The sequence below is a fragment of the Anopheles coluzzii genome, chromosome 3 (assembly GCF_943734685.1).
Source record: "Anopheles coluzzii chromosome 3, AcolN3, whole genome shotgun sequence".
NCBI classification, from domain to species: Eukaryota; Metazoa; Arthropoda; class Insecta; order Diptera; family Culicidae; genus Anopheles; species Anopheles coluzzii.
Window position 1 is genome coordinate 38,782,341 of NC_064671.1, and position 255,896 is coordinate 39,038,236.

General features: G+C 40.5%; 1 protein-coding gene across 1 annotated transcript; it reads right to left on the reverse strand.

Annotated features, from left to right (window-relative positions):
* Window positions 1-49,261: 49,261 nt before the first annotated feature.
* LOC120954860 (neural-cadherin-like) lies at window positions 49,262-184,201 on the reverse strand (the record flags this gene model as incomplete). The annotated part of the gene is given in 11 exon segments (XM_049608277.1): window positions 49,262-49,531; window positions 49,783-49,992; window positions 50,091-50,332; window positions 50,425-50,595; window positions 50,677-52,986; window positions 53,163-53,515; window positions 54,632-54,769; window positions 70,366-70,530; window positions 70,683-70,798; window positions 116,420-116,563; window positions 184,123-184,201. Coding segments are annotated over 11 exon segments (4,179 nt in total), but the record flags the coding sequence as incomplete, so codon positions are not given.
* Between the last annotated feature and the right edge of the window lie 71,695 nt (window positions 184,202-255,896).

Below are 255,896 nucleotides of genomic sequence, written 5' to 3' on the forward strand. Positions count from 1 at the left end.
ACCATTAGAATTTGGTCGCAAAATTCTACAGCTATATTAGGGAGCTTCTGTTGGCCAATGAACGTTAATAAAGTGCAGTTTGCTGCATTTTCCTAATGCTCTGCAATCCTATGCGTCCGGAAGGCAGAAATGCATCTTGATTGTACTGAGGAGATTTGCTTAACAAATAGCATACTGATGGTTGATAATGTACGATTAAAAGTACTTCATTTCGATATATATTTCCTGCATCTATATTCTATCGGAGCATGCATTTACACATTTTATAAGATTATTTAACAGTTGAGGTTGGGTAGAAGGTTGGGATTTTGAGTAGAAGAAGTCATAGATTTATACAGCTTCTATTGTTGTGCTCTTCAGTTCGGGTATTTTTGACTATCGAAAGATGAACGAATTGTTGACTTTCAAGTTGCTGTGATTCATTCTTCCAGCAATGGTATCTAATTTATTGTTGCGGTTATTTATACTGTCGCCTCAATCCGATCGTACTTCATGATTAATCATCTGCAGTGATTGCTAAGTGCTAGCAAAAGAAAGAAAAATCGTTCACGGTTTCTAGTTAGATACTGCCACCCGAGATGTGAAAGGATTGTTATTCAGCTAGCTGAATCAAGTTCAAACCCATATTTGATACTTATCTGTCTGCTAGATCGGCCATCGAGGTTGTAATAAAGAAAAATGAAACGCTCGTAGTGTTGGTAAAAAAGGGGAACTTTTTCGATAGTATTAACGATAGAATCCGATTTACGTAGCAAATACAGTTAATTCATCTAATTGTGTATGTGTGTGTAAACGAGATGGGGAGAAATGTAACATACAATACCAGAAATAAACGATAAATATATTTTGTCCCCAAAAAACGAAAGCAAAAATAAATCAAAACTACACAAATATGTCCAAATGGTAATCGAAAAACAGAAATAGGTAAATTTTTTCATCGATCATTTCCATGCCACCTTTACGCTGAAATAAAAGTTAGACGAATAAAAAAGTGAGTACGTTCAAAATCATGGTAGTACATACGAACGAATTGGTGACGTGTGGAAGGAAAAGGAAAGCAAAAGAACAAAAACACAAGAAGTTCAAATGAAAAAAAACACAAAAATCAAATGAAAAAGTCGTACGTGCATATGTGAGGAACGTAAGTTGTAAAGATAAGAGTTTAATAAAAAATTAAATAAATACAAACAATTAAAGCCACAATTGTGTTGCCTTTATAATGTTTCTAAGAGTGAAAGAAAAAATGTTACGACAAACAGCAGATAACAGGTAATAAAATGAAAGAAGGAAATTTAAAAATTATTTCAATGTTATGACATATATGACAAACATTTGAAATAAAAATGAAACGATCTCCATGGATGAGTATGTAACAAAAGATGTTAGAAAATTTCAGATGAATATATTACTTCATCTAACTATGCTTATAGTTTTTTTTCAATCCTTGAGCTTTTGATGCAGCTATTTACGGCAGCTTTATTTTATTTGTCCGTGTATTTATGTTGTAGTTTTATCAATGCTGAATTTAAATTGAACTCATGTGGTTAAACGCAACATTGAGGAACGTAGGAACAATTCATTTTGTGGTGTTTGTTTTTTGTTCTGAACAAATTTAATTATGGAAAGTGTTAAGCCGGAAACTTCTTGGCTCAAGCAATTGCGCATAATGCTTTCACTGTGCCTGCAATCATCTGCGGTTCATCATTGTATACTTTTGCTTTTAGGGCGCTATAGGAGAACCAGCCAACAATTTATTATTAATTTTACTACCAAATATACTACTCTCGGATGAAGCGCGGCAGACAAGTCACCGCCAACCAATGTCTACAACGGGAATGAAAAGTTTTAGTCCGTGCCCGAGACAAGTGTTGTGGGGCATCTGATTTTGAAAATTTTGAAAGAACCCGAAAAAACTCAAAGGTTTCCAGAATTGGGACGCTGGTATGGTACCGTTTTGTCCGTCAGTTCACCAGGTTCAACTTTTCCAACGAAGTCCGCTTGGATGGTCATGCTATGCGAAGCTTGGATGGTCATGCTATGTAAATAGCAAGTATTTGTGTTGCGAACGCGACTATTTTAATTTTATAAATTTCATTTAACTCAACTTCTCTTACGAGCGATCGCTTCGATGATCTCGATTGAAAACTTAACGGTCAGTTACGATTGTAAGGTAGAAAGAAACGTTAAAAAAGACAAGACTATATTTCGTAAAATCAACATACATCGTAACGCCTACCGCCAACGATGAAAATAAAAGTGAAATAAAATAAACAATTGCAGGCTGTGGCGTGTGGTTCCCCATTTGCTCAACACATCATTACACCGGGTCTAGAGAGGGCCATCGCCATGACAGCGCAGCCTAGACATTTTTCCGCGATCCAAACCGTGAAACGTGCACGGAATACTAATCTCCCGACAGTGTACCATTTTCACCGGGCCTTCAACAAAAGAGCAGCTTCAATACAGCCATCTTACCGCCACTTCATCAGCCTGTTTGGCGAGGTTTGGCCACTGTACTGCCACTGTACTGCCGGTGGAAGCATCTACCGACGATAGGCGCAGTACCATTTTCTCGCACTCTTACATTATACATGCGTATAGGGCGATACGGTAAATGCTTCGTCCAACACTGACCGGGCCGAGTACTCCCGAAGCTACATGATTGGAGCTACGGAAGAGAAGAAAGTTCACTCTTTCGCCTTACCCCGAGACAAGTGACGGATTTTTTAGCGTCTCTAAATAAAACTCAAATCACGAAGACAGCTTAAAAAAACACTTCTTTTTATTAATAATAATTTACTGCGGCCGAAAGAAATAGTGTTGTTGAAAACGTCTCTACAAGGGTAATGAAGCTCTAAATGCTATTGTTCAGAGCTAGCTCAGTACAGTGTATGAACTCAATGTCTGATTTTGTCACGTGTCTCATTTGCAGCCTAGACAGAATTAGCGCAATTTTTCACTGAATCCTGCTGCTTTCGGCTGAGAGGCATGGGAAGGAGATGCACTTTACAATTTTTACTTCGGAGTGTTTGCACCGCCAGATAATATTCACCTTAGCTGAAATGCGTCAACATTTTAAGAAGCAAGCGATTCGAAAACATTGGTATAACAAAGAGGTCCTTTGGCGTTGCTGTTTAGTATGGTTACCATCTTTAGGTGGAATCGCTTTTAGCTCATTACGCACGCTTTCCAAGTTGTGCAGTAACAATAATGCATCCTAACGTGGTAATGGTGTGGTATGGTTTTTACGAGGTATCCTCACGTGGTACCGGGAAATTATACCAACAAAACGTATTTAGTGACAAAATCGTTCGATTTCAATCTGCAATATGAAAAATTTCTAAATTAATATGCAATGTTCAACACAAATATACAAATATACAAATAACTCATTGTAATACTTACATGGTATTTGGGTAGTTTCATGTAAATTTAACGACACATTTTCACATAGGCTTAAAACATTACACACTTTTTAGTCAACCCTTTCAATTTATTGCACGGGTACGTGCGGCTGCTCAGCATGTGTGTAGAAGCGGTGTAATAGTTTATGCTGTACACCAATGCATTTAATTTCTCTTACCGAAAACGTGAACAGCGTATGACGCACTGTAAGCTGTAAGCTCTGTCACGGCTGCAAATGATAATAGTCCTTGCGCAGTGCAGCACAATCGTAGGCAAGGTGTATTTCGAGCAAGTGTGTTTGTATGTAGGTCTGTATGAAGCTGTGCAGAAACTGCAATCTTCAAGAAAATGTGTCCCCACTACAAAAAAACTTAAGTCAGCGCCTATGTTTTCCCATTCGTACAAAATGAATCTGTGCTACGGTGGTGTCTGTGCCTCTACGGGCTTACTACCGGTATGCACCACACGGTAAAATAAGTTTACCACTGTACGACGGCCAAGCCACCGTCGCAAACTACAATTAACAAAACAATCTGAAACCGTGTCTACTGAATTATGAGCTAATTTAGGTTTTTAGAAGACGTACGCTAATTTCTTTCCCATCCTGCTGATTGTTGGTTTTAACAGTTGGTTCCAAACATTCTACCTATGGAGGCTAAGCTGCTGGTCGTATTGCCGGGTTGCCACTGTAAACATTTGCACGTTTGTTATTTTTTACCTTTTTGCATCCCTCAACATTGGTGCAAATAAGAAACGAACAAAACGATCGCGAATAATTGCTCACTTTCTCGCTTTCTCTCTAGCGGCGCCGGCTAACTTTGCACGTGAATAGCAAAAGTTTTGGTTGCATCTTTTACACTCCTGATTTTCAATCCTCTTCACTACTAAGCTTCCCTTCTTCTTTTCCCGGGAAGAATGGTTTTCGTGGCAGATCTTGCAACCATCGTGCATACAAAACGATGGCACAAAATACTTTCCCGTTCGATTGGTAACGGCAACAAAGAACGAACGGAAAAAAGGACACACATCAATCTCTCCATTGCACTCGATTGGCTCCTAACGGGCGCTTCTGCTTTTGGCCACTTTTGAGATTGCGATGCTTTTAAGGTAGAGGTTTATTTTTCCATTTTTTTGAGGAAGTTTTTTTTTCAATTTTATATTATTCACCTAAAACTAGTTCTTTTTGGTTCATTGTCGTAGCGAGAGAGTGTGTTTTCATGCCAGCGACCATGACTTTGGACAAGGGTTGCACGAAGGCGGTGAATAAAAGAAGACCAACGGTACCGGTTGATTGCGTTTGGGTAAAAGTTGGTCTGCTGGATCGGATGTCAGCAAGAACCGAAACCGCGCTTCTCACCTTATTTGTTCATTTGCTGTAGCAATTTAGCTTATTATTGCATTTGCTTATGCTCCTTCTATGTTGAATGTTTGCGTATATAGTGGCGTATTTCGTTAAGTTTTATAACTGTGCGCCAAAGTTTCTGGTTTGGTTTGAATTCGTTAGTCCTTCCCGCTCCCGATGAATGTCATAATGTTTGCACAATGGTATTTGTCATGTCGCCATCGTAGTTGCGTTACAAACCGAAGTTCAGCTCACCATAGTTAGGAGAGGAAAAAAACATTCTGATTCAATCAGTTGAAGAACAACTATGTGAGAAAAAATGGATGAAAAATTTCCCTGGTGTTGAATGGCTTGGTCTGAAACATAACCTGTAAGTGGTAATTTTTCTTCTGCCATTTGACATAGAACCCACAAAGTCAATTTGATAGAAACAAATTCTTCTTTTTATCTTATTTTAAGAAAGTTTTGTGCAAAATTAAAACGAATCACAAACAGTGGTAAAGCGATCATCTACTCTTTGTGTTATGTTCCGTTGAAAAGTGCTGGAATAGCCTGAATCCCATTGCGCAACTGTTCGGCAACTTGAATTCGCTTTGAAAAGCAAATGCGATCATACGATACGCTATTACAAATCAAACGTTAAGCTAGCTACAAATTTCAATTCATATTTCTTTCCAATTAAAAAGGGTAATATGGAAAGTGCTATTTGTGCATTGAAGTGCTTGTTTTTGTTGACTATTAGCAAATAAGTGACCATATATATCGAATAAAATAAAATCAATTAAGTAAAATGTTTTCAACTACCTTTAAATTCTAAATTTATATCTTGTTCCGATAGAATTAAACAGAAAGTGCTCAAACAACACTATTGTTTTTTAAACCCCGAGCATACGATTAGATGTTATTTCGAAAAAACACCTTTACTTTAATTACTTATTCTAAGCAGTTTAAACAATCCCAATGAAGCATTAATATACAAATATAGCCAGTGATGTACAATTGACTCCTTACCCTCTTTAGCCCCGCATACTATTCATTTAGGGGATCAACTTGACCGACCACAGTCGGTTGTGGAGCCATTTTGTCACACTTCGTTCGTCAGCGAACGAACATCATAAAACCATTCTCGATGCTGTGCACCATCGTTATAAGAATGATCATTTTTGTCTCTGGAACTTTTAAGGGACACCTTACTGTTGTGCAATAAACCGTCATGACCACCGTGGTTTGTAGACGAATATCGCTTTCCCTGCCTGCAGTATACAATGTAACAAAATAGTAAGTTTTCTAGTTTTTAAAAAAGGTATTTTTTGTTCTACATTCTGGTGTGATTAAAGTTTGTTAGTTGTCCATTGCAAGCTCAGAAAATCAAGACGCCGATTTTATGCCCAAGTTTTCTGCACATAAAAGCGGTTCAAGTACAGCAAGTGTGATTTTGCCAACACTCAAAGTTGTTACAATATCGAAGTTGTCAGCATAGCTGTACCTTTTGGCGGATCTCATTCATATTTGTGAAGTGCAGGATCGACTTGAGAGCACTCAACAGTAAGTATGCTTGTAAAAGGGGGAATACCTCTTCGTCTTAGGTGTACTCTGCGGCGCAAAGTAATAGCTGTGATTTAAGTATTGTAAAGGCTAAAATGCTGCCTTGGGACGAAGGGTGTACGCTTGGGTGTGGAGAGTAGCTCCCTACAATGAAATGCAAGTTGAATATCGTGATGAGAGTCAGGGAGGTATAGAAAATGCAAAATGAAAGTCCTTTCTCAAGAGCACCAAAGAAGACAGCATCTTATCGCGAGTTGGTACTTTATCACACGCACACACCTTACGGCGAAGTTATTATATGTTTTTCCACGACTGTATTACCACGTCGGAGACGAATTGAATCAAACCCGTCAGCCAATAGTAGTTAATGCTTACCAGGGCAGGCGGCTGCAAAAGCTCTGGAAAGCTCTGTGTCCCTGACGATGCAGCTGATAAGCCACGTGCATGACAACGAATTTTACACTCCATCGCGTCACACGATCTATCACGACGATCGGCACGGTGGAAGGTAACCATATTTATACCACCCGGTACACTGTAGCGCTAAATTTATGCGTACGCTGGTATTTACCATCAAAAATCCAGCCATCATTGGTGCTCACAAATAAAACCATACATACACATACATAACATTGCATACAGCGTATGCTACTGAATTACGATTCTAAAGAACGCACCATGATTTGTGATTGCGGTCCGTTGCGGTACAAGGTACAAGGTATGTTTGATGTGTAACGCTTTGTGCTTTGATCAAATGGGAATGTTATGCATTGATAAAGCGTGTTGTTTGTAAGTGTTCCCAAACAAGAAATGGTTATCGTTTCATGCAAGTGCGACACTTTCGTAAATATTGGTTTCCATAATTATTTCGCTATATTTACGCAACAGTGAGCCACCATTGCAACCTAAACATTTGGCTATCCATTTAACACCACAAAATGGCGGGAATGGTTCTGTGATTTTCTCCATCCAGCCAAAATTACACGCAAATTACATAAAGTGTGCGAATGACGTGTATCGTGCTGAATGAAACCAGGGAGAGATAAACAAGACAGCCCTTTTTGATGCTGATGCACAGCGGATGAAAAAAGGATACAGTGGCGACGGCCTTAATCGCCGTGGTATCGTTGCAAGTTAACGCAACTTGGAATCTTTGCAAGCAAAATTATCATAGTAAGTAGAGATTAAACTTTACACAAACAATCATTTGTGATGTATTTGTTTGCTTATAACAAGATAAATTTTAAATGCAGCTTGCGATTTATTCTTGAGGGGTGCAATGTTTTATTTTGATTTTTTAGATAATTTATGTTACATTGAGTAACACCATGAAGCATTGCGAGAATAGATGATAATCTTGTAAAACAACTTAAGCATAATACAATAATTTAATATATGAAAAGAATCTAAACATTTTTCAAATCAAACATCAATTTTTTATAATTAAAATCAACCAGCTGAATCTGTTCAAGAATATATTGAAAGGTTATTAATGATTAGTTTTCGCCATCTCGACTCAGAGTAATTTAAAGGTCAAATGTTAGAGGATTATTTCTTAAAATTTTAAATTATTATGTATTATTTCCTGATTTTCAGTATATTATAGCTCGTCATGTTGCATATCGTTTGGTCAATCTGCCCGATTTTGTTTTTACCCTATCTCTTAGGAATCGTTTCATGCCGTATATTTTCTTCGTTGAAGCTACGTAACGATCTTTAACCGTACATTATTCTCAAAATTATCCTTTCAGTTTGGTTGTAATGCAGAAAACAGTTGATTAAAGATCGCTCAGTCGCCATATTATTTTTGCTCTTAATCTGTCTTTCACTGTCTCTCTAGAAATTGCTCAATGTAGATGAGCAGTTACTGTGCGCTGCACAAAATATGACCAGAGCGAAAATCATTCATTTTTTATTCTTACCTGTGAACAAAATTAATTCCACAAATTACATTAATTCCATTGATTTAAAATATCCCGTCAGTGAATATAAATTTTAAAGAAACACAGCACACATATCAAACATATTGCTCAACCCTAAAACCAACCCCCATCTTATGGAAATTAGTGCTCTTTTCAGCATCGTTCCAAAATAGTAACAACTAAAACTTGTAACAATTGATCTATAACAGCTGTGTCAAACTCATTTAGAGGGCCGCAAGTACAAATTTTCAGTGATTCGCGGGCCGCAAAGTTGAGAATGGAAAATATACCCCAATATTTATGTAAAATACTTTTTTACATTTTTATTGTTAAACAAATTGACTTTTTGTACTGCTTGCATCTTATCTGGAATCGTTTGTTATGTACAAATTCGCGATGTTATTTTTATATGTGCTCTTTTTTATATGAGAAAAACTTTTTAATGTACTTTCAATGTTATTATTAAAATAAGACTTTTTTCATTACTCGCGTTCTCTTACGGCAGTTCTGCTAGAAAATATCTGTCAAACACACTTTTTCACTGAAGTAGGAGAAGTCTAGCAGCCTGTAGTGAATCTTTGTCAAGCAATCCGAGCTATCCATCAATGGATGAATAACAAACATATTTGCTTGCAATTTTTTGGCAGATCAAGAGAAAAATTGTAATAACACGTGTTTAAACATTATTTTTCGCTAATTTCCAAGTTCCAAGTGTTCTGGATATATATTTATTTCTTAAAACAAGAACCCGTATTTTACGAATAACTTTTTTTTTAAATTACGATAATTTTATCTGACGAAGAGTCGTGGTGTGTGATCCCATACAGATTGGCAAATCTGTTTTTGACACTTGAAGGGTGTGTGAGCTAATCCATTAATAAGCTTTGTATTGCAAGGCTTCGGCATTTCGATTATTTTTATCCTTAATCTAAATCCTTTAGGCTTAAGCGGTGGTGTTTATGGTGGCATGTTTATGACAAAAAACAGAAGTGGCTCCAATCGAATATCAATGATGTTACATTCTAAGGTCGGAAAAAATCAGAGCCGAATGAATCCTTTACTCGGCAGTCGGGGGCATGGAGATTGTAAAATTCGGTGGGACAACCGATTACTCCAACGGTTCCGAATGGCTCTAAACGGCTCTATAGGCTTCCGACGGCACCGAACGGCACTGTTGGTTTGATTTGGCCGGATTCGAAGTCGGAAAAGCTATGATCAGAAATGGTTTTGAGCCGTGGATGCGATTCCGGCAATCAATCACTAGTTGTTGCAAAGTTTTCTAGTGTATGTATCAAATTATTTTCATTCCTTTTTCGTTTGTAGCCAGTTGACGCAGATCTATTTTTCCATACAGAATGTGCAATCGAGTGTGCACAAAATTATGCTAATATTCTTCTTTGGAAAACTTAATACACTTTGACAAATAGTAATAACAGATTTATGGTTTGCAGTGCTTTTAGCAATTCTCAAAATACTCTCGCGGGCCGCATTCAGAATCGACGCGGGCCGCCAGTTTGACATACCTGATCTATAAACTTGAATTCAATTTCATTCTCCTACCGAAAAGCTTACAGTTTTCTTCTACCTTAAACAGTGTTTCATCAATAAAAGATAATGTTTTATGTCCTCTTAAACTCAAACGAACAGACGTGGAAAACTTAAACGAATAGACGGGGGGGGGGGGGGGGGGGAACAGAAACAGGAAAAGAAAAGCGCTATTAGAATGGTCTAATTGAAGGCGTTGAAATGAATTGTTTCTTTTACTTGAAGCATACAATTTATATCCCACGAGGATGAAATACAGTGTACTCCAGAAGAGACCGCCACGTTGCTTTGCTAATCGGTGCTCAACTTAGCTTGGAGTTCTCTGAAGGAGTATCGTTCATGGGACACTCATTTGACGAAATTTTTCCATCCTTGTTAGAGGGTACATTCTCGGGTGAAAGCATTGTGGGGGGAAACATTGGTAAGATGTTCTCCTTTATGCACAAACGAAAAAAATGAATGAACGTAAATATACGAAAATGGAAAATAATTCAATTTCACCTACTCCATCTATTCTATCTACTTTCACTGTAGCGAGTCGAAAACGGAAGTGGCTTCAAATCTGGTTAAAGCTTAGGATCTCGAAATCTTGGTCAAAGTCCCCCCGTGAAATTGTATGAGTACATAGTTCGGTGGATCGTGAAGGAAAGGTAACAGCTCTCGTCCCGGCGACTATCTGCCAACGTTGCTGCTGTCTCAGTAAGAAATTGTGCGATAAAGAAACAGTGCAGCAAAGGCGGAGACAGAAAAGTTCACATACAAAGTGAGCATCCTGTTAGAAGGGATGAACGACCCGTTCCCAGATTCTACTTTCCGTGGGAGACTTATTCAGTGAAGCTTATGAATAAATTAAGAATTGCTAAAGTCTCCTATGACTACCAAGGGCGTTCGTAATTTGGCAAGCATTGGCAGGACTCTTTACAAGCGGAGCGGAGTATAAATGTTTGTGCTTTAAGGATACCTATGCCTTTACCCCGCTTCATGCCTTCTAGCCAATGACGTCTTTAAGCTCAGGCAGATTCTTCTATTCATGGTGATAGTGATTCATGGTGATAGTGCGAGGGAAAAAATAAAAAATTATTCATAAAGTAGAGCAATTACGGCAAGAATATCAATTACACCTCGTTTCCCGGCGGTTTTTTGGATGAATTCTATGGGGTGTTAGTTTTTATTTTCTTGGATGCATTCTTTTTCGCTTTTGCCACGTGCTAAAGATACTCTACTGTTGCGATTCACGTAGTAGCTACTAAAGCGGACAGTGCAAATGATAGCCCAACAACAAACAGACGGAAAATTAACTTTAAACTCCTTCAAGGCGCTGGCAGTACTGGCCACCATTTCGTGCATACTCAGCAGTCTTTTATTAATGTCATCTTGTTTCACCCTTCTTCGCCCACGGGAAAATGTACTTTTTGGTGGGTAAAGGGAGTGAGAACTGTTTCTCTTCGCATTCACAACACAGCTAAGCCAACGAGCAGTAATGAAAACTGAGTAACAAATTGGACGCCAAAACCATTTCGCGGTTCCTGTCCGGATGTACTCGCTTTTGTTGGAGAAAATTTGACATACCGCACCATCACATGATCACATTGGAAAATATCACACTACTCACCGTTCTCGGAAATTACAGACCTTTTCGGTAACCGATTTTAGGCTACATCCGGTTACCGAAAAGGTCTGTAATTCATCAGAGCAATTACAACTGCTTGTTTGAAATGAATTATTGCACCATGCTCGGCACCAAGAATCGCTAAATTATGCACGTGTGGTTAATCCAGGTTGTCTAGTTCTGCTTGTCGTGGAAAGCTGACCGCAACTGCAACTCATTACATGATGATAAGGCTTGAAAAAACAGCAACCAAAAGAGACGAGTAGTTTGTTTAAACTAAGAACTGTTCATTAAGGGACAATTAACTTAATCTCAGCGTTCAAGGTTTATTCATCAACTTAAAAGGACATTTGTAAGGACTCAAGGCTATTTCACATTTTGAACATTGGTTCTGAAAAGAAATCTGAGCAAAACAAATCACTGGATCAAAAAGCTTTCAGATAAGATTATTCAGCAAAATATATCACCTGTGGTAGATTCGGCCCGCACTTTGCTTACCGGAACCGGTGTGGTAAGTCGATGCGCGGAATGCGGAGGAAGTGTGCAGAACGAGGCAGGGTATCGAGGCGAGAACGTACCGTAGTTGGTTTAATTGCGAATGAATCGTATCATTCGTTCACTTCGTCAGGAAGAGATGGTCAAGTTACACTTATGCAACGGACGGGTGGAACTACGGAACTTTACTTGCGCGATGGATCGGATTCCAGGCGACGTTAAAACGCTGCGGGAGTATTAAACGATTAAGGTGCAAACTTGCACTTCTTCCGTAGACGTCGGTTACCACGACTGAACAGCTGATAACCAAACGCGGTTACCAATTGGGCAGAGCCTTCGGTGGCATCTGCTAATGGGGAGAAACACTAAACACGAGTGATCTACGTGTATGAAACTAGTGAACTATATCACTGTTTCGAATAAGCTTTATTTATAACGAATTCTTAAACAGTGATGACACAATGTCTTTTTACACTTATTTTATGTTTACGACTAATATTGACCTATTTTCATTATGTGGTTGCTAACCTTCCTGCTTTGAGGTTCGTTCATCAAAATATAAAGTCAATGTCCGGTTGTTTGTTTGTCACTTGGCGTTATTGTTGCGCAATCGTTTTACAGCCGTTCTGAGTTGCGAGGCGCGTTTCATATTACCGTTGCGTTATGTTTTTATAAGCGGTCGGTTCGCGCTTCCTGTCCTACGGTTTGTGTGTGCTAAGCATTTATTGCATGGTAGGTTTTCTGTCTCACCTGATTCGATTGCTGGTTAATTTGGATGTGTTTTTTAGTTGGATGGTTTTGGTTAGCAACGATTATGTTGAGGTGGCTTTTTGAGTTGGTTCAACTCTTTTTGTTATGTCGTCCGGTTTTTGGTTAGAAACGATTGTATAACTGCTAAGGTGGCTCTATAGGTTAGTTGAACTGTTAGCAGTAAATCTGCTACAATTTTGTAGACTTAGTTCAACTTGTTTTGATCAAATATATGATGTTATCTTATTCTAGACATGCCTGTTTAATACTTTATCTTTATTGTGGGAAGAAATTGCACGATATGTATAGAATTTAGTTTCACCACGGACAACAAGTGTTCCGCGGACCACAAGTTGGAGACCACTGATCTAATGCATGGCAGAGCATATTATGTATAAATTCGCTATGACTATTATGTATTGCTCGAACGAGTGCAAATGACTTTAGTGCAAGTGACATGTGCTTGTTGGTATGTATTCGCCTAAAAGTCCCAACTTTCAGCTCGTTTTAATCACTAAGTGAAAAGTTTGAGTAATTTCTGTTGATAGTTTTATTTTGTGTGTCGGTCATCCGTACGCCTTGATTGACGATTTGAATTTTTTCATTTTCTTTCAAGCGTGCGCCTTGCCAACAGTAAACCTTTTCCATATCGTTCCCATTGTTCAATGCGGGATTCATCGAAGGGTAACACTGGAATCATTCATTTGCGCTCATCAGCAGGGCGTTAAAGTTGTTCACCGGACACGTTCCACAGGTGGTACTTTCTAGTTGTTCACTTTGAAAAATGTATACCGTGAATCTTTCCTGCTTTGGTCTGGCCTGCAGATTGACGTCCTGTCCTGTTGGTTACCTAAGAATGCAACAAAAAGGGCGTGAGAAAATCACCGTGGGTTAGTACATACGCGCTTGAGCTCAAAGTAAATTTATGTTTGCAATAATTGTTGCACGAACATTTTGATTCGTTTTGGTGTAAGGAAAGGAGTCAAGTCTACATCTTTAATTTTCCGTGTGTCTTTTGCTGTGCAGGCTTTAAACACAAATCTAATTATCGTCCTAGTTTGGGGTTGTGGTTGATCACGACTTGAATGAGTATTTTACTAGTAGTATGATTCATGAGATTTGCAACTTTAACTCTCATATTTCGTTTCACGTTTTCAGCACCAAGGCGGAATTAATTGAGTTGACATGTTTGTTTGAAATTAATCTTGAGCTTTCCAAAAGAAGAGCAAAATTGAAAATTTATGTTATTCAGGTAGGTGAAGAATATTAAATATTAAATATTTATTTTACAGCTTGTTGAGCACTAATTGAACAACTGTTGATGAAATAATAAAATTTTGTCAACACAGTTTGATTAAATATTCAAAGAGTGCTGAAATTTAAATTCGCTTTGCGCTGTGATGACGCTAAACCAGTTTCAAGAAGTTGCCATACTGTGATGATCCTTTGCTGTAGGATGATGCAAATGCAGCAAATTTTACAGCAAACTCAGATTGCATAAATCAAATATACCACTAATGGTTTTGCAAAGCGTATTTAAACCAAGACAACTCTGTTTCCTAATAGACCGTCATAGAGTGGGTGTCTAGTGCCAACACTTGATGAATACAGTTGCAGTTAAAGCGACGAATAGACCGGCTCCGAGCTTTCCCTTACACAAATCGACGGTCACAAGATTAGGAAACCTGGTCAGACCAAAACCATCTTTACAGCCGCACTGCATATAGCCTCTGGTAGTGTTTGGGTGTCCGGGTTTTTGGGAAAATATTGAAGCAAAACGATAGTGTCGGTTAGATAAACGTCGGAACAAAGGGCTTTTTTTGCCGCCTCCTCCCGTTGCCGCCGTCACAGCTTAACGACTCTCTGGTGCTGTTGTTACTAGGGGAACGGCTCCAGTGAAAGGAAGAATTGTGTCGCCAATGCCATTTTACTGCCATTCTGTTAGACCCATTCTTCCTTAAGCAATACTCTCAGGCCTGTGGGAGGCCGAAACATAGCGGAGATGTGAATGATGGAAAGGGTAGAATGTTCAACCCACCGAGTCCCGCGGTGTTTCTAGGTTTCTAGGCGTCATGCAGGGCAAAAAGAATAACAATTGTGATAACCTATTTTGCTAGGGTTGAATTTTATCGCGGTGAAGGAGGGGATTGTACGGTGACGTATTTGTTCGGTTTTAGCTTGTGTATAGAAGTTGCATTAAGTGAAAGTTCAGTGCAAACATCCTACTAGTTATGTTGGTTATGGCAGTTTGTTAAAGCAATAGTGCGAATGAGTGTGAAGGAGATGCACAACGAATGCGTATTTAGGGTAAACTGCAAAACACAGTGATTGGTGTATTTTAACGAACAGCCAGAAAGTCAATTCCTCTCATAAACAGCAAAAATTATGTGTGGGAATCGAAAATCTCATATCAATAACAAAAACATGACGAAAACTGAATCCTTCTTCAAACGCCCAAACGACATGTTGCACAGCGCACACTAGCGCATTTGGGAGTTGATCATGGCACTACGCTGTGCAATAGCATAAGAGAGTATGGATTTTGAAATACGCTCGGTACGGTAGATGAGCGGTCCCGTTGCCGAAAAAGTTCTAAATAACTTTCTCAAATTCATTAGAAAATTTATTTACCTGCACTGTAAATTGATGTATACAATGTTGAGGATTAATTGAAACAAGTTTCGGGCTGTGTTTTCGTAGTTGCTTTTAGATTGTGTGGTTCTGCAAATCTGCATTCCTGCAACAATGTGGATGTTAAAACGCGTGGACGCTGCCGCGAGCATTAGTACGGGAATAAAAAGTTAGCATTAGAGCAGTGATTGATTACGCAACATTACACGTCGTCGGAACGTGTGTGTTTCAACGCTTCCGGAAGGATGTTATGTTAGCATTCCAGGATCAGTTATTATACCAGTGTATACGTGTCAAGTTCGCACGCGTTTGTTAAGCGCAATTCGTTAAAAAAGTGTTCAAATGCAGCATTTACGCAGGAGTCAACATTGTCAGAGCAGTGATCGTCAGATCCGTGTTCCACGTTGACGCGGTGAATGACATCCCAACGAGTGGTCGACGATGGAAGATGATCGTTCTCGTTATCACCAAAGTTAATGATTCTGTGTGAAGCGCAGAAGAAAAGCGTGCGCTCGGTGCGGTGGGCAGCAGCTGAGATTAAGAAGGGAGGGCACGAAAACAAGCCAACAATCTGCCGTGCTTATTGACGTACGCAGCCAAAGTTCAAGTTTACGTTGTTGTCGACTGATAATCGCCTCAAGTGATTCAACTGCTGCTGCACACACACATTGGCTTTCGCGACGGATTTGATCTGGATTGGGATGAATTATCAGGAGGGGCCAGTGTGAGTGGGGAAGGGCACGTCCTGCCAGCAGACGGCACAAATTCCAAATTTGGGCCGTGATCGTGATGTGTTCGTTTGGAGTGATAAGAGTAATGACAACCGAACACTTCCTAGTTACTCGTGTTTTGAATTTATATTTATACATTTCGGTGCTGTATCTGTGTCAATAGTGTATTGGAGAGGAGTTTTAGGAAGTGATTAACAAATGCCGGTTGGCGATTGTGACAGAATAGAGAGCATATATGCGCGGAACGTGTGACTAGGAAATTATGCATCGTGCAGTTTGATCGTCAATTTGTTTTTGTTGTGCTATCTTTTCAGAATTCAGCATCAAGTGTAAAGCTTGTGAAAAATGATAGATTAGTGTAGTGGTGCCTATTTAGTTGTACATCGAAGACTGAAGCGCAAGCAAACATGGAGAGGCGAAAAGGTGTAGTTCATGGATTGATAGTCTTTCTCGTCGGCTTTATAATATTTTACTCCTGTGATTTCTTTACAATCGGCTTTCATGTAGGTTTCCTCATTCATCCAAATGCAACCATGTGGTTTGGTCAGTACCTGACAATACAGCTTCCGAGCCCGGTGTTTTCTGTTGTCAACAAAATGCTGTCAAAAGAATCAATTTTTTTTTTGCATAAAGGGGCATCACATGAGCCGGTCTCGTAGTACAGTCGTCAACTCGTACGACTTAACAACATGCCCGTCATGGGTTCAATCCCCAAATAGACCGCGCCGCCATACGTAGGACTGACTATCCTGCTATGGGGGGGAATCAATTAGTCACTCAAAGCCAAGCCCACAAGTGGGTACAGAGGCAGGCCTTGACCGACATCGGCTGTTGAGCCAAAGAAGAAGAAAGGGGCATCACTATAATTGAAATAAAGTGACCCATTTCTAATGAACCAGGCTTTATCTTATATAATATCTAATGAACCAGCTTATATAATGCCGGTACTCACATACGCCTCTGAGACATGGACACCATCCAAATCTGACGACACCTTCTTGGCCGAGTTCGAGAGGAAGATGCTCAGAAGGATACATGGCCCCGTATGTATGGAAGGACAATGTATGGTATGTAGGAGCCATGATAACGACGAGCTAAACGAGATGTAAGGCTACCTTTTTTTTTTTTTTTTTTTTTAATGTATCCGCAGTTTATTTGTCAAAAATTTTTTTTATAATTTACATACAACTGCGCGCACCTTCCGATGGGGGTTACCCGTTAGGGATTTACCCACCGGATAAGACCGTCCGATTGGACCTTCCTTTTTATTATTATTATTATAATTATTACGCATTTATACACTATTGTGCCTTCATCCTTTATGAGAAAAAAAAAAAAAAACCTTGTGACCTAGCTTAAGCCCTTCCGTTACTCGCGTGGGAGTCATCCTCTGTGCCTTGAGCAGCTCTCTTAGCGCCCTGATGTTACTTGAGCGGTAACGGCTGCTTCTTCTTCTGGTGTTAGGCCAGTACGCCTCTCCTGTCTCTCGCCCGATGGTGGCGGTGACAATGGTGTCACCGTAGCTTGGCGCTGGTCCATTTCCACAGTAAGTTGCGCTGTGTGACCCTGCAGCCGACTGTCGGATAGTTGTTGTTGTCCGACCCGTCTCTGCGTTCGCCTCCGGTTGCGTTGTGGTGTCGGAGGTGCTACTGCTGCTGTTACTGGTGCTGGTGTGGCTTCGGCTGGTGTTGCATCACTGGCTGCTGGCATGTACAAAAGTCGTAACGCAGACGCCAGTTCCATGTCGCCAAGCTGCTCCGCGCGTAGCCGAGCTCTACGGGCCCTTGTTTGGCGGTTTCGGGCCGCTCGTCGTACTGCAGCCTCGTCCTGCGCCTGCTCTGCGTTGACTGTCGCCTCTTCGGAGGCGGAACTGATAAGCGCGTTCATCGCTGCCTCATCCTCTCTCCAGCGCAGTTGCAGAACTGTGGTTATGCGTTGTGCCGCTTCCTTGATTCGGGTCCAAGAATCTGAACTTTGCAGCAACCTCCGCCCGATGTTCTCCTCGGTAATGGGACCGTCCGTTCCCAGATCCAGTAGGTCGCGCCGGACTTCTACAAATCTCGGACAGTGGAACAGCACGTGAGCCACTGACTCGACCGAGCCTGTGCATTCCGGGCATTCTGGAGATGGAGCGAAGCCGCAGACGTGCAGAAACTCTCGGAAAAATCCATGTCCCGAGAGTATCTGGGCAAGATGAAAATCCACCTCACCCCGCTTCTGCACCATCCATGAATGCACATCGGGAATCAGGCGGTGTGCCCAACGTGCATAGCGGCTGGCTCCTGGATTTGCAGCGTTCGCGTCCCACTCCCGTTGCCATGCCGCAAGTGTCACAGCACGTTCCTCGCGTCGGATGACCACTCGACTCGCCTCTGTGTCGGCGAGGTATCGCTGGTGGCATCGAGCATCCTCCCTTATCAGATGGTGATGTGGAATGAGCCCGGCCATGAGTACAGCAACGCTGTAGCTCATGGAGCGAAATCCGCTCACCACTCGCTGCGCCAGGTGTCGTTGGGCACTTGCTAACATCCGCAAGCACCACTGGCGTTCCGTGGCCTCAGCCCAGATGGGTGCACCGTAGCGGATGATTGACTCCGACACCCCGGCGAGCAATCTCCGCTTGGCTACCTGGGGCCCGCTGTGATTTCTCATGACGTTGGTCACTACCCTCACCACGCGACTGGCCTTGTCCACGACCATTTTCACGTGCGGTCGCCACAAAAGGTGGTCATGAATCATCACCCCCAGGTAGCGAATCGCCTGCTTGGAGCGAATCTCAACTCCACCCACTCGCATTGGTATCTCAGGATGCCCTCGGCGGAGGCTGGATATCATAACGCATTCCGTCTTTTCTGGAGCCAGCTGCAGATGGTGTTGCCTCATCCACGCGTGCACTAATTCCACTGCTTCCTCTGCTATTCTCGCCGCGTGTTCTGGCGTTGTTCCTGCCGCTAGAATCGCCAAGTCATCGGCGAACCCAACTATCTGAGCCCCTTCAGGGAAGTCCAACCGCAGCACGCCGTCGTATCCGACGTTCCATAGTGTGGGACCCAGAATAGATCCTTGCGGACAGCCGGCCGAGACTCGACGCGTCACGGGACCTTCTGCAGTGTCGTAAGTCAATTCCCTGTTGGTGAAATAGTCCTGCAGAATGCTGCGCAGCTGCAGAGGAACTCCTCTCTCTCTCAGCGCCTCCGCGATGCATTGCCAATTGGCGGTGTTGAACGCGTTGCGTACGTCGAGTGCAACAACCATGAGACATCGCCTGTCGCGGTTGTTTGTGCGCCCAAACGACATGGCTCGTCGACCCGCGTTCACCACCTGTTGGATAGCCAGCAATGTTGATCGTCCGCGCCGAAATCCGTACTGATGCTCAGACAGTTTTGGGTTCTCCGGATTCTCCAGGTGCTCGTTCAAGCGGTTCAGCAGCAACCTCTCGAACGCCTTGCCCGCGTTGTCCAGAAGGCAAAGCGGACGGAAGGATGATGGGTCGCCCGGTGGTTTGCCCGGCTTAGGCAGGAGTACCAATCGCTGCTTTTTCCACTGTTGTGGGAAGCAGGACGTGTTCAGGCACTCCTGGTACACCTGTCGGAATGGGCCAGGGTATTTCGTTATGGCCACTGCAAGTGCGGCATTTGGCACCCCATCAAGACCCGGGGCCTTCTTAGGATGCATGCTACTAGCGATGGTTTGCAACTCCGGATCGGTGATCTCACGAAGCGGCACCATGTTGCCAGCTTCGTTTCCGTCTATAGTGGGCCACTCTGCTGGGGGATGCTCCGGGAACAACGTGGAGACCACTCTCTCCAACACCGCTGGATCGCGCTCCTGTGCCGTACGTGTGGGTTTCATACGATAAAGGACCTTACGGAAAAGTTGCCCCGTCTCATCGTTGTGCATCGCTAGCACCATACATTCGAAGAATTGCTTTTTGCTAGCTTTAATTGCAGTCTTTAATGCATTTCTCGTCTGCTGGACCTCGGCTGCCACTCCCAGATGGTTGGGTGGTACGTTGCGCAGCTGATCTGCCTCGCGGCAAGCCTCTACCAGGTTCGCGATTTCCGGGGTCCACCAGTATGCTGGCCGGCCTGTATATTCCTGCGAAGGAAACACGCGTGACATAGTCTCGTCACAGGCCCGTGTTAATGCCTCCACCAAGCTTTCTGCACTCGTGCCTCGCTCCTCAAACTGGGAAGCCCGCAGCGATGACTCGAATAACTGGGAGTTGAACTGTCGCGTGTTCCATCGTGTCCCAGCCAAACGCGCTGATGCTGAGCGTTGTCCCCGTGGTATCCCTCGTCGATCCGTCGTTGGAAGCTCGCCGATTGTGTAGCGGATGTACACATGGTCGGAGTAAGAGTAGCTCCGCAAGATTCGCCAGCAAGTGGCCGGGTTTGTCGCCAGGTCCGGACGGCAGATAGACGGGCTAGCAAACGCCACGTCAATTCTACTGGGCCGCGCTACTCCACAGCCCCGGAAAGTGGGTTCGGTTCCGACGTTAAGGACTTCGAGCTGGAGACTGTTGGCCAGCTGGAGAAGCGCCTCACCTTTCTGGTTGGTACGCTCGCTCCCCCAAGCGTTATGCCAGGCGTTGAAATCGCCTGCCAGTAGCACCCGTGGATGGCCTTGGGCCAATACGAAGATCCGGTCTAAGATCCCCTCAAACTCCGCCACTCCGATGTGAGGTTGAACGTAGCAGTTCACAATCGTTACCCCATTGACGTCTGCTACCACGACGCCCGGAACTCGGACACTTCGGATGCGCTGGATAGGGTATCGCACTCCGCTGGTTACTATGGCCACCTTTTTGTCGCAGTCAACCACCCAGTTGCCGTTATTTTGGGGAACTCCGTAGATTTCCGACAACAGCATAACGTCCACTTTTTCTACCCGCATCGTATTGAGCGCAAGATCTTGCGCAGTCCTGCTCTTGTTGAGATTTATTTGTAAAATATCCATCAACAAGTCCGTGTTGTTATCGCACAGGAGGCGGCGGCGATACGATGCGGGCCGCCGCAGATCATGCATTTTAGGTCGTTATTGCAGTTGGCTGCCTTGTGGTCAATCGCTCCACAGCGCAGGCACATGCCGGATCTGTCGATCCCCTGGCAGTCCCTGGACATGTGGCCGCGTTCCAGGCACCGGAAACAACGGCGCGAATTTGGCAACGGTTTCGGTGCTTCTCGTACCATGCAGCAAGAGTAGCCAATTAGGAGCCGCTTATCTATGAGATGGTTGGCGTCGCTGCGTGGCAATCGCACTCGGGCACGCTGTGAACCATCGCGCCGCTCCCAGATGTTGATAGTAGCCAGCGTCGCCTCCTTCTCTAACACTGTCTGGAATGTCTTGCGGATGTCCTCCTCCGTGGCCAACATGTCAATATTGGTGATAATTATCTCCGCAGATGTAAGGCTACCTCACTGTCGTGCAGCGTATCAAGCTCGCCAGGCTCCGGTGGGCTGGCCATGTTGTACGCATGGAAACGGACGACCCAGCCCGTAAAGTCTGTCCAGGCCGTCCACAAGGACAGAGGAGGCATGGTAGGCCCAAACTGAGGTGGCAAGATGGCGTGGAGGCATCTGCCATTAAAGCCAGGATAATTAACTGGCAGACGGCGAAAGACCGTGAGCGGTTTCGTAAACTCCTGAGGCAGGCCAAGACCACAAAGCGCTTGTAGCGCCGGATAAGTAAGAAAATTATCAAATAAATGTCGAAAACCTATTTGGGAAGATATGACCAGGCAGGTCGTTACGCAAAATAGAAAGATGCCATATGTAAAGTAGCTTAACCACAATGTTTGAAAGCTCCCATTCACTGGCTGGCACTTATCGCCTTACCGAAGGTTAATTTTTGGAGAAGCGAAAATGATTCGAGAGATTTTGCAGGCAATTTGAGTTTATTTATTTATTTATTTATTTCGTATATATAACCGACGGACCATCGTGTCTCATCGGCAACCTTATAATTAAATTAAGGAGCATATAAATAAACCTCTAGTTATAAGCAAGAGTTTGGTTGAAGTATTTCCAAATGTAATCAATTTTACTACTTAAAGCACATCTTTCTATGTGAAGTTCCAGATTTGGTTAAAAAGCTCGTAGTTGTGAATTGTACATCCTTATGATCCTTGCTCATGTTTGGAAATGTTAGAATGTATCTCTTATGTCTCAAACAGGCCACAAGAAATAGAGCTTCTATTCCCGTATTGTAAATCAATTTTTGGCTTAGCATTTTGTTCCGCTTTACTTTTTTGAAGTCAGCAATATGAAAATATTGCCAAAAATCCTGTAATAACGTAAACCATCATACTTCTTACTTGTATCATACAGTTATATCCAATAAATCTCGACTTACTGTTTTTTTTCTGATATTCTTCCAAATAATTCAATGTAAATAATGAATTATGTCCTTTATTACGAAAGAGCCTTTAAATTTAAATAATTATTGTTCGAGCGCTGGAATCAAGCATCTTATCCCTTACTGAACAGTTCTCAGTTTAAACAGACTACTTGTCTTTTTTAGTTGATGTTTTTTTTTACCAGCCCTATCATCATGTAATCAGTTGCAGTTGTGGTCATCTCTCCGCGGCAAGCTAAACACGACGACCCAAATAATCCACACTTGCATAATTTAGCAGCTGATGGCGAGCTTTGTGCCATAATTCATTTCAAACAAGCAGCTGTAATTGCTTTGGGCACGGTACTCAAGACAAAATGCACAAAACCGTTGCAATAGGACACGTGAGACACAAGCATCAAGCAGGGGAAGCATCAAATTAAAACGCGGATGCAAAACTTTTATGTAAAAAACTTTTCATCCACGAAAAAAGCTATCATGTTTCGCTGGATCCAAGCACAACACACCACCCGCCAATCAGCCAGTGATGTATCATTTAGTTCAGGATGTACCCTAAAATCAGCCACCAAAATTATCTGTAATTTCCAGGCGTGGTGTGAAGAGCGAACTTTTGCACTGTTTTTGTTTGGAGGTGTTGCATCTGAAAAAAAAATTCCTCATACCCCAACCCACCAAATATTTTCCTGTGGAAGGAAGAGCATGATGACCGTTACTAAAAGACTGCTGAGCCTGCTTGAAATGGTGGCCGGTACTGCCAACGCTTTGAAGGAGTTAAAAGTTTATTTTCTGTCTGTTTGTCTTGGCCTATCATTTGCACGAGCTGCGTTTGCAGATATAACGTTAATCACAACACTAAACTATCGCTGGCTGGTGGGAAAAGCCAAGAAGAAAGCATCCAACACATAAAAAAGAAAAGAAAAACGCACACCCACTAGAATTCCATCCACAAAACTGCCAGGCAACGAGGTGTAATTGGTATTCCTACTGTAATTGCTCTACTTTATGAATGCTTTTTTACGTCACACTATGAACCATGAAAAGGTCCCTCGCAAAAGGACGTCATTAGCTAGAAGGCAAGAAGTAACATAGGGTAGAAGCATAGGTATCCTTGAAGCACCAACATTTCTACTCCGCTCCGTGTGTAAAGAGTCTTCCAATGCGTGCTAAACGACGTACGCTCTTGGCAGTCATAGCAGACTTGAACAGTTCATAATTTATTCATAAGCTTCACTAAATTAGTCTCCCACGGATTCTGGCAACGCCACGCCCGTTTGTAATATGTTCGATGGCTGTTACGGTCGCCATGTGGTATGTTTTGAGATAGTCACAGTACGTTGGATTTTGGGTCGATCGCAATGTAGTAACTTTGAACTCGCGTTGGTCAGGGTGGCCTTCGTCATCGTTTGCCGAATTTAGTAGAACTGAGGTGGATACTGTTCCGAAGCGGACTTTCGACACTTGATCGTCCAGGCGATCATAGAAACCTTTAGGAGGTTTCCCTTACTGGAAACGTTGGAGTTTAGAGGCCTTACCTTGGGTAGGGGGACATAACTAAACTCTTTAAATGAGAACTCGATAGATGTAGGATGGGCATAGTCCTATCCTGACAGTCCGAACGAATCTGACTTGCCATGATCGGAGTTGGTTTTATTTATACTCAAATGAAGTTAAGGGTTTCTCACATTTGGTTCCGGGTTGTTTGTTGGAAAGTTATTGTTTTCACTAAGCTAGTTACGTTTGTCTTTTGTTGACAAGAACGGTGGTTCTTGTCACTAAGTTCCTGTTTTGGGTTTAATGCATATACCGTTCCTGCTTTGGGTTATAAAGCATAAACTGTTCCTGCTTATGTTGTACGTTTCGGTTGGTTCTGTTAAGTGTGTCACAATTGTTTTTATATGAACGGTGTGGCCTGAGCTCTTCCGGGTGTGTATGGTATGATCTGATTTACTGAATGTGTTATAATGAATGTGTTACAATGGTGTGACTTGGCTTTCCAAAGTGTGTTACTATGTGTCTATGGCTGATAGTGTGTATTACAATATGTTCTGTATAGCAGATATGCTACACCTCCCCCCTTTAATAGAATAACGTAAATAATGAAATTGTTTGAAGTTATTCTTTTCATTTAATTAAACTTATTTTTTTTTTGCTATGCTTTTTTTTGGTTTAGTAATAAAATCATTTCTTATCCCTTAAGGTGGGTAATATTTTAAGTAAATAGATCTATTATCTAGAGATAAAGAATTGGGAATATTTAATTTTCCTATAAAATATTTAGATTTTCCTATAATTTGTTTGTTAGGTTCACATATAGAGTTTTCTACTTTTATAGATATTATGACTTTTAGCATGGAGATAACATTATGAAATTTTACTAGGAGCTCTTTTAGATACTTTTCGTAAGCAATAGTTCTTCTTGGTTCTTTTACGTTTACATCACATAATGTGGAATAATTCATTTTTCTAGCCTTTTTATCCTGGCAACATAATTCATTGTTTGATTCATTTATATAATTCTTCTTTGATTTGATGCTACGTTTTCTTCTCTTTAGATGTTTTAGCTCGGTTGTATGATTTTTGTTGCAAGAAATCTCATCATTTATTTCTATTTTGTCTAGCAGTAATAAACTATCTGTCACTTGTTCTTCAACAATATTTTTCTCATTGTCATTACTTGTTGTAATCATTTGTATATGTTGTTTGTTTTCATGTTTATAATCATGTTTAGTATCATTTTCATATTCTCTTGTTAAGTTATTATTTTCTTTAATTATTCTTTCAGAGTCGTCTCTTGACTTATTCATATCATTAATTGTTTCATCATTCAATGCATTTCTTCTTGTTGATCTATCTTCAAGTTTTCTGTTTAAATAGTTCGTTTTGCTTTTAATATTTTTATAATCTTTTTGAGTTCGATCGTTCATTTGAATAGTATCTGTATAGTCTTCGTAATTTTGATTATTGAATTGTGTATGATTGTTTTGTTCTGTTCTTACATAACAGCATTGGATTTTATTGGAATTGTTCTGACTACTGTTGTTATAGTTGTGTTCGCGATTATTATATCCTTGGTTAATTTGACTCATACTACTACAATCGCTTAACTGATGGTGGCCTTTATAGAAACTGAAATTGTTATTATTTCTATAACTGAATTTGTTGGATGGTGTTTTAGTTGTTATTGATTGATTAAAATTTGGGTAAATTTGATAATTAACTTGGGTATCTTTGTATTGAAAATCCCTATTGTTGTTTCTGTTGTTGTTCTGTGCATATCTTACGGGTGGGAACCTGGGTAGGTTTTGTGCCTGAAATCTATTATTATTTTGGAATTTGTTGAAATTATTCCTTCCTTGGTAGTTGTTTCCATACTCTCTATTGTTCCTGTTAGCGTTTGCATAAAGGATCTTTATACGATCATTATTTCCCTTTTTCATTCTGTCTTCTAGCTCCAACTCTACTGCTCGCTCTATTGCTTCATGCAAGGTTTCGAATTTACTCGATCTCATTATAATTTTGGTCTCGAAATTTTTGAGTCCATAACTCAATGCACTGATTCCTGATTTAGTTGCCTTTTTTCTTGCTACTTCTGGCGCTATCTCTTCAGCAATGTATGCTTCTTCTAGTTGTTGCGTTAATTTTTCAATAACGCTTCCAAAATCTTCTATCCTTCCAATCTGTTTAGTATTGTCCATTTTCAATACTAAGATCTCTGGTGTTACCTTTATGCTGCACCTGTCTTGTAATTTGCTAATTATATCTTCGATTGAGGTTGGGTTTTCCCCTACGACAATTCGCGCTTTTCCTGTAAGACGTCCTAATACCAGTTCTATTATTGTTTCTTTATTTTCCGGATTTACTATTTTCTTTAGTACGTTTAAATTTGACACCATACTTTTCAAGTCCTTCTCATTACCATCATACTTTGATATGAGAGAAGTGGTGATTTTAATTAATTCCATAATGTCAGCCATTTTGTCTGGTTTAGTTTCTATTGTTAGTCAAATTGCCTAAAGAGGCAGAGCCTACATTTGTTCAGCTGTTTCACCTGATCATAATTTATGTCTGATTCTTCTATTTTCTCTAACAATTTTTTGCATCGTTCAATTTGTTATTGTTGGTATTGTCACAGTCTATAGACAATTTAAGTAAATTCCTAGCCTATTTTTGCTACTTTATGCAGCCTGATCAGTAAAATTTCGTATTTACGGTACCTTTTTTTAAATACATAGCATGTATCTTTGTTGTTGCTGCTCATGATGATGCCTCGTTACCGGTGCTTGGTGTTTAATCGATGCTTGGTGTTTACTCGATGTCTGATAAGAATTTCTACGATGTCATCAGTCGTCACTCGACGTCTTGTCGAGGTTGGGACCCTATGTCCATTCGCGCATGCCAATCCATATTGGGCAGTGAACTCGCCTTGTCTTTTCGTCTTCCACGTTGGGAACGGTTGTTCCATTCAATCACACTGGTTACATCTCGTGGACTGTATTCTCGTCATTCATTCTATCACCTTTCCGATGAACATCACTTCTACATAGGTATTGCTTATGGTTTCACTGCACTGCTTCTCATTACTCATGACATCATTATTTCCGTTTACTTTAGTTTTGGGGTCGATGCGATGTTCCTCACTTCAAGGTAACTCTAGTTTGCAAACTGATCGCTTAAGGGTTTATTTATAATGTTGTTGCATTTTTGCACGTTGAGGAAGGTTGTCACAACACTTTATTTTTTTGTATTGCTGTACATCACTTTTTTTTCGCCCTTCAAACGGTTCATCACTTATATTTTCGATGAGTTGTCATTTTGTACACCACACTGTATTTGCTTTTGGTCGCTCATTCATAGCGATTGTTTTTTTTTTATATATGGGTCACTTGTGCCAGCTGCGTTGTTCAATACAAATTTGCACATTTGACACTTTTTTCCGTCGTATACCGGTTATGGTCAAAAACGCACGTTTTTTTTTTACACTATTTGATGCGTTAGCACGACACTGCTGTACGTTACCGTTGTACGTATCACAAATAATTTGTTTAAACTTCTGCCCGTCGATTGCAGATTAAGGTCACGGTCGCCATGTAATATGTTCGATGGCTGTTACGGTCGCCATGTGGTATGTTTTGAGATAGTCACAGTACGTTGGATTTTGGGTCGATCGCAATGTAGTAACTTTGAACTCGCGTTGGTCAGGGTGGCCTTCGTCATCGTTTGCCGAATTTAGTAGAACTGAGGTGGATACTGTTCCGAAGCGGACTTTCGACACTTGATCGTCCAGGCGATCATAGAAACCTTTAGGAGGTTTCCCTTACTGGAAACGTTGGAGTTTAGAGGCCTTACCTTGGGTAGGGGGACATAACTAAACTCTTTAAATGAGAACTCGATAGATGTAGGATGGGCATAGTTGGGTTAAGGGTTTCTCATATTTGGTTCCGGGTTGTTTGTTGGAAAGTTATTGTTTTCACTAAGCTAGTTACGTTTGTCTTTTGTTGACAAGAACGGTGGTTCTTGTCACTAAGTTCCTGTTTTGGGTTTAATGCATATACCGTTCCTGCTTTGGGTTATAAAGCATAAACTGTTCCTGCTTATGTTGTACGTTTCGGTTGGTTCTGTTAAGTGTGTCACAATTGTTTTTATATGAACGGTGTGGCCTGAGCTCTTCCGGGTGTGTATGGTATGATCTGATTTACTGAATGTGTTATAATGAATGTGTTACAATGGTGTGACTTGGCTTTCCAAAGTGTGTTACTATGTGTCTATGGCTGATAGTGTGTATTACAATATGTTCTGTATAGCAGATATGCTACACGTTCCTTCCAACCGGATGCTCACCTTGTGTGTGCACTTTTCTGTCTCCGTCTTTGCTGCACTGTTTATTTTTCTCACTATCCCTCGCCAAGGCAAAAGTGAGATGCAATAGTGGACGCGAACTGTTACCTTTTGTTCACGAGTCACCAAACTATGCATCTACACAATTTAGCGAAGGAACTTGGGCCAAGACTTCAAGATCCAAAGAATTTAAACAGATCGCTTGAAAAAAATCGTTCTTGTTGTCGACTCTTTACTCTAGGCTGGAACACAGTCAAGTAGATGAAATTAAATTATTTTTTATTTTGGTTTATTGACGTTTATTTATTCATCTTTTTTTATTTGTGCATAAATGAGAATATCTCAACAGCCTTTCGCCCATCAATGCCTTCATCCATGGTCGTACACTCTCACAAGGATTGATTTACTTCATCAAGAGCGTGCCCTACGATCGATGTTCCAACAGGGAGCTCAGACCCTAGTATGAAACCAACGTAGCGGTCTTTTCTGGAAAACACTGTATTCCATCCTCGTGGGATGTAAATTGTACGCTTCAAGTACATGAAACAAAAAATTTCAACGCCTTCAAATACCCCCACTCTGACCAATTTACTGGCGCATTTCTTTTGCTATGTCTGCTTTTACCCAGCATTACCCAGCGACTCTCTGTTTAAGTCATGGAGTGAACAGATAAAAACACTTTCTTTCGCAGATTAAACAATGTATAAGGTAGTGAAAACTATAGCCATTTAGGTTGGGAAATGAAATCGAAATCAACATTTCAGATCAATTGTAACATGAACGTCCAGCTCCACAATGAATGAATGCTTTCATTCAGTTCCACAAAATAAGGGTTAGTTTGAGGGTTCATCGAGGGTACATGTATACGTGCGTTGGGTTTCCAATCGAGACTCATAAATTACATTCACTGACGAAATAAGAATCAATGGAGTGTAAATAATTTGAATCACAGCTGAGAACAAAAAAATAATGGTCTACGCTCTGTTTACGCCTAGAGCAAAAATAAATTTTAAATTTGACTTGAACTTGAACTCGGCATATTTTGTGCAACGCAAGGCAACTGCTCATCTACATTGAACAATTTCTAAAATATAGTGAAAGACAGAATAAGCGCTAAAATACTAAGGCAACTAATCAATCTTCAACCAACTGTCAACTGTTTTATTTTTTAGTTGTATTTTCGATTGTTTTTTTTCTAAAGTACTTCTTCTTCTTTGGCTCAACAACCGTTGTCGGTCAAGGCCTGCCTGTACCACTTATGGGCTTGGCTTTTTAGTGACTAATTGATTTCCCCCCATAGCAGGATAGTCAGTCCTACGTATGGCGGCACGGTCTATTTGGGGATTGAACCCATGGCGGGCATGTTGTTAAGTCGTACGAGTTGACGACTGTACTACGAGACCGGCTTTCTAAAGTACAACCTGACATAAAAAGAGGTTGTAATTGACATGATTAAATGTACGGGCAAATATTGTAACATAGCTTCAACGAAGAAGATATGTGATATACTATGCGATTTTTAGATAACAGTTTAAAATCAAAAATCGGCAGAATTATGCATTTATTGACCTAGCTTCTGAATATTTTGAATGTTAAATGTTCTGAAAATCAGAACAGAGAAAAAACAGCAATTTAAAAAAATAATCCTTCTACACATACCCTTGATATTGCTCTGAGTCGAGAAGGCAAACAATTATCATTTGTAATCTTTTAATATTTTCTATAATATTTTCTCTTGGTGGAACACGGAAATAAAACCCTCACTGTACATAAAATACGATCAGTAAATCTATTCATTGTTTAACTTTCAAAATACAAGAGTATTCAGACAGGAAACATGATCAGCAGTATTAAGTTATAAATTGAACGAGAAAATAACAACTGTAGCATATCTCTTTTACAGAGCTTCTTGTAATACACAATCAGCTATAGACAAATTGTAGCCATGGCAGGTCTGATTTGTTCGGACTGTCAGTATAAGACGTTACACTTCCTATAAACCTCGTCTCAGATTTTTCTTTTCATGAGCATGAAAATGCTCTCCTATCTAAGGTAAGACCTCTAAGCTCCAACGTTTCTAGTAAGGGAAACCTGTTTCGGGTTTCTATGATCGCCTGAACGATCAACAGCCGGGTTCAATCAGTCCGCTTCGAACAGATCGTTCCACCTCGGCTCATAACAGTACAAACTGCAATGGAGTCTTGAAATCCTTGCAAATATTTCAAGTTGTGTCAGTTTACAACGATATCACGGTGATTAAGGCTGTCGCTACTGTACTCTACGTCCAGGCGGTCGCATTTGGGAGCATACCAGTGTACGCATAAATTTAGCGCTACAGTGTACCGGATGTCATAAATATGGTTATCTTTCCCGGTACCGATCGTCATGATAGATCGTGTGACGCGATGGAGTGTAAAATTCGTCGTCATACAGGTGGTCTACCAGCTGCATCGTCAGGGACGCAGAGCTTTCCGCTGCCTTTGCAGCCGCCGGCTTTGGTAAGCATTAACTATCATCGTCTGATGGATGATCCCACTCACTTTATGGCCATAATCCCTTTCACCGGTAGGTGTGTGCGTGCGATGAAGTACCAACTCGCAATAAGATGTTGTTTTCTTTGGTGTCCTTGAGTAAGACATTTCATTTTGCATTTTCTACTCCTTCCTGACTCTCATCGTGATTGTCAACAAGTATTTCATTGTAGGGGGTGTTTCTTTACATCCAAACGTACACCCTTTCGCACCAAGGCTGAAAGCAAAGTTTTGCCTCAACGATTCTTAAATCCCAGCTATTACTTTGCGCTGCAGAGTACACCGAAGACGAAGAGGTACTTCCCCTTTGCGAGCAAACTTATTTTTGAGAGCTTTACAAAAACGACCCTCATGTCGATCTTGCACTTCACAAATATGACTACAATGCGCATAAAGGTACAACTGTGACGTTAACTTTGATATTGCAACAACTTTGAGTGTTGGCAAGAGCACACTTCCTGCTCTTGAACCGCATCTGTGCGCAGGAGAACTTGTGCATAAAATCAACGTCTTGAATTTCGGAGTTTCCTATGAACAAGTAAAAAACATTTGCCAAATCAGACTGGGAGAGAGTATATCTTATAGTTGGGTTGTTTTTAGAACGAAAACATACTTTAGAAAACTTACTATTTTGTTACATTTTAAGCTGTTAGTAGGAGATTTAATTTTCGTGTCTAAACACCGGTAGTCATGCAGGTTTATTGAACAACTGTAAAGTGTCTCTAACTGGTATCAATTCAATGTAAAGTGTTCCTAGCTGGTAAGCGAATTCAACTCAAGTGGGCCACTCGCGGTCCGTTGAATTTTAATTTATAAATAAAAAAATTAACAAAAAACGGCGAAAGCAAGACGTCCAGAGACAAAATAAGCGTCGATGGAATGATGGATGTAACAAAGCTCTTTCTTTCACGAAGTAAAAGTTGAAACTTCAGTTTTCTTAATTCACTTCAACTGTATTAAAAAATTCACTGAACTTGCTTCTCTTGGCGCGATGGTAGAAAGAGGTCGATTTCCGTCTTCGTGCCCGTTTTGAAAATTCGCGCAAACCCGATTGCGGTCATTCCACTTAACTTGCGCAGGTTCATCCGTTGCACGCGAAGCTCCTCCGGATGAACCATTCCTACTCTCTCTATTTCGCCCGTGTTTGCTTCGCCTGTGCTACCTGTCCCTCTCTCTCACTTCACCACAACGCAGCTTTCAAACTAGAACCGCTGTTGATAAACAACATTGGGCATAAGCATTCAATGAATTTATTTTTAAAAGATATAAACAAATAACACTTGCAGATTATTATTTAGACCAAATTGCTCAACGCCCTATCGTTAATATTATCTGTTTTCTTTCTATTTTTCGTACATTCATGTTCTTCGACTAATTAAATCTGTTCCGTTGATAACGGAAGATGAAGAGGAGAGAGAGAGAGGGAGGCATCGTTCCACACGGAACGACATTTGTAGTTGACGGTAGGCACGTACGTATGTATCGATATAATAAGTCGAGCGAAACGCCATTCGGTGTATTGGTGTACGTGTAGCCTTGTTTGGCAAGTAAGTGTGGGAGCAAGAGCACGAAGCTAGAAACAGGCGAGCAGGTAGAAACGCGTATGCGATGAATTTATACTGGTAGTGGTAAGAGCGAGCGGTGAATTTCGAATTGAAACGGCATTCTGTTTGTAGCAATCGGCTTAGCCAGACGCAAACGCAGCGGTGTTAAGTTAATCAATAAAGCGACACAAAAACCCAAACTTTTCTTTCGTATCCTTTGCTTCCCAGAGCAAATTATCCAAAATCAAAATGATTTTTCCTGACCCAACTCTGGTCAACTGGCGTTGCACTTTGATATGTAATGAAACTTCGATGGCGTCATGCCAGCTGCCATTATGCAAATATTATGGAAATCATCGGGATCGAGAATGACAATCACAATCAAACCAAAAGAAACTTGAGCGGGCAGTTATAAAACCATCCGAAATGCGCCAATATTTGCACCAACGTACAACATGGAACATCAGCAAAAACGAAAATGAACTAAATGTGCAAATTATTTGAGAAACGCGGTTTCGACTCTTGGTGAAATCCGGCCCGGCGAATAAACTTTACCCCAGCGATGTCAAACTCATTTGACCCTTTTGGCCAAATGTCATAGAAAATAGTAGCACGTGTAGCAGCCTAGTTTTAACATGATATTATATGATACAAAAATCATATCGTAAGCAGATCTTTCATATCATTTTGGGGTGATAGTAACATTACAAAAGTTAAATCTTTGACATTTAAGAAGAATATAAAAAAAGCTATAGTAAACTATTCTCAATTTATTTATTTATTTATTTATTTATTTTTATTTTATTAATTGCTCGGCCACGTTGGGTTACAGCAATAGTACTTACTGACTATAGTATACAATTATTCACGAAGGAGTAGGAAGGAGTTTATGGTACGGAAAAGGAGCGAAGACGGGATCGGTAGACAGGATAGGAGAGGACAGCAGGAAGGGAAGGCGGAAGTGATTACATTAGTAAACGCTGCTACAGCTTGATTTATGTCACAGTCAGCATCAATAAAGGACCAATCGGTATCGGCTAATATACGATGAAGCTTTTGGTAGTCCAATTTCCTAAAATTGAACATACGAGCCGTAGGTATTCGCTGAGAGGATGCAGGTCGAGAGTGCGTAAGGAGCACACTTGTCTCATGAGCAGGATGATGATTGTCTAGCGCGACGAGTGGAACAGGGTAAGCTATGACGGGGGAGCAGCGCTCCAAGAAGGCATAGCATTGGCAGCATTGGCAAATAGAAGGTCCAATTGACTTCCGCGTATATTTTTTATGCCAGATAAATGCGGCAAACCGTTTACCGACATTCCATCAAGCAGAGAAACATTTTCACGAGATACACCAGTAGGAATGAAGTGATTAACGCACGATGCAAACACATCCATATCAAGCTCAGATAGACAGAGAGGCGTAACTCGTCTAGTTTTGTGCGCAATCTTCATACTTTTTGATAGTAGATGTTGAGTTGATCGATCGAAGGGATGAGAGAGCGAGATGCGCCGGGAGTGCTCTCGCTGCAAGTTATTAACGGCGAAAGAGAGTCGGACGGATTATGTGTATTAGATGCAGGGTTAGCTTCCATCAATTCGGGTAAAGTCGGTAGTTCATGAGAATCTTCAGCCGGATCAGCCGGTTTACGCTTGCTGAAAGTACTGCGTATAAGGCAAGCTCATAGGGCCATGATCTGGTGAAATAGTGAAATCAGCGTTTCGCAGTTGTGTCGTGTGGTTGATAGAAGGTGGCGAGGAAGGATGATCCGATTCACGATTAATAGGCGCAGAAGGTGCAAGGGATGCTGCAGTAGTGGGTCGCCAAACATTGACGGAGCGGGGATTTAGGTCGATGAACTCCTTAAAAGAGATCCCGCCAGGTTGAAGCAGCCAAAGCAATAGCCCGGTGAGAATCCGGTACACCAATTTTAAAAGATACGTAGGAGAGCGTAGAAAGATCCCGGTCGCGTCGTACAAGGCTATATACCAAGATGTCGTCTGTCCCTATGTTAGAACAGGCCATTTCGCGGATCGCTTCAATCGGAGTATCAGGAGCAATACGGGAGATAAAGACCCAAGTACGGGGTGGGCGTTCAGGAACGGTCGTAATATTATTGCAGAACAACCCTGTGCCCGATGAAAGCATAGCGCGTGTAACGGTATTGGTAGGCGATGGGTCGGGAGAGCGATCCAACAATCGACGTTTACAAGGATTCTCACCAACAGCTTGATGGGTGAGCTTAGAGGCCGCAACTGGAATCGTGGTCGTTGAGTGCGTTGCAGGAATCGCAGAATGGTGAGCACTCGATGTAGTGGTATGCGTGGCAAGATGAGAGTTGAGCTTGTTCATTAGTGAGTTGAAGGAAGTGAGAAGCTCACGGTGCATGAGATCAAACTCCTTGATGCCATGCTTAACTTCATCAAGCGTTGTGAGTAGTGGAGCCTGTGAGTAGTTGCGTTCCATTGAGTGAGAAGCAGTAAGTGAGTCGATGAAATCTTTCACGGAACGAATTGACGATGCTGATTCCTGTTTCATCAAAGCTATCTCGTTTCTAAAACAATCCAGTGAAGAGGAAAGTTCAAGTCGCAAGCCAGCTGATGCCGCCTGCACAGAACGTGAGGTATCGCGGAAATCGGACTGCAACGATTCCAACAGGTAGGCAGCGTCACGAGAAAGGCCGTGCGAGAAGCGTAAAGTGTCAACGGCCCGCAAACGCTGAGCACAATCCGCGCAAGCCCAGAATAAATTTTGTGACTTCTTAAAATCACGCAAGAGCGGGGTTGAAAGTCCAATGCACTTATCGTGGTAATAGTGTTCACAAAGACCGAAGCACGGAATTGGATCGTTGCTAATAGCACCTTCACATTTCTTACAGATCACGGACGCCATCGCAAAATAGACCAAAGTTCGACTGAACAGTGAGTGATCACAACAACCGCAGGCAGATTGCAATGTTTATATGTTGAACCGTACAATTCACAGGTGCCGCACAAATTTGTGATACGTGAACGCGCGAGTGTAAATTAACCGAACTAAAACAATTCAAGCCTTAATCAACAAGAAAATCGCGGTAAAAAATCAACTTGGAAATAGGAGAGTGAGAGAGCACAACCAGCCGCTTTGAGTGACAAGTGACAAGTGGTCACAGGCCACTCGTATTTCCAACATTTGCATAGTTCTATTGCAACTAACAAGATTCATTACGCAAAAATAATGTGCAAAACCTGACCATGGCTAAAACGTTAAATCCAATACATAGCGGAAAATTTTGTAAAGTAAAGTTGATATTGGTGTCATTTTGATTTTCAATATTTTTGACCTGTAATGAAAGTAGCAAATTCTTACTTTTAATGCTGTCTAAAGTCTATAAATTACAACAAGTCGTTCAGTCCAATTCAGATCTTCATTTTTTACATTTTCAAAACAGTGTTAGAGCTTGCGTTTTTAATTCCTGTTGGCTGAGTGATTTTGTTACTTTTTACAAGTCTTTTTCTTACAGAAATTGCTTAATTGGTCGCCAAGTGCCTTGATTGATGGCTTAAAAAAAGTAATGTTCCCAACGTACAAACGAGCAAGATATTTATGATTTTGAATGAGCTTAAAGCTTAAACATGAGTTGTTTCAAATTTTTTTCATGAAAAATTTGTTGCCAACGAATTTATTCATCGGAATGGATATAACATGATTTTGATTGGTTTTTACCATCCTATAACAAATTTTACAAAAAGGTTCTCATTTTCAATCTCTCACTATAGAGCGTTACTTTTTCACTCTATAGTGAGACGATGTTGGTTAGTGAGTTGATGTTAGGTGCAGATAGCTTGGATGATTTTTATACCGTATTGGTTTTCTTGCACACTTTGTACCAACATATCGATTCATCGATGTAGGCGTTGGACGAAAAACAACAAACCATAAACAAACATAGGTATATGAAGTTGTGTAAGGCCGCAAATACACGACGCGAAAAAAAATTGTCGAAGGGAATGTCCCAGAATCCTTGGTTATTGTAGGACGTGGACGTGAACCACTTTGGTCACCGACAAATCAGGATCAGTACACCGCCGAAGACTCCAAATAGAATTGACTGCAGCAAGCTGTCGAGAACCTCAAAGCGCTACGATTTATTAATCAGTACCTGTGCGAAAAGACGCCGCGGAAGGCGCTGACGATGTTTCCGAGTATGCCGCATTTAGCCAACTTTGAGCAGATACAACCAGACCTGCTACAATGCGCCATATCCGCTGCAGAAATATTTTCCCTGGTGAACGTGAAGCACTCTTATGCTTTCGATGTGCTGGACAACATATTATTGTAGTAAACGTGAACCGATTGATCAACGAACTACAAACGGTGTAAGATGTAATTACCGCAGCAGTGGACAGCTACGGGTTGACAAAACAATCAATCCGAGAGGAGACACATACTGGACAAATATTTTTCCTTGATGGTCCTGGTGGCACTGTGAACCCGTTTCTGCTCGAAACTATTTTTGCGTACATGCGAACTTGCTGGACGCTGGAACAGTTCCTATGACATCCGTGTACAGTTAGCGCAGGCTGAATTAATGAAACAGGCATCACGGATCGTATGGAACGAGACATCCATGAACAGCCGCTATGCTCTAGAAGCTCGCGCCTTGGATCGCGTCCTGCAGGATGTTATGGGTAATCGCCAAACGTTTGGTAATAAGGTGCTTCTACTATTTGGTGATTTCCGAAGGATACTGCCAATCATCCCGCGTGATAATAATGACCAGGTCCTGCAGCAGTGCATCCGACTCAACATGCTGTTGGGAAAATTTAGGGTATTGCGTGTGCGGGAAAACATGCGTATGCAGACAGCCCAGACTGTTCAAGATGCTGAAGAGCCGAAAGAGTTCGCAAAATTTCTGCTCCGTATTTCCGTACGGCATATGATATTCCCGGGTTTCAATAAGGCGTATGCCAAGATACCACGGGACTTGATATTACCTGGAACATATGATCCAAAAGGTAAAGCAAATTTATCGCAAACAGTGTGAATTTGGATTAAAAAAAATTTATTCCAACAGGTACACCACCCATAATTTAATTTGTAGTATATTAAATAGAAGAAAATAATATAAGCAAAGAACAAAATTTGTTTACAAAGGATCCAAAAACGAAATGATTGAATGATGTAAAGTTCTTATATACCGCCCAATAAACGTTGCGTAGCCCTGTAACCGGGCCATTTTAACTAGTTTAGCTAAAATTGTGCCGAATTGGAAGTTCAGTTTCAATAAAATAACTATGTTTGATTTTCCTTCTATGACTACGAAAGTTTTGGCCTTCTTCTATGCGCCAACATCCTGCAACCCTTGTGATGGTCGCAGGTATGGGAACATACTCTCTTGCTTAGACAATGAAACATGAAGGACAAATTTAAGGTAAATAAAATAGAATTGAAAAAAATGAAACCACTACAAGAAATGGAAAACATACCTCTATTTTAAAAGCTATTACTTAAAAATTTCTAACAATAATAGGGCGCTAGGGGGGAGCCAATCGAGTGCAATGGAGAGTTGGGTTTGTATGTGTGTGTGTGTGTATGTTTTTTGCCGTCTACTTCTTGCTGCCGTTACCTATTGAATGGGAAGGGATTTTGGAGCATCGTTCTGTATGCACTATCGTTGCAAGATCTTCCACAGAGACCATTCCGGTTTGGAAAGGGCGAGGGGAGCTTGGTGTAGAGGATTGAAAATTTAGGGCGTTCATGTTGTAGCCAGAATGTTTGCTATTCACGCACAAAGTTAGCCGGCGCCGCTAAAGAGAAAACGAGAAAGTGAGCAATTCTTCGTGGTCGTTTTGTTCGTTGCTCATTTGCACTATTCTTGAGGGACAGGAAACGGCAAAAACTAACAAATGGCCAAACGTGCACAGTTGGCAAACATAGATCACGACCAGCAGTCCTGTCTCCATCGGTCGAAAGTTTGGGGACAAATGTTGTCAAATAAAACCAACAATCATCCGTAGCGAAAGAAATTAGCGTTCGATTAAAAAAAAGTTAAATAAGCTAACAATACATTAAACATGATTGCGGTTTGTTTTGATAATTGTGGTTTGCGACGATGGTTTGGCCGCCATACGGTAGAAAACCTATTTTACCGTGTGGTGTATACCAGTAGCAAGCACGTAGAGAGACAGACGCCACCGTAGCACAAACTCATATTATACGAAAAGGAGAACACAGTCACTGACATAAATTTCTTTGTAGCAGGGACACATTTTCTTGAAGATTGCAGTTTTAGTACACATTCTTACCTACCTACATACAAACGCACATACACAAACAACACCTGGCTTGCGATGTGCTGCACTGTGCAAGGACTAATATCATTTGTAGCCGGGACACAGCTTACAGCTTTGCAGTCCTCCTTATGCTGTTCACGTTTTCGGTAAAATAAATTGAATGCATGGGTGTACGAACAGCATAAGTTATTACACCACTTCTTCACACATGCTGAGCAGCCGTACGTACCCGTGCGATAGCTTGCTAGGGTTGACTAAAAGAGCGAGATGCATTCAAATTATATGAAAAGTCCTTTAATTCATACGAAATTTCAAAATCTATAAAAAGAGAGGGTTGTAATGAGTTAAATGATTTTTGTTAAATTGTTTCTTGAAAAAATGATAATTTATTTCAAAACGAATGATTGTGGTATTGTGGTTAAATAGGTACTTAGAAAAAAAATATTAAAACAGATTACTTTAAACATTTTGTTCTTCCTATTGTTAAATTTTCTGACTCTTCCAAATATCAAAAGTGATTGTAAGAAAATTAAATGTTAAGAAAAAACATATACAAATTCAATACGGCCGAAGCCGTTCCTACTGAATAAAAACAATGTGTATAAAGCAAGAGTGCTTGGAAAGCGTGTGTAATTATCTGGAAGCTGAACACAATTCCACCTTAAGATGGTAAGCGTATTAAACAGTAACGCTATAGAACCTCTCTGTTATACCAACGTTTGCGTTGCGTTTAACTCTGTTAAAAAATTGTTTGCGCATTAACGCTACGGTGAATATTATCTGCTGGCGCAAACACTCGGAAGAAAAATCTGTTATGCCCGCTGAGTTTGCTGAGTTGCAGTTGCAGACATTGAGTTCATACACTGTACTGAGCTAGCTCTGAGCAATAGCATTTTGATCGTTGGAGGATTTTAAAAAGTCAATTCATAGTAATCTATCTGATGAGTCGGGCACGATGCAAAAAACACAGCTTCTTTTATTACTCATCTGCTAGGTTACCGGGTTACTGGTGCATGATAATGCTTGATATTTGAAAGCGCAAAACATGAAATCAGAATAATTTAAAAATATAGATAAAAGCACTTCAAGAGAGATTTTCATCGTTTCCAACTAAACTCACATCGATTTAAGTGAGTGTGTAAGTGTAAGTGTAAGTAAACAATGGTACTCCACTAATCGTCGGTACATGGTTCCTGTGGCTGTACAGGAGGTACCTTGCCAAACTGATGATGGGGCTGTAAGATGGCTGTTTTGGAGCTACTCTTTTGTTGGAGACCCGGTGGTATACTGTCGGGAGATTAGTATTCCGTGCACGGTTCGGATAGCGGAAACATGTCTAAGCTGGGATGGAATGACGATGGCCTTCTATAGACCCGGTGTAATGATGTGTTGAGCAAATGGGGAACCACGCGCCTTCGCCGGCAATTGTTTATTTTATTTCACTTTTATTTCAATAATTGGTGGTATGGGCAAGATGTGTAAATTTGAGCTAAGATAATCGTTTACTTTTGTGAAAATACAGGTGTGAACAATACAACTGCTTGTCTAGAACGAGAAAAATAAAATGTTATGACTACGTGATACAACAAAGAATGGTCCGGTTTAATATTATGGCTCGAATAGTTCTGCATTATTTCTAATGTGGATCGCATCAGATAACTTGTGTGGAAAAGGTATTTTGATAATTAAACTAATTATTAGAAGAACTAACGCTTCTGTTTTGATTTGTTGGAGATAAGCTTTTTATCTTTTTATCGAATCTTGGAATCCCAATCCCAATGTGGTATAGCGTTTTATTCTAGTTTGCAGCGAAGGGGGGGGGGGGGGGGGAGTTTTTTTTAGTAATCTGTATTGCCGAGATACGTGGACCTTTATTCAATATCAAATCAATTAATTTATTTAGTGTCCATAATTTCTCATTAAATGCTACATTTGCTATATTTTGACAGAAAACTGGACGATTCGACTTCCGGAACCAGAGATACGTGGTTTCTCTCTACCATCATCAATAGCGTATCTCGGGGACAGCCTCTAATTTTAATCGTAATCCCAATCGTAATCCCAATCCCATTCATCCCACTCGAATCCCAAACGAATCCCAATCCCAAACGAATCGCAATTTTCATCCCACTCAGAATCCCAATCGAATCCCAAACAAATACCAATCCCAATCGAATCGCAAACGAATCCCAATGGCATGGCAAACGAATCAAAATTACAATCAGAATCACAATCCTAATCGCAATCAAAATCTCAATCGGAATCCCAAACGAATCCCAATCGAATCGCAATCCCAATCGCAATCAGAATCCTTTAAGAATCCCAAACCAATCTAATGTCAATCCCAATCCTAATCTGAATCCCAATCGAATCGCAAACAAATCACAATCTAAATCGAATCGTATAAGAATCCCTATGGAATTGCAATCAAATCCCAATCGAAAAGGAATCTTTTAGGGATTCAAATCCTACAAACGGGATAAGATCCGATCGAATCGAATCTTTCTAGGGATTGAATCTTCGAATTTTCCGAATCCTGAAGCTCCCAACACTAGTCAACAGGCGAATTCTTGCATGCGTTTCTCCCACATGCGTCTCCCATATGCGTTCTCCTACGCACGAGCTCGAGCAAACACGGGTCGACACGTTATCGTTCGGCATGTGGCAACGAGAGAGTGCGCTATCCTGCTTCCGTCGAGAAGCATCTATAAAGCGATCGATCTGCGGATCGACCCCTCTGATATCATATTGATCTCCACGCGAACGGAGATCAGCTCAAGTATACTTTAATTGCGGAATAAACGTGTTAATCTTTATCCGTAAGTAAGTGATTCGTGTACAGGTTCTTTCATCGAAAGAAATACGGCTTCGTGCAACAACACCCACAGTGGGTTCAAGTCCCGTAACTATGCACTTAATACGTAAGAACTAAGAACTAAGCACTTAATACGTAGGATTGCACACAATTTCTACAATTTATAGTACGTAATCATATAAATTACTGATAGTCACGTCCAATACCTGCCAACATGGCTGACCAATATTGTTAAGTCCACCGGTTTTATGGCGCCTGGGCCGGTGATATAGTCGTCAACTTGTACTATTTAACAACATGCCCTTCATGGGTTCAAGTCCCAAAAGGACCATGCCTTTATACCTAGGACTGACTATCATGCTATGCGTTATCAATAAGTCACTGAAAACCCAGCCAAAAACTGGGTGGGCACAGGGGGACTTTGTTGTTGTTGTGCAACAAAAAAATATGTTGATGATTGTTGCATGAAATATAAAGAATCGGGAATGTTATAAGTTTTCCGCGAACTTTAACGGCATTAGTTTTATTCAGAGATGATCACAATGGAACTGTACTGAAACTGTAAAAAGTAATTGAAGCTTACTCACAACTCCACACACTTGAAAAATAAATCAACCAATTAGTTTCCAAATTGTAAACTTAATGAATTTGCAATTTTCCTCTACTAGATGAAAACATTTTAAAAAAAATGAAAGCCTTACTAGAAAAAAAGCATTTGAGGTAAAATCAACTAACAAACATATAACACATGGATGTCCATGTCAAGTCAATGGAAGAAACTGTTTTGAATGCTCACTGTGTGCGTACACACGGCGTCCAAGGGCCTGTACACGCCCAAATGCAGAGCCGATTGCATATGATTCTGTCTTCACCATTCACATAAGAGGAACAGGGCGTATACCACGAACGTACCCGAAAGGTGCATGCATGCTTTACCCTTCAGGATCTAAAGGCAAGGACAAGGCAAAAGAGACACAGAAAAGTTTCCTCACGGTTACACATGTCCTTTTGATGCGTTTTCTATGCGTCTCGCTCAGTATCACAGCGGCATACGGCAGGTAAGCAGTACAAATGCTGTTACGTGATACGCACACATGTGTATTTGTATGACTTCGGCTGTTTTGGACCGTACGTGTAGGCGCTGGCAATGTCTTTTAGATATAATTTTTACTTAAAAAAGACCCTATGGCTCCCTTGCCCTTATGGAAAACGTGCAATTGCCTCATATTCTGCTATCCATTTTTACATCTTACATGCGCTGGTGAAACATATACAGCAGAGTAACAAATAATAGTGACAACTATCACATAGTCCAGTCAACTATTACAAATTATGTTCTGAATTAAGAATGATTAATGGGGTAATAATTTTTCGTGACTTTGGTGTTTTTCTAGATTATGCTCTAACCTTTCATTTGTACGATGAGGATACTATCGATCGCACAATTATAATTTTAGGAGTTATGTTTTGGATAACATGGGATTTTAATGATCTTACTGCTTGAAGTGCAATTTATTTATTAATTTATTTATTTATTTACATAACTGCTGTCTGAATTGAATTCTCAACAACATACCTATTAACTAAACTTATGAAATATTTGCTCGGAGGATGGATCTGAAGGATGGTAAGGAGAGGTGATGGTCAAACAGGTGTGCGCAGGAATTAAACAATCTCACAGCACGTAATAAAGGGTCATTTAAACCAACTGAAGTGCGTTGATTTGGAACAAATAAAGGAGCACGAGGGCGTAAAGAACGAATTGGAACAGAGAAATGCAGGGATGAAAGAATGATTTGTGAATCCATAGCATTAAACATGAGCGAAGCCACACACATTATTTGAGAAATATGACGTCGTTTCTCCAATGAGTCCAGACCCAACAGCTGGCATCTTTGCCCATAGTCCGGTAGGATATCTGACGTGTAGCCGGGCATTTTGCTGACAATATACCGAGTAAATGATCTCTGCACTCTTTCTATGCGGTCAATCGATGTAAATGAGGTGGGACACAAAACAACAACACATTATTCCAAAATCGGTCTTACTAACGAACAATATAACGCTTTTAAACACAGAGGGTCAGTTATGCGAATTGAAAAACGTTTTATCATACCGATTGTTTTACGAGCCTTATTAACGGTAACGTCAATGTGTTCGAGGAATAATAACCTGCTATCCAAAGTTACACCAAGATCTTTTACCGAGAGTACACGATTTATTGCTATACCCTCGAAGTTATAAGCAGTCGTAACGGGACAACGTGAACGACTGAAGGACATGACATGACATTTTTCGGGGCATAGAACTAGCTGGTTCGATGAGCACCATGATGCAAATCGGTTGAGGATGTTTTGGAGCGATACGCAGTCACCAACAGACGAAATAGATTTAAAAATCTTTAGGTCATCTCCATAACAAAGAAAACAATCGTGTGCAATGACTGAGTTAACATCATTAATAAATAAAACGAACAATAAAGGACTCAACACGCTACCTTGATGCACTCCCGATTTGGATGAAAAGGATTTGGAAAAACAGGAGTTTAGTTTAACACGAAAAGAGCGATTGCTGAGAAACGAATCAAGCCAGCGAATGTGTGAGTCAATAAATCCCATTTTGGATAGCTTCGCAAGAAGGATAGGGTGAGGAATACGGTCAAAGGCTGCTTTAAAGTCAGTATAAATGATATCAACCTGAGAACCGATGTCTAAACTAGAGGTGATAACGGAAGTCAAGGAAATAAGGTTTGTCAAGGTAGAACGTTTAGGAAAGAAACCGTGTTGCTGAGGTAAAATGCAGTTTCTTGCAATAAAGAGGATGTGTGAGTGAACTATAGATTCAAATATTTTGGAGCTTGCACAGAGGATGCTGATTCCACGATAATTGGTAGCGTTTGCACGATTACCTTTCTTAGGGATGGGAGTAATATGAGCTGATGTCCATGAACATGAATTAATGGATATACGGTTAATTAATGGATAATTAATGGAACAGTTTTAATAGGAGAGAACCAAGGACAGTATTGCATTTCTTGTATACTGCTGCTGGAATGCCATGTGGACCGGGTTTATATGACTCTTTAAGATTTTTTATTGCTTGTAAAACTGTGCTAAGGTGTAAGTTTAGATTACTGTCGTTGATTACATCGGTGGGCGTGTAATGAGTGCTATTAGAGATTGATGCTTTGGTTTTGATGGATTCAGCATACACACTTGAAAAATGTTCAGCTAGAAGGTTGCAGCAGCCGTCAGTACCGGATGCAGAGAGATTGCCAAGAGTCAGATGAGAAGGGATATCATTAGATTTACGACGTTTATCAGCATATCCCCAAAAGGCTTTAGGGTGAATTTTGAACTGTGCTTGCACTCGGTGGACGTAAGATCTAAAGCAAGCCCTGTTATATATGCGATATGCATTAGAGGCGTATTTGAATATGCGCTTATGATGAGGATCTCGCATGTCTTGATAATTACGTAGTGTGCGAATCAAAATTTATATTAGTGTAGCTTGATGTTTTTTTTAAATGCGTTTATTTTGTGGTGTCCTAACGAGAACTATTTAGTAGGTAGAATAGAATCTTTACAACGGAAGTGCTCTCGTTACGCGTTTCTGGTGTTTCTCTGAACGGCCGTTCTCCGCTGCCGCCCATTTCATTGCGTGGTTTGCTATTATGTGTCAAGACATTGAACAACCACAGAAAAATCCTCAGGCTTTGTTTGCAGCAGGAGTTCTCAATAGAACGATAAAAGCACCGCGTACTCTTAAGCAAATTGATACTGACGTACCAGAGCAGCAGTTCGGCACGGTGTATTTGTCCTGCTCGATCGAGGTAACACGCGTTACGGAGAAAATAGCTCTAAATAGTCCATGTTTGAGAATATTCAACTTTACCGCTGATTTGCAAGACTTTGACATAGCTCAGGCCGTCTATTTCATGTATGAGCCACGTAAAGCAAGTCAATCATATTTTATAAATATACATGCACGCGTAAAATTAAACTGTTGCACCCTTTTAAGCCGGTTAGTTTCGATCGCGAAAACAAATCTGAAAATCCTCAGTAACCAACGAAGAAGAAACACTTTCCGTTAAAGTTTAGCCGGTTGAGGATTTACGACTAACGAAGGATGATTGGTTGAATGGGAATACGGTTGCATGACCGTCCAAGCGGTCATGGTTGGGAAAGTTGAATCTGCCGAACTGACAAACAAAACGGTACCATGCTAGCGACTCCCGCTTCTTGCAATCCATTTTCTTTGGAGTTTTGAAGATTGTTTGAAAATTCTCTTAACCAATTGTCCGGCAATGTCCGGCTTCGGGAACGAACAAAAACTTGTCGTTCCCGTTGTAGATACTGGTAGGTGGTGAGCTGTCTGCAGTGCTTCACCGGATTGCAGTATTTTTGGTAGTAAAATTGGTGTTAAACTGTTGTTTACCGGTTTCTTGGCTGGTTCTGCTATAGCTGCTTGAAGGCAAAGGATTACAATCATGAACCACACAATATTGTAGACAGGGCAATACGAATGATGCACAATTTCTTGTGACGCATCGTTCTTTGTCGCTTACGGGCTAAAATTTACCTCGTTCAGGACAAAATCAAACACCACAAAATGAATGCTTCTTGTTTATTGAGTGAATTGTAAAGTTAAAATAGTTGCAAGGTAGAGCTTTTTTGTGAGGCATTTTTAATCCATTGGTATTTGATAAATGTTGCGTCAAACCTTATAAGGTCAAATTTAAATTTAATAAAATTACAAAGAAAAACATGGAAAAATAAATGAAGCAGCATCAAAAGACAAAGATTTGGAAAAGTACTGTAAGAATCGTTTGGTGAATTGAAATATCCATGTGGAATTTGACTATCTGTTTTACGTACTCAATCATTGCACTTGTTAATTTTTGTTCATGTATCCAGGTAAAATTTTAATCATTTTTAAATTTCACATTCATACCATTTTACCTGCTACCTGTCATTGGTAGTAATAATTTTTCTTTCATATTTATAAGTATTAAAAACCGCACCTGTGGGCAGATTTGTTTGTATTTATTGTTTTTTTTTATTAAAATTTTATTTTTACAACTTACGTTCTTCTCAAATATTTTTGTTTTTTATTCCTTTTGTCTGTCCCTTTTTGTACCACAATATATAAAAACCTTTAATCAAAACATGGCTCACAAACCAATTCTTAGTTGAGAGTGCGTCTTTTTCCTTCCAATAAAAAATCTCGCAGTCTTTTAAAGCATTTAAAGTTGGTAAGGTAAGGTTTAGTTGGTAAGGTATGGTTGTTTTCTGTAACTTTTATTTTCTCTGTGTTTTATTGGAATTTTATGTTAGAATTCTCTTCATCTCCTCTACATACAATGATACATAAACATACACAATTAGATGAATTAACTGTATTTGCGCTTCGATCAAGTATTGTACACATTATTTGAAACGGTTCCCCTTTTTTATGAACGCTACATAACAACTTGAAAATCAATAATTCGTTCATCTTTCGATAGTCAAAGTTGCCACACCCTAAAAGCACTATGCAAGAAGCTGTATAAATCTACTACTCCTTCTAACCAACATACCACCTCAAATGTTTTGCAAATCAATAAAGTAAACATGACTGATCCTTGATGAATTAATTCTCGAAAGCCTGTATAGGCCGGCATGTCCACGTAGGACATTACGCCAAATAGAAGAAGAAGAAGACTGAGCCTTGAAGCGTACTGCGCCGGTTGCTTGTTTGTCCAATGATAAAATGTGTAAATGCATGCTCAAACAGATCATAGATGAAAGAAAACGATATCGAAAGGAAGTTCTTTTATTGCCGTACCAAACATTATCAACCATCTTTTCAGTGTATTTTTTATTCAACGAAACTTCACTGCAAAATCTGGATACATTTTCGCCTTCTAGGCTCTTAGGATTGCTGAGCGAAAGGAAAATGCTACAAACTGCACTTTACTAACGTTCATTCATTGCAGAGATTGAAGTTGTGTCGATGTTCGAACAATTCTCAAATTTTCTTTTGATTAACTTTTTATATGCCCTGCTCCTCCTCCCGCCCCTTTTTCATCATTATCATCCTTATCGTGCATTTGATTTACTGCATCATCGTTTAAAGTGATAGAAATATTCATATTTCTATTATATTTACAGTAAAATGGAGCTATTTCCATTGATCCTTCCGAATAAAATATGGATGTAATAAAGCTGTTGTGCAAAACACAGTGGATTACATAATTGTAAGGTTTCTCTACAAACAGAGAAGGATGTTTTAAGAGACCTAAAACAAGCTCTAAAAATATAAAGAACCAAATTCGACCCGTCTCCTATCGAACTTTGAACGAGCTACGCTTTCTTCTTATAAGGTTGTGCGGTTGGTTTAGTAGATGTCTTTGCTTTCATTCGTGCATTCACAAAAGTTTTCATTCCGGTCAAACAAGTAGGTTGTCTGGGAGTTTGGGAGACTGGTGAGCACGTGTTTGCTTTATAACCTTTACCGGTCTCCGGCTTTTGTTTCTTTCGCTTTTTTCGAGTTTTTGATTGAGTTTCGAGGTTTGTTCGTAAATTTTGTTCACTTGCAGTCCATTTGCAGGTGAGGTTGTTGTGCACTTGCTGTTTCGTTTGATTATTTGTTGCTGCTTTGATTTTCTTGGGATTTTGTTTTGTGATTTAGGAAAATTTGGTGTTTTCCTATTAGCGACAAGTTCATCATACGGATGAAAAATAATGGAGAGTACGGAATTTTACCTTGTCAAGGTTTTTTGAGACTTTCTTCTATTGAGTAGAGTTTTCGTCTCTCATTATCTCACCGGAAACAACGTTAACGATTTGATGCGTGGGCTACATCCAACAGTTACTGCGTGGGTTTCCTTTCACAGGATCATCGTCCATCTATAACGTTGGCGATGCTTTTACCAACATAGCAATATCGCTTCACTCGCTCCGTGAACCTTTCGAAGGAACACGTGTACATTATTAGTGTACTCGTAAACATTATTTATTTTCATAAAAATGAAAATTCGTTTAATATTTTGACCATATTAGCTAAAAACCCCGTTCTTGTGTCATTTTCTAACCTGGGACATCGGTTTTTTTTGCTCGTTTTTCCTTTCCTAAAGAACTGTCCAGTGTTTTTACAGTGTCTCCCATCGCACTAAACTATTACATGTCTGTACGCGACGTGTAGGTTGTAGATTTGATTTTTATATTCATTATTTACCGCATACCGGCCTATCATAACCGGAATAGTTACAGTGATGCGCTTTTCCTTACGCAATCATAGTGAGCATATGATCCTCTCGTTTTCTGAGCAATCCAACTCTGCGTGTTGCACCGTTTGGCTGTTTGTAGCTTCAAGGTACCATCTATTGGTAGTTAATAACATCGATTTAAATTGCATCTGCCCCAACACACTTCCATTTTCGCAACATCTTCGCTTCTTGCAAACTGATGCACTACTGAAAAACAGTGTTAAAGTCCCGCTTCGGCTCGAACGACTGTGTCCACATCGTAAACGGGGATTTCTATGAGGTTATGGATTTTAGTGACTATTTTACAAAGAATATCTTCCGGTTAGCTCATACACCGGCGAGAAAACCCCTAAATCGTATGTCTTATACGACGAATTTGTTCTTTTATCTCCTTGGGGGGTTGAAGGTTTTGAACGCAATAATTTATCTACAAGTCCGTGCGCATCATTCAGCCGCGTCTGACGGTATGCCATGCTAGACTTTGCGCGCACAAACTTTGATCTCAGGAACAAAAGACCTACAGCCCCTGCGGCAGATACAGCTACTCTTAACTAACATCGTCATCTTCGATCTGCGCTTTGCTTTGTCCGTAAATATTGATAAACTTATCGAAACGGGGACCCCATGTGGTTGAAAAGCTAAACTCATGGGGTTTATCGTACGTACCTGCGGTGGAACAGTAAAAACAGGGAGGACAGTTTAGGTGTTTATCGTCGTGTGCTGTTCGTGGTAGGTTTGGAAGATTATTATGGGTTTGGGCGATTTTTTTGATTTACCTGACTTTAAGGAACTTAGCGAACCCGAGGTACTCCCACAACCTTCGCAGGCGTAGTCACGCAGATCGTCGAATGGCCCGGAAGCTGAGTTGATGTCGACGTGTCGCTTCCGGTCGTCCAGGAACACGTCCACCTTGTTGACGACCTGGTCGGACACGACGGCAATATCTGGACCTTTTGGTGTGGAATGGACAGAAAATAATAAAACATTTTTAGGAAAGCGTTGGAGGCCCACGGATTTAAATGAGCTTCCCATTAGATTACAAACAAAGAACTGATGCACACAAACAACACGTAACGCTGATTCAGCAAATAATAGCAATTAATAGCAAATAAATAGCAGGTGATGCTGGAGAGGGCAATACGTGCAGGTGCTTGGCGCATAATTACCAAAATGGCACATGCAAACGAAACACGCTACTTACGTACTGGCGGTGCCTTTTGTTGAACGAGCTCTGGCAGCGGACCAATCGGGATCTTGAGTGTCTTCATGTCAAACGCGGTCATGTCGTCCTCGCCACCACCTTCGTCGCAGTAGTTGATGATGTTCTCGCGGATGTCGTCCTTGGTGACTGGCTTCTTTTTGAAGTTAGCCGAACGACGCCGGGAGCAGGAAAAATAAACAAACAGGAAAACTGTTGCGTGTGGAAAGGAAGAAACAAAAACAAAACTTGTCTTTAGAAAATATCTACAAAATAATGTTTAAAGTACATCGAGACACGATTCCACTTACTAATGATCAGTAATAGGCAGGCTATAACGGCGGCCAAGGCACTGGTGCTGAATTTAAGCGCTTGTCGTTCTTTCAGAAACTCACAACTCTCGCCCCAGTACGAGTCCGGACAGATGCACTTGTACTTTAGGCGCGGCTCCTGGTTGATGCAAGTGCCCCCATTAAGACACGGATAGTCCAGACACTCGTTCCGGTCGATACAGGTCTTGCCTTCCGGTGAGATAATCATACCATCGCCACAGCTGTACCGAATAAGATTCAATTCAAACACTAGCTGTTAGCTGTGTGACCAAAAAGACACACGATCTCTCACAGTGAATATCGAGGTACTAACGCGCACTCGTACTTGTTCCACAGGTCGACACACTCGAACGGATCCGGACAGTACGCGTTCTGGCAAGGATTGTTGGAGGAACAGTAGCGGTCGATGTTCTTCGCTATCGTGGCTTGACCCCACTGTGTACCGTTGGTGACTGGCGGAAGTGGCAAGCTTTTACCGTCCAATCTATAGACAGGGCAGAAACAGGAGGAGAACATTATAAAACAACATCCAGAAACGCTTTGCCGCCATACCCGCTAGACTTACCTTATATCGTCGATGCAACTCTTCTGATAGTCCGATTTGACATCGTACGTCTTCACGTCGGTAAACTCCGGCTTGCCGCCCGCATACACACCCTCTTGCTTGTCCACTGACAGCCACTGATGTCCGTCGAACGAGAAGCTCTGGTTGAAGTTGGCACCCTCACCCCCGTCCAGCTCCAGGATGGCCGCTGAGCCATACCTTTGCACCTTCACCACGTGCCAATGTCCGTCGTCCACCTCGACCGCCGTCAACGCTACCTCCTGCTCCTCCACCTGGCCCGTGTTTAAGCTGTACCGGAAGTACACCTTGGCGCCCTTTAGCTCAATGATGCCGTACTCGCCCATATGCTGATCGCTGATGCGAAACAGCTCGCCGTACGTTTCACGCGTGCGGAACCGCAGCTGAATCTGCGTCGTGAACTTATCCGGCTCGAAGCTGAGCGCGTACTTCACGTAACTGTGCGTCTTGAACGTAGTTGGCGTGGTCGGCAAGCTGCAGTACGTGCCCGTCCAACCAGAATTGCATTCACACTTGGCCTCGACATAGCTACCGACACACTTGCCATGCTCGAGACACCGGGCGACCTGCGGATTCAGATCACACACCTCCTGCGTGTACAAACAACCGAGCGCACTATCCTTAGACAGTCCCGGGTGGGACAGGTCGTACAGAATTCCGTTGTGCTTAAAATCGCGAATGCACCCCTCGAAACCGACCCCGACTGTGTACTGCCAGTGGCTGTAAGTGTAGTCGAACTTGTCCCTTAACACACCGCCAATCTGGAGCGGCGTGTTGAGATTCAGATATTCGTTGAACTGCGGCACCTTGCCCAGCGCCTGGCAGGTGTGGTCGATAAACTCGACCAGGTTGCCGTCGTCGGTTTCGGTGATTTCTGCCGTCTTGCAGAAATCGACCACCATCTTCACCTGATCAGTGTCCCAGAACAGATCGATCCGGTGCCATTCGCCATCGTTGAGCGGATGTTTGGTAGCGATGCGCAGCTCAAGAGTACACGAGCCGTAGTCGATGAGAAGCCGGGGATAGCCCTGCTCCAGCTCGAGTGCAATAAAGTCGGACAGCTGCTTGGACGTGTCGTCCTCCTTCGGTGGTGTGATAGGTCCGTTGTAGAAAATTAAACCATCCGGCTTCGTTGTGATGATCTCGACGCTAATATGCGACTTGTCGCACATGTCGAGCGGTGGGTACCAGGCCCAGCCACTGCCGCGGAAGCTACGTACGACCTGCTGACAGCGGGGTCCCGTGTAGCCTGGTGGACACGAGCACTTGATACCCGACTTGGAATCGGTGCAGCGACCGCCGTTCAGACAGGGATGGGATTTGCAGGTCTGTTGCTGCTTGTACTCTCGCGAGCTGCACACACACTCCGCCGTGGAGTTGATTTGAACCCCAACCAGGGCGGTTTTGTTCGCATTCACTAGGTAGGGGTTCGATTGGACCTCGATAATGCTGGTGCACGACCCGGCACAGTCTGCATTCTCCAGCAGACACTCATCCACGTTTACCATCGTGATGTTGATGCCCACCTCCTGCTCGATGTCCTCCTTGTGCAGCAGTATCACGCCGTTCAGCTGCACCGCCTTGTAGAAGTACGCGCCATGCACGGCGAACCGCACATCGGTCAGCGGCACCGACCGGTCCTTCATCTGCACACTGAAAACGTCCACATTCTTTACGTCCACGTTCAGCAGCTCCGCCAGCTTGTCCCGGAACCGCTCCAGCTTGCTGCGGAAGATGTTCTGGGTGCGATAGTTCCAGATGCGTATAAAGTCCTCATCCGTAATGCCGATCAGCCGGATCGAACCGGAGTTGACGATTGTCTCGTAGGAGATGTGCTTTACCACCACCGACATGTTCGCATACGATTCCTGCGCGTGCTTGCGGTCGTAGATCTTAAAACGCAGCTTGTAGCGTCCCTCGTGAGCACCGCGCCGCATCGTCACCATACCGGATGTGTCGTCTAGCTTGAAGCGTGGATTCTCGGCTTCATCCCAATAGAACAGCTTGTCCGAGGTGTCCCAATCGTCGAGATCGTTAACGAACACACGCCCGATCGGTGTGTCCGGCGCCTGGCCTTGATAGTTGTACACGATCACCTCCTTGGAGCCGGGCTGCATGATGTTATCGTTCAGATCACCGATCGTGATCGTCAGCGTGCTGGTGCCGGTTTGCGGTGGAGTGCCCGAGTCCTTGATAACGATTGGAACGGTGTACTGCTTGCGGTATTCGCGATCGAACGAGCCGAGCGATGAAATGATCGCCATACCGTCACCCTTGCTACTCTGCTCCAACCTTGAAGGACGTGTGAATCACATCGTCTGCGTCCGGGTCCATGAGGAACTAGAACGGTGCCCCATTGCCCTTCAGTCGATCATCCCTGTCAACGGCGGAGATTTCGATAATCTTCGACGACGGTGAGTTTTCGAGCAGAATGGGCCGATAATCTTCCGCGAATACCGGCGCATTATCGTTGATGTCCTTCACCAACACGGTCCGTGTCCGAGTTGATGTCAAAGATCGGCAAACCAGTATCCTCCTCGATCGCATTCTTCTCGATCGAGTAAATGATCTTCGCGTTGGTGCCTTCGTTGATATCGTCATAGTCTTCGGCCTTCATTGTGATCACGTACATGCCGATGGTGCCATTTTCGGTCACGTTTCCATACGCAATCCCGTTCGGGAACTGAGGCGGATTGTCGTTGATGTCTTTCAGGTTGATCTGCACCTCCGTAAAGCCCACCAAACTCTCGGCTCATTCGTCCTGCGCAAAGACGGTAAACTTCCAAGACGCTCGTCCGTGTGGTGGATCTCGGTTCAGAGGCTGAACATTTGTAGGAAATGGTGTGGAAGGCGTACAATAAGCAAAAGAGGAAAAAAAAGTTATTAGTTGTCACCAGCATAATTCTTAACGCTTGGGATGCATTTTTCAATTAAATAATTTCGAAATGAAATTTTGTTTGACTTAATGAAGCCTAACAAGACTCGAGACATTGCTAGTCCATTGCGTCGGTTTTGTTCGTTGCCGGCCAGAGAAAGTTTACAAAATTGCTTGATTTAATTAAAATACTGTATTTACTTGAGGTTAAACTAGTGTCCGGGAAACCGAGCTCGAAATAATGTACTTTTAGTCCCACACGAATCATTTCGAGACCCGGCACATGGAACAAGCGGGAAGTTATTCAAAACTGTAGAGCAGACCAGAATCCAGTTTCGCCATCGAAAAGTTTCTCCATCGGGCCAAGGCTTCATCGAACAGCAGAGGCACATTAAGTCTTGCAGACGTGTAAGTTTTTAAACCGGAAACTTATACTGCTTTTAAAATGGCTTCATAGAGTTCCAACACTCAAACAATTCTGAAACAAAATGGTCATCACACCCCTTCGGCTTCCGATGGTAAATGGGTTTTGCAATGCACCGCTCTGGTCGAATCTTATCAACCATACGAACATAAAAGGTATTCTCCATTTCATTTTCATGTTGTCTGCAGTGTTATGTTGCAGATTTTTTTTAATTCCTTTACATTTCATACCGCCACGGTTAACTGCAGTGCTTTCGTTTTGTGTGTTGTTACGAATAGAGTTGAGCGGCACTGACAGTGTAGGATGGCTAGAGCTATGCCATAGGATTGAGAGATCGGAAGCGTGAAATATTAGCGAAGGATAATCGGCAAAAACGATAGAAAAAGGTTTGATGGAAACGGAATGGCGGTAAACGGAAAGATTATAAATAGGAGCGAATGCTATACGAACGTTCTTTTCGGATCGAATCCTTTGGTAAATAGATTTTAATTTTGGCGCTCGCCTCAAGCTGCCTAAAATAAGTCTACGGCTTGCAGAAGTTTGAACAACATCCGAAAGCAGTTATAACATGTGTCATAACTGGCGGACAACGGTGGTTAAATCTTGCGTATGCTTCCAAGCGGATAATGTTGACCTACCTTAAGCACAAATATTTCCCCAGTGGCCTTGTTGATGTCAAAGTAGCTATCGGAGGGATTTTCGATGTCAATACCAGCCCCAGTCAGAAAGTAGATGATGTTGTTGGGACGCTCCACGTCGGCATCGGAGGCGGTAACCTATTCAGGAGGAGGGGAAAGACATGAGAGGCAATAAGTGGCAAGTGGATGTAAAAATACCGTATAAAGGCAAAACACGAAAATTCAGAAAAGTAAACAAAAGGGAACGATTGTTTCTACGAACTACCGAAATCGCCCAACAAAGGAAAATTGACTCAATGAAATTCAGAAATTGCAAAGCAGCAAGGGGTACGATAGCCTTTCTCAGGTTTGCTCTGCGCCCTGTCAAGCTCAGTCAGCATCGTAGCAATCGTGAACAGGAAATATGAATTCTTTGTAACCGGATGATTGGCATGACCATTTGGTCGTTCGGATCTATTAGATCACACAGAAATATCGACGCTCAACTGGCGTGTTTTGGTAGGTCGGTTGCGCTTGGCACAGCTAATTCAATTCCATTGTCTGTCAGTTGGAAAATTAGTTTTTCATTTATTACTGCAAATTGCACTGCTCGATGATATTGTGTACTAAGCAGTAATTCGTTTAGTTGGAGATGAAATCGTTCCATATATTTGCCATTTACACACCAGTCCAACGTGACGTTCAAGTCTAGCTCAAAGCTGGAAGGTGTATAGCAGGTCGAAACAGTTATGCCTTCATTAGCTCAATAATGTTGCTTCGGCCAGTCTGATTAAGTAGTTGTGATTGCAACTTAGCTTACTTGGTCACTGGAGCTTGTGATTGATTGCTGTTTGTTTTATTGCCTTTAATATAAACAAGAGGAAGAGAAACATTGAAAAAGGAAGATAATGCCATGTTGATTGATGATTTCCGAACGGCATGTACAATTGCTTGGGCCTCATATGAGCTAGGTGTGTGTAACTGTTAACGGAATAGACTTGAAGCGGTAATGTTTTCATGTGCTTTCCCATAGGTTAGTCTCTTCCGTAAATCCCTCATACGTATTACATTTTATTCTAAGCATTAATTCCTCTTCCGTAAGAAAACAAAGAGTCAAACGTGATTGGAGTGCATTTGCACTGCACATTTCTTTCCAATGGAGCAATCGTACAACAGTTTCCCGATTTGCATACAACACCGCTGCTTTAGGACACCGTAGGCACCACTCTGCTTCTATACAAGTGGTTCAATAGAAAAGAAAGCAGACAAAATTCCTCTCCTTTGAACACGGCAGAAAGCGATCTTATCGTTCTGTTTTATGTTCCATATTTATCTCTCCATTCTCACAAGACAGGAAAAGTTCGATGTTGAGCTGCGCATTTAAAAAGTTCAGCTTTTGCTGCATGTGAGTCTTGCAATACACCTCGTTCTAAACAAAAGATCAGAGCATTAAGGGGGAAAATGGCATCGAGCAAATAAAACAGAGAATTTGTCTTCATCGGTAAGGAGCTGTTTGTTTATGTCCTAACCACAAGCGTATAGGATAGAAGAATGAGGAATAGAAAATAAACCAGCACGACTCAACCAGTTTGCCGGTGGTTATGTAAATTTTAATGAAATTTTATTCCAATTGAAAGCTGCACAGATTTTTATCCTCTATCTCTATGCAGCGACATTTTCCTTCTTCAATCTATTTGTATTTTTCTTGACCTCCACGCCGGATATTCCTTTCCTAAAGTTTGTACGGATCTTTGCGCTTTGTTTGTGTTGTCGCCGTCGGTACAGCTTTGGGTGAATTAGCTGAAGTGGCCAAATTTATGTTAACAGCTAGAGCATGTTCATGTTTATTCGATCCTATTTCTAGTGAAAACTTTGTGTATGTTTGTGTGTATCACTCCGAGTCGAATCGTCGAAAGGGTGGTTCTGGGAACGCATCTGTGTCAAGGATACAAATGTGGAGGTCACTTTAAATGAGCTTTCGGGAAGGGTGAGTGCAAAATACCGACGCCAACCGGAAAGAATGTGTTACGGTTGTGTATTTATATTCATTAAAAAGTTTCCTTCTCAGATTTCACGCTCATTCTACTCAAAGTTAGTAACGTACACAAGCTTAGCGACATACCGAGTGACGTATCCCCTACGCGAAGGCAAATGGGGAAAACTTGCAATCAGAACCCAGTTGGCGATGCGTTAATTTTCAGTGATAGCTCATAATTAAGCGGAAAGCATTTCACCCGACGAGCAGGCCTAATGTTGCTGAGCTACCGGATGTGCACAGCGCCTGTGGCATTAAATAGCGGTCTGGTTTTGCGAAATCGGTTCGCCAACAACTCGCTTTGCTGCTTGTCTGGAGGGAGGTTTTTATTGAAGCAAACTTCGTGCGAGCAGTTGGGGCGCTTTAAATGTGTGTCTGCTGTGAACCATCAATCATCACCAGCCACGCGAGAATGTGTGAAGGATTTGGCTAACAGTGTAGTAGCATTAGCCTGCCCCCCCTCCCAAATCACCCACACATACACAACACACACACAAAAGCAAATAGGGTGCAGGAAGTTAGTTAAACAACATACAGTCACAATCTCAGCACAGAAACACAGATGACGCCAGTGGCAGTCGATGTGCCTGGGAACATGACAAAGTGTAACACAAGGCTAGAGCATGCTATAGGAAAAGGCACTCGACGACGTACTCAGAACAGGACGCTCGGAGCAGGATGCGTCTTGCATGCGTAGGAACGTCAGGCCAAGGTGTCTAGCGACAGTGGCATGGTATTGGTATGAAAATATCAACGGACCTCTACCCACAAAAAACGATCGTTTGTGCCGTACGATAGCGAAATTAGAAAGATAGAGAGCAAACAGGAGGAATAAAGAGGATAGAGCAAAAAGATAGAGAGCTAACACAGCAAAGCATTTTTCAGTATAGAATTTTCGTAATAACATCTGTACCACGTCATAAGCTTGTTAAGATTTATCTTTCACCTCGTTAGTATGTGCTCCAGAGCGAAGGGGTCGCGTTGATGTGTAGTGAAGCAACTGATGGCATTACGTGCCTTTCGATGACTGACTTTTACCGTCATCAACTAGTCCCCGTTGCAATGGGGACGAAGTTACGGACAACAGGACAAACCAGATATTGGATTGGGGGAATCGATCCCATTGTGGCTTTGGTTGAGCGCTCGTTGACGTTGTTATGGTCGTTATCGTTTTCCCGTCACATTGCAAATGCTTCCAGAAAATATTGTCCAGCGTGCGATAAGAGAGGCACGGCACGGTGCTCGGTAACTAAGATTATTTAAGACAAGATTTTGCCTCACTGAAAGTTCTTTTACTTACGTGTACGGAAGCGAAACAGACTGGAGACGGCTCAGTTCTTATGCAAAAGGGGGAAAGTTGCTTGATTGTTTGACATTTATCGGTACGGGTGGAAACATTGTTTTTATTGTTTCCGTTATATTGATTCTATACGATGTAATTCGTAATAATTCTTTGTAGCGCAAAGAGAGGCGACTTCTTCTTTGGCACAACAACCGCTGTCGGTCAAGGCCTGGCCTGTACCCACTAGTGAAGTGAGCTTGGCTTTCAGTGACTTATTGTTACCATAGCAGGAAAGTCAGTCCTACGTATGGGGGCACGGTCTATTCGGGGCTTGAACCCATGACGGGCATGTTGTTAGGTCGTACGAGTTGACGACTGTACCTCCAGAGCGGCCCAAGAGAGGCGACATAATTGAAAATAATATTAAAAACATTGATTTCCAAATGGATTTTGTGATTAAAATAATGTTCCTTATGTTTGGAAAATCTAACACTAAGAAAAACGCTCATAACAGCATTAACTCTGTACCAAGTAAACGAGGCGAGGCTAGCTGGAATACACGAAAGTACCGATTTATTTGTGAATGATTCGAAGCACAAACAAATGCTTTAAGGTTTGTTTGTGTTTAAGCGTGTTTAAGCTTGTGCTTTAAGCAGAAAAGCTAGCGTCATAGGCTTGACCGATGCAAACTATTAAAAGTATGGTTTTCCATCAGCCTCCTCATCAGCATCACCATTTCCTTCACCATCTTCTCACTAACTGACCAACAATTTTGTGATCGTTCAGTAAACTATCTCATAAATTAAATACATGATTTTCAAAGACATGCTCTTCGAACAAGTGTGTGCGTCTCCGCTCTGAGCTTGTGCAATGGCATACAGCTTCATACGAGTCCAGATAAGCTGGCATATCCCTGTGCCCATCGGAAGCGTTTGCGATTTGGCCCAGTGGATGTGTGAGACTGGTGTCATAAAGCATGGCTTGTTTTACGACCAAGTACCACCGACCAAGAGAAGCAATGTAACGGTCAGACCCATAATTGAAAGTTCGAAAGAGATAAAATTGACAAGTGTCTTCCATCGTTCCATCGGACTTTTATTTTACTTCGTCAGAGGAAAGTGCTGCCAAAAGGCTGCTACCATCACATATGCACTTCCTTGCTTTCGGGAGTGTCTTTTCAAAACCTTTACGAAGCTAATGAAAAATACAAATTATCTTCCCAGAGTCTGCTGGTCTTTGGGCGGATGGGGATAGTTGAAATTACCTACCGATGATCACCGGGCTTTATCCTCAGAGGGACAGTGTGCCACGTACGCACCGTCGTTGTGCTTTTGGGGAAGACAAGTGCCGTGTTTCTCTTAAGAGGATACCTTTTCCTTTGATCACAGCGCAAGAGTAAAGATGCTTACAAGCGGGCTAGAGATCTATCGGTATCTAGAGAAGAAATTTTAAATTTTGTTTCGAGCACTCGTGAGGTCACCGTTAGAGTAATGGTTACCAACGATGTATAAATGGTTTGGTAACGAATTTTCACTATTTCTGTAAGCGCTAGCCATCCTCGTTGCACAATTTCCTTAATGTGAAAGTGAAAGTTACAGTATTAGGCAGCATGTAACATTGGTACGTATATGCAACCAAAGAAAGTCTCCAGCATCGTGCCAAAAAAATTCAATAGAATAATTCCCCCGATTTTGTGGTAATCTAACCTTGTACCTTGGGAACAATCATTGCTTGAAAAAGTCCTTCATTCATTCTTCTTCCAGCTAACTGCAGTCAAATGTCAACCGAGGTAAGATGAAGCTGCCTTTCGCTGCTGGTACCGAGACATCAGCAGAGTAGTCGCGTTACGCCTTTCTCTAGTTTTGTAACACCCTTTTCTAAGTCGTTTCTTGTTAGTATGGGTCAATCAAACCAAATGGAGAACCACTGGAAATTGACCGTATTCGGGCTAATAAAATTAAATAAGCTAATAAAAGCTAATAAACGCTTTTATAGTTTAGCTGCTTCCCCGGTTCTTCAGCACCTTTGTATGCTTCCTCTACTTCAATGCTGCCCGCTTTACGATCGATTCGACATGTTCGCAGTTCATGTGTTGCGATCCGAAAATGAGGGTGCCAAATGGAGATGACATGTGTGGCATAGGAGGCCCGCGTAGATACAGTTTTTAGCTTTGGTGTAACATTTTACGGCCACGTAACTGTACGGACGTGATTCCCCCAGCAATGTTGTCAGCTCTGACCGTGTTCTTTCCTATTTTATAAACAATTTGTTTTCTTAGAATCGTTTTGTTCACTGCTTTCTTATCGTATTATGTTTTATGTTTCAAAGACTATTATTGCCACCGTTCCATAGGCGAGTTGATAAGTGAACTTGGGCTCGTTCGCGGGCCGTGTCTTCGGTCCATAAGAGGACACGTTTGTGAAGTCTACAATTCCGTCGAAGGTGAAACCGAATGCTCCTTTGATGGATCGAGCCAGGATGAAAGTGTGTGAGTTTGTGGGACGGGAGTAAATTTGTCGTAAAAGAGTAGAGATGTTTTGACATTTTTACAGCGGTCTTATGTCTTACCCTGCCCTAAGCAGAGTGGTATGACTGAAACACTTCGCCTTTGGCTCAAACGCAAGAAAAACGATTTTTGGGTGAAATAATAGAACCGCCTCTACATGACCTAGGGCAAAGTGAACCAGGTGACACATGCTGGATGATAGAACCGAACCGGAGCACTGGCAAAAAATTGTACGAGAAAGTTTGAAATCTTACTTTAACGACACAAAAGTCGTGTAAGGGAGTGCATGTATGTTTTACGGAATGTACAGTCACCCACCGTCGGTTGCATGCTACGTTTCGTAAGATAGAGTACGACCAACTTTACGACACCATTTGGTGCTTCAGCACGATCTAGACTTTCTAGTTGGGATGGGCTACAGTGAGTTAATATTAGTGAAGCTAAACAGTCTTCGTCATTTACCTTTTGCAAACATTTTCCATTACGTGTTTGTGTGCAGTAGGTGAAGGAAATGATATGAAAGGAGTTGTGGAGGTGAGACGGTAGAGAACTGTTGGCATTGTTTCGAGTGTTTGATTGCATGGAGAGGATGTTCCATTCCGTTGATTAATGATCGGTAGAATCGAAAAGCTCGTGCGAAGCGCAGATAGCAAGAGAGCAAGTTGGATGAAAGTGAAATTAGTAACTACGACAAGCTTTTGTGAGCAGGAAAATGGAGTGTGTTCGAATCGGGTTGATAGGAAAATGGTATTTGAGTTGGAAAATGATATTTGTATTTGAGAGAAGGAGGAGTTTTCAGTTTAAGAGCCATAATTCGATAACTTTAAAAACTAATGGAAGTCGAGTATTAATTACGATTACAAACAATAAATCCAAAAAGCTCTAATGAGTCATAATTGCATAATTTTATTAATATTACTTTAAGAACAGCTGAACTTCTTTTTAAGGTATTTAAAATCTTTAAAGGTCATATTTGGTACAGCAAATTTGATAATTTCGATAGAATAATAGCTACTCGAAAATTACGATCCGCATATTAAAAATTTTACGAAACAACATAGCATCATCACGAATTCTAAGCTTATATAAACCTAGCTCTCATGTTGGTATTTATTGATTTGATTTATTGATCATTTATTAATTGATATTGATTTTGTATTATTGTCTTCAAATCAACAACTTAGTCAGGCTATCTATTTGTTAAACAGTAATTTTGATTGCACTTGTGTGATCCGCATTGAAGTGTGATATTTACTTTAATATCGCTAGTGTTGATGTTATTAGACAAGTTAGTTAGACAAGACACTAGAATGAAATGTCCTCAACCATAATTTTCAGCCTTTAAAAGGTTATACTTGACAATATTACTGTTAAATATTAAAATAAATATTAACGGTCAATTCGATGGTACAGTGGTGTTTCCGTCAATCTCGATAGAGGACACTATCGAAGTGGAGTCGTGCTGATAACGATCGGGCCGAGCAGTCCCGATAGCACGAAAATTCCCGAACGTGGCAAAGGTTACGATCTTTAGCCATTCTTTCACCGATCCCCGAACCAAGCGACTGATTTTTTGCTACAATAAACTAACTACGAGGTGCACGACTAGCAAACGAGAACTCCCGTATACAAGAAGGGAGACAGGTTGGACTGCAACAACTACAGGGGTATTACGGTGTTGAATACCGCCTATAAAATATTCTCCCTGATCCTCCCGGATCGGCTTGTCCCGCACGTCGAAGAGATAGTAGGAAACTATCAAAGAGGATTCCGAAACGGAAAATCAACCACTGATCAGATCTTCACCATGCGGCAGATCTTGGAGAAGATGGCTGAATACAGAAACGACACATACCATCTCTTCATAGACTTCAAAGCCGCATACGATAGCATAGCCAGGGTAAAACTGTACGACGCTATGAGCTCATTTGGAATCCCGGCCAAACTGATAAGGCTAGTTACAATGACTATGACCAACGTCACATGCCAGGTGAGGGTGGATGGAAAACACTCAGGACCTTTTGCTACCACCAAGGGTCTGCGCCAGGGGGACGGGCTTGCCTGTCTCCTATTCAACTTGGCGCTAGAGAGGGCCATCCGCGTCTCGAGGGTGGAGACTACGGGAACCATCTTCTATAAGTCAACCCAGATCCTGGCATACGCTGATGATGTAGACATCATTGGTCTGCGGCTCTCCTATGTAGCAGAAGCCTACCAAGGGATCGAGCAGGCGGCAGAGAACCTCGGATTGCAGATAAACGAGGCAAAGACCAAACTGATGGTGGCAACATAAGCGGACCTACCAATAAATAATCCGAATCTACGTAGGCGTGATGTACAGATAGGTGAATGCACTTTTGAAGTCGTCCCAGAATTCACCTATCTTGGGTCAAAGGTCAGCAACGACAACAGTATGGAAGTTGAGTTGCGCGCAAGGATGCTGGCTGCCAACCGGTCATTCTACAGCCTGAAAAATCAGTTCACCTCAAAGAACCTGTCGCGACGGACGAAGCTGGGACTATATAGTACCTATATAGTACCAGTACTCACATACGCCTCTGAGACATGGACACTGTTCAAATCTGACGAAGCCCTCTTAGCCGCGTTCGAGAGGAAGATGCTCAGAAGGATACTTGGCCCCGTATGTGTGGAAGGACAATGGAGGAGCCGATATGATGACGAGCTATACGAGATGTACGGCGACCTCACTGTCGTACAGCGTATTAAGCTCGCCAGGCTCCGGTGGGCTGGCCATGTTGTACGCATGGAAACGGACGACCCAGCCCGTAAAGACATTTTAGGCCGTCCACAAGGACAGAGGAGGCGTGGTAGGCCCAAATTGAGGTGGCAAGATGGCGTGGAGGCGTCCGCCATTAATGCCGGGATAACGGACTGGCAGACGAAGGCGCGAGACCGTGAGTGGTTTCGGACACTCCTGAGGCAGGCCAAGACCGCAAAGCGGTTGTAGCGCCGGATAAGTAAGTAAGTAAGTAAACTAACTACGTTGCTTAAAAAACGCTTGTGTATTTCATATTTATTGTACATTCGGGAGAACGAAAGAATTCTGTTGATAACGTTTCAACAATTACGGTAAAAGCAACATGACTACAGTTGTATACACTTTTTTCTACACAAACAACGCGCGGGAGTGCGGCAGTTTGCTGCCTAGTAAATAAACAAGCAAACAAAAACAGCAAAAGCACAATAAGTCGAAACGATGGGCCAAACAGAAAAATGCAACGCACCACTAACAAAGAGATGCTGCCTGCTCAAGAAAATACAAACAAATGATGAATCCTGTTGTGTTGCACTACATGCCGGATCAGGCGTACTGTCCGCCCGTGGCAGTCTTCCTTTTTGCGTTTGCAGTGCAACTGCACTGGGCAAGATATGTTACTGTGTTACCAGAATGTGTGCAATTTTTGTACATGTTGGTAGATGGAAACATTGTAAAATTTTCGTACAGCATTACATTTCATTGCGACAAAAAATGTTTTTTGTTTAGCGTCTGCCGTATTTTCTCTATTGAAACATTCCCTAACCGAATGCATTGCTGCTTGATTTCTTTTAGCTGCCGCCTCACTGGCTAGCCTTATATGGAATTCTGTACACTCGGAAGCGTTGGAACTTAGTATTCTGTACTTCCTACGGATGCGTAGTTTTCTGAAACATCTGCCCTACCAAACCAGCAAAATATAGGGACGGTTGTGCTGTTTGTTTTACTGTGTCACTTGCAGACGATAAGCACGGTCAAACAAGATGGTATAATTCAGAGCCGGTTAACATTTTTCATTGGTGGAGAAGTGACGTTACTCGTGGTGAGGTAAGTGCAGTACGCCAAGTGCAGTTGCGAGATGTAAATTGCACATGTAGTTGGGATGGCAGCAAAATAAAAAAAAAAACATATATAACTGGATAAACACCACTGCCTTTCCCGAGCTAGCTTCAAGCATGTAAGATGATGGAGGAATGTTTATAAAAAGAACAATATTTAAATGGTTCACCGGTGTGCAGGGAAACTTTGAGGACAATGGCAGTGAGCATGCAAGCGGTGATTTTGTATGTTTTTCTTCAGATGATTTAGCATGTTTTTCAGTGCAGTTGGTTGCATGATCAGACGACAGCAGAAAGAGTGCCCCACAACGAAACATAATTGAATGTACAAATGTCATTCCTGTGTAGGTATGTCCAAGCTAAACGAAGCGTGAAATGCTGCGGAAGTGTAGCTCAATGGAAAGCAGCACCTTTGAGCAGCATGACACACATTAAAAAATTATGGAGCACGATGGTCTATGGAACTAGCAATGGATCAATGTTATTGATATCAATAAAATTACATTTTTGTTGTGCAACAGTACCAGATTCCAGCGGAGCAAAAATACTTTTGTAGACGAGTTTCGGTTTTGATTGATTTTGTACCCTTGCTAATAATCTAATCTCTAATCTCTCTCTAGCTAATCTCAATACTTTCGTTTATCACCTTGCCATCGAAGCGTGATAATTGCTTACGATCAATCATTATAATAATATCGTTAACAGCTCTTTCTGACACGATTCAATGACTTCGTATTTATTGTCCTAATGGTAACTTTACTTTCGGTGTCCCATTAGCAAACCATCCGAAGCGCCTCGAGAACAGTCGTTGAAGCTGGTCATTTTCCATTAAAAGCCAATAGCGTCCGCGTGGTTCACCTTCACTGGAGTGACAATAACCATTAGCGCCATCGGACAGGTAGGAGTTATCTTAACTATCAGCTCACATTGCACTTAAGATGTGATAGCAGGATAGTACGATATTCCCGTTTTCCGGAATGTTTCTCCCTGCTCATGGGTCTCATGGGACATTCAGCGGTCGTAGAGGATGGTTCATCCCCAGACAAACCCCCAGGAAGAGACAAAATAAAAACGTAACGAATCTTATCAAATTGCACTTTTGCTTCGACCAAAACCACAGGCAGACGAAATAGGTTTCGGGCCCGGTTTGTGATGGTGGTTGGTGGTTCCAATTTTACTGAAATGGTCAGTAAAACCTCGTTCCCCTGACCAAGGGACATGGGGTTCGGTTTCGTTTCGAACTTTCGTCCCTGGTTTGTTGGGCAAATGAAACGAATCAAAAGAGGTTTCGGCTACTACGTCTTTCTGTGATGTTGCTTTCATTAGCCATATCGGTAAATGAAAGAGCCGGAAATTGTTTCGAACCCAGTTAGCGTCACCTCACAAATATGCGACAAAGGCAAGGCGCGCAGGAAACGTAGATGAAACTGGTTGGACATTGATTCGAAAGGGTATTTTTCCGGATGTTTCCTTTTGGTAGGCGACGGCGTACTACAGCGAAGTTGAGTCTGTCCCAGGGGAGTGTGGACACATGGAACGGGGGATGCTGGTTTAGTTGTCGTCCGTTTTTCATCGCATTTTCAAAGATCGGAAAACGATGCTAAAATTTTCAGTCGACGTCTTTCGATCGACGTTACAGATTAATATCAACCCCTCGATGGCGTGCAAAAGCGAACGTGACGGCGTCTGTCGCTTTGTGATAAAAGATAAAACATCAACCGAACAGGCCGTAGTTTTGTGACCATTGTCCACAGCGCGCTGGATGGAAGATGTGTTTCTCGGGTGACACAAACGGACCGTATCGGTTTGGGGAGAGACATACTGTCTAGCTAACTGGACATTCTAGCTAGGCCCAAACGTCTAGTGTAAGTAAAACTTTCTTTACCAAAGTATTACGCTGTGGTCTTAAGGAGATGAACTTTTCGCAGAATACTGTCCCTGTCCCAATAGCCGGCCAACAGTAGTTGAACGGAAAGTTTTAGAGCTGATGCAGCACGAATTCTGAGCGAACGGAGCATTATTTTGGTGGCGCTTATTTGTGTTTTTCCACCTCGGTATTCATGATGGATTTAAACCATTTCTTCCGTGCGGTTAGAATCATTGATAAACCATGTTCTCAAGGCTGGTGATAAGGGGCCTGAGAAGAAGCGTGTAGTTGAAATAAGTAATTCATTGTTTGCCAAAGAGCGATCCGAGAGGGAACCAGTGTACGCGAATAGTTGTGATGACACAGAAGGCAAAGCTTATGTGAAAACAAAATTTTATACTAGTTAGGCAGTTCATTCGACTAGACACAATATGTATAATTGGTATGCATTCAGCAATATTTTGTTTAACTACTACACTGAGGTTTTTGTTGGACCGTTTTAACCGATATGAATGGTTTATGTTGATTTAAAAAAAAAATAATGCTCCGACTACTGACATCAGGTACCAAGAATAAAACAAAGAGCCCAACCTACTGTTCAAATTTTATTGCTAATCAAGCCACCGATTCAGCTATACACATCTTTCTATAATTGCTGTGTTTTAGTTACTAGTCGACCCTCCTGGCTCTACTCTGGGCGTAGGCTACCGAAATTGTGGAACGAGCATTATTTATGACGTATACTTTGAACAAAATGGCTACATAAAATTACTTCAAACACATTCATCCCAGTGCAGCAATCCCCTTTAGAACAAAAACTGAGCCCAACGAGATGAGCGGAACGAGGGCCAATTTCAATTGCCAAAGGTTTTACTGGCACCGGCAAAACGAAAATCTCTTGCGTGCTGGATTCGCGATATAGAAGGGTTGACAGGATTTCTCCACACACACTCTCTCTCCATAGTGATCCTGACCTCGACTTAGATAGGGAGATTTATACCATCCTATGAATTATCGTCTTCTGCTGCCCGGAACGAAGAATGTGTACCCCGAATTTTTCACACTATCCTGATCAATCGATGAACAGCCCTGTCACCGAAATTGCACGTAGAATGGAAAACGTGTGCTCAGCTTTCAGGGAGTGAAATCAGTGAAAACTATGAACAATATTTTAAAAAAATTAACCATCAACCTTACGGCAACTTCTGAAACGAGTTGGGGATTGGGGTGCTTGGTGCCTTGCATCTAACTTCCACCAAAACAAGCTTTATGGGGATATCGTTTTTAAACATTTATTGCTTCAAACCGTTCGGATATAGCTATTCGCAAGTACTTTATCCAGGCACTATGTAGAAAGTCACAGATGACAACAAGTTAATTAAAGCTACTAATTAATGGAATTGTTTTTTTTCACCACGGCAGCAATTGTGAACCAACCAACAACAATGGTTAGATGAAGCGCAATTGGATATCGACCTTACAATCCAGGAAAAGAGTACCGGAAATAGTATTAGATTAGGTTCAACTGATTAATTATCGCAAACACTCTCTCCTTTGCGACGACCCGTTGGCAAACGTAAAGAGTGGAACGCCAATCATGATGATAATTACTATTGCACAAATATTGATGAGGAGGAATAAATTGACTCGGTGTTTGGTTCGGGCATTACCCAGATACCCACAAATCATACGAGGTTACAACCCGGCTGATGTGCAAATTGCATTTGATTGTAATGGGAAATTAACGTCATTTGCAATGAAAGCTAAGCGCATTACTGGCAATTCTGTTCTCGATTCCGTGCCCAAATCGATTCGCGTGTTGAATGGGTTTTGCAATCGTGTAGAATGGCGCTAATGTGCAAAATGATGTGTCTGTAAACGCACTCATTGCGACAGTTGCTGGGTGGTTTTAATTACACCGAATTGGCTATTGAAGGTTTTGGCGGATTGTTTGCTAACGGACTCATCAATAATAGCGACTTCAACTCGACTGATGAATAAGTTCAATCTGTTCAACTTTTTTTTTACGTTCGTGCTATACTTGGATTGTAAAGTAATTATCTCACACGGAAATCAGAAGCTTCAAAACATGATGATTATTCATTGTATTAGCTATGCCTGCGGGGATTTCTTTTCTATTTCATTTATTAAAATATAAAGGTGACACTTAGCGCGGCTGATAGCGCTTTTTGTCACTTCAAAAAGGTAAATCTTGTTCTTCGAGGCGGCGGACTTGATTAAAATCTTCAGCAACTCATTTGCCACATCCATTTTTTATAGGCGGACGACCGCAAAGTAACCGCCGGTGACAATTATTAATTATCACAATGCTTTTAACCAGCATTGCATGATATGTTCTGGACCTCACTATCCTTCCTAACACATTGCACTCGGCGCTGCGCATACCATGCGTGTGCCGTCGTCCGAATTCCATATGCGACCGCCACAGAATCTCTCTAACGGCTCATCATTGGGCTTGAGCCATTATTTTGAAAGTTTTTTGTTCTTATACATATTTTACATATATTATTATTATTCAGCATTTCTCTGCTTTCGTTTAGACTGATCCAAACGTATGCTTTTACGTGCGCTGGCCGTGGTATTCCTTTGTACAGATTTCTTCAGCATCCGCTATTGGTTGCAAATTGCTGCTAGCGGTAGCCCATCCTGACCACCACAACATACATAAATGAGGATCTGAGGGTGTGCGTCAAAGTTTATGGTGCCTCAAAGCTGCTCGTTTGCAGCTTATCTCTCGTTCTCTCTGTTCGCACTGCTATACGCGAAACTGCCCGATATCCTCCAACGGGTGGCTAATGGGTGGTCGCTTTCAGCTAAATTATTAATTGGCCGAGCAGAGAGGCAGAGAAGGAGAGAGAGAAGTGAGGGTACAGGTAAAGTGGCGCACTGTGTTGGGCGTGGGTGGCTGTCGATTGGAATGTCAAAATTATTGATAACGGGTTGAAAAATCGTACTGAATTCATAATTAGTACCGTTCTCCCTTGAACTTCATAGTCAACACAGTCAACGGTAGGGAAATATCCGGGTGTTTCGGGTTAGCCCTTTTGATAAAAGTTTTTTTTCGAACTGACTATATTATAGGCTGTTCGATTTGTTACACCGATATGCTCTCCGGAGGGTACAATAGGCTGTCCCGGAGTGGGTAAGTTATTGCAAATCGACCACACCACTATCTAATTCTCACGACTTTCCAAAATAACAGCCCGCAGGCATAGCTCACAAACACACACAAAAAACACTTTGTTTGATTTGGTCAGATTTTGGTTGGTTTTTCCCTCTTCATCATCTCCGGTTCACACGACCCAGGCAAAATTGAACTCATTTCGTTAAACTCTTCAGAGCAAACTCTCCAAAGCATAGCAACATCCAGGGCGGTCTGTACACAGGATGGTGCTGTGTGGTGAAATGAAGAAATAGGTATCATGTTTGATTCGCTTCCCATTCGTATGAGCGTATCTCATGAAGTTGTAATTTGCTAACTCGTTTTATCTGATCGCAATTTAGAAGGCGGACCTTTGGGGCTGTCCCTTGGCATACGTAAAAAGTGTGCGTGTACCTATTAGCCAAACAATTTGGCATCAGCATCAGCATTGGATTTATTCGACATGGATGGCAAAATCTGGAGATACGTACGGTTTCACGTAATAATATTTTGCAGATTCGGCTTAATCAGATCGTGTGACCATCGTTAAAATTTTCTAAGAAGGACAAGCAAATGTTTCGATGGAATCGTATGGGCGTCAAACACGCATACTTTCTCTAAGCAAGCCGGATGTGTGAAGGGAAATGACTGCAAAAAAGTCTAGGTGAAAAGTGAACTCAATTCTATCTACCCGATGAAGGGTAGTTTAAAATTTGTTCATAAGAACGACGCACACTTGTATTGTCCACATTTGAGCAAAGGTGCTGGACCATTTTGAACGCCTTGGTAAACTGGTGAAAAGGCAGGAACAGCCCATATTTACCATCAAATCAAGAGTTTGTATTGGGCATCCTTGTTACCAGATACGGGATGATATTGAGAAAGATAAGCACGAAACAAAATCCTACATTCGGTACGAATGGATCAACAATTCCGGTCCCTGGATATCCCGGACTTATCGTTGCAAGAATGCTAGTTCGTTAATCTAATCCCTCAAACATAAGTTGCCTCCAGCCGAACTGTCTCGAACGCAAGGATCAGATGGTCCCATCACTAGCATACACTTACCCGCAGCACACGCTTTGGCAAGCCTCGGTCGTCTTCCTCGGTGATTTGTGTGCGATAGGACGATTTCTCAAATACCGGCGGATTGTCGTTTACATCGCGTACGTTGATCAGAACGGTCGTGTAGTTCTCCTGAAAATTATCCGATGCCGTCAACCGTAGCTCATACTGATTGGAGAAACACGGCCAAAGAGAAAGATAACATGGAGACACATTATTGACCATGTACCGGAGGATGGCGAAGAAGTTGTGAGTGGGAACACGCATAATCCGAAGCATTAGCATCTAATGTGGTAAAGTAGGTACCTCTGTGGACTTACCTTTTTGATCTTCTCATAATCCAACGCCTTGGCTAGGTACAGGGCGCCAGTTGCGTTGCGTATCGCGAACACATTGTCTATGTTACCGCTCGAGATCTTGTATCGTACACAGGACGCTGTAATGAAAAGAGCAAGATAAGGAAAGGGATGATTATTGGTCCGAGTGTATCGTGTTAAATAAGCTTTAATGTTTCCCACAACCATGTGCGCTGAATTTGAGCGTTGAGGTGTTTCAAATCGTGCATGATAATTAGCTCTGCCCATCCCAATCACATGGTAAGTGCCCACATTCTTCAACCGATCCACCGATGCTGCGGTTGATTTGTGCACTCCCGAGGCATGGTTATAGAGCGTTACAAATGAGCGCAGTACGTGTTGAAATGCTTCATCGATGTGCAAATTAAACCACTTCACTTTCGTGAACGTGTAGGCTGTTTAATTGCGCTGGAGAGGCTGAAGCCTCTCCTCTAGTGTCCATCTTCTCGTTGGATTAGTTAGAAGGTTAATTTTAAAGTTGGTTTACGGACATCGCAGCAAACGGTACACAATTTCATTTTAGATTCCGAATTTATACGGGCCAGCTTGCTGGGAAGAAGCACATAATTATGCTAATTTCCAAAAACCACATCACGTTCCAATTGCTTCCATCCGGGAGTAAATCATTCAGTGAAGCTGCGTTATAACGTATTTATAAGTATGCGCTTTATTCCGATCATCACGCTAGGGAATGGATTGGGTGTGTGTGCTGGTGCGTGTGGTGTGCGTTGTCGAACGGATACAACACGTACACTTCCGCACTTCGAATCATGAACATATTATTAGTTTCATCTTTTTCTATTTGAAATAAGTTTAGCTTCATACTTGTATTATTTAAAATATGCATTGTTCTTGCCTTGAGTAAAATGTATGTTCGCAGATAAGCTTGTGTGCGTGTAAACGTTCTTTGTAGTGTTTTCATCGTCTGTCTTGCTGCAAACATTTTTGATTCGAACTTGTGAGGGGACCCAACACAGAAGTGAGTTGGGTCACAAATAAGTGAGTCGTTGGGAAACATTTCACACGCTGTTTATTTAACAGTATTAAGTTCACGTAGCGTATTATAATGAATAAGAGAAAGATGAAATTGGTATTAATCCATTAATTTGTTAATCTGCTCGATAATCTGGTTATTAATCTGCTAGTCAAAATTCAAAATTTGTTCTGATCGAAGGCTACTCGAAGTGATGGTGAATAAAACCTCGTTCGCTGCGGAAGGCAGCCCTCTTCGCTTTCCCACAGTGGTCCGTCGATTCCGGCCCGTGATTTCGCCTTACTGTTCTCGCCGCTCAGTGGTGCTAAACCTTTCGTCCCAACAAGACTTAAGGAATTGAGGCGTTTATTCACTAAAATTGCAGTTTCCGTGTTAAAAGTATTGATTTATAAACACTATTGTTTTGTTCTGTGTCAAAAAGTGAAGTTTTATTTTCCACTATAAAGTATAAAATGTCACCAAAACTAGTATGGTCAGCGGGGGTAAAATCGACACCACACTTGACAGTAGTTTGATGCCTATTAGTAGTGTGAAAACATCATATTTATTGGGTAGTTTGAAAAAGCCCATATTTTAACACTTTCCTCCCAGCTATTTTTGAATAACATCACGTTAACGCTGGACAAATACTCAATTAAATAATGCCTCACAAGCTAATATTCGGGATGTCAACACAAAACAGCTTATACGTCAGCAAAACTTGGACACAAACCATGTATTAAGTATCAGGTTTAGGCTGAACAGAAGAAAAATAGTCCAACGTCTACACGACCTAGAGCACCGCTTGTATGGGATCACAATGACCGATGTTCGACTTTTGGTATTCGAGTTAGCAGAAAAAAATATAATTGAACACATATCCACTTTAATGAGAAAAAGACGATTGTTGAAAGAGACAGGTTGCACTGTAAAATAACCCTTCACAGCTTCAACAATGCGGAACCTGATCCAATGCTATCTGTAATGGGGAATACTTGGTATTTTAGTATCTTGCTGTAACAGAAAACACCCTTTTCATTTTTTATCAAAATGTTATCTAAGATAAGATAGTACATACATAGTACGATGGTACATAATGAGTCAATGTTTATTAGTAAGTTTACTATGGCAACAATATTGCAATCAGGAGAAAATGTTAAGGTGTCTGAACTACCCCCATTTCCCCTACATATCGCGGTACGTGGTACAACTCACGCAAGTTGGCAATGCAATGTTTCGTACTCCCGTTTTATGGAGGTTCGGTTTTCGTGGTAGCCAAAGGGAAGGGGAAGGGGATAAAAAATGACAGCGTCGGGCAGTTGGAGACGTCTTCGATGTTCAGAGTTAGCATCGTTGAAGCCATGAGAGAAGGTTTTTGGGATTCATAGTTCATGAAGTGATTATAACAATTGCCGCCAAATATTCCCCCGTCTGTACAACACTTTGCTTTGGGTGCTCAATTACCTCCTCTGATTGCCTTTTTCTGCTTCACACTTAGCCATAAAATGTAACAATAGTTTAGTTTGACGGTAGAGCGTACTAGTTTTACATAGTGAGTGCTTTACGTTGATTAGAACCGCTCGTGTATTACTAGATAACCCCCTGGAGGGAACCATGTAGTGGGGACTGGCGAGGCGCCCACTGAAAGCACTGTGGTGTACCCTGTGGTGACACATTTTCCTTCCAAACTTTACAAATTCGATGGTAAGCTCGCCTGGGGCGCTGATTGCCATCACCTTCGTTGAGTTGTCGAATTAGACTACATTTATATTCCAGCTAGCGCCATGCTGGTGCGTGAAAACGTCACTTTGATTGAATCAACATCGTTCTGTAACAGCTTCTTTGCACTGCACAATAACTGCCTTTTGGAGATGGCTGATGTTGCGAGGTCCATGTCGCACACAATGAACGTAATTTTCGATGCTATGGGATTCGAAAGTTGTTGAGGCAGTGATGGTAGAGGAATGTCATAGCCCCCGCATGATGTTCATAAACATATATTTGTTTCGTCAGTTTCCAAGGGAGACTCATAGGAAAATTCAATGTTTCAGTCAATAAGTGTTAATTATTTAATAATAACAATAATTTTGTTCGGACTAGACCACTGATAGACGAGGCATTTTATGGACACCATGTTCAGTCAAGAATTTGGTTTAAGGTTGAAGTGTGAAAAAACAAGATGGAATGTAATGCACAGTAATGCATTTCTTTTGAAATGTTTGAAATATTTCTTTTATTGTGTGAAGTTACAAGCGATTAATACATCTGACAGTCATGTAATAACACAGTGCATTTGCCCCAAAAAATTCAAATCATACATATGAGGCACAAAACCACATCCCATAAACGTTTCCATTTCTCTTTAAAAAGATAAATTTTTTATCTTCTTGGGGGAAGTAAATATCTGTTCATTTCTAGGATTTGTGTTGTATGTTTCACTCCTCTTTCCTTGATATTCTAATGATTTGGTTCGAATTGTTTGGTAATTAGTAATTATGAATCTCTTGAAGAAAAAGTTTTGGTAATTGTTATATTTATTTTGTCTGCCACTTTTACTTATTCCCTGGAGACATTTTGAGGGATGGTAATAGTGTTTTTCGGCTGTAAAGAAATTCTTAAGCCACAGGTAGCAAGCATCCTTAACTAAAAAATGGGGTCACCATTTACTCAACTAGACGTTCTGTTCCCGGCCTTGGTCGACACATGGGTCGAAGAAGTTTTTACAACACAATTGAACCGTAACAGTTTATATACTTGGCCGTTCTTCATTCGGGCTTTACTTCACGCAACTGGTAAGTGATGCCGGAATTCGTTATGGAATCTTATTGTCATTATTCCCCTCACCCCGTCCAATACGTTTCTCTTCAAGCGAAGCCTCTTTTCTTCAGTATGCTGTACCGTCCGAGCGAATTAATAACAATGTGACCGTCATAAGCTGATTCTCGCTGTTTCTGTGGTTCATTGTTGTCCTTCCGGTACCTTACGTGTTTAGAGCTTATCGATAAAATAAGCCTTCACAAAACAGAATCAAATTGTACAGCTACTAGTGATGTGTTGGTCTTTAGCGTGAAATCAATAAAATTCCGCAAAGGATCAATTTTGTTCTAGCCAACCTGCCACATGCCAGCGAAATGAATTTGTGGTTGGCGTCCACAGCTTGATGATTTAATCCCACTCCAAAGATAGTGCTTCACCGCTCGAACACAATGTCGGGTGAACCTTTGAGGCTTGAACTATGATTTTATCCGAGCAGAGCGGTTCAGGGCAATAACTGGCATCATTGTAACTGTCACCTCCTGATCATGCGGTGATAGAACTTTTCAGTGACACAAAAATCTATTTCACCAATTCGGGGTCATGTTGTACCAAAGAACGTGAACACGGTTGAGTAGCGAGGAGAAGAGAAACATTAATGTGTTTGCATAAAATTCTTTTGAAGTATTTTAAAACCAATACATTTAGTTGAGTTTTGTTAACATCGTAATCGTGAAAAATATAATTGTCTTTAAAAATTTATAAAAAGTAGAAAAAAATCAAACAAGTGACACGTTTCACAAAAAAGCCATATCTCGGACACTTTGTTGTTGTGGAAAATAAAGCACAAAATTACATGCTCATTGTCACGTCGAGCGTCCTTTTGCTGGGTGTGTTGGTACGATGGACTCCTTTTTGTTCGCAACGTTATTAAGTGCTCCCTTTAACTTCGGTGAAGTCGGTTTTGATGAAAGACCTGTCCCGCGGCGAAGTGAAAACTTGTATCACCAATTCGATCGGATAAAGTTATGGCCTTTTTAAGCACCACGTGCGTTGTTTGTGCATGTTTTGCTCGTAGGGCTGTGTTATTTGTAATTTATAAATAAGTTCATGTACACATTCTTCTAAGAATGTTTACAAGCTGTAGTTTTCCCGTTATATGAAAATCAACATACACAAAAGACTGGTTTCAGGCATAATTAAAACATGTTTATCTACTGATAAGCATGCCACCACTTTCGATTATCTGAATTATTTATAAACAATTTACAGGTAAATTCTAATGATTTGTTCAGAAATGTTTTTTGATGGTATAGTCAGTACTTTATACACCAAAAACTCCAGAAATAAACACACTAAAAAATATAGCTAATATTAAACAATATTATATACTTTTCTGTATATTACTACAACTGCAAACGCATGTTTGGTATCTCATGCAACTTATTAGGGATTTTCAAGTGCTGGGTGTAAGTTTTGACTTCAAGAAAGGATGTTCGGTTTCCCTGACTGGGAAGAGATGGTTTGATGCCCAAGTGTGTATATTTACGTATAAAACGTTCAGCATCTTCTCTGGTTTCAACAATGTCGATGTGATTTTTCTATGTTCAAATATTGGGTCTCTCCAGCTGCCGCTGCGCGGTATGTCTTGCAAAGCATGAAGAAATCACAAAAGCTCTTACTCTCTAGACGATTGTAAAAGATTGTGCGGTTTGTAACTGGCGATGATCCACCGTTCGCAACAGTGCATCAGAGTAACGCTTCTCCTAAAGCCCTTGGCGTTGGTCTGCTCTTGGCAGCAGCATCGTGTTGTGAGCTTTTCCATCCAGGTTCGATGCGGTATAAAAATACGCCATCTACTTGATGCATGGAAATTGGTTCCAATCACACTGGCTCTAGCTCACGCAAAATACACATACACACAACACATACATAATCGCGCAGTTTGGATCTGGTACCCCTTTCCTGCCATTTTCTTTCGATGCACTCGCAGCGAGGACAACGATTTGGCCATCTCTTGATGCTTGAGCAAGTACAATCCTATCTGGCACACGGATTTCCAATCGGGCGAATGGTTTTGGACAGAAAATGTCCCTTTCCCTCATTTTTCTGCAGGTAACGTTAGACGGTTTGCGATTGACAATGCAGCTATGAGCAGAATGCACATGAAATCTGGTAAATCACTAACTGAAATCACTTGATCGTGGAATGTTCTCTCTCCTTCTGTGTGTGCATATGAGACTTATATTATTATTTTTTGTTCTATAAAGTTATCAAGTCTTCTTAGGCTTATATAACAATATCAGTTGATTACAATTCAACTTTATATATCTAGACTGCTTGCAAAGGAACAGTATATGACTGAAAAAGACGATATTGAAAAAAATAATGAAAATATCATTGCATGTGCTACCATCAAACAAGACTGCGTATTTTTCATTTATTGAAACTTAAACTGAAATTGACATCACTTTTGAGTGTGCAATAAATATTGACCATTTCAATCAAAGGATCATTAGTTAAAAAGTTGTTGTTCTGAAGTCCGAAGACTGAAGGGCTCAAAAGAGCCCTGGGTCTCAGTGCGTTGGAACATACAACGTCACGAACAATTTTTTTTGTGGCTCTTCAAAATGCAAACCGTTCGTTCAAGAAGTAAGTGTTTTGGTGGAAAACGAGAGGTTTTATTACCAACATAACAATCCACTGTTATTGTAGTAGTTGGCTTCATTTGAAAAAGACGGGTAGCAGCAACCATTTCATCCTCTTGAGCACAGTGAAACATGTCCCTTGGATTATGGGATGAAAACTTGGCAAAAATCTATGCAAAAGAATATGTAAAATTTGCAAACAAGGAAAGCAATGGTATAGCAAGGTTGCAAATAAAAAAACTTTTCATCAACTAGTTGTAGGGAGTTTTTCTTTTTTAATATGTTACCGTATCCTTTTGATTGCGAACATTTTTTCTGTTTTTTTTGTTATATATCGTGGTCTATTGTGCTGGACTAAAAATACTTGCGATATTGTTGGCACTTTATCTCACTATAATGCAAGCGAAGAAAAGGAATGATCGTGCTTCTTTTACATGTCGTAAGTGGTATCCTAAATGAATCGTTGTAAGTATATCAAGCAAAGTAAATGAATAAAAATCTCAATTATCCTGCTCAATCGATTCATATTAAGTAATATTCATAGGAAGTAATAAAATTGAGTGTAAGTTCGCGTTCAACCCGAATAGCAAGTAAGTTATTATGTTTATAAGCAAATAAAAATAAAATTGAAACAATGTGAAGCCCTTTGTTTTACTAATTTACGATTGAATTTTGTTTTGCGATTTTTAAAACATAAAATCGGATTTCAGCACTTATTTCTCTATACATTGTTTTTAATTTTCAATAAAATTTAAATCAATACATCCTACTAGAACGGATGCTATGGAAATATTCGATTCAGCCGGGAGGCGCCATTTTATCGAGCACACCGGAAACATCAGACAGAATTTATGACTTTATTTTGAATGATCTGTACATGGTGTCCAATCCATGCCGTTACATCGCTTCCACAAGCACAACAACAGACGGTACACAAGCAGCACGACAAATAGAGCAAGATGTTGCAGCCAGTGTCTCGGGAGCCGATAGATGCTTTGGTACAACAGCTTCAGCATCAATGCATTCGAAATCATTGCCAAAACTCGCACGGTACCACACCATGGGACAACGAAAACAGGCATAAAGCAACTGTTGTCATTAACAGTTGCTTTGCTCTTTCCCATTGTTCCATCGATTGTCAGGCTTAAAAAGAAGATGTTAGGAATGTAGAACTACATGGCACGGAAATTGGCAAATGGTAGTGAAGTGATGATTTTTTATTGTTGAAAAGTTTTACAGATTTTTTTCATTGCGTTTACATTGGCGAAACATTCCACTTCTGCCTTCTGCGTTATGGTAGCAACCAGTGTGTGTGATTGTTCATGCAATTAAAGTGTTTTTTCTGTAAAATTTTCATGTTGGTTTTGTGTAGGGCCAAACAAATTATTGCGAACTGAACTTTGGGTTATTTGGCAGTTTACTCTCCCCTGGTTAGAAGTTGTCCATGTGCATCTTGGTAGCCGTTGCGCTGATCTTGATATTGCTCACAACATTTGTGTGCCAACAGTACAATGGCTGCAATCGGAAATGTGAAAGAAAAAAATGCTATCTAGAGGATTTTTGCAACAAGTCCAGGTTTGTGTTAGCAAATCTTGTTGTCAAAATTTGTAAAAGAAAAAGTTTTACATGAAAAGATGGTCGAAGAAGAAGATAAAGGTTTCTAAAAGCAGGCTTGAATCTGAATTTTAAAATAATGGTATGAATTGAATTGTTTTTATGTTTTGTTTCAAAACTTCTCAATATGCTTAAACAGCTTTTTTCTATTATGTGTCAAATTAAAACTTAAAAATCAGTATTGCGTGTCAGAATAACCTTTACATATGAATAACCTTAAAGGAATAACCTGAATAACCTTCCTGTGGATATTTTCAAGCCTTTCCCTTGCGCTAGTCACATTTTGCTCGTTGCGAACGTGTTATCATTAGTGTGAAGCGTGACAATGATGATGTCATTTAATTTAATTGTGGTTCCTCACGACTGGATTCAAATCTACATTCGTTGCGCAAAGACGAAACCATCCTAACTGCCAGTGTGAAAAGTTTCCTGGGGGATAGGATCAACGTTAAACGAGACCACAATTAAGCTCATTGTTGGGGTAACCGAAGCAATGAAACGTAACGAAAGCAACATCATCCTGTGCGGGTCACATTTCCGTGCCAATGGTGGTTAAATGGCAGGAAGTTTATGTAGTGCCATTCTTACGGGGCGACTATGGGCTTCGAACGACGAGATCCGTTCGCCGCGGCTGTCAGAAGGCGCTCACTTGGCGCTCAGTTTTAAAATAACGTACCATTGAGAGACCGTAAGAAGCGCGCGAAAGAATGAGTTCTACCTGCCGGGGTCGAACGTTCCCGTTTGTATGGGGAGAAATCCGCGAGGTTTTGCGCTGCGGATTTGGAACGAATGTTGTTTTCAATGTAACGTTTTGCTTCAAATTTTGCTTTAAATGATTGAAGTGAATTGAACTATGTTATGTAACAGGTAAGGTATGTAACATTTTGAAAATGTTTTGTGATCTATTTCCAATAAAAAAAGTTTGGAATCATAAATCAGTTTTGAAAATGTATATAAAAAACATAAAATATATCGGAATATAAATATACATACAAATATCTATAATAAAAAAGTTATATAAATATATATATATATATATATATATATATATATATATATATATATATATATATATATATATATATATATATATATATATATATATATATATATATATATATATATATATATATATATATATATATATATATATATATATATATATATATATATATATATATATATATATATATATATATATAGATATTTCAATTTGCATTTAAAGGTCAAATTTCATGTTTTTCATTTAAATTTGTTACACTGCTGAAAACTTTATAGAAAAATATCGAAAAACATTTGCACCATGTAAATAACGTTTATAACTCTTTAAAATAAAATCAATAGGTATTTTTATACTTTTTCATAAAGTAAATTCAATCCTGTCGTCCCTCCTAACTATGAAATAACTTAAATTCAAATCAAAAAAAAGTGAGTAAAGCTACCTTATAATTCATAACAAATCATCCAATAATGATGTAACGAATGAAATCCAATACCAACGGCCAAAAAAAATCAAAATTCAAAACTTAACCATCCTTGAATCGTAGATATAAACGTCTTTAAATGCTTGACAGTTGTATCTCATGATTCTCATTCTCTCATGAGCGTCGAACGGATTTCGTCGTTCGAAGCCGGTACTCGCCCCGAGAATCTTCCACAGTGTTGGTATCGTTCGCAGTTTGGATATCAGCAGTGAGCTCCGTTGAGTTAGTAAATGTACGGCGAGCGGAAGCTGTTTTAGTCGTTCTGGATGTATTTGTGGCATTGAGCGACGATACATTAGTGGATGTGTGCGTTCGCGATGCGTTGCTAACAGACGGCTTAGCTAATATGGGTGCTAGCGCTCGCTTATCAACGAGAGCGAGGATCTCAGGAAGCAAATCGCTCTTGATAGCCGATCTAAGAGAAGAGAGAGATGAGTCAATCGTGGTGAGAATATCTGCTTTCACCAACTCGAGTAGGGCTGCTATCTCACTTGTGAGAAGTGAATTTGTGCCATTGCGAAACTCGTGACATGTTTTGCACAACCACAATAACTGATTATTACGCCCAAGCTCACGAGTAGAATCACAGGACAACCCCGTGCAATGGGTGTGATGCTTGGAACCACAAACACCGGCACAGGACACCGAATTAGCACTATCGGTGGGTGCATTGCAGGTTGAGCACTGCATAACGATGACAAACTGATGAGTGACAGGAGCAGAAACGAAGCCAAACACTTTCTCGGCAAAAATGTTGAATTAACAGAAGAACTCCAGTGCAACTTTATAGTAATCGAAGGCACGCACTAGCCAGTAAGAACAACTCAGCAGCACCACTGTTGCAAATGTTGAGTAATCACAGCACAACACTGCTAAGCCGAGCAGGAAAAAACAGCAGGAAACCACAGTTGCAACCACGGTGCAACTAAACCATTCGCCAAGACGCAACGATGATGTGAAGCAGTTTAGTAGTCCGTAGAATAGGCAACAATGCGATGCGACGCAAAAAACACAAGAAAATTACTAAAAAATCACGGAGCGCGACGAAAGTGCCGTCGAACAGTTAAACGTCAAACGTCAACTTTACTTCATGTTGCGGTTATTACTGGGAGGTTTACTTAAACCGTAAACGGTTCAATTTCTTATGGTGTTGCTTTTCATAATTGCTCAATTAGGCTGTACATTTTACTGTACTCCATGAATGTTTGTGGTTAGGTAAAGTTGGGAAGTAGTTAGGTCCATTTAGACAGGCAGTTGCATCCTTCCCAGGAAGTAACAGCCAACATAATAAACGAATTAGTTAAACTGTACCAAATAGCCACAGTAGAAGCAAGATGAGGCAAGCACGGAAAATGAAATGAGTACTGTACTTCTCAAGAAACACGTCATTTGAGTGGAATTCAAATGCACAGACACTCACTTAATTATAATGAAAGGATTTTAGAGCTTTTACCTGATAAAAGTTTACAAGGAGGATAATATTGTTTCATCAAATATTTTGTTGTGATCAATCTTCTTCACCTCATTTTTCAGTTCCCTTTTTAAACTTATGTTTCCATTAAAAAAATATGTATCCATTATATTGCGGGAATTATATTTTTTAGTGAATGCTGTTCAATGTCTGAATAAAATGGCATTTCTTTTTGATATTCAGCTAATATCGTTTGAATAAAAACACGACGTGTTTTAGAAGGTTCTTAAAGCTCCAAATTAGTTCCGGATTAACACGGAGTGGAGGCCGTATCATATTTCGATTGGTATATTATAATTCGATCACTTGCTCAACACATGAAAACTGATTGCCTCTTCAGCTTCCAGGCTCGATGTTTACTATTCAGTATGTCCAGTTGCACAGCTCGTGCATATGCCTCAAAGTCTCATGGAATAGTCGTCTCAAAACATGTAACAAATGAGCAATTTGAACCTTTTTGAACAAAAAATATACAGATAATTGGAAACAAAGATAGAGGTCTTTGTTGAGATTGCCTTGTTTTTTGGTTTGTGTTATTTTAATGTCTGTTTGTCTGTGCCGAGCTAAAATCTACAAGAAGTATTTCAATAGAAACATAACATTAGAAAATTATTTTTTAAACTGCCGGTGAAAAGTGTATGCCTATTAATATGTGTGTATTTTGTTGTACGTATGTATATCATCCAGGAATAATTTTAGTTCTTGTGGTTGTGAAACACCGTACTACAACCATACACACACGCACTCTGAAGCAGTTTTGATTGGGCTTTGAGAATAAAAATTACTTTGGGAACATTTTTCAAAATGAATCAGAAACCGAAAAGTCCCAGTAAAATTCCGGTAAATGTGCTTTATGTCCTGGTGAGTTATCTGCAACAGAAAAATGCATAACACCCGCTTGTCTAGATTGTGGTTTCCGCGCTCAAAATAGCTTATCACTGTTTCCTGCCCCGCGTAAGAAAGCCAATTTTTCACCACTCATGCACCGCAGCATTCCATCTCATGTGATCTATATTTTCTGCAAAATGTGCCGCTGCTCGAGAGTCTTCCGGCCAAAGGAATTCTTTCCCAATTGTGCATTATATTTTATCCATTCGCGTATTTTCCAAACAAGCTTTTCCCTCACATGTCCCCGACACCAAGTTATTTCCCCCCAAGCGGGAAACTATTAGCTGTAAGTGCATTCCAGTCGCCTCTCTCCTTTTTTCCCATTATCTCGCTCTCTTGCTGTATCGGTAGGCACTGCTGCTAATAAAACTTTATCAACAGATGTAATAAAAAATCCAATGCTGTTTCATCGAGCGCTAAACGAACATGTTCTGGAACAGCTGTCTTCCCTACGATGCTCGCTTAAAGCTGGAAAGTCTTCCCTTTAGAGAGTGTTTTTTCCGTTTCTTTTACGTCTTGTTTCTGTACGAGTTTACGCTTCTCGTAGCCATTGCCGGGTATGTCTGTTGCTTAGTCTGGTGAAAATAGCGCCACAAATATATTTCCTGAGAGTGCGAATGCATCGTTTCTGTTTTCATTTTTTGCTATCCTTGTTTATTTGTCTCCAAAACCGAAACGCTTCCACAATGCAGGGTAATATTTTTTGTCCCCAGTTTAAGATTATATCACCTCCAAAAGTCTTATCGAACTGGTTGGTTCAATGTGGAATACGCGAGGCGACTGAGGCGTCATCCCCAAAAACAGCCTCCAATCCCTAGCCGGGAGCGCACCAAAAATGCTTGCAAGCGTACATCCTGTGTCGGTTTATGGTGTGGGTTGATGTAAAAGTTTGACGGGAAACATATTTCATCGCATACAGCTGGCGTATTAAGGCAAGCTTTAAATGTATGTGTGCGTCTGTACCGAGCGTAAACCCATTTGCAAAATTATTTATCCTTTTTCACATCCTTCGCACTATCATTCTTTTGACCGTTGGAGAACAAATTTACTTTCTAGCAAATTTTGGTTTCGCATTGTGGTTCGAACGTGGTGCAATGACACAGAACGCATGTCGCTACAGCCAAACGCCGAAAGCTCATTGCCTTCCCATGATCGGTCCTGCGAGGCCACTTGGGCGTCGAGCTAATGCCTGATGATGTTTGCGATAATTTAGCTTTTATCGGTCGTTCAGGGACGAAGTATATCAACCGAGATCCGCCTTCCCATCGCTCTTTGCAATGCAAAGAGTACCGGGGACGGTGGCAATGTGCAAACTTCTGAACAAGATTAACTGCCCACGGAATAGGAGATCGTTTGTGTGAAAGATTTAGCGCTTAGTTGAAGCTCAATTTTCAGCTCACTACAATCCACAATACAGGAAGGATACTAAAACTTGTTCAACGCTGTTAATTATTAATAGACCATTAGCGACCAAAGCGAAAGAATTTCCCCATCCCAAGGCGCAATGGGTAACACATTTATGAGCACTACAGTTTACCAATCGTGCATTGAAATGTTTCTCACGCAAGTGCATGAAGGGATGTTTCCGTAAATTAGAAAAGCTCGTGAAAAAGATAAAATTTTAAATCGCCCATTTTTACGTAATTCTCGTTAGTTTTTCTTTACATACTAAAGTTTGCATTGTTCAACTTTCGTCATACCTGTGCCTTTTTTCTGGTTCCAATTTGTTTTCACTGGAGCTTCCATTTTCAAGGGAAAAAATTTCAAATGCTAACTACTTCATGGAAACAGTTTCAGACAGTCAGTTTTGGCGAAAAACAAACAAAACGTCGCTCATCTGCTGCTACGGAAACAAATCGCGCACAATTCTTCTAGGAAGCGTTCCGGGAATTCTATTTCGTTATTGTTTTTGTCTGGAAAGCTATCTTTCGTTTAAATTCGCATAAACATGAAAAAAAAGGAACACGCAAAAAATGCTCAAATTCTATCCAAGTACCCTTACAAAGAGCATGTGTTTCAATTGAAGTTTAATTTTCCAGACTCAGCGGTGATCCCAAAGACACAAAAAAAACGAGCACAATCTTCCTAAGGCCAACGCAAAGCTTATGACAGCCGTTTTGTAGCAAATATTGTATCGCACCACTCAATACGACCATTCCCGTACGGCTTCAGGGACCGTGGGCGTGACAAGAACGGTTTTTGTTTTGGTGCTATGACTTATCAGGGCGATTCCTTCGCCTTTTAGGCCTTTTGAACAGGACCCTCCCAAGTGCGACAAAATTTTGAATGAACAAAAATGTGCACACAAAACAGGAGGCCAAAACGACTCAAAAAATCATCATCGAACGACCAGAAAAGATTACTTCATTTGATTTTGTCTTTTACCGTGTGCACTCACCCAGATCCAGTCTCGCCAATAGCCGGATTCAAATGTATATCTTTTGTCTGGGTTTTCGATTTTCAGTTAATTAAAACGAATGAATCAGAATGTCTGAGTATGAACCATGAGCTAATTAGCTCATTCATATTTTTCATGATTTATACTAAGCATGCAACTCCCCTGCTTTTCTAAAAGTGCAGAATATCCATATGCTTTAACCAATCAAACATAACCATTTCTGTGAAAGGCTTATCCAGTATCATCTTTACGCGTGAAAGACAATGTGTCAAGAATTCGAACAACTTCTAGGGGGGTGTGTAACGAGATCCCCTAAAATATCTGCACTGGATTTACCAGTCAGTGCTATGTGGAAAACTGTTCCAATGATAAACTAGCGTTATATTGAGATTTAATACCACGGTTTTCGGGCAGGATATCTATCACTCCCTAAAAGCTCGCTGTTGCACCGAACCAATTTGTTTTTCTTCATTAAGCAGTTTTGGAACCAGTTTTGGTCCGCACAGAAAGCCAACGATTGGGTCGGACAACTTCCTGATTGAAAGGCAGAGCGAGCGTGTTACCGCTCCGGACGCACCGCAGCTATAACGGCACAGAATATGGACGGTTCATTCTGCTGGACGACTGCACAGGCCAACGCCCAGAACGTTACCAGCACCGGTAGTAGATGTAGCACACAGGTGGTTCGTGGAACGCGGCTTCCCCTTATGGAAAAATTAGCAACCCGCGCTGCTAATCCTTCCTGATGACGACGTAATCAATTAACGGAGCAATCTCTCGGCTGTGCTTCTGCGGGAAATGATAGCTGAAGCGCAAACACGAGCCTGTATGTGTGATTTTTACTTTTTCGTTAGCAGTTTTCACGGTACCAGCATAGATTCGTTACATGGTAAAAGAGTCCAGGGTGTTTTTTTTTTCGATCCTACTAGCAGCGATTTTCATTCGTACAAGCTCTACGTATTCCACGAAACGGTCGCTATCCTGGTCAGAATTTTAAGAACGAAAGTGCCACAACGGAATTGGATCGTTCCTTGAGTTGTGATACGAAGCAAACGGACGGCCTATTCATACGCGCGCAATGTCGTTATCACACCACAATGGACGACCACGAAAACGTCCATTTCAGGTGGATATCGGTTATTTCAGGTTGTTGTTTGCAAAATTAGTTTTCGATGATTGTTGGGGTTGTAACTGGAAATATGCTATGTTTATATATACTATAAATATATCTGTAACTGGAAATATAACTGACGCGTGTAAATACAATCAAGTAAAATACGCAAATTTCAAATAGGGTTTAATTTTCGGTATAAACTTTTACACGCTTCAATGTATCAAAAGCGAAAAACATCGAACTATATTGTATTGCACCATACCAAATGCAGTTTCTTCATTCTAAACATAATATCGCACGATTGTAAATTTCTTGTTCAATGTCTTTACCTACATCCTTTTACTTCCTGCCGTTTATCAATATTTTTGAGTTGGTACAGAAAGGGATTTTGATCTCCTTATGCCTTTGTGAAACACTGACAATGAGAAACAAAAATTGATATGACACCAAACGCTCTATCGCTGCTTTGACTATCGTTTCTGACAACGCGCAAGACTAATGGTAACCATGTCACTTGTAAACGTAACCCAAAACTTACTTCCAATATGTACCAACATCGTGTTCATTGTCTCAAAACATGACAAAGAAAAAAAAACTGGGCAGGGGCCTTATGAGACGATGTTTCGAGATCGCGTGACACTGAGGCAAGTCACCGAGCAATGTATTTAATCTTTTCCGCTCGTTCCCCAAAACAGACAACAATCATTTATTATTGATCTCAGCACGTTTAATACTGGTGTTTATTGTCAACGACTGCTAACGAGACCGTTTGGGCTGGGGTAGCAAACCGAACGCACCTACCACTTGTCCCAACGCATGATTGCAGCGGGTGTAGAGGGAAAAGAAAAATGAATTTATCAGATGGATGGCTGAAAATATCCAGTATGATGAAGGAGGCTTATCGCTTTCCGGCTTGTGCTCTCCGGGTTCCGGTATCCAATTTTGTTGTCACATCGAAACCAAGATAAAAGACGATGAAGTATGAGGAAATATTACTCAGCGAAGATTTGATGTCTAAAGACAGATATACTAAAGCAGGGCATTAAATACAAATACACATTGAAGAAAAAGATAAAAAAGTAAAGAGGGAAAGTGAAAACAAAAAATTGAAGCCACAACAACACTTTTGCGGTTATGGTTTCCATTTACTGTTATGCCTACAGTCTTCAGAGAGTGAAAAAAAGGAATTTTGCTGTGATTTACTACCACACGTATTGTACGTACGCCGAAAATAATCAACTGGATGAAAACGAATGGACTAAATGTGTATGGTGAGCATGAAACTGACAATTTTATTCAAAACCAAATGTATACCATAAATATAGACATTGTTGATGCAAAATCAAATCAAACGAGGAAATAACGTTACTTTTTTGTCTGTTTTGGACATTTTATGCTGTATTCTTTATCCCTTACTCGTTTTAATAACTCTTCCTATGATGACTATTCCTATAATGGATCCAATTGCGTTTTTCCACGCCTGGAATGATTGAAACATACTCAGGAAACTCTAGAACTCAGGAAATTATGAAGTGAAATCTTTCAAATGCAAATATAAATCCAGGCAAACAAAAATCGCTGAAAGTATTTAACTGTATTCAACAACAAAAAAATGCTTGTCCTTGAATTTCAGACTTCAGTAAACAACAATATGGGGGCACGAAGAAATTACCTTAGCTACCTCATATTATGCATCCCATTGTTCAAGCCATATCCATTGGCCGAAGGTTCAACTTTAACACTTCAATTGAGTTTGTGCCTCTTTTGCGATATCAAAACAGCTTCCTGGCGCACAGACATCATCCAATCAATCTCAAGTCAACGTGTCCTTTTTTCCTTCTTCAACAACGATATTCCGTTTACAGCTTCAGGGGAGTGATAAGTTTAGCTAGAATTTTATTTATTATATATATGTAAAAGAGATGGGGCGAAGTAGAGAGATGGATGGACAACAACAGGCAAACGGCGGACAATACTGGACGACACAACCGTATAACGACGATCGAAACCGACTGAGGGGGTAATGGAGGTGGACCAAGTGAGAAAGACCGTTGACACCAGATTTCTTTTATTCCGACAAGATGTTCCTTTATTGCGATCTGATCAACGACTGACAAATTTCTCCCCTTGATGATAGTTTACTTCGTGCATCAGACAATACTATCCTGCCACAATCATTACATCTGTGCTCGAAAATTGATTCACCAATTGCTAGAGCAATGATGCTCTCAAGATTTCAACTCATTCAAACAATTATTGTGAATTTTTCATTTGACTTTTCGTGAATTCTAAAATCCGTCGTTTGCTGGCAAAGGATGATGAGTAAACAAATAAAAACGATAGAAAATTAAGCAAATCAATATAAATCTTTTGTATCTGGTGGGTGTTAAAAAAAACCCATTCCTTTTATAAACTCTCAATTCCTGCAATGAATTTGATCGAAACGACTGCGATTCAAGCCAAAATAAAAGGTGAAGATATTTGTTTGGTATCGATTTACATAAAACCATTAACCAAAGCAATTGAAAACAATTATATTAGAAATGAATTAGAACATCTTGCTACAATTTTACCAGCACCTTTTGCAATTTTGGGTGTCTTTAACGCACACGGTCTAGAGTGGGGCGGATTGCGCAACGACGCCCGTGGTGAAATAATCCGTAACTTCTGTGATGATTTTCAACTATCTATTTTGAATACTGGTGAAGCAACTCGAATCCCCAAACCCCCGGCAAGGCCAAGCGGCTTAGATCTTTCCATAGTTTCCGCAACACTCGCTTTAGATTGCACCTGGGAGGTCATTCAAGACCCTCAAGGCTCCGATCACCTACCAACTTTGACAAAAATGTTTAGAGGTAATAGTACGGAAAATAATTTAGATTTGAAACACGACCTTACACGCAACATAGACTGGCACAAATATGGGGAGCTTATTAAAAAATCATTTGCCTCACACGATACAAATAACCCAATGGAAAAATATAAAAAAATTGCAGCTTCCATCCTCTAGTGCGCTTTAGAATCCCAAGCAAAACCTAACACTAGCAAACATAAAAAAAGCAAACCTCCTACGATATGGTGGGATACCGAGTGCAGCGAGATGCACAAGAAAAAATCCTTAGCTTTTAAAGGTAGGTTCCACGTCACTGTACGAAAGATACCAAACTTTAGAAAAAGCTTGCAAAAACCTACTGAAAGCTAAGAAAAGAGGGTATTGGAGGAGATTTATTAACAGTCTCACCTCATCGACATCCATGCGTGAATTATGGACCACAGCCAAACGAATGAGAAACAGCACAATAACCAACGAGAGTGAAAAGTTTGACGGGTCTTGGCTAGGCCCATTTGCCCAAAAAATTTGTCCAGATTTTGCTCCACCCTCAGAGTTTTCTCAAACCTCTCCTGGCTCACATCCTGAACTTGATACTTTATTCACAATGAATGAATTTAAATTAGCATTGAACAAAATACACAACACCTCACCTGGGTTGGATCACATAAAGGGAAAACTGCTTAAACATTTACCTGACTTTGCCAAAGAACAGTTACTCGAACTATTTAACAAATTTTTAGAAAATAATATTGTTCCCCCTTGTTGGCGAGAAATAAAAGTAATAGCCATTCCAAAACAAAACAGTACGTCAACAGACTCACAAACTTACCGGCCCATCGCTATGTTATCTTGCTTAAGGAAAATGTTCGAAAGAATGATATTGCCTAGGTTAGACAACTTTGACTTTGGGCATAAAACCGCTGCTAACTAACACCCCACCTCCGATCAGTCATCAGACAAATTTGCCAGACGAATTCCTATCAATTGACATCTCAATGACATATTCAAAGAATATATTCACCAAGGACACTCTACCGGAAATAGCTCCAAAACTATTCGGAGAGCGTTTTGGGAATGTAAACATGAATAATGCATACTTCACGGATGGCTCCAAGATAAATGGCAAAACAGGCTGTGGAGTATTTTCGCGTCATCGAAATATCTCCTTACAGCTAGAAGCACCATGCACTGTATTTGTTGCGGAACTTGCTGCTATCTCCTGTGCGCTAGAAGACATCGCTTCTAGACAAACAGATAGATACGCAATTTTCACAGATAGCCTCAGTGCCATCGAAACCACTAGGTCTCAATCAATTGAGGACTCAAACTATTTTCATCGGAAGATAAAAATAGGTTTGCGTTCTCTCTCTGATAGAGGCTTCAAGATACACATAGCCTGGATTCCTGCTCACAGTGCAATAGCTGGCAACGAACAAGCTGACAGACTGGCGAAAGCGGGAACGAACTCGATCGAAATACTCAGTCGGCCTATATATCCGCAAGAAGTGCTTATGGTACCAAGGCATTACTGTATAGAAAAGTGGCAACAATACTGGAGTGAAGATGATCTTGGTCGCCATTGTCATTCCATATTGCCGAATGTTAGTATACACCCATGGTTTAGAGGCTTGAAGGTTGGACGTTCTTTTATCAGGGCTATGTCAAGACTGATTTCAAATCACTATGGGTTAAACGCTCATCTCCAGCGCATAGGCTTGTCAAAGACAAAAGAGTGTCCGTGTGGTATAGGACACCATGACATTGACCACTTACTGTGGTCGTGTCAAACGTACGAAAGCTGTAGGTATCAACTCCTTGCATCAGTGAAAACTATAAAAAAGACACCACTCATCCCAGTTCGAGACCTATTGGCTATGTTTGATATAGATTATCTTAAAATTATCCACAGGTTTATGCAAAATTATAATATTTCCATATAATCACACATTTCACACACTTCCACACAATCAATACAGCTTACAATAGACAGGTTTTTTTCAAGTTTAACAACATACACTTCCTCGAAAGGGGTTAATACGGCCAGGCCGTAATAAAAAAAACAAACAAACAAACAAATAAATCTTTTGTAGAATTTTGTGTAGAATCACTCACGGCTATAAGTAATTACATTAATATTTACTTCGGATGCTTTCATTTTAAACAAACTAAGCGAAGAAAAGTAAAACGAAAACCAATTTAAACAAAACAAACAATTTTAAGAATCTATCTACAAATCTAAGCATAGAATTTTGTGTTTAAATTTTAAGGAAATCCTACAATTTATCTGGGGGTTTTATGCTAGCTGTTTTTGCCTGAAGCATTTGCTGAATGAAGGGAAAAATCTCTTTTCTTCTTATCAACAAAAACTCATTGAAACTGTAAAACTTTGAGGCATTCACAAGACCTTTTTGGCTCTTGTCATCAGAGTTCAGACGACTGAACAAGACTGTTGTCAAGTCGCTGGCATGTGTCGTAGAACAATTTTAAGCTCGTCTAATCATTCTCTATCCGATTCTTGATAGTCTTTTTTTGACCACTTTTTGACATTTTGTGTAACCCCTTACCTAGGGACAGCTTCCTAGCTAAGGTACCAAAAAGTGCACCGAACGGGCAGACGAGCTCGAGTTGGCCAAAAAAAAATTATCACATTTTTAAAGTTGAATTATCGACACACGTGATCTGTACGTTTTGAGATCTAAATAGTAAGTGTTTATTATAATTCTAAACTGTTCTTATATTCTATGTTATTTTCTGTGCGAACGGGATTTTCTGGGATAGTTATTCCTCATCTTTCCTACAATCCCCTTTTTGTACGCGAGGACCAATATGCTTGGCATGTTCTTTACTTCGCAGGTGACCTTTTTCACAACACTTTTTTTTTCTTTGACTCAACAACCGTTGTCGGTCAAGGCTTTCCTGTACTACTTGTGGGCTTGGCTTTCAGTGACTTATTGATTTACCTTCTTAGCAGGGCAGTGTAATGACTAACATATGTTTTATGTGTTATTCCGAGAAATGCTGGTTCTAGAATATGGTTAAAACCCTCACTAGTAGGCCAAACTGCAGCCAGTGTCAGCATTATCAGTAATTTATTGTGAACTTTATATAGCTTCTTTATTTTTTATTACTCGACATCATCGCACGCCAATCGTTAAAGCATGCAGGTGCAAATCAATTATGACACTGCCGGCTCTCCGTGGTTCCAGCCGCTGTTTTAGAAAACCTCAGCATTTCCAACGCTGCAACATTGCAGAAAAACGTTAATTTTTCATCGCCTCATTTTGTTTCACTACTAGTGATGGGCAAAACGGCTCCGAAGCCGGAGCCGGCTCCGACCGGCTCCAGGCAATTTCGGAGCCGGCTCCGGAGCCGACTCCGCACCAACGGCTCCGGAGCCGGCTCCGCACCGACGGCTCCGGAGCCGGCTCCGCTCCGACGGCTCCGGAGTCGGCTCCGCACCAACGGCTCCGAAGCCGGCTCCGGTCATGTTTAAAAGAATTTATCAAAAAAATATCGATTAGTTTTGAATATTGTTAAGAAAGACGAGACTAACGAATGCTACACAACGTCATGCATGTCAATACTGCAATCGTATCGTGTGTTAGCTTCCACACGTGCGAGAATATATATTCATTTTTCAGTACGCTATCATACAATGATGTCTCTATTGAACCGTTAGTGCGGAGCCGTTGGTCCGGAGCCGTTGTTTCGTCGGCTACGGAGCCGTTGGTGCGGAGCCGTGGGTGCGGAGTCGGCTCCGGAGTCGTCGGAGCAGAGCCGGCTCCGGAGCCGTTGGTGTGGAGCCGGCTCTGGAGCCGTTGGTAAGGAGCCGTCGGAGCGGAGCCGGCTCCAGGAAAAAGTCGGAGCCGGCTCCGGAGCCGTTAGTGCGCTCCGAAACGCCCATCACTATTCACTACAAACAGTGAGCAACGTGTAACGGATCCTTATTTTACGATTATGTCCGTTTTAAATGGTACTTTTATAAGCACTCTGTAGCGTTCGGATTGTGTTGTGATTCTTTTTTAGGTCGTGTGTGAAAAGTGTTAATATTATAAGTGGTGCTTTGCGTTTTATTAACCCACGCCAAAATATTACTCACTTCTAGTGGTTGTTCACGCTACAGAAATTTTCCGTCGAAAAAGGCCCTACGGCGCCAGCCCAGCCTTTTTTATAGCGAATTGCGCCGCCTACGCTTTTCAACTTTCCGACTCGCGCGTGTAACCACTACTTGTTATGATGAGTCGTCCCGTCACCTCAATGTTTACGTTCTGTAATGTTTACGTTCTCCAACACACACACACAGATCAGCTGGTCCCTGGACGATGCTCCAGTAGGCTTTTTATCAAACGGAAGTTTCAAGTGGTTCCTCTAAAGCTACTCTTATTAAAAGTCAGTAAAAGTTAAATTTTTACGATACCACACCAACCATTGCGGTGACCACCTGTCTCTTAGGAATCGAAACGCTGTCCCCGCTGCTGCTGCTGATAATGATTAAATTGAATTTTATATTTTCGAATCAATTCCCTTTTGCTCTCCTATCGCAACGGTAGGAAGGGATTATTGTGTATCGTTTGCTCTCTGGGATGGCTCCTATCCTCTCCGTCAATTGTTCCCTTTTTTAGACCTGTCATTTGGATTGCAGCGGTATTGGAAACTGTACGAGAAAGGTATTTGTGTACTTTTTTGAGGAGTACCTACTGTTGAAAGAGAGGGTGATGGGATCACTTGTCCATCCTGCGGAAGCCTATGTTCGCTCATTAATCATTCAATTTATCCAACGTAACATTCGTTTGGTTGGGTGTTGGGTAGTAGTTGGACGCTTCATCGATAACTCACCTTTATCATCTGTCTACAAATGGGTGTTTTTCTCCCCTCTATACCACAATGGTCGGGTGCAAAATGGCCATGGCTAAGGATTCTGGTGACCAAAGAGAGGCAAAAATGGAAAACCAACCAACCGAGCCCACTGCTGAAAAGATCGAAAAGTTGTGTGGCGACCTTTCCACTTATTCGGCTCTACCTTCCCAAGAAAGGTAATGCTATTTTGACATGTTTTCACCTCAGGCCAAAACATCATTGCCACCGAAGCGATTACGAAAATGTTCGCAAATGTTTTCCTATCCATAATAACGAGCAATGAAAAAAGAAAACTATTTATCCCTTTTTCATTTGCATACCTCCAACCTCAGGCGGAATGGCACCGAATGGGTAAACTTTAAAGCTTCTGCCCACTAGGCCCAGGCCGTGGGATCAAAGCATTTCTTACGTTGTATCGTTCACGTTTTATGGGCGGATGGGTCCGGGTTTTATATATTTCAAATCCACGCTCGATTTCGGGGCTTTCACGATTTTCCCTTGAGAGTGATGGAGGATTCATGCTTCCGTTGGATGCACTGAACGGTTGCAGAGATGCAGGGAGGGTAAAATCAATTGCAAATCAACCTTTGTCAGAGGAAAAATTATTGGTCTAATGCACAGGAAAATCTACCTTTGTGTGCTTTCGGGCATGCATATATCAATGTTTCCAATTCGGTGCTGCTACATTCTGGTATTAGATTAAATTGATATCCTTCCATGTATTGCTCGAATGCATACTGCTTCTAAAGAACCACAATCCTGTTTTCCGGTACACCGATCCATTCCTGTGTCCGACCCCCAACCGGGATGATGATCAATGACAGCTTACAACTGGTCAGAAAGATGGACAAAGCCTAAAAACTTTCTAGGCTAGGGCTTGCTAGCTTTTCTTTGTCCACTTCCGGGGTCCAGTCCAGCTGTAGGATAATTGATTTACACCGAAGTATGTCGCAAACCTATCAATTTTGCAGAATCCATCTGGTACACACATACTACGGCTGTAGCTTATTGTTTTGCTTATTTTTTAAGTCACACTACATACATTTTCTACGCAAACCGATGACGAAGGTGATAAATGAAGCGTATTTTATTATCATGATGAGTCGAAGGGGATTTGCTATCTCTTCTGGTCGGTCAATAAGTCCTTGTTGTCAGCTCATCAAACAGTTTCCTTGGCATCATTGCACTCATTCCCAAAGCCTCAGAACAGGCAGAGCTAGGTAATACAGATCTCTTCACTTAATCAATTTGCGACCTAAAAGCAATTTTCAGAAGTATAGAAAGCATATGTCATTTGAATCTATTCAATTGAGCAGAAGAAACACATCGAGTGTTGCCAACGGTGGTACAAATAGCCTTTTTTTGTATTCGTTTGAATTGCAAAAAGTTGATTTAAAAAAAAAACCACACCCAATAATGGAAAAATGCACAAGACACACAATGATCATTGAAATTAGTAGCAGTCCTATCGTAGTGTAATCTATTTTTACGTTAACAGCTTACAAGTTACGATTGGTCAACCTTCTTGGGGAGTTTTCTTAAACAATTTTAAAACTACAAACCACGGCAAATGCTCCCAAACAACAACCCTCATTTCATGCCACGGGCCTCTGGATAACCATCCTAGCCTATCAATCCATGACATCGTTTTTTTTAAATAGCACATGCCGTCCATTAAACACGCTAAAGTTATGCAACTGAAAGAGTTTAACGGGGCGAGTACCGGCTTCGAACGACGAAATCCGTTCGACGCTCATGAGAGAATGAGAATCATGAGATACAACTGTCAAGCATTTAAAGACGTTTATATCTACGATTCAAGGATGGTTAAGTTTTGAATTTTGATTTTTTTGGCCGTTGGTATTGGATTTCATTCGTTACATCATTATTGGATGATTTGTTATGAATTATAAGGTAGCTTTACTCACTTTTTTTTGATTTGAATTTAAGTTATTTCATAGTTAGGAGGGACGACAGGATTGAATTTACTTTATGAAAAAGTATAAAAATACCTATTGATTTTATTTTAAAGAGTTATAAACGTTATTTACATGGTGCAAATGTTTTTCGATATTTTTCTATAAAGTTTTCAGCAGTGTAACAAATTTAAATGAAAAACATGAAATTTGACCTTTAAATGCAAATTGAAATATCTATATATATATATATATATATATATATATATATATATATATATATATATATATATATATATATATATATATATATATAAATATATATATATATATATATATATATATATATATATATATATATATATATATATATATTTATATAACTTTTTTATTATAGATATTTGTATGTATATTTATATTCCGATATATTTTATGTTTTTTATATACATTTTCAAAACTGATTTATGATTCCAAACTTTTTTTATTGGAAATAGATCACAAAACATTTTCAAAATGTTACATACCTCTAAGTTCAATTCACTTCAATCATTTAAAGCAAAATTTGAAGCAAAACGTTACATTGAAAACAACATTCGTTCCAAATCCGCAGCGCAAAACCTCGCGGATTTCTCCCCATACAAACGGGAACGTTCGACCCCGGCAGGTAGAACTCATTCTTTCGCGCGCTTCTTACGGTCTCTCAATGGTACGTTATTTTAAAACTGAGCGCCAAGTGAGCGCCTTCTGACAGCCGCGGCGAACGGATCTCGTCGTTCGAAGCAAGGTGTATGGATATTAGGAGGTGAAGTGCTTCAGAGCAAATTGACATTTCACGACTTGACATAACAATACTGGGGGCTACGGTATTAAAATCAGGGAGGGCTGGAGGGGGGTATAGAAAATTGTATGCGATTTGACATAACAATACTCAATGATGGCGCCCGAAAAACGCGCTAATAATTCACCTTCTTAATAAACACACCTTGGTTCGAAGCCCATAGTCGCCCCGTCTGACAACTGTAACCACTACAATCATCGTACTAAGCCGACTAGTGATGTTAGTGCTGGAAACTATCGAACAAATACACAAGCATCTTCTGATCCTGTTTTGAACCAAAACACCACCAACACGGGCATAGCCGAGAAAGTATGGTTATACTTCACGAACATCAAATCGCATGTCTCCGCTGATGATATGCGTGTGTGGCTTAAAGCTGTGCTACCAACGGACGATATTAATGTTTACCGTCTCACGAAAAAGGGTGTGAACCTGGACTCGATGTCCTTCATATCGTTCAAAGTGAGTGTTCCTAAATCTCTTAAGGAGCTTGCGCTGCAGTCTACTATTTGGCCAGTTTCACTTACTGTTCGGGAGTTTGTTGCTCGTGGCCTACCGAAGCAACGAGTACATGAAAGGGCTCGATTTGACCCTTCTGAGCTTATTTCGCATCGTACAAATAGTGAAAATTGCTCTTCAGCTGTGCCATAAACTACCGCCCATCCGGATCATTTTTTGGAACATCGATCGTTACCCCCACAGCGCGGGATTCTATCACCATCCCAGATGACCGAGATCCTAGAGGTTATTCAACTGGAGTTTCCTCCCACACCGCCTCAGTTATCACCGGGGGTGAGGCTTCAATCACAATCCAATCTCAGCAACAAGAACCGCTCACCACAGATCAGCCCGTTTGCCAAACGGATAGCTCACAATTAATAGACCCATTCGTGATATATTACCAAAATGTTCGAGGCCTTCGCACCTAATACAATGAATTGCGCCTTTCTGCAAATGAACCAGGGTTTGAAATGCTTGCCTTTACTGAAACCTGGTTAAATGAATCGATTCCTTCCAACATGGTCCTTGATAGTGATGCCTACAACATATACCGCTGCGATCGAAGCAGGTTAAACAATGAACGTTCGCGTGGGGGTGGTGTGCTACTTGCATGTTCCGTTCGATATCCTTCTGTGGCACTTAACATTAATCAACCCACGCTTGAAGCTTTATGTATACGTGTTTCTTTTTCTAAGTTTCGTCTTTATGTGGGGATTGTTTATGTGCCACCGTATTTGAGCAGCGACCGCAACTATTTGGAATCCCTTTCTGCTTTCATCAGTGATGCATACATGCAAATGAAACCGAATGATCATCTTATCCTTCTGGGTGACTTCAATCAACCTGCGTTAGAGTGGTCGCTTTCTACCGCAGTAAGGCCAGATTCATCTTCAGCTATAAGACATTATGTGCCACATATTTCTTCGAATACATCTAGTTCCTACTTTTTGTATATGTTAAACTTGCATGAACTCTATCAGCTGAACGTGGTGCATAACCATTTAAATCATTATTTGGACCTGGTGCTCTCCAACTCTGCTGCAGCTGCTTGTTGTTCTGTGTATCCTGCTTCGTCACTGCTCCTGCCCCAGGATGCTCATCATCCTGCTCTAGAAATTGCGTTACCGTCTTCTTTATTTAGGGCTAGTAGGGTTATGAATGTATTACCTTCTGCTCCTAATTCATTGAGTGTTATAATTTTCGGCTCAAAGACTATCGTAAACTTAATTCAATTCTATCTCGTTCCGACTGGTCTTTTTTTATCAATGTACATCGGTCGACGAGGCTGTCCAATCGTTTAATGCTTTGTTAACCTCTGCACTCCTTTCATGTACACCTATTTTTCGATCCCCTCCTAATCCTCCCTGGTCCAATCGTAGTCTTCGCAACCTGAAAAAGGATAGAATGAAATATCTTAGCAGGTATCGTCTGAACCGATCTGCTTTCAACCTTCGTTTATTTAAGTACGCTGCCTCTGCGCATCGACTATACAACAGGGCTCGTTTTGATGCCTATTCGAGTAGACTGCAATCGCGTTTCCGTTCTGATCCAGCATCCTTCTGGCAATTTGTTAGGATTCGAAGAGGGTGCAATACGTTACCTAATGAAATGGTACTTGATTCTCGAACTGCCTCTACGCCTGTTGAGATCTGTGAGCTATTCACTGCACATTTTTCCCAAATGTTTGAGCCACCGGTTAGTGACCCTAACCTTATTGAGGGTGGGCTACTCTACACGCCAGAGAACTTAATTAATCTCTCCGATATTTCGGTTAGCTCTGAAACAGTTGTACAGGTGTTATTTGGGTTGAAACGTTCTTTTACTCCTGGTCCAGATGGCATTCCTGCCTCAGTTTTAATAAACTGTAAGGACGTGCTTGCTCCACACCTTGCTAAAAATTTTCAACCTTTCACTTTCTCTTGGGGTTTTTCCTGCTCTTTGGAAATCCTGTTGGCTTTTTCCGGTACACAAAAAGGGATGCCGTAGCATTGTTTCTAATTATCGTGGGATAACCCAAACATGCGCCACAGCCAAAACTTTTGAGCTATGTATCCTTCCAACCATACTTCATAGTTGTAGTTCCGCTATTAGCCCTAAACAGCATGGGTTTATGCCTGGTAGATCTACTTCAACTAATCTCATGTCTTTTGTTTCCAATATTTTTAGATCTTTTGAGGCCGGTACCCAACTTGATGTAATATACACTGACTTTCATGCTGCATTTGATAGTTTGCCCCACTCTTTACTATTAGCTAAACTATCTAAACTTGGTTTTGGTGATGGCATTATTAGCTGGCTGTCCTCATACTTAAGTAATCGATCTTGCAGGGTTAAAACCGGGTCGTACTTATCTGAGGAGTTTTTTTGTACGTCAGGTGTCCCTCAGGGTTGTGTGCTAAGTCCACTTCTGTTTTCTTTGTTCATCAATGATGTTTGTAATGTTTTACCTCCTGATGGTCATCTCCTTTATGCGGATGATATCAAAATCTTTTTACCTGTGTCTTCTTCTTCTGATTGTCTGAGACTTCAGCATTACCTCAATCCATTTGTTCATTGGTGTTCATCCAATTTACTTCGCCTGTGTCCCGAAAAATGTTCTGTTATTTCTTTCTCTCACTCTCTTTCTCCTATTTTATTTTACTATACTCTCTCTAGCGCTTCCCTCTCTCGTGTTATGTCCATCCGTGACCTTGGTATTATACTCGACAGTCGTCTTAACTTTAAACTGCAGCTTGATGAGGTGCTACTAAAAGCAAATCGAACCCTTGGGTTTATCTTACGTTTTACCTCTAGTTTTAGAGATCAAAGCATCCTAAGAATCCTTTATTGTGCTTTGGTAAGGCCTATTCTTGAATATGCTAGTATCATCTGGAATCCTCCCACTATTGATGGCTGTTCGAGAATTGAAAGCATTCAGCGCCTCTTTACCAGGATTGCTTTTCGTCGTTTGTTCGGTGCTGCCTCACAACCTCCCTATGAAACGCGATTGCAGTTATTCAATCTTCACTCTTTAAGCTTTCGCCGCCAAGTGTTTCAGGCTTGTTTTATTGGTGGCTTATTACTTTCTGCTACTGATGCTCCTGATTTACTCTCGTCCATCTCGCTGTATGTTGACTCTCGTTCTCTTCGTCCACGTGATCCTCTGTCAATTGAAACACGTCATACTCTTTATACTTTCAATGACCCTTTTCTGTCCTGTTTCAGGTTGTTTAACCACTTTTACTATCTCTTTGATTTCGACTCCTCTCTTAACTCTTTCCGTAACCGTATTTTTTCTTCTAATTCCCTTTAATTATTCTCCTTAGTTTTCTATTACTCTCTTTTTTTTGTTTTTGTTATGTTTATGATAGTCTCTACGCTCTACCCTTGTTTTTTTCTTTTCTTTCTTGCTCGGTCAAGACTAGGTTAGTTAGGCATAGTCTTTCATGAATTATTTTGTTTATTTGTTAGTATTTAATTAGTTTTAAGTCTATTATATTTAGCCTTGATGGCGGATATTGTATGAAATAAATGAAATGAAATGAAATGAAATGAAATTACGCCTGATTTCGCGATGGCGGCTATTTGCTTCTCGTGTGCTGAACCGCTAGAGGCCACCGGCTGCATCATCAGTTGTGCATATTGTGACGCTGCGTTCCACCGCGGCTGTTGCAAATTGCCCCCCAAGCTGATTGACGCAGTATTGTGCAATGTCGACCAGCACTGGAGCTGCATTGGCTGCACTAACATTCTTAAAAATCCGCGCTGCCGTTCGGTAAAAGAAATAGGCGCCCAAGTCGGTTTCCAAGCTGCCCTCACCTCAGCTGTAGCAGCTATCGGCAAGCTCGTTGAGCCTATTGTCGCCGAAGTTCGCAGTGGTTTTACCCTCCTTCAAACTGCTTCCACGCCTCACATTCGGAATTCTGATCCTCGACCGGCTACTGGTAGAAAGCGGAGTCGCTTAATCGAGGATTCGGCATCTCCTGGTGTAAACAGAATTGTAAACAGTCGCGGTAACATCCTTTGTGCCGCGTCATCGCCAAACGCATACACCAATACCACGATCGCCGTCCAGCCGGCACCTACACAACCGCATGAACTGGTGGGAACCGATCCGTTATCATCACCGCTTCAAGCTGCACCTCGTGAGCCATTCACAGATAGGATCTGGATCCGCCTATCGCGCTTATCAACGGCCGTCACTGTGGAACAAGTGGTCGCTTCTGTAAAGCTTCGCTTAGCCACCCTTGACATTATAGCGTATTGCCTGCTGAGAAGAGGGGTTAGTGTGGACAGCATGAATTGGCTTTCATTCAAAGTGAGAGTCCCGGCTATCCTTCGAGATGCGGCACTCACACCATCCACCTGGCCCGTCGGTATTGGTGTACGTGAGTTTTTTTCCATCCCGTCAACACAACCACCAAACCTCATCTCCTATAGCCACCCGAAACTGCTTTACAACACGCACACCAGCTACTAGTACTGATCACCGCTACACCGCACGCACACCAACAACGACTCACAGTTTAGCCGCACGCACGTCTACTCCACCTGGTCCTGAAACAACATCATCAAAACAGTGTCACCCTCCGGTGAATGATACCTTGGAAGCACCCAACTCAACACTTGTTTCTGGACCGCCCCAAAACCACCGCGCTTCATCTCCGCACCTGCACCAGTCTACAATCGATCGCTTTTTTCTCAACTAGACGAAGTTCCGCTCATTGCACGCAACAAACACGCCAAGCCTCATGTTCTGACAACGCAGCTCAATTGACTTACCGTATACCCGCTTTATCCAACCGCCACAATGACAACGCTACCGCTGAGTATTTAAGCTGCTATTATCAAAACGTTAGAGGTTTGCGTACTAAAACAAAAGAATTTCATCTAGCTGTATCGGAGGCTGACTTCGATCTCATCGCCCTCACGGAAACTTGACTTGTTGACAACATTCCATCTGCTCTTCTCTTCAACAACAACTTCTCTGTTTACCGCTGTGATCGCTCTCTCAGCGGCTCTAGCTCTCGCGGTGGTGGTGTTTTGATAGCCGTTTCTAACGCATACGAGTCGATAGAATTACCTTCCCGTGATCGTTCTCTCGAGTATATTTGTGTGCGCGTCACCTGCAATAACGCATATCTGTACGTCATGGTAGTATACATTCCACAGCAGCTTAGCTCCGAGATATCGACTCTTCGCTCTCTACATGATTGTATCAGCGGCTTCACTCTCACACTGAATCCTTCGGATCTGCTGTTTGTTATTGACGATTTCAATCAGCCTAGCATAAGCTGGTCCACAGCTGATCCTTCGTCCTCGCTAGCATACTCATCAATCACGCACTATGAACCAACTGCGCGCTCACTGGCCAACAACACCTTTGTGGATGGATTTAAATTTAACAGATTAGTGCAACTTAATCACATCAATAACTCGCACGGATGCATGCTTGACCTGCTCTACGCTAACAATGCTGCAGCCAAATTGTGTTCGCCTGTCTTTCCAAGTGTTGTTCCGCTTGTACCTCTTGACTCCTACCATCCGGCGTTTGACTTCAATTTACGTATTAACTAGTCGACCCGACGCAATTCGACGACTCGACAAAACTCGACGACAACCGCATTTTATCGTTATAACTTTGCTAAAGCTGACTATGTGAAACTGAACGACATGATATCAATGTTTAACAATAGCTTTCATTGTTCCAGTTTTGTTTCACTTGACGAAGCAGTATGTTCATTCTCGTCCTTCATGCTGCAAGCCTTTGTTGTATGCGTCCCAGTTCAGCGTCCTAAACCTAACCCCCCCTGGGCGGACCGCACACTCAAACGACTCAAACGTGTAAAAAGAGCTGCTTATCGTCACTACCAAACGCGCCGCTGCCAAAGATCTCGCTCGATCTACTTTGACACGCACTCTTTATACTGCAGCTATAACAGGTTTCGATATGGCAGATATTTGAGTAAAATTCAACGTAACCACTGCAGGTGGCCTGATTCGTTTTGGCGCTTCTACAACAGCAAAACAAAATCCACGCATACACCGAAATCCATTACGTACAAAGGAGCAACAAGTGCCAACACTAATGAAATGTGCAATCTCTTCGCGGATCGCTTCGCAGATTGCTTTTCACCGGCCATGAATGATACCGATACCATTGATGCTGCTCTCGTCAACACTCCGGCTGGCGCAATTAACATGAGCACTCCTTTCATCGACAGTGAGATCGTTTTATCAGCCCTAATGCAACTAAAGCCTTCCTTCGCTCCTGGACCCGACGGAATTCCTTCTACCGTACTGAAACGCTGCCAAACGACAGTAGCACCTTGCAAAATTGTTCAATGCATCGCTAGCCAATGGCTACTTTCCCAAAACATGGAGGAAATCTTGTATGGTTCCTATTTACAAAAAGGGCGACAGGACAGATGCCATCAACTACCGGGGTATTACATCTTTGTGTGCCATTGCCAAGGTGTTCGAACTGGTGATATACAAAAATCTGCTACATGCATGCCGCAGCTACCTAAGCCCGTATCAACATGGATTCGTGCCAAAAAAGTCGACTACCACGAACCTGGTTGAATTTGTAACCTATTGCACTAGTCAAATTGATGCCGGAGCTCAAGTCGATGCAATTTATACAGATCTGAAAGCAGCATTCGACTCTCTTCCGCACGCAATTCTTCTCGCTAAACTCGATAAGCTAGGACTTCCCAGCTCGCTCGTACAGTGGCTTAAGTCTTACCTAATTAATCGCACATACATCGTGAAAATTGATAAGCACATGCCCAAAGAAATATTCAGTAGCTCGGGTGTGCCACAAGGAAGCAATATTGGCCCGCTTCTCTTCATATTGTTCATCAACGATGTTACCCTCGCTTTACCTCCCGACAGTATCAGTCTGTTTGCCGATGACGCAAAAATTTTTGCGCCTATTCACAACACAGGTGATTGTACATTCCTGCAAGACTGCATCGAAATTTTCTGTTCGTGGTGCAAGCGTAACGGACTGACTATCTGCATCGAGAAATGCTACAGTGTGTCTTTGAGTCGATGCAGGAGCCCAGTCACTGCAGTTAATCGACAAAATCATGCCAAAGACCTGGGCGTTCTGCTTGACTCTAGTTTGAACTTTAAACAGCATATCGATGACGTTGTAGCCAGAGGAAACCAACTACTTGGCGTGGTTATCTGGACAACTAATGAATTCTGCAACCCCATGTGCATCAAAGCTGTCTACAACTGTATCGTTCGTTCGGTTCTGGAATATTCGTGCGTAGTCTGGAGCCCAACTACCGCTTCTTAAATTGCTCGACTTCAGGCGATTCAACGTAAGCTCACGCGATATGCCCTACGCCTACTTCTGGATCGCTACTTCTACTGGCAGGATCGCAATAATCTTCCTCCGTATGCTGCGCGGTGCCGTCTTCTAGGCCTTGAACCTCTTTCGGTTAGAAGACGCAATGCACAGTGTTCTTTCATCGCTGGTTTGCTAAATGGCTCTATCGACTCATCGCCTTTGTTGCATCGAGTCGATATCTATGCACCATCCCGAACACTTAGGTCTAGAGAAACTCTACGGCTCGCTCAGCCCCGTTCCAGTGCTGGTCTAATTGACCCTATGTTCCGCATGTCGGCTGTCTTCAACACTGTCTCGGATTGCTTCGACTTCGACATCTCAATTCAGTGCTTCAAGGAACATCTCCGGCTTTTGCCGTGGCCGCAGTGAATTGCGATGCAAATCTTGTTTTTGCTATGTTTTTGTTTTTATTGAACTGTTACATCTTAATTAGGCCATACGGCCCGTTGAGGATTAAATAAATAATAATAATAATAATAAAGGTGGCAAATGTCGGCTGCTTTGTGTCTACTGTTCCCACCGAACGTCTTTGGTCTACTGTCGCCACCCTGGCTGACGCAAGGAGGTACTAAAAGATTCACACTTGATTGCTTGTGTTACTCTGCAATTTTCTGCTGCCACTTTTTAGCACGGAGAGCTCATTAGCGTGAGGCGTGAGCTTAAGCTTGGCTGGAGAAAGAACCCTGGGGTGGATAGACGCTTAGTGCTGAAAGATTTGTTTCTGCAAAAATCACGACACCACCAGGCACTTGTCGCAGCAGTTGAAGCAGCAATGGCGGATAGAAGCGTTATTAATGCGCATCGCCTTCGTCTTAGTGTGGCTGTCTTCTGTTTTAGTGTCGCAGCAGGACGTACCATTGCTTTGCACGCCCGTGCTCCGTTGCATTTTCTGCCCTATGTTGGTGATGGGCAAAAATGCAAATGTAAATAAAATAAATTATCCCATTTTAATCAGAATTAATCGACGAACAATTTGTGATGCTCGTTCTCTTCCACACCCGAAACATGATGAAGCATGGTTGAGGGTCATCGCTGCCAAGTCGGTTCTGCTTCTCTTGAAATGGTTGCGGATCATTTTTCCTATCTACTCGCCTCTGGATTCGGTGCGCGGTTACATTGCCAGGTGGGGATATTTAATTAAATGATTATAATACACCGTCATTATTACTTAATTAATGGCAGCCGATTTTGAAACGGTTTGCAATACGGCACTGTCCTCTGCCAGCAGTCGCCCAAAAGCGCCTGATGGATGATGATGGCAAGAATTGAGGTTAAATACAAAGCTGCCTGAGGTTAAAACCTGTGCTGAAACGTTAAAAGAACGCCTCGCAGGGTCGATATGACGTAAGCAACAGCAGCATAAAGCGTAAGCGTAAGAAGCGTTGAAAGTGGTTATAACGAATCACTTTAATTTATTTTTGTGTACAGACCGCTGCCTCATCCTGTGAGCTCACCGTATGACAGCGGGGCTGTCAGTGGGTGACATCGGCAGTGGGGATCGCGACCCGAGGGAGATTAGACGTCCTTTCCCCGCTTTGCTTGTATTGTGTGTTTTTTCCGTTGCATCCGCGAATCAATGTAAACATACCAAAGGGCAGTAAAGTATAAGTATTCTGTTTATGGCGTATACGCTTGTACATTCCATTTGTGAGGATACAACATTTATAATACGTGTATATCAATTAATCATGCTTATTATTACGTCAAATACTTAGGACTGACTATCCTGCTATGGTAACAATAAGTCGCTGAAAGCCAAGCTCACTTCACTAGTGGGTACTGGCAGGCCTTGACCGACAGCGGTTGTTGTGCCAAAGAAGAAGAAAAAGAAGATTCTTACGTCAACATTTTTCGTATTTTTTGAAACTGTTGATTTTGTTAGACAGTGTTTGTTAGAGATTGAATTGATTTATTTTGAACTATTTCAAAGTTTATTGTGAATTGTTTCTTATTATGTAACTGATAGAGCATTCTCGCTATTTACCTAAATAATTAAATTTGGTACTTGTTCGTTGTTCATTAATTTAAAACTATAAAAAAAATATTTGCCTTCACTCCTAATTGGATCTTTCAGAATGTAGTTGTATTAAAACTATAATCTTTTGTTTTTCTTTTTATCCACTGTAATTGCTTTTAAATCAACCAACAAATTAATATTGAAAGGTAAATATATGATAACATTAGGCTATGTATTAAATTGCTTAGGTGTATACATTTTCCTTGTGATTGAATTGCTACGCTCAACCAATTTCAGCTCGAATATTTCGTGCCTGAAGCAAAGGGACGTCAATCTTGACCATAAAGAAACGATCACGCCATGCATATCAAACGACAGCTTCGATATCGAGAGTCACTCGAAAGTATACCCCCAATTCCTGGTGTCCATTCGGCCCCTTCGGGTCCATTCCCCGTTTTATTTTTGTCACTCCTCCCATTTCTGTTTTTGGAAGGAAATTCGAATCGGAAAATCGTTATCAAAATAATTAAATTAAAACATCGTTCCCGTCATCGTCACCGAACGGGCTGAGAGATTTTTGGCGACGGCTGTTGATTTACAATTTCAATTTAGCCATTCTTGTCACATTCGGTGGAGTAAGCCGGTTGTGAAAAAGGAAGGCAGAAGGATGGAAACCCATCGAGCGTCTACGACATGGAAACAGATACTTTCAGTTCAAGCCAGTTTGAAGCTAAAGCGGTTGATGAAACGGATTCGTTCACCGTGGGATGGGTTGAGCCGATTATTGAAAGATTCGATTTCCAACGGCCAACGGCAGTTCATCTGCTGTTGCGTTTCAGTTGGGTTCGTTGTTGTGTTTAGTTGTTGTTTTAAAGTATATACTTTGAATACTATAATTTGATATTTTGAACATCGACAACAGTTGAATGATTTATGTAGCAGCTGGTCAATACTGTTTCCTTTCGCAGAAGCTGAATAGCAACCAATTAGCATTCCTTTTAGAAGTACTGACAACGAACCATGCTGAATCAACCGGTACTACTTAAATACGAGACAGTTTGACATACCTAATCTCGTAAAATTTCCAACATATGCCAACCGCAATCACTTAATCTAAAAGGCACATAAATACTCGTTTGAAAGTAGCAGCACCTTTGCTAAATGAGTTGTAAGCTCAACCATGAATAGATGTGCTTGTGGGAGAGTGTTTTTCAAAATTCATTTTTCACGTTCTCCTTGCATAAGATTTTAATTAATTTTACGTACAAAGTAATAGTTAATGTAGTAATTAACATTTTAAATCAGTTTTCTAATTACCATTGGGTGAACGGAACTTTTCATCCCTCGATCTTTCAAACTTCTCTCACATGTGTAATAGAATCTGGAACGAACTATGCCAACGAAGAAAAATGGAAGCATTCATAAAGAATCGGTGGAGTGATCGGGACCAAACGAGCGATGGTGGAAATGCTCCAATGGTGTGTCACTGCCGTTTTAATTACTTGCTAAGTTTGTGTAAAGGTATGCTTGTCTTATTTGTGTATTATAGGCTTTCTGTTGAGAGAAAACTATGTTAACGAGGAAGAGTATGTGTTTGCGCTAGCTTTAGTTTTCCTGATTAGCATATCAACGAACCATTCGTTGACAAAGCAACAGCAAATTCTCAGGTAAGTAGAAAAGCGGAAAAAGCACGTAAAAGCTGATGAATAAGGAAACCGTGTCACTGAGAATTTTGTTTTCCGTGATATGATGAGAATAGGAAGGAGAGTCAAATTGTGCTTGTGTGTGAAAGTGTTATCGTTAGCACTTTACCTTTACGGGTGTCGTTTACATTGTGTGTAATTAAATTTCGTAAGATAAATACATACTGCTCAGATGGCATTTCGGCCACGATAGAAGGACAATTATGAGACCTTCTGGTAAATATTGTGATAAAAAGTCTCCTATTAATACTTGATACATTGTCCCTTGCTATTGGTTAGAAGGTAAGACTTACATTTTTGTAGATGAAAACGATCGTTTTGTGTTATTCTTGAAGGTATACAATTCACCAGCATGCATTATGTGATATGTGTTTTCCTTAAAAACAACTAACTGAATAGCCCATTTAAAGCAAAGAAAGATGTGCGATGACATGCCGATAAACATTTGCTCGTTATTTCGAATCACGTGTTCATCGACAAGCTTTCCATTCCAAGAATTTATTTGTGTGAATTTTTGTAAGGGGTATGTATATGTTTTTTACTCCTGCACATGTTATCCGCCATTTGCTTTTAATTAATACGATAAATACATCTGCCATCAGGTTCCTCTTCTACCCGTGCCCAGTTTAAACTGGTTTGTACAAACGTGGTAGTTTTCAGAACCCGACTTAATTCCATCGTCACATCGTTTGTTTCGTTTCGAGTGGAAGGTGAAGCCTTGTCGATTCCAGGGGCCATCATCCTTTTGCCTCCTTTCGGAAATGGATTCGCATGGCTCTGAGGGAGTTCATACAGCTTTCGTAATTATAAACATTACGTAGTTCGAAAATGGTCTCGCTCAGAAATATGACACATAGATGCTTACCGAAGTGCCGGGTAAAGTCATCCAACGTCTGCTTCCGATGATGGTTGTAATGTCTTTGTACGTTTCGTTTTCTTCACCGAAAGACGAGCAGACCCGAATGAACGCCGCAACTTACCACTTGTGACTATAATGTTTAATCTACTAAACCGAGCTGAGATTTTGCCAAGGACAAGAAAGTTATTTCCTTCGATTCTTTCATGTCATTATCTAATACGGTACCAGTTGGCATAAGGGCGCGTGTTTGGTGCTTGGCAAATTTGAATCCCCGAATCAAGCGGAGGCCATGCTTGACCATGAAAACCATAAGCTTGTTCGTGTGCTCGAAGCGGAAGTTGTGGCAAGGCAACCGGTTTCTTGCTTCGGGAACGAGTTACGGTTTGCTACATGGACAATTCTTGCGCAACCGGCACTGGTATCCTACTTCCTATCAACTAACAAACTTCCAAAGATTACAAGTGGTACAAGAACTGATACGACTACTCTAATGACATCACAAATGCACAACTTTTGATGGCAAGATGTTATAGCGTAAGTGGATGTGACGATTGTACTAGGGGAAGTATATGGGAATGGTTACTGCTAGGGTAGGTACGATGCTGAGCAGCCTGATCCATTTTGAATATGACTCACGGTTTCTAGAACACCAAACCGAAACACTGGTTTGGTAATGTTCCGATGTGTAATGAAGATCGAAATGAAATTTCAGGTATCTAATCTGGGACGGGCAAGAAGCAACGTAAGAGTTAGGGTAGAGTCGAAATACCTGGTATACATCTACCCAAATGCCTTTTAGTTTTGCTTTGAACCTTTGCCCCAACCATTTCAAAAATATCAAGACTCGACATTACTCTCGGCAATGATTTGTTTGATTTCTTCACGGTGGATGGGTTTGCAGCTAACGAGCAGAACACGATCGAGGATATTTGCCGTAGCACTCGAAGTGTGTATGCCTGTACACACACAAACACGCTCTGAGGTGGTGTACATGCAGATTCTTTAAATCAGCTGAAAATACAATTCAAAGTACACCGTTGCAGACGGGTTCACTGATCAAATGAAATATGACGGTGGCAGTAAAGATGAGGGAATGTAGCAAACTAATTATGTTGTAAGGTTGAAGGAAAACTTTCACCAGCGCAGGAAAACGACGCTGACAAGGAAAGTTATTACATTCAGTTTAATTACAATATGCGTCCATCTTCCGCATGAGCGGAGATGTTTGTATACGTACCGTGAGCCTCATTCCATCGGAAGGAAGCACCAACGCATTCAGTTTCCAGCAATCTAAGGCCGGTGACTCTACCCCTTGAATTAAGCGGCTTAATATGCACAAAACTAAAATTAGAGTCAAGAGTACCATCATCGGACTTTAGTGTTGTTTCGATGTAATCCTTTTTATTTAAGCTGATGTTTAATTCTTTAGTTGCCATTTTTCCCAAGCTTAAATTCCTGGCGTGAGCATATTCTCAGAATTGAAGTGAGCAAATAATAGAACAGGATATTTACAGAGGGGAGCTTAAGAAAATGCTCGGCAGCTGTACTACAGCAACTTTTCGAGCTTCTTTCGCTCTGAGATGTTGCTACAGCTAATTTGGGTCAGGTTGTGAGAGTGTTTACTTTACTTCCAACTCGAATGCTTGGAACAATCTGAAACATACCACTACAACACTGGTACATAATTAATACACCCAGTGTATTAATGTACTGTGTTCTGAGTGTGCGCTTCCTTGCGAACTGAACATGCTTTGTACGTCCTTTTCCTTCTGCTCAAGATTGTTTACATTAACTCCCTTTGCTTTGCAAAGCGCGACAGAACGGACAGTGCATTAATGACCGCGTGTATACGCGCGTAGCATCTTCGAGTCTGTCTGTTGCGTTCGGCAATGAAAATTTCTTGCATCTAGGAAGCTTGTGGTGTGTTAAAATTATTCACATGTCAGGTTTGCCATCCCTGGTGCTTTGCACATACATATGTCCGCTTCTTCAGGTACTGACTTGCCTTGTTGGAAGTTGACTGGATGGGTTTAGCGTGAGCACTCCGGTTTCTGTACTGGGTGTTTTGAGCAAAACTGATCGTACAGTGCTAGAGCGTGTGTGTGGATGTAGGTATTTGTGTATGTGTTGGTATGGAAAACTAAATTTGCCGGAGTAATTTTATTCCGCTCCACTCCGAACAAACGCGCTTGAAGAATAGCGCACTTGGTTTGTGAGGATGTGTAGCTGACTACCACTCGAGATGGGAGTAGAGATGATATTAATTTGCAGTCACGCGAAAACGAAAGAAGCCTTGTTGTTTACCTTTGTGCTGATAAATTAAGTTATAACTGCGCGTCAAAATGTGACGAATAATTTACGTACATTTTGGGAATGCGAACGAAGGTAAAGTGATCATAAATTTTTCCCTCAGGATAATATGTGCTAAGGACAGGTGAAAAGGCATTTAATTTTTTTGTTTTTTTAGTTGTTTTCGTGTTGTTTTAACTCGGATTTCATAAATGCATGTTTAGATCCACTGTTTTGTTTTATATCTAGCATTTATTCATCTTTTTTAGTATTAAATGCAACACTTACAAAATACTACTTAAAATTACGTTATTTTTACTGCCATATTTAAAATCAAGTGTTTAATCTGCATTCTTTAGGTCGAATATTATTTATCCTTAGTTTTATAAATTTGCTGAAGACACAAACAATATAATTATTTTGTTAATATATCCCCTCTTATAATTTCTTTGAAAACTGTTTAAAAAACTAAGTAATTCAAACAAAAAACTGTAATTTGGTTTGCGCTACCTGAGTTTGTGAGTGAAAATAAATTTAGTTCGTATTTTCGAAGAATACAAAGCTTATAATTTTGATTTGCCTTGTAACTACTGTAAAACGATAGTCAGAGTAGATTCATGTCCTATTTGTGTGGTACTAAATTTTAAAAATGCATTGCGTGGTATGGGAAATTATTAAATTAAAAAAAAATATTCAAAATCAATCAAAAGCATTGTTAACTTCACCAATCAGAGGATAGTTTCATCAACTAGAGCAACCTTTCCACCCCATGAACCTTTTCATTGCAACCTTTCCACCCCATGAAGTAAAATGATTCCACACTTCCTAAAAGCTGTTACATCGCAAACAAATCAGCTAAGTGTGTTTGATGGTTGAAAAGATAAGTAGGTTTAACAGGTTGTAAAGCTAAGCTAAGACCTGGTTAATGATACGGTCTTTAATTTGCGTCGTTCTATGCACGCACGCGAGCTCAAACACAAAGAAAATGGTTGTAGGTCAAAACGCTTCACAAATTAAGATATTCACCCGTCACAAAGCATACAGATCAAATCGGAAACTTACTTGTCTTGGTGCGAATAGACAACTTGTTTGGGTGGCCTATACAGGCCGGAATTCTCACGGGTTCCACCCATTTCACGCTGCCGTGGTATGAGAACTGGCACAAGATTTTGTTTATTACCAGTGCTACGTTATTTCATTTGAACCCATCCCTTTTCCCAATTTACGCACGAGTGCCAATGCTCTGTACAACCACCACCGAAGAAACGAAGCGATGCTTGGCATCCATTTTCGTTATTTCCTTTGGATTTATTCGAATCACCAGCAAATTGGTTAAATCAGCCAAGCTTAACCGAAAGCCGGCGGCACATTAAACCGCTGGCTCTGGAATGGCGGCGAAGTGGATTGAAAAGCTACACTGATTGAAAAATCAGCTTGTTTGCTCCTGCGCACACATCATGGTCATGGCCTTGAGCGACTTTCGTAAAGGGATTAATTTATTGAATTGATACTAATCTTAACGAGCATCCCACCCCTGCTGGTGAAAATGGTAGCATTTCTTTAATATCGTGTCAACAGCTTGATTCCATTTATCGATTTGCGCTTGTTTCTTGTTTGCGAGAGGAAGGCAGGCAGCAACTCCACGGTTATTGCCAGAAGGTATTGGAAGAACCTTTATTGCTGGCTGGGTGGCACTTTGCGTTCGAGTTTTGTGTGGTTCCACTTGCTTGCGATAGAGCTGTTGCCCGTTGTATTGCTTAACAGGGATAAAGTACAAAACTAAAAAAGTCGGTTGAAATATATTTCCCATCATACCTGCGGGCGTGAGGTAGTTGTTAGCGCAGCATAGGAAAGTTGCTCCAAAATTCAAATGATATCGAAATAAATTGATTCAAGCGCAAACGAAGAAGAGCGTTTTTTCGTGTAGCAGTTGTGCCATTATCTCACAAACAGCATTGATTGACGATTAGATTTCGCTAAATTTCTTTTCTAGTCTGCTTTATGTTTATAAGTTTTTATATTTATCAGAACTGAAAAAAAAACCTTCTAGTTCGTTTGCATTTGTGGTCGGTGGATAGTATTCACTGTGTAAGCATGTGGCCTACTTTTGAAATCGATTCGCTTGTTCAAAACTAGTTCATGCGTAGCAAAAAAGAAACGTTAAATCTGAAGTTACCAGCTTTTACGCTAGCAGAAACTGTTTTTTAAAATAGCAAAAAAAAAAATCCTCAGCTATTTTTGCCGGATGTTTCCGTGTGAGATGTTTCAGCGTATGCCGTACCTCGTGGGAGGAGTAGAAAGTGCTTTTTTTTTTTCTTCTAAGATAGGGTAAGTGTACCAATAGTGGTGCAATTTGTAGTGACACAGATGTGTTTGAATGGATTTACATTGTCAGGAAGGTCAATTTGTGAATATTTTAACACATAGCAATTAGAATATGTTTTATCTTCGCAATCACAACCATTTTTACCATGAAACACATCAAATTTACGAAAAACTACATATTTTTGTTACTGCTTCGTTGTACCTATAATGGTGGTATGGTTCTTATAGTCGTCGTATTGTGTTCCTATAGTGGTGGTAAACGAAGATGCATCAAAAACAATGTAAAATATCAATAAAACTTAGTTTCGAAGTTGTTTTTATATGAATAGCAAGGATAGCTGCCATAATAATGATTTCTTTCGTAATTTGATCGTACAAAAATGTATAAATTTGATCGATGAACGATCGATATTGACGAAAGTACTCCATCACACCTGTCGTCAACCTACACCCGGAAGAGTGTGCTTGATTTGAAGTCAATTTATCATTCAGCCATATAAGCGAATTTTGGCCTGTTTTTGGTAAATTACCTACATAAAACTAATTTCTGTTGCTTATTTTAGTGAAAACAGTACGACTTGTCAAAAATATCCTCGAATAAACAGAAAACGACCTGTTTTTATTAATTTTATAACTATAACCACTATAGGAGCATGCCTGTTTTGTGTACCTATAATGGCACTATGGTAAAAAACACTTAAAAATGCATAAATATGGTCAAAAGACCAATAATTTTAGTAAAACAATAACATTTCATAACAGTCATGTTGAAAAACTGGTAATTGCGTGGGTTAGTGATCATTTAGAACCTTAACAGAAATATGAGTTTCGTTATGAAATCCTAAGGATTTTGGAAAAATGTTGACATATTTCACAAAATAATGGATTTTTCGGTCACGAAGAAACGGAATGGTCCCATTTATCTTTTAAATTCTTTGTAAAAGGCTAAAGAACATTTCACACTGACGAAAATAACTTAATAACTTTTAATTTACCGTATGGACCGCATTTTAGTGCAATACCACCACTATTGGTACTACCACCACTATAGGTACATTTACCCTACATATTTGCCTTTTTTGTTCTGCGGTAATGTAAGGAAGAACATTTTCTGTCTTGTGGCATTTTTATTTCAGAAGTCAACGGATAACCTTTGCTCTTGAAGCATAAACACTGGATGTATATTTCACTTTAAAATCTTCAAATGTCAACGCAACGTCTGGCATTACGTAGAGAGTATATGATCTTCAGCTATTGCGTATCGTACTTGCGGATGATGTTCGATGCTGAAAGGAAAATGTGAACCACACAAGGGATGTTTGTTGTTCAAGGCTCATCAAGAAACTTCAAGTGGCCAAGTGGTGACGGTTTAAGTTAGTGAGATAGAAAATGTTTTATTCGACATAGCTTTCAAAGAGATAGTTTGTATGGTAAGAAGCGAGAGTGTAATGATACACTTTGAGGGGTGATAACGGGTGTCGTTATGGTTGGTCCAATGCATTTTTCCTAAATTTTTTAACAGAAAAATTACCATCTAATTGTGCTTTTACAAACAGTTGGATTGATGTCAATAACATTCAAATGATAAACTGTGTTTCAGATGAAATCGAAGGGTTTTTCTATAGTTTATCTTCGTTATAAAGTTCACAACTAGACACAACACAAAAACAAATACGATGTACAAACACTTCCTTCTCCAAATTGCTTTGTTTTCCCGTTCAAGTTCGTTTTTATCTGCAAAGAAACAACACCCACCCAAAAGGTTTTAAGCTTCGACCATTTAAAATGCGCCCAGACTCCGAAAAGTGAGAATCATTTTGGGGGGGGAAAAAAGTAAATATACGAAAAGTTGTGTTTTCTCACTACAAAGTAGCAAGTACAGAAAACAGTATGGTACCTTCGCACACACATTAATAAACAAACCTTCCTGCAAACCTACACATACATCCCCACAATCTCAGGAAAGTGACATCCGTCATGTTAAAACGGACGTACACGAATGCACTTATCCTAGAGGCTAATCAGGAAAACGGTTTCAAGAGGAGAAAGGTACATACAAAGTGTATAAACATGAGTTCTTGCTCAGGCCGGTCTTGTGTGGGTACGGGAAAACCAACGGCATTTGAGATACAGGGTTTTCGAGGATTATATAGACATGTTCAGCAAGTTGTAGATTCGTTCAGGCATATAATAGACTCTTTCAGCGAGATATAAAATTGTTCGGAAGTAGGCGTTGACATGTTCAGCGATTCTGTAGAGCTGTCATTTGTTATGTTTACACCCTGTGCCGCAACGTTTAATTTTTCATGCTTAAATGTCCTAAAAGTAGCAAATAATCATTCCTCAAGCTGTTTAATACATAAATAAGTAGAAAAAGCATATTTTTTAGCAAACCGTTTGATTACCTTCTAATGAGAATGATACAAGCTGCAGTCCAAAGGGTACGAAAGTGACAGCTCTACAGAATAACCGAACATGTCAACGCCTACTTCCGAACAATTCTATATATCGCTGAAAGAGTCTATTATATGCCTGAACGAATCTACAACACGCTGAACATGTCTATATAATCCTCGAAAACCCTGTAAAGTGAGGTATGCATTTTACTGAGACAGAGGACTGAGGTATTTGTTCAAGGTTTCTTGTTTACATGCGCTTATCAGAGTCAATATAAAATGATCTACATTAATTGGCAAATATTTAGTAAAACATTGCTATGTGATTTTTCCCATATCTTTTTAAGATCGTGCCTGTATCTTAAAAAGATATAGAATAAAACACAACTGTTTTGAAAATGAGTCTAATAGTTTAAAGAGCCTAGGTCTGGATTAAGGAAAAATCTAGATATTTTTATTTTATTTTATCATAACTATTAACTCTTTTTTGCTTTAATAGAATATTCTTTAGCAATCCAGTATGTTGTATCATAGTACTTACCCTCACCGTGCGTCTTTGCGCTGACGTTGAGAAAGTTGTGATTGATTTCCACATTCTCGTCGATGTCCACCTCATAGATAACCTTCTCGAAATAGAGTGGGTATTCGTTTTTGTCACCGACCCCTGTTTTGATGAATTTAGAAACTGAAAAGAAAAGCAAAACACACACAATGTACTTTTTATTTAGTTGATTAAAGTAGTGCACATAAACTGTGCGCCTAAAATACAGGTACCGATGCATTCACTCAGAAAAATGCTATAATTTCAGATCCTACCAGGAAATAGCAAACTAAAAGGAAAATGAAAGAATATTTAAATTTTGCTCCTATTGTCGTGTTCCATCCAGTATGAAAAGTAGTCACATATGTCACTCACTCAACCGGTTCTGGAACGGACACTCCTGAACATCAATTACCACTAATGGAAAACAGGTAGATAAATTTCGATTTCTCTGCTTCCATTACGGTCTCCAACAACGGTAATTGCAATGCAAAGTTACACAACGTATATAAAGTGGATAGACAAAGATGTCGCATTAGAACCGGTAAGGAAAGGGAAAACTGCAACACAAAGAATTGCACAAAGTTAGAATGGAATAACCACACATATTGTTCGATCGTTTCCGAAACCATCACCGACCCATCCTACTCACTTCCCAACCAATCCAATGGTTCGTTTCATTGTTAGTGGGAATAGATCCATTATGTCTTCGATTTTAGATTTTCTCTTGTAGTGATTTGGAGAGGCAGAAAGCCAACAGGATGTGTGTTTGTCTGTATGTGTTTTGTGTTGGCGTCCTGAACAAAAACGAAATTCAAACATAGATATCCATCGAACTGCGAGCGAATGGATGTTCGCGCGTTCCAGCTGATCTTGTGATTCGGTGCAATTGCAATCGCCGCACGGAAGCAACACGGTACCATGACTCAAAAGGCTATGTTTGGCCTCCTGCCACGCTCTGCATGGACACTCTGTGTCCAGAAGAGCAATTTGAAACAATATAAAATCCATTTTCTACAAGAGTGAATTCTGACTTTGATTCGTACGTTCGTTCGTATGCTGGCCATGTACGCCATGCGTTGCCTCGACACACGAGCAAGTGGCAAAATAGTACAAAGCAAAGCTAAGAAACCATCACCATCCGAGTTCAACTTGTAACATCTTGTTTAATTTTTTTTAATTTTTTTTTTGCTGACAAATAATTTAACATGCTTTTTGCAATTTACTACAGTTTTTAATTTTAAGCTAAATGTTCTCCACCATCGTTTTTTTTTAATTTTTGCTTCCGAATTGTTACGATCTAATTGTCTAGAGGTCAGTTTTACGCAAGACTAAAGCGATCGTGTGTAGAAGGATAAAAAAAATCTTAAAGAATTTCTTAATGTTTTGGTATTAGAATATTGATGTAATATATGTTTTGGTTTACTTCAAATTTGTATTTCTTCTGTTTTTTGTTATATTATTAAAGTAAAAAGCCCACTTGATAGTGATTTTTACACATTCTGTTTTATAACAGATTAATTTTTTAGAATTTACTCTATGATAAAATGGAATATGAATTAAGGTAATAAAATTAAGGTAATAATAATCAATTGATATCTTTTAATCATTAATAACATATAAATATAATTCTGCCTCGTGGAGCAGTCATCAGCTCGAACGACTTAAAAATTTGCCCAGCATGAGTTCAAATCTCTCTTATGGTCACCTCGTAGCAAGAAATAATTATCCGGCTGTGTGTTGCGAAATTAGCCTCAAAAATCTTTAAAGATCGGCATGACCTCGAAGATTGTTACAAAGAAGAACAGCGAAATGGAGTTTTTACATAAAATAAATTTTAATTTAAAAATATTTTTTATTGTTTTTCCAATCTTCTTAACATATTTAAAATAATAAAGTTGTTGGTGGATATTTTAAGAAACAAAAAGATTGAGAAAACCTTGACGATTTTTCCTGCTTGTACTTTTTTTATTCTTATTCTTTGGCACAACAACTGTTTCCGGTCAAGGCCTGCTTGTACCCACTGGTAAAGTGAGCTTGGCTTTCAGTGACTAATTGATTTCCCACCATAGCAGGATAGTCAGCCCTACATATGGGGGCACGGTCTATTTGGAGCTTGAACCCATGACGGGCATGTTGTTAAGTCGAGTTGACGATTGTACGACCAGACCGGCCCTAATGTATAACAAAAAAGGCATGAATTTCATAAGAATGTTGATATTTCGGCCTTGAATGGTGTTTGAAAGAGCAACATTTTTAAAACATTATTATCATATAATAAGGAAAATATCAATCTGCCGAACATTTCCAGTACTTTTCCAACTTTAACTTCAACTCAAAATGCTTTTCTGAAATTTATTGCTTCAGATTCTACCACCAAAGGAGGAGAAAAGAAAATTAGGAGTTTCATACAGATGCTATCAAAACAAGTGTGAAACGAAATAAACCATTCTGTATGTTATTGATTCTTCGGTATGTCTTTGCTCGCTGTCACATATCGATCGATTGAACGGCGCAATTGCAAAATTGCGATGCAATCGAGGGCACTGTGAAGGATTGGTGAAATAGTTCCACCAATGCGAACGTACGGTCTAAAATGCAATTATTTATTTCGTCAAATATGACTTCGTTTGCTGCGTGTCTGCTGTTTTTCAAATCTTACTTTAACTCGAATTCTAATGGCAGGTATGCACAAGTGCATCAACGGTAGTGCTACATACTACAACTATTAACTTTCAGCAGGCGAGGTTAAAATGGCAAAATTGAATTTCTCGCTTTTTATTGCGGAAGCCAACGGCATGCGAGGAGTATGTATCGTGTGCCGTTTCTCTTATGCATGCGATGTGGAATGTTAGTTTTTTGCTAACACCATACAAACGGTGACTGCAATATGGAGTCAATGTTGAAATATTTGAATAAATTGTTCACTAAAGTGCAGTTGAAATAATTTAGTGGCATGGTATATTTTTCGAAAGTTGCTTTGAGGCATGAACTTTTTACCTCAACGGAAAACAGTAATTTTTAGTTTATAATGTATAGAATGTGTCCGATATAATTTTTGTGCTATTTAAATAGTATGATAAATTTTATTATTATTACAATGAAAATTTTACTCGAATAATTGTTCACTTTTGGTACAGAAATAATCTTTGTGAAATATCATTGCGTGTATAAATTATTATATGTTTAATATATCCTTCTGCAAACCATCTAACCGGGATCAATGCCAAGAGTGTAAATTAATTTCAATTGGCTTCTACTTTTAGCTGAAGTTCAATCAAATAAATGAGTAACAGCAAAAGCAAACAGGTCTGCGTTTGACGTTTGCGGTGAACGGTCGTGCTTGAGTTTGCTCCGTACAAATCAGATAATATTTGCGTTGTTGTGATCGCGCTTGTAGTATTCACTAGTTTGAGGATTCTGAAAGTAGAGAGTTGGCTGCAGTGGTGTGCTGTAACACTTGATTAGTGGCATTAAAATCGGTCTATTTCGGGTTTAGTTTCCTGTTTTCGTCGTGCTCTGCGTCGTGCTACTGCTCGTCAATTCACCATGACTCACTGCCGGATTTGCTCACTGGACACCGAGGAAGCAGTTATCATATGTGGCGGTAACTTGAACATCTCTTCGTGCAAACAGGCTTTCCATCCAAAGTGTCTGAAAATGCCAAAATCGAGCATAAAAAGTGTTTCTCATAGCAATAATATTGTTTGGATTTGCAATATGTGCACCAACAACAACTCCGATAATGGCTTGGTTCTTGGTGAGAAGGCACCCCGCCTCATCAAAATGATTAGTGAGATGAAGAACGAAATATCTCACCTACTAAATGAGTTGAAGAGAGAAATGATTGCAGAGATTGATCTACGAATACGCACAAACCATTCCGAATATCCTCACACACTCACTAGGAACCATGCCACTAACACTTCACAGTTCAACGAAAGATTGGCTTCCACTACTACACTGAACACTACGCCTGTCCATCCCGTCAAAACTATTCACAACACCACGAGCTCTTCGGAAATGCTGCCTGGATGCTCTCATACACGCAATATCACTCACACTCTTTCATCTACTTCACCACGCGAACAAACACAACGAAGAATCGGTGTTGACAGTGCAGCTTCGGCTAATCATTCCTTTCATCATCGAAACGCATTGCTTACCGGTGCAGCAACTGATGCAAGTTCATCGTTTGAAGGCTTCGTTCCAAATGTTGAGTCACGAGTATGGTTGTTTGTCACTCACATCGCACCGCACGTTACTGAAGAAGATATGACAACTTTTTTTACCAATCGCCTTGAAAATAAAAATTGTATGGTAAAAAAAATACTTCCTCGTGATCGTGATCCTGCAACGCTTCGATTCATCTCCTTCAAGGTCAGTCTCCCAAATGCACTTAAGAATAAAGCACTTTCACCTGCAACTTGGCCCCGCGGTTTCGTATATGCCGAATTTGAGTTCCGTAATAAAAAAATCAACGATTTTTTTACGCCACATACCCTATACAACTCACCAGAATGACTATGAGATCACAGATCGTCCCGAACACTCTCACACCCGAAGAGAACAACCCGAACACCGAACATCATACTGTTTCGCTCTCCGACACTCTCCCAACGATCACACACTCACAGCCTCCCCTGAGTGAACTTTCGATATATTATCAAAATGTGCGTGGGCTACGCACTAAAACAGCTGATTTATATGCAGCAAGTTATGAATCAGAATATGACGTTATAGTTTTAACTGAAACATGGCTCGACGATGCTATTTCCTCGACGATGCTTTTTGACGACAACCGCTTCACAGTTTACCGTACCGATCGTTCCACTACTAATAGTACAAAGACAAGAGGAGGGGGAGTTCTTATTGCAGTTAAAAAAAATTGCCTCTAGCCCTTGCACTCCTCTTTCAAACATAACTGAGAGTCTGTGGATTCAATTGAGAACCCCTACGAATTCTCTTATAGTTGGTGCTATCTACCTTGCACCGGATCGTTGCAACGACACCCACACAATAAATGCTTTATGCTCCACTCTTCGGTGTGTGCGGGATAAATATACCGATGATACAATGATCCTTATGGGGGATTTCAATCAGTCTCAGCTCGTATGGAGCACATCCAATGAAAGTGTTGCAGTTTTAAATACATCGGAATCCCGGATTAATCCTTCCTGTTCAGTTCTCCTCGATGAATTTAACTATGCAGGACTGTCTCAACTAAACTGCTACATGAATCCCCATGGTTCTATACTGGACCTTATTTTGGCTGATGATGGGATTCCTTACCACTTACTAAAGTTGGAGCTCGTTCTTGACCCTTGGATTCAACCAGACTCCTACCACCCGGTGATTGCTCTCCGCCTATTTTCTGAATCAAATCACACTACAACACCACAACATACTTCAAATATTCAGAGTCGGAACTTCCGAAAGACGAATTTTATAGGTCTCTCATCGGCCCTTACCAACGTTGACTGGAGCCATATCACCAGAGACCCGGATCTCAATCAAAACATTTTGTCGTTTACAAATAAAATCACAAGCTTTTACGATCAGTTTGTCCCTCGTTATCGGACCCCAACCAAGCCACCCTGGTCTAACTCACGGTTAAAAGACTTGAGAAAACAGAAAAAAAGACTCCATAAAATGTTCCGTCAACATAAGAACGAGGTCAATAGAAGAATATTTATTAAAGCTGCCCGTCTGTACCAGACACTTAATCGCCGAGCCTACGCCAACTACGTAAGAAAAATAGAAAACCGATTTAAAAGGGATCCAAGAACGTTTTTTAGTTTTGCTCGACAAAAACGAGATAGTAACAGACTTCCATCAATGATGCTTCTGAACGGAAGATCGTACACCGGTAATGTTGAAATCAGTCAAGCATTTGTTGATTACTTTTCATCAACATACGTGAGTAACACGCCACCAGTCACTAATGCTGTTACGTCCAACCATATACCTGATGCTGCCGACATTCCTCTTCCTGTTCTGTCTGAAGCTGACATTGCCTCGGCTATCAACGAGTTGAAGCTTTCATTCGCTACTGGGCCTGACGCTATACCCAGTGCTATTTTCAAACGCTGCAGAGATGCTTTAACTCCTGTCTTGACCACATTGTTCAACAAGTCTTTGCAGCAGAAACGCTTCCCTCAAGCATGGAAATCTTCATTCATGTTCCCGGTTTACAAAAATGGAAATAGAAATGACATATGTAATTACCGTGGTATTTATATGTTATGTGCAGTCAGCAAAATTTTTGAGATCACCATTTCGAAACACCTATCAAGTGGTTTTAAAAATATAATCTCCAATGATCAGCACGGCTTTCTACCCAACCGCTCAATTGAAACAAACCTTCTCTCTTTATTGAGCACCTGCTATCCTGCAATGGACAATGGTAAACAGGTAGACGTAATCTACACCGACTTCAGTGCTGCCTTTGACTCCGTAAATCATTCAATGCTAATTTCAAAACTATCAAGCTACGGAGTAAATGGGGCGCTAGTTCATTGGCTCTCCTGTTATTTAAGTGATAGGCATATAACAGTGAATATTTCCTCCTCTATATCTGCACCATTCACCAACACGTCCGGGGTTCCACAAGGCAGTATTCTCGGACCTATTCTTTTTAACATTTTCATAAACGATGTTATTTATGTTATACCAGATTGCGAAAAATTGTTTTATGCAGATGATATGAAAATGTTTCTACCGATATCAGATCAAACCGATTGTTTTACCCTTCAAAACTGCTTAACTCGATTTAACTCATGGTGTAAATCAAATTGTATGCGTCTCAACATATCTAAATGCTCTGTTATATCCTACACTAGAAAAAGAACCCTCATTGTTTACGATTATAAAATTGATGATAGATCAGTGCCATTTAGATAGCAGACTTACGTTACAGAACCACTATGAAGCAATACTTTCAAAAGCCTTCCGTTTGTTAGGATTCATTTTGCGTGTTGCGAAAGACTTCAAAGATCCATTCAGTATAAAAGCTCTGTATTGTGCAATTGTCCGTCCTACCTTAGAATTCGCTAGTATTATTTGGACTCCGACACAGCAATATTTAATAGATAGGCTAGAATCGGTTCAACGTAAGCTCACTCGTTCATTGTTTTACCGTCTCCCATGGTCTCGTAATTCTGTTTGTCCCTCTTACCGTACAAGGTGCCTGCTATTTGGACTAGAACCTCTGCAACATAGAAGAAAGACGGCACAGTGCTTATTTATACACAAACTTGTTACCGGATCTTTAGACGCCCCGTCAATTCTGAGTAAATTGAACTTTCAGGCCCCCAGTAGAATGTTAAGAACCAGGACATTATTTAACATAGAATTCAGATCGACTAATTTTGGATCAAACGATCCTTTATTAAAAATGTTAAGTGCTTATAACTCGCTAGGAAACAATGTCGACTTGAACTCAAACTTAAACAATTTACGGACCTTTTTACATAGCTTAATATGACGCTTCCACAGTTTATGTTGTTTTCTTTATTTTTATTTGGTTGATTGACAGTTAAACTTGTTATGTTTTTTGATGCGTTTTTGTTAGCACTGTTCTTTAGCATTAACTATAGAAATAAGTATGTTATGTAAGCTTATGCCAGCTAGATAACTTTCGGAATAAATAATAATAATAATAATAAAATGTGGTGATTGCTTTTGCATAATTCCATGAACCATTCCACGACGTTATGAAAGCAAAACCTTCGCTATTCGTGCAAAATATTGCATCAGGCGCGAAACATTCAAGAACATTGTATTGCCAGTTGTTTGCATTGAACACAGGGATATTACATTTCCAACATTTTCTCTCCACATACACCATCCATTTCCTTTTGCATCGATTAACTTTGTTTGCTGTCCGCGATGAAACCGTTCGGGGGAACCAATACACCTATCACCCGTATGCGAGGATAGAGTACCAGGCGCCTCCATGACACTATACATTAATGACAATCCATTGACAACGGTATTTGTCGCCATTGTATCGTTCATTGAGCACAAAATATGAGGACAAAATATTGTAGCGACCTTAGCCGCAACAAGTTCTCTACACAACCGGCTACGTGTAGATGGAGCTGAAGGCGGCATACATGGTTCGGGCGGCTGACACTCAGCGAGAACAATTTATGAGAAGAGAGTGAGAAGCGATCGAGACGAGCGAAGCGATGGCGAAAAAAGGCCATTCTGGTGTCGGTGATTGCGGGATACGGTGTAAAGTAGCGGGATTATAAAAATAAATTAAATTAGTTATAGTTAAAATAAATAAAAAAGTTAGTTTTATTTAGTAGTTAGAAATAGTTTTTATCGGTCATTTAATGCTAGTTGTTTCAATATAAAACTGTCACAGGAGCAATCTGCCATGCTTTCTGAGTTTTCAATCAAACCACTTATACCACAGCCGACCCCATCGATGTCCTTTATTTCCTTCGCAATATTCAAAGGATAGCTGTGCTAATGGTAATAAAAAGCGTGATCTGGCAGATAAAATACCTCTTTAGGCGGGCGGTCGCTGAACGTCAAATTAGATAATAATATAACTTGGCCAGCAGGGCGAATGATAGCGATTGTGTGCACCATGCCTTATGACCACCCGAAACAACGACATTTTATTGACGCGAGATAAAATCGTTCTAGACCAATCCTGGATGGTGCTGTTATTGAACGTCGGGCAGTACACTTTCTCGTACTTTTTAATTGCTTGCCAGCAAAATTAATCTTGCTTGCCAGCATCTGCTATCACTCTCTCTCTCTCTCTCTCTCTCTATCTCTCTCTGTATGCTTTCTGAAAATACGGTTCACCAATCATTGAAAATGGTTCCCTGGGTAGTCATCGTCAATTTTCCGAAAACTCATCTCCTTCCCTTCATGCCACCAATGCAGAAACAAAACACGTCGAGTTCGATGCTAATTGATTTTGGGATGGAATAATATTTTGTTTTACGATCGTCCATTAAATCGAGCCCTCATGAATGTGTCTGTAACTTGTGCTGTGATAGTCGGGGCTAGGATTAAGAAATTAGAAACTTTTTAGAAAGACGGCAATCTTCCAAGCTCGTTGGGATTTAGTTTTTTAGGCCCAACTAATCTTTACAAAATAGCAAAATTCAAATTATTTTTACTAAGCACTAACAAAAGCGTTCACTATCGTTCCCTGTATCTTGATATGATGGTTATAAATTTCAATAGCATCTAATCTAGGAATTTAGTCCTAAGCACCGCGTACCAGTCCGTCAATTGTTCTCTAGTTTTCCGTTTTGTCGCGAGTTAAAACACCGTCCAAGAGCCTCCAGTTTAAATAATAACAACCCAATCGAGCACAACGCTCTCCCACACGACAACTGGGATTAAGACATGATTCTTTATTTTTTCAAGCCGAAAACAACACATAGCTACAGACAAATATACATTTTAATTTATGTTCGCTTAGCTCCCCAAAACAAAAATGCAACGTCGTGGAACAAAATGTTCAGAAGAGGGAGAAAGGGAAGAAAAGTAAAATATATTTAAGCTTTCTTTCCACGCCGTGGCACTCCCTGGGCACCGTATTGGTCACGGAACACCGGATGGTTGTCCAACCAGCGGTGACATTTTTGTGCAATAAACAAACACTAAGTGGAATTAATTAAATAAAAATTTGCATCCATTTGATGCAGTGGTGCACATTTTCGTCCGGTTGAAACTTGGGATGGGGTTTATGTGCCATCTTCCTTCAATTTCCCGAAACTTCGCCGTTGTGTTTTTTTCTTCATTTTTTGTTGAACCAAGCGTCCCGAGGGTGGTCCTCAATTTGTGTTATTGTAGTGTTTTCCTTCTTTATATTTGTTTATTAGCTACCGGAATGGTGGGATGGGTTTCTTGTATCGCGTCCGAGAGAAATGAGCACAGTCTTGAGGACGAAAGAAGAGAAATACGAAGCAGCCCCTGAGCTCTGGGGGTAAAAATATCCTTTACCATGGACGGGAAACAGTCAGCCGGAAAATATGTTGCCATTCTGTAAGTGTTTCCATCACTGGTCATGAAATGGTGCGATGGTACAAAGAAAAATGCGATGAAAAACCTACCAATTCCCCTGGGTGTGAGTGCGTTTTGGGTCGTTTCTTATCCTTACCACCCTTTGCTCCATTTCCGGTAAGAGCAAAGGAAGAATATATGTTCTTTTTCTGCTGGTGCAGTTGGATTCAGATGCAATCATGTGCGAACGAAAAAAATGCCGGCAAATGCTTAGATCTGATTTGTGGAAAAATTGCTTTAATGAAATGGTACCACACTCCTGGTTCTGCTCTTTTTTGTGAAAAAGACTCTCACACACACTCAGACATTCATTTTAGTACCGTAGTGTGACAACGACAGACTGATGCTTCCCGACATTTGTGTGGGCGGTTTTTGTTCACTTGCTCAGACGATTTTCTCTAAGTTTCGGTTGCTTTCTTGTCACAGTTTTCAACCACACGGTCGTCAATAACGTTTGCATCCACCGCGAGCTCTTTCTTTTGCCGTAATGAGGTCAGGCTAGGGCAAGAAGAAACATTAACGGGCATCTCATCATTTCTCCCCGGAATGGGTAGTGATGAGTGGACGTACAGGATGAGAATCTAATTGATGATGGTGATTTATCTTTCGCTCGTAATTTCAATTTGGCTTTTTATAATTTTGTTAGTTAACTTTTAAAGATTATATTCTTCTGATCAGTTTTTACACGTATATCTTTTCTCGTCGTTGCCTTTCTACTATCCTCTTCTTTTTCTTCCTCCTGTTACATCGCAAGACCACCAACCACTCTAGATCTTTCACTCAAGGTTGCTGTATCTCTTGTGTGTGTGTAGCCCGGTTGCTGTACATCTGATGTATGTGCATCTAAACATCTGAGGTGTATATAACATGTTTGTTGGTCTTATTTTCTTTCCCGTTTTGCACAAATTGTTCTTGATTTGATGCAGTGTAGTGCCATCTTTTTTGACAGGCGGTTATTAGTTTTCAGTGTTCGGGACGTGTCAGGTTGTTAGAGCTTTTTGGTTGACGGGACATTGCTTTCATTTGTAATGTAAATTATTTTGAAATATCAATTTGTTGGTTTGCAAACTCAACTTAAAAAAACTTTAGCATAACATAGTTTCTTTAGAAAATCTTTAAGGGTTAAAGTTAAAACTAAAATAGATAAAGATTTTTTTCTTCTTTATCCAACCCCAATGTAGACCATTGGCTTGATTGAATTCTTTCAATCATATTAATTAAGCACAGGCACCTCTTCAGTGGCATTGCACACACTTAATTACCATTCGCTCGAGACATTTCATAACTAGTTGGTCCTCACGTAGACTACCACTCATCGACGCTGTTATATTACGGCGATCGATTACGAACGAAGCCCCATTCGAGTGGTCTCGGGATTACTGAAAACACCAAACCCAGGTGGAACAGATGGAAAGGAGGATTACTAATTAAAGTACCAGCATAATCTACTTTTATTTTGTTCGCGACAGAGGAATCCGTGGGAAAAACGAGAAGAGCGAAGACAATCATGTAGTTCGTCCGATGGTAAACAGAATCCAGCAGATCGTCACCGAGGAAACGAAACAGCGAGTGTGAAGACACGGGCAAAAGGTGCGCTTCGGGATGACGAGCTGGTGTTAACTGCCCAGGGAGTAGGGATTTATTGGACGGCTATAGCAACAATACTGAGTCGTGGTTGTGGCTTCATTCTTCCTCATCTCCTTCGTCTACTCTCGCATCAGAACATTAAATGCGGGTCGATTGGTAGGCTGCTTCCGAAATGCCATTCACGTACCCGCTTCGAAAAATGTGGCTCGGCAATTTGCAACCGTGGAAGGAGTCCCCTAGAGTGGCTTAGGTGACCGGATTTTTGAATACGACCCTGGGTCAAAATTTGCCTGCAAAGGTCGACAAGGATCATTTGGGCTCTGATTTACCAGAGCGGGTACGATCGTTGGTGCATGATGAAACCAATGTCATTGTGTGGTGTGGAAACTTTTTTGTTGGCTTGCGTGTGTGATGTTTTTCTTCTTCTTTTCTGTATCGACTTAAAAGTAATCTTTTTTTTTTTTGCTGTTGTTGCTGCTTGCCTGGACACCGAAGCTGGATTATGTAAATAGATAAATTTCTGGGACGGTATTTACAGAGCACAACATGTTTGACATAATAATAACGGTATGTGGTCGGACGAAACCTGGACAGGGACGGGATGCTAAGCTCTCCTGGAGATGTGTGCCTATGCTACATGAACGAACTTTGCATGTTATTTATTTTAGCGCCAAGCTCACCGACATGTTATTTAAAAAATCATCAGTAGCTCCAGTATGGTTGATGATATTTTACTTAAAGAAACTACACCCTCGCTCTCAACAGGTAAACAAGGCATGAGTTATATTTTATAACATAACCTTTGGTTTGCTGAGGGAATGGCATTTAATAAATAACAGTTTATGGCGAAATGGGTTTAAGTGGTTTTAAAATCCGGATCATCATGAAATATAACGTTAAACATGGTCTTTGATGTAGATAGAGCGTGTTACCTGGGATGCAGAGTTATGGCAAAAATGAACACATCACACAATGCAAAATTTGAACCCTTCAGCTCTTCTGCGAAGGGTTTACCAACTCCCGGAGAAAAGATAATTACGAACAAAATATTTATTGGGTTTTACTTTGCCTTGAATATTTCAATACATTAAATATCGCTCAAACTAGCAAGAATTGCAACAATGGACTTAATATTATATAGTAACTTTAATTCCCGAGCGGGGCATGCTGTGATTGACGACGGTGTTAAGCTTCGACCATCGTTGTCAGATGCCTCGGGATTTTAAAAAGACATGTTCTGAAAATCGTTCCGCTTACCACATTTGCTTTTGACTATTGTTGGAGATTTTGAAGCAGCTATCTAAAATGTAGCATAACATTTAGGGAAATCTTTTACATTTCAGATTTGCACGACTTACATCGTTCTTTAAATCGTACAGAGAACATTAATACACGTGAGGCTGAAGCTGTTGCGTGTCCTTTCGAACAGCTCAAGAGTGACGATGAATCTGTGTCTCGGAAGTGAAGGTTTAGTGTGCTCGTTGTTTGACCCGGAAATTATTGCACGCAATCTCAACGAGGAAAATCCAACCCTTTTGCGAGATACTGTTCTTATTCTCTGGGAGCGTTCGTGCGCGACTGTATGACATATATTTCAAGGCTTGAAACGGACCCGAGGCTAAAACGAACAGTGTTATATTGCTTTCGAGCTTTTGGATTCACTTTTTGCCATCAAATGATATAATTTTAATGCTTGTGTATTGGCTAAAGTATGCTCTAAGCAGTCGGCATCTGCTAGGCGTACCTTCGAGTTGGTACATGCAATGAGCAGTGCACTAAGCTTGTAGCGTGCTCGAAGTGTATTGATACGTGGCTTGTTAGGGAGCGATATTGGGTGTATGAACGGAGATGGGTGGCGAATTGCAATAAGCTATCCAGTTCCATTTTCTTCAAAGCTTTCCATCCGATCAAGCATAAAATGAGCAAACTAGTCGGGCTAGGAAGGATAGGTAGGGATAGGCGGATTGTATCCGGCTAGTGTGCGAATTATTCGATCGATCGAGAGCACACCACTCCCTTGTACGAAGATTAATGGAAGAAAATGGCAAGAGCGTTTGCATGACGTGAAGAATCAATGGAAAAGCGCAATTTCATCCTTCTGAATGTACACACGCGAACATACATACGGTGACTATCTCGGACGCAGGCACGCACACATCCCTTCTTACATTCCGCTTGCCTAGGGAAGAATTCGTCATTCACCGGACCTGAATGGTGGTTTGGTGGCAGAATCGGTGGCACCTCATTTGGCAGAATCGTCAATCATTGTTATGTCGGTACGAAAACCGGGCAGACGCTTTCGATGGGGCTCAGTGGCAGTAATCCACGGTACTGTAATTGAATTATGTGCGCTATCGCTGGTGGTGCCGGGAATCGCACTGTCTGCACCGAGTGGGAAGTGGATGGAATGAGGCACTGCTAGCTGCTCATGTCAAAATCATAAATCAAACAATCATTTCCAGCTCATTCGTTATCTCACACCGGACCACATCGAAAGGCCAGTGTAGTGGTCAGGGTTGGAAAATCATTGCAGAGGGTGATAGTATAATGTCGATTGGCGGGTTCTCCGTGACCAGTGCACATTGGGCAAACGCCTGTATAAAAATCGAAAAATCAACTTCATCGCAGACTAACACCATCATCATTTTCTTTAAATAGGTTTTCCAGCCTCTACCACTTACTCGGGACCCATGCGCTGATGATGATGTTAGCCTATGCCCTTGGATGATGGCGTATCTGACAACATTATGGTCGCTGAGTGTGAGTGCATCACTAACTCGCCAGTTCAATCTCTCCGAGAGGGTGGGACTGCAGAACGTGATATCAACGATTGATGTCCTCTCGTTTCTATCGAACGTGGGGGTTGTGCCGGTATTTCCCAGCGTTACTCCCAGCCGGGCGAAGCTTTCGAGAACAGCATCACCTCTGCTATTAGTTCGCTTGCTCCCCCATTCAACAGCCCAGGCATTGAAATCACCGGCAATTACAAGTGGTCTATGCCCATCCAGCTCTGCTACGAGGTTGTCTAACATAACATGGAACCTCTCTAGCTCCCAACTTGGGGGAGCATAACAGCTGCAGAAAAACACTCCATTTACTTCAGCTATGCAGAAACCCTCGAAGGTGTTAGATACTACCCGTTGTATTGGGCACCTGCCTGTCACCCATATTGCAGCGTTCCCAGTATCCGCTGCTGGGATGCACTTCCACGAGGGGTACATGAAACACGTGTGCAGTGGCGCTTTTGATGTTTTCCCCATACCACTGGTACTGGTGAGAGAGTTTAAAAAAAATGTTCATTTCTGGAGAATGTAACGCATTTTTCATTTGACGTTTCTGTTACGCTTCTCTCAACTAGATTAATGAGACAGTACAAAATATTTGCCCATAGTTGACAGACAGACAAAACAAAAGAAAATACATATATTCAATGAAGTTTTACGAAGGGATGCTCGTTGTGAAGTAAGCGCGTACACATTTTCGCTAGCATAATGTATTACATCAAGTGTACAGTACAAGGAAAAAGGTATTCAGAAAAGTGTTAAATATTTCGTTGAGGATCTACCCTACTGAAGCAAATACTTTCTTTGATATAAAAATAGATTTTCAAAACGGCCCTAAATGAGTGCAGTATAAGATGTATTTTAAAAAAATAAACTGGCGAGCGATTAGACCTGTACATTTTTCCGCATTCGCCATTTGCGAATTGAATCCACTTTTTCATCAGGAAAATCCTGTGATCCGAAAATGTTCTTTCGAGCCGATTGACAGTGATCGATGGTGACGTGAAGCCTAAAAAATATGCAAGATGATAGCATTTTATGTTAAAAACAAGGAAAATACTAGTAACTGGATTTAGTGATGCAAGTATTTATGGAATGCCCCAGGAAATTGTGATTTCCCAAAAATAGTCATTACAATTACAAGGTAAAGTTTATATTGGGATGTACGTAGAACAGTATCATAAATGGTTGGCAGCCAAGTATTCCTTACATTCCTTTCAAAATTTGTAGTTTTTTTGTTGAAATCACACGCCAAAGACAGGCAGAAAGGCAACGCATGGGAATGCTCATAATCTGGTCATTTGAAAATTGTCATTTTTCCTTTCGTTTGCACTATATTTTCACCAGCTGGCCGTTGTACCGCTCTTCTCAGCAGAACGACACTCAAACTAAAGCGAACGCATCACTCCCTAGACCGTACGCTTGTTTTCGGATAACTTTCACAGGGAAGCTGTAATCTGCGTGATAATTGGACAATCTTGAGAGTTGTGTGTCTTGCCCAAGAGCCTCACCATCGATACAGGCCGGCCGCAACAAGAAGCGATAACGACGAATCTTCTCATTAAAGCCGTGTGTCCGAGTTGTGGGCTGCATAAATTTGCATAAAATCATTCGGCTACCGTCGTCTATTTCAGCGCCTTTTCTCAGGCTGTTTGCGCTCATCTCCCATTTTTGCCAGATGGTGAAATGGAAAGACTCCAAAAAAGGCAATATGTTGCTTGGGAATTTGGGAAAGCAAACGTTTCGGAGGAAATGTGGGGGATGTGAATCGAACACAGAAAAGTGATATTGAAAAGCGCAACGAAACATATCGTTGCTTAAGTGATGGGCAATGCTTGATACGGAAAAATCAGTCGGTTCATTATGATGGAAATTTGTGTCCGAAATTCCAGATTTCGTAGTACGTGCAACGTTTCTTCGGATAGGTCATGCAAGGTGCACAGCAATGTACATTTCATTTCGAGGAAACAGTGTGGGAGGGGAAGAAGGATTGACCAAAACCATTGCATTGGAAAAGCAGACACAGACTACAAAACGGCAAACACTCGTAGGTTGTTGGATCAATTACCCTTTGACCATGCGTTGTGAATTTATAAGAAACGACCGTCCGGTGGTGAACATGGGAATAGAAAATGATATTTTGTCCTAACTCTCAACATTTCACCTGTTCCATACGTCCCAGTGAGACCTAATCGGTAAAAGAGTCGCATATCCAAACGGTTTACTGCTCGTAAAGTATCGTGTGGTCCGTGCAGATGCAAATGAAATTAAATCTTTTCTACATTTTACATCGGCAAAGGCTGTTCTTGCAATAAAAATCATTTTAAAATGCATATGATCTGATCGAGAGAGCAATAGAGAAAAAGAGAGAGAAAGAGGAACCCATTCCAAAGTGGTGAATAAAAATGAAAATCACGATCGCGAACACAAGGGTGAAATCGATTTTTCCTTCTAAACTAGCATTTCTCGATTTTGCAGTAGAAATAGTGGCATGAAAAACGAAACAGACTCTTCTCGGAAATTCATTCACCAGCTGCTGATGATAACTGCAAGACGGATTTTGTGTATTCGTTTCACGTTTTTTACGCTATTGTGCTATTGGGTAAGTTATTTTTAACTGGAAAAGTTGCACAGTGTCAATCGAAAGGGGAAACTGGTATTTGTTTTACCTGAATTGTTGTAGGAATAGATCGCAACTGATATTTGATCATTTACGCTCCAGTCATGCTATGCAAGCAGTGCAGAAGTCTATTTTGATTGAAAATCAGCAACGATAGCTATTACCATGATCCCCAAGTAGCAGATTGAATTATCGGTGTCTAGTTGATTGAAAGTTTATTTATGTAAGACAATTAGGTTTGCATTTTCCAAATTCTAATACTTCAAATAACATGATTTCAATTTGAGGTAGGATGGTTCTAAATAAGTTTTTTGATTTACTACTTTCTCTGTGATTAATGTATACAATAATACACTAATTGTTTTCATAGAATTTAGTCGCAGAAAATACCCATATCAATGGACACTGATGACGAATTCACTCGACATTTGTTGATTTTGCCGGTGTTATTAACTTTCACAACTTAACAATTATATTGCTGAAGGTCTATCTGTTATTTTTACTACAATGCAACTACTACGTATTCCCTTATACATATGATTCTTGCTGTATTCTTACGCATTGCAACTCAAAGCTTTGACCGATGAGTGTAAAAAAGTAAGATTAAAAATTGGAAAAGGAAACACCTATCTTATAACCACCATATGTACGAGTGTTAGAAACTGTGCAAATACACAGCCAAGTCATTAAAAATGTAACACGCAAACGATTTCACGCTGGGCTCTGCTCCTGACTATGTTGAAGTGTATGTAAGTGTGACAAAGTGTGGCCAATGTGCTGAATGGTTACTAAATAAACTAGCTTCCTGTTACGATGGTCCATGTTTTTGTGTACCAGGTTCTTATGTGTAAAGCTGTTATAAGCTAATCTGATGCTTGGCTTGTTTTTGTCATCCAAACGGACAAAATCGTCCAAAAAGATACTGAAGCCGAAAGCTCATATCTCCTCCACCTAAGAAATAATCTTCAACGGTAGTCATACGGTGGTGGTGGTGGATACAAAGTATGCGTACCTTACAGGATACAATGTTACACACAAGCATGCAAAAAGCACACGTACTGTTCTGCAAAATTCAATCAGTGCTGGTTGTTGTTTGCGCTAGAGCTTATAGGCCGGTGTGTCTGCGCGGTACTTCAGAACACCGAAAGCGTTGCGTACGGCACTCCTAGCTACTGATGTGCTAATGTTTGTAATGGCTCATGTGCCCTTGGTTACCCACTCCATTTGGTATTCGGTGGCATTCCGTGTTACGTCCCACATGTTGTTCTCTCCTCCTTCTGATAGCTTTCAATGAACGCACGGCTGATAAAGAACTTCAGTCCGATTCACTCACAAAGACACCGGTTCGCTCCAGGTGCTTTGGAACTTGCCTGTGGCTGCTGTTGGACGCAATGCTTTGACCAGCTTTGCAAGGTTGCTAACATCAACGGCAGATGTTTCGATCTCTTTATCAATATCAAACCCATCAATCGGTGTTTTCGAGCCTTCTGCAAATCCTGCTTGGCATGCCGCATGTACTTTGAGTTGCATGGTTTCATTTAACTGTTTTTGCGCTTTTTAACTGTTTTCCATAAAACCTGTTCCTTAGTGTACTTTTTTATTTCGCTTGTGTTATATACACTTTCTGCACACGCAACTGATTCGTTAGGCTGCCAAACCCTTATCATACAGCCGGGATATGCGACAAGGATATAAATGTTGTGACAAAATAAGACGCAAAATGGTGCTTGCTTTCTTTTCTGTGTATCGCTGTGTGTGTATTTTGGGCATTTAGACATTCCATAAGCGTCTTCCCAATTGTATTGACAAGATAAGAAAATGGATTTTAGGTAACGCTTTGTTCCGTGGACGTAGCTTTTAAGATAAATTATTGCTTAATATAAAATGGTCTATTTCTGAAGAAACCCCCTGGGAACACACCTGAAAGCATACGGGTTTACTGTTGTAATCCGATTTACTATTTTTATACCAAAACCAGTTGCTGTGAAATTTATAAACTTCATCGGCTTCCTAGGCGTATGTGACGTAAGGGTATTTCCATTCCACGGTACTAATCCTTTTAACCCCTACGACGGTGCGTTGGTCGGTTGTTGCCCAATGAATTTTCACCTCATCTAAATGCTAATGAGTCGACAACTGCTCCTCCATTTGTGTGTTTGTGTGAGCTAATGCGCCATCATTCGTATCAATTGACACGCCTGACAGCGGTGGCTTGGCGGGTCTTTGCGGAATGTTTTTTTTTTCACCGATAAAAAGACGGGCATGCATTAGAAACAGCATCTGGCTCTTCGGCACAAAAAGAGGAAAAATGATACAAAACAATATAAATAAATTATAGCGAAAGCAGGTTAAGTATTGATCGGTGTTCCGGAATGCGAGTTTACATAAATTCCGTGTTTCTGTCACGCATTCCCCATCCCTGATAATGTTCCAATGTGCGAATTCCAAATGCAAAACCCACCCAATCCTTCTTTACTCACTCACTCTTTCATTCACTCGCATAATCAAATCAAACGTAAATTCACCGACGATGATGTGTTCCAGATTCAATGGTTTTGTTGCCTTCCATTTTCAACTCTGGCTTTATATTTGCGATTCCGCACACCACATTACCGAACTGTGCCAAATAAATTGACCACAACATAGAAAACTAGGGATTCGTTTGACACCTACCGCACCACCAATGTAGGGTCACGGTGTGCTGCTTTTGGTTTTGCACTCTTTCAATCGCGTTCAAACAAAACTTACCGTGAAGCTAACAAATTGTATGTTTTTGTACAAATTTTGGGTTGTGCCATCGTGGAATAATATTCAAAGCTGTCATTAACACTCTGGGCGCTGTGTGGCTCGCTTTGGAATCACAGCTTTGTTCACTCCTCTTCTCTGTGATTGGTCTCTCAGCAACTCTCAGCAGAGCGCATTGCAGCGGGAAGAAAGAGAGAGCGCATATTGCAGAAGTGGCATCGTATGTGAGGATCGGAAAGAGAGTGAACGATCGTAAGCCAATGAAACGCTCTCATCGCTCTCTTATCTTGTACTGTTTTCTCTGCAGAAAGCTGATGCAAAATGCCAGCGCCCAGAGTGTTAAACCTCAAACACACATAGCAGGAAAGGAAGAGAGGAGTCTCATACAATGCCTGATGGCATCGGCAGCGAGCATCGGAATCTGGCGCCACATATACAAAAATACGGGATCAAATGATCACTCTTGTGTTCTATATTGTTTAGTTTTAAATGCTGATCATTAAGATTGACTCATTTTATTCAAAATATAATGTGAGAACGATTTTCAGTAGCCTAATCGGCGTCAAGTCAAGAAACAACTTTGGTTTTATTCCTTATCTCAACAATAAAGGTACATTTTCAAACATATACACAGAGGTTTGAAAGACTGTCCCGACAACCTTAACGGCTATTGCATGGGCTACCGCAACTACTCATTACCGTATGCGGTTCACACTGTGTTGTGAAGTAAATTTAATTAATGCATCATAATTTAGCACACTGTTACGTGCACATTCCGTCACCTCGGTCGACATGGTCGGATATTTACACCCTATAAAACGTTGGTTGTAGAAAGTCGAGGCAGTTAAATACACACAGACACGATGAAAATTGTTCCAGCCGCAGTATGTGCAGCTTTGCGGTTGGGTCTTGTTTAAAGTTGACCGAGCCGCGGAAATGAATGTTCTCGTTCATCTGCACACCAGCCAAATTTACTCAGGGGCGGCGTTTTTAACCTCTCCGACATGGCTCAGAGCACGGTGGACATAACACGGTGTGACCTGTTTCGAATAGCTGGAGGCATGAGATCGTGACGTCGAGTGCGCTAGCGAAAATCAGCTTCCGTTTGCGAGCGGTGTTCTCATCAGGATTGTCCTAAATTTCAACCTAGTTACGGGATACGGCTAAAGTAAGGAGTTCTTTCTGTTTTCGGTCGGTGTTGGTGTTGTGGGATACGTTTATTGTTTGTATAGATTATGAATCTGGAACACGCAAGCATCCCTGCCCTGGACAAGACATTCGCCAGAGTTATTTTTTCGAACGTGCCTTTCCTGCCAACATGATATCCGGATTCTAGGTGCCTTCGGAAAATGATGTTTTATGGCCGGCTTGTGACCGCAAGACAATACAGTCGTTGCCACCAAATTTTAGCTCTAAGGCATCAATTTTTGACAGTGCGCATGAATTTTTGCCTCTAAGGCATCAATTTTTGACAGTGCGCATCAATTTTTGACTCTAACGCACCTATTTTTGTCTGTAAGTCATCAATTTTTGACTCTTGTAGGAATAATTACAATTTTACAAGGTATTTAATGCAGATTTTTAACAATTGTTATTTCACAACTCATATAAAATACAAAAACTGTGTAAATTGATTGTTTCTTGAGAAAAAATGATGAAATTTTACAATTTCTAAAGCTTTTGTTTACAGCTGAAAATACGTGCCAGTTTTTTTTTCACTCCATTAAAACTGCCAAAATTAGCAAAACAAATGTTTTATGTTATATTCTATCGATAAAGTTATTGATTACTTAACTTAATTTCATTCTATTCAGAACACACGGTTTTAGAAATTACTTAAAATTTTGTAAATAAAGCGATTGACTCACAGTCAAAAATTGATGCCTTCGAGGCAAAAATTGATGCACACTGTCAAAAATTGATGCCTTCGAGGCAAAAATCGTGAAACGCTGTCAAAAATTGATGCCTTCGTGACAAAAATAAGTGAGTTAGAGTCAAAATTTAGCGGCAACGACTGTAAGCTCAACAGGACACAACACCATAGTTGAAGAGAAGAATGGCTGTTCCTCAAGGCGAGGACAGACACGACTGATTGCTTTTCGGGTATGTTTTTTTTTGGTATTTGTTACAACTTCTATTTTTCGCCATTTTGTGTGCTCTTTTGCTGTAGGCATATCTTTTTTTTGATAAGCCGATTAATTTTTGTCATTTATATTAAACGGAAAACAAACAAGAGAACTGCCAAGACTGAATGGTTTCTTAGGCGCAGGGCGGAAACCTAAACCAGTGCTGGACTCAACAATTTCACGGTGCTGTTCTCGGGTGACCTAAGCTGTGCAGTGCTATGCTTATCTAAGATCAGAAACTACTTCTCACAACAGCAACCTTTACTATTGGGCCTCGCCTTGGGGGAACTATCTTTGTGCCATTTTTCCTAAATATTTTCTTCCCGCTTTGCGGACGTTTCATTCCATCATCTTCAGGGGAATAGATTTATTTATTTATTTATTTATTTATTTTTATTTTATTAATTGCTCGGCCACGTTGGGTTACAGCAATAGTACTTACTGACTATAGTATACAATTATTCACGAAGGAGTAGGAAGGAGTTTATGGTACGGAAAAGGAGCGAAGACGGGATCGGTAGACAGGATAGGAGAGGACAGCAGGAAGGGAAGGCGGAAGTGATTACATTAGTAAACGCTGCTACAGCTTGATTCATGTCATCATCAGTAAAGCACCAATCGGTACCGGGTAAAATATGATGAAGCTTTTGGTAGTCCAGTTTCCTAAAATTGAACATACGATCCGTAGGTATTCGTTGGGAGGGTGCAGGGCGAGAGTGCGTAAGGAGCACGCTTGTCTCAAGAGCAGGATGATGATTGTCTAGCGCGACGAGTGAAACAGGTGAAGCTATGACGGGGGAGCAGCATTCCAAGAAGCCAGCATTGGCAAATAGAAGATCTAATTGTCTTCCGCGTATATTTTTTATGCCGGATAATTGCAGCAAACCGTTCACCGACATTCCATCAAGCAGAAAACATTTTCACGAGATACACCAGTAGGAATGAACTGATTAACGCACGATGCAAACACATCCATATCAAGCTCAGATAGACAGAGAGGCGTAACTCGTCTAGTTTTGTGCGCAATCCTCATACTTTTTGATAGTAGATGTTTAGTTGATCGATCGAAGGGATGAGAGAGCGAGATGCGCCGGGAGTGCTCTCGCTGCAAGTTAATTAACGACGAAAGAGAGTCGGACGGATTATGTGTATTAGATGCAGGGTTAGCTTCCATCAATTCGGGTAAAGTCGGTAGTTCATGAGAATCTTCAGCCGGATCAGCCGGTTTACGCTTGCTGAAAGTACTGCGTATAAGGCAAGCTCATAGGACCATGATCGGGCGAAATAGTGAAATCAGCGTTTCGCAGTTGTGTCGTGTGGTTGATAGAAGGTGGCGAGGAAGGATGATCCGATTCACGATTAATAGGCGCAGAAGGTGCAAGGGAAGCTGCAGTAGTGGGTCGCCAAACATTGACGGAGCGGGGATTAAGGTTGATGAACTCCTTAAAAGAGATCCCGCGAGGCCAGGTTGAAGCAGCCAAAGCAATAGCCCGGTGAGAATCCGGTACACCAATTTTAAAAGATACGTAGGAGAGCGTAGAAAGATCCCGGTCGCGTCGTACAAGGCTATATACCAAGATGTCGTCTGTCCCTATGTTAGAACAGGCCATTTCGCGGATCGCTTCAATCGGAGTATCAGGAGCAATACGGGAGATAAAGACCCAAGTACGGGGTGGGCGTTCAGGAACGGTCGTAATATTATTGCAGAACAACCCTGTGCCCGATGAAAGCATAGCGCGTGTAACGGTATTGGTAGGCGATGGGTCGGGAGAGCGATCCAACAATCGACGTTTAGAAGAATTCTCACCAACAGCTTGATGGGTGAGCTTAGAGGCTGCAACTGGAATCGTGGTCGTTGAGTGCGTAGCAGGAATCGCAGAATGGTGAGTTCTCGATGTAGTGGTATGCGTGGCAAGATGAGAGTTGAGCTTGTTCATTAGTGAGTTGAAGGAAGTGAGAAGCTGACGGTGCATGAGATCAAGCTCCTTGATGCCATGCTTAACTTCATCAAGCGTTGTGAGTAGTGGAGCCTGTGAGTAGTTGCGTTCCATTGAGTGAGAAGCAGTAAGTGAGTCGATGAAATCTTTCACGGAACGAATTGACGATGCTGATTCCTGTTTCATCAAAGCTATCTCGTTTCTAAAACAATCCAGTAAAGAGGAAAGTTCAAGTCGCAAGCCAGCTGATGCCGCCTGCACAGAACGTGAGGAATCGCGGAAATCGGACTGCAACGATTCCAACAGGTAGGCAGCGTCACGAGAAAGGCCGTGCGAAAAGCGTAAAGTGTCAACGGCCCGCAAACGCTGAGCACAATCCGCGCAAGCCCAGAATAAATTTTGTGAGTTCTTAAAATCACGCAGGAGCGGGGTTGAAAGTCCAATGCACTTATCGTGGTAATAGTGTTCACACAGACCGAAGCACGGAATTGGATCGTTGCTAATAGCACCTTCACATTTCTTACAGATCACGGACGCCATCGCAAAATAGCGCAAAGTTCAACTGCACAGTGAGTGGTCACAACAACCGCAGGCGGATCGCAATGTTTATTTGTTGAACCGTACAATTCACAGGTGCCGCACAAATTTGTGATACGTGAACGCGCGAGTGCAAATTAACCGAACTAAAACAGTTCAAGCACTTAAACACCAAGAAAATCGCGGTAAAAATCAACTTGGAAATAGCAGAGTGAGAAAGCACAACCAGCCGCTATGAGTGACAAGTGACGATATTCTCACTCATCCATCCACACACCTTCACAAACGTGCTTTAGTAGCAAGATTGAGTGGGAATCGTTTTTTGTTGGTTGTGGGAGCAATTTTTCACCGTGTCACCAATTAGAGAACACCCTAAAGCTGATCGGAAATGCACGTGATCTGCGTTAGGTGACTGATGGTTGAGAACCGATCCGTCGTGCCGGACATGTTGAAAAGATTTTTTTATTTAAAATCTACAACACTTCATTGGGCAGACTTGGTGAAGGTGGTGGTGGAAGTGATTGGGTTTGTATAATTTTTCCCACAAGACTGAAAGCCAAACTGTGAATCTGAAAGCGGTCATAAATCTTAGGTTAATCTGTTCCAAAAACACTTTGCACTTGGTGAATGGGCCAGTCTGGGTGCGTGCTTTGCAAGTATAATCGGTCCAAACAGGGTGTGTATTGGAAATTATAAGGTGCCATCGTTGGTGTCACCTGGCCAACACAAACAGGACACGCGTAACGGCAACCACAGGTATCGAATTCCTTAGAACAAGAGTAATTGCTGGTGGAGCCAGATTAAGAAGGATGTATTTTTATTGTTACTCATTTTTCATTATCTTTGCTACATCACCAGGTGCTGCAAGGACTTTTATATGAACTTTTTAAAGTAATAAATGGAGGTACAAGATGGTACTGAAGTAAACAGCGCAATTTACCAATTTAAAGGTATTTACCATTCCATTGCATTTCATTCATAAAATCATTCAAATAGCACTTAAATTGAGAATCGAAAATCAACATTTCCGGCTACACCAAAAAGTTTGGTGCTTGGAATAAACTTTGAATTTTACTACTTTTTTACTCTGCATTTTTACTTTGAGGGCCATGGAATGTGTGCACTCCGTCTTCAGGCTATGCTAATAAACTCTTTTCCTAACGATTTCAATTTTAACTTTCGCTCGTTCCTGCGTTATACTCAGGAGTATTACGGCGTGGTGCTAGGTGTGGGTTTCTTTGTATTAAAAAGGTGACCTGTAATTGAAATCGTAGCACCTTCCACACTCCATTGAGTTGAGTTCGATTATGGGGTGCGCTTTGTAGAATTGCTGTGTAAAAACGTTATTTTCACTTTTGCAGCCGGTTCTTAATTTTCGTTCTATAATTCACGCATCAACATAATCTGCAATCGTTTTTCAGTAGTGTAAGAACTTTTGTAATTTCCACGGGGCCATCATAAGAAAACATCATGATCATCATTTTGAATATTTCGGGGAAAAGATTGTCATAAGAGAAAAAAAGCTAAATGATCATTATGCAGCTTACCAGTCGTATTGTAAGTTGTTGTGTGTGTTTTTTCGAAAATAGCTTTTAGTTCTTTTGTGTGTTTTTAAGCAACAAAATGAAATTCAATTACCGTTTGCATAGGGTCGAGCGAAACTGGACCACAATTTCTTTGTGATAACAGCAGTCCCGAAAGAAACGCCGTGCGACTCGTTTCAAATGTCAATTCAAGTGGAAATTCCTCCTAAATTCTTTCACAGGGAGGTATTTGACAGAAATGAAGAGTAAAACAAGAAACAATCCATAAACATTATTCAACTCAACTGGCAGTAAACGATTTTGATGCCTCATTGGCAAACACAATATTTGTTCGATACCAACCAATGTCATACCGTGACCAACTTTTCAAATCTGATGAGAGTAACTGAACTTTCTATTTGGCTGTAAAAAGAGTTTCAAACAACGCATGAAGATGCTACATAAATGCTTAATAAAGTGAAGTGATAACAAGTTGCACGGATTCTGGCGCTGAATTCAATGAAAACAAATCGAACGTGTCTGGTGAGAGAGAAAAATGCCATCGGTGTGAATGTTAAACTTTGAATGTTAATTTTTTTTGTTAGACAAACAACAGACAGAAAGCACAAAAAGTATCTTAACGTTTGCAGTTAACGATAAATTCGATCGCCATTTACCGAAATCATTAGCTGTCTATTTTAAACGAGAAAAGTGTGATCTATAGTATATTTTCTTCCTTTGATTCCACCCATTCCGGGAAGACAAAATCACGCTGTACACGCATTTCTTTTGCACAAGACTCATCCACTTCTCATTTACTAAATATATGCTGTGCACGTCTCTTCCGTGGCTACGGTGACGAGAAGAGAGCGACGAGGTTCAGTGCCCGTGGGCTCGAGCTTTAGAAAGCTGTCCCAGATTGGAAACGTTTTCCTATTCCTTTTGGTTTTTTTGGTTTGCCTCCCTTCTATGCCGACGCCTTTTAGCACGAACCTTCATTTGTGGAGCCGTTGGCACAGTAGATGACCTTCAAGCCTATGCCACATCGCACACACGCTCCCAGTGCTTACCCGGTCTTGACAATTAGGAAGCTTGGTACGAGAGAATGCGAGAAAAAATGTGCTTGCTGGGCATAAATTCGATACGGACCCAAAATATGGACTCTACCACACCCGTAAAGTCCTCGTTGCCACCGTTAGTGCACCGATCGAAACCCATTTCCCGAAAGACGATTAAGTCATGAAGCTGAAATCTAGTGGTAAGAAGGGAAGCGAAAAATTCACCTCTTGGTATGCCGTTATTTTCCCCCCTGAGCAGAAGGGACAACGAAGGAAGAGTGTACAATTTATGGTCTGTTTCATACAGTGGTTGCAACTTAATAACCGCAATGAATTGAATTCCTCGGTACAGCGAGGTCGTGTTTCGGTTGTTGGAGATGGTATTTTGTGTTAAAAAATGTTCATCTTGTATCGCGATATTTCGCACGTAACGATACTCACTGGCACATATTTAAAGCAGCGATTCATGTATGGCACAGTGTCAAAGAGCAACTATAAATCTGGCATTGTTCCGAGGTTTTCACATTTCGAGCAGAACGTATACATGAATGTGGTTTTTTTTCTTGGTATTGATGGTTGGCTTTCATAAGCACATTTTAAATAAACTTTCGGTGGAACAGGAACAATAAACAACAGTTCATAAAAAATGTTGTCAAAAAGCACTAGTATCCGAATTCAACAGTACAGACGTAATGCACATTGTACCGACATTTAAAGCTTGTTTTCTGCATGAAAACAATTAAACATAAAAAAATTGGAAATATTTCAATCAACTGCCTTCGGAAAACAGGTACATACATTTAGACCCATAAGTTAGACACAATCTCAACAATCGCTGTCGGTCAAGGCCTGCGTGTACCTTTTATACCAACTGGCTTTCAGTAACTTATGGATTACCCCCCATAGTAGGATAGTCAGTCCTACGTATAGCGGCACGGTCTTTTTGGGGCTTGAACATATGACAGGCATGAGGTTAAGTCGTATGAGAGAACGACTGTAGCACGAGACCTGGCTCAATTAATAAATTGATTAAATGTTTTAATTTCAAAACCAAAATCTCGTATGTTCTGAACAACTTTTTAAAAGATAGCTAAAATTTTACTTCAATTGAAAACGTTCCAAGCACTTAAAAACGGTTAATATTAAATGTAATGTGTTTATTTCAATGATATTCCTTCGCAATCATTGTGGATTATTTAAATGGAGAGAAAGAAAAATACAAACCCTATCTGTGTACCGTGAAACATGAACGAACGAACATAAACACACGCTCAAGAAAGCATGAGACTTGTTGGCTACGGAGGCAGATATCCGCAAGGCACTTCAAATTGCCTTGGAAAAAGAGGCGATTCTGGCCTCAATCAATGTCTGGGAGCAGCGTGATGGCTCACTACGTGCGCGTGTGAAATTGCCTCATAGTGACGCCAACCACCTCATTGACAAGCGGTTTTTCATTGGCTTTTCTAGCTGCAAGGTGCGTGAAGCACCGAAGCCATCTGCCGAGTCGCGTCGATGTTTTAGATGCCTTGAACGTGGCCACATGGTCCGAGAATGTCCGGGGACGGACCGATCTTGTCTGTGTATTCGCTGCGGTGCAACTGATCACAAGGCGGTGAACTGTACCAATGACGTTAAGTGCCTGTTATGTGGCGGCCCACATCAAATTGCCGCCGCCTCCTGCGCTGTTACATCAATGCCCTGTTAATGGATATCTTGCAGATAAACATTAATAAGTGCAGGATTGCGCAGGACCTTGCGCTAAATACGATGCGTGTAGAGAATGCGGACGTATTGCTTTTGTCAGAGTTATATGCAGTCCCTCAGAACAACGGAAACTGGGTGGGTGACAGGGACAGGTCGGTGGCCATCGTGACGAGTGGGGTGCGCTATCCAATACAACGTATTCGCAGCGTTCCAGTTCCTGGTATCGTCGTAGCGGATGTGAACGGGATAACAATTGTATGTTGTTATGTGAAACCAAATGTCAGTGTCCGGCAGTTTGAGGAAATTATGGAAAGGATAGACATACTTATCCGTGGCCATCCGAGAGTGCTGTTGGCAGGTGACTTAAACGCCTGGCACACAGCATGGGAGAGTGAACGTACTAAGCCTAAAGGCATTGCGCTTTTACAGCTGGTTAATGATCTGGGGGACTTGAGGTACTAAATAACGGGACATCCTACACATTCCGGTCAACCCGGTTTGAGGACCGGGCTACGCATGCGAAGAGTCTGATTGAGTCACTGACAAGAGCCTGCGATGAGACGATGACGCGCGTGTTCCCATCACAAGAGCACACCGGTCGGCCAGCGTATTGGTGGACTCCGGCCATTGAAGAGTTGGTGAACGAGTGCCGTATCGCAGAACAGCAGCAATTAGATTCATCCACTGACCCCGATATTTCAGCATTGGATCGACAGGCTCGTCATGCGTTGAAGGCTGCGATTAAGGCGAGCAAGAAACAGTTCTTTGACCGAATGCTGCAAGCGTTGCATGATGATGAGACGGGACAATGCACCCGTAAGGTCCTGTATCGACTACAGCCCACTCGGACAGCGCAAGAACGGGATCCGGTGGTATTGGAGAGCGTTGTATCGACGTTGTTTCCGGATCATCCTCCAGCAGAGTGGCTAACTGAGGATGAACATGAAGTTGGCAACAGGGTGCCGCTTCGTGAGGTGACTGATTTGGATCTGCAGATTATCACCAGCGGTATGCAACCTAGGAAAGCCCCTGGTCTCGATGGCGTGCCGAACGCTGCAATGGCGTCTGCCATTAAGAACTATCCAGGATCCTTTCGACAAGTGTATCAGGAGTGCCTAGACAGGTCATGCTTCCCAGAACAATGGAAAAATCAGCGGCTGGTACTCCTGCTCAAGCCGGGCAAGCCACCGGGGATCCATCGTCCTTCCGCCCGATCTGCCTGCTGGATAACGCGGGCAAAACGTTCGAAAGGTTGTTGCTGGATCGCTTGAATGAGCACCTGGAAGATTCAGATAACCCACAACTGTCTGAGTACCAATACGGATTTCGGCGTGGGAGATCGACATTGCTGGCAATCCAACAAGTGGTAAATGCGGGCAGACGAGCCATGTCGTTTGGGCGCACAAACAACCGTGATCGGCGCTGCCTCATGGTTGTCGCGCTCGACGTGCACGACGACGATTATTTCACTGACAGGGAACTGACGTACGATAGAACAAATGGTTCCGTGACGCGTCGGGTCTCGGCCGGCTGTCCACAGGGATCTATATTGGGTCCTACGCTTTAGAACGTCGGATACGACGGCGTGTTACGGTTGGAGCTTCCTGAAGGTGCACAGGCAGTTGGGATTGCAGACGATTTGGCAATTTTGGCGGCAGGAACCACGCCAGAACACGCGGCAGCAATTGCAGAGGAGGCAGTAGAAAGAGTGCACGCATGGATGCGACAACATCACTGCAATTAGCACCAGAAAAGACGGAATGCGTCTTGATCTCCAGCCTCCGTCGAGGGCATCCAGAGATCCCGATAAGGGTTGGTGGAGTTGAGATCCGCTCCAAGCAGGCGATACGCTACCTGGGGGTCATGATTTATGACCACCTTCTTTGGCGACCACACGTGACGATGGCAGTGGAAAAGGCCAACCGCGTTGTGAAGGTCGTAACCAACGTAATGAGGAACCACAGCGGGCCCCGGGTAGCTAAGCGGAGATTGCTTGCCGGGGTGTCTGAAGCGATTATTCGCTACGGTGCACCCATCTGGGCCGAGGCCACGGATCGCCAGTGGTGCCGGCGGATGTAGGCAAGCGTCCAGCGACCTCTGGTGCAGCGAGTCGTATGCGGATTCAGATCCATGAGCTACAGCGTAGCTGTACTCATGGCAAGGCTCTTCCCTCATCACCTTTTGATGAAGGAAGACGCGAGATGCCACCAACGGTACTTCGCCGACCCGGAAGCAAGTCGTGCTGTCATCCGACGTGAGGAACGCGCGGTGACGCTGGAGGTATGGCAACGGGAGTGGGATGCGAACGCATCGAATCCAGGAGCCAGCCGTTACGCACGTTGGGCACACAGATTGATCCCCGAGGTGCATTCATGGATGGCACAGAAGCGGGGTGAGGTAGACTTTCATCTTGTCCAGATACTCTCGGGACACGGATTTTTCCGTTTCTGCATGTATGCGGCTTCGCTCCATCCCCAGAATGCCCGGAATGCACAGGCTCGGTTGAGTCAGTGGCCCACGTGTTGTTCCACTGTCCGAGGTTTGCAGAGGTTCGGCGCGACCTACTGGAGATGGGAGTGGACGGTTCTATAACAGAGGAGAACCTCGGACAAATGTTGCTGAAAAGTTCAGACTCTTGGATCCGCATTCAGGAAGTAGCATGTTGCATCACCACGGTGCTGCAAGTGCGCTGGAGAGAAGATGAGGTGGCGCTGAATACGCTTGCTAATTACACATCCGCAGAGGCGACAGTCAACGCTGAACAGATGCAGGACGACCCGGCTGCAGCCCGACGAGCGGCCCGTAATCGTCAAGCAAGGGCCCGGAGAGCGCAGGAACGCGCGGAGCAGCTTGGGGACGTGGAATTGGCGTCGGCGTTCAGGCAGTTGTACGGTCCAGCAGCCAGCGATGCGACATCATCAATTCCGACAGCAATGCCTTTTCTATTGGAGGCAACAGCAACAGTAGACCCTAAACCAATAGCAGCAGCCGTAGCAGTAGCAGAAGCAACAACAGCAACATCACCGGCAGCTGAGGTAGCACCACGAGTAGCAGCTGAGGTTGCACCCTCTCCAGCAACCACCGGAATGGCGCCGCCAGCATCACCAAGTCTCTCTCCCAGACATCGGAGACAAGCGCAGCGGCAGGCCAGAGCGCATATGCCCCCCGGCAGACAACAGAATGGTAGAGCAGTGCCTTCAGCAGAGGAGCTGAAGCGTCGTCGCCAGCGACAACAAGAAATGGAGAGAGCCCGACGACAGCGGCAGCGGAGGGCGAGGGACAGTCAGGCCGTCACGATCCCTTTTTCGCCATTACCATCGGACGAAATGCAAGAAAGGAGATCTACACTAACAGCAGAAGAGGAGGCTGCTATCAGCATGCAGGCAACATCAGGGCGTTAAACAACCCGCAGTATGTAGGGTGGCTTAGAAGAGCTACGGAAGGACAGTAAGATCTCACGGGGAAAAAATCTAAGGAATATGACACAGTATCATTTTTTGCTAGTTAATAAAGTCAACCATTAATAAAGAAAGGAAGATCCGTATCGACGGTTAAACCTGGTGGGTAAATCCCTAACGGGTAATTCAAACTGGGAGGCGTAAGCAGTTGGGAACAAATGTATATTGGAACCAATAAACTGTTTATATATATTAAAAAAAAAGAAAGCATGAGACTCGTTACCGGTGTGCATCAAACAATTTGGCCCCCACTACGTAGCTCATCGGTAGAGGATGAATGAAGCGCTCCAGCATCAACCCAATGCTTTGCCAGCGGGAAACCTTTCGACCGTAAGATGCAACTTTTTTCAGATACAGGGATTTCCCATTGATAGTGTGTTCGATATACGAGCGTTTCGTCTGGTTTTAGAGTATCGCGTAGTAGTTTTTTTAAAGAGGCTATCAAAACGGCGCTGTTAGTAAGATCGATGAAACGATGCGAAAACGAACAAAAGTAAACACTGCCATAGAAAATACTCGCGACGCGGGACACAAAACCATAAATCAACATTCAGCCAAGTTGCACGTTGTTTATTTTTGTTCTTTTTGTTTTTTTTCTTTTGCTGACATTATGTATTTTGTGTGCAATCATGAATTGGTGGGACCCTTCTTTTCCCCTTGCTATTTCTCCCAGTTTCTGTTTATCACACACTCAGCTTCCACGAATAAAGAGCGACGGTTGTCAGTGAAATATATCGTTCCATTTTAACAGCTATGAAATCCCTACCCGTGCACACGCACTGGTGACCAAAAGCTGACCTAGTATACGGCTGTTGGGCGTTGATAAACAATTGTCGATGGCTGTTAAAATTGGTAAAACTCTTATCAAGTACAACCCAAAGCAAGAAGTTTGTTTTGTGTGCGAGTGGCAGGCAGCGGACAAACTGTGAGAAATTGCAGCTGTTTTCCGGCATTGAAACTATAAGAAGTCTATGGAATGATTTTCATGTTCATCTACTAGAGAAAATGTCCATGTGTGTGTTATTGTTTTAATCTGAATATTCATTAATACCGATAATTGAATTGGAAAATTTTCCCACCCATCTGCGTCACGAATTCATTGCTTCTGAGCTCAGAAGATAGTTGAATGCGATCCTTCCGCTTTCCGAGACAACTTCTTGAACAAATTGATTCAAAAAAATTCTAAAATCCCAAATTACTTAGTCGTTCGTCGCTTGATTGGCATTGGCATTATACATATAGGCGAAAGATACAGGGATGGAAAAAAAGGAATTGTGTCTCTGTCTCAAAGGAACTTGTTATCATGGTTTACTTCATGATTCGTTCTGCTTACGGCAGATGGTATAAAATAATTATAAAACGATGTTTCGAATGCTTGACGGATCGAATGCCACGAAAGTATCATTGCTCAGATCTGGCACTGAGAGGAAATAAAGAGGCTTGAAAAGCACATACAGCACATCTCCTTTTGGGGGTAGCATTTTCTCTACATAATTTAAATTTTTTTCTCGATATTTATAGAGGTTTTCAACAAACCTCATTGATTCTGTAGCCGGAAATAGATCCGATTCGTGCGGATCGCGATTTCCTATAGGGCGTTTCGTTGGAGGTACTTTTGAATACATGCACTACTCAATGTGTATGTTATTGTATGGATTATTTATTGTATGGAAGAAAGTGTGGCATGAATCTGATATGGATAAAACCTTAGAATGGGTTCTAAGATGAGGTAAACATTAAAACAAGCTTAGGAATTTGAGCTGAAAAACAAAATGCAACAAAAAGCATACATATCTTAAGCCTTAAGAAGAAGTAAAGTTACGAGAAGAGCTAAACAAATTTTCATCCTAATTAATTTTCACAGCTTGCAATGTGCAAAATATCACCATTGTCAAGGTTCTAGGGATTTCATCTCGGTACATAACTTGACTACGTGTCCACTTTCCCTACGGCTTCAAAAACTGCTTGCGATAATGCTTGTCTCTTGTATAATTTACATCCCTGCTCATAGCATTAAAGTCATAGGTTAAGCAGGCTTTCCAGTAACTGAACACCTCTCCTTGCCACTCGATTGTTGCACAGTTACGTCAAGCGTGCAACGTGCGCCTTCGTTCGCCATTGCAAATGGTGTACAAAACAAAAGGATTCACTCAACGATTGCAGAGTAAATGCGCGAGTAAGAGAGAGAGAGAGAGAGAGAGAAGGAGAGGAAGAGGGGAAGAGATAGTTCGCAAAACAAAGAGGAAAAAAACTACCCTGTCGGATGTTTTTGATCGTATTAATTGTGTTCTGATAAATGGAATTGTCTCGTTTCGGAAATAGAACGCACGGATCCGCACCCAAATCCTGCACACATCTTTTGTGCCCAAAAGCGACTTCCGCGGTGAAGGAGACAGCAAGGAGAAGCTACGCGTGCCTGCACGTGCGTGATTGTACTACCAACAACCGTTGGAAGAGCAAGATTCGTCACAGAGAACACAAATCACCCATTTTGTCGAACGGAACTGAAGGATGAAACTATTAAAAAAAAATAACACTATTAGGCCACTTTGGCCCGTTGAGTTGCTTTTGATTGAATGCAAACACAAAAGGCCATGAGACGGCCATGTTTCCTCCTACCTCCTTCCTGGGTGTGTGTTTGTGATGGTTGAGCTTTTGTGGTAGTCCTTTGGATACCCCTTTAAAAGGAGCTTTCGCCACTACTCTCACCCCTTTCTACGGGCTTGTGTGAGTCAAGCTCAAATGACAATCAGAAGAGGACGCCCCGTGACGCCCTCGAGAGATGATTTTTGACATTGCCATGGTGGTGTTCCCGCCTGGCGCCTGGTTTCAGCGCTCGGAGTAAGCTGCGACGTGGGAGGCCGATTTGTCTACTCTTAGTCAGCAAATGGACCTTTCGTTTGGAAATGGTTTTGTTAATATAAGTGCCTCCATCTTTGACCGAGGACGTATTTTTTCCATGTGTCAAGGTAATTGTAACCATACCCTGAAAAAACTAGCAACAGCTAGCAGTATGAGTAATATCTAAGGCAACAAAACCAACCTCACTTCCCTCACTTACAGGACACCAACAATAAAACATTTCCTGCTCTCCGTACACATCTTTTTGATACAAAAGCACATCCAAGGCGCAACATTGTTCTCTCTTTTGTCGACATTTTTTGCGCGCGTGTTTTTTTTCACATACCCTTTTGGCCCGGCTCCTTTCACGGTGTCATTTCTGGGTTCTGGATTCTAATTTTCACCCAAAACAACAAAAAGGCTTCTCATCTTCTGATCATCTTGGGGCGTTTCGTGTGTTGTGCCATCATTTTCTTACCATCTTCTCGCATCCATTGTCTGCCGGTACAAAAAGGCAACAACATCAAACGAATGGATTTTGACACAAGAATGCGTTGCTGATGTTTTTTTCGTACTTCTTCTGTTTGTTTGGTCATTACCTTTTTGGTAGATTTCGAAACCTCTTCGTTTGGAAGAGACCCGGAGGGGAATACTAACGGGGTTCTCTGCCCGTTCACATGCGTCCACAAACATCAGCAACGGTCGAGTTTTTTTTATGTGTAATGGGACTTTTGTTCGGCACAACATACTGAATACGACGCATTGACTAATGGAAGCGGCGCACATTAGTACTTGGTTTCGTCCGCCGCACTGCTAGCCTAATGCTGGAGAAATTAGTAATTCGGCCGATTATCCGTACGAAGGATTCTGTTTCTTAGCTGGTCAGGCCGAGTTCGAAACAAGCTCAATGGAAAGTAACCAAAGAAGCTTATTGCAGCAATTCTTGTTGATATTGAGAGGATAAAACAAACATACACACCTCCATTTCACTGGAAACGATAATCGACTGGTAGAATTCATTAGTTGAGTAAGCTGTTCCGGCAAAGAAGCATTTCTGTCAATAAGAGTATAGTTAAATCGTTTTACGGTTTGTGCCCAGGCTGGCAGTAACATGATTCTTGGAATTGATGCTGTGAAGATTGGTTTGCTAGGGTTATTTTGCATCCGACCCGAGATGTTGAGCAATTTACAATAACATAACACGCTAAGCTTCGATGTCTTACTGATGGAAGTTAACCAGCAGACCAACCCATAATTACCTTCCATTTTGCCTCTCCACACGAGATACCTTTTTGTGAACATGCAAAAGTGAAGTTTCACGAAGACTAATGGATTTATTAATACTAATTACACGGAGTGTAGTTGTGGTCTTTTGGCTCTATATGAAACTGAACCCATATTGTGTGCTGAAATGCAACATATCCATAAGAAGGTGCAAAATTTTCGTTTATCTATGCTTATCCATAGAGAGGAAGTTTTGAGCCAGCTTGCGATCTTCAACATGTCCAGAATGAGAATGAGAAACAATATGTTCAAACTAATTGCTTGATGAACTATAACAAAACCACAAATGGTTTCATTGCAATTGCAGACTTCTGGAACAAAGTCTTCCTTGCATCGGAGTCCCTAGGATCTCGTATCATCTCATTTCTCGCAGATGCAGGCTCCTTCATCTCATGCTGCTCTTCTGCTCTTCTCATCACCACCTTTGCCTCAGTCATCCCAACAGTATTCTGGAGTTGAATAATTAATACCGTAATTGCCATTTTGGCGATTATCGTGTGACGATCGTTTTTCGGTCGGGTCGATAATTTGAATTTTAAACTTGCTGCATTTGAATTAAACGTCGGATAATTGCGCTTGTTGTAAGGGCGTACAGAGTGTGAAGTTCTCTCTAGCTTCTTGCCCCGTTTACGCATGTGGTTTGGCGAAATTTTAGGATTTCAATGATAGCTGTCAGTTGAATCCAGTGTCAGGTAACGCAAAACCTCAAAGTTTTAAACCCAACTTGCTGTGTAACGTCGTGTTTTGTGAGGTCTAGTACTGATAATGACACATTGAGACAGCGCCTCCGAGTCAGCCGAACCATGTGATGGGATAAAATATTCACCACAAAATAATAATGATGCTAAGAGATCAGGTAAATTTGCTGTAATCTGGGCACTACAGCTTCGGTTTATCGGAGCGCTTTTCAATGATTTGTGCAGTCAAGGGGTTTCTTCACCCTTTGTGTGACTTCAGCGTATGAGGAGTCAGGTTGAAACATTGAAAATAACCCATTGTCGTTATCACCCTACTGGGCTGATCTGGATGGTACACATCGCCAATTATGTGCTGCCAAGTCATGTGCAAAGAGTATTTCACCCACAATGGGCAGCAGGTCCTTTGCTGGCGAGATACGCTGGGCGCTACAAATTGTTTGGTATCACCGATGTCCAGCTCTGAAGCCAACGCACCCGGAAAGTCTAGCAGCACATGTCGGAAAGACCGTTTTGGTACGACCGCAGATGCCCAACTAAGACATCTCGTACATGCAACAAGAAGCAATTCGATACCCTGCTATCCGGCCACAAAATGACTAGCCTGACCTCTCCGGATATGCTTGAGCAACGATGGCGTCGTCTGCTAGCAAAAGTTATTGGGATTTTCGCGGAGAAGACTTGCGAACGCTACGAAACAATAATTAAGTTTAAAGGCTTTGCTTGCCCGTTCTTCCGTTTCTGAACTATCATGGAATCATATCATAGGGCTGGAATCCCAGCGTGCCTTTCTGGGATCGATATGTACGCAGAACGCAATACACCGCAAGGGAAGAGCACATTATCATAAACATAATAACCAAGATAATAACAAGATGGAGAGAAGGCCATGTAAAAAGCATTAAGTTTCATTTTTGTTTGGCGCCTGTGTGTACGTGTGTGCGCACACAGAAATGAAAAGCACCACGAATTTCGGAAGTAAAATTTTAATTAGTGCCCCGATCCGCCGTTTGCTTCTGCTTCGATTTTAAACCACTCTTCCACAACTCTCCACTGAGCCGGTGCGGAAGATCCTGCGAATGCTCTCCGGATGACAGAAACCGCTTGGAATTGATATGCAGGTGTAATAAATGGTACCTCACTGTTCGAGTTTCATGCTGGTCAGTCACGAGTGACGGGGTGAAATAAGGTGAAAACGCAAAAAACTGCTCACTCGGCGGTTGAAAGTTTGAAGCATAAAGTATTATTAAAAAAAACACTTTGTGAAGTGATGTATTTCTTTATTTATGAATTTCTTTTTACCATGCGTTTGTGCTCAAGTGCGTTTTTGTCCCGTTTGGTAGTTAATAAACATCTTTTAGCCATAAATTGCCTTTTCGTTCGTTTTACGGAAGGTTGAAGTACAAAAGATGACAGTCATCTCAAGAACATATGGTTGACAAATGATGCCAAATTATTCATTAAATAAGACATCCAAAAAAGCTACTAGTCTTATCCGCTCTGTGTATCATCGGTAAGATGGAATAAATTTAGCAAAGCACATACCATTTATTCATAATCAACAATGCTGTTTGCAGGGCGATGATCTATTGCAACGATAATAGAGGCTCATTAATAACTATCTCACTAACCCACAAATAGAATGTGTCACATTGTGAAACTTTTCAATGGACTCAATACACAGCAGCTTCTGTACCGAACACTGCGAACGGATTCTTAAATTCGATAAAATTACACCTCCTGTTTGTGCGGTGCCTCCTTTTTTGTTGAAACCTTTCAATTCGGGTAGTAGCGTTTTCCTGCAGCACCCATCCCCACAATGCTACCCAACAGTAGAACTACCCACTCATTCATCATGCGAGAAAAGTTATGCTTTTTATTTCCCTTCGATATTTCTTTTTTGCTTGCCTGCCCCTTTTCGGAAAACATTTATCCAACCCGACCGCACCAGTTTTCCCTGGCTGAAAGCAGACAAAAATAATTCGGCACCAGCGGTTGATGCGTGCGGAAGGGAAATTTAGCGGAAGCTCGCAATTGCTTCATGTTTTTTACTCAGTCCCATTTGCTCCTTGTTATTTGAAATAAAAAAGTAAAAAAAAAAATCAAGCAGCTCTCACATAATAAAGAATCGAGATGGAATTCTGTAATTTCCGTTTCGTTTAATTTTTTCTCGTCTACCAAGTCTAGTTCTAGTATATAGAAACAGCAGCAGTAATAGTAGCGGCAGGACTTTTCAGTTATTGATATTTAAGCTTGGGTCTGGTATTGGTACCTGTACCGAAAAAGCATAAAACCAACAATAGGTGAGAAAACGAAGCCGTGAAACAAACGGAAGAATGCTGCTATAGAGCATAGTTTGTCTCGGCCAAACTTCTGTTTCCCTTAGTCAGGGATGGCAGATTTCTCAGTTAAGAGCACATAATCTTTCTGTAGATAGATAAATTTGCTGGTCCGTTTTTGTGTTTTAAATTATATGCTTTTTATGTTTTTTAAATTACATGTTTATAACAATTATTCAAAAAGTGGAACTGATCAGAACAGCGAATACATGTGGGAAGAATAGAAAAACCATCCAACAACAACTGGTTTGGTTACAAAACGAGTTTATTGCTGATCGATAAAATATTTATAATTCCCCAGCGAAGGACCCGCGTTGCAGTTGTTGCTTAAAAAGCAGTTCCGGACCTCTCTGGTGCGTAAAGAACTTGAGCGCCACTTGAATAAACTATCTTGAGACAGTGGAATTTGGTCACTCGATCGCAAAAAGTAAGACCATTTTGCTATGAAATTTTATTTTCGACCCAAAAGCAGAGGTATAATTGATTTTATCAATTTCATCCAGCTCTGCTACGGCCTCAATCGGAAGAGGTTGTGAGGTTCGTTTCCGTCGGATAGCAATGTCTACCGACTCATTATCTCTCTCTCTCTCTCTCTCTCTCTCTCTCTCTCTCTCACACACTCTCTCTCCCTCTCTTTCTCTCTCCTTCTCTCTCTATCTCTCTCGTTCTCTCTTTTGTTTGGGAACTTTTTGGTTCGGAGAACGTGTTAAAAGTCGAATGGATTGAATTACACTTTACGTAATACTGCCGTAAAGGATCCTTTTCACGTGAAGTGGTGACGTTTTTGCAGCTTTTTAACAATTAGCTGACCGTAGAGCATGAGGTTGTATGAACAGGTCGCTTTTGTTGCGTAGAACAACTCGGAGCTGTGTGTGACGCATTACGTTACACTGCGAGCGGTGCTTTTGCTACAGCAAAATGAAGTGTCACCGATACGCTCTGCTCTTTTGAAGGTACCAGCGGAAGTCAGTAAAATCATATTGAGACGGGCGACTCCACAAGTCGCCGCTGTCGTCCAATGCTCGCGCTTCCTAGTTGCGTTGATCCTGGAAGTGGCATGGTTTATAATGCAGGCTGAAGCATCCGTTTTCCGCACCGTTTTGTTTGACGATATTGTTTTGCTATTTTTTCTCCACCAGTCTATCCTTTCCTGCTCATTGCCAAACCAGACTAAACTCTCTAGTGTGCACAAAAGAAATCAGTAAGTGTGTCACACTCAGGTTTAATCCCATCTCCCTGGGAATCGTCGATTTAGCAGTACAAGAGAATGTAATAATCAATCGCACCCGGATCATTCGCGTACCTCAGCCAAGCACGGAGGCGTCGTAGTTTGCGCAAAAGAGGTAGCAATTTATGATGGGATTACATTCCCGGCAAGATAATGTCTGTTAGCACCTGGATATTTTTTTATAAACCGTCTTGGATCTATACCAGATGGGCGTGGTGTAAGGTGTACTCTCCGAGAGGTTCGGTTTCCAGGACTTGGCTTTGGCATCCCGTAGCCCAAAAACCCGGGTCGATGGAACCTGATTACGGTCGGACATGAATTACGTTAATGGCGGTTTTTGGGATGTTTTAACAGCTGAAAATAGTGTTAGCCAAAGTATCGGAATTGAGATATTGTTTAAGGCATCCAAAAAGTACACAAATGCACTCACCTCATCACTCATTACGGGTACGGGTCGCTGTTTTACGTTGAAGTGATGGTAGTCATGGTGAAAGTGTATGTTTTGACTTACTCTCCAGGTTGAGGCAAAGACGAAAGCAAAGCAATGCGCATTGCCGTACTGAAGATGAGAGTACCGAATTATCATAAGGAGTTCAGCTGGCAGATTAGGGATTAGGAGCTTTTTGTTTTGTTCCATCAAAGCCAAACTAAAAGTCATAGGGGAAGGTAGGAAATGACGGACACGTTAAGGGAAATTGTAAAAATCTAGGGACATATAAGTGCAACGACCATGAAAATGTGCCCACATTATCTTACACTCATGTTTTATCAGAAAATGTGTTGAAACTTTTAAGTTTCTATCGATTTTTGCGTTTTTTTATGAATGAAAAACATGATTTTATAGTGCAGTTTTGAAACGTTCGGGTAAGACGGACACCTGATATGGGAAAGATGGACACCAAGAAGGGTAAGATGGGGGGTAAGACACCTTTAGAAAACGTTAGAAAGTAAAGAGTTTTACAGTATTTTAACAAATTCTATCGCTTTCCACGTCCTGGTACGTTTATAAACCAATTCTTGGCCTATTGCAACGACGACTCATTCAGCCGTGGTTTTAAAAATTGTAAACACCGCTTCTAATATATTGTAGATTGCAGCAACTAAAGCATTATTCAAATATCGCGCACTTACAGCTGACGTTACTCCAGCTTGCAGAACAACAGTCTAGAACTTCCTTTGTCGAAATTACTTCACGAAAAGACCACTACCTTAGTATTTTTTTAGGGACTTGTTAATAGTTTAATCCATTTTCTACCATGTCAAAATTCAACATTTGATATTTGTAATCCCTTAGAATTTTTCATCTATTCCTGAACAATGTCGTATCAATGCCTCATCTTTTTATTGCTTAAAGTTGTCCAAGCCGTGACAAGATATTGGATTTGGTGAAGCGCCTCATCAGCATCGAGCGAGTAATAGCATAACGAATGACTACTATTTTGACCGGTGTTTCATTTCTCGCTTATTTCAATACTTTCTCTTGTTGCTGATTGGTTTATAGCTTCGGAATACCCTTATTTAAGGTATTTGAAGAAATCTATTTATCACCAATTGATATAAGAAGTAAAATAAATCAATAAATTTGGTGTCCATCTTTCCTTACAGCAAAGTGTCCGTCTTTCCCGCTTTGGTGTCAGTATGTTTAAACCAGAAAACAATATTTTGATTAATGATCACGACCACTTATTCATGAAATAAAACTTCCGGAAATATAAACAATACAAGTTGTAGAGCTTAATATCCGTACTAGCCAAATTAGATTCATAAGGGTGCACATGATTAAACATTTATTTTGTTCGTGGAATTAATCAATTTTGCATATATTATGCCAAAAATGTTCTCAAATGAGTTGTTTAACTTAAAAAAAGGATGCTGCATTGTTGATTTTTTCGAAAATTACCTTTTTCATGCATTTATGAGAAGTGTCCATCTTACCCGCAGTGTCCATCTTTACCTACCTTCCCCAAGGAAAAAAAGAAAAACTTTTCCCATTCAATACAATCGGCATGCGCGTTTGACAAGAACAGTGTGTTATGGTCTCCATCGAGTGAAGCAATGTCACAACCATCACTGGACAATGCGCCGTGACAGCGATTAGCAAACTTTACGAGTAGTGTAGCCAAATGTGAGCAAAAGTTGGCTGCAAGGCATTTCGTACCGGTTTTGATAGTCCACGGGGCAGTTAGTCATAATTTGACACCGAGTCCAGTGCAAGTTGGTAGTTGTTGGTACAACTCAAGTGTAGAATTAGGATTCTAACACATCCTACACACTCCATTTCTCGCATCCTCGACTTCTAGTAGTCTATAAACGGTTGATGGTAGCCAACGAAGCTCATGGTAAACATCTATCTTGGCTAGAGTTAACCCGCTGAGAGATGGAAGCATTTGTCATTTGTTTGATGCGTATTTGTACCACATCCGACGGTCGCGATTGCGCTTCCTAGGCTCAATTCGTCGAAACATATAATGAATGGCTTACTTTCGCCGCAAATATACGTTGAACTTTTGTCATGCGTAGGTGGCCACGGCAATAGAAGCCTTCTCATACCGGAAAAACAGAAAAAGAGCAAAAGAGAGTGAGAGAAGTGGAGACAGAGCGAATGGAAAAAAAGTTTTCCCAGTCTCGTATCTGAGCAGGCGAGTGATTTGAACCGTTTACAAGTTAGCAGGTGTTCGGTATTGCATGTTAATGAAATGTGCGCCTTACGCATCGGTGCACACTCATGAGGTATTTAGCATATGTGCCTCTCGTGCAAAGGATTTGTGACCTTTGCGGGCCAAGAAGATGCATGAGAGGTGGCAGAAGCAGCTCCTTGCTTCCACAAACCTCCAATCACAATCTGAAATCTCGCCGCACGCACAAACTCCACGTGTACCAAGAACGATAGTCATCATGAAGCATTCGTTCTCGGAAGATGGTTAAATTGTCAAGCCAAAGGTAAGCATTAAAGGTGTACTTTTACATCGTGGTTGATTACAAGTTGACATGGCAGGGCTGTGCACTTATTCATCGAGCCAACGGAAAACCGCATAAACGGAAGCCTCCTGAAGCGAAGGCGTGCGCGCTCGCACATACTTCTTCGGTAATTTCAATGAATGGTGTCAAAGTGGTGAGCGTGACACGCGGTTGGATGCAATTTTGATACTTACACACTCTTGTCCTCAAACACGGCTGCAAGAGAGCCCGTGTTCGAGAGAAATTCATTTCATCGTACCCAAACAAGGGCTCAGGCACCTCATTTTACTGCGTTGCGAACACATCTGTCACGAGGACGTGATCCACACGGTCATACATATACATGATGGTGTCGTTTCTTGGCCTACCAAGTTCTTGGCCAGGCGCATTCGTTGCAGTTATACCGGGGGTAGAAGGAAAAAAGCGACACTTCTTCACATTAAATTCTCGCAACACGGTACAGTTTCCCAGTTGCCATACGATAACGACACGTTATAAATTTGATGTTCGTTTATTTTTTATTTTTCATTTTAATTTAATTTTTAAAGCAAACTCGGTCGAAAAAAGTGCTTGATCATACTCACTTCACGCCTATGAGTCATACTGTAAATATGCCGCTAAAGAACAGAACCTTCAGGCTTCAGGCAGATGCACGCGTTCGTGCGAAGGATTCGCAATTTTGTCACTGTTTACAGAACCGTGCAGGGTTCGTTGACCTCCTCGTCCCATCCCTGCTCCAAAGCGAGACAGCATTCTTTAATTAGCATTTGCGGCATGGGCAGCGTTCCTTAATGCCATAAAAGTGATGCCGGAAACTTCGACCCACGATCGATATTGTTCTTTACACTGTGTTGTATTGCTTGTTTTCTTAGACGCTCAGGGTTTGTTTCCTCCGTTAAAACAAGGATCGTCAAGAGTGTCTGCGTTAGGTGTGGTGTTTTTGTAATAAGAAAAGCACAAACAATCAAACACACGGAGCGTACAATGAGCATCCAACCGTAGAGCGCTGGAGGGTCTTCACAAATAAACGGATTTTGTGTTGCACGGTTCATAGGACAGGGAATTAAACCGTGTCGGATACAGTGGCTCGTGATACGCGTAAAGTTACATTAAAATTCATGGCTTTTAATCGATTAACGGGACGGTTGTGTTTTGCTTCAATGGAAGAAAATCAATTAACACTTTCAGGAAACGCACTCGATCCATTTGGCGCTCATTTCTGGCGGTGATGAGACGATTGTCTTAAAGATTTGTTTTTTTTTTCCAAATGACAGATTATGCCAAATGACAGACTATTATACTTGTTGAGGAAGTTAAGAAGGGAGCAGTTTCTAATTCATTAGTAAGATGCTTTGTAAATGCTTATTCAGCAATCAATTAAAATATTTAGTTTGTTCAAAGAAGAGTATTTAAAATACAGTAGAACGTCGATTATCCGGGGACGGATTGACCGGCGGGCGGCTTAACCGTGCGCATAAATCTGACAGCTGTTCATACGTACGGCGAAAGTTTGCAGCGATAGTCAATTGGGTAACCAGTTTCTTGTGCAGCTCTGTAGTGTCTAGGGGTATTTTCGAAATTCATTTTTGTTCATGAACAGTTGTTAAACCTACAGTTATTGATTAAAATAATATTCTACTAACGATTAATCGATTGATTCTAGGTGAATTAATAATAAAACTAGTGAATTTCATATGTTTTTTATGCGTTTGACATTTCTTGGACCATTATCCGTGCAAATCGATTAACCGGCAACCGTCTGGTCCCGAGCTGCCCGGATAATCGACGCTCTACTGTAGTTATAACACATTTTAACATGATGTTAGCATTTTATCATTTAACTTAGTATGGCGTTTGTAGCAAAAAAATCTAATATAAACTATTTTAACACTATAAAGTTGCATTCATTCACCTTTTCATTTGTTGTTGGTAGCAGATGCCGTAAAAAATAGTTTGATTCTCTCCTAAAGATCAAAGCTTTACACGACTGGTAATGAAAAGCGCTGTAGAATATTTATTTCAATAATTATCAAACAAAAGATCTTCTTCTTCTTTTGGCTCAACAACCGTTGTCAGTCAAGGCCTGCCGTACCCAGTAGTGGGGTTGGCTTTCAGTGACTTATGAATTACCGGCCATAGCAGGATAGTCAGTCCTACGTATGACGGAACGGTCCATCCGGGGCTTGAACCCATGACGGGCATGTTGTTAAGTCGTATGAGTTGATGACTGTACCACGAGACCGCCAAACAAAAGATAATTCGATTAAATTTAAAAAAAATCAAAGAGCTTTATTTCAAAGTAAAGCATTAGGTATTTGATTTAAGTTTTGAATTATCAGCACAACAACGATCTACTCTATACATGCTAGCAAATGGTAAAGTGTCACATGGAGAGCTCTTGTTTCGGATGGGAAAAAGGGCTTCCAATCAATGTTCGTTTTGTCCTCAAATGGAAAGTCTGGAACACAAATTTGCTTGCTGCAGTAGAGTAGCGGCGGCTTGGGCACTGCTGCAGCAAGAAATTGTTTCAATAGCTCCAGGAGGTCCCTACCTGTTCAATAGTCTGCGATTTCCAGAACTAGCAGGAGTTAGTCTGGGAATACGTATATGAATTCTTAGGTTGTTTGCTAACTACATTTTCCACATCGTTGATAACAACGATGATGAGATAGATTTAGTAAATGTAAACTGTACTTTGTAAATGTAACGCTATATTAGAGTTTTTTTTGTAAATATCTACCCTAGTAAATAGAAATTATTCTGTACACGCATAGAAATACTTTTGTATAAAAAAAATATTATCAGAAAATATTAAAAACACACTTCCATATCACCCACATTTTTTGGTTGAGTTTCAAAGATCATGTTTTCGTTAAGATATTTGTTGTTAGAAATTCAATTTACAAAGGTTAACTTGATCAAGATTTTTTGATCAATTCAACTAATGTTTATTGTCCTGTATTGTTGCTGTGTTTATTGTTTATTGTTATTATGACCGTATTGCTGACCTGTTCGATTTAACTTTAAAATAATTGTTCTCCATATTAGTTCGTTCGTTCCACTCAAGTTAAATAACATTGTCCGACATAAAAAACTGCTTAGTTCATCCTGGCTATGAGCGATAAACTCAACAACCTTCCAAATAAACTCAGATCAATGAGACATTCAAATGAACAATTCGATTCAAAGGAAACTTGAATGGAAATTTAATGCTATTATGTTCTACCATTTTTTTTTTTTCAGAAAAATCTCGATGCTGTTTTCGTCTCGAATGTCACAAGCTTTTTGTTTTATCTCACTTTGCCTTTCTCTTTCTATTTCTCTCATATTGAATTTCAACGATTAGTACTATTAAGTCGCAGAGTCCGGTCATTGAACTACATCCACTTGAACGTCCAATACGACAGCCATCTCGAGACGGTTCCGTTTCGAGTCATCTCTCTTACACTGTTGACCTCACCTGAAAGCAAGCAATAGAAACTTTTCAACCATCGCACATCATCATCGGCATAGCAGCGAAGGACCACCAACAGGCGATCTTGGGCATTTTTCAATCGAGCCAAAAGTCAGCGGGACAGTCTGTGTTGGTGTCGAGTATGTGTGAGTCACTGACGACCGCTTACCGCACACGACTGACTCGGCGCCAGTGTCCTGTGAGAAATGTGAAGGATTCAATTTACAATAATTTCTTTTCGATCGAAAATAGCGACACCGCCTTTGCCGAGAGCGCGCACATGCCATCACCAACCTGATCCATTTTGTTCACGGTCTGGATGGACCGCTTTACCATCCGTCAACGGTAAGGGAAAACAACGAGAAAAGTGAAAAACTGCTGCCGTTGTTTATCGGGCATTTCCGTCAACCAATACAGGACAGCTCCAAGAAGGGATTTTGAGGGCTCATTTTGTGTCATTATACATGAACAGGGAATAGGTGGACGCGAAAAAAAAATGTCTGTAGGAGATTGGAACCTGCGGTACGAGAGCGTATGACCGTTCAGAGGATGGAACGACGTCCGGTGCAATGGGTCGTTCGAGAAAGATAAGTGATCCTGAACATTGTAGATTGTGTAAAGTAACGGTTACGATGGTGCTTGTTGCTTATACGAGTCGTTTGTTGTACTGCGTACTCTTCCTCGGGGTGTGGCATACACCGTGAACCAGAAATCTTATTCGAAACATTAACACATCGTAAGAAGATGCATCAACTGTTATTTAAAATTAATGTTCACTGTAGGTTGCGTATCCATCCTTGTCTCCTGGCACCTGTGGTATGCAATTTCCATGCAATTGTTTGCGCATTGCGCTGCTTGGTTGGTGTTTTTTTGTTTCTGTGGGAAGGTTGAATATCGGAACAGAAAATCGGTTCCCACTGCTGGTGAATTTGGCTGCTCACAGACCTGCAACAAGTCGTATGTGAATGATTTTTTTTCACCCATACCACGATAAAACCACTCGAGATAGTTTCGTGTCCAGTCCCTTGCTAGTGCGTAAACTTAACCGAGTGAAAGCTACCACCCTCCGAAACCCCGAAAACTGCCAGCAGCAAACGATACAACAAAACGCAAATATTTATGCTCACTTGCTGGTTTTGAACGGCTGCTGGTGCCGTAACATGATCCAATAGTCGATGGTGTGTGGTAGGACAACGAAACAGAGACTGTGGTTTGGAAAAACCAACCAATGCGCGTTCATACAGTGCTACTGAAGAACTCTTCAAAGTGTTGGTACGTTACGCAGGCACAACATAGAGCATTTGTGTAAGTGTGTGTGCAGCGAATGTGGCGATGGGGGTAGCAACCCCGTGCAAACCACAGCTAGTGCAGCCACTGGAGAACAGCACACCGAAATCATAACTGTTGACATGATTATGCAAAAACACCAAACATTGGGCCCAAGCTTAAACAGTATACGTTCGTGGTTTTGCAGGGAGTCCAGGGGCTGTGCATTGCTGAAAACAATAACTGCAGCAGGTATGCCTCCCGTAGGTCGAAAATAGTTTGTGTACGTATCATGAGCAACATGGTGTCTCGTTTTTGTTGGAAACCGACTAGAAATAGCTTAAACGCCGTTGGCTAGCAAGTCCCAGCAAGTATCCTCCAGGGGAAGAATGCAGAAAAAAACAAGTACGCAGTGAAATTAATGTTTCATTTGATACATTCCACGACTTGCCATGATCTGGTCAGAAACATTCTGTGCGAACGGTGCCAAGCTTGTACCACAAGCTAAATAGTACACTTAGTGTAGGAAACCACAGCCAACCTTCGGTCAGAGTAGCACCGGATTGGATAAAAGTGATATCGTCCCTATTTTGATGCCTGGTGTAGTGCAGAAGGTAAAGCGTGCGAACGATAGGCTTACATACCCCTCAACTCCATGATTCGGGTGTTTAACGAAGTTCGTCATTTGTTCGATTTTGGAACCTCAGTGCAATCCTTTAAAAACTGCCTTAGGAACGAATTATTAAGTTGATCCTCTACTTATTTTAAACTTATATTAGCCTAAATAACATTCACACGGATCCATTGCTATCCATTGAACGAGAAATAAACAATTAAACAATAAACAATAAACAATACCGTGTTGCATTTACAAAGCGGATGGCGCGGAAGAACCTGCGTCCCACGATGGAAAGTTTCATAAAACATGGGCATCCCTGGCCTTCTTCTTCTATTTGGCGTAACGTTCCACGTGGACATGCCGGTCTATATAGACATTGGAGACATAAACTAAATACCATGCAGCTGGATAGTCAGGTTTTGCTACGGAGAAACGGTCTATGGTAGGCTTGATTCCATGATAGGCATGTTATGGAGTCGTACGAGTTTACGACTGTACCATGGGATCGCCCCCGCCTGGGCGTCCGGCCATGGTACTTTTTCACTGATCGTAGCGATGACATGTTTACAGAAGTGTACATCTATGATAGCAATTGACGAGGTGCAAGTTTGAAGCTTGTTTTAACAAATAGGTTAGATACTTGATTTTTGCTTACTTGCCAAAATTGAAAGGTAAATTTGAATATTTAGCCAATTTATGCACTTAATACTTGTTCTGTCAAGTCTTTCTGTGGTTACACCCTCCGTCGTTACAGCTGCTACCATTACTGGACAGGTAGATTTTTTGTGGCTTACCTTATCAGGTTTTTACCAATAGCACAATGTAAGCTTTATCTATTCTTCATTCGAGTGTGTGTAAGCGTGTTAGATATCAGTCATCGTGTCACTCGGCTAGAAGAAGAGCCAAGTGGCGATGGAACTTATAACAGGGAGTGTCATAAGTCATGATTTTGAGACACCAAATTTCATACAGCACCGAGTATTGGCGCACTGCATCATCATACTTGGTGCTGTATGATCGTGCTGTATGACGACCAGCTTTTCTGTCCCTCATTGTACAAGAAATAGAATCACAACTGTAAGAAAACAGAAAAGCTTGCATGACATTAAATGCGTTACGTAGAGTTCTTTGAAATATCGCCTCATTCTGAACATCCCGGTTGACATGGCACAATTCAGTACGGTCGACCTATGAATTCAAATGAAGTATCCTTAATAGCGTTTTTCAGGAACATATTAGATTCAAGTGAATCAAATTGTAATGAAAAAACGGATTCTAATCGGATGCAATCAGCTACATCCAAACATTTAATAAACACTTTCACCTGATAAACCCGCCTGATCCTGCTTCTGCAACATTGCCACAATAGTTGTTGTAGAAGAAAATGTCATTTCTTTCTGAAATTGCAGCTTTTGCCAGCATCTGCGCCATCGCTTACCTGTAACGGAAAGCAGACAAAAAAAACACAATTCATTAAAACCCAATCTCTCAATGCTCAACGCTCGACCTGTCCCCTTCACGTCTCAAAACAGCTTGAACCACGCAATCAGTCAACGTGGGCACTTGATTAGAATTGCCAAATTGATAATGAACGGAAACTACAAGGACGTCCTGATTTTCCTCGCAATCGAAAATCGTTTCCGCCGCAACTGAAAACACCTAGACAACTTGAAAGTCTTTGAGCCCCACTTAACTCCAGGAGCCTGGTTCGACACTCTACCGGGCATCTAAAATGAGGAAAGGGCAGCGTTTCAGTTGGGTTATCATTCATTCGAAGGGAAAACCCTTGATTTTTGTCCCGAGAATCGAATTAGTTCAGTTTTCGCACGGGTAAAAAAAGCTCACGACCAGAAATGCTGATTGCAACATCCACTGCACAGTCCTGATAGTCAACGACGTTTTTTAATTTCCTCAGCTTATGACGAGAAGAGAACGAAGCCGTAGAAAAGCATCAAGGAAAAATAAAAAAAAGAAAAAGAAAACAAACACCAAAATGGTTGGGTTTACGAATTAAAAGCTAGAACAACTTGATTAAAAGATTGCTTTCGTAATGAGTTTGGTCCCAGCAAGAAGGGCCAAACGGTCTTGTTAAATGCTTCATAGTTTCAGAGAAAGACTGTGCATTTGTGTGAGTGTATTTATTTTTCATGAATAACGGCTTCGGCCGTATTGCTTAAACTTTTGTGAGTGTATGAAAGAGCAAAACTGCTAACGTATCTGATCCAGATTGTTGAAAGCTCTGGCGAAAAATGAAAAGCCATAATTACGCTGTACAGCACATAAGACAAATGTCTATTGCAGGAACTATTTCGCTTTGCTTTTTGTGAGTTGTGGTTATTCTGAAGAATTTTTCAAAAACTGTATGCTAAGCTTTTCAGAAAGCTGGCAAGTTTGGGAAACACACCTTTTTGATTTGATTTCTATCCTTCTTGTGGCGGGCTTTCTGTCTTTAAGGGACGACCAAATTTTACACAGGCTTGGTCGACTTCAATCCCAACTGATGTTCTGTAATACTAAGAGGACGGAAGATGTGGCTAGTTTGCCGGTTTTTAATGTTAAAAAGCTTCCTACTTCCTACTCCTACTTCAATAAAAAAGCTTATGTCACTCAAATGCTTCTAATCAGTTAAATAATGAGCAGATACATGATTGTCGTCTGCGGTTCCAAAAATGCCAATTACCAGCCGAATGTCATTAATCCATCCAAAACGAGCCCAGAATCTGGTTATCTGTGGTTAGATGGGAAAGATTATAATTCTAAGTAGCTTAAAAAAGACTCATAATAACTTCTTACCTCTCAGCCTCTTGAACGAATGCAACTCCAATCCGTCCTAGTGGTTGCTGTGATAAAGCATGCGTTAAACGATCACCCAATTTCATCTTTCACCACGCGTGAGCTTTAAAAACGTTGTTCTCGTAAAATAATATCCCAAAAACCCACTAGCCTCACCGTGCAAGACACAACCGTGCTTTGTTAGCAATATGGTTGGTGGGTAAAATCAAGACAATTAACTTAATGATCCTTCCCTTCAAACGAATATCTCGCTTCCCAATGGGTTCCGATGTGGTAAATTGCCTGAAACCCTTTGACTGGGGATTTTCTGTACTTCATGTCGCTGTAAATAGAACGCACCTCTACGTGACTGAAGTAGAGCGACCTTTTTAGATGATTTTCTCGCAGGCAAGGATTTTTTTAATTTCCCACTCCTTCATTCCTGAAGTCATTGCGATCATCCACACGACGCACGGGACTGTCCATATCCGAATACAGAGCTGATAGCATACGATTATATCTTCACCATTAACGTAAGAGGAATAGGCATATTGCACGAACGTACCCAAATGGTATGCATGCTTCACTCATCAGGATCTAAAGGCAAAATAGACTCATAAAAATTTCCTCATGACTCAAGATGCGTTGTCTATGCGTCTCGCTCGGTATCATAACGGCATACGGCAGGTAAGCAGTACAAATGCTGCAAATGCATTCAAAACGCAAAGGCACTGATTTTTTCATGATTTTGTGTGACTTTGGCTGTTTTGGACCATACGTGTGGATGCTCGCATTAGGCAACACGGGAATGATGAGAATTTTTCGATGCGCTCACAGAATAGCGGCGGAAATTTCCTTGACTTTGTCTTCACATGACATCACGGCTAATGCCAGATTACAAAGAGCCCATACACACACCAGTACACAAAAATACGCTTAGATCAGTACCTTTCGCCAGTAGGAACAATGCATTGGTTTAGCACCACCTCAACGCACATCTCGTATGCTTTAGGTCGCAAATCCGACATAATGCCATCAGACAACATGCGGTTAGGAGATTCAATTTCGCGGAAGCTGATTACCGCTAGACCGGCTCGCACTGGGTGAATGCGTACATCATCTCGGTGCAGCGGCGCGGTACATGATATTTCCCGGATGTCGTAAACAATATTTTATTGTTTCACGAAACGATCACACCATCACGCCGTTGAAGAGGACGAAAAAACGAAAGACGTTCAACGCAAAAGTCTTATCAGCATGGCTTTGAAAGTGTGAGAATGAGGGGTTTCACAATTCATGAGGGGTATTGTTGAATTAGTGATCTCCCGTGAACCAGCGCGTGGGAGTTGATGAGATATCTAATGCTAATTCGAAGGGAATATATAATTTTATGAGATATACACGACCCTCATGGTGAGAAAGGTTTTTTGTTTCAACTCGTATGATGGTTTAACATTATGTAGCAAGCGTTGTGATGTGATGTATGGCGAGACTTTCAGCGTTTCTCCTGCTTTATATGCTTAGACATCCGTCCAGCTTCTTCAAACAGACAGCATTGAAAGATGTTATGATTAAGGGATACCATGAGAGCACTGAGATAAGAAACTCGCCACTGCTCGTGATATCTCGTGTTTCAGTTGAACAGAGGAAATGATACAGATGTAGGCCAAGGCACGGTTCTTATAAGTGTTACCCATGTTTCATCCCGCGAACTTCTCCCACGGACATAAACATCTCCAAATGGGTTCACATTTGCGGTTTCTAAAGAATTACTTTCTATCACCGTATAAGTATCTCTTTAATGATGAAGTGACATCACAAAATCCCATTGATATCATGGTTGTTTGTGCTCGGTTGGAAGATACTTCTACCGTATTCTACTGGCTGGCTGACATCCACGAGCATGTACAGCGCAGTCGAAAAACCTATTCGCACCCTAGGCACAATGTGACTTCTGGTAATTGTGACAGCTGTTTCTCGACAATTTGACTTGATTCTTCGTTTTTTTCTTTTTTAATCCTTCTTACCGGTACATATTTACCGTTAGCGGAAGCGATGACAAATTGCTACAGTCGTTCGAAAACGATAGATTCCCACTGCTTGTAAGAACTTACGATTAGGAACATACCAACAAAAAGAACCAAAACATGATAGGAGTGCAGGTGGATACTATTTGATAAGGACAACCGATGACAAACACGGAGCTAGTTTCAATGAGCGAAGATGAGCGACACCTACTGTACCCTTAAAGGTGGTTGGGCCGCGTGACGACTGAGACGAGACTAAAGCGCTTTTCATCAAATCGATATTTGATGAGAGTCGGCTTGTTTGCGGCACGAAACGTCTATACGGATGTTTACACTCAAGCCGCACTCAAATGTAAAGTATTTTGTGTGTGTATATGTGAGATTGTATGATTTGAAATTAAACTGCGAGCGGTTGCTTCTGGTGGGATGTGTTAAATCGTCTTTTGGCACTCACTACGAGGCTCATGACATCAAGAAGCATTAATTAAGCAGGTTTGTTTCAAGTAACTAAACAATAGTGCATTAGTATGTATTGTGGAACGTGACATTAAGTTTGCTTAATGAAGGTTTCCTTTATTTGATTGTGGAGGATAGAGTTATGTTATTGAATAATTCGTTTTTCATAAGTCGCGTGTTGAATGTTTTTCATATCAACGCCTTTTTCTTTCTCTATTGTTGCCTTGCTCACAAAAAAGCTACGGCTTGGTCGTATCAACGTACGATGTGCATTAAGCAATAAGTTTGTTTGATGGAGACGACTGGTATCTCACATACATTTACAAAAAATAGATTAGATGGAACAAACACCGTATTTTGGCGTTTTTAAAGTCATTTGGTTATTCAATAGTTTTGACAAAATAGGTTTGTTTCCTTTAATGTTATAAAATATTAAAAAAAAATACTAATGTATAATTTACGTTACAATTACATTCTGAACTAAACTTTGATTTCCTGCCAACTATTGAATATGAGGTTTTTAGTTGGCCCATTTTTCCAAAGGAAAAAATCTGAAATTTTTCCAAATAGGCCATGAGATTTTTGTGCAAAACTGGTGCCATATCGATGCTTTTTTAAAACTGTTTTTATTATTACATTATTATTTGTTAATGAAGTCGCTAACTTTTGGCTATGAAAATGTAATGCTCGTCACATCAACGTATTTTTCGAGCATTATTCTCACCAACTATCTCAAATGCACCGTACGCTCTAGATTACGCTCTCTCCCTGTTCAAGTTGTTTTTAGCGCAATGCTTTTGAAATGATCCTAGTTCAATGTTAACGAAACCATAAATGTTACAGTGTTATAAACGGTACAATGTGTCATAAATGTTATAAGATAAGCCTCATTAATATAAAATTAAATGTAGTAAGATAAAAAATGCAACAAGTAACATCCAAAAATATATGTAAATGCACGAACCATAAAATAAATTGCCTTAAACACGAATTTTTATTTTTTTATTTTATTTTTATTTTTAATTGCACTCTCAGCCAATTTTCGAGCCTTCAACTTTCCAACTGCATGCCAACTTAAAAGCGCTCAACCATTGAATTCCGGCTGTAATAGAATTGCACCTTTTATGTCGTCCTAATTTTTCAAATTTTCATGAATTGCATAGAATTTCGATTGAATTGCTTTCATACGTGTACATCATCCTCCTGATTCTATTGTTGATCATTTTTTCATAGGAGTCGTTAATACACGCTAAAATAGGGTATTTTATGAAACAAATTGTAATACAGAATTGATTATATAAACTCTTTTCATTAGTGAATTTTTTTTTAATAAAATACTAAAAAGAAGCATTTTTTTTTGTTAATCAATAAAAGGCTATATGAAAATGGTAAAAAATACTACAAACGAAATAAAGCTAGGAGCGATTCGCATAGAGCGAAATAAAGCTCGCATTATGCTTAACCTATGTTTTTTAAATGTAAACTGCCACGAGTATCATTCCTTTTCAATGACAAAAAATTGCTGATAATATTTTACGTTTTTGTGAGTAATTGTGACATAAAATTGAATTTTGGACAGAAATAGAAAAAAAAAATAGAAAGTCCATCCTTATTGTTTGTAAACAAAAAAACTTGTCTGACCTCAAAGTCATAAGGTTTCTATAGAAAATAGGCATTTTGTTTTTGTTTATTTTTCTGTTGCCGTTGCATTGCAAAGCAAACTAACAGCTCAACATTTCGTTGAAATTGTTGTCATAAATAACTTACAAATAAATTGTAAAAACGAATTTTGTAACACAATGTTTCTATAAATATTATCTTTTACTTTTAATTATTTGATAAGGCCATCTAATTCAACACAAAATTACAAACTCTCTAAACTCTGTTAAAGCAAGCACAGAGTAAACGCAAATAAAAAGAAAACGAATTATCAAACTAGAATCCAATAACAAGCAAAATAAAAATAATAACAACGATTGTGATAAGGCATAGGGGAAGTCAGGGTTGGTTCGACACTGCGGGTAAGTTTGACACCTTACAGTTTTTGTATTAATAGAACTTTTTGAAGAAAAAAAACTAACAACAAACCAAGGAAGTTATAATTATGGAATTTTTTCTCACAATACGTTTGCCAAACTCGGACTCAAAACATGTACTTCATATATGGTTTAGGCTTATTAAAATTAATATTGTTTTGGCTTTGACCGTATTTTAGACTTACTTTAGGCCGGGTAGGGTTAACTGAAGAAAAAAATAGCCGCTGGTTTGGAATCACATTGACTGATGTTTGACCTTTGGCTTTCGAGTTGGCAGAGAAAAATAACATTGAACATTTTTCGATTTTATAAAAAAAAGAAAAAGATTATTCGAAGATGGCTGCCATGTTATTTTTTAAAGGAATCTTAAGCAATCATTCCATTAACCAGATTTCATCGCCGCAGCTTCAACTATATGGAGTCTGGTCCGATGCTATTTGTAATTAAATTTTTGTTCGTGCTTGTAACTTCATTTTTTCGTATATTTCTATAATGTTTTATGTTAATTTTTCATAAAACTGGTACGAAATACTTTAATGAACTTCAATGAAATCTACAGGCCATCAGAGTTTGTTATTTTAAAAGCCTAAACCAATGTGTCGAAATCACTCCCAAGGAGTCGATTTAACCCCATCATGCTGTCGAACTTACCCGCACTGCAGTCGTGACGCAACAAAAAACACACTTATTAATTTTTATCAAAATGTTATGAATGTTGGAAACTGTTATAAGGTTCCAACAAACTGTCAGCTAAGGCGATGTTTTGTGTATGGACATAGGCATAAAAAGGGAGAAAACCGCGCAAAAGGGGATAATTGCGATAAAAACACCCAAGAGCGAAGATAACAGAGAATAAAGAAAACAACTTATTTTTTGGTGCACCCTCAGTGCTTACCTAACAAATTCACTTTGTTCTCTTATTTTTTGGTTAGAGTGCCAGTTTCTAACAATGAAAATCAATCAAGGAACCGTAGTCTCTCGTAAGAAGGTACATAATACACCAAAAAAGCTTTTTCGATGTCTACTAGTAAGTTTACATTGACAAAAGTATTGCAATCAGGGGAAAACCTTAAGGTGTTGAAACTACCCCCAGTTCCCCTAGCAATTATGTTCGAACGTCATTCCAAAGCATGTGCACATTCTTTATCTTCCTTCCGGAAGCCAGGATGCTACTTTGCCTGGATATATTTTAGTCACGCTCGAAAGCACTTTCCCATACCAGGTGTAGCGACGGTACTACATGTTCTATCTCCGGCTGGGCGGGAAATTGTGTTGCCCCGTTGTTTGTGCTTGATTATGACGCAGGCGCTCCATGACAGGCGATGATTTATATTCGTCACACAATACAATGGCGACATCATCGCTTTCCCATCGTCTGTGTTGAGTCTGCTTTATGTGTGGAAGCTTCAAGGAAGCTGCTCGCATAATGCAAACGAAATCTGTTATTGACGGTCAGCTTGCAGATACTGGAAATCGCAAGCAACAGTTTTCGATCCATATATTTAATCCTTCCGCACGTCCGAACGTACGCTTGTTGCTATGCGAGGGAAATCTCGACACACAGCTTCTTAAATGCCATCTATTTCCGTGATACGCTTGCCGAGTGTACGGAGCAATATACCTAAATAGTAATTGGGCGACTATGTGCCTCCCGCTAATGGATAGCCACTTTGAATGCAACGTGATGAATTATTTCCAAAGGGCCTTGCTCGGGATCGTCTGCACAAACTTATGGTTCCAAAAACAAGAGATCAACATTAACCTTACCCTTTCCAATGTTTTCACCGGCTTATGCACGCAATTACTTCCAAAGCGTTTCGGTTGGATGGCCGACATCTCGCAGGGCGTTGCGACGTGCTCACAAAAGCTTGCCGTTCGTTACGATCCCTACAACGGCAGCTAGTGTGAAAAACCTGCCACTCCTTCCACTTCTCTATCTCCTTCTTCTTCAACACATCCAGACGTTGCGAGCGCAACGAAAGAAAAGAAACGATCGGTGGATAAATGGCTTCGCTTTCTTCCTGATGCACTATCATGCATCTTTGCCTGTCTGTCACGGATCGGCTAGCAGCTCCCCTGTTTTTTGTAACGAGACAAAACGTGTGCTTCCACTGGGCTGGGCTTTTCCCTTTTTCTCGTTTTCTTTCTCAAATATATCGTTCGACTTTGAATGTGAATTCAACGAAAGTTGACTTAAATTCTGACAATCATCGTCGTCGGCAGCCAAAGCCACCGAGGGATCACTATAACGACGACGCATGGCTCAGCTTGAGCTCTGTGAAAAATGGTTGAAAATATAAATCTGTGTGCTACATCGTCCCGTTGCTGGCATAGCGATAGTGACTATTGGTGAAGTTTTTCTTTCCGTAAGCGTGGCAAGCTTCGATTGCTTTCGGTAAGTCGAGGAAAGGCTTTGCCAGCTAAGTCGACTGTCTCTCGCAACGAAAATGTGTAAACAAAAAAAGAATGCAGGGCCATACGCCAACACACGCAGAGAAACGTGTGCAGCAGGATAAAGAAAAGCAGCGTTGATGGCTGTGAAAATTAACGACGTGTCGAATATTCGTGATTCCGGTGGATACGGCAAGCGAACGCAAGGATGGTCCATTTTTTGCTGCCATTCTAGGCTACCGGATCGATTGATTGCTCCAGTTGCTGGGATGCATATAATGTATAGTAAATGAAGTTTTGTTCAGTACGAGATGACGATACTGGCAGAAAGAATGTAAGCATGTTATGCATTATAAAAAAACCGGTGCTGCACGTCCTGCTTCTCGAGTGTGGCATATATCAGCCATTGCCGTGCCGGTTACAAAATCAATACATTGCAACTACCATGGATAATGACGTTCATTATGGTGGAATAAAGCGGCTCACGCTCACGTCATGGATTCAAGCGCCAAATAGGCCGTGCTGCCATGCGTAGGACTGACTATCTTGCTATGGGGGGTTATCCTAAAAGTCACTGAAAGCCAACCCAAGTACAGGCAGGCCTTGACCGAGAACGGTTGTTGAGCCAAAAGAAGAAGAAAGCGGCTCACGCAATCATACTACTGGACAAAAGGCGGAGCAAAAGCAAACCGAGGAGAATCAAAAGGCACAAAGACGCCATTATGTGATTTCAGCCATTGAACCAATTCACCTTGTTCACTTTGACTCTTAGAGTCTTAGAGAAATAAATTAGTTTGAATTGTTTGTCTAATGGAAGATGGTTCGTGGATTACGTTTGCATCTTCTCAGGTGTATTTGCCTATGGAGGGATTTTCAAAACTTCAAGTACAAGGAACAAATAGTTTTTCTACTTCTTTTGTAAAGCAAGCATGTTTTACATACACATATATCTCTTCCGGTTCAGTAAATATTATAATCAATATCATAAATATCTTGATCTTCAAGTAGAAACCAAAGCACTGTGGAATGTTTAAGAAGATCCCTGGGAATGAAATCAGAAAACTCCTGTTAAGCTTCCCTTAATCGTCCAACCGTTAAGACCATCTCATAAAGTACATCGTTAGAATGTTTAAACCCGACTCAAGCCTGACAGCTACGGGTGATTAGAATGCCGCAGCAAAGTCATTGCAAATCTGATCTGGTTGCTGTTGTGCTGTATAGCCTCCGTACTCTCCGGTAGCCGAACACGATGAAATGTGAGACATTAATTTCATCAGAACATCTTTCCGGATAACATATGATACGGTTTCGCTCCTAGCCAGCAGGAAGATGAAAGTTTTTCCCGTTCATCACCAGGAAGGCTTGTCCAACAAGACGGCAACAAAAAGGAAGATCAAACAAAAAACTGTATTTCAACTCGGATCTCAGACAAATGTTTGCTAGTCTGGTAGTAGAGTAGAGAGTGTGTGATAAGGGCAGACAGAGGGAAAGGAGCGTGAACATACTGAGACATTTGGAGAAGGTAACATTCCAATCTGGTACGCATCCCTTACTGGGAGCCACCCGGAGGTACTAAATATTCTCATGCCACTTGAATAATTAATGTAGTGTAGGATCTTGAGCCGGTTTTGCTACGGCCCGAGGAAAATGTCACACAAAATCCATGGCTGGTATGACGCGATACCGGGAGAAGAAGCTACCCATCATAATTGAATCTAGAATTAGTTTATTCATATCCCTTTTTCCATATTGGTAAATCGAGTACACAGGAGGGGTTTTTTTTTCAATAGCTGCTTTTATGCCATAATTGAACACTAATCCAATGCCATCCATTTACCGGCACTCGTTCGATAACGTATAATGGCGTGTATTTTTATTTTATTTGTGGTTTATTAAATACTTACAATAAGTTGAAATGCCAGCACAAGCAAACTGCAAGCCCATGAGAGCTGTGCGATTTATCAAACTTAAATACGATTTTTCCCATACTTTATGACTCGCTGGCGCAAAACAGTTAGAACGGTAAAAAACGTTTTGTTTTTCGGATGGCTTTTTTGCTAATGGAGAGAGCAGTTTATATTCCGAGAAAAACTACTTTTCCACTCTGACATTCACTTAAAGCTTAGAAGGAAATGGAAAAGTGCAGACATAATACTGTAGACTACTGCAGTGCAAATACTGTAGAGAAAACACTTTTGATTTCACTGCTAAAAACGAATGATGGATTCAGTGTTTGTGTTTTGAAGCGTTGTTCTTCCTTTTTCTGTTTTTGCTTTGCGATGTCGCTCGGCGTTTTATGCAGAAAAAAGGCATCTATGTTAAACAAACTACACTTGGTTTGTTCACTACATAATTTTCATCTTTAAAAATAAAAAAATGCTGCTCACCGTAGTGGAGGCTGAGCTTCTTTTTTTCTTTCAACTACAACGGTCACTTGCAGTACAAGTCATGGTTGAAAGGATCATGACATCGGGTGGCAACGATTATTTTTTGCCTTTTTTACCGAAGGGCCGCTCTCCGAGAAGGTCCAAGAGGCTATCACAGGCAGCTATAATGTTGCTTTTTTTACTCGCCCTCCTGGCAAGTCGTCGTCGGTCGGTCGGTGGCGGTGTGAACCATGTAAATGGCAGTTAACCTTTACCTCGTCAGCGGATGTACCAAACGAAAGGAATTATTGCGATGAAGGCAAACGATGCAAACATCAAAGAAACAAACATCCTTTACTTGGCTTAAACAAACCCTCCCGATCAGCGTAAAACCTGTGAATTGCGGTGTGCTTTGCTGCCAAAAGCAACGAAGACCAGAGCTTCCTCAGACTGAAAGGCAAATAAAAGTCACCACAAACCACTAAAAAGATGCTCAAAGCCCTGAACCGGTAACAGGCCCATTGTGTAATATATCCAACGATTACCACAGCCCAATCAAACATTTTTTAAGCGCTTGCTGTAGGCCTGCAAGCTCCTGCCAAAACTCTCACTCTCAATTTCATTAGGAAAATTTTACGTTAATTGCATCTGCACCAAAAGTGTAACTGTGAGGAAGGTTAAAATCAACACTGGCAAACGTGCTTAGCCTATCCTAAAGATCTTTGACTACGTATACCAGTGATCGCTATCACCATCCCTTTTCTCGTGCACCAAGAGAAAAGAAAAAAAACGCCATTAAGTAAACCCAATTATTCGCAAATAAAATAATTTTAATATTTTTGTGTATAGGTGCTACGTGTGTCGGTAGTTCTTGCCGAATTTTATGCGTTCGTGCGAACGAAACCTTACCGGAATAAAAAAAAAGTTTACCTCTATTTTCAACTCACTTACCACAGTTTAGAAGCCAAAAGGTTGATGTCAATGTAGAATTCCGCAGCTAAAATGTTTCCAACTGATTTATGAAAAAAGCAAAGCTTGATGCGTTGGGATAATTGTTTTAATTATAACCTCTTCCTTTTTTATCCCAGCTCCTTCCAGCGATGGTCAGTTTGTGGTGATCGTTTTACAACAGATTGTATGGGAAGTACCCCTTTTCTAACGACTGCGATGGTGTTATAAGATGGTCAACCCCTGTTACGAACGTTGGTTTGCCTTTGGTTAACATCTTCACAACGAATGAGAAGAATGAAAACGTAACATACGATTTAAAAAAAAAAAATTACAAAACCCTCTTTCTCAAAGATGTATGCGATGTTTTCACGTTGTTAAGGTAAAACATTTACGCCGTGACCCTTGCATCTCTAAAACACCGCTCCGCACTTGCTTGCTTGACGAGGGTATAGGATGAAGAAGATTTTCCCACTACCCTACCATGTTCCATGATACTCCAATACAGGTGATAGGAGTTTGTGGAAGTGGAGCCCACGGTATGCCTAATGGTTTCCTGACAGTGTACACAACTAGGGTTGGTTTTCTCTGCACTGGCTTTGTGAGGACGAAAGGAGGAATTTGTACCCAGACATTTGTGATAAAATATGACGCGTACACAAATGCAAAAAAATTAGCAACACCCCTGGCAATCAATCACACAGAAAATTGAGGTCGAAGCAAAAATGCATAAATGTGGTGAACCTCCCTGTATGAATACATGTGATACATATGATAAGCATATTTTCTTATTTAATTTACGTTTTATTCATGTTTTGCTATGGGGAAAAAATATCATCTTGTCAAAAGCCGCCAATCGATTGGTTAGCAGCCGCCTGTGCTCGACCCATTACTCAAAACGCCTTAAGCGACCAGGCGTCTCAATCGTGACGGTTAAGCTTTCACCATGAGTTGGCAACTTCGCTCGCATGTTAATGCTTATCGGCATTGATTCAAAACAGGGAGCAGATTCTTAGATGATAAAGGAGGATGGTAGAATGGGTAAAGTCGCTGATTGATTTCAGCTGTTTTAACGCCTGTGCTTGAGTTTGGTGTTGTGAATGGGAGGCTAAGCCTCATTGGAATTCAGTTGATAAAGCTTATTTATGTGTTTATATCACAATAGCAAAATTAAACCTTGGAAACATACAGTTTGATAAATGTTATAACAAATGGCTACTTTAAGGAAGTTTATTTTGTTGTATAATATTCACTTAACACGATTGGCCCAGCAAATTGGCAGCAAGTAACTTGATCGAATTCTTTGTTCCATTCACTCGAGGAACAAGATGAAAAGTAATAAACTTTAACCCGAATCATTCTGTCCTCATCTTTCACCTTAATAACTTACTTCGCAACCCTTCAAGTGCCATGTGACTATTGAAAAAGTGATTATTCACACTTTTTGCCCAGGGAACGTTACGATCTGCTAAATCTGTAAGTAGCTTTATCAAGATGGACTCATTCCCGCCACAAAGCGGGAAACGTTCCTGGTTCCACCCAGCCCATTGATTTTTTTCCTGCTCTTATAGCACCCCAAAACGAAATGCTTCGGTTGCAGTTCATTCAACATTAACACTTTTGACCCAAAGCTGGTTCTCGCTCGTTCCACCTAACCTCGTGATACCAATACGCAGCAGCAGCAGCAGCAACAACGCACTACACAATCCTTTTGTACTCGAGCGGTGGAACAAGTCTAGTTGTGGGACTATTTTGTATTAACTTGCCATTCTTTCTCTCCATCTTGCATTGGCTAGCATAATGAGTTACTGTTGTTGGATGATTGATTATCTTTCCAGGGGCTGTGAAGATTTCCCGGTCAAGTCACAGGAACTTAACCGTACATAGCGGGTGTGTGTATTTGTGTGCTTTCTTACGCTGCTGACAAATAGGGCAGAAACGATGGCAACAAAAATTTTCGGTAATCCTGTAGCTACTGGTGCTTTGCAATAACAATGATTGCTGTGCGGTTCCTATCAACCCACCATTTGACCAGGATTTGACCCTCGTAACACGTCATCTGTGCCCAGACGCAACTGCGTTGTTATGCGGTGGTAGTGGATTTTATTTCCAGCTGTTTTCTGTAGGAATATTTAATCAAATTTGTATGATCTAAGCAGTTCCCGCATAATGGAAAGTACGCAATGGAAAAATACACTGAAAGTGTTACGATCTAAGCAACCCAATCCATCATCAAACACCACCGAATACCCCTACGAAGCGATGAAGGAACAAAAACGCCGAAAAGATCCACTTTCCAAGAAGCAATCTTTCGGTTGTCTTCAGTGGTTGCTCGAAGGAAGATGGAACAGATGGAAGCTTACAACCCTTTACCCTGTCCAGACGATGTGCCGCAAGAGAATCGTGAAAACTTCCTCGCCCTCATGTACGCCTCGGATTGGCGAGAGTTGGCAAGAGCTGCCGTTTCAATCATGCTACGCAAATGGACGCGTAGTGGCGATGGTGGTCCACCGCAGGAGGAGGCTGGTAAGTTTTACGGGTTTGCGTTATGATAGGGAGATCGTAGCTGTAAGCGGCAACCGAATGTTTACGTTTTTCCTCAAAACAATCTAGAATCTCTTTAGTACCTCGAAGCATTTCCCTGTCCATGCAGCCATTGCCTCCGAGCGATTAAATTGAACTGCCATATATCTGTGTGAGTATGTGTGCCGTAAGCATTAGGACAATCGAGGATTCATGTGACGGACGATGGATTTACAAATTCGTTCAAAAAATAGTCATACAGACGGAAAAGAGCAATAACAAAAAATGACTAGTCTATCATTGGATCAAAATGGACCATAATTGTCTATCATTGATCTGTACAGTTGTCTTCTTGTTGTGAATGTTACAAGGAAAAAGATGCAAAACCCGATTAACTGAAAATGGAAATGCAAGAGCGCTGCCGTCGAATGGCTAATGCCAGCGATACTTGGAATGGACTGAGATTATCAAGATAACTGAACAGTGAGATGGACCGCCAGAACACATATGCTTGCTTTTATTGTTACCCGTCATTTCCAAGTCCATTAAGCTTGTTCGGAGAATCTTCTCATTAAATCGGAACATCATTTAATGGTTCGTTACAGCACTGACGGTAGCGGTTGAAGCCGAGGAGTGTCTTATGCTATTAAGTCATACAAATGATGTAGTATAAGCTTTTTTAAAACGAATATACACAGCGTTTCATAATTTCTATCCTAGTTTTTGTTTATAAAAGTTAATCAAAAATTAAAGGATAATTTTGAAAAATAAACAAACGTTTTCAAATGTGTTTGAACAAACGATTGCCGGAAAAAATACACAATAATGTATTCTTACTACGGGCGATATTTGAGACATAAACCACGAGTTTTTCATGACAAAATAGGGGATGGTTTTGTAATGATATGGAGTAGGGGAAGGTAGGTTATGACGGACACTGCGGATAAGATGGACACTTCTCATAAATGCATCAAAATGGTAATTTTCGAAATAATGCAGCATCCTAACTTTAAGTTAAACAACACATTTGCGAACATTTTTGGCATCATATATGCAAAATTGGTAAAATCCACGAACAAAAAAAAATTAAATCGTGTGCACCCTTGTGGATCTAATTTGACTACTATGAATCTTAAGCTCTACAACTTGTATTGTTTATATTTTCGGAAGTTTTATTTCATGAATGAGTTGTGGTGATCATTAATGAAAAAACTGGTTGAAAGAACGAGAGTGAAAGCAATACAAAATATTGTTTTCTGGTGGTTTAAACATCCTGACACCAAAGCGGGAAGGACAGACACCTTGTTGTAGGGAAAGATGGACACCGAGTTTATTGATTTATTTTACTTCTTATATCAATTGGTGATGAATAGATTTCTTCAAATACCTTAAATAAGGGTATTCCGAAGCTATAAACCAATCAGCAACTAAAGAAAGTATTGATATCAGCGAGAAATGAAACACCGGTAAAAATAGTAGCCATTCGTTATGCTATTACTCGCTCGACGCTGATGAGGCGCTTCACGAAATCCAATATTTTGTCACGGCTTGGACAATTTTAAGCAATAAAAAGATGAGGCATTGATACGACATCGTTCAGGAATAGATGAGAAATTCTGTAGGATTACAAATATCAAATGTTGAATTTTGACATGGTGGAAAATGGATTAAACTGTTAACTAGTCCCTCAAAAAATACTGGGGTCGTGGACTTTTCGCGGCGTAATTTGCTAAAAGGAAGTTCTAGACTGTTGTTCTGTAAGCTGGAGCAACGTCAGCTGTAAGTGCGCAAAATTTCAATAATGCTTTAGATGCTGCATTCTACGTTCTATTAGAAGCGCTGCTTACAATTCCTAAATTCATGGCTGAATGAATCGTCGTTGCAATAGGTAAAGAATTGGTATGTTTACCAGGACGTGGAAAGCGATAGAATTTGTTAAAATACTGTAAAACTCTTCACTTTCTAACGTTTTCTACAGGTGTCCAACTTACCCTTCATGGTGTCCATCTTTCCCATATCAGGTGTCCGTCTTACCCGAACATTTCAAAACCGCCCGAAAAAAATCATGTTTTTCATTCATGAAAAAAAACGCAAAAATCGATGGAAACTTAAAAGTTTCAACATATTTTCTAATGAAACATGAGTGTAAGATAATGTATGCATATTTTCATGGTCGTTGCACCTATATGTGCTTAGATTTTTACCATTTCCCTTAACGTGTCCGTCTTTACCTACCTTCCCCTACATCAACAGTCGTGGAAAAGGTCAGTTAGTGATTGTTGCTACTTGGATGAACGGTGAGGGACAAAAAAAAACAAGATTAATTGTGGTTTGGATAAAGTCTACGGGTATTAATCTTTTCATATCATGTGATACTTTGAGTGCAGACTTGTTGGTCATAGAAACACAACGTTTGATAATGAAAAACAACTGTGATAATGAAAAAGCGGTAATCACAAAAGATCAGATTGTAGGTCCTTATCTGAAAGATGCATGAACTATATTACTCAAAATAGGCAAAGGGAGTTAAAAGTGAATACTGTTCATTCCGCCTTCAGTCAAGAATGTCCAACGTTTAAATGATTGAAATCAAGAAAACATTAATTGAGTAAGTAGCAATTGCAGAATATACCAAGTAACAACATACAGATATAGTACATGAATGTGGCTGGATTATTGTCTAATCACATAATGTTGAATCATACTGTAAAAAAACCATCCAACCTTGGATAGTGGTTGTAACCGAAACACAAATTGCAGAAGCTGAAGCATTCGAACAGTTTGGAATTCCTGGATTTATGACAGTTTCATGCTTATCAAATTTTTGACATACTGGGGGTGTGACTTCAATGATCGTGAAGTTGATCATATACACAAATTAAATTAATGGTGCTTGAGATGGCCATTTTATCAATTTCAGCGACAATAAGTAAAAATTCATTCATATTAAGTGTACCTTTGACAATCTTCTAGTGTCATGCACATATCTAAAAGCATTCCTCCAGGATATGAATTAAAGCAAATTAAAAGCATGGAGCAAAGAAGAAAAAGATTTCACATTCAGTTAAATGATAATCAAACACTCCAAACTATCTGTTTTCAGTTGAAAAGGGCCTATGAACTTGATATTAAAACTAGTAAAGTGATACTAGATCGTCTTAATGTCATGGAGGACTTCTTATTCACGGCACTATTGATTTAGATATTTTCATTTGAAGTTTAGTGTAAAACATTAATAGGTAAATGATTTTATAAATGAAAAAACGCATAATTATAGAGTGCTCATTTATGAATAAAAAATCTAAAAGATCATACGCAAATCAAAAACCTTCAAGACTATAGGTAAATCGGTATTTGTACTCCTCTGGTGCGTCCAGTCCTTACCTAAATAAGTGCTGTTCGTCAGAACGCAAAATATTTGCAGCAGATCCACGATAAGGCCGATTAGTTGCAGTATCACTAGTCAAATCCACAACTCGTAGTCACTGTTCATGGTTTGCGTGGCGCACTACTGCTATTTCTTTCTTGCGCTTGCGTGGCACTCTCACTCAAGCAGCTTTTTATATCTTTATTTTTTCACTATTATTATTCACTTTCATATATATTTTGCCACCGTGAAAAACACTTTCTTCCACTTTCGCTAATTCTAATTTAAATAATATAAATCAATTGAGATGTTCACTCTCACCGCTCATTAGTATTGAAAACACTTTGTTGCACAAAAACATATATTTTTTGCTCTTTTCTTTTCCACCTCCAGAACAAAACATTAACCTGAGCCGTAAATAAATGTGTGAGAAGAATAGAGCCCTCTATCGTAGTGCGTCCCATTACCCTGTTGGAAAGCAAACTTCTTCTTCTTTGGCTCAACAACCGTTGTCGGTCAAGGCCTACCTGAACCACTAGTGGGCTTTGGCTTTCAGTGACTAATTGATTTCCCCCCATAGCAGGATAGTCAATCCTACGTATGGCGGCACGGTCTATTTGGGGCTTGAACCCATGACGGGCATGTTGTTAAGTCGTACGAGTTGACGACTGTACTACGAGACCGGCTCAAACCACTACGAGACCGGCTGGAAGGCAAACAACGACTTTTATTTCTTCTACACATACATACACAATCGCTCCAAGTGAATGCGGGTATACAGTAAGAACCGAAAGCTTATTCATAGCGGGCAAAAAATACCATGCGAATTGTCCTCATCACACAAACACTGAGACACTTAATGCTCTTTCCCCAATTTTTGCATAGAAATGCAGTTAAAATTGAATGATTTTCTCCGATTCTTCCCTTTCCCATCAATATGGTAGCATTATGAGCACCACTACACAGACCCACACAGATCACCTTTGTGCGTCTACTGATTGCACATACATTTATCACCATGGCTCCCATTCAACAAACACACCAACCATACACACACTAACGTAAACGTTGATGCACTGCGAAGGTATTATTTGATGAATTTTGCAGGTTCCCGATAATCCACTTTCTGAAGGCTGGCACTTTCTCCGCACGTACTCTGCGTATATGTTTACCACGCCGCACAAAACCCTACCCTTTGAGCGCGCAGATCATTGAAGTTTTTTGGGAGCGCCAGAATGTTGCAGTCGTTTAGACTCTTTATCTTGGATGCGCATCCAGTGGTGGAGGCGCTTTTCTTAAGGGGTCATTTGTTTCCGTAACACACATACACGGTTAAGCACTACCGGGTTGGGAGGTTTATAATAAACATTTACAATATCACGGGTAACAGCTGACATTGCAGACATAGTAATCCAAAACCATTACAAGGAGAAAACCTTAGTGGTAGGTGAAAACGTAGAACACATACTCAATGATTTACATAAAAATATAAAAAAGGTGAAGATTTTCCACTTTCTCACTTTTTCTTCCCTTTTTTTTACCACTCCAGAAAATACTCATCACTGAGCGTTGCCAGTGCACCTTGACATTGGTGGATTATTTTGTGCTGCGTTAATCCAACACACCTTTCGTTCCCGGCAGAAAGACGAACTTGTTGTGAAGTGTTGTACTCCACTTGTGCCACGAAACGTAGGCTCGGAGAAAGGTGTGCTGCAGTTGCGAGGATAGTGTTTCGGTGCCTTTAGTGTGTATGTGTGTATAAGAAGGCTTCCCTTTTCAATCTAAACATCAGCCTCTCTGAAGGCATGAAGTGAAACACTTCCACGAAACGCTAAAGTATTTTTTTTTGCTTTTGCCTTCTCCATTGTACACGTTAGAGCATTTTATCCTTAAGACATGAACCGTGGGTGCATACTTCTTTGGCTTTTTCTTGGCACACACGCATTGAAACACACTCTTATACAAGCACTTAGTGGCCAAGGCTGTTTTCTTTCCCTTGGTGTAATGATTTTACTAACTTCCATCAACATGTTAAAGTGCTTTGTTTAAAACCGTGCGATACAAACTGATAAGAAACGGAAGCTGTTAGCAATAAATGACACCGGTCTGTACCACCGTAATTCACCGGTATCGGATACCAAACTATTCAAAAACCATTAAAATAGATTACTTTTTATGAAAAAAGAAAACTAAATCTCACTTTTTTTTAGGAAAGACGCTTTGAAGCATCCACACTCTCGCGAAATAGAGTCTCACCTTACCACTATCATTGAGAATGTTGCAAGTATACAACAATGAATGCTCTATTTTGTTTGCGATTCAAATAACATCGTAAAATCGATCCCCTTTAGACAAAGTATAGCCTAAAACCAGTCCTGACTGCGGTCAAAGCCAAACTAACGTGTAGTAACGACCACCGGGCCAAAACCCGAATCACAAAGTTCATTTCATTCCGTTGCATTGGTAGATTCAACGCAACGTTCAATCGTGTAAATGAACAAAGTCCGATATGACAGCTGAAAAAAGCTCCGAACTAAAATGGTGGGAAAGTGTTTCGTGCTTCACTCGCAAGTGTTCATTTTCACTTCGGCTATTGTTTCTCCATTTTCGATGGCGCAGGCGCATGTTGAATTTCCCCTATTGAATGTTTTGGTTGATGCACCCGATGGTACAATATACCCCTTTCTTCCTGTCTCATGGCGAATGCATTTCGTGTTGCGGTAGGGCGAGCTTTTCAGTTTTCGATTTTGCATCGTCGTACCGTAGCGTGGTGACCGTTCATAGCAGGATAGCAATATTAACCATCAGGAAGAGCAATCCGTTGACAAAAAAAACAACAACAACAGTCTGATGCTTGTCCATTAATTGGCGCAAAAAGAACGAAATAGGGGGATTTACAGCACTAGAAAAAAACATAAATGGTGTAATTTGCAATCGAACGTTTTACTACAGAAAGCAACCGTTGACAAAATCAAGAAAATAGATGGGAACTGCATTGTGTAGTGCTCATAAGTAAAGAGTTTGAAAGGGCCCAGTTTCTGGATTTAATGATGTATGCAATGTATTTTATTGCTAGTTCAATCATAACTGAATACACTCAGTGCTTCAAGGAACGTCTTCGGCTTCTGCCGTGGCCACAGTGAACTGCGATACAAATGTTGATTTTGCTATTTGCTATTTTTGTGTACTGTTACCAATTGTATTGAATAAAACCGGAAGAAGATTTCATGGTTTTATTTGTAGTGGAAATTATGAAAAGTAACATAAATTCACCAACTCTTCTTTTAAATATGGGCTTTTCTGTCCCTGTACCTGACCTCTGAATCTCTGGTTAAGCACAGTAGAACACAACTCTAAGGCTGCACTTAGTAATCGTGTTCTATTATGCGCCATGATAAGAGAATTCAACAGCTGTATTTAATTATGGTTTAATAAGTGTTTAAAGAAGAATCCTCATGAAACTTACAACAAGCAAATGAAGTAATAATAAACATACTTCTGTCTGAAAATCATTCTTCAGGATTATAACAGTAAATATTTACAAATGTGTACTGTTGATTATGTTTTTATATTTACAATCAATACGTTCAATACGTTGTTAATACGTGTTTCAAATTGTAATGCTGGTCCCTACTTCCCGTGAACCTTTGCTAGCCTGACTGCAACCATCAGCTTGTTTTCGGCCCATTAGCCAACGAAGCTGTACAGATCTGCTCTTGATGCCACATAGATGATGCGACGGCAGTCCGTATTGTCAGTTGGTGGAGCTTATCTGATTTTAGCTCTGTAATGGTGTAATGTCAACCGACAGAGTAAGGATGAAGCCCGTTCGGGCGGTCGAACACGACACTCAAAATTAATGACAGTCTATAAGCAGACTTAGGAAAACTGCCAGACTGATGCTTCAAAGGTTCTGGTTCAGAAAAAGTAAGAAACAATCTTGACGTAGAGGTAGTTTGATGTACCACAAATGTAAAATATAATGACAAAAACATGTTTTGAATGTAGCTTGAAAGAATCGCCTAATTTAGTTTTGAAACATGTTTTCAGTTTCATCATTCAATGTGTTTGTTCAACTTTCTGCAAACTCTTCTTTAAATTAATAATTTCAATATCAATTGTTCACAACAATTCAATGTGCCACTTGAAATCGTCCGAAATATCCAAAAAACATAGAAGCCATTATTGCACTACATGAGCAGTTTATGATTCATTTAACAGGCATATCAATTGATTGATTTCTTCTAGTATCATTCTACAGTTGTTAAGTTACATTGGATTGGTCTTTAAATTGTCGACAATCGGTTCGATTAGCCTGCACTGTCACTTCTAAAATGTTTATTTACTGTCTTCTGTTTTACCTAGCAACGTAAGAGATGCCATAGTGAGGAGTGCCGATATAAAAGATTGTTAAATTTGGGCAGCCATAAGGATTTTTTAAACGACACCTTTGACATTGAACGTGGGAAGCTTTAGTGTGCCGTGAAAAATCATCATGAACAAAGGAGCAGGAGTTTTTAATGATGCTCATAAACCGTTTCTTTGTTAGATTTTGAGGAAGGTCTTACAAATTGGATCAATGATTTTGATTGATGAATGAAGTACATCGTCGTACTATTAAAAAGAAGCTGCATGGCAATAAAAAAGGTACATTGATTGATTCCAAGTCCTGCACAAACCGTGTCTAACAGTACTGTTAGCAATACCCAAACGTCGGTATGTTCTTTGAACGGGACGAACCATTAGTTGAAATAATTGAAGAGTTTTACGAGTTGTTTAAACGACCACTGGACGTTTGGAGATGATTATCAATCAGAGCAAATCGTTCGGTAATTTAAGTGGAGGATGGTATGCCTAAAATGTGTTTTGTATCGTTCACTTGACAATCTACCATAATTCACTTGTCCGTCAGAGGAACTCGCATACCCATCTGTTATGTAAATATATGCAGAAATGGATAACTAGTAAGTGTTTTCTTTGAAAGTAAATAAATAATTTATTTCTGAACTGAGCACAACTAATAATCAATGTGTATGAATGACATTGTACTTATTCTCTCAAACAAAATTTGAATTGGCTTCTTGAAGTTTTTGAAAATCACCCTAGGCTTATGCTTTAAGTTGCGCTATTTTGGCCACTATTACAAAAACTTTTACTCAGTGAAAAATTGAAAATGCTAACCGTTTCATGAAGGAAAAAACAATTTCCAAAGCAATATCACAACTGTCAGCTCAGTGCAGCTGCTGGCCCCCCATACTTGTATCATCGGACGCTAGTATCCAGAAAAAATCAACCATAATGGATGCTCGGGCAAGTAAACGAATGACCGTAATAAGCAAAGCAAAATTGAACCTAATTTAAATCAGGCAAAGTAATTTTCGACCCTCACAAACCTTGCGGCTGGTGGCGGTTTTTGAACAAAGTTTGAGGAGCCTTGAGAAAAATGCTAATGAGTGAAGAACGTGCAGCACATTCAACAGCTTTAACCAAAAGACGAATGGCGGTTAGTTAGAAACAATTTAATAAGAAAATATCAACCTGCTAGGCGCCCACATATTTTGAAATTATCTTTTGAGGATTTTGGTTCATTCGTAGTTGGTAGTATTATTGTGAAAGCAATAAACTTATCTTAGAAGTGAGTTGATGTGAGAAGATGAAAACTTATCACATTTTGTGTAATATTTTGAAAACTTACTTCGTCCAATTCAGAACAAAGAGTGTTGCGTGATATGATTTTTAATACACATAAAGTTTGACACGGTCTGCTGAATTCTAGTGATTTTTTTTTCAGTGAAAAATTAAGCGATCGCATACAATTAATGGGAAACTTCCAGCAATGAAATTCCATCATAGAGAAAGACCACAATACAAATGAAAATAGGTCAACATAATCAAAATGCTGTATACTTTTAGCAACAGATGTCTAATATTCTGCTCACAATCGTTAATTGCATACCTTAACAGTATGTCAAAAAGATTTATGAACCCTTCGCACCCAACTCTTGTTACAAAACACAACCTACAAATAAACAACCGACACTTTGGTTATTTTTTTCGCACCCAACTCTTGTTACAAAACACAACCTACAAATAAACAACCGACATTTTGGTTCTATTTGCCCAGCAGCTCAAATCGTTGAGTAATTTGCACATTCTTCTGGGACTACCGGTGAACATTTTCAACTGAATTGTGTGGTAAAGCGGAAGTGTGGTGGCAAGAATTGTTTGCGAAATCAATTAGACCTTTCTCCTTTTAGTTTCATCACGGGGTTCGCGTTGTTGGTGCTGGGAGGGAACGGAAACTAATTCTCAATTTTTCAATCAGCAAAGCTATCAACACAAGGCTGAACGGTGGACGAGAGCTGAAGGTTGTTGTTGTTCTGACCCAACCCATGTTTTGAAGGAATGTCTGTCTCAGTGGCATGATTGCGATTTTTATAGTTTTGTTTTACTACCAGGGCCAAGTGATTGCGGAAAAAAGATAATTGGAATGGGAGTAGAGTGATTTTATTTAATTTTCTCGCCCATAATGCAAGGCCTCCCTTGCTCGTGTTCCCCAAAACAACCCGAAAACAATCTCCTGCTTGTTTTCTAGCTAATCGATGTTAGCACCATCATTGTATATCCCCCATACAGCAATAAGGTTTCAGTCCCTTCCCGCGAACAACATTGAACCAGACAGTGTTATTTGTTATCTTCATTACCCATTTGCACAAGGATCGAACATTAAGTGGCAGTTTGAGAAGAGGATAGACCCATTTTCCTACCCATTCACTCTCATCAGCAACGCTGAGGGCTATGGCTGTTTCGATCTCTGTTTCGATTTGATCATATTCCCAGCAGTCCGCTGTCTAAAATGTCAAATGCCATTAAACTTAATAAGCCAAACGAACTGTTAATTATGTAATTCGAGTGATCCTGAGTACACGTGGTGTTTTTTACGACTATTCTTCATCCAAATTTTCAACTTGCAGCGTTCCACGGGGAAATTGCTAATTTCGGGTACTGGCAGGACAGGGGCGTGCCGTTTCGAAATGCCACTTTATGAAACCGATGCCAGCAACGGCAGAGCGTATCGAGGTATATGAGACAAGGCACTATGTGTATATGTCGGGTAAGATTTAACTGCGGGAAACGATGATTGGCAATTTCCTTTACGTCCAGTAATTGAAATCGCCAAGTCGATGACTATTTCAGACCGATACGGCTGATATCGTTGCCCGTGAGATGATTAGATCGGTTACACTTTGTTCCCAGTTTTGCTGGCTGCATAATGTTACTGCTATGATCATTCAATTTTCATCAGCAAAGTAATTGAAGCAAGTAAAATGAGTTATCAAGTTTGAATGAAGTTCTAGTTAAAATGTTTCGTGTTACTTGTTTTTGTTTTAGTTTCGAGATTCTCTCATCGTTTTAGTCGATTATATTTTCACTAATTATTTACAACTCAGTGTTGTTAAACATACAATTTAATGAGATTTTTTGATTTTCTAAACCAATGGTTGATTTTGGTTTGCATCAATGTATGCTTTTCAGGTTTCATATTTGTGTGAGGACCAAATATAACAATAATCACTCGCTTCAGAAACCTAATCAACACGTAATCGCCTAATACAAACAAATATCCGAACAATAACATTATCCGGGTGCTTGTACAACCTCTAGCACCTATCACGAAACCTTGTAGAAAAAAAAATATTGACTGTTATAAGTAATAAACATAGGTTGCTAAACGGATGGAACTTAGAATGCAAGACAAATTTAGGGTTTGTTTCTCGGATGCCAAGCACTTTTTGTTAATGTTTTTGATGGGTACAGCCATGGCCTGAAATCGTACTGGTAGACTAAGGACCTACTATGGTTTGAATGAACTTTTCAGCAAAAACGGAAATAATATTTGTGCAAACCATATTCAACTGAGCTTACTGAGCAGTTTGTTAATTTTATTACTATATATCATGATAATACGACTCATATTTCATAAGAAGTCAAATTTTAAAGTTAGTAGTCTCTGGGTGGCCTGGGACTCTCGTGGTAAAGTCATCTACTAGTTAGATTTAATAACATGCCCGTTATGGGCTTAAGTTTCGATTGGACCGTGCCTCGATGCGTAGGAGTGACTATCCGAAGAGGCGAATATCAGGCTAAAGGCCCCAAAAAGCCTATAAAAAGCTTACTATCCTGCTATGGGTAATCAATAAGTCATTACAAACTGTGCCCACTAGTGGGTACAGGTAGGTCTTGACTGATAATGGTTGTTTTGCCAAAACAGTAGAAGAAGAATTCCTGGTTATCATATGTGATAGCCATTACACTAAAGGAGTTAAGTAGAACTATAACGTGAGCTATAACTTTTTTATTTTGCTCATTTATCTCCCTAAGAAAGAAAAGAACGAACACGATTAGACTCATTGCTTTTATTTGGTTATTTGACTAATTTTGCAAGTTTTAAATTATAACTAACGTGAGCTTAATCATTGCATAAACCATGAGCATACCATAAAAGACACATTACATCTTCCGCCAACATTTCCACTGTCGATGAGCAGTCGGAGATAGAACGGGCATATGAAATTCAAAATTCCGGACCTTCGATACTCGCAGTGCTTTTTTATCTCTTTATCAATCTTTTATTATTCATTCGTTACTGCATGTAGCAGAGCAGCCATTTCTACCATTTCTTCACAGCATCCATGGTAAACAAGCAGTTAAAAGCCGCCTCTACCGAAGCAGTCAGGTCAATGTTTGAGGAGCAAACGAAAGCAAACATCAATCTTGAAATGAATTACGGTCGCTCCACCGCCGAATGACGGTGATGGTGATGAATGGCAAAGTCGCGCTATGACGAAAACACGACACTTTTGACAAAAACTGACTGCAAAGCCTGCGACTAATTCCATCACGGACTCATGTGTTCAGAGCGAAGGTGAATGTGTGGGAACCACCATGCGAAGAGCAATACTGAAGCACATATAGGGTAGCACGTAAACATTCCTACCGGGATTGGCATAACCAGAGCAGTTCGAGCCAGCAAACACACTCTCCAGCTGTCCACCGGATATACTCGGCGGATCTCTAATCAAAAGTCAAACTGAGCTTCCTTGTGGCCTAGTTCGGTAAGCTAGTATCGGTTGCATTGTGGAAAAACTTAGTTCACTATTCGACCATTCATAGACCGGTGTTTGTTGAGTCCGGAACAATCACGAACAAGCTCAATCAAACCAATAATGGGAATGGGGATGAGAACATGAAGCGGGACGAGAAAAGGGAAATTGCATGATTATATTTGGGAAAACCTTACTTTTCCCCAGAATCCGGTGATTCAATCTAAATTCATATATATTTGTTTGCAAAAATTCATCCATACTCCGAACCGATTTGTTCATACAATCGGTACAATCGGGGAGAAAGCTTGACTGAGCGCCCAGGAACAATTCCATTGTTGCTTCACTGTCCATCTCAAAGAAACAGCTTGCACCTGTATGCAATGAGGGCTCCGCTACGTGTGCTTTATCACGAACAATAACAAAGACGAAAATTGTTCACACCTGGCGGGTAGAGTCTGCAATCTAGCCAACTGTTTGTGACGGAGTCATCAACTTTGGAATGAAATGCATTTCATCCATGGGCAACTAATGTATGACCAAAGAGAGAAAATAAAATATCCTTACAGAATCTGTGTTAGTGCAATGTAAAACAACCGAATACGTTTCGTCGGTTTTGGCACTAGCGTGACAGCTAGGCATCGTTAACCTGTGGGAATGGAAAATACCATGGCTTTGATGGATGTGTGGCGAACCTAACGGGCTACATTTGATCCATATAAACCATTGGTTCGTTTCTAATACCGGACATTTATGTTCCATCGAGCATTGTCTACGTAACTGTTTGCTTAATATTCAAATGATTATTTTTCACTTATTTTTCTTATTTCCTTACAGAATCTGTGCTAGTTCAATGTAAAACAAACGCATACCTTTTGTTTGGCACTAGCGTGACAGCTAGGCATCGCTAACTTGTGCGAGGTCAGGGTTGCAGAGATTGGAAAATACCATGGCTTTGATGGATGTGTGGCGAACCTAACGGGCTACATTTCCATACATACGATTGGTTCGTATCTAATACCAAACATTTATGTTCTATCGAGCATTGCCTAAGTAACTGTTTGCTTAACATTCAAATGATTATTTTTCACTTACCTTCCTTCGTTCATAATTACAGCACTAAATGGATATGTGGGATAGGTTTCATAATGTTTCTAAGAAAAAAAAAAAAACAAAGTTTATATTTGCAACTGCAGTAAAAAATGGGCTCTTGTTCTATATCAATGGAATTATAACGCTTAAAATTAAATTATATGTGTTAACAGTGGCTTCCTATTCCTCCTACATACCCACTACCATCTTCCCTATCAACTTGACTAATCGTGTTGCGTGGAAAATAGTAACCTAGTACAGCGAAATCCTTTATCGTTTCAAACGATAGGAAGGTTTCTAGCGGAAAACGCATTCGAGTGATCTATAAAAATTTATCTGCATCTACCGGCATTGTAGTGTAGGGACTATCTTATGGTTAAAGGACACGTCGATTTATCAAGCGTCATCTTAATGCTTACCTGTGCACGAGCGAAAGAAAACGTATATGTCAGTGGATCGGTATGTTGCGTACGTGTATGTGTGTGTATGAATGAAAAATGAAGGCTAGCATATGCGGGAATGCATCAAGCAGTTAAATCGTCGCCAAAGCGTCCATGTATGTACTCTTAGGATATGCACGAGTGCAATGAATATGGAGATAAAACTAACGTTTCTCACGAGTGCTGGAGGGTGTTAGCAAGCATTTGACAATGTTCGAAACGTTTGTTTTATTTTCCTTACCTTCTTCAACCGTACTTGCGTAATGACGCTCAGCGAAATAATCGAGAAAAATAGATTTTGCTCTTCTTCTGAAATCGTTTGCTACGGAGAAAATCTACGTTCAAATTTGTTTAAACAAAACATGAATCAATAACTATTTGACGTTAGATTATCGTTTTGATTTTGATTATTTATTTATTTTATTTATTTACATAATTCTTGTCCGCAAATGATAGTCCTACAAGATATCGACAGTTTTTTATATATTAATGTAGCGCAGACCTTCACAAATGGTATGGATGTATGGAAATCAACTGGTGCTTAGAATAGATTATAACTGTGTGCCATTGCTGATGTCGGTTCATTTGCCACTAATTGCAGTCTAATTGGTATGACTTTGCTAATACTACTTGTACATTCCGATACAAATTAAATTATATTTGCGGATGTCGAGCGATTTGGCATAAAGTCATGTTGTGCTATTGCAATGAAGTTTTTTAAATGTCCTATTGACGCATTGTGTGCAATTATTTGAATCCATTTGGCACATGTGGAAAGACAGGTGACTCCTCTGTAATTACCTGCCTCATTTTTATAGCCTTGCTTGAATATAGGAATTAGCGAAGATGTTTTCCATAAGCTGGGAACAGTGTGTTGTTCAAACGATAAACAGCAAAGATGTACAAAGATGTAAGCGTGAGACGAGATTATTAGAACGATTTGGTATCACAGATGGAATACTAAATGTGTCTTTTCCATAAGGTATTTAAGTTGATTGCATGTTTATTTGAACAAATAAACCAATACAATGAGATACAGAAAAGCATTAAATCGTAGTATCAATGATTTATCGCATAAGTCGGTTAATATTATTGCATCTTGAATTTTGTTCCTCGTGATAAGGTGATCATATGTAATGTTGAAGTAACAATAGTTTCTGGTCGACTTTTATGTCACATTTTGAAATTTTATATAGAAGTACTAACAGATCATAATGCCATATTATGTCATGATTGCTTTGTGATACTTTTTTTGTAGACATTTAAAAAAAATGAGAGTGTTTCATTTCATATCAAACAAACAAACAATATTAAATGATGAAACAATTTGTATCATTCATAAGTTATTTATTGAGCTGATATTCGTTGACTTATGATTCTACGAAACATATGTCACTCACTATAATAAAACACACATTTGCCAGCAATTCACTTCGCCACCTTGTCGATGGGTACCTCAATTCACTTTCAATTTTCCTTTGTGTGAGTACACCATTTCGATAATACCACACAAAATATGCTGCTTAATTTATACGGACCAGTGCAGTAATGGACCATATCCTATCGTTGTAATCTATAATGATGATTTATGGTGATGATTGAAATTTATTACAATACCGCAGGAAAACGCATATCACAAAATGTTAGGTACGTAAGGTTTTTGTGTTTCTGGTTAGCAGCCAGACGGCTCAATGCATTCCTCGTATAACTGCTTACAAAATGTTCATAATTGTGTCTCTTCGTATATATTTTTTCATACCCATTTTAGTTCATTTCAGAAGAAATACACTTTCGTCGATTCTCAAAAACCGTTACAAGAACGGAATGAATTAATCAACAACTCGCTACGAAAACCATTGATGACCAAACAAACATTTACACCCAAACCCACACGTCTGATTGGAAATAACAGTATGGAGAGCGACCGCAATAAAACAACAACAGGAAAAAAACAAACAACACGGAAAATACACATTAGAAGGAATGGCAAGCGAAAGATAACGTATTCAAATTCGAAGCAAATATTTTCACTCCACTTTCCGCTGCAAATACGCACAAAAAAGGCTGATTTGTCCGATCTCAACACCGGAACGGTACGAAATGAAAACGGTTCATACCACCGGCCGAAGCCATTTTACTGCTTCAAATGGGCCCCATGCCCCAGGTTGCTCCGACAGTGCCAGATAATTGATAGCGGACTCATCCTACCCGTGGCCCCGTACCGATGGACGGTGAGCAAATGGCACTTATAACCACGAACAGGTACAACAAATATTAAAATAACAAACAACCCTGGTCTTAGTGCGCCCATCTTACGGAGAGCGGCGCGCGTCAGAAATTGGAGTAATTGGCAAGAAAACGGATAAATCTTTTGCTGCAACGATGAAAAAGAAGTCCCTTGGACGGTGATGTAACCAATTCAAAAGCTTGCCTGAAATAAATGGTTCTGTCGGTCAAGAAACATTTTCGGTGGAACCCATTTTTGCGCGGCGTCGGTGTTTTATGGCCTCACCTGCAATAAAATGACGCATCTTTCGAGTGGACCGGTATATTGGGAGGTACGGTGTGAGGAATACAGATACCTTTTCGTCTCAGCGCTCAACTAATGCCGGTCATTGACAGCGGTGTAGCCCTTACGGCAAAGGTGCATGGCGCTCTGCGTGTGCTCGTGTCTCTCGCGGGATTTTATATGGGAGCGTTATGGAACGGAAATTTCGCACTCTAGTTAGCATAAATTGGCCAGCCATCGATTCTAAACTTTGGTTCGGCAGTAGGCAGTTTTGGTTTCGGTTTGCCGATCAGCAATTCAACAATATTTCACGTTATGATGGTGTAGTAAGTTTGATTTTGGATATGGATGTGATGATCGTACATGCGTCGCAACTGGACGTCGAGGTCAGTGTTTCGCTGACATGAGCCGAGGTGGAATTGAACCTTGATCGAAGCGAACTTCTCGACACTTGATCGTCCAGGAGATCAAAGAAACCTATGAAATGGTTTACTTACTGGAAAGGTTGGAATTTAGAAGCCTAACCTTGGGTAGGAATGGTGGTAGGGTAGGATGAAGGAAGGGAATTAGCCTTTGTTTGTCTCATCCTGACAGTCCGGACGAATCTGAACTGCCATGGTCGGAGTTGGTTTGATTTATACTCAAAAGATGTTATGGGTTATGTAAATTTGGTGTTGGAATGTGTTTTTGTCCTAATTGAAGGTTATTAATATGAGGTGAAATTTATACATTGGATCGTAGTAAAGTGTTTGTCATTACGTGCCTATGTTGTGCTTTTAGTGTTTGGCGAAAGAATGTTTCAAATGTTGTTGCTAAAGAACGAATCGTCGATCTTTACCTATTCTGCGCTTTTAAGTTCCTATGCGTTCTTGATTCACCTATTTTTTATTTGCGTGTTGCAATGAGTCTAAAGCTGATAGTGTGTATTATATCTCGATAATTTAGCCCGGTTGCATGACTGCGCAATCGAAATACTAGGATATATTCAATAACCAAGGCATACAATATTTAAATTTTGAATAGAGTATGATTGATACTTGCTCCTGTTTTTACCAGATATGTTGTAGAGATGATTTATTCAGTCTTATTTCCTTTTTAAAGCCTTAGTTAAAATCCACAAGAATAGGTCACACAATGCCAGGCACGGTTATTTATCTGTTTTGTATATTGTTACCAACTGTTTTTCCAATTATTTTTTATTATTAAAATAAAAAAAAAGAAAATAATTTTTTATAAATATTTTCACGTCGTGAGACAACCTGGAATCACTTATTCTCATCTCAGCTTCTTTTGAAAACTCTATTCATTATTATTTCCTTCTTCGTGATAATTGTATTGACCGATTTGCTCTTCTATGCTTTGCAATTTTGGTTGTACGATTTTAAAATATGTGCAGCAGACATGCTACAACAGTTTGCAAATAATCACACGCTGCGGAAATGGAGATTTAGAGTCGAGAGTGGAGATTTAGAAACGAGAATGAATGGTCGTTTTGTAGTGATTTGCTTCGCTAAGATTTCAAACCAAGGCTTGCCTCGTCAAAGTTTGGTATATTATTCCTTAATTAATTCAAATGCTAAACAACACAAATGTAGCACTGAATTCAAAGAAAAAGTTTAACATTCTTAAGCTGCTTTTTACTCATCGAATTGTCAACATTGCTTATGTTTCATGATTTTTTGTTTTGTTTTTAAAGTTCAATACAGTTGAGGACATCTCTCAAATGGTGATGAACTGTACAGCCTGATATCATATGTTTGTGTTATATTTGTCTAGCATCGGCTATTAAAGTGAACTCATGTGAAAAATTGTTCAAACCTAGTATGGTTTGCCTAGTTATTCGAGTGATCAATAAAAATAGACGACAATTAAAATAGTCAAATATTATTGTTTATGCTTATCTCGGTATACCTCTTACACAATCGCAGGAAAACGATTATTTCCTTATGATTTGTTTGTCTGTGAAATTTCGATAAATAAACAAAGAAAATTAAAAACTTTATAAAGCTTATCATAATTGGTGCTATAGATACTTCTCTTATACAAATATTACTTAGCCAAATGCCTCAAATCATTTCACTAGGAACACTTTGCTTGCAGTACTGTTAAACATCCCGCAATCCAAACTTTCCACATTGAAGTTCTTAGCTCTTCATATGATAGGGCTGATGTACGTAAATCATAATTTCTCAAAACCATTCCCGTTAGCATATCTGTTGAACTTGAAGGTAACACACAGTTATAGTTTCATTTCCTAAGTAATAGACATCTTATGTAGACAACAACATCCAACTATCCGTTTTAATTTCTGTGGCATCAAATAGAACAGTGGCTTGAATGATCTTGTCTCATATTTCACGAATTAGCGCAATGCATGGATACTGGGTTTACCTCTATTATATGAAAATGTTATGCCCAAATAGTGGAGACAAGTTGAACTTGACTTCAAGAAGGATAATTCATCTAGCAGCAATGCAGCGGGCTACCCCATAACGGTTTAATTCGTTCCAGTGAGGCACTCGTTATGCTGGAGACTCTTTTCCATAAAATTTGTATGAAAAGTATAAAAGTTGGTGTCAGGACTTCAGATGTGCTTGTGTAATGGATAAATATGCATCTGTTGATATAAAGAGAGTCATCTTAATACTAATAACTCGAATGAAGATTTTAGTCAACTGTTTTTACAAATACACAAATTAAAGAATCATTAAATTTTCCAATGGATCCAAGTAAGAAACACTCATCAACCACACCTTTGTGCAACATGCATTGACATGACGCTTTATATTAAATTTTTCCTTGTATAGATACTGTCATCTGTTTGAGCGATAAACAAAAAAAAACCTTTTTGTTATTCAGAATTACCCATTTCACTACCCGTTTCCCCTACTTACAGGGTTTCCTATGCAAGACCCATGATATCGCAAACTCACTGCTCATTGCATCATTTTATTAACACGCTCTTGGCCATGAAATTCATTTCATTTTCACTCCCAAAACTTGACGGAAGCTTCATTGCAAGGCGCTCTCGCCAAAATTGTTTGACATAGTTCAGCTTTAACTCTATAGTTCCGGACGTGTCGTTTACACGTGTGATGACACTGTGCACGCGTTCGCATTCAGCAGCTTCCATGACCTCTGCCAGCTTTATAGTGTCGTTTCAACCCTCCCTCTTGCCCAAAAAAAAACAAATTCGTTGGAGAATTGGATACTCTAGTACCTTCCTAGCGCTAGTACAATTTTCATATGGAATGTGAACTGTGTTGTAACGTCTTCTTTCTGGACCAGCTATCGCTCATTGCATAAGATAGTGCTCGTGGATGGCTCTTTTTAGGTTTTGTTTTTAGTAACGGAAGTAGCTTTTTCCTTACCATCAACCATAACCGTAACAACAGATTTCACTACACAGTCAAACAAAAAGGTAGATAACCCTGCGCCGGAAGCAGGATGGTAGAGTGGTGCAAGTGTTGTGAGGCATTTTGGCGAGACACATGACGTTGATCTGGCGTCATGTAGTTCCAATTCAATCTAGTAGATAAAATCACTACACATTCTCACATTGACTCTAGCTGAAAGGGTAACGGTGAAAGACGAAAACTCCCAGGAGGAAGGGGGAAGCGTCATTCGAGAACTGAAGGCGCCATGTAATTTGCTGGAAGCCAGGGAGCAGCAGGAAACTCGCGACCCAGTGTGTCCCAAAAAAGGAGGAACTTTCCAATTCAACACCACCAAAGGGCACACTAAAGAGTTGGTTGAATACGCCGACACAAGTGGTCCCGTGTACCTGTACCTATTCTTCATCAAAATCAGGAAGCATGCCCAGCTACGCTTGCACGCGACAACATGGAAGTTGGGTCGGCTTACGGCTATGAGTGGAGCGACGGTGTACCATTTTGCAGATTTGGCTACATAAAAGAGCTCATTGAAGTTCTTTCACACACTTCCCAAAAGGATGGAAGGCAAAAGAACAGCGGAAACTTTTCTTTCTCCCTCTGCTTTTGCCTCCAGTTTCACCTCAGGACGGATGATCTGCCGGTAAAATGCATAGATCTGCCGTGAATAGAAGAATAGGCGAAAAGAGATGCTACACGCTGTCTCTCAGTGGCTGGACTTTCATGCCAGGTTGTGTATTTTTCTGAATGTCATTATTTGCTTCATTTCGTAATCATTCGTTATCGGAATTATGGTGGAAGAAACTTGTAGCCACTTTTTTATTTTTACCCAGTTAATCGTGTTCCGGCCGGTGCACTCGCGCTTTCGGTTCCCTTGCAACTTGCGTTTTCACTATTGTGCGAAATGCGGATAAATATCATGTGACTCGGATTGAATGTTACTGTGGGTTGTAAAGAATTTTGTTCCTGGTTTGTTACAATAACCTTTTTTCGCGGAAAAGATGTATTGGTTTCTGCCCTTTTATTAAGTTGTTTCAATAGTTTCCAGTCTGCGTAATGAATGGTTTTAAATGTATCGTTAAATGCTTGTTCTTTGTTCGTTTGCAACAAACGCACAATTTGCGATTACCGAATTATATGTTTGCGAAAGACTCACATATTTTTCTCGAAAACCACATGTTCGTTTTGGCAAAAAATTGCAGAATATTTTTTCGATAATCGCAGATGTTTTGTGATGATTGTATTATATTGTTGCAAAAACTGTAGAATACTTTGCCAGAAACGTAGCAAATTTATGCGAAAATTGCAGTTATTGTGTGCGACAATCACTGATTGAATCTCAAAGCCTCATAAATTCACTGAGCCAGTCCATAGCAGTCATCAAAGCAATGATCACCGATTATGTTTCCAGTTATTGGCAGCATGCAAAATAAGATGGAGCATGCAAGCAAATAAACGAGCAATACATCAAACAAGCGACGAAAAATTTCCAGCTTAAATTTTCAGTGGGAACACCGTGCGGCCAACGGTGGCGGCCAACGTGATAAAGCGAATACTTTTTAATAAAATCTTAAAAAATAGCACCCATTCGATAACGGAACGCGGGGAAAGATGGTAGTGTATTGCGTTACCAACCGGTTGCTCGCCATAACAAATATTAATGGTAACAATAGCAGCCTGTACTACATCATTGCAGGGAGGGAGGGTGAAATGGCTGAGCGCACGGAATCTATTAGCATGGATTTGAGCATTGTGAAACACATATGGGAAGTTTTCGTAATGGTTGAATAAAAGTATTATTACCAGTCCATAAAAAACTCGATAATAACCAGTAAATCGAAACACACTTCGGTTGTGGACGACTTACGGTTGACAAGCTCAGGGTACCCGTCTAGGCTCGATAATATGACCAAATCCTGAGGTAGAAGGGCACGTTCGGCGAAAATCAACACACACTCACATTGACTGTACACACACATCGGTGATCACGATCATAACGGAACCATCTAGAAAAGACCGTTTTTAAGTCGTTGTGCGTTTGCTCTTAAAGTCTTTGTACCACTTTAAGGCTATATGGTCCCACTAACGATTTTTGATGACGTCAGAATTGTTCTTTTTTCACTTTTGAGGTCAATATTCCATATTCCGTAATAACTCTGTGCATGCCGTTTCAAACAAGACCAAATGATCTAAAATTACTATGAAGTTTCCTCAACTCGTCTCAAGTTTCTTAATGCACAGTGAATCAGAGCTTTATTTTACTCGTTTTCTTTGCTGTATTATTGAAGGATAGAAAATAACCAGCGCTTGATAACATCGTTTGATGGTGGCCATATAAAAACCTGACAATATAATATTAAAGCATGTTAGTTTTATCTTCCTATGCTAGAGCATACTATGCGAACTATTCAAGAGTTTTCGTTCTGCGTTCTCAGACATTCTGTGGCCAAATGTTGAATAAAAAAACCTGCAATAAAGCGTCGGAATAGTGCATCAAAAATATATATCCTAAGGACTGAGTAACTCACAGATTTTCATAACAACGGGAAACCGTTTGTTTAAACGTGGTTGAATTATTTGCTTGCAAAAAATGTGTCTCACAAGGTTTCCGATTTGTTGTCATCCTTAATCGAGCAAAGAGTGTTTTGACAAGAGCTGTAACAACTGAAAAAAAAAATATCATTACGTCATTAGTACCAATTGTCAGACGGTCCCTCTCTTAAGGATGGTTGTTTGTCTCGATTTACTGAGCAAAGAAGCACACGGCAGGAAAATTACGTTGATGAGCGTCTGGCTCCAAGCTGACAGCCAGACACATTCATACAAGGTGAAATGTTCTCGAAACAGAAAGTCGGAATGAACTAAAAAGTATCGGTAGGTCCTTCAAAATCAGAATTAATGTTGGGTGGTAAAGCAAGTCAAAATTCAATTTATTTCAGACAGTTTTGGTCTCACAGAATGATAGGATAGTTATAAAAAATGGAACACTGGCGGAACAGTCAATCTAGATCGGAATTTGTGAAGATTAAAAAGTGGAATAAAGAGCTATAAAACTTAAATTTCGCTGCTGCATTTTTGTCAATTTTTAAATACATAGAAGCATATTGTACGTACTATCAAAGCCAGAGACAATGTCGCAGAAAATGTTCAACTCGCCACTTTTTATACTTTTCCGTGGCTTAGTAAGAAAGGGTCCAACAGGTGTTTTATAGCTTCATTTTCACTGAATACAACAAGAGAATTAAAGGAGATAAGAAAGTAAACAATTCAACAACCCCAACCTGAATCAAAATTTCGTAAGGAGTTCAGTGGCAGTGTCAACTGTAGGTCCGTATAATGAAGTCATTTTCTTGTATTCGCATAATTTTCACCATAGCTCGTTTCCACTTCCACGACTGTCTAACCAGTTCCTTATCCCTGTATTTTGTTACGCAATTTAGGTTTCCTTTGTAGTAAAAACAAAGAAGGACTCTAGGAACAACCAAAAAAAGAAAAAAAGGACAAATCTTTCGGCCGGAGGTGTGCGTAAAATATGACGGAGGATTTGTTTGGATACAATTTATAAAGTATAGTAGTTTAGAATATTGGTGTAGTACGTTTCTGTTTGGTTATTATGTCATAAATATGAATAGCAATAATTATGTTTTTTTGCGTATTCTTATTCCACGTGGAGTTTGACAAGATCAGTCTTTAGCAAAATTTGGTGCAAAACAGCTAACAAAAAGTATATCAGAAGGACTGGAAGGAATGCATTCCATAAGAAAGATAAGCTAATATTGCTTTAAGATTGGATTTCAAGTAAGTGTTTTGAATATGAACCACCGATTACATACTTCAGTTTTCATTTATCAGTCTATCTCCTAAATGTCATGGTTGAGATTTGTAAAAAAGTAGTAAGTTTATGAAATTTTTAATCATGATAGATAGGCAGCCACTTTCTCAAAATCGATCGAAAAGGAACGATAGTTGCTGTTGGTTAGATACAACGGTTGTTTTATTTAATTTCATGAGTATCCTGCTTAGTTGTACGTACAATTTGGCACAATGGTCATAAAAAATTCAAGAAAATCAACATTTAATGTCATATTGACAATCGCTACGATCTCTCCCAGAATTGGTCAAGTTTTGGAAAATGGCTGAGGGCTTGTTTTCCTATTTTCTTGCCAAGAATCATTTTCATGCTAAGTTTATTAAATAATACTGACTCTAAATCATCCAGGATATTTTATGTAAGACTCTTTTTCGATTATTTTTAATAAAAGGTTAAATTTCATCATGTATTTGTAAAGATTTTTTCATCATGTATTTGGTATCATTGTGATGTATTTGGCATTATGGAAATTATGATCAAAACAGAAAAAAAAACATCTATCTAGGATCAAATGCCTTGTGATTTGAATAATAGAATCATATTGTATCCTTTATTGAATCAGATTGAAATGAAGTAGCTAATGGAATATGGTGGAGTTAATTACCCCCTACATAAACTGCTATCCCATACATCATAGTCGGGTTGAGCAACATGAACCATGAGGCAGATCTTGGAAAAATATCCAAGTACTAACCACGTATGTAGCTCTTTTCATAGGTTTGATCCAGAGTAGGTTTAGTCAATATTTTGATTTTTATTTGTTGAATTCAATGGGCCTTATGTGACCTTCTCATAGATTAACATAGAAGAAGCCACTTATCAAAAAACAAATTTTCATTTAAACGCGTAAAAGAAGAATTTATACTTTTCACTGCGTTAGTGAATATAGCAATTGATTCAAAATAAGTTTTCAAAGAACAGCCTCGGCTATTGCCTCCTCATAGGCACTACCTTAAATAGCGCAGGTAAACGCATGACCGACAATAATTGCACGCTTAAATAAGGTCGAACAGGCTGGCGATGATGATATTGACGACACGATGGCTTCCAAATTAAATGGAATGCTCAGCGTTTGAGCATACCTTCTGCCAGTGCCGGAATGTTATTGTTGATTGATTACTGATGCAAACACTATTTATTCGTGCATAGAATCAGGCTCCAAGAATATTCCCGCATGTATTAAGACGCTTCCGAGTTCGAGTGATCGAGCAAATTCGCATTATTAGATTCCCGTTTGTGCATCCGCTGCTGTTGCTTCTGATGCATTGGAGCATCATGAACGGGCATGATTGTCATCATCATCATCGTCAACATCTGCGCTTGGCTCAAGGTGTAGGTTTTGTTTGCACAGGAATACAATAATTTCCCCATGAATCGCACCATTAGGCAGAGATGATAAAGGTGAGGAGGAGAGAGGTAGACGGGGGAAAGCGATTGTCTCGTTTAGTGTCGTCTCGTTAAACTGCGCTTCCCGAAGCGCCGCTACACATTTTACCGACTTTCTTCTTATCCTGGTTCCTCTCCCGCTCCTCGGAGTTTAGCGGTATTGTCGACGCATTAGCAACGTTGAATGGGTAGCAATTCACCGGCGCCAAGCTGTGTGTGAGTGTAAATGTGCACGCAAGCCACAACCGTGATCGCGTTGAGCAAAAGACCCCAAAACCTAAGCAATCGGGGACTGCAGCTTATTTTTGCACCGAGTAGCAAAGTGAATTTGATAACGCGTTAGGCATTTCCATCTCGTGGAAGGGGGTAGTGTTACTGCACGCAACCACACACAAGCAAGGAGTGCTGTTAAGAACGCTGACGCCAAGAATGTTGACGCCAATTGGCCGATGTCTCTCCGATGCGTGAAGTACCAGCTATTCCAGAGGACCGAAATAATCATTGTGTCTAAAACAGTTTAATTCCTAGCTATGTTGGTGAGCTCGCATTCTGGTTTTGATGCACTTCATTCACGCCAGACGCCTGTCAAAACGTACCAGGACTCCAAAACTCTATGCTGGTAGATGGCTCAATTTCCAACACAACACTAAATGTGGTGATTCTGGAACGTGCTTGACATTTTGCACTGATTCCGTATGCGATAAGATGATCCGAGAGTGAAATGCGTAGCACAAAAGCCCAAGGTGTGGTGTCCGTGTAGCTTTGTCTTAGTAGTTGGCATTCAGGGTGTATTTATTTTCATACCAACTGCTAACGCAACTGTTATTTAAATCTACGTCAAAGGGGTTGTTGAGCTCGGGCATACCATAGAGGTGATTTAATCACCGTTCTTGGGCTGGATTAGTACTTTATAATTTGTTAGTGTTTAGTGCTGGTGATGAAATTGTTCAATCAGCAAACTCATAGGGTGCTTTGCGAGTGTTAATTTAACCACAATTTGAGAGTATTTTTCATTTTTACGACGCTCATGTGGATGGAATTTTAGAATGGTTGTATCTGTTCAATAGAGTCTGTCAAAGGAAACTGGAAATTCGTTGTCTAGGAATCATAATTTAATATGAATTTTAGAATTTCATAATTAGAATTTAGTTTTTTTCCAGTCGTATACGTGGAGTTGCTGTTTTTTTTTTGTTCCGATATTCCGTAGTCAATTGGACGGTGATGAAAGGATATTGAACCAAAGTCAAACTGCAGATTTTTTTTTTACGTCACAGGCACGTGCGGATGGTTTTGTTCGATTGTTTGTCTTCACTATCAACGGGTGAAGTGTACATGGTAATTTTGCACTTTCATTATATTTATTACTATTATTATTTATTTTAATCTTCAACGGGCCGTTTGGCCTAATTAAGATGTAACAGTTTATTAAAAAAAAACATAACAAAAACAAGATTTGCATCGCAATACACTGCGGCCACGGCAAAAGCCGGAGACGTTCCTTGAAGCACTGAGTTGAGATGTCGAAGTCGAAGCAATCCGAAACAGTGTTGAAAACAGCCGACATGCAGAACATTTAATCAAGACGAAGTGAGTTGCTGACTAGTCCGGGTTATAATACAGGCAGCTCGCTGGCAGCTACCATCCTTCCAGATATTACGACAATTTTTCCGACCTAGCGAGCATGATCAACCTCGAACAAGAGGGTTGCAGTGTGTTTAGGATCTGCATCAGTATGTTATACAATTTTTCTGGTAATGTCGATCTGGTACCCTATCGTAAGAGCAGGAGCACAGCATAATTCGAGATTCTTACTTTCCTCACAGAGCGATTGGTATATGGATTACGTAATATTGTTTTCCATGTTCCTAAACCGGTCGGTTCATTTTGTACTAGGATCCAGTGGCCATTTTAACGGTTAGCAAATACGACCTGCTTATTATTTTGATGTATTTTCCGTGGTATTTTCTAGACGATAGGCGATAGAAAGAATACAAGCTGCTACTATTACGTACGTAACAACCATCTCAAATGTTAATTGCTGGTCTCACGCCAGTGTAATATCTTCGAAATACCTTCGTGATATTATCAATAGTCAACACTGAACAGAACCTTTTAGTTTGTTTCTTCATTCATCAAAGTCATAGTTCCGGACACGATGTGTTCTATTTATTAGTTTCATTAGTTTCAAATCAGGCGAGATACCTGAAGTCGTTTTGCCAAAGTTGCATTTTGTTGTGGGAATCGAAATTGTCATCGGTTCCCTGTTAATCGGTGTGGAGTGTTCGTCACACCAGTAAATTGTGAAACCTACACTCAGTTGCAATAGCTAAAGTTATTTTAAGTGCTGAAACGTGTAACGACTACTTTTTCACTAACCTTTTGTTGATCATGAAAATGTTGTACTAACTGTTTGCTCTCGCTATGAACTTCTTAAAGTAGATCAGACTACATAACCAGTGGCTGGAATTTGAAACCAATTTGGGAAACGAAATATATCAGCACGTCTGTAATTAAATATACCCCATCGTCCGCTGGAACTTTCCCAGCATAGTGGCTAATAGTTTTTACGCTATAGCACTTCAAATTTTAATCGCACAAATTATTATTTAGGCTCCGCTCTGTCAGGCATCGAACAAAGACAACAAAAGCAAATTCGTTGTCCTGCGGAACTTCGATACGATATTGTACCATATCAACAAAATGCACAAAATATATGTTGTTTTACTAATAACATCAATTTCACGACATTAATAAAACAATAGTCAATAGCTCTGAGGCATTCATGAAAGAACATATAGAGCCTGATCGTGTGATGGTCTAGGAAGGTTGAGTAGTTCTTGAAAACTTCCAAAACATTTACTGTATGCTAGTACGCGCTAAGGTATCTGACTGCATACGACAATGGTATTCTACACGCTGATTTGGGTTTGATGTTTCGTTCAATGGTTGATAGAGCGCTGCCCTAGGTCCAGGTCTATTAATATGTTGCTCAAACAGTAGTTGCCAAATTATATAGACGGAACGTCAAATTTAGGAAGATTTTTAGACACATCGGCAAACAAAAACGGATTTAAATTAATATCGTTTTAATTATATATAATTTTATGCGAAAACTACGAGCAAAGTTTATAAAACAAATTAAAAAAATTGATACTGTTGCCATTTAGCAAATGCTGCTACATTTTCATAGATTTTTTAAACCCCGAAATGGGAGAAGAAGTCATATGGCAAAACAACCACGCGCATACATCATAAATAAAATTAACTAATTGTTGAATCACAATCTCAGCTAAAGCTAAATTCAACAATGCACTGTACAGTTAGTTCTGATTTGAATAGAGAATCAATAAGCTCGTATTTTTTGTTAACTACATTAACTACATTTTTATCATGACCATATCTACCAATTTGACATCAAGCTATCTTGTAGAATACTAATGGCAACCGTTGACGATTTTTGCCAGCTCTTACAACTACTGATCTTCTACTCGAATGCTGTAGGAGTAGAAATATGAACAGTCACTGGAGAATTTCTGCGATTGGAGTAAAAACAATAATAAATGTGTTGTAAATACAAAACAATTTCGCCAACATTATAATTTTTCATTTTTTGACACGTCATATTATAAAGAATTTTAAGGAAAAAGGGCCTGAATTTTCGAACGGTTTGATATTTTTTGGGGTTCTTAAATTTACATTCTTCAAAGCTAGATACTAGATAATAAAAAAAAGCTAGATAAGCTAGAAGATTTCTAACAGTTTTAAGCAAGTTGAAGAATTTCCATCAATATAGGATTTATAACTTTGCACTTCTCATTCTAGCTATTCAAACTAAAGATGCAAATATATTTCGCATTGGAGCTTAGCTTTGCTTTGTGCAGAGAGTATGTGTTTTCTGATTAATAGTTGTTGATTGATCCTCTGGGATCAGTAAGGAGCAAAATGAAAATTCCTTTTAATCGCGTCAACGTGCAATGAAATACATCAGAATCTATTATGGAAGTAGTTATCAATGCAAAAACAACAGTGTTTCATCATATTGTGCTCTGAATTTCATTAAAATACGTATTTAATTTCGGAAAATGATTTTTTGTCTTGTTTTAAATTCCGGACAGCCGAAGTCAATTGTGATTGATTGCACAAAGATATGTTTTTAAACAGTAATAATAACAAGAAAACTATGATATTTTAAGATGTCTATGGCAAATGCCTTGATAATGGTACGGGAAAGACCTTCGATTCGTGTAGCAGTTCTTCGGTTCTATGCATCTATGAGTGAAAGAGAAAAATAGCACCAAATTTCCGTTGTTTTTAAGAATGTTTTTTTTTTTGTCGGATTAGAAGGACACCGACATCCAGAATCAAGAGTTAAGACCTTAAAGCAAGTTAAAAACTAAAAAGGTATAGTGTGTGTGCAATTTTATAACAGAATTTTGAAGTTGTACAGATTTCGAATCAAATTATTCGTAATTTGAAACATGAGCTCGAAACAGGAATATGAATCAAAACATATTTGCAGTTTTATGATATTTTGCAATGTTTGGAGAAAAATTATTTGAAATCTATATTTTTTTCTCAAATGTGAAAGGTTTGCTTTAGTAAGGGGAACTATAGAGAGGTTTGATCGATTTAAAATGAATTAGTAAGAAAATATTAAATGCCAAAAATGCCTTTAGTGTCTGTAATTCGAAACCATTCAGTATACTATGTACGTATTAGCATTGACAAACATTTGGTATTGCATATTAATGAACACATCGATAAATATTGCCAACAAACTACACCAACAACAAAAATAAAAACAATGCAATGTAGTTTAAGTGAAAAATTTGATAAAAAGCTTTATTTGATTTTTTTATCATACTACACACTGATCGGTATCAAACATAGTCCTTCTGGTACGAGGTGGTCGTCCAACCATCAGGGTTGTTTAATCAAAAACTGACTCAACAGAATTTTATCAACAGAAGTTATAAAAAAAGAGAGATCGCTTAAAGCAAAGGTCATTTATAATTATTAAAGATGATGATGTGATGATATTTCTAAATGACTTTCATGAAAAAGATGTTGAAACATCGATTGTCTTTACAGCGAATCAACCAATATAGTACAAAGCATTATCCTTAACAGTGCCATTTCGCCACGCTTTCCCTTAACACTTACCGCCGTTCTCTAATTCCAAATCATATGACCGTGGTCGTGTATGGTACGTGGTAGTACTAATTGAATTATGGGCCACTGGGCCCTAGGCTGCATTTCAGTTTGCTAATGTTGATCGCTACCGGTTAACGTTCGTCATTTTGATTCGTTTTTAATGTGGCTTTTATCGGTAAACGATTTCGTGCGTGCATTGTGCTCCATGAACACACCAGCACTTTTGTAACATTGCTGAATTGAGAAGTACTAATAAATCGTGAAACATCGAACGTCCCAAGCTGGTGCCACCAATCTCTTCTGCACGACCATGCCGACATGGTCTAACGAATGGGATCGGAACCATTTTCACAGGTACAGCACAGCCCAAAGGCAGTGGGAAATTGACTTTTAATCTAACCCCGTAGCAACTGGGTGTGCGCCACGCGATAGAGCGTGCGGGTTGCACTAGGCGATCTATTTCCAATGTCGAAAACCTTCTCTCACCGGACGCCAGCACTAGGGAGGAATGTTCGCGAAAGAGTTGCCTGCGACGTAACTCAGCTTGCAGCAATTAATCGAAGATGTAAAGGCAGCTCGCCCTCGAACAGCATCCAGAACCACTTCCGGGAAGTCCAACAGGCACACTGGCTGGTTCGCTGAGGATGGTGATGATGATACCGTCCAACACTTTACGGCCGGAGGATGTCGATGGATCACGGGGCTCGGTAAGCTCGCGGGTATCGGTCAGCAGTCAGCTGCTCTGGCACAACATAAATTTGACGAGATATCATAAGTACATGGAAAACGTGGATCGTGGTCGTCGTTTACTCGTGAAGCACGCCTGTTTACTCACTCACCTGGACGTGCTCAACTCCAACTGTGTTTTTCGTTTTTGCTTCACTGCGGCTCAATAAACAATCATGGACCGTAAGTTGTGAGCCTCATTGGTCAGTGAGTATATGTGTGTTAAAGTGCGTTTGGTTGTTGTACAAAGCATATCAGTTTACCGGCTGGTGTACGAACTTGATAAGCAAAGATTTATTCAGGCCTCATGTGGCGCACGGTTTGTGTTTTCCTGTGTATGGCTTCGGTCGCTCACTTGTCTGGTCGTGGAGCAGAGTGCAACATTGTTGTGTAGGTTTTTAGTTGGGCTGTTTACGGAAACTAAACAAACGAAATCCTGAGCATTATTCCTTGAATGAAAGGATGTTTAGCTTTATTCAATTAGTTACCTTAAAGTGTGTTGAATCTTCGACTCTTACGAAAGGGTATCGAAGTATTTTACAATTTATATTTTAAAACAGTACAACTATAAGCATTGCTTGGTTTTCTTATAAATTTGCACTTCAGCATCAACAATAAAAGTTTCAGTTACCATCTTCTTTTTCTCTGCCTGTACCACTTGTGGAGTTTTTCTTTCAGTGACTTATGGATTACTCACCATAGCAGGATAGTCTGTCCTACTATGGCAGTACAGTCCATTTGGGACTTGAACCCATTAGGGGCATGTTGTTTAGTCGAACGCGTTGACAATTGCACCACGAGACCGACTATTCACACGCTCGCTTCTTGTTCCTCTCTTTCAAATTATTTCGATGGAAAGTTTATTTAATTGCTTTTTTCTGCATGATTTCTTATGAGGCAAATATCAGTTTCAGCTTTCGGGCAATAATGATACACATTCATTTTATCTGCAGCTGGTTTATCTACAGCGATATATGACTTAAGTATGCATGACTTTTATGCTTTATTTGAAGTTTGGCAAATAAAGGTTCAAACGAAAACTCTTCATTTTTTAAATAACCGTATAAATAAAATTTAACTTTATTAAGAAAACTATAAAATGTTTAGTCACGTTTGAACTTCGGTATCAAAACTGAAATTTTTAATGAAAACTACAAACAATACAACAACTTATCAAACACGTTGGCGCTACAGATGTTTATGCCACTATTGATATGAAATAGCAATCAATACAAGAAAAAAAAAATAGAATTGTATCTTTTTCACTATCAGCCTATGTGTCTCAACCATCAGTACAAGCAGGCGATCAGGTTACAGATAACTGTTAAGGGATAAATCATAATGTTTCTGCCACGTTGGGCACTATTGGCTAGTCACGTTTCGAACAGCTGTGTGCCTCCTTTTACCGTTTTCGTTAGCAGAACTGTTTGCGATCGCCGGTAAAGTCGAACAAGGTGAAGTATACCCATCATTGTCATTGAACGGTAGCAACCCCTGTTTTTTTTTTTTTTTGTTGCAGATGTAGTAGATCCATAACACTTTTAAAGGAGTTAAGTATCAGAAATAATCAATCCTTTCACTTTTAACTGCTCCAATACTGTAGTGAACAATTTAAAAAAGAACGGAAAATATATCGTCTTGTACTTGGTTGAGCAACGGTAGCCTTTTCATGCTGGGAAGAGGATTAGCACAAAAAATGGAGAATAACTGCTCGTGTGAGATAGAACGATCCTTAAAGCTCGTCCATACAAAATGAAACGCTCACAGTTTGCGCTACATTTAATGCGGCATCGTGTCGTTGTCATCGGGCAAAGATGACACACATTTCTGGTGATCATATTTTAAAGAAGAGCGCACCAAGCAGGTGTCATCGTTACCAGGCGTATCCTTCAAAAGTGTACATCTGCATATAACACCAAGGTAATGAATGGATTGGTGTGTGTGCCGCACGTCCTTCAATTTTGTCTCATCCGCAGCAAACACCTTCTCCATGTTATGTCGGTTATCTTTTAAGGTTAGGGTAATATATGGTGACAGAGAAAAAGGCTGTCCCACCAGTAACCATCCAACGGAGCTGCCAGCGGGACAGGGAGGTACTGGCAAGCTGCCGCAGCACTTTGTGGTGGTGAAGGAAATTGAGAACATCATTTTACAGCATGGGCTATCACCCGGCTCTTCGCGGCATGGTTGGCGCACAAATTTTGCTCCATCTTCAATCGCGTTTGCACGGTACGAGCTATGTTCTGACGAAGTTATGGTAAGTCATACATGACACGGAAGGACGAGAAGCGAGTAGAGTTAGCGAGTAATATTTCTGTGTGGGAAAGAGAACATCAGCTTAAGACAGTGGCAGTGAAAGGGTGAGCGGCTGAAGGGGTAGAATATGGTAACCAAACAGGCGACGGAAACTCATAGGAATGGATTGAAGAGTTGCTCAAAGTTTTGACATTTATCATTCGATGCATAATGTGGATTGCTGGAAAGTAAGTTTATCATTCAATGCAAAATATTGATTGCTGCTAAAAAGCAATCTTTAACGTTCGGGAACTTTTGGAGTTGTTGATCATCGTCGTTTATTCTTTTAAAATGATGTAGATGGTTGGAAAGCAAATTTTTTCGGTATTTGATTAGCAGGTTCTACGAACAAATTAATTTTTAGATGTTTGAGAACTGTTCCAAAAATTGCATATAAATATCCTAAAATACTTCCAGTTTTTGCAATATTTAAGTAGTGTTTTCATGTCCATATCTGAAGGAGGTTCACATGGGTTCACACATTGAACTTAATTTGCTGGACAATAATTATGACGGAAAACATTATTTATTTATTTATTTATTTATTTATTTATTTATTTATTTATTTATTTATTTATTTATTTATTTATTTTTATTTTATTAATTGCTCGGCCACGTTGGGTTACAGCAATAGTGCTTACTGACTATAGTATACAATTATTCACGAAGGAGTAGGAAGGAGTTTATGGTACGGAAAAGGAGCGAAGACGGGATCGGTAGACAGGATAGGAGAGGACAGCAGGAAGGGAAGGCGGAAGTGATTACATTAGTAAACGCTGCTACAGCTTGATTTATGTCATCATCAGTAAAGCACCAATCGGTACCGGCTAAAATATGATGAAGCTTTTGGTAGTCCAGCTTCCTAAAATTGAACATACGAGCCGTAGGTATTCGTTGAGAGGATGCAGGGCGAGAGTGCGTAAGGAGCACACTTGTCTCAATGAGCAGGATGATGATTGTCTAGCGCGACGAGAGGAACAGGTGAAGCTATGACGGGGGAGCAGCGCTTCAAGAAGGCATAGCATTGGCAGCATTAGCAAATAGAAGGTCCAATGGACTTCCGCGAATATTTTTTATGCCAGATAATTGCGGCAAACCGTTTACCGGCATTCCATCAAGCAGAGTAACATTTTCACGAGATACACCAGTAGGAATGAAGTGATTAACGCACGATGCAAACACATCCATATCAAGCTCAAATAGACAGAGAGGTGTAACTCGTCTAGTTTTGTGCGCAATCCTCATACTTTTTGATAGTAGATGTTTAGTTGATCGATCGAAGGGATGAGAGAGCGAGATGCGCTGGGAGTGCTCTCGCTGCAAGTTATTAACGGCGAAAGAGAGTCGGACGGATTATATGTATTAGATGCAGGGTTAGCTTCCATCAATTCGGGTAAAGTCGGTAGTTCATGAGAATTTTCAGCCGGATCAGCCGGTTACGCTTGCTGAAAGTACTGCGTATAAGGCAAGCTCATAGGGCCATGATCTGGCGAAATAGTGAAATCAGCGTTTCGCAGTTGTGTCGTGTGGTTGATAGAAGGTGGCGAGGAAGGATGATCCGATTCACGATTAATAGGCGCAGAAGGTGCAAGGGATGCTGCAGTAGTGGGTCGCCAAACATTGACGGAGCGGGGATTTAGGTCGATGAACTCCTTAAAAGAGATCCCGTGAGGCCAGGTTGAAGCAGCCAAATAGCCCGGTGCGAATCCGGTACACCAATTTTAAAAGATACGTAGGAGAGCGTAGATCCCGGTCGCGTCGTACAAGGCTATATGTTAGGCCTATGTTAGAACAGGCCATTTCGCGGATCGCTTCAATCGGAGTATCAGGAGCAATACGGGAGATAAAGACCCAAGTACGGGGTGGGCGTTCAGGAACGGTCGTAATATTATTGCAGGACAACCCTGTGCCCGATGAAAGCATAGCGCGTGTAAAGGTATTGGTAGGCGATGGGTCGGGAGAGCGATCCAACAATCGACGTTTAGAAGGATTCTCACCAACAGCTTGATGGGTGAGCTTAGAGGCCGCAACTGGAATCGTGGTCGTTGAGTGCGTAGCAGGAATCGCAGAATGGTGAGCACTCGATGTAGTGGTATGCGTGGCAAGATGAGAGTTGAGCTTGTTCATTAGTGAGTTGAAGGAAGTGAGAAACTCACGGTGCATGAGATCAAACCCCTTGATGCCATGCTTAACTTCATCAAGCGTTGTGAGTAGTGGAGCCTGTGAGTAGTTGCGTTCCATTGAGTGAGAAGCAGTAAGTGAGTCGATGAAATCTTTCACGGAACGGATTGATGATGCTGATTCCTGTTTCATCAAAGCTATCTCGTTTCTAAAACAATCCAGTGAAGAGGAAAGTTCAAGTCGCAAGCCAGCTGATGCCGCCTGCACAGAACGTGAGGAATCGCGGAAATCGGACTGCAACGATTCCAACAGGTAGGCAGCGTCACGAGAAAGGCCGTGCGAGAAGCGTAAAGTGTCAACGGCCCGCAAACGCTGAGCACAATCCGCGCAAGCCCAGAATAAATTTTGTGACTTCTTAAAATCACGCAGGAGCGGGGTTGATCCAATGCACTTATCGTGGTAATAGTGTTCACAAAGACCGAAGCACGGAATTGGATCGTTGCTAATAGCACCTTCACATTTCTTACAGATCACGGACGCCATCGCAAAATAGCGCAAAGTTCAACTGCACAGTGAGTGGTCACAACAACCGCAGGCGGATCGCAATGTTTATTTGTTGAGCCGTACAATTCACAGGTGCCGCACAAATTTGTGATACGTGAACGCGCGAGTGTAAATTAACCGAACTAAAACAGTTCAAGCCTTAATCAACAAGAAAATCGCGGTAAAAAATCAACTTGGAAATAGGAGAGTGAGAGAGCACAACCAGCCGCTTTGAGTGACAAGTGACTTATTCACATTATCAACTTATTCACAGAGATGTCAACAAAAAATGCTTTGCCACTGCACGAGGAGATGGTCTGAATGGGAATCCGTCCCATATCAGAAAAAATGGAGTGTGATGTACAAAATTTGTTTCCGCATCTACTGGGTATGACGTTTTTGGGAGAAAATTCATGATATAAATGGATAAATTTGATTGCATTTACTTTTGAATTATACATTATTTTTTAATAAATATGATGTTGGAAAAAATCATTTTCTAACGGTTGTAAAATTATAGCAAAAACACAATTTTTGTTATATTTTTGGTAATTTTACGAGTTTTGTAAAAAGCTTTTCTTCCTCGTGTAAAATTGTTTTCTTTATTGAGAAATAACAGTAGCAATAGATAAGCTAGATTTTTATTCTTGCTTGTTTTATTTACAACAATCATTTTTAATAATATTCGTTAATACGTTTGCCGTGATGAAATGTGGAATGGATTCAATAGTAGCGTTCAATTAAAACTCCTCTAATAATAATTAGCCACTTGAGTTCCAAAGGAATCCGAATGTGATGGTAACTCTTTGTTAATAACTGATAAACTTTCACTCTGATTAACTTCCACCATTTGTTTATCGCCCTACCAATTCAAATAAGCTATGATCAGCAAAAATGTAAGTTATTTAAATAAACATTTTTTTCTTTTAATTAAACAATCATACATCAATTTGGCCAAAGTTCACCACCAATTGAATAACCTGCTTATGCCAATTTAATAACACCCATCAACCAGTCGAGGTTTTTCTGTTTCATTTTTATCAAAAGATGTACCACTTTGGTTTTATTTCATTTTCTACACCACTAATCTTTCATCATCATTTCAATGTCAATGCAATTTGACTGAAACAGGGTCAGCGGTCAGCGAAACCACTCTCACTGCAACACGATCCCCTCGGTACCGCGCCTGCCTGTGCTCCACGGTTCGCTGTATTTCCAGTCACGATGTTTATCACTGTTTTTTGTGTGGCCAACTTCAGTTTTGGTCGCAAGCCGTCAGTTTGTATGTTATGAAACGTTATGGAATTAAGTTACTCGCTTCTACAACACTCATCCGTCCAAATCCCATATGAAAATACTCGCATTCTAACACAGCGTTACCGAGCGCAACAGTGTTTTGACGCGCCTTGCTCGAGTTGAATCCTAATTCGATTTATCCAATTTCATGTTCACGCCACAAACACTGGTTTTGCACCCGTTAACTCCTCTCCCCTGAATCATCCTCTTAGGCGGATGAAATTCAAAAACATCTACATTTCTGTTTCACTGTATGGCATTTATTTTGAGCAAACGGCAACCGTATCCTGTCAAACTTGTTGTGCAACTTTTACGGAGAAGCACACCGGCACCAACCAGAGCTGATGAAAGACCCGACTGACGCCACTCATCCCGATGGAAGGCGACTCGGTGTTACGCTCGATTGAATGTCCGATACATCCGGAACATAAAATAAAACTATTCTGCGCAACTTGCCAGGTGATCTGCGGTGAGTGTAGCACGTTGCTGCACCGGGACTATTGCTAAACGATTGTAGGCTAAGTCCCCTGGAGGGATATGTGCTGCAGTCGGTGGGTAAGTAAAAGAGCCAGGGGATTCAAAAGTAAAATACAAATTTGAAGATTAACTCAAGGAATCATTATGCGAAAACGGTTACACCGGACTTCCAAAGTTGTAATTAAAGAATCCATTTCCTTGACCGGTTTAGTGGAGTTTTCCCACCTTCAAATGTTTGTAGTAAGGAAAGAGCTGGTAAAGTGTTTTCAAAAATGCCTTTTTTGTAAAGAGATAATCCTGTGGGCTACTTCAAATTGTGAAAACCATTACGCGATAGTTTTATTCAGTATGATAAGGATAAAATGGTGGTAATGACAGCAAACGTTAATTTATTTAAGTTTGACTTGTATGTGCAATGAGATTAAACTGTAATTACAACTTTTTTACACACATTAACAAGTTGGGTGCTGTTGGTGAACTTAATGATAATGAGAGTTTAAATTTTTGAATAATTGTTGCAATCATGTGAAAGCCATTTTTACTACGGATCTTACCATAGAACTTTGTATGGATCATTTATGTTGCTATCAGCTCAAATATGAATAGGTAATCTGAAACATATTGTGTTTTATTGTTTTTATTAGTGAGAATGTTTAACATGTGACATGCATGTGCTAATAACTGAGATAAAGATCTTAAACTGTAACGAAATAAAGTTGTAAACTGCATTCAATTTTTATAGGGTAGACGTACCTAAAGTGGTGGTAGTACCAATAGTGGTGGTATTGCACTAAAATGCGGTTCATACGGCAAATTAAAAGTAATTACGTTATTCATGTTAGTGTGAAATGTTCTTTAGCTTTTAACAAAGGGTTTAAAAGATAAAAGTTATTGCGTTGTTATGTGATCAGTTATAGCCCTTACAAAAATATGAGTTTCGTTACGAAATCCTTAGGTATTGGAAAAATGTTGATACATCTCACAAAATAATGGATTTTCTGTCACTATCACTAACGAAATGGTCCTTTTTTACATTTAAATCCTTTGTAAAAGACCAAAGACCATTTAACACTCACATAAATGACGTAATTACTTTAAAATTATCCTATGAAGCGCATTTTAGTGCAATACCACAACTATTGGTACTACCACCTCTATAGATATGTCAACCTTACATGTATTGTTTCCTGTGCATACGCGTTCAATTTTCAAAATGCAATGCAATAGATTATTTGAAAAAAGTCAAACAAACTATCCTGTCATGGCCGTACCACAAATGGTTGCAGTGCTTAGAGACTGCTATCATTAAATGATTAAAAAATGAGTACCGAATAAATAAGGTAAATCAATTGAGATTATTCTACGGGTGCGGGGGGATCTTATTTGTTCGCACGACGCGATGGTGTGGCAAAGGATTATTGATTTAGTCGCTGTTGATAAATGATTGACTGCGAAGGTTTTTATGAGTTTTGTTTTACTCGAGTCATTGATTATCCACTGCAAACGAGTCTGACATGAAGTGCGCTAAATAATGAATTTAGATAACTGAACAGGCCACTTCTATAGCTGTCATCTTAAACTATGAGAGTAAAAAGACCATTTTAATATTTGCTTCTGGAAAATGAGAAAATTCATTGTGAAAATTTTTATTGACAAGATTTACGAATGATTGGATTATGGTAGATTGAAACCAAACAGTATTTTTTAGTTTCGCATGATATTTTTAACACTATTTTATCTGTAAAACCTTTTTATCTAACTATTATAACACTTTTTCATCTGTAAAACCTGTTACTTTTTCGGATTTTTGCCATTAAATGGTGAGATGAGAAAAGTTTTGTTCATAATGTGTATACCGCGCAGAGCAAACAAAGTGTTTCTCTAACCAGCATTACACCACAAGAAAACAATTAAATTCTGTAAAATACATTTCAACAACGACACAAAAAATCATATAAACGCTTTGTGTACTATAGCACTAGGTTGCTTGATGTACGTTCGTCAAATCTATCTGATAATGTTGTCAAATTTATTATGGTAATCTCTGAAAAGCCTTATGCCTAACATTACATGCATACAATTGTATGTAATATTTGTATGCTTTTATCGGACGAAGTGAAGTTTTAAATAGTTTCCACCCTCATACCAGACTTTACATTCAGATGTGAAACATTTCATGAATGGGGTGATCGTTATGTATCGAACTGACAGCTAAATAGAACGAACAATATACTGAACTGCATAAAATCCAACTTCGATTGGGTGTTGAGGCTTAATAAAGATTTTAAACACCCTAAAAGCTTCCCGAAGCAGAATGCTTTGCTTCGTTGTACGCAAAACGCGTCCGTAAGCGTTCTGGTGACAGACGATGGTGTTGTGATTATGATATTGGAGATTATGAGATGTAACCCATGTACTCCTAGGTTCCATCAACATCCCGGCTTCTCAGGGCATTCAATATAAGAGCTTTCGATGCAGTTGATTGTTTTGCGTCTGGATTCGGGCAGATTGGCTTACGGCAACGCTACATCTGCTGCTGACGGGTCGGAAGTTGATTTTTGTAGATGCACTGCGGACTGCAGTTTAATCGGAAGCAGTTGTCAATTGCGGCTGCGTCTGAGCAGCCGTATCGCGAGTGAGAACGCTCCCCCTGGACTGAAAATGCATATTGAAAGAGAAAAAGGGCAGAAGGTATAGGTAAGGCTTGGATAATTATCAATGTCTTATTCAATGGTGGAATGTATTATGCTTCATGGGTGCATCAATTATTGACGACGGAGATTGCAGACAAATTACAACCATCGTTGGCCTTGTGATAACCGTGCCAAAGGAAATCACCGATGATTGACCAGTGACAGATGGCCGTTGAGAAGGCGATAGTTTACCGCAAAATATTACCGCGCAAACGCGAAGCACACAGCGAATAGCAACCTTATGCATGAGTGAGCTGCGATCGTCAGAAAAAATGGTGCGATTGGTTAGGAAAGCGGCACCGTAATGTTCGCGGGCTCCCGGGGATAATTTTGTGCCACCACCTTCAACACAATCAGGCAGCCTCCCAGAGTGCTCTCCGATATGGTTGGTGTGATTGTGATGATAAGCATGTTAATGACAAATTATTGATTTTGAAAGATCTATATTTCACCCCGATGCTTAATGAATGCATGAACCAGAGGTTGGTTGGTTCGGTTTCGAAGGAATGGAAGTACGCGAGCCAAGCTATCAAATATGCTGCACACCAAAGCGCTGAATTTGTCTGCTTCTATCGTGCTATAATGCCACGAATCGTACGATGAACGGTAATGTGGTCGCGATGGTTAGAAATACGTCGTATCCGGGAGTATGCGAAGCCGGTAGGGGTTGGCTAATGAGTAAACCACGTTCGTGGGGTTTCAATGTGAAATAGGGGCAAAACTCGATCAATGGCAGATGGTGCTATGATATGCATCTCGCTGAAATGCACACCACAACACCGCATGAGTTTTATCATGAATAGAAACATTATCATTTTATAGCGGCCAATATTGCTCATGAGAACCGAGACAGGAACAACGTGTTCTAGCTCCCAACTTTTACCAGCAAATCTCTGTCTCATTTAACGTGTATGCTGGAGTGTGTAGCTTGTGTGGAGGCTAGCCTTATACGGAACAGGTGAATGCTTGCAGCTATAATGAGGAATCGTAAACGAAAGCAGATATGCCTGGAAGTATTGTACCATTTATTCTGGTTGGATAGTAATCCAGAACGAGAGGCCTTAAACAAGGATTTTTCAATTCTCTAACATTGCACCAGATATTGTATAGAAATGTGTGTGTAGGCACGGTTGTCTGAAACAAAACAAGATATAAATAATGTCCATGGATTGGACGAAGTAAAGAGGGATCAGCATAAATAGAAGCAGAGAGCGAGAGAGAGAGAGAGAGAGAGAGAGAGAGAGAGAGAGAGAGAGAGAGAGACGGATACTGGGTAATTGAACAAGCCAAATGTTAATCTATTATGTGCATGTTTGATACTTAACCCAATACTCACGGGTCGGATGTTTATGTTGCCGGATCAGTTTAAGCGATGACTGCAGCGTAAACTAGCAAGAAGCGCACTCGCAACGCTTTTCCTTGCTGCTGTTCCATTCAGAAACGCAACTTTTCGAGTGAGAACAACCGTTAGTACAATTAGCCGGTTTTGGTGCGGGTTTGGTTGAACTGGCCAACGTTTGATATCCCAGCGCAGCATTCCTCCCGGTGGTCTGCTCTTCCCTTTATCGTAGTGCACTGCATGCTGGTATTCGATTTTACCGGATGCCGTTGTTTTCCAATGTACAGGATAGCTAGTTAGTGTATGCTAGCGTTTGCTAGTGATTTTCAGCGTGAGAAAATTCTAGGGTGCGACTAAGCGTGCTTTCTGAGGTGTGCTTTGTTTGAGGTGATTGTTGGTTTATTTATGGTATTTGTTTCTGTGAAGTGTATGCTTATTGTGAGAAACCGATAATAGCTATACCGTTGTGGTTGGTATGTTGTGTTCTGTGTTCTGTGAACTTCAATGAGATGACCAAAGTGCGAACAATCGATAATTGCATGAACAGGGGCAGTCATCCAGTAGGTATTAGTGAAACAAATTTGGTAACAATAGTGATAGCGTTCAAAATGTGTTTGGAACAAAACAGTTAATTTTCCTAAAAACACGTTTAAGTATTGAACGTTACATGCATGCATACACTCAAAACCGTGAAATGAGAAAAGAGGGTAGAATTAGATTTACGTTTAATGCTTCATCAATTTTAAATTCCCTTAAATTGCCAGCATTTTAAGTATTCAAGTAGCATATGAAAAAGCGATGTACAATCTCTCATTTTAACTGTTGTTATATGGTATGATTGATGCCTTGATCGAAAATTTGTGTAAAAAAACACAAATCTACACAGATAAAAAGTAATTTTAGCACGATATGTTTTAGTGTAAAAAATCATATATCATGACAAGCCTTGAAAAATATGCCTTTTATTGTATTTTAATAGCGATTTTTGTTACTTCGTTATATCGAATGTACTAACTTGGCCTCCGAACAAGGGCTGCCCGGTAGTATAACAGGTTGGCTGATAAGTCCCCGGTCCGACACATAGATGGCGCCGCTAGTATTAAATACATATTATTTTTATATAGTACCAACCTCCAAATGATTCGTGACAAAATTTGACGTCTGTATGTTAATTAATTTGTGAGACAGAGCGTCTTTTGTCAAGCAACTTTTGTGTTGTGTTGTTCCACCAAGACAACGCACCGTGCCACAAGTCATTGAGAACGATGGCAAAAATTCATGAATTGGGCTTCGAATTGCTTCCCCACCCACCGTATTCTCCAGATCTGGCCTCCAGCGACTTTTTCTTGTTCTCAGACCTCAAAAGGATGCTCGCAGGGAAAAAATGTGGCTGCAATGAAGAGGTGGTCGCCGAAACTGAGGCCTATTTTGAGGCAAAACCGAAGGAGTACTACCAAAATGGTATCAAAAAATTGGAAGGTCGTTACAATCGTTGTATAGCTCTTGAAGGGAACTATGTTGAATAATAAAAACGAATTTTGACAAAAAAATGTGTTTTTCTTTGTTAGACCGGGGACTTATCAGCTAACCTGTTAAACGATAAATATGTCGGTTTCTATGTGATTGGGCCCAACCGATTCTAAATTAAACAAGTAGCCTCTCCTCTTAGGCTTTGAAATGATTTTCTTTCTGCGCGAAACATGGAAGTCTCCAACGCCTGATGAATGTACAAGCATAAATAAACTGGTAGGTTGCTAAAAAAAAACAAAAACAAAAAAGTTACTAAATAGCGTTTTTTCTGAAAAAGCATGTGAAAACTCAATATTCATAGGTATTAATTCGCTACCGAACAATGGAGTATACGCAACTACAATCTTATGTTTTTCTTTTGTGTATGTGATGCAACGAGACAAATTCTCCATCAAAGACTATTGCTGCTGAAATGTTATTATTGGTTTAAGCAAACTCACTGCACTGTAAAATTCATTCAAAATAAACAGGCCCATAGTATTGTTAGGAAAATTCTTAAATTGAATGTATAAAACACGAAAGTATGAGTTTGCATTAAAATGGGAATCTGCAACCATTCGTCGGAAACAATTTCTTTAGCGTTCTGCAAAAAAAAATCGTTTCCATAGAATCGTTTCCAAGTGTGCAAGTGAAAACACGCGCGATAGGAAATGTCCAATGGATATAGAGAGAAAAAGTAAGCTGAACAATGTAGCGTGGTTATAGAGCGCTTGCTCTTCTGTTTCAGTATGCACACGCTACAACAGACGTTGCTTTTTAAGCGAAACAGTCCAAAAACCTCTGCAGTTACGCACCGTTAGTCGTTGCTAGAATTTGTATTATAGATTATAGAAGATAGATAGATTGCTTGAATAACATAAACAACCACCAAACACACAAAAACCCATTTGTTTGTCTGTGTGTGCTGAAACCGCTAAGGAGATGTTATTATTTCTACGGTGATCTGTACTGGTTCGGTTGCATTTAGGAATAAAGGTTGCATCCACCATCCACAGTAAAGCACCCGTCGGCATTTGACATTTTCGCCAATAGCAAGATATTATATATACACAGTATAACCCACCCGGTACTGATCTCTTACCCACTCTATATTCCAGATTGAGAACCGTGTTCACCGTAATATACGTAACGTCCCCATTTTTCAAACTCTCTAACTGAAAGAAGCAGGTTCGTCTGAAATATCCCGTGGTTGTCTCTAAACACACATTAGGGAGTGTCAAAGTCACTACAACGCTGTTACCGAGTTTTGGGGCCAGAACGTGACACACTGTCCATCGTTTGCTGACTGTCTCTTGCGATGTTTTGACGGTTAGATGTAGAATCGTTCTTTCTGCCAGCACTCCAATGCCAATGCCCACTGGTGGAGTCCATTTCCTGGGTGTGCACTAATTGTTATTTTTTGCACTTGCTTTATGTGGGGAACATGAAATGCATTGGTATACAGCAGCCCGTTCCGGCACAGGACAGTAAGGGCTATCACAAATATCACACTTTCTCGGTCTCAATGCACAGCAGCGAATGTGTTCCTAGAATGTGACCATCTACTAACAGGTGATTTCTGTTTCTATGAACAAGAGACGAACAAGTTTAGCGCGGTGCTAGCCCAAAAGGGTTGTAGAGGATTCAGGACGACATGGAATTTATTATGCAGCACAGCATTTATTTCACTTTCATATGTTCTTGGAACTCAGCACACGGAATGTTCTTTCTATAGAAGGAAAAGAAGATGAAAGAGAATGGGTGTATGATCTTATTTCCTCTACAGCAGGCAAAGAGACTGGAGTTTGCTGCTTTGCTGTCCGTATTTCAATTCCAAGGGTGTTGTTGGTTCGCCCTATCACCGTTGTATCGATCTCTTTGTTTTGCGGTGCAGTAAGCTAGAGATCTATTATAAAATATTCTAAACTATCCTTAATATGTTGAAGTAAAAGAATGAAATAGTTCTCTTGTTTCCGTTACAGTGAAATAAATTGAAACTATTTTGAAAGGACATGTAGTTTTTAGCAAGAAGGAAGCAAAAGAAGGAATTACATTACTAGCTATTCAAGGACATACTTTTCTTTGTAAAAAGTAAAGTATTACACATTCAAGCTGGCCACTTCAATCAATTTTTTTTATCTGCACATTTTTAAGCGTTGCAAACCTGGGACATTAGTCATTGCATTATGTTTGATTGTTGATTGGATTCGGTAAAAGCGGTGCTGTTCGAAAGGACAATCTCGCCATCAATAGTGACAAAGCAGTACAGTTTCCTGCCTTGTGGGAACCTTACGATTGAAACAGTATATTGCAATTAATCCGCTGCCACTTGCATTACGCAATGCGAACGAGCAAGAGAAAAAGGTAAGATGTTGAAAGGTGCTATAGCCGGTTCTCGTAGTACAGTCGTCAACTCGTACGACTTAACAACATGCCCGTCATGGGTTCAATCGCCAAATAGACCGTGCCGCCATACGTAGGATTTTTTTAAAATATAAATAAGCAGTTTATTGGTTCCAATATACATTTGTTCCCAACTGCTTGCGCCTCCCAGTGGGAATTACCCGTTACCCAGCAGGTTTCACCGTCCATACGGACCTTCCTTTCTTTATTAATGGTTGACTTAATTAACTCGCAAAAAACGATACTGTGTCATATTCCTTACATTTTTTTCCCCCGTGAGACCTTACTGTCCTTCCGTAGGCCATGCGTAGGATTGACTATCTTGCTATGGGGGGAAATCAATTAGTCACTTAAAGCCAAGCCCACAAGTGGTACAGGCAGGCCTTGACCGACAACGGTTGTTGAGCCAAAAAGAAGAAGAAGAAGAAGAAGTTGAAAGGTGCTCAGAAAGAAGACAAGAAATCAAGCTAAGCAAGTTATACAGAACCAATTTTAAAGATGAGATACGTTGGAGTAGTGTAGTTTTTGTGTGGAATGGTGTGAATCCGGAGATTAATTTTTATTCCTGACTGCTTTACGGTCATCGGGCCTGAGTAAATCGATTCTAGTTTCATTAGTTTCAATTGCAGATTACGGCGAGTTTCCCATAACAGAAAGGGTAAGCAATTAGGTTTGATTCTGTGTGTGACGATACTAGGACAAAAAGGCTAATGCTCATGGCAAGATGGCGTGGAGGCGTCCACCATTAAGGCCAGGATAACGGACTGGCAGACGGCGGGAGACCGTGAGAGATTTCGTAAACTCCTGAGGCAGGCCAAGACAACAAAGCAGTTGTAGCGCCGGATAAGAAGTAAGTTACCAAATAAATGTTGAAAGCCTATTTAGGTAGGTATGACCAGGCAGGTCGTTACGCCAAATAGAAAGATACCATATGTAAAGTAGCTTAATTACAATGTTTGAAAGCTCACATTCACTTGCTGGGACTTATCGCTTTACCGAATGTTGTTTTTGGAGAAAAATGTTTCAAAAGATTTTGCAGGCAATTTGAGTATGGTTTAATTATTTACAAATGTAATCAATTTTACTAATTTAAGCACATCTCTCTATGTGAAGTTCCAGATTTGGTTAAAAAGCTCGTAGTTGTGAATTGGAATGTACATCCTTATGATCCTTGCTCATGTTTGAAAATGTTAGAATTAGTGTTGGGCATTGTGCGCGAGTGCGCACTGTGCGCACAGCACACCTCATTGTGCGCACTGCACAGCACACTTTGTACTGTGCGAGCACACTTCGCACAGTGCGCGCATTTCGCACTTTTCGCACAGTGCGCGCACTTCGTACTTTTCGCACAGCGCACTTCGCACTTTTCGCACACTTCGCACAGTGCGGGCACTTTTCGCACACTCCGCACAGTGCGCGCACTTTTCGCACAGAGTGAGCACACTTCATACTGTGCGAGCACACTCCGCACAGCGCGCGCAAGCCTGCGACGCGAATAACAGTTTTCGCGTGAAACCAGCTGTCTGTTTTATTGCACAATCGCAAAGCGATGGCTCCGAGTACAAGCACAGACACGTCTCATCTCAGCCAAATTCAAGAGAAACCTCAACCCACTGGAGCGTCGTTTACCTACGACATTCACAGTTCATAGTAGTTTTAAAGAGACGCGTGCTTGGTGTCAGCCGATTTTTCCTGATAATTTCTCCGGCTACGGACCGCTGTGTTGATATTGTGTTTCGGGGCCTTTAAATTTTTGTCTGGGTGTGTTGTATCCTTGTGTTTGTGTAACGGGTTTTCAATGGTAGTCAAGCGCAGCGTTCTGTGCATTCGTTTCTCGCAGCAAATGTCTCCGCGCGGTTTCGGTGTGCTCGTGCACCGGCCATCCACACTTGCAAAGAAATATGTTGTTTCTCGCTCTACCCAATGCCTTGGGCCAACGATGATTAAATTGTATTGATTTCAGCAGTGCGCGCGTGTTTCAGCGTTCTGCGCTTTTGCCATGCGTAAAAGGGTGGAAAAGAAGAGCGTGGAATGAGGTGCAGCTCGTGGAATGAAATGGCCCTCAACATAGTTATTTTTGAAGCAATGCGGCCAGCGAGCTGAAAAGTTTGGAGGCCCCTGCTTTAAAGGATTGTATGTCACATGTATGTAGATGTATGTCAAATCGATGGGGTTTCCAATATTTGCATGGATCTACACATGCTTTCTGTTGGGACCAATAATAGCCATCGTGGATGGGCGGGGGGGGGGGGGGGGGGGGGCTTGAAGAGGTCAGGTGTCCGCCAAGTTCATCCACTGTTAGACGAACCCGATTGCTGAGTAAATGAACTCTAAGAGAAAAAGCTGACACTGGTCGTGTGTTCGTGGTCTTTGTGTACGTACCACCATGGTACGAAGTGTGCTCGCACAGTGCAAAGTGAAGCAAGTGAAGCTTGCACTGTGCGAAGTGTGCGAAAAGTGCGGAGTGTGCTCGCAATGTGCGAAGTGTGCGAAAAGTCCGGACTGTGCTCGCACTGTGCGGAGTGTGCGAAAAGGGCGCGCACCGTGCGAAGTGTGCTCGCACTGTGCGAAAAGTGCGGAGTGCGCGCACAGTGCGTAGAGCGCGCACAGTGCGAAATGTGCACCGCACACTGAGATGTGCGTGCGTGTGCGCACAGCACACCCAATTGTGCTCTTTTTCCCAACACTAGTTAGAATGTATCTCTTATGTCTCAAACAGGCCACAAGAAATAGAGCTTCTATTCCCGTATTGTAAATCAATTTTTGGTTCAGCATTTTGTTCCGCTTTACTTTTTTGAAGTCAGCAATATGAAAATATTGCCAAAAATCCTGTAATAACGTAAACTATCATACTTCTTACTTGTATCATACAGTTATATCCAATAAATCTCGACTTACTGTTTTTTCTGATATTCTTCTAAATAATTCAATGTAAATAATGACTTATGTCCTTAATTACGAAAGAGCCTTTAAATTTAAATAATTATTGTTCGCGCGCTAGAATCAAGCATCTTATCCCTTACTGAACAGTTTTCAGTTTAAACAGACTACTTTTCTTTTTTCATTTATGTTTTTTTACCAGCCCTATCATCATGTAATCAGTTGCAGTTGTGGTCATCTCTCCGCGGCAAGCTAAACACGACAACCCAAATAATCCACACTTGCATAATTTAGCAGCTCTTGATGGCGAGCTTTGTGCCATAATTCATTTCAAACAAGCAGCTGTAATTGCTCTGGGCACGGTACTCAAGACAAAGTGCACAAAACCGTTGCAATAGGTCACGTGGGACACAAGCATCAAGCAGGGGAAGCATCAAATTAAAACGCGGATGCAAAACTTTTATTTAATAAACTTATATCCACGAAAAAAGCTAGCATGTTTCGCTGGATCCAAGCACAACACACCACCCGCCAATCAGCCAGTGGTGTATCATTTAGTACCGGATGTACCCTAAAATCAGCTACCGAAATTATCTGTTATTTCCAGGCGTGATGTGAAGAGCGAAGCTTTGCACTGTTTTCGTTTGGAGGTGTTGCATCTGAAAAACAAATTCCTCATACCCCAACCCACCATATATTTTCCTGTGGAAGGAAGAGCATGATGACCGTTACTAAAAGACTGCTGAGCCTGGTTGAAATGGTGGCCGGTACTGCCAACGCTTTGAAGGAGTTAAAAGTTTATTTTCTGTCTGTTTGTCTTGGCCTATCATTTGCACGGGCTGCGTTTGCAGATATAACGTCAATCACAACACTAAACTATCGCTGGCTGGTGGGAAAAGCCAAGAAGAAAGCATCCAACACACAAAAAAGAAAAGAAAAACGCACACCCACTAGAACTCCATCCACAAAACTGCCAGGCAACGAGGTGTAATTGGTATTCCTACCGTAATTGCTCTACTGTATGAATGCTTTTTTACGTCACACTATGAACCATGAAAAGGGCCCTCGCAAAAGGACGTCATTTGCTAGATGGCAAGAAGTAACATAGGGTAGAAGCATAGGTATCCTTGAAGCACCAACATTTCTACTCCGCTCCGTGTGTAAAGAGTCATCCAATGCGTGATAAACGACGTGCGCCCTTAGTAGTCATAGCAGACTTGAGCAGTTCATAATTTATTCATAAGCTTCACTGAATTAGTCTCCCACGGATAGTAGATTCTGGCAACGCCACGCCCGTTCCTTCCAACCGGATGCTCACCTTTTGTGTGCACTTTTCTGTCTCCGTCTTTGTTGCACTGTTTATTTTTCTCAATATCCCTCGCCAAGGCAAAAGTGAGATGCAATAGTGGACGCGAACTGTTACCTTTTGTTCACGAGTCACCAAACTATGCATCTACACAATTTAGCGATGGAATTTGGGCCAAGACTTCAAGATCCAAAGAATTTAAACAGATCGCTTGAAAAAAATCGCTCTTGTTGTCGACTCTTTACTCTAGGCTGGAACACAGTCAAGTAGATGAAATTAAATTATTTTCCTTTTTGGTTTATTGCGTTTATTTATTCATCTTTTTTTATTTGTGCATAAATGAGAACATCTCAACTACCTTTTGCCCCACAATGCCTTCATTTGTGGTCGTACACTCTCACAAGGATTGAATTACTTCGTCAAGAGCATGTCCTACGATCGATGTTCCAACAGCGAGCTCCAAGCTATCTCAGCCTCTAGTATGAAAGGAACGTAGCGGTCTCTTCTGGAAAGCACTGTATTCCATCATCGTGGAATATAAATTGTACGCTTCAAGTACAAGAAACAATAAATTTCCACGCCTTCAATTACGCCCATGCTGTTCAATTTGCACTCGCTTTTCTTTTCCTGTTTCTGGTTTTACCCTACGTTACCTGGCGACTTTCTGTTGATGTCGGGGGTGAACAAATAAAAACACTTTTTTTTCGCAGATTAAACACTGTTGAAGGTATTGAAAAATTATAGCCGTTTCATTTTAGGAACGTAAACAAATTCAACATAACAGATGAATTGTCGTATGTTCTTCGTATTCTTATTATTTATATGCGAGCTTTGGAATATATCCTTCTATAAATAGACTTACCTTGCCGTTTTCTTTTTCAGAGGCTTACCAGGCTCTCTTAAACCTATTCGACTACTCGGAGTCATATAGGTGCTTAGGTTGAAAAGTTAAAGAAATTATAGATTATTTTTTTTTATAAATTGCATGACTTGTTTTATGTATCGTTCCGCCCTGTCTTTCGAATGTTGTTCGAAGTATTCTTTTGACATATTTATATTTAGTGGTAGGTTATATTTTTGGCATTCGAAGATCATATGTCTGGCTGTGTCTGGTACGTTACAGTTAATGCAAATTCCGTCGTATACTATTTTCATTTTTTGCAACCAAAATTTGAAAGGTCGTGATCTGCTACTACTCGGTTAGTTGTGGGAGTTTTTCTTGTTTTAAGGTTTTTATTGTGATGCCTAGGCTGAGTTTCGGAAAATGGTTTGAAAGTTTGATATTTTGGTCCGTTCTCCTCACACATTTTTATGTACAATTTTCTTTTATTTCGTATATCATTGTTGTTTTGGCTATCGTGATGGCATCCTGGATTCTATATTATCGCCATCAACCTGTTTAGCATATGGTGCCGTGATAATGCAATGGTGCTATGTATCGAAAAATGTCGTGTTTTGTCTTTTTACCGTTCTCGGTCTTGCACACGATTTAACTACCAGATCGTTAACATATCCGTTGAACGCACCGATACATTCCGCGACCTTGGGATCATTCTCGATACACGTTTAACATTTAACGATCACCTAGAGAATATAGTGTCTAGAGGGAACCAACTACTGTGTTGGATTAGTCGATCAACGCAAGGTTTCCGTAATCCTATGACCATAAAAACCATCTACTGTGCCTACGTTCGATCTGTGTTAGAATATGGCAGTATTGTTAGTGACCCCTGTACCGAACAATGGAGTAATCGAATCGAGGCCATCCAAAGAAAAGCGACTAGATATGCTGTAAGACTCTTACCATGGCGACAGGGCAATGTGTTACCGTCATACCATTCCCGGTGTCTGCTTTTAGGGATTGAGTCGTTGAAAAAGCGCCGTGAGATAGCTAAATGCCTTTTTATATCAGGACTACTTAACCACCACATTGATGCTCCTACTCTATTAGCTACGATAGAATTTAACGCGACATCTAGGAATCTACGTACACGTCAATTCATATCCGTCCCTCGTTATAGAACTCGTTTTGGCCAGTCTGATCCTATGTCAGCTATGTGTCGAACTTTCATAAATAACTTTGATTTATTTGATTTCAACATGCCACAGAATGTTTTTAGAGATAGACTCAGGACACAACTTACGTAATAATTTTATTTTCAAAATACATTTTCTATTCTTGTGCACCTGTTCTCCCCGATCGATTTATGTACCTTACATAGTCTATAAGCACTAATTTAAGTACATTCATGTAAGATCTTCAAGATCCCGATGGATTAATCAATAAACATAGAAACATATAAACATATATTCAATGTTTTTTTTTGTTTTTTTTGCGTGTACTCCTGCTTTCGCTAGTATATCAGTCTTCTCATTTTTGCTATATCCAGATGACCAAGGATCCATCTAATTTCGGCTTTAATATTGTTGCATGTGTGTAAAATGTTGAACATAGAATTTGTAGCTTCAACAAAAAAAAATAAATGATATATCATGCCATTTTTAGGGAAAAGTGTAAAAACAAAATTCGGCCGATGGACCAAAAACGTCAAGAAATAATGCATTTCTTAACATAGTTTCTGAATATTTCGAAAATCAGAATAGTGCATAAACAGCAATTTCAAAAAAAAAATCCTCTTAAACATTTCCTTGATATTGCTCTAAGTCGAGACGGCAAAAACTTATCATTTATAATCTTTCAATATTTTCTTGAAAATGTTCTCTCTGATGGACAAAACGGAAATAAAACTCCCACTATACTCAAAATACGATCAGTAATTCGATCCATTGTTTTATTTCCAAGACGGAAGTGTATCCAGACAGGAAACATGGTCAGCAGGATTAATTTATACATCGAACGAGAAAATAGCAATTGTAGTATATCTTCTTTACAGAGCTTCTTGTAATACACCCTATCAGCTATAGACATATTGTAGCCATGATAGGCCAGATTCGTTTGGACTGTTAGGATAGGACGTTAAACTTCCTATATATCTCGTCTACGACTTTTCATTTCAGGAGCATGGAAATGCTCCCATACCTAAGGTAAGGCCTCTTAGCTACAAGGTTTCTAGTAAGGGAAACCCGTTCCGGGTTTCAATGATCGCTGCTAGGTTCAATCAGTCCGCTTCGAACAGTTCGTTCCACCTCGGCTCATGACAGTACAAACTGCCCTGGAATCTTGAAATCCTTGCAAATAGTTCAAGTTGTGTGAGCTTACAACGATATCACGGTGATTAAGGCCATCGCTACTGTTCTCTATTATCATTCTCTATGCATCAACGTCAAAAGGGCTGGCTTATTTATCCGTCTGCTGTTTCATCTTACACTTCAATAATACACTTTATGCAATTTGCTCTTGATTTCATCTGTGTCGAGAAAATCACAAAACCATTCCATACTTTTTAGTGGTATTAATGAACAGCCAAATGCTATGGCTACAGCGGTGGTTCATTATTGTGTAAATATTGTGAAATCATTGTGTAAACCAATATTTACGATTGTGTCGCACTTGCGTGGACGATAACCATTTCTTGATTGGGAACATTTACATACAGCAAGCTTTATCATTGCATTACATTCCCATCAGATCACAGTACAAAGCGTTACACATCAAACATACCTTCCTTGAACCGCAATGCACCGCAATCACAAATCATAGAATTTTATTTTGCCCCGTAAACTCGGTACTATACGCTGTTAACAGAGGGATGGTAAGCACCAATCATGATAGCATTTTCCATGGCAAACAGTCACCGAATCGCCGATAGCAACAGCATTTGGGAGCATATCCGTGTACGCATAAATCTTGTCCTGCAGTGTAACAGGCGGCATGAATTTGGTTCCCGTCCCCGGTGCCGATCGTCGTGATAGATCGTGTGATGCGATGAAGTGTGAAATTTGTCGTCTTGAAGTTAACGTACCGTGAAATGCACGTGCTCTGTCAGCTGCATCGCCAGGGTCGCAGAGCTTTCCGGTGCCTTTGCAGCCTTCGGCTTCGGCAAGCATTAACTTCTATCGTCTGATGGGTTTGATGCAATTCCTCTTGGACGTGGTTACACAAGCGCGGTGAAACACACCAGAAGGTGTGTGCTGAAGCACCAACTTGGGATAATATATTGTTTTCTTTGGTGTCCTTGAGAGAGAACTTTCATTTTACATTTTTTACACCTACCAAACTCTCATCGCGATTGTCTACTAGCATTAAATTGTAGGGGGTGCCTCTCTACATCCAAGCGTACACCTTTCGTCACAAGGCTGAAGGCAAAGTTTTGCCTATACGATGCTTAAATCCCAGCTATTACTTTGCGCTGCAGAGTACACCGAAGACAAAGAGGCATTCCCTCTTTGCGAGCATACTTACTATTGAGTGCTTTACAAAGACGACCATCAAGTCGATCTCGCGCTTCTTAAATATGAACATGTTCAATCTTACGATTTCGGATAATCTTTTCTTTCGTGTTTCGGTGTAAGTTTTCTAGCGTTCGATATTTACCGGTGGTTCTGGCTTGTTCAGTTGCAAAATTAGAAGAGAGTTTATTTCTAGAACTACACTTATACTTATAAACTAATCGTCCGAGCCGAAAGCTCAAAGCTCAACGAAACGATCTTCGTGTTTTGTAAAACACGATTAGATGACAGGGCGTCCGTGCCTGTGTCTCAACAACCTCCCCCCCCCCCCCCCCCCCCCCAACTCCCTTGACTCAAGTCAACAATCTAAACAAAATAAGAACAAAAGGAAGTAAATTGCATGTGCTTTCGCCTTTCAGCAGTGAAAATACAAAATACCTTTCGCTATGTGTGGAGCAATACTACTCATGCCAGCTTACAGTCTCAGTCGTGCGCATGGCTGAAGCGCTCAAGTGGCCAGCGGGTTAGAGGAATCGATTAGAGGAACGGATCCTCGGGATGAAACGTTTAGCGCGTAAGTTGTTGTCGTACCATTCGAATAACCAAAAAGAAACAAATACCTCCGCTGGAAGCGCTGCACCATTAGTTACAAATTGCAGAATATGCTCGTGCGCAGCTGAGTAAAGGTGGTCTCGCGGACTATATCGTAAGAAGTGCCGTCGACAGCAATGATCGCTGACGAAGCTTCAGGCTGGCTCTCAGGAGGCAAGACTGGATGCTTTGCTTCGTAGGGAAGCAGATAATGTCGAAGGTGTTTTCCGAGTCTTATAACTTCTTGTCGTGATACCATGTATGCTGCCCATGGCATGGCAACTGCTGGCAAATCGTCTATCAATTGGTCGCCAATCAGCAAATCAACATGCAGCTCGAAAGAGGGGACAATCTTCGCACTCACCGTTTTTTTCACCGGGGTAGAAAATTGTACCACGCCAATCTGAGTAATGCTGACTACACTCGGTTTAATTCTTAACCTATGAGATAATCGATTGCTTCGAGAGAATCGAGAGGTTGGGATGCAACATCCAATAGTGTAGGATGCAACATCCAATAGTGTTAGTGTCCGCAACTGCAGTTTGAGACATAACTTTTTCGGGAGTTTGTCTTGGAGCTGTATTGTCGCTTCTTGGTGTGCTTGCCGTGTGATCGTTAGTGTGCTGTGTGTGTCACCGGAGCATTTTGCGCAGCTGGCTTAATCGCAGTGGAAAATGAACCGATGCTGTAATTGTAACACGTGGGAATATTTTGCGCAGCTAACGTCGGTGTAGTGGAAAATGTACCAGTGTTTTGTGCTTTCCACACAGGAGCATTTGGCGCAGCTGGCGTTGGTGCAGTGGCAAATGTGTCGGTGGAGTGCGGTGTGTATGCGAGTGTGTATTTTGCGGGTTTATGTTGGTAGCTCGTTTCTTTTCCTGCATCTTCTAATTTCGATTAAATTGTTTCCAGCTCAGTGGAACGTAGTTTGAGCTTTGCAATGCGAATGTCTATTTCGATTGCATCCCGTTTTGGGATAAAGAAACACCGAAACTTTTCGAGACTGGCCAATACCGCGAGTAATACTGTCCTTCTGGACGATAAAACATCAACTTGGACGGGCATAATGCAGTTCTTGCAGGAAAAAGTGCTAAATTTCGCGGACACAATGATCTTGGTCGATTGCGTAGCGACTAAAGCAATTGAAGTTATGTGCACGAAACAGCGATTATCGCGAGAATCCGTAAAATGAAGAAACCACATCCGTCGTTATCCTGGTCACGGCACCAATGTTCAATCTTACGATTTCGGATAATTTTTTCTTTCGTGTTTCGGTGTAAGTTTTCTAGCGTTCGATATTTACCGGTGGTTCTGGCTTGTTCAGTTGCAAAATTAGAAGAGAGTTTATTTCTAGAACTACACTTATACTTATAAACTAATCGTCCGAGCCGAAAGCTCAAAGCTCAACGAAACGATCTTCGTGTTTCATTAAACACGATTAGATGACAGGGCCAGTGCTGCAAAATGTCATGACTATCACGAGATTTTAACCAACGAAAACAATCAACATATCCGTGGTAGCTTGATGTTCATTGTTGATAGTCAATAAAAGTGCATCATGACATGCTGAACACGACATGTGAATTCTTGAGTCCAACGCGATACTCTGACTGACAAGCTTAGCTTACTGCCCGCATAAGCATAATCATGACTATTGCTGGCTATGTACTGTGCTGCCAAATATCACTGTTTCAGTCACCAACGCTCATGACTGAAATGAACCTCAAATCAGCTCACGTACACAAGTGCGATGATCAGACGCAAGATGAACATAGTCGTTGTGACGTGTGACCAGATTGGTGACATTGCAGCAACCACCTCTTGGTCGGTCACTTTGACGTGACTTTGTTTGTATGTGATCAATTTCAAAATGTCACTGGTTCTATCACGAGCACTCGTGTTTGAAATGAAATTCATTTCGGTTCACGTACACATGTGCGATGATCAGGGGTAAGACGCACATAGTCGTTGTGACGTCTGATCTGATTGGTGATATTTTGGTAACCAACTCCTGGTCAATCAGTTTGTCGTGATTTTTTGGTATTTTATTATCGCGATAGACTTAGAATATACGTGGCGCGGGCGAGTTTTATTAACCATGTGCATATGATTACAAGCAGTAGTCGGTTCTGCTAGCTGGTTAAATGATCCCGCATCCTACATATATTGCCAGACTCATTTTGCTGATCCAAACGTTTATGCATGAACTCTCGTAAGCAGTGCACATGCAAAGATTACCGCTTCATAATGTATTTATTAGTTACTCTAGAAAAACACTTAGACCCACAAACAGCCGGCACTGGAATTTCAGGCGATTTGGAAGAAGGGAAGGAAGAGTCAGTACGACTTTTAGCGGACATTACCTAAGTTTCTTGTCCAGATGACTTATTTTACGCTGTTCAATGGTAACGGGAATCCTATGTTAATGATGATCTCCGGGGGCGGATACACGGGCTGTTGTTGGTGGCAGTGGATAGACGCTAGGTGTCAGCATGCCGTGCCCGTTAGAAAATCCGTACCCGTGCGCGGTGTCAATTGCGCCAAAGGTGGATTATGAAAGGTGCAGGAATTTGGTGGCTTTGTCTAGAGTTAGTGCTTTCGGATATGAAAATAATAAAACCAGGATGTAAAACAAAAACTATCTACCTATTCATCCATCTATAAAACATCTTTTTATATTAGCACTATGGAGAAACTAACAAATTACACGCCTCGTATGCTAAGAATATCATCGATTCGATTAAAATTATTACACTAACAGCACAGTGAATGAGGAGGTGCCGCTGAAGTGAGTTCACATCCGAGGAGCTCTGCTTGATCGTTTTCCAACCGAATTCGAACGCCGACGCAACTACTGGAAAACTGCCTACTTTATCTTTTTGAGTTGACCGGATTCTTAGGCCGGTTCCTTGGCCAGACGCTTTACTTCGTTTTGCCAAAATTCTCGATCGTACCGACCATGACCAAAAGGCAATCTCCGTCAGTTTGTCGAGTTTGCCGTTCATGAGCATGGTGTAAACCTTGATAATGTTCTCTTTGTTCACCAGCTTGCCGGCATAGCCCGTGAACACTTCTGTGACCTAAAACGCCTGTAATTCGAAACGCTAGAAACGGCGCATAATGCGCACAGCACATCATATTATGCGCGCATTACAACACAGCGCTTAAAGTACGCGACTGTGCGGAAAGTTTTACGTGGACGTGGACAAAATGGAGACCAAACCTCAAGTGCTCAAAGAGCGGACAGGGCTCAAAAACTCAAAGCGCATAGCACGTTAAGACCAAACTGTGCGAAAAGTGCTAGCACAATGCACTATGTGCAACACTACGAACAGCTCATTCATTGTCAGGATGGGAATTATTTCCTGGAGCGTCCTGTAGTTCTACAGGATCCGCTGCACGCCACGGTAAATGTTATAATGCTCAGCGTCGGTGATGTATTGGGTTCATTATACGCGATATCGAATCCAGTGGATTCACAGCCAAGTAGATGCTTATCTCGGCGATGGCATGCAACAGCATGGTGACATCAAAGCGAGCAAATGTGGTAGTCAAAACTGGATCGGTCAGAGAATCAGCCGGCACGTCAAATGGCCTGCACCGTCGTAATCGTGGCAATGCACTCCTGTGTACATCCAGCGTTGGTTAGTAACCGACAGCGAGTGGGTATCCTTTGAAACCGTCAACACTCGGAGAAACAGCTACATCACACGGTAGAAGCTGTTGAAACGCAATCTAACTAAGCTGGAAAAACATCACGCGAGCTTATTACATTATAAACCGTTCCTAAAAATAGCAAATAATAATGTTTATCAATCAATCGAGTGAAAGAAAGAAGCAAAACTTACCATGAATTAAGTATGAGTGCTAAGTATGACACCAGCATCCAACGCTGGTGCATGGTTCCAAAATATGAAGCCGTTACTTCGATCCCATTCTACGTGTGCTTCGACTTGCTGATATGTTAAATGGTATGAAACACGAACCGTTTGCAATTTTATCTCCTAGCTTCGAATAACAAACCAAACCGTTTTCCGCTTGCTATGCCTCTTGAAATGTAAATATTAAACACGCATCAACAACAATCGTTCTCCAAGCCCAAGGTGTATGGAGACCAGGCTGCTCATAGCCTGTTTTTTAATTTCCAAATTTGTACGACACATCTTAATATTAGTGACTTAAAAGAATGGCATATTATGATTGAAACCCGTAACCGTTTAAATAGACTTAAAGCGACAACGCTTAGTTTACCCAGTCAACCTGCTTGTTTTTTGTTAAAAAAAAAAAAAAAACATAAAAAACAAGTTGAATTGTGCTCAATTTTATTTTTCTTTTAGTTTGGCATTAATCTGGCTGGAACAAACTGGATAATTTGATTCTATTTGGTGCAGCAGAATTATTGCGCTAGGCAAGTAGATCTGTTTGCAAAATTGGGCTACTTTCTGTCACACTGCTTCTAGACGACCCACAAAATCTTCCGCGACAAATTTTTGCGAGCTCTTTGTTCTAAAACAACTTTTCAGTTTTAGAACTAAATCAGAGGCAACCGTGATTGTCGCGGGTTTGTGAATTTTTCACAGAAAGGCAACGCTCGCGGCATCCTTGCATGTGCACTGCTTACGAGAGTTCATACATAAACGTTTGGATCAGCAAAATGAGTCTGGCAATATATGTAGGATGCGGGATCATTTAACCAACTAGCAGAACCAACTACTGCTTGTAATCATATGCACATGGTTAATAAAACTCGCCCGCGCCACGTATATTCTAAGTCTATCGCGATAATAAAATACCAAAAAATCACGACAAACTGATTGACCAGGAGTTGGTTACCAAAATATCACCAATCAGATCAGACGTCACAACGACTATGTGCGTCTTACCCCTGATCAACCGAAATGAATTTCATTTCAAACACGAGTGCTCGTGATAGAACCAGTGACATTTTGAAATTGATCACATACAAACAAAGTCACGTCAAAGTGACCGACCAAGAGGTGGTTGCTGCAATGTCACCAATCTGGTCACACGTCACAACGACTATGTTCATCTTGCGTCTGATCATCGCACTTGTTTACGTGAGCTGATTTGAGGTTCGTTTCAGTCATGAGCGTTGGTGACTGAAACAGTGATATTTGGCAGCACAGTACATAGCCAGCAATAGTCATGATTATGCTTATGCGGGCAGTAAGCTAAGCTTGTCAGTCAGAGTATCGCGTTGGACTCAAGAATTCACATGTCGTGTTCAGCATGTCATGATGCACTTTTATTGACTATCAACAATGAACATCAAGCTACCACGGATATGTTGATTGTTTTCGTTGGTGAAAATCTCGTGATAGTCATGACATTTTGCAGCACTGCCAGGAACACAATAAGCGTCGATGGAATCGATGCAAAATTTCATCTCCAAAGTTATTTGGGAGTCAATAACAGCACATTACTACTGCGTGCACGTAGTTCGAGTGAACACTAGTAATTAGTCTACAAAAGACTACGCCTCAGCGTAACTGCAGTGAACCGTAAAAGCTCATCATATATGGAATAAGTTGATAAAGTTGCTGCCAAAATTGACAAAAAAAACAGATTTTGATATGAAAATGTTGCACGTGAAAAAAATATGAATTAAAAGAGCTTGTTTCAGACGAAAAATCTAGAGGAACGTTTGTATATTTTTAAAATAGAATATGTGTAACCTGTTCAAGCTTATTGGGCATTAGCTTTCAATACATTGTTTTTTAAATGCCATTTCAAATCAGGAACAATATAGAATATTTAAAGCGAATAAAAATTTTTGGGAGGCTTAAAACTAGTCAACAAGTTCTTTAAATGAAACTTTCAACTAACCAGAAACTCCAGTTCATATTTCTTTCCGATCGTCAAGGTTAATATGGATAGTACAATTTGTGCACTAAAGAACTTGTTTTTTTTTAAACATAAGCCCATTGCATATAACTGATCAAATGTATCAGCATGCAATTTTTAATTAAGCAAAGCGACTATTAACTAGCCTTCCACATCCTATAAACATCTAGGAATCTTCTTCTTCTTCTTCTTCTTGGCCTGCTCATGTACGAGCACGTCTAGTAGACATGGCCAGCTCGTCAATCTGTTTCCGCCATTTTGTCCTGGGCTGCAGTCCTCCAACCACGGCTGCATCCGATCTCCGACAGGTTCGACTCCACCTGATCCAGCCAACGAGCTCGCTGTGCTCCTCTACGCCTCGTGCCGAACGGGTTGCTGACGAGGACCCTCCTGATGGGGCATGAGTCCAGCATCCCCATCACATGTCCCAGCCATCTTATCCTTCCGGCTTTGATGACCGTCAGAATATCAGCACCGCTAAACAGTTCAGCTAGCATCTAGGAATGATCAGGAATAAACATCTTGTTCTTATAATATTACCTAGACTGTGATCAGGCCGGTCTCGTGGTACAGTCGTCAACTCGTACGACTTAACAACATGTACGTCATGGGTTCAAGACCCAAATGGACCGTGCTGCAATACGTAGGACTGACTATCATGCTATGGTTATCAATAAGCCCACTAGTGCTACAGGCAGCCCTTGACCGACAACGGTTATTGAGCCAAAGAAGAAAAAGAGTGTGATCAAACACCACCATGCAAGAATTTCCAACAATTACTTTAATTACTTGCTCTAAGCAGTTAAAACAATCCCTAAGGTACATTAAAATACAAAACAGCGATCAACAATTTACCCATTACCTTCTTTATCATGGTATAATATACACTTTGAGGACTTAAACGACCACAGTCCGTGGTGGAGCCATTTTGTCATACTGCATTCTATAAAAACGTACCTTATAAAACCATTCTCGATGCTTTGTACCATCTTTTTTACATCGCACATAATTTCTATTGCTCCATTAATTCACTTCATTCCATAAATGAAGAGCTTTTACGGTTCACTCAACAGGAAAAGAAATTTCATCAAAATTTTCAGACTGTTTATTCCCTTAGCTCTCATTAATTGGCTACGAGCTTAAAACGTTTGATTGATTAAACCTTTCAAAGAGAATTCAATTTGCCGAACAATTGAGCAAAAAGGCCACACTATGCTCCACCATAAATAGAGTTTTAAGATTCTAAGAAACGTGGTACAAAAAGTGAATGATGGATGTACTACTGTTTGAGGTTCGTTTTAAAATTGAAGACATTTGTCCTAGAAATATGATTCATAAAGGATTTCTTTGAATTTTGACATATTCAGAATGACGGTGATGTTCTCCGTTAAACGACAGAAGAAAAAAAAACCTATCACGTTATGTAGACCACTTTGCTCAACGCCCTATCGTTTATGTCATTTGTTTTCTTTCTGTTTTTCGTACATTGATGTTCTTTGGCGGATTGAATCAAAATGATTTTTCCTGGCCCAACTCTGGTCAACTGGCGTTGCACTTCGGTATGAAATGAAACTTCAATGGCGGAACAACAGCTGCCATTATGTAAATATTATGGCAATCATTGGGATAGAGAATGACAAACACTATCAAACCAAAAGAAACTTGAGTGCTTAGTTATAAAACTAATCGAAATGCGCCAACATATACGCCAACGTACAACATGGATGATTATTACAAAAAAGACAATGAAATAAGTTCCTGCTGCAACTGTGCAAATAATTTGAGAAACGCAGTTTCGACTCTTGCTGAAATCCGGTCCAACTTTTACCCCAGCGTTGTCAAACTCATTTAACCCCACGGGTCAAAACACCACTGGAAATAGCACCACGGGCAGCAGCTTAGCTTTTACATGATATTATATGATACAAAAATCATATCGTTAGCAGATCTTTTCATTTCATTTTCGGATGATAGTTACGTTCCAAAAGTTTAAATTTTGACGTAAAAAACAGTAAAAAAGCTGTAGCAGATTATTTTCAATTGGTCACAGGCCTCTGATGTTTCCAACATTTGCATAGTTTTATCGCAACTAATAAGATTCAGTACGCAAAAATAATGTGCAAAAACTGACCATGACTTATGCGACAGTTAAAATACAGAGCAGTAAATTTTGTAACGTAAAATTAATATTGGTGTTATTTTGATTATCGATATTTTTGAGCTGAAATCCAAGCAGCTAATTCTTACTTTTGATGCTATCTAAAGTCCATAAATTACAACAAGTCGTTCAGTCCAATTCAGATCTTCATTTTTTACATTTTCAAAACAGTGTTAGAGCTTGCGTTTTTAATTCCTGTTGGCTGAGTGATTTTGTTACTTTTTACAAGTATTTTTCTTACAGCAATTGCTTAATTGGTCGCCAAGTGCCTTGATTTTTTTTTTCCTGAAGTACATACATATGATTACGAGATTCATGATTTTTATTGAGCTTAAAGTTAAAACGAGAATTGTTTCTCTTAAGAATTGTTCATCAAATATTTGTTGGCAACGAAATAATTCATTGGAAAGGACATAACATGAGATAACATTTTCATTGTATTTTTTTTAATTTTACTAAAATTGTGCCGAGTTGAAAACTCAGTTTCATTAAAATAACTATGTTTGATTTTCCTTCTATAACTACGAAAGTTTTGGCCTTCTTCTATGCACCACCATCGTGCAACCCTTGGACAATGAAACAAAAAGGACAAATTTAAGGTGAATAAAACAGAATTGAAAAAATGAAACCATTACAAGAAATGGAACACATACCTCTATCTTAAAAGCTATTACCCAGAAGTGTCCAACAATAATAGCGCCCGGCAGGAACCAATCGAGTGCAATGGAGAGTTGGGTTTGTATGTGTGTGTGTGTTTTTTTGAGTTCCACTTCGTGCTGGCATTACCTATTGAATGGGAAGGGATTTTGGAGCATCGTTCTGTATGGACTATGGTTGCAAGATCTTCCACAGAGACCATTCTGCTTTTTAAAGGGAGAGGGGAGCTTGGTGTAAAAGATTAAAAAATTAGGGCGTACATGTTACAACCAGATTTTTTGCTTATCACGGGCAAAGTTAGCCGGCGCCGCTAAAGAGAAAACGAGAAAGTGAGCAATTTTTCGTGGTCGTTTTGTTCGTTGTTCATTTGCACTGTTATTGAGGGACGGGAAAAGGCAAAAACTAACAACAGCCAAACGAGGCTGGGAATGGCCAAACGTCCACAGTTGGGAAACATAGACCACGACCAGCCGCCCTGTCTTCATCGGTCGAAAGTTTGGAGACAAATGTTGTCAAATAAAACCAACAATCATCCGGTGCGAAAGAAATTAGCGTACAACTTTACAAAGAAAAATTAAATAAGCTCACAATTCATTAAACATGATTGCGGATTGTTTTACCGTGTGGTAGAAAGCCAGTAGAAAGCACGTAGAGACACAGACGCCACCGTAGCACAAATTCATATTATACGAAAAGGAGAACACAGTCACTGACATAAATTTCCTCGTAACAGGGACACATTTTCTTGAAGATTGCAGTTTTAGTACACATTCTTACCTACCTACATACAAACGCACATACACAAACAACACCTGGCTTGCGATGTGCTGCACTGTGCAAGGACTAATAACATTTGTAGCCGGGACAGAGCTTACAGCTTTGCTGTCCTCCTTATGCTGTTCACGTTTTCGGTAAAATAAATTGAATGCATTGGTGTACGAACAGCATAAGTCATTACACCACTTCTTCACACATGCTGAGCAGCCGGACGTACCCGTGCTATAGCTTGCTAGGGTTGAATAAAAGTGCGAGATGCATTCAAATTATATGAAAAGTCCTTTAATTCAAACGAAACTTCAAAATCAATAACAAGAGAAAGTTGTAATGAGTTAAACGATTTTTGTTAAATTGTCTCTTGAAAAGATGATAATTTATTTCAAAACGAATGATGGTGGTATTGTGGTTAAATAGGTACTTAGAAAAAAAATATTAAAACAGATTACTTTAAACATTTTGTTCTTCGTATTGTTAAATTTTCTGACTCTTCCGAATATCAAAAGTGATTGTATAAAAATTAAATGTTAAGAAAAAACATATACAAATTCAATGCGGCCGAAGCCGTTCCTACAGAATAAAAACAATATGTATAAAGCAAGAGTGCTTGGAAAGCGTGTGTAATTACCTGGAAGCTGAACACAATTCCACCTTAAGATGGTAAGCGTATTAAACAGTAACGCTATAGAACCTCTCTGTTATATCAACGTGAACAAACACCTGTTTAAAAAATTGTTTGCGCATTAACGTTACGGTGAATATTATCTGCTGGCGCAAACACTCGGAAGAAAAATCTGTTATGCCCGCTGAGTTTGCTGAGTTGCAGTTGCTCACATTGAGTTCATACACTGTACTGAGCTAGCTCTGAGCAATAGCATTTGGTTCGCTGGAGGATTTTAAAACGTCAATCCCTAGTAATCCATCTGATGAGTCGGGCACGATGCAACAAACACAGCTTCTTTTATTACTCATCTGCTAGGTTACCGGGTTACTGGTGCATGATTATGCTTGATATTTGAAAGCGCAAAACATGAAATCAGAATAATTTAAAAATATAGATAAAAGCACTTCAAGAGAGATTTTCATCGTTTCCAACTAAACTCACATCGATTTAAGTGAGTGTGTAAGTGTAAGTGTAAGTAAACAATGGTACTCCACTAATCGTCGGTACATGGTTCCTGTGGCTGTACAGGAGGTACCTTGCCAAACTGATGATGGGGCTGTAAGATGGCTGTTTTGGAGCTACTCTTTTGTAGAAGACCCGGTAAAAGTGGTATACTGTCGGAAGATTAGTATTCCGTGCACGGTTTGGATAGCGGAAACATGTCTAAGCTGCGATGGCATGACGATGGCCTTTTCTAGACCCGGTGTAATGATGTGTCGAGCAAATGGGGAACCACGCGCCTTCGCCGGCAATTGTTTATTTTATTTCACTTTTATTTCAATCATTGGTGGTATGGGCAAGATGTGTAATTTTGAGCTAAGATAATTGTTTAATTTTGTGAAAATAATAGTGTGAACAATACAACTGCTTTTCTAGAACGAGAAAAATAAAGTGTTATGACTACGTGATACAACAAAGAATGGTCCGGTTTAATATTACGGCTCGGATAGTTCTGCGTTATTTCTAATGTGGATTGCAACAGATAACTTGTGTGGAAAAGGTATTTTGATAATTAAACTAATTATTAGAAGAACTAATAATCAAACGCTTCTGTTTTGATTTGTTGGAGACAATCTCTTTATCGTTTGTTTGTCCCTGAAAGGCTTCATGAAAGTCGTTAAATTCACTTTCAAAATTAGTGTAGATCGTATGAATAGTCAAGTTAAACTTTGCGTCGGTCTTGTGGAACAGTCGTTAAATCAAACTGTTCGTGATCGGCCCTACGTTGTGATATTTTATGTTAAAGTGCAGTGAAAAATGCTTAGGGTTTAAAGGTGACCGTTTGGCGTACGCGTCAGTATATTACGAATCCTTTTAAGACAATGGTTGACAATTTTGTTCTTAGCCTAACGGACCTAACACTAATACATAGACAATTCAAACGAACGCTAACGCTTCACCCAGTGAAAATACGCACACAATATGCTGGATGAACGTAGCCCTAGCTGTCAAAACGCAACAATAACAAAAAACGTAAACACAAACTATATAACATACCCACTGGTTGACGCAATAAACAGTCAAATCTAATTGGTAATCCTGATGTCGTCAACAGTAGTGATGGGAAAAATGAATCTTAGAGGGGATTCGAATCGTCGAATCCCAATCTTGGATGGGATTCGAATCTTATAATCCCAATCCCAATGTGGTATAGCGTTTTATTTTTGTTTGCAGGGGGAGGGGGGGAGATTTTTTTTAGTAATCTGTTTTGCCGAGATACGTGGACCTTTATTCAACATCAAATCAATTAATTTATTTAGTGTCCATAATTTCTCATTCAATGCTACATTTGCTATATTTTGACAGAAAACTGGACAATTCGACTTCCGGAACCAGAGATACATGGTTTCTCTCTACCATCATCAATAGCGTATTTCAGGGACAGCCTCTAATTTCAATCGCAATCCCAATCGTAATCCCAATCCCATTCATCCCACTCGAATCCCAAACGAATCCCAATCCCAAACGGATCGCAATCCCAATCCCATTCAGAATCCCAAACGAATCCCAAACAAATCCCAATCCCAATCGAATCGCAATCCCAATCTCATTAAGAATCCCAATCGAATCGCAAACGAATCCAAATGGCATCGCAAACGAATCCCAATCGCAATCGCATTCAGAATCCCAATCCCAATCCCACTCGCAATCAGAATCCCAAAAGAATCCCAATCCCAATCGAATCTCAATTCCAATCCTAATCTGAATCCCAATCGAAACGCAAACGAACCACAATCCTATTCGAATCGTATCGAAATCCCTATTGAATTGGAATCAAATTCCAATCGAAAAGGAATCTTTTAGGAATTCAAATCCTACAAACAGGATAAGATACGATCGAATCGAATCTTTCTAGGGATTGAATCTTCGAATCTTCCGAATCCTGAAGCTCCCAACACTAGTCAACAGGCGAATTCTTGCATGCGTTTCTCCTACATGCGTCTAGGAGAATGCGTTTCTCCTACGCACGAGCTCGACCAAACACGGGTCGACACGTTATCGTTCGGCACGTGGCAACGAGAGAGTGCGCTATCCTGCTTCCGTCGAGAAGCATCTATAAAGCGATCGATCTGCGGATCGACCCCTCTGTTATCATATTGATCTTCACACGAACGGAGGTCAGCTCAAGTATACTTTAATTGCAAAATAAATGTGTTAATCTTATCCGTGGGTAAGTGATTCGTGTACAGGTTCTTTCATCGAAAGAAATACGGCTTCGTGCAACAACACCCACAGTGGGTTCAAGTCCCGTAACTATGCACTTAATACGTAAGAACTAAGAACTAAGCACTTAATACGTAGGATTGCACACAATTTCTACAATTTATAGTACGTAATCATATAAATTACTGACAGTCACGTCCAATACCTGCCAACATGGCTGACCAATATTGTTAAGTCCGCCGGTTTTATGGCGCCTGGGCCGGTGATATAGTCGTCAACTTGTACTATTTAACAACATGCCCTTCATGGGTTCAAGTCCCAAATGGACCATGCCTTTATACCTAGGACTGACTATCCTGCTATGCATTATCAATACGTCACTGAATAGAAAGCCAAAAACTGGGTGGGCACAGGGAGACTTTGTTGTTGTTGTATGTTGATTATTATTGCATGACAAAAAAATATGTTGATTATTGTTGCATGACATATAAAGAATCGGAATATTATGAGTTTCCCGCGAACTTCAACGGCATTCATTTTATTTAGAGGTGATCACATTAGAACTGTACTGAAACTGTAAAAAGTAATTTAAGCTTACTCACAACTCCACACACTTGAAAAATAAATCAACCAATTAGTTTCCAAATTGTAAACTTAATGAATTGCAATTTTCCTCTACTAGATGAAAGCATTTCAAAAAAAATGAAAGCCTTACTAGAAAAAAAGCATTTGAGGTAAAATCAACTAACAAACATATAACACATGGATGTCCATGTCAAGTCATTGGAAGACATTGTTTTGAATGCTCATTATGTGCGTACATACGGCGTCCAAGGGCCTGTACACGCCCAAATGCAGAGCCGATTGCATATGATTCTGTCTTCACCATTAACATGAGAGGGACAGGGCTTATACCACGAACGTACCCGAAAGGTGCATGCATGCTTTACCCTTCAGGATCTAAAGGCAAGGAAAAGGCAAAAGAGACACAGAAAAGTTTCCTCAAGGCTACACATGTCCTTTTGATGCGTTTTCTATGCGTCTCGCTCAGTATCACAGCGGCATACGGCAGGTAAGCAGTACAAATGCTGTTACGTGATACGCACACATGTTTAACGAACACGTACCACCCTCCCTCCTGAGTGTTTCCTCTGCTACGCAGACGACCTCAAAATCTTTCTCCCAGTTTCGTCTCCTAGTGATTGCATTTCCCTACAAAATATTCTTGATCGTTTTTCGTCTTGGTGTTCTAGTAATTCCCTCACATTATGTCCTGATAAGTGTAACGTCATTTCGTTTAGTCGTTCGCAGTCTCCAATCACTTACTCGTACGTCCTAAATTCTGTACCAGTCAATCGTGTTTGTGTCGTAAAAGACCTCGGTGTCTTGCTTGACAGAGGCCTCACCTTCAGCCACCACATTGACTCAGTTGTCAATCAGGCGCGGAAAACATTGGGTCTCCTAAAGAAAATTGCGTCCGATTTCTCCGACCCTATGTGCCTCAAGACTCTGTTCTGCTCTCTGGTCAGATCGATTTTGGAGTACTGCTCAGTAGTCTGGTCCCCTACAGCTCGAACCCACGTGGAACGTATCGAGCGGGTGCAGCGATCGTTCACCAGGTTTGCTATATGTAAAATCCTGGGTAGATTGTCCTCCCCCATACCTCCTTACGAGGGCAGGTGTCGGCAGCTTGGCCTGGAACTATTGGAAAACCGCCGTTCCCATGCCCAATCCACCTTTATTGCCGCATTACTCCTTGGTAATATTGATTCTCCTTCCCTTCTTTCTTCTATCCCTTTCTACGCCCCTAACCGTGTTCTTCGAAACCGCCCTCCCCTAGTGATCCCTTCCTGCCGAACTGCAGTGGGCCGTAATGACCCCCTTCTTCGTGCAATTCGTCGATTTAACTGTGTATATTCTATGTTTGATTTCAACCTTCCCTTATCCTCTTTCCAATCCCGCATTAGAACCCTCCTTAATCACGTGCTGCCTTAATTTTTAATTTTTAAATTTTAAATTCTAATTTTCTAAAAAAAAATTTTCTCAAATTTTAGATAATTTGTTGTTCATTTTTGTTAGGTTAGGAAATTAGGTAATAAGTATTATTTAAGTATTTGTGTAACCAAAAGGTAGACAAATAATTTTGAATATGAATATGAATATGAACACAACTATTCGGGTTGCCTCGGTAAAGGTCGGCTGGGCGCCAGAACGCAAAGGCGCAGACTTTTCCAAGTATTTGTATGACTTCGGCTGTTTTGGACCGCACGTGTAGGCGATGGCAATGTCTTTTAAATATAATTTTTACTTAAAAAAGACCCTATGGCTCCCTTGCCCTTATGGAAAACGTGCAATTGCCTCATATTTTGCTATCCATTTTTACATCTTACATGCGCTGGTAAAACATATACAGCAGATTAACAAATAATAGTGACAACTATCACGTAGTCCAGTCAACTATTACAAATTATGTTCTGAATGAAGAATGATTAATGGGGTAATAATTATTCGTGACTTTGATGTTTTTCTAGATTATGCTCTAACTTTTCATTTGTACGATGAGGATACTATCAATCGCACGATTAGAATTTTAGGAGTTATGTTTTGGATAACATGGGATTTTAATGATCTTACTGTTTGAACTGCAATTTATTTATTTATTTATTTATTTATTTACATAACTGCTGTCTGAATTGAATTCCTAACAACATACCTATTAATTAAACTTATGAAATATTTGCTCGGAGGATGGATCGGAAGGATGGTAAGGAGAGGTGATGGTCAAACAGGTGTGCGCAGGAATTAAACAATCTCACAGCACGTAATAAAGGGTCATTTAAAACAACTGAAGTGCGTCGATTTGGAACAAATAAAGGAGCACGAGGGCGTAAGGAACGAATTGGAACATACAAATGCAGGGATGAAAGAATGATTTGTGAATCCACAGCATTAGATATGAGCGAGGCAACAAACATTATTTGGGAAATGTGATGGCGTTTCTCCAATGAGTCCAGACCCAACAGCTGGCATCTTTGCCCATAGTCCGGTAGGGTATCTGACGTGTAGCCGGGCATTTTGCTGACAATATACCGAGTAAATGATCTCTGCACTCTTTCTATGCGGTCAATCGATGTAAATGAGGTGGGACACCAAACAACAACACAGTATTCCAAAAACGGTCTTACTAACGAACAATATAACGCTTTTAAACACAGAGGGTCGGTTATGCGGATTGAAAAACGTTTTATCATACCGATTGTTTTACAAGCCTTATTAACGGTAACGTCAATGTGTTCGAGGAATAATAACCTGCTATCCAAAGTTACACCAAGATCTTTTACCGAGAGTACACGATTTATTGCTATACCCTCGAAGTTATAAGCAGTCGTAACGGGACAACGTGAACGACTGAAGGACATGACATGACATTTTTCGGAGCATAGAACTAGCTGGTTCGATGAACACCATGATGCAAATCGGTTGAGGGTGTTTTGGAGCGATACGCAGTCATCAACAGACGATATAGATTTAAAAATCTTTAGGTCATCTGTATAACAAAGAAAACAATCGTGTGGAATGACTGAGTTAACATCATTAATAAATAAAACGAACAATAAAGGACTCAACACGCTACCTTGATGCACTCCCGATTTGGATGAAAAGGATTTGGAAAAACAGGTGTTTAGTTTAACACAAAAAGAGCAATTGCTGAGAAACGAATCAAGCCAACGAATGTGTGAGTCAATAAAACCCATTTTGGATAGCTTCGCAAGAAGGATAGGGTGAGGAATACGGTCAAAGGCTGCTTTTAAGTCAGTATAAATGATATCAACCTGAGAACCGATGTCTAAACTAGAGGTGATAACGGAAGTCAGGGAAATAAGGTATGTCAAGGTAGAACGTTTAGGAAAGAAACCGTGTTGCTGAGGTAAAATGCAGTTTCTTGCAATAAAGAGGATATGTGAGTGAACTATAGATTCAAATATTTTGGAGCTTGCACAGAGGATGCTGCTTCCACGATAATTGGTATCGTTTGCACGATTACCTTTCTTAGGGATGGGAGTAATATGAGCTGATGTCCATGAACATGAATTAATGGATAAACGGTACAGTTTTAATAGGAGAGAACCAAGGACAGTATTGCATTTCTTGTATACTGCTGCTGGAATGCCATCTGGACTGGGTTTATATGACTCTTTAAGATTTTTTATTGCATCGCATTTATTGCATAGCATTTATTGCTATATTTGATTACATCGGTGGGCGTGTTATGAGTGCTATTAGAGATTGATGCTTTGGTTTTGATTGATTCAGCATACACACTTGAAAATGTTCAGCTAGAAGGTTGCAGCAGCCGTCAGTACCGGATGCAGAGAGATTGCCAAGAGTCAGATGAGAAGGGATATCATTAGATTTACGACGTTTATCAGCATATCCCCAAAAGGCTTTAGGGTGAATTTTAAACTGTGCTTGCACTCGGTGGACGTAAGAACTAAAGCAAGCCCTGTTATATATGCGATATGCATTAGAGGCGTATTCGAATATGCGCTTATGATGAGGATCTCGCATGTCTTGATAATTACGTAGTGTGCGAATCAAAATTTATATTAGTGTAGCTTGATGTTTTTTTTTAAATGCGTTTATTTTGTGGTGTCCTTACGAGAACTATTTAGTAGTTAGAATAGAATCTTTACAACGGAAGTGCTCTCGTTACGCGTTTCTGGTGTTTCTCTGAACGGCCGTTCTCCGCTGCCGCCCATTTCATTGCGTGGTTTGCTATTATGTGTCAAGACATTGAACAACCACAGAAAAATCCTCAGGCTTTGTTTGTAGCAGGAGTTCTCAATAGAACGATAAACGCACCGCGTACTCTTAAGCAAATTGATACTGACGTACCAGAGCAGCAGTTCGGCACGGTGTATTTGTCCCGCTTGATCGAGGTAACACGCGTTACGGAGAAAATAGCTCTAAATAGTCCATGTTTGAGAATATTCAACGTTACCGCTGATTTGCAAGACTTTGACATAGCTCAGGCCGTCTATTTCATGTATGAGCCACGTAAAGCAAGTCAATCATATTTTATAAATAAACATGCACGCGTAAAATTAAACTGTTGCACCCTTTTAAGCCGGTTAGTTTCGATCGCGAAAACAAATCTGAAAACCCTCAGTAACCAACGAAGAAGAAACACTTTCCATTAAAGTTTAGCCGGTTGAGGATTTACGACTAACGAAGGATGATTGGGAATACGGTTGCATGACCGTCCAAGCGGTCATGGTTGGGAAAGTTGAATCTGCCGAACTGACAAACAAAACGGTACCATGCTAGCGACTCCCGCTTCTTGCAATCCATTTTCTTTGGAGTTCTGAAGATTGTTTGAAAATTCTCTTAACCAAGTGTCCGGCAATGTCCGGCTTCGGGAACGAACAAAAACTTGTCGTTCCCGTTGTAGATACTGGTAGGTGGTGAGCTGTCTGCAGTGCTTCACCGGATTGCAGTATTTTTGGTAGTAAAATTGGTGTTAAACTGTTGTTTACCGGTTTCTTGGCTGGTTCTGCTATAGCTGCTTGAAGGCAAAGGATTACAATCATGAACCACACAATATTGTAGACAGGGCAATACGAATGATGCACAATTTCTTGTGACGCATCGTTCTTTGTCGCTTACGGGCTAAAATTTACCTCGTTCAGGACAAAAATCAAACACCACAAAATGAATGCTTCCTGTTTATTGAGTGAATTGTAAAGTTAAAATAGTTGCAAGGTAGAGCTATTTTGTGAGGCATTTATAATAGTGTTGGGAATTTCGTTTAAAAAAAGGAACGGAACGGAACTAGTTCATTTTTCAAAAAGAACGGAACGTGAACCTGGGGTGCAAAAGAACCGACCCAGAGCTTAGAAGCCAAACTGTCTTGGGGGGTGGGGGGGGGGGGGGGGGGGTGGGTTGTTACTTGTTATAGGATATGAAAAGGCGTTTCTTCAATCTGAACTCATATCTGACACCAAACCTAGATGGGTTCAACCTATGCCCAGTAAGCTGTACCAGCTGTGTTAATATAAAGCATGCATTTATTATCTAGCATTTTTTACATTTTTTAGATGGGACGATCATTTTCGGTAAAGCCTTCCTGTACCACTAACAGGCTTGGCTATCAGTAACTTCATAAATGCCCATAGCAGGATAATCATCCCAGCGTATGGGGGCACGATCCATTCGAGGCTTTTACCCATGCCGATGTTATTGAGTGGTACGAGTTGACGATTGACTAATTATTTGAATTTCACTTACTATTTAAAACAAATAGTTTTTTTTCACATAAATCGTTTACAAGATCACGGCACTCAAATGGTTGTCGAATGGAACAGAATGCTTCAAATCGAATGGCCAAATATTGAAATCATGCCAAGTGCCAAGATCCAGTGGATATCGTGGCATAAAAAATAATTACATTTTATTTTTCGTTGTTCAAACTCGCATATTATAATATATCTTTTCCGACGCTTTCTGCCATAAGAGTACAGATTTTAATTTTATAATAGTTATTTGTCTAGTTAAGACAAGCTAAATTATAACAAAAAGTATAATAGATGTTACAAATTGCACCATAATACCAAATGCAACACATACTGTGTGCGAGAAAGAGTGAACAGTTATCTTGCATGCAGCAAGCAACAGCCGGACAAAGCCGGTTTTTTCAAAGAACGGAACGCACGAACGATAGCACCTTGCTTACAATATTGAAGCGGCAAAGATCGGAACGGAACGGTGTGAACGGAAAGAACGAATTGAACGGAACGGAATGAACGGAAAGAACGGAATGAACGGAAAGAACGAAATGAACGGAACGGAATGAACGGAATGAACGGAATGAACGGAATGAACGGAACGGAACGGAATGAACGGAAAGAACGGAATGAACGGAACGGAACGATTTTGTATAAAGGATCGGAACGGAACGGCCTACATAAAGAACGGAACTTTTTTACTAGGTTCGGACCGGAACGGCCAACACTAATTTATAATCCATTGGTATTTGATAAATGTTGCGTCAAATTTACGTTTGACATTTAATAAAATTACAAAGAAAAACATGGAAAAATAAATGAAGCAGCATCAATAGACAATGGTTTGGAAAAGTACAGTAAGAATCGTTTGGTGAGTTGAAATATCCATGTGGAATTTGACTGCCTGTTTTACGTACTCAATCATTGCACTCGTTAATTTTTGTTCATTTATCCAGGTAAAATTTTAATCATTTTGTAAATTTCACATTCATACCATATTACCTGCTACCTGCCATATGTCGTAACATTTTTTTCTTTCATTCTTAGAAATATTGAAAAACGCACCTGTGGGCAGATTTATTTATATTAATTAGTTTTTTATTAAAAATTTTATTTTTACAGCTTATGTTCTTCTCAAATGTTTTTGTTTTTTATTCCTTTTGTCTTTTTGTACCACAATATATAAAAACATATAATCAAAACATGGCTCACAAATTAATTCTTAGTAGAGAGTGCGTCTTTTTCCTT